At 39.4% G+C, this 248,556-nt stretch overlaps 7 protein-coding genes, 1 non-coding gene and 1 pseudogene across 9 annotated transcripts; 5 read left to right on the top strand and 4 right to left on the bottom strand.

The window, feature by feature from the left end:
* The first annotated feature begins 10,532 nt into the window (after nt 1-10,532).
* Nucleotides 10,533-36,939, top strand: EIF3J (eukaryotic translation initiation factor 3 subunit J). The gene is made up of 8 exons (XM_037152009.2): nt 10,533-10,673; nt 10,759-10,862; nt 20,122-20,176; nt 21,120-21,211; nt 32,271-32,385; nt 34,932-35,096; nt 36,385-36,458; nt 36,801-36,939. Exons 1-8 carry the CDS (start codon nt 10,631-10,633, stop codon nt 36,930-36,932), a joined length of 780 nt encoding a protein of 259 aa, XP_037007904.2. The 5' UTR covers nt 10,533-10,630; the 3' UTR covers nt 36,933-36,939.
* A 1,543-nt stretch (nt 36,940-38,482) lies between these two features.
* On the bottom strand, nt 38,483-150,056 carry SPG11 (SPG11 vesicle trafficking associated, spatacsin). The gene is made up of 40 exons (XM_037152005.2): nt 149,789-150,056; nt 146,505-146,689; nt 145,195-145,419; nt 143,618-143,816; nt 137,664-137,801; nt 137,027-137,475; nt 135,359-135,504; nt 121,632-121,764; nt 118,900-119,055; nt 118,358-118,533; nt 116,171-116,347; nt 114,760-114,831; nt 114,343-114,470; nt 110,350-110,525; nt 109,037-109,250; nt 103,921-104,124; nt 101,619-101,725; nt 82,905-83,050; nt 81,746-81,907; nt 76,964-77,030; nt 74,299-74,464; nt 71,141-71,346; nt 70,584-70,692; nt 69,310-69,469; nt 67,487-67,759; nt 66,480-66,680; nt 65,439-65,546; nt 56,230-56,392; nt 54,218-54,432; nt 52,778-53,531; nt 47,322-47,461; nt 46,326-46,524; nt 45,806-45,940; nt 43,712-43,845; nt 42,906-43,013; nt 41,308-41,476; nt 40,768-40,856; nt 40,409-40,564; nt 39,563-39,714; nt 38,483-39,102 (listed from the first exon to the last, which is right to left on the bottom strand). Exons 1-40 carry the CDS (start codon nt 150,040-150,042, stop codon nt 38,922-38,924), a joined length of 7,332 nt encoding a protein of 2,443 aa, XP_037007900.2. The 5' UTR covers nt 150,043-150,056; the 3' UTR covers nt 38,483-38,921.
* LOC119054352 (small Cajal body-specific RNA 6) lies at nt 83,643-83,874 on the bottom strand. The gene has a single exon (XR_005083502.2). It is a non-coding gene; the product is annotated as a small Cajal body-specific RNA 6 (non-coding RNA).
* A 6,690-nt stretch (nt 150,057-156,746) lies between the features above and the next one.
* On the bottom strand, nt 156,747-166,558 carry PATL2 (PAT1 homolog 2). Its single transcript, XM_053663532.1, has 15 exons — nt 166,516-166,558; nt 165,689-165,900; nt 165,013-165,093; nt 164,077-164,219; nt 163,500-163,577; nt 163,143-163,284; nt 162,188-162,308; nt 161,992-162,089; nt 161,722-161,775; nt 161,486-161,619; nt 161,205-161,364; nt 160,509-160,649; nt 159,049-159,146; nt 158,252-158,401; nt 156,747-157,010 (listed from the first exon to the last, which is right to left on the bottom strand). The coding sequence occupies exons 1-15, from the start codon at nt 166,556-166,558 to the stop codon at nt 156,992-156,994; spliced, it is 1,674 nt and encodes a 557-aa protein (XP_053519507.1). The 3' UTR covers nt 156,747-156,991.
* Nucleotides 166,559-173,822: 7,264 nt separating this feature from the next.
* B2M (beta-2-microglobulin) lies at nt 173,823-179,467 on the top strand. The gene is made up of 4 exons (XM_037152019.2): nt 173,823-173,963; nt 177,262-177,537; nt 178,086-178,113; nt 179,138-179,467. Exons 1-3 carry the CDS (start codon nt 173,897-173,899, stop codon nt 178,097-178,099), a joined length of 357 nt encoding a protein of 118 aa, XP_037007914.2. The 5' UTR covers nt 173,823-173,896; the 3' UTR covers nt 178,100-178,113; nt 179,138-179,467.
* Nucleotides 179,468-187,873: 8,406 nt separating this feature from the next.
* LOC119054174 (E3 ubiquitin-protein ligase RNF4-like) lies at nt 187,874-191,457 on the top strand. 2 transcript variants are annotated; one of them, XM_037152033.2, is made up of 2 exons: nt 187,874-188,040; nt 190,168-191,457. In XM_037152033.2, the coding sequence occupies exon 2, from the start codon at nt 190,429-190,431 to the stop codon at nt 190,996-190,998; it is 570 nt and encodes a 189-aa protein (XP_037007928.2). In that variant the 5' UTR covers nt 187,874-188,040; nt 190,168-190,428; the 3' UTR covers nt 190,999-191,457. The 2 variants fall into 2 exon arrangements, with proteins under 2 accessions (XP_037007928.2, XP_037007924.2); XM_037152029.2 differs by having other exon boundaries at nt 187,874-188,306.
* Nucleotides 191,458-210,034: 18,577 nt separating this feature from the next.
* Nucleotides 210,035-215,364, bottom strand: LOC119053949 (DNA damage-regulated autophagy modulator protein 2-like; annotated as a pseudogene).
* A 212-nt stretch (nt 215,365-215,576) lies between these two features.
* Nucleotides 215,577-232,334, top strand: TRIM69 (tripartite motif containing 69). Its single transcript, XM_053663533.1, has 6 exons — nt 215,577-216,128; nt 216,903-216,998; nt 219,633-219,866; nt 220,641-220,663; nt 220,748-220,872; nt 231,793-232,334. The coding sequence occupies exons 1-6, from the start codon at nt 215,577-215,579 to the stop codon at nt 232,332-232,334; spliced, it is 1,572 nt and encodes a 523-aa protein (XP_053519508.1).
* Nucleotides 232,335-243,125: 10,791 nt separating this feature from the next.
* TERB2 (telomere repeat binding bouquet formation protein 2) lies at nt 243,126-246,232 on the top strand (the record flags this gene model as incomplete). The annotated part of the gene is made up of 4 exons (XM_053663531.1): nt 243,126-243,189; nt 243,302-243,383; nt 244,072-244,211; nt 246,171-246,232. Coding segments are annotated over exons 1-4 (348 nt in total), but the record flags the coding sequence as incomplete, so codon positions are not given.
* Between the last annotated feature and the right edge of the window lie 2,324 nt (nt 246,233-248,556).

Raw genomic sequence — 248,556 nt, 5'->3', positions numbered from 1 at the left:
AGGGAGAGTTCCCTCAAGTCGACTGACTAATGAATCAAGCATAACAAGATTCCTTAAAGAAATAAAGTAAGGGAAATTTGTATGGCCTGAGAAAATTTCTTGAGACTAATTTAATACATATTTTTTTCATTACTTGACTTAAATCATTTTAAATTTAATAACAAAATTTTAACTAATTTATAGAGACAACTGTCCAGCTTCCTCTCACATTAATGTTTTATCTTCTCATTACCCCTTTTTAAAAATCTGTTTATAGATGTTATCTCAAACACTTCCATTCAGTCACGTGGAAGTGTACGAGTGTATTTTATGGACTGAAATGTGCCCAGCCCCTACAGTTCACGCAGGAAACATGAACTCTTAAAAACTGACTATAGTAAATGCAGGAGAGATGGATACCTAATAAGATACAGTGCAAGTGACCTATATACACATTACAGCTCTGAAGTTCATATTATAATTGTGCTATTTCCAGTGGTAAATGTCTGACTTTTAAGTCATTCTTTTAAATATTTGTATTATTGTTAGAATGTTTTAATCAGTTGTGTTTTTAATCCATGTAATATATGCAGCCCTAATCAGATTTATATTACCAATTTCTCCTTGGGTCTTAAAAGAATAACAATTTGAAACCATAAATTGTTTTATACTAGCTAGTATGTATATTTATTTACCCAATGGCTTTATCTTGTTTCCCAAAATTTGGGGGGAATTTGTTAAAAGGATTGTGACTTCTATAAATGGCTATTTTCTTGTAATTGTCAGTGCAAATGTATGTGTACATTGTTTTTTTATATTTCTCTGGGCTTTTTGGTTTTGGTTTTTTGTTTGTTTTGTTTTTAGGGTTAAACATAGCATGTTTTTTTTTTTAAAGTTCTCTTCGGCCAATGACGTTTTCAACTAGATATTACTTTCATTCAGCCTTCTAAAGAAGTTATTTTCACTGTTTAGTTCAGTCAAGTTACCTGAAAAATAGAGACTTCATCTCATCACTGAAAAAAGTATTTCATTATTCCTACAAATCTTTACAGCGAGCACAGAATTCTTCATAAGGACCAGATCTTTTCCACGTCTTATGTCACTCACATAAATATGAAATGTAAAGGACACGGAAGCCTTCATTTAATTGTACTAACATGATGGTGTGATGTACTACATCATTAGCTAGTTAAGGTTTTCTGACCGGATTTCTCTTTGTCTTCATTGATATTTATTTGTTATCTCTTTTAATCAATCTTGTGTATCTAAAATTAACTTAGTTAATAGTCACCCACCGAATAACTATGCCAAGCAACTAGGAAAGAATGTTTATTTTATTTCCCCTTATAGGGGAAGAGTGGACTGGGAACAAAAATGTATGGGCCAAAAGGCCTTAGGTTGTCATTCATTCACTTTCTTATTCCTCTCATGACCTATGTTCAAGTATAGTATTTTTTCAGTGTTGATGTGCTTAATTATGTCATTACTTTTCATGTCTTCCCCTGAGTTAAAAGCCTGTTAGGAACTTGTATGAAATACATTTTAAATATTCAGAATAAGAACCACAAAACTCAGTATCTTATATTTAAATGCTACTTAAATTATTGGAATCCAAGTGTCACTCACTAGGATACATTTTTATAAAATGTTTCTCCATATCTTGAATTGAAATTACTTTCCCAGAGGCAAGAGTTCTTGGGATGTGTGTTTTGAGAAATTGGGATAAGAAAGCAGTAAGATTATACTTAGTTAATTTATGGTTTTGATATTAGTTAGTACTTTAAAATACATCAGTAGTTCCCAAACCTGCCTGTTCATTAGAGTTACTTTGAGCTTTGGAAATAGATTCCTGATGCCTAACTCCTACAAAATTGTCTCTTTGGGTTTACAGTGGGGCCTGATTTTGTGTGTGTGTGTGTGGGTGGGTGGTTTTTTTTTTTTTAAAAGCTCTCCAAGTGATTCTAATAAGCAGGTTTGGGAAATCACTGTTTTAAAAATGTGACAGTAGTTTGACAGTAAGCAGCAAAATAAAAGTTTACCAGACATCTCTGTGGTAGAGGTTTTTTGTTTTGTTTTGTTTTGTTTTAAACTGGGACCAGATTTCACAGAACTTATTCAAGATGCATGGAGGAATAATAAAGAAGATTGAAGCTACTGCTCATTATCATTCTTTCATAGTTTTTAAGAATTTGCATTCCTAGCACTTGGAATAGTTGATCATACACACAACTGAAGGACATATCCCTGAATGAGACCCTTATATATAAACTGTAAAATATTTCACTATTTTTTTATTTTATAAATCTTTGTAGAAATAAGCAATGAAATACTACTTTCATCTTTTGAAATGGGATTTTTCAAGGCATTGTCCATTTGGCATTAAGGTGGGGGGAGTTAATATTCTCTCTGCCTTTTTCCATGTGAATCAATATGAAGTCATGGACATTTAAGAACCTCAGTTTAATTTCTACATATTTACTATGCAGTATAGCCATGAACAAGCAATGTAGATTTAGTTTTCTCATCTTCCAATGCCCTGATCACCCTACCTCACAGGGTTGTTGTGGGGATCAATAAAACTTTTATGGAAGCACTTTTCTTTGATGATATTTTATCAGCCATCAGGAACATTGTAATATCTAACAACTTAATTGTATAATGCTCTTTTTGTTTAAATTTTTTTCACATTTCTTTCTCTTTTGATAATCTTTAGGACAGTCCTGTAAGGAACAGAGTAGGTTACAGATAAGGAAACTGAGGCTCAGGGCTGTGACCCAAGACCTCGTAACCGTTCAGGGGACTTGAATTCAAGTATCACTGCATCATGCTCTTTCCCAAGGCCTTGGCGTTCTTGTGTAGGCATGTTGATACATAACAAAGCTTTCTCAAGTTCATAAATCAATTAGCCAACAAAAAATGTTCTTATAAAGGAATATAACAATGTAAAACTTAGTGGTACAAACTAGGCCCTAGAGTTTAATAATCCAATTTCTTAAACTAGAAGGAAACTCCAACTTCTAAGCCTGCCTCTATTTTTCAAAGAAGGAAATGTGTCTAGAATTCTAAGTCTTCCCTGGATCACAGAGTTGGAATTAGAATCTAGATTTCAATTACTGTCACTCAGTGGAATGGCTTTAGGAGGAATGACATTCTTAATTTGTAGAAATACTGTGTGCAGAGGTGAAATAAAATGTTTGAATAAAATCTGAATAAAAGTTAACTTTTAAAGCAAAAATTTTTAAATCCTGACCTGAGGATATGTTTATTGATTTTTAGAGAGAGAAACGTTGATTAGTTGCCTCCTTGTACGTGCCCTGGTCAGGGATCAGACCCACGACCTAGGTATATGAGGTCTCTCCAGAAGGTATCCAGCCATGTAATAAAAATAGAGACATCAATTGAAGAAAATATACAAAATGTTCTACATAGGAAAATGATGCCTCAGTGTCCTTCATAGTAGGCACCTTGGGACCTACACAGTTCTCCCAATTGCCATCAGCTGCCTCATTGTATTTTCCTGAATCTCACTGCTGGTCTGAAGTCTCTTCCCTTTTGAAGGTGGTTTTAGTTTTGGGAAAAGCCAGAAGTCATGGGGCACCAAATCTGGGCCATAGGGCCAAGTCACCTGGTGATTTGATATTTTGCAAAAAAAACCCACCACATGTGATGCATGAGTGGGTGTGTTGTGATGAAGCTGCCAATCACCAGTTGCCCATAGCTGTGGCCTTCTGAATTACCTGAATAGTTCCTGCAGAGGAATGTTCAAGCTTCATGCAAAACTTGATGCAGATTCATTGCTCTTGCTCAGTCATTTTGAATGCAACAGCCACACAGTGTACATGCTCACTCAATAGTATCTACTGCCCTCACTAGTACAGTGAAGTCATCATTGTTCACACATGCTTATTCTAGTCCATTCTCGGCTGCCAGCTTACATCGGTGTTGCTCAAACCATTCTTGTTATGTTAACAATGGCTGGACTTTTTCTGGAGAGATCTTGTATACCCTGACGGGCAGGATCACATTCCAACCAACTGAGCCATGCTGGCCAGGGCAAGAAGGGATTACTGTTAAGAGGTAGGGTTAACATGGTAAGAAAGAGCCAGATTAAGGTGAGCTAAAATGAGAAGTTTATACTTGGTGTAATGGGCTAAATAGTTTGAGTCAATGTAGCTACAAAATAGCATTCTGGTCCCACCCCCTAATCTCTGATAAGATTTTTTTCCTCCAGCTTTACTGAGTAAAATTGACATCAATGTGCTGTATGTTTAAGGTATACAATATGGTGATCTGATATACGGATATATTTTGCAATATTTACCATAGTAAACATCCTTCACCTCATATGATTACCTTTTTTTTTTTGGTCGTTATGGTGAGAACATTTAAAATCTCCAGTAGCAGTCCTGGCTGGTGTGGCTCAGTGGATTGAGTGCCAGCCTGTGAACCAAAAGGTTGCTGATTCAATTCCTGGTTAGAGTACATGCCTGGGTTGCAGGCCAGGTCCCCAGTTGGGATGCAAGTGATCGATGTATTTCTCAAACATTGATGTTTCTTTCCCTCTCTCCCTTCCCCTCTCTAGAAGTAAATAAAATCTTTAAAAAACTGTTACCTTAAAAATCTCTAGTAGCAACTTTAAAATATACAATACACTTAACTGTTAACTGTAGTCACTGTGCTATACATTCGGCTCACAGAACACCAACCACATCCTCATGCAACTAGAAGTTTGTAACATTTGACCAGCATCTCATCATTTCCCCCACTCCCAGCCCCTTGCTGTGATGAGACTATAAAACAATTTTCCCTAAGCTCCAAAGGAATTTAATGCACAGACTGGTTTGAGAGTCACTTGCAGGCCTTTAGAAATAAATGGGTTTCAGATGAACAGTTAGAGTACTGTTAATAAGATCATAAAGTTCAAAGTCAAAAGACGTGAATTCAAGTTCTTAACTCATCCACTCATCAAAATAGCTGAGCCTCAGTTTGTTCATCTGTAAAATAGTACAGAAATGCACAGTAGAATTGGTATTACAGATATCAAGGAGACTTCATAAAAGAAATGAGCAGTAAGGTACGTTCAAAGAAAGATGGGAGAAGTGATGATGGAGAGGTCACCTAAGACTTAACATGTTTTGATGAAAATATGCTGGCCTGGTTAGTACTTGGATGGGAAAATATGCTGAGTGTTCGGGAAGAAGTGGAAGAAATTGAAGAGTGAGTATTGACTTGTTTGACAAGTCTGGTATAATAGGGTAGCAGCCTCATACGATTTGCCAAGTTAGATGTCTTAGTAGTGGATGAGCCAAATTAACTAGAACTTTAGATTTGATGTATGACAATATTTGTTGAAGTTGTAAGTAGCCTTCCTAACGACAGCAAAAATCTTTAAAACACTGCTTTAGTATGAGCATGAGAGACACTGCGAGTGGCAGAACGCAAACCTGACACTGCTCTCAAGCTTTCAGTCTAGCAGTGGGGACGCAGTATTTTGGGAAAAGGGTCATGGAGATTTGAGGGCACTAACAACCTAGTCTGGAAGCCAGGCTTAGGTTGGCTGAAGTATTATTTAAGATGAGAACTGCAGAAGATTTTAAAAATTTGTAAAGCCAGGTTTGGTTGGGGGGGGGGGAAGGGGTAAAACCAAGCAAGGTAGTAAATGATCAGATTTGTCTTGAAAGACCATTTTGGCTGCTGCATAGACAATACAGTGGGTAGGTGGGAGACAGTTAAAAAATGTAGAAGTTGACCTAATTCTCCACACAATGTATTCCTTTCTGCAAGACAACAAATGGTTAATGCATTGGGTACTATCATTATAATGGACAGTCTGAGGTCAGGAGAAGGGTAAAGTCAAGGAAAGCATAGCTTCTGGTTTACTGACAGGAATAGGAGGTGCTTTAGGATTTCATGGTACAGAGTTAAATGGAGATGACACATGCTGACATTTCATGTAAGATTCTTGGATAGGTTTGCAGGAGGCAGGGGTGGTTTAACATTTAAAAAGTCATTCAGTTACATAGTTTATATCAAATCCTAAATTTTTCTATATATATAATGAATGATTCAGTGATTTTGATATTTTGTAAATTAGCTTTAACCTGGTTCTATATGTGATTAAAACCTTTTCAGCCTTACTTCATCTTTAGGAGATTTTGAGTCTGGTGCTTAAGGCACTTCTGCCTAAAAAGAGTCCATGAGCAACTCTACATTTTTGCTGCCATTTACTATCCTATATCTCTAATGATAAAGTTCTTGAAGGCAGTCCTGACTGGTGTGGCTCAGTGGACTGAGCACCAGACTGTGAATCAAAGGGTCCCTGGTTGGATTCCCAGTCAGGGCACATGCCTGGGTTGTGAGCCAGGTCCCCAGTAGGGGACACATGAGAGGCAACCACACATTGATGTTTCTCTCCCTCTCTTTCTCCCACCCTTCCCCTCTCTAAAAAATAAAGCTAAAAAAAAAGTTCTTGAAGACAGAGGTTTTAAGTTAATTTGTCAATGAACACTGATCAATTACTCTGCTCATCTGTAAAGAATACTGCTGTATGATTACAGGACTCCCCTAGAGACAAACATGAATCAAAAGTTGGTTTTAAGGACTAAATGAAGTCCCAAGAACATAGTTCTAGACCACTGTTTCCCTGCTTCCTCATTTCAAAAAGCAGCATGCACAGCCCTGGCCAGGTGGCTCAGTTGGTTGGAGCATCATCCTGTAAACCTAAAGATTGCAGGTTTAATTCTGGTCAGGGCACATAGCTAGGTTACAGGTTCGATTCCTGGTGGGGGCATAGGATGAGTAGCAACCAATTGATGTTTCTCTCTTTCTCTCTACAATCAGTGAATATATCTTTGGATGAGGATTTAAAAAGGAAAAGCTGCATGCATAATACTGTGAATAAATTCTCAACTTCTGCTTCAAAATTAATCAGTGCTACACACACACAGCCCATATGTTTTTCTTTTGAGGAGGGAGAGGGAAGACAGAGAAAAATTGCCTTCTGTATGGGCCCTGACCAGAAATCGAACCTGCAACCTTTTAGTGCATTTGACAATGCTCCAAACCAACTGAACCACCCAGCCAGGGCACATAGCCCACGTAGTTTTCCATAGCACCTGCAAACACTACACCTCACTTTCAATTACATGTGGTTTAATACCTTGAAGTTAATATTCCAAGAACCTATGAGAACTGTACTTGGTACAAGATAGGCATTCAGTATCTGTTGAGTAAATATGTGAATATGCTCACATTTTGAGGTTTGGACCTCTAAAGTCCAGAAAATTGACTCATTCAAGTGCAGCCCTGAATCGATGGGACTCAGTAGAATTGGTTCACACTAAGTTCACAAAACACTAATCGTTTTAAGTTACATTTCAATTTCATTTGTTTACTGTTGGCAATTTTCCTCCTTATGCAACTAAATCACAATCACATGCCTGCTTGGTAAGGGTAGAGCCAGAGAGAGAGTCTATTGAAAGAATCATCATGGCTAGTATCAAGTCAATAGGATGCCCTCATCTGTACTAGGTATCTGCCAAAAGTCTGTAAGTCAGCTTACCCTTTTCTCTGCCCAAATCTTGTTCCTTGGCCTTGCTTTATATTGCACCTACTTTCTGTTAACATTTTTAGGTGCATTGTCTTAAAACATGTTCAGGCAAGTTAATACAGATGACTGTATTACCACTTCAGAAATGTCCAGTCTTGCTTTCCTGAAACTCCACCTTGGCATAGCTGACTGGATCTTGCATCCTCTTAAGTCATCTATTTCCTATTCCTAGTTCACGTTACTGCTATGATGCTGTGGGCTTACTAATAATGTAATAAAAAGGCGTCGTTCTTTGGGACCTGGCTGTGTTAATTTTCTTTTGGGACTACCTTTTATGAAGAGAAACGATGGCCTGATAGGCAGGTTTTTCCTGGGGGGTGGGAACAGTTCTGCATAGACATGTATTCATGTGGTCACTCAACAGTTGAGTGCCTACTCTATGCCACACCCAGACTTAATTACATACAGCAGGATTTAGTCTCTCAGGATTTCTTATCTGAAATTAGACTACTAGGATGTATTTAAAATTTTTAGCTGAGGCCAAGAATGGAGCACTGGAAAGATACTGGGGTACCTCATGGCATTTAAGGAAGAGCTGGACAACTGGATCTCAAGAGAAGGCAAGAGGCAGTAAGGTGGCCTAGAAAATCATCACTTCATCAGGAGTTTGTGAGCATCACAAACTCCCTTCAGGGGCTGTCATCAGCCACCAATTCCCAGGCAGTGAAAATCTTGTTCCAAATTTTAAAGCTCTGGGAAAGAGAATCTTTCCATAAAAATTAGCTTCAAAACTTAAGAGGCTTAACATAACATCTCTCACAGATTTGTGGGTTGACTGGGCTCAGCTGGACCACTCTTGCTCGGGGTCTTCTGTGGGTGCACTGAAATGGTGCTTGGGGATGGAATCATTGAAAGATCAACCAGGATGGACGTCCAAGGTGGCTTCTTCACTCCCATGTCTGGCATCTCTGCTGGGATATCTGAAACATCCAGGGGTTAGCTGAGTATTTCTCTTCCTAAACAACCTTTCCACATGGTTATCTGGTCCTAACACTTCTTAAATGGCAGCTGGCTTCCACCAGAGTGAGCATTCCAAAAGACATGGGTGTAAGCTGCAAGGCTTGCTATGGCCTAGCATTGGGTGTCACTTTTGTCCTATTCTAATGATCAGAAATGAATCACAGGACTAGCCCAGACTCAAGAAGAGGGGACCACATAAGGGTTTGCTGGAATACCGTTCCCTAAGAGGCCATCTTTGGAGTCTAGCTACTAAGGATTTTGAATATTTCACTGGGTTACTTATATCACACCTAGGGGCAGATCTAGATTTTATATCATTTGAAGGAAATAAGATTTCGAAGGTTTTCTTGAAAAATGGAGGGCCCATGCAAGGAGAGGCCCTAAAGATAGAACTTCATTAACTTCACAGTTAATCTGCTTCTGACCCCTCTACCCAAATCAACTATGGTAAAAAAGCAAATGTGGTTTTGTGGTTTCCCACTTATACTTGTGTTCTAGGGCAATTTCTGGACAAGGAGGAATTATTGAGCTTTCCCCACTCGGCACCAGAAGTGTCCAGTGTTCAGTTCAATGTAATCTGATCATTTCAATGTCTAGGACCCAGGTCTTCTGACTTCCAACAGTATGTTTTTAAATATTAATATACTGTATTTCACAGTGGTACAAACTTTAAAAAATCTTACTCTATCCTTTCTATACTTTTTTCCCTCGGACTGTTCCTTAAACATTGACACCCTTCAAGGTTTCTTCTCATTCTATCTTATCTTCAGATGGCCTCCTAATATTCTATCTGTAGTCCAGACTTCTATAGTTCCAAACGTATAGTAGCCATTTCCATTTGGATGTCCCACAAAAATGTCGAGATCTGTGTGGCCAAAGCTTAATTTATTCCTTCTTGTGATGACAGTCACCATACATTTCCAAAAACATTTATTGAGCATGCCAGCAATTGGGAAAACAGTAAGTAGTAAAGAACATAGACAAAATTGATTTAATGTGCTGCAGACATTAAATAAATAAAGTTATTAGAGATAGTAATAAATACTATGACAAAAAACAGTGATGAGCTAGAGTAACTGTGGGAGGCTCGTTGCAGGAGGGAGATCAGCGAGGACACTTTTGCACGAGTAAATTTGCACTTTGCTGAGAAGGGGGGAAAAAGTCAATCATGCAAAGAGACGTGGGAAGAGCACTGTACGGAGAAAGTCCAAAAACAGGAAAAACCTTGGTAGCCTTAGAGGGCCTTTCATGCATCCTTTTTCTCCCCACCGTTAATATCACCTTTTTACATTAACCTCACAATACCAATTTTTGTTTCAGTCATCACACTATCGAAATCTATTTCCCACATGTCCATCTTGGCTACTTAATTGTGCGTACCTCGTGGACAGGGCTAGAGTTTATGCCTACCGCAGACCGAGTTCCGAAGATATTCTGCGAAAGAATGAATCGTGCACTGGTCTCAAGTGGCTCACAGGAAGGGAAAATCCTCGAGCACTGGGACTTTCTTCGATCCCTTCGTGACTACCGCGAGGCAAACGTGCCAGGAACTGAGTCCTAGAACCCTAGCTGAGAAAACTGCCAGGAACGCCGCCCTCTGCAGGTCCTTGCCTGGCGCCCTGCGCCCGCCGGCTTCCAGAAAGGAGTTCCCTTTCCTTACGCAGGGCTGCACGCTCCCGCCCTCGGGAACTCGATAGAGACTGGGTGGGAGTGGCGTGCGCGGGCGAAAGCCACAAAGGAGACATCCCTGCTAACTTCCCCGCAGTTACGTTTCTTCCCAAGGACCAAGTTAGCGTGGCGCCCTCCCACATCCTCTCCCAGCGCCCCTTCGCGGGATACAGAAGACTCAGCCACGCCCTCCCGCGAGACCCTCGGCTCCAGTCGCCCCGTCCCACGCCCCCTTCTCGCCCGCGCGCGCGCCGCCGCCGCCGCCAGAGGGGGCGGGGCCTGGGCCAGTGCCTACAGTCTGCCACGGTCCCAGCCTGCCCTGCGCGGGCCAACGAGAGCAAATCCAGTGACTCACCTCTGCCGCGCTAACTCCTCGCTGGCTTTACCCTCACACACGCTAACACCCGGCTCGACATGGCGGCGGCAGCGGCGGCGGCGGGGGACTCCGACTCCTGGGGTGAGGAGAAGTTCCGGGGCATGGCCCGGGCCGGTGCTGGCCCCTCACTGAGGCAGGCACTAACGTGGCTCGCTCTCTTCCGTAGACGCGGACACGTTCTCCGTGGAAGACCCGGTGCGGAAGATGGGGGGTGTCGGCACCGCGGGCGGGGACCGCTGGGAAGGCGAGGACGAGGACGAGGACGTCAAGGTGGGTGCGGGCTGGCGCCTTCGCGGGCGGGGTTGCCCACCGACGGGCGGGCGGGAGGGTGGACTCTGGGCCCAGGGGTGCCGCCCGGGCCTGAGAGCCCTGGGCTCCAGCGCGAGCTTAGGGCCCGGCGGTGCCCTCTTCCCCTCCGCTCTCCGATCCCACGGGCCGGAGACAGGCAGCATGGCCTTTCAGCCTTCCTTGGCGAGGGCGGCGGCCTCCCCAGCCCTTCTTTGTCAGTCCGCGCCCCGGCCTGGATCCTACACGCTAACCGGAGACTGAAGGTGACAGCACCGGCGGGGCCGGCCCACGTGTAAACTTCATAGTCAGGCGCCTGTCTTCGAGATGAGCCTGGCAAGTTGGGGACTGAGCCCCACGGCTTGTCCCATATGGAAAATCTTGCAGCGCACCTGCCTTTTAAAGCTCAAGTCTCCCCAGAGCCAGTCATTCTTTATGTACCCAAAGGCCCACTTGTAGAGTTTGTACAATTAGATGGGTGGAATGTTGTGGCTTAATTTGAACTATTTTTTCCCACACAAGAGAAATAAAAACAGTAATGTGAAATGACTTTTATCCTTTCTTCCCACAACCAATGGTAAAAGGATGAACTGAGTACTGACAGCCAGCAATTATTGCTCAGAAACCTGAGTAGTCCACACAGTGACCTGAAAAATGTAGAGTTGACAGTGACATTAATCTTAACACTAGATATCGAAGATTTGGTAGTTGGAGTAGAGAAGGAGCCAGTGCTTATTTTTTCCTATGCCTTGTAGATCTGAACCAGATTTACCTAAGTCGTTTTTGTTTTTGTATTTAGTAGCTTCAAAGGTCTGAAGCCCAGCATGTTAAAACTCTTATTAACAAAGTTCTCAAAACTTTTTAATATTTCTGCAGATAAAGTTTTATGTGAGTTGGAAAATGGTATTTGGTGGTTTGGATTTATTCAGAAAATATTTTACTCCTAGCTTCTGTTCTTTAGCATTTACTCAACTCTATAAGTCCTTCTGCTTGGGCTGATAATTTTAAGCTAGAAAATCATTTAACTTACTATTAATACTGCTTTCGTTTGGATTTTACCCTTTTCTCCTGAGTCTGATGAGGTGAATGTTATTTATCAAACAACCTGAGGTTCAGAAATGATGGGAGCTTTGCACACATTGGGATTATTAATCCCAATTTAATAAATGTTGTGAAGATACTTAAATGCTTCATTTACATGTTGTATAGACATGGGAATGGATTTTGTTAACCCCTTCATTTCAAGATATAAGTTACTTCCCTACATGGTAGAGGATTTTTTGTTTTGAGCCTTAGTTCAGATTTGCCCTTTCAATTTTTCTGTGTATACCTGGATGTAGCGGTTAAGACATCTGTAAATGAAAATTGGAAATAAGTTATAAAATGAGAAGAAAAGATTAGGGGAATCTGGACAAAAGTAACAGAAAATGACGTTTGAATGGAGTAGTCTATAGACTGCCTGAGATTATTGCATATAAATGGTGTCAATTCTGATAAATACAATTCTGACCACTCAGAATTAGTTTTGGAGATTTACAAGTTGTAAGGGACCATAAAAGTCATCTTGTCAAGTCACTCCTTCAGTGCACAGTTTATTTTTATACACAGTTTATTTCTGTTAAATAAACTTTGAAGTTTATCTTGGAGAAAAAGCTGAACTTGTCTGTTTTATCTCTGAGTTTAAATGTTGGTTTAATTCTGTTGCGTTTCTTCAGGATTCTCATGGTACAATATTCATGGAGTAGTTTGATTCCTGGACTCTGGAGTCTGACCTGGGTTGATATTTTTGCCTTGACATTTTCTGTGTTTGTGGTCATAAACAAGTTTTTTAATCTTGCTGTTTTAGTTTCCCAATCTGTAAATCGTTATTATAGGAGCTGGGGAGGGGTGTTATTTTACATTTTAAATGAGATAGTACAGGAGGCATTAAGCAAAGTTGGCACTCAATAAAAGTTAAATTCACTCTTAAAGGTACAGTCTTACTTTTTCGGGCTAATGGACAGTGTGCTTAGGCTGTTCAGACCTAGTGCTTTGTGCCAAAGTTTTCATTTCCTAAGCTCAGGGGTAACTTCTCTCCACAGTGGCTATTTACTGTGAATTTTGTGTTTTGAATGCAACGACCATGTTTATGAAACAAGTTTTTGCTTGCTCAAAGGTTATCAGTCTGGAGTTGAAGCTTGCCTCCTTGGATGGTAGTAATACCAAATTTCTGAATTCTAATGTTTTAGTACCTAATCGTTTCTTAAAGAGATGCAAAGTGTAGTTCCCTTGAGATTGAGTAAGTCATAGTCCTTAATACAATATGAGAACTTTTAAAAAGTCTTCAGAAGAAACAGTAAGTTATTCAGTTTACATCAGTATCTAGTGTTTAACCTTTAAGAATATAGATTTAATGTCATTTGTAATATCCTGAGAAATGAAAGGAGAACTGATATCTTTGTTGCAGTAATTTACTCCCATAGTTTACAATATTTCAGTAGACATTGTAGCATTTTGCTGTGCTTGACTTTTCAGTAGCTGTGTGGCAATGGCAGAATTGGATTTAGGTAAGATTGTAGGATTGTTTAATACTCATGGATTTATTTTATTTTTCTTACTATACTGATGTTATGTAGAGGCAGTGGGAGGCATTATTCACTTGGTATATATCACTGGACTCTCCCCATTGCTGAAATGATGTGTAGGCTGTGTTGGCAAGAAGGTAGTGAGTATCTACCCACTGCAAGCAGGGGCAAATACAACTTTTTCTGCATTTTACTAGTCTCCCAGCTCTTTAATAAAACAGACTAGAAGCTAGACTTATTCAGAGGATGTAGAATTTATTTTGAGACAACTGCTCCTGGTTGTATACAGGCATTTGCTTGAATAATGTTGTTAATAAATTTTTTTAAATATTTTATTTATTTATCTTTAGAGGGGAAGGGAAGGAGAGAGGGAGAGAAATATCAATGTATGGTTGCGTCTCTTGGGTCCCCTGCTGGAAACAGGGTCTTGGGTCCCCCTGCTGGAAATAGCCTGCAACCCAGGCATGTGCCTTGACTGGGAATTGAACCGCGATCCTCTGGTTCGCAGGTCTGCGCTCAATCCACTGAGCTACACCAGCCAGGGCTAGAATTTCTTTTAAAAATCCTGGAGAACTGACTTAGTTGAAGACTGGCCTCATCTTACCCATTGAACCATCTTGTAGGAACGTATATGGGTTAATAGCTTAAATCTACCACAGCAAAGGACATTTTTCAAGCATTGGAAATAGCACTTCTGAAGAAGGGGATCTATATTTCAGAGAAATGGGAAATTGTTGGGAAATACTCAGAAGGTGGGCATTTTGCCAGAAAATGGGTATCTTGAAGTATATGTGTAACTTCTTAGGAAAAATTCCAAACATATACAGAAGTAGAAAGAAAAGGTTAATAAACTCATGGCCAATCTTCTTTCTTCTATATCCCCACTTACTGCTTTCCTCCTCCAACCAGGTTATTTTGAAGAAAATCCCATTTATGTCATTTCAATCCCATTTATGTCATACCCTGACTTTCTAAAAAAAGATTTTATTTATTTATTTTTAGAGAGGGGAAGGGAGGGGGAAAGAGAGGGAGAGAAACATCAGTGTGTGGTTGACTCTTGTGTGCCCCCTGCTGGACCTGGCCCACAACCCAGAAATGTGCCCTGACTGGGAGTCAAACTGGAAACCCTTTGGTTCCCAGTCCAGTGCTCCTTTGGTTCACAGTCTGCGCTCAATCCACTGAGCCACACCAGCCAGGGTAATACCCTGATATTTTTTATTAGTGTAAGTTTTTAGTAAGGAAGCATATCTGTTACTGAAAAATACATAGTTTATTGTAATGTTGGAACACTGAAAGTAAATAAGCCACTTGTTTCGAATTCAGTGTCTTGATTGTGATCTTCCTTACCTGGGAACAAACATATTAGATAGGTAGGCATTGAGATAGAATTCAACTAAGTGCTGGGCCATACATAATAGGATGTTAAAAACTTAGTGAAATTAAATTAAGTGAATGACTGGGCTTTCAGAGAGCAGCAGAGTTCTGAGATGGTGGAAGGACATTTTTACTTCTTTTAATTAATTAATTAAATTTGAGATAGGGGAAGGGAGCAAAATATTTATTTATTTATTAGAGATAGGGGAAGGGAGAGAGAAACATCAATGGGCTGCCTCTGGTATGTGCCCTGACTGGGGACCGAACCTGCAACCCAGGCATGTGCTCTGACTGGGAATTGGTGACTTTTCGCTGTGCGGGGCTGGGCTCAACCCACTGAGCCACACTGGTCATGGCTGAACTTGCTTTAAAAATTGAATTTTGCTGAGAAGTCCAGCTTTGCCAGAGGCCTCAAAGTCAGTACAATTTACAAAACACCAACCAGTAAAAGGCTCTTTTCCTGCAAGAGATTATGCTTTATCTAAACCAAACTACTTAAAGAAAAAGAGGAAGGAGTGTATGTTAGTGGGCTATGGAAATGGGGCAGAAGAATTTTACTGCTCTTTTGAAGCTACTTCTATTTGACAATCTATAAATATATCTTGCTTAAGTTGGAAAGCATTTTCAACACTAAAAGTGTTCTCTTATTGCATGTGATGTTCTGTAGTTGTATATTATAAAAATGACTAACCAACTAGCTGCATTGTTAGAAATAAAAAGAAAGCAGGATTAAAAATTATTTTGTTCTGTTTTCAATTGGGAAGCAGTTTTTAAACTTGAAAAGCAGCCATATCTTTCAGAGCAATGGCTGAAATGATATTTATTGGGTGTGTATCTGTAGAAGAAGAGTATAGTTAAGCAAGTAGTTTATAAACAGCCTCTTTTCTAAGCAAGCTAGCCATTTTAGGAGAACAGCTTGGCTGATCTTTTGGAGATGAATTGGACATAATAATTGGAAGATTTATTGGGACCTAACATAATTAGGGTAAGGAATTGGATATTGATAGCTCTTCTCTTGAAACAAGTAACCATTTAAGGCATACTCCCTATTTTAAATTTTAATTTTAGGTGTTGCTCTAGGCATCCTTTTTGTGTTTTATCTGGATTTGTTGTCAGCATTTATGAAGTTCTAGTGTTTACAGAAAATTGGACAGATTTAGACAATTCTACCTTATATTTACTTTTAGGGTACTTTGCAAATTTTATAACTAAGGACACAAAAACTCTCAAGTTTCTGGTGAAAGCTACCTGGCCTTTCACTATTGGGATTATATCTGTTTGGAAGTGTGACCAGTCTCTTTTTGCTGATATTACTGTGCTCTCTCCTTTAGGAATTTGTCACCAGTATAGTAGTAAACTTCAGGGCAGACTTGCATCTGAGCACTCTTGGGTAAGGGTGACAGAAAATGCATCCTTTCCAGTGGTCCTTTTATGAACTGAGGAGTATATGTCAAGGTTGTTTCTAGGACTTATAGCTAACACTGCTTTTGCTACTAGAACCTTCTTTTATGGAGGTCTAGGTAATCTTATTGTGTCTGGCTGATAGGACAGCTTAACTTGACTGTCTGGGGTAGGGTTTTTGCTTTGATGGGGAAACCAGAGATGGATAGAGGTGTGGGACATAGTGTGATTGAGATACCTAGGGAGCAGTGATATGGTAGGGTGGGGGGTGATGTTTTACCAGGAAAGGGAACTGAGGAGCAACAATATTGAACAAAAATGCTTTGTTGCATCTGTTTCTCAATTTTTGTAATTTTTGGAATGGAACTGCTCATTTTAAGCCATACTTCTCCCTTCTTAGCCTTCTAGTACTTGAGGTACTAGAGTAGTTTTTTAAAGTTAGTATAAAACCATCACTGGCAATTTGAGATGGGTAACTGATGTAGCTGTAGCTGGGCATATCTTCTTAGTATGTACATAACCCTTCTCTTTGATGAGCTCCCCTGTTCTTCCAGGGTAGCTCATTCAGAACTAATTGAAAGAACAGTTTTGGTGAGGACAGACCTGTCTCCCAGATAGTTATTTTATACTTTAGGATTTAAGTAAGTAATCGTGTTTACCATACTTTAAAGGAATTTGGCCCATTCAGAACAGGTTCCTTCATTATTTTTCACTGACATTGTTGGGTACCTGTCTCTGGGTCTTAGTGTCTTTGTAAAATAGGGATAAGACCACCTTACTTAAAGGACTTTTGTGAGGGTTACTGTATTACTTATATATAAAGCCCTTTGCACAGTGCCTGGTACAAGTAAACTCTCAGTAAATGCTCTCTATTTATCATCATCATTATCAGAAGTGAATTGTAAATATGTACTCCTAGGAAATAAGCAAATGGTCTTCCTATTGAAGCACTGCCCAAGTCTCATACCACTCACAGACCCAGCTCTCCTATGTTCTTTGGAGATTAAAACAACAAAATACCTGGTGGTTAACTATTTTCCTTTTTCTTTATTTTAGAGAGAGAGGGAGAAACAGGCAAGTTCTTACTGTTCTGCTTGTAGACCTTCATTAGGATTTATTGTTCCTTTGGTGGACTTACAGATTTTTATTAAGAATAAAGGCTTGGTTAGTTTATATCCCTAGACTGATTGAGATTTATGATCTGTCTTGTAAAACTAGAAGCTTGGTGTCACAGGTAAGGCACATTAGTAAGTCTCTGCATCTTCCAGTAGTATTAGGGCCGCCTGCTCCGCATCTGCCATCTTGTGGCTCAGCTTCAAATGGTGTGTTACAGTGTACTTACACAATGACCAGGCTACCTGTATACTAAAGCACTATTTAAACACAGGGTTGAGCATGTCCTTATCAAACTTAACCCTTCTGAATTCTGTGGAGCCTTTAGAAAATTGTTTGATAATTGGTTTATTTTTAGCTCATTGACTGTGTTAGGCATAGAAAAGACAGAGTATAGATCCACCTTAAAGTGCTCTGCCCAAGTTAGGGAATGTGTTCCATGTACTTGTTTAACAGTTCTTGAATCCTTTTAAATACTAAGTGTGGGAAACTGTTTATTCTTGTGTTATTAATTATATTATTTTCCATATGACCAACTGTAAACCCATTTTCCCCCCTCCCTGCACTGTATTATATAGATTTAATTCAGTAACCACAGTTGTGTTATATAAAATATTGCTTGAAATAATTGAGCCAATGGTTAGGATGTTGGATGTTTTTATATTTGGGAATGTGAGAAGTATAAACTTCTTATTTTTTCATTTTAAAACAGCTGAATTTAAGAGAGACTGTTGGCTTGGTTGTCTTGTGTTTTAATTTTTTTAAAAATATTTATTGATTGATTTTAGAGAGGAAAGGGGAGAGAGGCTAGAAGGAGGAAGAGACAGAAAGATCAGTTTGTTATTCCACTTACTTATACTTTCATTGGTTGCACCTTGTATGTGTGCTCTGACCTGGGATTGAAACTGCAACCTTGGCATATCAGGACAATACTCTAACCAACTGAGCTAACCGGCCAGGGCCTGGATTTGAATTGTTAATGGAGAAGCTTTTTTATGAAATTTGACAAGTTGATATAAAAGCTCACATGGAAAAACAAACAGGCAAGAATGGCCGGGAAAACACTAAAAAACCTGAAAACCTACAAGAGGAGACTAGCCCTAACCTACATAAAAACATACTATAAAGCCAATGTAATTAAAGCAATATGGTATTGGTTTTGAAGAGACAGACCAGTGGGATACTATAGAATGCAGAAATAGACCAGATACTTATGAAAATAATAGCATATGTTAAATGATGGGGCAAAGGAGGATTTTCTTTTTAAGATTTTATTTATTTTTAGAGAGGGGAAGGGAGGAAGAGGGAGAGAAACAGTGTTTTGCGAGAGATACATCAACCTGGGACCTGGCCCCCAATGTCCCCCAGGCATGTGCCCTGACTGGGAATCAAACCAGTGACCGTTCAGTTTGCAGGCTTACACTCAATCCACTGAGCCACACCAGCCAGGGCCAAAGGAGGATATTTTAATAAATGATTCTGTGACAATTAGGTAACCATTTGGAAGAAGATAAAATTAGATCAAGGCTTCACGTTATACCATAGAAACTCCAGATGGATCAGATATCTAAATGAAAAAACAATGAAATCATACATATTATAGAAGAAAATTCTTTGCTGTAAGAAAATGAAGCATCAGTGAAAGAAAAGATTGATAAATTTTACTGCATAAATGTAGTGGGGTGCATGGCACATCATGGGGAAACATGAGAGGCATTTCCTTTAGGAGAACAGCAGGGCAATGATGCCCATTATTTCTACCTCTATTCACATTGTGCTCTAGAGATTTAGCCAGTACAATTCGATAAAAGAAATCAATTGTGGAGACAAAAGAATTGGTAAAGAAGTAAAACTATCTCTTGTTTGCAGATGACATGGTAGTATACCTTGAAAACCCTAGAGAATCAATGATAAAACTAATTTAATAAATGAAATCAATAAGGTAGCAGGATATAAAATTAACATACAATTAACCAATGTTACCCCAATAAATTCAATTAAAAAGTTTAGAAAAAACCCAAAAAGCCCTAGCCAAGTAGCTCAGTTGGTTAGAGTGTTGTCCTAATACATCAAGGTTGCAGGTTCATCTCCAGTCAGAACACAAACAAGAAAGCAATCAGTGAATGCATAAATAAGTGGAACAACAAAGTGATGTCTGTCCCCCACCCCTAGAATCAATTAAAAAAATACTAATAGCTTTTCTATATACAGATAACCAATGAGAGGACATAAAAGGAGGAAAAACTATTTATAGTAGTAATGCAGAACATAAAATACTCGGGAATAAATCTAAAGAGAAATGTGAACACTTCTAAGAGAAAAACTTTAAAACACTCCTTGGGAGATATAGAAGTTAACTGGAACAAATGAAAAGAGCTCTTTGTTGGTGAGGGTAGCTCAACATGATAAAAATGTCAGTTTTCTGCCCTGGCCTGCGCGGCTCAGTTAGTTGGGCATTGTCCTGCAAAGTGGAATGTCACAGGTTGGATGCCCAGTTAGGGCACACACCTAAGTTGCAGATTCTGTTCCTGTCTGGGAGCATATGGAAGGTAACTAGTGGATGTTTCTCTTTCACATCAATGTTTCTCTCCCTCCTTTTCTCTTTTTCTTCCCTTCTCTAAAATCAGCCAGTAAACAAAAAGATAGATATCAGTTCTCCAACATTAATTTATAAATTTAATGCACTGCCAAAAAATACCGACAGTTTTTCTATGGTGTTATACAAGTAGATAATAAAGTTCACATGGAAAACTGAACATGCAAGAATTATTAATGGAGTTTCTTTTCTTTAGGATAACTGGGATGATGATGATGATGAAAAAAAAGAAGAAGCAGAAGTAAAACCAGGTGAGCCACTGGGGTTTGCCCATTTTTGGTTTTATGTCTTGATGAGCATGTGGTGCTTTGTTAATGAGAAAATGCTCATAAAATTGAAAATTTGGGTATTTAGAAACCAAACATCATTCCATTCCTACTTTATTTTCTTCTCCCTGCATTTCTTCTCTCCTCTTACAACATAATCGGATTAGATACCTACTGTTTTTGTTTCTGAATTATTGTTAGGAGAGAGTAAAGCGTATGGCATCATAGTTCAGTGATCTCAGTTCTGCCTAGAGGACAGGGGAAATGTGAAGGGAGATGTTTGGATCTTAGGGGTCAGGTTGGAGAGGAAGACAGCAGAGTCCCCTGAACATTCTCATTCTTTACTTGCCAGGAAATTACCATATGAAATGGAGCTGGGAGATGTTTGGTCTCTTGAAGTACACAAATATATCTGTCTCATCTATATGCTGGAAAAGATTCAAAATTAATTAACTAATGATTATTTTTAAATATTTTATTTATTTATTTTTAGACAGAGGGGAAGGGAAGGAGAAAGACAGGGAGAGAAACATCGGTGTGTGGTTGACTCATACAGCCTGGCCTACAACCCAGGCATGTGCCCTGACTGGGAATTGAACCAGTGACCCTTTGGTTCACAGGCTGGCACTCAACCTGTGGAGCCACACCAGTGAGAGCTCAAAATAATTGATTTAAAAACTTCTTTAGCCCTGGCTGGTGTAGCTCAGTGGATTGAGCATGGGCCTGTGAACCAAAAGATCGCAGTTCAATTCCCCGTCAGGGCACATGCCTGGGTTGCAGGCCAGTTCCCAGCAGGGACCAGTTCCCAGCAGGGGATGCACCAGAAGCAACCATACATTGATATTTCTCTCCTTCTGTCCTTCCCTTCCTTTCTAAAGATAAATAAATTAAATAAAATAATAATAATAAAAATAAAAATTACTTTCAGAAGTAAAAATTTCAGAAAAGAAAAAAATGACAGAGAAGATAAAAGAGAAAGAACGGCAACAGAAGAAAAGGCAAGAAGAAATTAAAAAGCGGGTAAGTACTGCTAATTTTCAAAAATACAGAATTCTCACATCAGTAGTGGTAACAGTGTCTTAACAGGCAGCAAATATTACCTGGCAATTTGTGTGGCTTTGTAAAGACTTTAAATGGACATCATTAGATATGAGAATCCCAAAACTAAATGTGTGGTTTTTTCCAAAAACCAAACCCTCAGAAGCTTTGTACATTACAATGCCTTTTAAGTTTTCATAAACACTTGGGAACAGTGTGACTGTGTAATGACCATGGTAAGTGATTTTTTTTTACTTGTACCTGTAGTTCTTTTTTTTTTTTAATTATATTTTTAAAATATATTTTATTTATTATGCTATTACAGTTGTCCCATTTCCCCCCCTCTTCATTCCCCTCCACCCTGCACACCCTCTCCGACCCACATTCCCCCACTTTAGTTCATGTCCATGTGTCCTAAGTTCTTTAGCTTCTACATTTCCCATACTACTCTTACCCTCCCCCTGTCTATTTTCTATCTACCATCTGTGCTACTTATTCTCTGTACCTTCTACCCCACTCTCCTCCTCCTACTCCCCTGTTGCTAACCCTCCACGTGATCTCCATTTCTGTGGTTCTTTCCTTCTAATTGTTTAGTTTGTTTTTGTTTTAGGTGTGGCTATTAATAATTGTGAGTTTGCTGTCATTTTACTATACATGGTTTTTTATCTTCTTTTTCTCAGATAAGTCCCTTTAACATTTCGTAAAATAAGGGCTTGGTGATGAGGAGTGGTTTAACTTGACCTTAATCTGAGAAGCATTTTATCTGCCCTTCCATTCTAAATGAAAGCTTTGCTGTTTAGAGCAATCTTGGATGGAGGTCCTTGTCTTTAATGACTTGAATAATTTTTCCCAGCCCCTTCTTGACTGCAAGGTCTTTTTTGAGAAATCAGCTGACAGTCTGATGGGAACTCCTTTGTAGGTAACTGTCTCCTTATCTCTTGCTGCTTCTAGAATTCTCTCCTTCATTTTTATCTTGGCTAATGTAATTATGATGTGCCTTGGTGTGTTCCTCCTTGGGTCCAACTTTTTTGGGACTCTCTTAGCTTCCTTGACTTCCTGGAAGTCTATTTCCTTTGCTAGATTGGGGGAGTTCTCCTTTATTATTTGTTCAAGTAACTTTTCCACTTGTTGCTCTTCCTCTTCCCCTTCTGGTACCCCTATAATTTGGATGTTGGAATGTTTAAAGGTGTCCTGGAGGTTCCTAATTCTCTCCTCATTTTTTTGAATTCTTGTTTCTTCATTCTTTTCTGTTTGGTTGTTTCTTTCTTCCTTCTGGTCCACTCCCTTGATTTGAGTCCCAGTTTCCTTCCCATCACTACTGTTTCCCTGTGCATTTTCCTTTATTCACTTAGTGTAGCCTTCATTTTTTCATGTAATTTGGGACCAAACTCAACCAATGCTGTGAGCATCCTGATTACCAGTGCTTTGAACTGTGCACCTGATAGGTTGGCTGCCTCTTTGTTGCTAGGTTGTATTTGCTGTGGAGCTTTGATCTGTTGTTCTTACGTTTGGGCCATTTTTTTTTGTCTTGTCACGTCTGTTACATAGGTGTTCACCAGGTTGGGGGCAGCCCAGTTGCTGGGTTGTGACACTGTATGTGGGGGTGGGGTCCTAGGGGGAACAATGGCTTTTGCTGCGCTCTCTGTCGGATTTCAGTCCCTTCCGCTGTTTTCCCCAACCAAACTGGACCCTTCTTGTGCTGATTCCTGTGTGGGTGGGCTTGTGTATGTTCTAGGACTCTGTGGGTCTCTCCAGCTAACTCTCCTATGAGGATAGGAGTCTCTCCCTGTGCCTCAAGCTCCACAGGTGTTTTCAGTCGGTTTCTTGAGGCTTTATTTCCTGGCACTGGGACCCTGGGTTGCGTGGTCTGTCTCACTCCCCAGTTTTGCCTGTTTTATCTGTGTGCAAATATGGGTTTGCCCAGTCAGCCAGCCAGCCAGTACCTCGTGCGCGGTGCCCTGCTTCACAGTCGCTGCCTTGCTGGGTCTGCCCATTGCCACCTTGTGCCCAGGGTCTGCCTGCTGCCATCATGTACACCTGTGGTGCCTTTCGTGCTCGGTGCCACCGCTTTTTGTGCTGTGACCCCTCTCTGCTTGGCCGCTGACTTGGCCTTGCCTTCCCGTCTGGATGAATGTGTCTATTTTAATTCCTCAGTTGTGTGACTTCCATACAGTTCAATTTTCTGTCAGTTCTGATTGTTATTTTGTTTCTAAATTGTTGTTGTTCTTATTTTGGTTGTGTGAGGAGGCACAGTATGTCTACCTGTGCCTCCATCTTTGCCGGCAGTCTGTAGTTCTAATTGTGATTAGTCTTTATTTGCAGTGTACGTATTGAGTGAAATACAAAAAACGTCCATTCTTTTGCCGTGTACTGTGTGTTTTTCTTTGAATATTTCGAGCAGGATCAAGAATCTTGTATTCATTTGTCTTTTGAATAGAAAACACATTTACGTGATTCAGAAATTAAAGCAGTACTAAAGAAGCACTCCCAATCCTTCACTATTCATCTTGTTTCTCTTCCTCTATCCCTCCCATAAGTAAATACTGTTTTTTTATGTCTCCATGGTGCCTTTATGCATTTGGATACAACTGTATATTCTTGTTCTTTTTTTAAAGATAGTTTTCACCTCACTGTATTTAATATATTATGGAAATCCTTCCATAGCAGGTCATAGGCAGTTTTTTTCCCTTGACTTTTCATTAAGAAAAACTTCACACATAAAGTAAATAAAATAGCATAATGAGTAATTATGCACATCACAGTTGTTAATATTTTGGCATATTTGCTTCATCTACTTTTTCCAGCAACATCAACAAGTAACAAATCTTATGCATTTTTTCTGTTATCCCCAAATGGAGTGCTTTAGAAGTAATGCTGTGCTGTGTGCTTCATAATGCATCACATCAGTAATGTCTGTCCTGTTTTTAGTGATGCTGAAACTGATCACTGGGTTAAGGTAGAGATAGCTGGATACTTCTCATAAAATTACACATTGCTTCTGGCAAGTAATCCAGCTTCATGTCAGCTTCTCACCTAATAGTTTTATATCATTGAACATTGCCTAATTATTTCATTAGGTATTGCAGAAAGGTGCTTCTTCTCATTTAGTGATTTCTCTTCCTTAATGTACTGCCTGGTTATTTTTTTTTCTATTTGGTTACTTTGGATATGGTTTGTAATATAAAGGCAGAGTAAAAACTTAATTCTTTTCTTTTTTAATTACCAATTTTCAGAGTAAGGAGAGGTTATAACAGCTTTAAGTGCTGAAAAGTGAGGGATTTTGTGGATTTTTTAATTTTTAAATTTATGGGCTTACAGGTTTTTATAAATTCATTTTTTTTTAGATTTTATTTATTTATCTTTAGAGGGGAAGGGAAGGAGAGAGGGAGAGAAATATCAATGCATGGTTGCCTCTCCTGCGTCCCTGCTGGGAACTGGCCTGCAACCCAGGCATGCACCCTAACTGGGAATTGAACCGAGACCCTTTGGTTCACAGGCCTGTGCTCAGTCCACTGAGCTACACAAGCCAGGGCTAAATTCATTGTTTTACTAAGATACAGTAGTTTTTTGATGCTCAGATTGTCCGAACTTTGGCCAGTAGGAGTCCCTTTAAATAGTTCCTATATTCATCCTTTTGACAGAACCCCATTAGTCTTTGAAAGATTCCTTGTTGTCTGGTGCAGTAAGATGTGCCAGGATCACCTGATAAACTGTCCTTCTTAAGTGTGGAATCAGCTACTCCTCTGGGATTTCTTTTAGTGGGAAATAATATTTAGAGGACACAGCTAGGTACTCCTAGTACTTACTACAATATTATTGTGATAGCCTTGTCATCTTCACCGTTTTTCATGGATTAAGCTAGGAAAGTGTGTATGTGTGTATAATCATTAGTTCATATCAACATTTTCTCTTATTCTTACAATGAACACAATTGTATTTTTAATTATTTATTTATTTTTATTGATTATGCCATTACAGTTCTATTCCCCCCTTCATTCTCCTCCACCCTACCCCCCATCCCCACCATTACCCCCCTTTAGTTTATGACCATGTGTCTCAAGTCCTTTAGATTCTATATTTCCCATGCTATTCTTGCCCCCCCATCTATTTTCTTTCTACTGTCTATGCTACTTATTTTCTGTACCTTCTCCCCCTATCTCCTTCTCCCACTCCCTTGTTGCTAACCCTCCTTGAGATCTTCATTTCTATGTTTCCACTCCTGATCTAGCTGTCCTTTTAGTTTGCTTTCATTTTAGGTGTGGTTGTTAATAACTGTGAGTTTGTTGTCCTTTCACTGTTCATGTTTCTTTTAACTTCTTTTTCTTAGATAAGTCCCTTTAACATTTCATATAATAAGGGCTTGGTGATGATGAACTCCTTGAATTTGATCTTATCTGAGAAGCACCTTATCTGTCCTTCCATTCTAAATGAAAGTTTTGCTGGATAGAGCAATCTTGGTTGTAGGTCTTTGGATTTCATGACTTGGAATACCTCTTTCCAGCCCCTTCTTGCCTGGAAGGTCTCTTTTGAGAAATCTGCTGACAGTCTGATGGGGACTCCTTTGTAGGTGACTGTCCCCTTAGCTCTTGCTGCTTCTAGGATTCTCTCCTTCATTTTAATTTTTGCTAATGTAATGATGATGTGCCTTGGTGTGTTCCTTCTTGGGTCCAACTTCTTTGGGACTCTCTGAGCTTCCTGGATTTCCTGGAAGTCTATTTCCTTTGCCAAATTGGGGAAATTGTCCTTTATTATTTGTGCAAATAAGTTTTCCACTGCTGGCTGTGCCTTTCCCCTTTCTGGTACCCCTATAATTCGGATATTGGGGCGTTTAAAGATGTCCTGGAGGTTCCTAAGCCTCTCCTCATTTCTTTGAATTCTTGCTTCCTGACTCTTTTCTGTTTGGCCATTATTTGCTTTCTTCTGGTCCACTCCATTGATTTGAGTCCCAGTTTCCTTTTCATCGCTATTGGTTTCCTGTGCAATTCCATTCATTTCAATTAGTTTAGCCTTCATATGTATATCTAATTTGTGGCTATAATCAACCAGTTCTGTGAGGATCCTGATCACCAGTGTTTTAAACTGTGCGTCTGAGAGTTTTGCTATTTCTTCATGGCTTAGATCTATAGGCTCTGGGGCTTTGAGATCTTGAGCCATTTTTGGTCTGTTGGCGCCCGCCTTGGACTCCCAGGTCGCTGGGTTGTGACGTTGTATGTGGGGGCGTGGTCAGAGCGGGGAAATGATGGCCCCCCTCTGCTGTTTCTTGCCACTGGGTGAGGAGCAGAGCCTCAGGTGGTTCACCAGGGCAGGGCCACTTCGGTCGCTGGATTATGACGCTGTATGTGGAGGTGGGGTCAGAGCAGGAAAATGGCGGCGACCTCTGCTGCCGCTCACCACTGGGGCTTGCTGGGTCCCGTCCAATTGCCCACTCCCTCGCTTGTCTGTCCATACATGGATGGGAGACCACAGTCAACCCGCAGCCCTGCTCCCTTGCTGTTTCCCCGAGGTCGCTCGCTGAATTGCCCACCAGGTCCAACCCTGTGCCTGGATTCTGCGCACTTGAGTCCATCTGACGGAGTTTTCCGGTGCAACCCCGCTCCTCCAGCTGCTGGTTTCACCACTCTTACCGGTCAGGCTGAAGAATTTGTTGTTATCAGACTTCCGAAAAGTTCAATTTTCTGTGTTCTGGCTGTGTTTTCTGTTGCTAATATTTAGTTGTCTCTAAACTTGGTTGTGTGAGGAAGCACGGCGTCTCCACCTATGCCTCCATCTTGGCGGAAGTACTCTATCACAATGAACACAATTGTATTTTTACAATACCACATTACTAACAATGTAAAGCTACTAATGAAGTTTAGGATTTCCTTGCAATTCCTTTGGCTTAGAAAATCTCCGGCTAAGGATGTATAATTACGTCCTGAAGTCATTTGAATTCTCTTCCCTGTGTCATTATGTCTAGTTTGAAAACATTTTTTGTTTTCAATTTTAAGGTTTTTATTTAATTTAACTTTACTTTTAAAACATGCAATATGTTCAGAAGTCAAAAGTTCCAGTGATTGGCTCTGGCCAGTGTGGGTCAGTTGGTTGGAGTGTTGTCTTGTAAACCTAAGGAATGCAGGTTTGATTCCTGGTCAGGGTACATGCCTAAGTTGTGGGTTCAATCCTCAGTTTGGGTGCATGTGAGAGTCAACTGATCAATGTTTCTGTCTCACATCAGTGTTCCTCTCCCTTTCTCTCTCCTGCCCTTCCCCCTCTAAAATCAATGAGCATGTCCTCCGCTGAGGATTTAAAAAAAAAAGTTCTGTTGATTGGATCTTTTTTGGTCATTAAAATTAGGATTATACTTATTTTGTATTTTGTTGTGTCTTAATATTAGTGTCTTAACATAAACCTTAGTTTGAGTATACTCAATTTATTTTAGCCCAAATATTAAGATTTAAATATATATATTTTATTGATTATGCCATTAATTGTTCTATTCCCCCTTCATTCCCCTCCACCCTGCACACTCCTCCCCCATCATTCCCCCTTTTTATTTTTTTTAATTTTTTTATTGATTATGCTTACAGTTGTTCTATTCCCCCTTTCATTCCCCTCCACCCTACCCCCCCATCCCTACCCTTCCCCTTTAGTTTATGACCATGTGTCTCAAGTCCTTTAGATTCTATATTTCCCATGCTATTCTTGCCCCCCATCTATTTTCTATCTACTGTCTATGCTACTTATTTTCTGTACCTTCTCCCCCCTTCTCCTCCTCCCACTCCCCTGTTGCTAACCCTCCTTGAGATCTTCATTTCTATGTTTCCACTCCTGATCTAGCTGTCCTTTAAGTTTGCTTTCGTTTTAGGTGTGGTTCTTAATAACTGTGAGTTTGTTGTCCTTTCACTGTTCATGTTTCTTTCACTTCTTTTTCTTAGATAAGTCCCTTTAACATTTCATATAATAAGGGCTTGGTGATGATGAACTCCTTGAATTTGATCTTATCTGAGAAGCACTTTATCTGTCCTTCCATTCTAAATGAAAGTTTTGCTGGATAGAGCAATCTTGGTTGTAGGTCTTTGGATTTCATGACTTGGAATACCTCTTTCCAGCCCCTTCTTGCCTGGAAGGTCTCTTTTGAGAAATCTGCTGACAGTCTGATGGGGACTCCCTTGTAGGTGACTGTCCTCTTATCTCTTGCTGCTTCTAGGATTCTCTCCTTCATTTTAATTTTTGCTAATGTAATGATGATGTGCCTTGGTGTGTTCCTTCTTGGGTCCAACTTCTTTGGTACTCTCTGAGCTTCCTGGATTTCCTGGAAGTCTATTTCCTTTGCCAGATTGGGGAAATTCTCCTTTATTATTTGTTCAAATAAGTTTTCCACTGGTGGCTGTGCCTTTCCCCCTTCTGGTACCCCTATAATTCGGATATTGGAGAGTTTAAAGATGTCCTGGAGGTTCCTAAGCCTCTCCTCATTTCTTTGAATTCTTGCTTCTTGACTCTTTTCTGTTTGGCCATTATTTGCTTTCTTCTGGTCCACTGCATTGATTTGAGTCCCAGTTTCCTTTTCATTGCTATTGGTGTCCTGTGCAATTCCATTCATTTCAATTAGTTTCGCCTTCATATATTTGTCTAATTTGTGGCTATAATCAACCAGTTCTGTGAGGATCCTGATCACCAGTGTTTTAAACTGTGCGTCTTGAGAGTTTTGCTGTTTCTTCATCGCTTAGATCTATAGGCTCTGGGGCTTTGAGATCTTCTTGCACCATTTTTGGTCTGTTCTGGCCCTTTAAGTGTGAGCAGTGGCGCCTTGGATTCCCAGGTTGCTGGGTTGTGACGCTGTATGTGGGGGCGTGGTCAGAGCGGGGAAATGGCGATCCCCTCTGCTGTTTCTCACAGCTGGGTGAGGAGCAGCGCCTTAGGTGGTTCACCTGGGCCGGGCCACTCAGAGTCGCTGGGTTATGACGCTTGTATGTGGAGGTGGGGTCAGAGCAGGGAAATGGCGGCGCCCTCCCTGCTGCTTGCCGCGGGGACCCACCGGGCCCGGTCCAACCGCCCACTCCCTCGCCTGTCTACCCGCCCACAAATGCGCGACCACAGTCAACACGCAGCCCGCTGCCCCGCTGTCTCCCCTGCGGTCGCTGGCCTAGTGGATCGCTCGGTCGCTCACTAGGTCCAACCCTGCGCCTGGATTCCGAGTGTCTGGATTCCGCGTGCCTGAGTCCGTCTGACCGAGTCCTCCTGTGCAACCCCGCTTCACCAGCCACTGGTTTCGCCCCTTACTGGTCAGGCTGAAGAATTTGTTGTTAACAGCTACCTACTGTTTATGCTACTTATTTTCTGTATCTTCTCCCTTTTTTATCTTCTTTTTCTTAGATAAGTCCCTTTAGCATTGCATATAATAAGGGCTTGGTGATGATGAACTCCTTGAATTTGATCTTATCTGAGAAGCACTTTATCTGTCCTTCCATTCTAAATGAAAGTTTTGCTGGATAGAGCAATCTTGGTTGTAGGTCTTTGGCTTTCATGACTTGGAATACCTCTTTTCAGCCCCTTCTTGCCTGTAATGTCTCTTTTGAGACATCTGCTGATAGTCTGATGGGAACTCCTTTGTAGGTGACTGTCCCCTTAGCTCTTGCTGGTTCTAGGATTCTCTCCTTTTTAATCTTGGCTAATGTAATGATGATGTGCCTTGGTGTGTTCCTTCTTGGGTCCAACTTCTTTGGGACTCTTTGTGCTTCCTGGATGTCCTGGGAGTCTATTGCCTTTGCCAGCTTGGGGAAATTCTCCTTTCTTATTTGTTCAAATAATTTTTCCACTTGTGGCCGTCCCTCTTCCCCTTCTGGTACCCCTATAATTCGGATGTTGGAGCATTTAAAGATGTCCTGGAGGTTCCTTTTCCTCTCCTCATTATTTCGAGTTCTTGTTTCTTCATATTTTTCTGTTTGGTCATTTTTTTCTTCCTTCTGGTCCACTCCCTTGATTTGAGTCCCAGTTTTCTTTCCATCACTATGGGTTTCCTGTGCCTTTCCCTTCATTTCAATTAGTTTAGCCTTCATATGTTCGTCTCATTTGTGAGTAAAATCAACCAGTTTTGTGAGCATCCTGATGACCAGTGTTTTGAACTGTGCATCTGATAGGTTGGCAATTTGTTCACTTAGATTTATCAGCTCTGGGGCTTTGAGTTCTTCTTGAGCCATGTTTTGGTCTGTTTGGGCCTGTTACGTATGAGGAGGGGCACTTTCGGTGTTCACCAGGGCGGGGCCACCCAGGTTGCTGGGTTGTGGCACTGTATGTGGGGGCGGGGTCAAAGAGGGGCAATGGTGGTCTCCTCTGCTGCTTCCCGCAGCTGGGGCCTCCATGGTCTGTCTCACTGCTCGCTCCTTTGCCTGATTTGTCTGTGCACGAATGTTTGACCGTGGTCAGCGTGCCTCCTTGCTCCCTCAGTGGGTCCACCTGTTGCTACTCCAGTTGCTACCTGGGATCCGCCCACGGCTGCCTGCGAGCCTGGGTCCGTCTGGTGGATCTTTCCTGCCCGAACCTGTTCCGCTGCTGGCTCTGCCCCTCTTACGGGTCTGGCTGGAAGCTTTGTTGTCAGACTTCCGTGTAGTTCAATTTTCTGTGGTTTGGCTGCGGTTTTGTTGCTAAAACTTTGTTGTTTTTAAACTTGGTTGTGTGAGAAGGCACAGTGTTTCCACCTACACCTCCATCTTGGCAGGTCAGATATATGTATTTTTGATGCAAGAAATACTTGATGTCCAGACTTAACTATTGGACTGTTAAGTCAAGATATTTTTTCTTTCTAGAAAGTATTCTGAGATTATCTAACGTGGCATAAAAACTTTCTCATTTTATCTTATCCATGAGAAATAACATGGTCTGTTACAGAAGTGGACTTTTGAATTAAAATTTTCAAACTGGATAGGCATGGATAGTTATGAATGGCACAAATTCCTTTTGCTTTTTCCCATTTTGATAAATATTATTTAAGATTTCCCCTCATAGTAAAAGCAATGTGTTGTACAAAATTTTATCACATTATATAGAAATGATATGCATTTATCTGTTACCCATCATCCCAGAGGAGTACAATTGGGAAATAAGTGACCAGTTCTGTTGTGTTTTAAATTTTATAATGATAATGTGTTATATTTTTAATAGTACAGAGTAACATGATATAAATAAGGGAGAAATATTTTCTGATTCTTCAAGGGGAAAACATGTTTTTTTTAATGTATGCATAATGTCATGGGTATGCCATACTTTATTTAACCATTCTGTTGTTGAACATTCAGATTATCTCTAAACTTATTTGAAATTATAAATAATACTCCTCTGAACATCATTGTGGTTAAAACTTGTGTGCATCTTTAGTTTCTTAATATAAATATCTAGAAGTGGAATTAGTTGAGTAAAGCATGTAAAAATATTTTAAGGCTTGATACATTACAAAGTTGCTCCCTTGGAAAGTTGTTTCAATATACAGTGTTAGCAGCAGTGTGTGAGAGTGCCATTTCACCTTGTTTACAGTTTTAATTCTTTATTTCTGTTCAATTTTTACTATTATTTTTATTTTTAGAGAGAGGGAAAGGGAGGGAGACAGAGAGGGAGAAAAACATCAATATGTGGTTGCCTCTTGTGTGCCCCTCACTGGGGTCTCTGTCCTGCAACCCAGGCATGTGTCCCGACTGAGAATTTGAACCAGTGACCTTTTGGCTTGCAGACTGACATTCAGTCCACTGAGCCATACCAGCCAGGGTTCAACTCTATTTTTAAAAAAGGTTCAAACCTCAGCTCTGTCCCATTACCAGCTCTGTTACCTTCTGTTACCATGGGCAGGTTGCTTAACTTCTCTATGCTTTGGGGGTTTTTTTCCTGTAATATTAGGATAAGGGTATATAAAGTGTTTAGAAGAATGCTGGAATACAGTATGTAAACACTTTATAAGTGTTTGCTATTATTTTTAATGACATGTGCTTATAAACTCACACAGTATAGATAGATGTACTGGGTCCACCTATCATGATTCCAGCCTTTTAAAAATTTCAATTCTGTCTCATTTTAGTTAGAAGAACCTGAAGAAACTAAAGTGCTAACACCAGAAGAACAATTAGCAGATAAACTGAGGCTAAAGAAATTACAGGAAGAATCAGACCTTGAATTAGCAAAAGAAACTTTTGGTAAGTGGGAGTGCAATTACAATGCAATATTGAGGTTCCAAGTAACCCTGTAAAAGTCTTATTAGTTATGAAAGTTCAGAAAACACCTTTTTTGAAGAAATATACTGGTTAACTAGATATTAGAAAGCAGTTTTTATTCTCTTTATATTTAATTATGGTAGAGTGAGATACATGGTCAGATTTTTAAATGATTGTGTTTTGAATATCAAATAAAAGATTATTAAGATAAAAGGTCACTGGACCCAAATAAAGTCTATCACTTTTTTAAATGTATTCATCAGCTGGATGAAATTTGGCTGGAATGTGAGGTCTGTAGTTTTGAGATTTAAATACTGAACTGCCTGTAGGGCTGTCCTGTTGTCTTAAATCTGGATAAGGCTCAGACAATATTGCATGCTGGTCCCAGGAGAGGGGAGTGGTGGTCAGGGGGTGGCATTCAGCTTGGGCCATGCCTTCTTTTGTTCAGGGTAACTTCTTTTTGCAACCTTTCTTGGCCCTCTCCATGCCCTGTCTCTACAGTGCATCCAGTTCTGTATTGCATTCCTTACAGCTGTGGTTAGAACATGAGATAAAAGACATTTTCAGGATCCTGTAAATATTGGGTTGGCCAAAAAGTCTATTATGTTTTTTTCCATAGGATGGTTCTGATAGTGTTTAGTTGTCTTTTAGCTTCATTGCAAATAATTTTGTTACAGTGCATCATGACAGTTGTCATATCAGTGTGAATTTTTTTAAAAAATCAAAAATTGGTGAATTTTTGTGCAGTCATTTTAATACTGAAGATGGAAGAAAATATGCAACACTTTTAGCATACTGTGCTTTATAATTTCAAGAAAGGTAAAAGTGCGACTAAAATGTAAAAAAAAAAGATTTGTACAGTGTATGGAGAAGGTGCTGTGACTGACTGACTGACTGTGTCAAAAGTGGTTTATGAAGTTTCTTGGTATTGACATTTTGGCCAAATAATTTCTTTGCTGTGAGGCTGTCTTATGTACTGGAAGATATTTAGTAGCACCCCTGGCCACTAGAAGCTAGTAGTGGGAGACAGCCAGCATACTCAAAATACCCAAATAAAGTTATTAGTGAAATGAAAAATGTCTTTTATTTTATGGGAAAAAAATGTAGCAGACTTTTTGGCCAACCCAAGAGATAAATTCAGTGTTCCAGGAAGAGAGTTACATGGCACAGAGGGTAAAAGGAACATGGCCCGAGAAATTAGAAGCTCTTACTTTGTTTAACCAAGTTTGTTGTTGTCATCACCTGTTAAGTACTTTGTAGAGTAGGTCATGTTGAAACAGTTAAATAACTTGAAATGAAAGCCTAGCACCAAGAAGGATTTCGTTTTTTCCCCACCCCTATTAAAATGAATCAAGCAGGTTGACTGTAGTAATCATTTCCTTCCTATGGGAAGTATGACCTTGTCTTTCACTGGTAATCTCAAGAGTTGCTCTTAATGCTCCTGTCCACTGGTGTGTGCTTGCAATATCTTAGCTGCACTCATCTCATTATAGAGGGTACTCTGCCAGTATCCTGTGTCTTCATAGAGTGGCAAAGGCTGCCCATGTGCTTATTAAAGAGAAGGGTTTATGTGGTACCCATAGATTAAAAGGCAAAAACATGCATTCATAGTCGTTGTTTAGTTAATAGGATTTCAGGGTTGTGTTTCTCATATTAAAACACTGAATCAGAGATATTTATTGTTAACAACTAATTTAACTTGCCTATTGAGGAAGAGGATATGAAAGCATACCATCTTTTGCCTAGAATCCTTTTAGGACACAGGTGGCAAACACAAGGCCCGCAGGCTGAATCCAGCCCTCCACCTTGTTTTATCTGGCCCAGCACCTTGTTTCTACTTGGCGCAGCGCTGAACTCCTTGCCCCTAGTTAAGGAGTAGTTACATTTATACAGTCCTAAAGTTATATTCGGCTCTTTGAAGGCACCTGTGAGGCTGATGTGGCCCCTGGTGAAAATGATTTTCACACCCCTGTTTTGGACGTATTAATGTTTCTGTTGGGGCTTAAATGGTTTGCTCCTGCTTAGCCTCAAGAGTTAGCTGTATGTTTTCACAGGAACTATCTTTTTTTTTTGCTTTCTCTCCCCACTTTACTGTGGGACTCTTTAAATATGCTTTTAAATGTGTAAGATAAAAACAGGAATTTACGTAACAATCTTTTATATTAAAATATTAAAATTACTTTTGCTACAGTAATTACATGCTTCTTTATTAATGCATTAAATAAGAAGGAGGGCAGGTCTAATAGATGATGTGATTTGAAAGTAATGACTGTGAACAGTGTTTCAAGATGTCTGTGACAACGGTAAAGTGATACAAAAGTATCTTATCTCTATTGGTAGCTGTCAGGCTTTGCTAGTACCACTGTGATTTGTTGCTGGTAATCAAAATACAAGGAAACAATAAATTAGAGGTCTCAGGTTAAGATATCTGTGCTTTAGAATGAAATAACAGGATTATTCAGATACCTAATTAGTTTATAAACTTTTAAAATCTTTCTGAAATTTTCAGTGCTCCCTTTGTGTTACAGGTATTACTACTAATACAATTTATGGAATAGATGCTATGAACCCATCTTCAAGAGAGGACTTCACAGAGTTTGGAAAGTTACTAAAAGATAAAATTACACAATATGAAAAGTCACTATATTATGCCAGTTTTTTGGAAGCCTTAGTTCGAGATGTATGTATTTCATGTAAGTAATTCTAATCTATAGCTCTGTGAGTGGTTTTTAGTAAGGACAGACTCAGAAAAATGGCAGTTGACTTTTTTCGGGGATGGGGATGCTATAATATAGATTTAGGATTTGCTTTTTAACAGTTACAATGAGAATATTCTGCAAATATGCAATTAGTTTGAGTGGTTTTGTTCATTTTTTTTGAGGCTGCCTTTTTAATGTTTTTACAGTGGCTTCCCAAAGAGACATCTATTTGTTGCCACAGCAGCTGATGAAAAACTAGCAGCTTCTTTTATTTATATATTGAAAGGGGCTAGGAGTGTCTTTTGGAGAAAATGCTCTTTGGCATATAAGATTTTAGAGCTGAGACCACAAGTGTCTGTTCATTTTACAGACAAGGAAGCCTCTGATCAGGTGCAGGTTGCTCAGCAGAAGTGGCACCTGTTCTCTGTCCCTGCGTGTTGTTCCAGGCTCCAAGACGAGTCACACATTTCAGTGGCTGGTTTTGCTAGCACTGTATTTACTGTTTTTAAGATTGAGGAAAAGGAATTCTATATAATGGATTTTGAATTGGGTTTTATTAGAGGAGTTATTACTAAGCTGAGGGTTATATGATCAGTGATACACCCATAGTTGGTGTACTTTTTACACCCATACTATTTTCCGTGTTTCTGAAGGTGTTCTCTAAGCAAAACTGAACACTTTTTTGGTAGCTAAAAACTGATGTCTGTTTTCAGTTTTATATTTTTATAAAGATGGAAGGATATATTATCCACTCTAAACAGTCTTGTCTCCTGGGAGGACACAGATTGCTGAGATTCCTACTATTTTCTTTCTAGTTCCAGTCTTAGACAATGGAGACCCTGGGGGTGGGTGGTTATCCTCTGTAGGTTTAAGAATTGTCATTCCATGTTTATTCAGCTGCGCCTCACTGAGCATCAGGGATGTGTTGTGGAAGGGCATGGTTACCTGGTGGGTAAGGAAGGGTGGTGTGCAACATTGAGCTAGCTTTTAGTTTCTCTTTGGTTGAACATTAAGTTCTTGGTGATAATGAATCATTATAAAGAAATTATTGTTGCTAAGTTTGCCATTTTACTTTGAATAGTTCTGATTTGTAAGCCTGACCATAGACTGAATGATTCTTTACTCACTATGTCAAAACAGGAGAATCATAGCTTTTTCAAAGTTATTGGAGTTAATGATAGACAAATCAGATTTCTCATAACACATGGGGGGAAAATGTGTATGTTGCCTTTACTTATTCCCCCAGATGACTAAATATTAGTGGTATACTTTTTTTTTTTAGTGGAAATTGATGACTTGAAAAAGATTACCAATTCATTGACTGTGCTGTGTAGTGAGAAACAGAAGCAAGAAAAGGTAAGAGCAAGCCCTCTGGAGCACTGTGTGTCACATTAGGGTGGCGTTACAAGCATAGTGCTCTCAACAAGTCTAGGAAACTTAAAGGTCAGGCAGTTCACCAACACCCTTTAAATTGGAATGGAGTAAGAGTGTGACATCTACTGTCTTTTTTTTAACAGTCATGTTCACAGTCTTAGTTTCTGAATTAATAATAGAAATTGCCCTGCATTAGGTATGGGATCTTCCTTAGAACTAAAGTTTGTCTGGGACTGGAAGTTTTAGTATCTCTTTGAGGGTTGTTATACCAGACTAGATGCATGTGGTAGGTAAGGTCTCATTAATTTACTCTTTTTTCTTTAGCAAAGCAAAGCCAAAAAGAAGAAGAAAGGTGTGGTTCCTGGAGGGGGATTAAAGGCCACTATGAAAGATGATCTGGCAGATTATGGTGGTTATGATGGAGGATATGTACAAGACTATGAAGATTTCATGTGACATTTTATCTCCTCTGGTGTCTTCTTTCTGTTGCCCACAATCCCTTCAACATGTAGCACAACTTCCTTTCTTTTCAGTTCTGCCAAATGCTACAATCAGAAGTGCAGTATCTTTTGTGCTGGTTATTTAACCCCTTGACGCTTAGGTGCTAATGTGCAAATGAGGGAACTTGGATCTTGCTGCCAAGGGGTTAAAATTGGGAACTTCAGTTGCTACTAAATCATAGTTTTAAAAAACAAACAAAAAGCTAATAATGTTGTCATTGTTGCTATCTGATTCTATAGCAGCAGTCACTAAATTGGAAATAAGGGTCGCAACATGACAAAAAATTGTGTAGTATTGACCAGCACCGTTCAGTAATACAGCCTTAACCATACCTCCTTGAACTACTTCATAACTTATCAAGAAAAGCAGTTTGCAGCGAGGGCATGTGGTGTGCACCTAGTATTAAAATTGCTTTGTCTTAAAATTGAGCGTGAGGATATTAAACATACATTGTGAAGAAGACTGCTTATCTCAGAGTGAAGATATGGCGGCTGAAAAGCACTAGTTTGATACTGAAAAGTTAAATGACCAAAACCCCCCGACTTTGAAGCCGAAGAAGGTAAACCTCTCCATTATTGCATTACAAGTTGTGGAATCTCTTGAATGCAGACTGTCTAGTTTTATCAGACTATTCTACTGATGAAGTGCTTTGGATGGGGGAGGGAAACCCTCACTGTTTTATTTGCCTGATTTGAGTGTCTGAGAAACAAATTTTCGTTCTCCTAGGCTGCAGTGGAACAACTTTAAACAGGGTTTTGGCATTTCCTTTCCTTTATAAAACATGCTCAGCAAGCTGCACCAGTTAACTACAGTTTGATAAATTGTTATGTTAACAATTATGACATCTGCAATGTTTTATAAAGCAAATAATTTAATAAAATCACTATTGTGAGGACTTAAATTTTGTGTTACCTCCCAAGAGATATTTTTGGAGAGTATAGAGCACAGCTCTTGGGACTAGAGTTCTCCATATACTTACAAAGCTTACTAAATGCTTGATGAGTAGTTAATAGCTTTAAAACAAAAGTGATTTGTCAGGCCCTTAATAGTTGTCACTCTAGAGCAACAAAGGTATAGGGCTGCTTTCCTCTTTTTATTTATTTGGGGAAATTGTTTGGTGGTTTAGATACTAAGGCCTAATTAAGCACCTAGAATTATTTATTTGGAGTAACTGAGCTTATAACTCAGGTTATGGCTGTAAGCATAGATTGATCTTTATTATACATTTTCTTTTAAGCATTTTAGCCAAATTTGTGGTTAGAGTCTTTTTTTACAACTGTCACAGACTCAAAAGTAGGGACAGAAGAAAAATACTTTTAGTTTCTCTCATGAAGAGGAGACTCAATCAAAGCTCTGTAGGCTACTAAGTGGAAGACAGGACCATCCAAATGATTTGAGAAATTAACAGAAAGCAGCAACTACACAGCAATAATTAAGAGCAAATAATGATAATTTTAAGGCAGACAAGGGCTAAGATTTTCTTAGCAGTTAATAATGACATGCACTGAATTTAAAGTCTATTTTATTATAGAGATCAGTTTCTAACTAATGGAAATGTGTATCTATCCTTAACTGTGTAAATAATATTAAATTCCTTTGAAACTGGAATCTGTAGGCACAGGTATTCTTTAATCAATATTGTATCATGTCCTAAAGTAAAAGCTATCCTGAGGAAGATGAAACTTTTGATCTTACCACTAATATCTATATAAAATGGTACAGAGGAATAGTCACTTTTAAAACAGGAATTTCCTTATGGAAACTCATTCTTTATCCACTGCTCACAACAGACTGACTGGTATGATCAGTTCTGGGGTTTTATAACTTGGACAACAAAGATCCCCAATGTGTTATTCTACTGTGATCACAAACATCTGTCAGTACCTCATTTCAGGACAAGACAGCAGGCACCTGTGTAACCTTGCGCATGTTATCAGAATCCGTCTAACCTGCTAGCATGTCCTTTAGACAGCAACCTGTCTGAGGGTCCTTAAGAAGCATATTTACAACATCATAAAATTTATGTTCGTATGCCAGCTTGTAATACAGGTAGACATCTTCACAACACGTGAGTAACTTCTTCAGGTTTTTCACAGCCATCTCAGTAGGCTGGTGTTGTTTAACTCTGGACAAACATAAGAACGTACAGGTTAAGATAATGTAGCTTGAGTGAGGACTGTCAGCTCTGACGCTGACTACCTACAGAAGAGAAGGTGTGGTGCTAGACAGACTCTGGGAAATTATCTAAAACTAACTAGCATTAGGGGGCATTTGGTGAACACTGAAATTACTTCATTAAAAATATATTAATGCTTACTTTAATTAGAATAAGTTTAGTACACCAAAGGGGACCTCTGATGCTTAGAATTTTTGGCACCTCAGGCTAGCTAGTAGCTGTACTCCCATTTTAAGTACAGAATACCATAAAGTGTTTTCGTTCATCTGTTTGTATTAATTTGTTTTAAAAAATCTCCTTTCTGGGCATTCTTGACATCTCAAGCAGAGGGGTGGCTATAGGCATGTTATACTTAGCCATAAAATTCTTTACCATGCCTTAACCAAAGTAGAGGCATTTTAATACTTACTTTTCGGAAATCTCTTCAAATATACTGGTTCTTAATAACCTTTGCTGCTTAAATTCTTCTAAGTAATTAAAGTCTCCTTTAAGAATCACTTGTTGGTATAGAATTTCAGCCCAATCAGGAACAAAGTCATAGGCCTCAGCCACGATAGAAGCCTTAAAAGGATGGAGGGAGGATACCATTAAAGCCTTTTTAATGTAAAATCAAAGGCAGATTGTTGTAGAAAACTTAACACTGTACACTCACTCACACAGTGAATGTGATCGTTACCAATCATATTAAAAGGCTCTGTCTATATCAGAATTGGTGGAAAGTTTGGTGTTAGTTTGACATTTCCCTTCCCTGAAACCCCCAAACACTGATCTTCAGTGGATTTATAAAACTGTTAAAGAACATTTTCATACTAAACTGTATAAGGAACAGTGAAAGGGCTGATTCTCTGAAACCATCCCTCCTCATTAAGGGACTAGAAACAGGCTCCTGGAAGCCCTTGACTCCCTGTGTTAACCTGGGTGCACTATTCTGTAAAATGCTGGGGCTGAGAGATGCTTGCAGGATCACTAGCAGTGATGTTTCTCTGAACCTCAACCATCTGAGGGGCGTAGCTGTCTGCCTCTCTACTGGCCTACCAGTGTGTCGTACCGCTCCCCACCCTTTGTCCAAACGAGCTAGCAAGAAGTACTACCATAGAAAGGCAATTTGTATGTCACACAGCTAATCAGGAGAACTGAATAGTCCTGGGTTCTGTCACTAGTTCTGAGCTCTTCAGCAAGTCACTCAATCTCTGACTTCCATTAGACAGCAGGAGAGTATGTTGGCAGTGCTGGCTAGATTTTTTTTCCTTCTCACCTGGTAGAACCGAGGCAGGGAGATGATGCAGTCCATCAGCCTGTGGCGGCCCAGGTTGATAAGCATGGTGTTCCGGCCAGTGTTCAGAAAATGAATCTGCAGTGTTAGCAACTTGGTGAGCCGGTGACAGTGCAGGGCCTGTCGCACACAGGAGTCCTGAGGGACAGGGTGGAGGGAGGCACAGGTAAAGATTCTGTTGCCATCATCTCTCTCTGAACCCTCCAGAAACTGAACTTGCCCCTCTGCCCCCAGTTGGCCCATAGCTCTCTTCCCCTTCACTTGAAAGAGCATAGGGACAAAATAATTCCTGAAGAGAGCAAGCCCCCAAACCAGTCTGGAGTAAGACTCCCCTTGGTTACCTTGGCATAGCTCTCTGCTGCATCCAGCATCAGAGTCAGGGCCTTCAGCAGCAGTTGTTTCAGTTGGTGCCCGTCCTTGAGGTTGTCCTCTGCAGAGGAGTAAAGGAAACATGTGGGTGTGTCTGACTGCCAAGGCTGGCTGCTCTCCACCCCACTCAGTGATCATGAGCCAGATAAGAAATACCCCAGCTTGTGTTCACAGGGAGGTGGAGATGTCTCACTCAGGTAAAGGGTATTGGACCAAGAACACACGAAATCTACAGTAGGATTCAGTGCCCCATCTAGTTCATTTCTTTCTGGAACATCAAGGCAGGTTTACATGGTATCAACATACACATTGGTTCCTGACAGATGATACCTGGATACATGAGGCACAAGACCAACAGATGCCTTTCAGGTTCCCTTCCATCTCCTATCTGCCCAGTTGGGGCCCCAGTGAGTGGCTGCTAGATGCTGAGGTGGGTATTAGTCAATCTCATGGGCTCTTGCCCTAAGTCCTAAGAACCTTCCCTGAGGGTGCTTGCTGTGACCTCTGCTCACCCCAGGGCTGAGACTCGATCAGTTTCAGTTGGATGCAGGCGGCTGCCTCATGGTTCTCCCCGATCTCCCTGCACATGCTGAAGCACAGGGCAATCATATTGTGCTTCTCACTGTCCCCAGGGCGGCAGCGTTTGATGTAGTCGAGTAGGGCTGTCTTCAGGGTACCACTCTGCCCAGAAAAAAAGGGAATGTTGAGGTCTCAAACAGGGACTGCAGGCAGGCAGGATTGACTGAGTCCCTCAGTTCTGAAAGTTCCTTAAACACTCCCCCAAAAAGGAAAAGAAAAATGAATATAAAACTTTACACTATCCTGAGTATAAGGAAACAAGTACAATAAAACCTGTCGGAAGGAGCTTTAAAATGCACGTGTTATTCTAACAATTCCACTTCTAGAAATCTATCCCTAAAGAAATAAGCAGAGAGAAGTGCTAAGATGTATATAACAGGGCCGTTTAATGGCAAACAGAAATAATCCAGATGTTCAAAATAAAGGCTAAGGAAATACCGTGTAGCCATTAAAACTGATGTCGATTTAGGGAATGTTCATGACATGTTATTAAGTGAGAGGGGCAGACTATTTCATATTTGGATGGTATAATAAATGTTTTGCTAAAAATATTAAATTTGTATGAATATATGTTTGCAGGTATGTGTACACAGAAAGGGCCTATACCAAAGTGTTAGCAGTGGCTATCTCCAGATGATAGACACAGGGCTTTTTTCTGTGTTCTGTTTTCTAAGTGTCTTAATATTGAACATGCATTACTTTTGTAATAAGAAAGTTATTAAAAGAATATTTAAATGCAGAATCAAAAATGCCTCAAAAACCATTTAAATACCCTCTGGGGCATCTTAGGTTGTTCAGGACTTGCCCCTCTCCTCATGACTGCACTGGTCTGTCGTAAAATGAACCCGGCATTGAGGAGTTTTTCTGCTTGGCCATGCCCAAGTTCCCAGAAGCCAAAAGTATACTGTGGTTTTTAAATCTTCAGAGGTGAAAGGGCTGAAGCAATGAAGCATCAGTTAAATGAATGACTTGAAAATGAGTGACATGCTTGCTGTCACATAAGCATGCTGAGGACAGACAAGCCCGAGCCCAAGGGCTTGGCAAGTCAGGGCTTTGCTTCCTAGCCTCCTTCCTGGTTGTCATAAATAGCTCCACAGATTTCCAGGTCCAAGCCTTGGCATTCACTTCCTAACAGCTCAGCAACACTCTTTTTCATGGTCCCCTGAAAATTCTCCACTGAAAATCAGCCCTTAGACAGGACCTTCTGAGTTGGTCAGCTTATTTCTGCATGGCTCTCAGGGAAGTTTTTTGCCCCTGTCAGAGCAGTGATTAGGACAGTAGAGGCAGGCGACAGCTGAGGTGGACACGTACAAACTTATTTTCTTCGCTATTTAGCATCTGTTAGCATAATCACTATCTGGTCTGAAATCTGTAACCTTAGTTACTGGTTATGGTGTATGTCCTAGGAAGACCTTTAATTCCCTCCCTCTGTATACTAGGGGTCTACTCTGGGATTATTCTTGAGAAAGTCTGAGACTCCTGAAAGTCAGTAGTACATGTCATCCTGGAGTTCAAAATACTGTACACCTACTGGATCCAACTTCTTCCGCATCAGCACTTCGAAGTAGTGCTTTTTATGCAGCAATTCAAATATGTATGTCATCTCATTGTACCTTCCAATGCCAGTGAGGAGACGCACCTGGAAAAGGAGAAGGCAGCTTCCATCAGTCTCCCTTAAGAATTCTCTGAACCAGACCACTACCCTTATCAAGGTTGCTTGCAGATACCAAGCTCCTGGGGTAGAAGGGCTAATGTCTAGGCTGCTGTGCTAAGCTGCCTGTCCTGTGTGCCCAACAGGAGGCCACTTCTGGAGGATTCAGAAATGCTAGTCATCAAGACACTACTTGCTGTTCCCACTTCTGTTGTCTCTAGAAGTGACTATCAAGTGTTGAAGTGCCACCCTCCTAGGCAGGCATACTTCCCCTTCCCACCACTACTTACTGCAGTGCTCAACAGCTTGCTCAGCCACTTGGGTCACTTTCAAACCTACAGTACACAGGAGGCTTGAGTTGTTAGCTTATTTCAGATTAGAGATAAGAGGTAGGTCTGAACCTTCTCTTTTGGGAAAATACAGCTGTCTTAGCCCTCTAGAAAAGCAAACTGCCCTGGCAAGGAGGATGACAGCCCTGGAGTATAGTGTAGGGATCCTCTCAATTTTTCCTTTGGAGCAATCTGATTCTGAAAGAACTCAGTCTGGAGCTACCCAGCCAGTTACCAAGTGGGCAGTGACACCCAGGTGGCAAATTCCCTAACACATCAAATCTGAGCTGGTCCCAGCCCATCTGCTCTCTCAAAGGTTTCCTCAGGGTGGAAGGTAGGCATGAGGGGTTTACTTACCACCAGCCCATACTCCTCATTGGGGGCCAAATGGTCATCTGTGAGCAGCCGGGCAGCCTGCAGAACTCGGATGATGCCCTCCATGTGGCATGTCAGCGTGAAGCAATGGTGGGCCAAAATCAGCAGCTCTGTGGCTGGTTAGGTGGGATACCGGTAAGATAGAGCTATGAACCTGGCCACTCACTGTCTAGTTCTGTGCCAGGCAGGAGGGTGAAGGGGCCTGCTACAGACTGGCTGTCTGGAGAAGGTGCTCTCACCAATCCTCTGAGGCCCCTGACCTCACCAGCTCCAGCTCTGGGACAGCCCTCTGACAATGTCTACATTCTTTCAGTGATAGCACAGTCTCTCCTCAAAGACAATTGTGTAGTAACTGCATAGTGACCTTTTGAGGCCTTACACATAAGAACAAGGAATCCTTGATTTCTAATGATGGAGAAACTCTCCGGAGACAAATCGATGGAGTCCATGCCAACCAGAATCTGAGGGCATAATCTGTATCTCAGTGAACAGTCTTAGGGCCTAATCAAGTGCCATGTGATGTTCTGCACTTTCTAGATTAATAAAAAAAAGCTGACTACCTACAAATGTAAAACTTTTACACACAATCACTGTAAGCACAATTAAAAGGCAAACTGGGAAAAATATTTACAATGTTGAAGATAAAAAAAGGTTCCCATACTATGCCTTCTGGGCCTGTGGAGCCCTCCCCAAACCTATTGACCACTGAGTAACCTTGAGTACTAATCCATCTGGCCTTGGTTTGGACATTTCCTCCAAAAACCTTTCTTGACCAGCAGTCTGGCTCTTCCTGTGTGTCACACCTGTAGTCTGTAGACTCCAGAGATTGTTGATATACTTGTTCACCATACCCCTGATTTTTAGAGTACCTGGCACATGGTTGGTACCCTGTAAATACTGTTGAACTGGACTGAGAAGAGATACAAGAAGCAGTTTTTTAAATAAAACTTCAACCCTTTACAATACCATTTGTATGTTTACTAAACATCCATAAAATGCCTTTTTTGAGTCTATCAAATTTGCAAAGTGGAATGGGTTCCAAGAAATGATACTCTCACACTCTGCTTAAGTGGGAATAATAAATGATTTGTTTTGGGAGTAAAATTTGACTATATATATAAAGCTTTAAAAATGAGTGTGCTCTTAAATCAGGAGTTTATCTTAGGGAAGTAATTGTGGATGTGCACGTACAGGATCCAGCAGAGGTTACACCCGCTTGAGTGTGGTTGGTAGGGTAATAATATGGGTACAAGAATTTATAGTTTTAATTTGAACATTTCACCTGAAATGTCATATGGTGTGCTTAAGTGTGATATGTTACAGAATTACATGCTTATGATTTTGTAATTAAAAAGGTGTTATTTTTTAATATAAAATTATTTGCTAGACCCTGTAGATTTGCCTATAAGGACATTCTAAAACAGAAAATTGGAAACAATCTAAAGGCCCCACAACAGGGCATACAATTTTCAATGGCATATAAGAGAAATACTGTGTAACCATTAAAGGTGATATAGGAGAATATTCAAGGTAATGGAAAGATGATAATGATAGCATATTCATTAAGTAATTATATAAACACTATGTACAGTATAATACCATTTTTGAAAAGTAAAAACCTACAGATTTATATAGAAAAACATCAGAGGGGCACATACTAAATGCCTGTAATGAACTAGGCACTGGAGAAAGTGAGCAGGTTTTTAAATCACACAGACCAGATTCAAATACCAGTTCTGTCATGTATTAGTTAAGTTGATCAACTTTTCTAAGTTTCAGTGTTCTAAAATGGGGAAAATAATATCCACTTTGCAAGGCAATACAAGAATAAAATAAAATAAATACACCAAATGTTAAATGGTTACTTTTTTGCATGATTTTAAATTCTGGGTTGCTTTCCCACATGTATTTTCTAAACTTTCTTCAATAAACTTACAGCTTTATAAACTGTGCTGGAGGGGTAGGGATCCAGAGCAGGAAGAAGGACCAAACTGAACTTTGGAAAGACTAACTCTGGAAGACTTCTTGGAGATCTGCTTGGGCTCCAAACATGTAAGAAAATGGCCAAAAACTTACTGCAAGACAGTTCCCCACGGGGAACAGAGGAAATCTTTTCCAACAACTTCATGCCTACCAAGGTGTGGTCTTGACACAAAGCGGTCAGCTGAAGAAATGTCTGGCTTTCCTCTGCGGGAGTGATCATCTGATGTCCTATACAGAAGGATGTGGAGAAAGGCATAGGTGTTACTGAGACAGTTGAGCGAGAGATTAAGAGCTCCATGCTGCCCAGACCTGGGTATCAGTAAATAGTGCTGAAGGAGTTCCCAGTGCAGCCCTCCTCTTGGCCTAGTGGTCATCACAGAACAGGAGTTCGTTAGCTCAGAGAAGGGCACAGCTATTCTAAGAATCACCATAAAACAATAAAAGAACAAAAGCCAACACCAACAAAATAAATGCAATGTGTTCTCTAAAGAGTGCAGCCTGGCAACTTGAGAGGGCAGCATGCAGGATGTACATGAACATAACATCCAAATCCTTGACACGGGTACTTGTGAAAATTGTCTGAAAGGCTGGGAAGGCCTGGAGGGCAGGGTACCTGTTCCCTCTGATGGGGACAGCAGTTCACGGGTCACCTCTTCAGCCACAAGCTCAGCCACCCTGTCTGGCTCAAGGCCCTGGGTGCTGATGAAGGCTTGGGCTCGCTTGCATCGATCGGGCCCCTGAGAGGCCAAGATTGCACGGAGCATGGCCTCGCCATCTTGGGTGGCAACATCTGTGTAGGAACAGCCCAACTCCTGAGAGGAAGGCAAAGTCAGTCAAAGATATTGTTAGGAGCCAGGGAGAAGCTAGCCCTTTCTGAGTTCTGATGTGGACCAACTCGATGGCTCACCCTGAGCAGGAATCTTAGAAGAGGCAAGCACTGTATTCTATCTTTTTCTATCACTTCACCTAAGGAAGGAAAGGCTTGTCTTCAGAGAGCATCAGATGAGTTATCTCGCGTTGAACATTGAGCTATTCAAATGTTATGAAATATGAGAAAGTTGAATAAAAGGCAAGAGCCCCCTTCCATGTTCCCATGGTAGCAGCAAAACCCTCACTTTACAAAGAAGTCTCTGAACCTTATCCAAAGCAAGGGCTTTAGTGTTCCACTTTATTTCTCTTGTGCTCTTCCACTTCACGCACAGGCTACTGTTTTTCTCCTTCAGTCAGCACAAAGCCACAGACAATTCCTAGCTGCTCTAGCTCCTGTCTTTAGGGTCATGACATTCCATTTTATTTTATTTTAAAACTTACTGTGGGCTCTCCCTCATATGGGAAGGTCCAAACAATTCTGAAGCAAAACCTAAGATATTAGGGTTAGAAGGGACCCTCATGGTCAAATCACTTATAGATCCAGAACTAGGGGCCTAGAGAAGTGACATGTCTTGCACTAACTTCTGGTTGGCTTGGCCTGGCATCCTCCCATGACCCCCAAGGGATGGATTTACAGGGGCCAACATCCAGACAAGAGCCCTATGCCCATCTTTCCACTGCCAGCTTCCCTCCCTTTCAGGGGGGGCTTAATATGAATGCGTTACGCTTTGGCACCTACCTTGGAAAGTTCATACAGGCAGAGGACCCGCCGGCAGTAGTTTTTTCCATGGAGGCATCTGCTTGTCAGAATTTCGAGGTTCGTTACCACTTCATCATTGGGGGGCAGCATCACAAATGACTGACTATCCAGACTTGAAGCTGGAAGCAAATACAGATTGAAGGGGGTGGTGAATTTTAAGCCTCTTCCCAGTTCACTCTGACTCCACCTCTCTGCCCACAGCTTCCTGCATTGCACCACTGTGAGTCTCCCTGAGTCTGGGACCACTTCTGACAGGGCCCATACCCCACTTAAACTTCTTTCATTGCCTTTTTCCAGGAAATTCCAGGCTGAAATATTTTAAAAGTCTCATGGGCTACAAAAGACTCAAAGCCGCCTAACCGATGACACCCAAGCCATTATCATCAAAGCTGACCGCTAGACTCCTCTCAGTTTCCCCTTACATCAAATAAGTCACCAGGTCCAGGTGACTATATCTCCAAAACATCTCTCCAGTCACTACCTTACTTCCAGCCTCATCAACCTGCAGCTAAGAGGTTGTTACTATTTCCTGCTGTTGGCCTCCCCTCGCCCATAGGTCAATCTTCCACATATTCAGCAGGATCTTTCTAAAATTCAAATCACACAAAAGAATTGTCTGGATGAAGGGAATAGTAAAATTAGAATATACTTCTGATTTAAAAAATTCTTACTTTGAAATAGAAGACTACTTTCTTAATTTGATCAAGTGTTTCTATTAGAAAAAAATATTTACATAACTGTTTCTAATAGCAAACACAACTTTGAAAAATCTAAACTGTATCAATAAAGCATTGTGTTATTTAAAAGAATTTAGTGAGGGTGGTGGTGAATGGGTAAATGATTTCACTCTTTACATTCTACACTTCTGTATTGTGTTATTTGTTACACTAAGTGTGTAATACAATAGTTTTGCATTTAAGATATTATCCATTAAAAAATACGCATTAAAGATAAAAGTAAAAAGCAACCCAGACCATGTTATCCCCCTGCTTAAAATCCTTCAGTGGGGGTTCCAATTCTAGGCAAGGTGGAGTACAGTCATTCCACCCTGTCTCCCCTATGGAACCCCACATAAAGCCTGGCCACTGCTGTAGACAGCGCTACGTGAGGACTCTGAAATGGAAACAGTGGCAAATGGGTCAAAGATGACCAGAACTTCCATGTCCTTCTCCCCTAGTAACCTCCAGCCTGAGTGCAGTGCCACCTAAAACCCAGAACCAAGCACTAAGGATCACAGAGAGAGTGTGCTCCCCAGGGAAAATCCTCTAGTATGGGCTCGAGGAGTGGAAATGGGAACTCCTACGGCTCATTCTTTCTCATCTCGGCTCCTAAGCAACCCCTTGCCCTTAGTGGTAGAGGCCGAAGCAGCAGCTGGCAAGAGTCAAAACACAAAGGGGGACCTTCTTTTCAGATCAGAGGAAATCTGGTCCCAAGAGTGTGGAGTGAACTCACTATTCTTTTTTGCATTAGCCTCCCGTAAGTTGGTCCTGAATGCAGGCAAGTCAGGGAAGTGCGTGACATAATGGGGTGACTAAACCTCCAGCTTCGGGCCCAGAGGACTGAAAAGAGAAGCCTCTAGAAGCCAAAAGTACTTGGGAGGGAGATTCAGGAAAGTAACACAAAGGTGTTTACAAACACGGACTCGCTCTCGGGCTTTGATGCATGAATCTGATCCTAACCAGCCTATCAAAGATTCTGAGAATTAAATTAACAGATAAACCACTACTCAGGTTGCAGAATGACCTCTGGATGACACACACAAAGATGGATTTGAACAGTAATACAGAGGATTTGGAAACTGAACTGAGTTAGTCCACAGAAAGTGAGTCAGAACTTGTAGCCTAAACCTAACCAGGTCAATTGCCTGCTGTAAAATATCAACATTCTTCACAGGATTTAAATAAGACTCATTGTCTCGTAACATACTCTTCAAAATGTCTAGATGCAACACAAACCTACTCAACATACAGAAATAGAGAAAAATCTCAACTCATGAAAAAAGACAATCAACAGATGATACTCGGTACTAAAATGACATAAATGTTGAAGTTGTCTGATAAAGACTTTAAAGCAGCTATTATACAAATGTTCCAAAAAGCAATTATGAATGCTCTTGAGACAAACAGAAAAACAGAAAGCTTCTGCAAAGAAATAGGTGTAAAGAAGAATAAAATGGAAATTTTAGAACTGAACAATAACTGACATTTAAAGATCATAGAAATAAAAAACTCAATAGCAGAATTATAATGCCAGGAAAAAGAGTCTGTGAAATTGAAGACAGATGAATAGAAATTATCCAATCTAAACAACAGAGAGAAAAAAGGACTGGGAAAAAATGAACAAAGTCTCAGGGACTTGAGACACTAACAAAAGTTCCAAGATTCGTGTCCCAAAAGGACAGGAGTAAGAGTATGGTTCTGAAAATGTATCTGAAAAAATGTCTAAAAACAACTAAAATTTGGTGGAACACACAAACCTATAGTTCAAGAAGCTCAGTGAATCCCAAATAGGATAAATACTAAGAAATACATGCCCAGTCACATTATCAACTAATTGCTAAAGATAAAAAAAAAAAAAGAATCTTGCAAACAACCAGAGAAAAATGCATTATCTATTTAAAAAATTTTTTAAATTTTAAAAATATTTAAAAAATTTTAAAGATTAAAAAAATTAAAATGCATTATCTATAGGGGAAAAATATAATTCAAATGATTGCAGATTATTCATCAGATACCATGGAGGTCAAAAGAAAGTGGTACATTTTTAAGAGCTTTAAAAAATGTGTATTTAGCCCTGGCTGGTGTAGCTCAGTGGATTGAGCACGGGCCTGTGAACCAGGCAATGGAGGTTTGATTCCCAGTCAGGGCACATGCCTGGGTTGCAGGCCGGTTCCCTGCAGTCCAGTTCCCAGCAGGGGATGCACGAAAGGCAACCATACATTGAGGTTTCTCTCCCTCTCTCCTTCCCTTCCCCTCCAAAAATAAATAAATAAAAAATCTTTTTTAAAATGTGTATTTATATTTAATATATAATGTATATTTATTTTTTCTTACTGTATTTATTTATTATTTAAATATATATATTTTAAAGATTTTATTTATTATTTTTAGAGAGGGGAAGGGAGGAAGAGAGGGAGAGAAACATAATGTGTGGTTGCTTCTCACATGCCCCCTATTGGGGACCTGGCCCACAACCCAGGCGTGTGCCCTGACTGCGAATGGAACCAACAATCCTTTGGTTCACAGGTCCACACTCAATCCACTGAGTCACACCAGCCAGGGCAAAAATAATGAATTGTTTATATCCAGCAAAAACTATCAGAAATAAAGGTAAAATAGACACATTCTTTTTTTGTTTGGTTTTATCCTAATCTGAGGACATGCTTATTGATTTTTAAAGAGAAGGAGAGAAAAACTGGTATGAGAGAAAAACATCAATCAGTTGCCTCTGGTATGCACCGCATCCAGGGACCAAACCCACAGTCTAGGCATGTGCCCTGACCAGGAATCAAACCTGTGACCATTCACTTTAGAGGATGTTGCTCCAACCAACTGAGCCACATTGGACAAGGCAAGATATACTTAGATGAAGAAAAACTAATAAAGAAAAATGAAGAGAATCTGTTGCTCACAGACAACTCTAAAAGAATTACTAAGAAAAGCCTTCAGACCTGGCCATATGGCTCAGCTGGTTGGAGCAGTATCCTGTACACCAAAAGCTTATGGGTTCAATATCTGGTTCAATGCATATGAGAGGTAACCAATGGATGTTTCTCTCTCTCTTTTCCTTCCTCTCTCTCTCAAATCAACAAACATATCCTCAGGTGTGGATTTAAAAAAAAAGAGGGAGAAGCCCTTTAGATAGAAGGAAAAAGAAATATGAGAGGGGAAAGCAATAAAAGTTGTAGATATCTGAGCAAATATAATAAATTATTTTCCCCTTGTATTTTTAAAAACATATTTTTTGGTTGAAAGCAAAATTTGTAGCATTATTTGATGGGGTTTACAATGCATATGCCTAAAATAAGACAACTAGGATGTAAAGGGAGAGAAGTAAATGATCTACCAGTGGTAAAGTTTTTGCATTCCAGCAAGAAATAAAATACTGACTTTAAGTAGACTAAAATGTCAATAATGTAGAATGTGTAATCCCTAAAACAAACAATTTAAAAAAACTATAAAAAACTATATATCTATATAGTCAAAGTCACAATAAACTATATGGAAGACTAAAAATGTTCAAATCACCTAAAAGGCAGGAAAAAAAGGTTTCCTCAAAAACCACAAACTATAAAAATTCACTCAAGACAAAACAGATAAACCTGTTTAGTCATACAAACTATGAGAGAAATTAAATTCATAATTTAAAATCTTCCAAAACAGAAATTTTTCCATTCAGGTTATTACTGGTAAATTCTAATGAACATTTAAAGAAGAAATAACGTCATTTCCATACAATGCTTTCCAGAAAACAGATGAGTGTTTCCAGCATTACTAGCATTAACTCATGAAACCAGCATTACCCTGATTAACAATGATACTCAGTATAAAATAAAAAGTACAGACTAATATTCCTCATGAACATAAATGCAAAAATTCTCTAATACCAAACTGTATCCAGTAATATATCAAAAAGAATAGTGTCCCATAACCAAGTGGGGTTCTTCCTGGGAATGCAAAGCTGGTTGAATATTTAAAAAATCAATTAAATTTATAGTCTAAAGAAAAAATACAAGATCACATCAATGGATCCAGAAGGGAAAAAAAAAAGACAAAATTCAACAGTGATTCAAAACCCTCTGCAAACTAGGAATAGAAGGGACCATCTTCAACATAGCAAAGCATATCTTCAAAACACCTACAGTTAATATCATACCAAAAAATTAAAGACTGAATGATTTTTCCCTAATATCAGTAACAAAGCAAGGATGTCCACTCTGACAACTTCTCTGCAACATCATACTGAAAGTTCTAGCCAGGGCAATAAAGAAAGAAAAAGGAACAAAAGGCATACAGATTGGAAAGGAAGAAATGACACTATTATTCATGATATGATTGTCTCTGTAGAAAATCCCAAGGAATCGACAAGTAAACCTCCAGTTGATAAGTGAGTTTAACAAGGATACAAGGTTATTTTTTCTACATAGTATCAGTGCACAACTGGAACCATGAGAACTGCTTGTCTATTAGAATACATTTTAATGAACTAGTTGCAAGTCAGATGGATTCCCTCTAATTTTGATACACAGCTACTAAAAGACAAGGTAGCTAGCTCTATTTCATCCACTAGTTAATTGCCTAGTTATGGATTACCTGGAAGAGAGTTGCTATCCTCTTAACTTAGTGTAAATATTATGTCAAAGGGACCATTTTCCTCCTGGAAAGAGTGCCAACACACTGTTTAGAACTCAGAGGAGTTTGATCTCCTTTACTTACTGCTTGGGGCTTTCCTTAGAGGAATGTGAGGTTCTTTTTCTTCCTCCAGCAGTTCAGCACTTTGTAGGAGAGCATGGATCTCTGTATGTAGGTCATTCACACTAGCTTCCCCCGAAGCCAGCGCTCTGCAGTGCAATACCAAGGCAACATCTTGGTTATAGAAACGAAAATACTGGCACACTCTACTTGCTTCATGCACACAGCCATCATCCAATAGGCGTCCAATCAAAAAGTTTAGTGACTCCTGCTCTTTCCAATCTAGTCTGTTCTCACAAGTCTCTTTAGATGGAAGACCATTAAGTTCTAAGTATTTTGATGTGTTCAGAGCAGCCAACTTAGAGAATGAAAACTCACTGGCTAAGGTATCAAAAAGAAGTTCACCACTAGTTGAGAGCTGTTGAGAAAATCTGGGCTCTATTTCCTCCTGGTTTCCTCTGAGGGTGTGCTGGGCGATACGGCAGAGCCAGATCTGCTTCTCCAGCTCCTCTAGTTTCTCCACAGGCACCAGGTCCTCCTGAGCAAGCCAGTGTCCTGCCAGGGTGAGCAGCAGATGGCGCTCTTCAGTGCTGCTCTGTCCCTCCTCATTCGGGTACTCACACGCCGCAAGGGCCTGGGCTGAGAAAAAGGAAGAGGCTGCTTTGCTCGAAATGGAATTTTTCTTAAAATTCTCATGGCATTTTTTCCAGAAGTCAAGTCTTGCTTGTTTCAGGGACCATTGGTCAATGTGTTTTAAGGTCTGCATTTCTTGTGTCATCTGTAAAATTTAATGATGTGAATCAGCCTTTTCCAGATAAGGAATATCATAAATGCTACTGCTCTCTAATTACAACACACTTTTTAAAACCAAGTCAGCAAGACATGGGACATAGCTACAGAGGTCCTGGGTATTTTATCAGGAAAGTTAAGGTATGAAAAACAATTCTAGATTTATCTAATTAAATAGGGTTCAAAGACAGCCACCTTATATTTAATTCTATTCAAAGGAATATAGTTGTAGATTATCCTGTAAGCTAACCTTTCATTTAAAACACATACATTCTTCAATAATGGGAATCCCATGCTCATTCATTTCTGAAACTAATGTGTATCAAAAGTAAAAAAGAAAACTAATTTTCTATAAATTACATAGCTCATTTGAGTCTTTGTTTAATGCTAGTTCAAAAAGCTAAGATTTTAGCCCTGGCTGGTGTGGTTCAGTGGATTGAGTGCCAGCCTGAGAACCAAAGGGTCACCAGTTCAATTCCCAGTCAGGGCACATGCCTGGGTTGCAAGCCAGGTCCCCAGTGGCAGGCATGTGAGAGGCAACCAATTGATGTATCTCTCACACATTGATGTTTCCCTCCCTCTCTATCTCCCTCCCTCCCCTCTCTCTAGAAATAAATAAATAAAATATTTTTTAAAAAGCTAAGATTTTAAATAACTTAAAAGACTTAATGTTACCTCTTCAATAACCAAGTTGTCCACAGGTAACTCAGCTAATTCTGCTACCTTTCTAGCTGAAGCAAACTGTCCATGTGTCTCCAGTTTTTCCAAAATAAATCTACATTCATGCTGAAAATTCTCAAGGCTATAGCTGTTCATAATGACATGATTAATAGTTATGGCTGTATCCTTCAAAATTTGGCTTAGGACACACAGCTTCTTTATATCTGGACCTGTGCCAAAGAGAAGAGAATGTAAACATTTCATCAATAAAATGGCACTATGACTTTTTAAAAGTAACTATCAGGAGGGAAATATGTAAAGTTAACATAATGTGGTTAAAGGAAAAACAAAAATGTCTTATTTTTTACTCTTTTTGAAGAGCAGAGGAAACCATAGGCAGCTCCTCTACAGAAGAACTATTAGAGGTTGGCACATGGACTCAATCCACATATCTGGCTTTAAACACAGGTCAGAGGTTGGTAGTCTACTGCGTAGCAGCAACTCAGTCAATCTTAAAAAGATCTGGCCAGTCATTCAAGTCAGTCCCATCTCTTTCTGGATTTTTCTCCTACCTTGAACAAATTTCTTTTTCTGACTATTCACTCACTCATTCAATGAGGTGTCATGTGGATTAAGACACAGAATTTATAGGCAGTTGAAACTGAAGCTGGCCAATAGCCAAAGCTGTGTGTAATGTGGCACACTGTATTCGGAATGGAGCATCACTTGCCCCTCTGGTTATCTATTTAACCTGGTGAGACCCAGCTGAGCTCCTCCTGATGTCTCTGAGAAATTCTTACCATCAGTAGCATTGGGAATGCTCGCCAACAGCTTATGTGGCTAGGTTTGCTCCCACTCCCAAAAAGTCTGTGAGAAGACTATGTGTGCCCTACCATAAAGGAAGAGTCTAAAAACATTCCATAACAGCCTGCTCCCAATGTCATCTGCTGTGGTCTGATTTCGGTAGTTCCAGCGACAGTGCAACATCCTGCACAATAGCCACCAGCGTGAGCATGCTAGTTCCTTAGCTGGCATCATATAAAAGACAGGTTTTAAAAAATATTTCTTTTCTCCACGTACATATGTGGTACACACACACAAATATTCTATAAAATATAATTTAATTAGATTACATGAATAAAAGCATTACAGTAATGTTAACAATCTAGACAATCCTTGTAATTTTTCAAAGATAGATTAACTCTGACAAGAAAACAGGAAATTCATTTCTGAAAGAAAAACTTACTAAAGATCAATGAAAACACTGATATGTTAAGAGGATCTACTCTTCAGTCTACATAGCTTTATCTTCTGTACCCTGCATGTACATGTGGGAAACAGCCCTCTTTTCTTCCAGTCATCGGCCTCACAGCCTACAATGGCAGTGCGCCCAGCATTCTCTGTGTTCTGTGCAAATGTGCGCTCTCCAGCTGAAGGTGTGTGAGTTTAAATGTAGTAAAATAATCCTAACAGTGAAAATGTCAGAATCTAGTGTCAAAGAATAATATTATCATTCAACGAACACTTGAAATTATCAAACAGGTAGAAAAGAGGGTAAGGCAATGTTGGTTTCGTTCAATAAGAAACAAGCTTAGATACTGCCAATGTCTGGAAACACCTGCAAAAAATAAGCACAATTTGTCTCTGAAACCCTCAAAATGAATTAGACGTTTCTGAAACAAGTCTGTGACCCTGAGCAGTGATGACATGTTTAGGTTACTTGACAGAAAATAGAATGACAGTGACAGGCTAGTGCAGAGGCTAGCCAGGGGGTAAACGTGGCTATCTGACAGCTGCCTAGAATGAGTAGGTAGTTCTACTGTCTACGTGATACACTGTTGTGCTATGCTCTGAATATGCTTTAACTATAACTAAAGTTTCACAACCTCATCTTCAAACCTGTTATGGACCGTAAATGTAATGTTCTATGTCATATGCATTTTAATTTCCTGAATGCCCTTCTAAAATATGTCAAGATTAAGAAAGCTAACTTCTTAACAGCAACCTAAATGTAAGGATTGTCTTACCATCAGAGAAGAGGTGCTCTATTCCAACAAACAGCTGTAAAAGCTTCCCCAGCTCATACTGGGTCCTACACTGCTGCAGCATAAGCTTCAGAAGAAAAGACACCTGCTCCTTCAGCCACAGAACAGGGATGGCAGCGTGGACCTTTATGGCTGCTGTTTCAAGCTATAAAAAAAGAAGAAGGTCAGGGAAAGTGGTTTCACAGGAAGAGCAAATCAAAACCTCCAAATGTGGGAATATATATAAGAAAACCAATGCACTATAAAACGTCACTTCCTGTCACAAAAGGGGATGCTCCTTCAAGTCCTTTCAATAGCAGGAATCTGTAGTGTGGCTCAGAGGAGTGGCAAAAATAAGCCCTCCTTGGCAGCTGTGTAGTTTGCCTCTTGGTGAGCCATCTCTGTGTAGAGACCTGTGCGTGAAAAGTCAAAGCTGGGAAAGAGACCTAAGACTACTTTGGGGTGACCTGTTGCAAATACTCCAGTTACTGACTACCAAACAGCCCTGTGAGTTGCTGTGAATTAATCAGGCATATTTCACTTAAGAGCTACTTCAGAGGATATAGGCCTGCTTTTGAGCCCAGGAGATTTGATATTCACATATGAAGGAAGACCTCTCAGACTTGCTTAACACTGATTCTACTAGTTAGAACTGATTCTACTAGTTAGAACTGATTCTAACTAGTTAGTTTGTACTTTATAATATTGCTGGAGATGGGTCTCAATGAAGAAGCCTGGATTTATGTCATTTCAATGAAATGCTAAAAATAGTAATAGGAAAATGACCCCAAGTAGCAGGCCTCATTAGTTTGAATCAGACCATGACTTCTTAGTCTTTTTTTTTTTTTTTAAAGAAAGATTTTATTTATTTATCTTTAGAGGGGAAGGAGGGAGGGAGAGCAATGTATGGTTGCCTCTAGTGCATCCCCTGCAGGGAACTGGCCTGCAGGGAACCTGCCTGCAACCCAGGCATGTGCCCTGACTGGGAATCGAACCGCGATCCTCTGGTTCACAGGCCTGTGCTCAATCCACTGAGCTACACCAGCCAGGGCGACTTCTTAGTCTTTATTTACTGGTTTACCTACCTTTGTTGCTCTAAAAAGAGGGACTGCAGCAGGCAGATGATAGAGCTGGTTAAAGGAAAAAATATATGGAAATGAAGAACTGAGACAAGAACAGAGAAGCTGCATTGTTTCTCTGCAGGAAGATGGAGCAGGAGCAGTCAGGTAAGAAGAATAAGAAACCTGGGAGAACCCAACATGAAACTCTAACTGATAAGCTGAGCTTCATTAAAGTTAAAAACTTCTGCTCTAAAAAAGACAATGTCAAGGGAACTGGAAGACAAGCCACAGACTGGGAGAAAATATTGCAAAAGACACACCTGAAAAAGGACTTTTATCCAAAATATGTAATGAACTCTTTAAACAATAAGAAAACAAACAACCCTATTAAAAAATAGGTCAACAACAAAAATATCCAGAAGGCAAATAAACATATGAAAAGATGCTGAACACCATGTGTCCTCAGGGAAACACATATTAAAACAGCAAGACCCCTGGCTGGTGTGGCTCAGTTGGTTGGAGTACTGCCCCCAACTGGAAGGCTGCAGATTTAATTCCTAATCAGGGTGCATGCCTAGGTTGCAGGTTTGATCGCAGGTCTGGGTACCTACGGTCCCCAGTCTGGGCTCATAGGGAGGCAACCAGTGTTTCTCTCTCTTCCTTCCTCTCTGTCTAAAAGCAATGAAGAAATGTCCTCAGGTGAGGATAAAAAACAAAACAAACAAACAAACAAAAAAAACACAACAATGATATATCACAGTATACCTATTAGAATGGCCAAAATCTGGAACACCAACAATACCAAAGGCTGCCAAGAACGTGGAGATGCAGGAACTCTCATTAATTGTGGGTGGAAACGCAAAACTGTACAGCCTCTTTGGAAGACAGTTCGGTGGCTTCTTATGAACAAAATCTACTCTTATACCATATGATCCAGCAACCATGCTCCTTTGTATTTACCTAAAGGAGGTGAAAACTTGTATCTACACAAAATCCTGCACATTTGTGAAAACCTGGAAGCAACCTGGATGTCTTTCAGTAGGTGAATGGATAGGCTGTGGTACATCCAGAAAGCGTAACATTATTTGTCATTAAAAAGAAAGACATGGAGAAAACTTAAGTGTATATTACTAAGAGCAAGAAGCCTATTTGAAAAGTCTATATTTTATATGATTCCAATTATAGCACATTCTGGAAAAGGCAAAACTATGGAGACAGTAAAAATATCAGTGGTTGCCAGGGGTTGGGGATAAGGAGAGATGCATAGGTGGAACACACAGGATTTCTAGGGTATTTAAAATACTCTGTATAATAGTATAATGATAGAGACATGTCATTATACACTTGTCCAAATGTATACCCAAAGAATGTACAACACCAAGAATGAATCACTATGGACTCTGGGTGATTATGATGTGTCAAATGGAGGTTCATCTTGGTAACAAATGGACCATTCTGGTTTGTGATATTAATAACAGGGGTACAAAAGAAATTTTGTGCTTGCCTATCAGTTTTGTTGTGAACTAAAACTGCTCTAACAAGTAATTCCTTAAAAATGAGGAGGGGGAAGATGGCAGAATAGAAAGCACAGGGAATCTCTCTCCACATCTATATAACGATTACACTGGCAGAATCTGTCCAGTGCAACTATTTTGAAACTCTGGAGTCTGTTATGACTTGCAACTTACAGTGGAAGACTTGGGAGATAAATTGCAGTAATTGTGGTCAATTTCAGTCCTTAGCATAGTAGCATCTACCATTCCTCAATCCCAGTCACACAGTTGGCAGCTGTGCATCTCTGTTCTTGAAGCAGTTGCACACAGCTTACAGGAGTGTGTGGATGGAGTGTGGGGGAAGACCCGGTCTTCCAAATATAGATCTGTACTCTGATTACTGATTGCTGCTTCTAATCACAAATCACAAGGTGCAAAGAGGTAAGCAGCCATTTTTGTTTTACCTCCCCAATTGCTGCGAGCCCCACCCACTCCAGCTTAACTTCCAAGGGATTTAAAGGGCTGGTACCCTTTTTCTCCCCCCTTCACTTTTTCCTTTTTCTCCCCCTTCACTTTTTGCTTTTTCTCCTTTCAGAACCCAACATTAAAGACTAGGACAGCCCTGGCTCGTGTGGCTCAGTGGAATGAATGCCAGCCTGCAAACCAGAAGGTGGCCGGTTCAGTTCCCAGTCAGGGCACATGCCTGGATTATGAGCCAGATCCCTGGTAGGGGGAGCTTGAGAGGCACCCACACAATGATGTTTCTCTCCCTTTCTTCCCCTCTCTCTAATAATAAACTCTTAAAAGAAAGTATATTTTTAAAAAAGAGAGAGAAAAGAAAAGGAACAGGAAAGTATAGCCCATTCCAAAGGAAAAAAAAAATCAATCAACAAAAACTGTCTCCAAAAAGGACCTTATGGCATATATACTATATGAAACTTCAAAACAAATATTTTAAAGATACTCAGAGAACTAAGGATGATTTGGAAAAGTTCAAGAATATTATTTGTGAACAAAATGGAAATATCAATAAAGAGACAGACAGAAAACCTAAAAAGAAACAAAAAAAATTCTGGAGCTAAAAGTACAATAATAACTAAAATGAAAAATTTACTAGAGGAATTGAAAGGCAGATTTTGGCAGGCAGAAGAAAAAATGGCTAACTTTCAGATAGGACAGTGGAAATTATTGAGTCAAAGGAAGAGAAAAAGTCAACAGAGACTAAGGGCACCGGGGACACCATCAAGAGGACCAAATATATATCATGGGAGTCACAGGAGAAGAGAGGAAGGGGTAGAGAAAATATATGAAGAAATAATGGCTGAAAGCTTCCCAAATTTGACAAAAGACATGAATATAAGCATTTGAGAAGTTCAATAAATCCCATTTAAGATGAACTCAAAGATACCCACAGAGACACATTATACTCAAACTTTCAAAAGACAAAGACAGAATCTTGAAAGCAGCAAAAAAATGACTAATCACATATAATGGATCCTCAATTAGATTATTGTGACAGATTTCCCCAGAAAATCTGGAGGCCAGAAGACAATGGGCTAACACATTTAGCTGTTCAAAGGAAAAAAACCCTGCCAACCAAGAACCCTATATCTAGCAAAACTGTTTTCAAAAGTGAGGGAGGCCCTGACTGATGTGGCTCAGGGGTTTAGAAGCTATCGCACAAAGCAAAAGGTCACCAGTTCAGATGCAGGTCAGATTATGCACCCAGGTTGCAGGCCGGGTCCCCCATGGGGGGTGTGTGAGAGGCCACTGATTGATGTTTCTCTTTTGCTCCCCCCTCACTCCCTCCCTTCCCCTCTCTCTAAAAATAAACAAATAAAATCTTTTTTAAGTACATTTTAGGGATTATGCTGTTACAATTGTCCCACTTTTTTTCCCTTTGCCCCCTCCACCCAGTACCCCCTTCCCTCCAGCAATCCCCGTTCTTAGTTCATGTGTATGGGTCATGTGTCTTAGTTCTTTGGCGTCTCCCTCTTTTACATCATTCTTAACATCTCCCTATTTTATTCCTACCAATTATGCTTCTTAATCTCTGCACCCTTTCTCCCTTTCTCCCCCTTCTCTCTCCCAGCTGATAACCCTCCAAATGATCCCCATACCTATGATTTTGTTCCTGTTTTGGTTGTTTTCTGTTTGTTTTTGTTTTTAGTTTTTAGATTTAGTTGTTGATAGTTGTGAGTCTGTTGTCATTTTAATGGTCACAGATTAAAGAGTTAAAAAAAAATAAAACCCCATGTTGCTAGATTGAATAATAATGTCTAAATGTCAGTATTATCCAAAGCAATACAGATTCAAAGCAATCCCTATTAAAATCCCAATGTTTTCACAGAAATAGAAAAACCCATCCTATCATATAGAATTTCAAAGGACCTCAAAGAACCAAAACAATCTTGGAAAAGAACAAAACTCACACTTATTTACTAAAACTTACTACAAAGCTATAGTAATCAAAATTGTGCGGTACTGAAATAAAAACAGACACATAGACCAATGGAATACAACAGAAAGCCCGGAAATAAATCCTTGCACACATGATCAAATGATTTTTAACAAGGATGCCAAAATACTTCAATGAGGAAAGCACATTCTTTTCCTCAAATGGTGCTGGAAAAACAATATCCACATGCAAAAAAATAAAGTTGGACCCTTACCTAACAAAACATACAAAAATTAACTCCAAATGGACAAAATATCTAAATCTGAGATCTAAAACAATACAATTAGCAGAAAACATAGGATAAAAGCTTTACAACACTGGATTTGACAATGATTTCTTGAAAATGACACCAAAGGTACAGATCACAAGTGAAAAATATACAAATTGGACTTCATGAAAATTTAGTAATTTTGTGTATAAAAAACACTATCAAAAGAACAAAAAGGCAACTCACACAATGGGAAAAATATTTGCAAATCATATATCTGGTATGAGATTAATATCTAGACTATGAAAGAATTCCTAAAACTCAACAACAACAAAAAACAACCCAATTCAAAAATGGATAAAGGACTTGCATAGACATTTCTCCAAAGAAGATATACAAATGGTTAATAAGCATATGAAAAGATGCTCAACACCACTAATCATTAGGGAAATGCAAATTAAAACTACAATGAGTTACAATCTCACACTCATTAGGATGATTACTACCAAAAAAACAAACAAGTCAGAAACCAAGTACTGGTGAGGATGTAGAGAAATCGGAACCCTTTTGCACTATTGGTGGGAATATACATAGTCACTAAAATAATATGGTAGTTCCTCAAAATATTAAAAATATAATGATCATATCATTCACCAATTCCACTTCTGAGTAGACATCCAAAAGAATTGAAAGCAGGATCTAAAAGAACTAATTGTACACCATGTCATTACAGCATTATTCACAATAGTGAAAATGTGGAAGCAACCCAAATGTCCATCGATGGATGAATGGACCAGCAAAATGTGGTGTATACATGCAATGCAACATTATTCAGCATCAAAAAGAAAGGAAATCCTGGCATATGCTACAACATGGATGAACTCCGAAGACATTATGCTAAGTGAAATAAGCCAGTCACAAAAAGACAACTACTGTATAGTTCTACAGTATAAATTCTAATTATATGAGGTACTTAGAGTAGTTAAAATCATAAAGACAGAGGGCAGAGTAATGGTTGCCAGGGGTTAGAGACAGGGGGGAATGAGTTACTGCTTATTGAGTATAGTTTTGGTTTTACAAGATGAAAAGAGTTACTACGGAGATGGATGGTGGTGATAGTTACACAATATTGTGAGTATATTTAATACCATTGAACTGTATACTTAAAATGGCTAAGATGTTAAATGTATGTGTATTTGACCGCAATAAAAAGTAATACTAAAAAAAAAAAGAAGATACCTATTAAATGGTCTCCAGCCATAGAGAGTGACAGACCAAGGAAATTAATGCCCTTATTTTCTGTGATTTAGAAACCTCAGGAATATTTGAATAACTGATTCTGTACTTTCAAATAATAAATAATAATCTTCATTACAGTTAAGATCAATGTGATTTAGGGCAAAGCCATACTGAGGTTCCACGGTGATATATTTGTTGGGTAGAATCTGTAAGTAGTTTTGTCTCATTTATCATAGAGCTCTTTTGTGGTAGACAAGGCAAAAGTGCCAAAACCCCAAGTAGAACTAAGGCACAGTTCTTTTCCTTTCTTATGAATTTCTTTTCCCCTTATAGGGTTAATTATTGAAGCACTATGTGATAAATAGGCCTGAAATAAGCTTCTGATAAGTAAAGCCTGAAATTGACCACAAGGCTCAGCATCATTTGGACAGGGGTTGATTTAAAAAAAAAAAAAGAGGACTTCCGCCAAGATGGAGACGTAGGTGGAAACACTCTGCTTCCTCGCACAACCAAATCTAAAAACAACAAAGTTTTAACAACAATAAACGCAACCAAACCACAGAAAATCAAACAATATGGAGTCCAAAAACAACGAACAGCTCAGCTAAACTGGTGAGAAGGGCGAAGCCAGCAGCAGAGTGGTTGGGCAAAAACAACCCCCCCCCCCACCCTGGCAGATTGCAAGCAGCCAAGGGCGTGGATCCCAGGGACGGGGTAGCTACGGGAAGGCTTGGGGCGTGGCTGTCTGTCTGAGGTCTCGCATTTGCTTGCAGGTAAACCAGTGAAGAGATGTGCATTGAGACAGACCGAGCAGGCCCTGGCGCAGGGCAGCGGACTCGCACTTTTGCACTCAGATAAACAGGCGGGGGCAAGTGGTGAGGAGGACCCGGTGAGCAGAGAGGGAGCCATTGCTCCCTCTCTGACCCCGCCCCCACATACAGTATCACAACCCAGCGACCTGAGTAGCCCCACCCTGGTGAACACCAAAGGTGCCTCTCCTCATACATAACAGGCATAAACAGATCAAAACATGGCTCAGGTACGACTCAGAGCCCCAGAACCGATAAATCTAAGCGATGAAGAAATAGCCAAACTTTCAGATACACAGTTCAAAAACCGGTGATCAGGATGCTCACAGAACTGGTTGATTTTAGTCACAAATCAGAGGAACGTATGAAGGCTAAACTAATTGAAATGAATGGAAATGCACAGGAAACCAATAGTAATGGAAAGGAAACTGGGACTCAAATCAAGGGAGCAGACCAGAAGGAAGGAAAAGATGACCAAACAGAAAAGGATGAAGAAACATGAATTGAAAAAAATGAGGAGAGGCTTAGGAACCTCCAGGACATCTTTAAACGCTCCAACATCCGAATTATAGGGGTACCAGAAGGGGAAGAGGAACAGTCACGAGTGGAAAACTGATTTGAACAAATAATGAAGGAGAACTTCTCCATTCTGGCAAAGGAAATAGACTTCTAGGAAATCCAGGAAGCTCAGAGAGTCCCAAAGAAGTTGGACCCAAGAAGGAACACACCAAGGCACATCATAATTATATTAGCCAAGATTAAAATGAAGGAGAGAATCCTAGAAGCAGCAAGAGATAAGGGGACAGTTACCTACAAAGGACTTCCCATCAGACTGTCAGCTGATTTCTCAAAAGAGACCTTACAGGCAAGAAGGGACTGGAAAGAAGTATTCCAAGTCATGAAATCCAAAGACCTACATCCAAGATTGCTCTATCCAGCAAAGCTTTCATTTAGAATGGAAGGAGAGATAAAGTGCTTCTCAGATAAGATCAAATTCAAGGAGTTCATCATCACCAAGCCCTTATTATATGAAATGTTAAAGGGATTTATCTAAGAAAAAGAAGATAAAAAATATGAACAGTGAAAGGACAGCAAACTCACAGTTATCAACAACCACACCTAAAACAGAAGCAAATTAAGAGGACAGCTAGATCAGGAGTGAACCATAGAAATGAAGATCACATGGAGGGTTAGCAACAGGGGAGTGGGAGATGGAGAAGGGGGGAGAAGGTACAGAAAATAAGTAGCATAGACAGCAAATAGAAAATAGGGTGAAGGGTAAGAATAGTAGGGGAAATGTAAAATCTAAAGAACTTGAGACACATGTTCACGAACTAAAGGGGGGAATGGTGAGAGGAGGGAATGGTGGGAGAGGGTGTGCAGGGTGGAGGGGAATGAAGGGGGGAAATAGAACAAATGTAATGGCATAATCAATAAAATAAAAAAATATTTAAAAAAAAGAAGGAAGACGTGTATGGCATTAGACAATCTGAATTGTAACCTTAGCTCTTCCATAAATTTACTGTATGACCTTGGGCAATAAAATATTTAATTTTTCTGGAAAAAAAAACATTCACACTCAGTGCTGCTGGAGCTATCCTGAATTGGTAGAATGTGGCTCATGCATCACCATACTCCTCTTCAGCATCCATAGTAGATACCATTAACTCGTTGCCCACTGAGCTTGGCTGCAGCATCAGGAAACTGATCAGTTATAGCACATTAGATGGAACCTCTGTCATCCCTGGCAATGAGGTGCTATAAGCGGGGCCACTGCAACTCCTGCCCTGCCTCCCCATCCCTGGGCAACAGTACACATGACTTAGTTTGAATCATGCCACGTTAACAGTTCTTCACCTGTTGCCACCTTCTGACTACTAGCAGACAACAGGCCACTCTAAGGAATTTCAAATCAGCAAGAAAGAGCCTATAATTCTAACTTACAGTTTCAAGGGTCTTCTGGAACTCCAGTAGTTTAGCTTCACCTTCCTTATAATTCTTGAAGAACATACAGAGTTCATACATTTCCATCATCAGTAGTAATGGGGAATCCTTTGAAGAAGAGTTTGAATGAAATGTAAAAATTCTGAACTCAATACTATTTTCTCATGAAAAATGCCAATATAAGAAAAGGTTAAAGTTAAAAGCATGCATGTTAAAAAGAAAGGAAGTTTACACTTCTTTTTCCTTTTGGAAAAAAGATACTCTGTCTAGATATATCTACTCAACAGTCCATTTTCTGTCTATTCTATACTCAGTCCACTACACATGAGCAAACATGTTCCACCAGATGGTGCTAGGAAACCTCTACATACACTTCTGGATAATGGGCTCTACTGACCTGCCAACCTACTGCTCCCTGTGGCATCAATCCACACAGTTCCATCACATCAATGTGAGATTTTCAGTTAGAGGACAGGATTTTGGGAATCAGAAAGCATGGATCTGAGCTGTAAGTACACTGCTTACTAAAATACTTTGAGACCCTGGGCATGTTACTTAAGTTCTGTAAGCCTTGGTTTATTACTCTACAAAATGAGGATAAGATCTCTTCATAATATCCTCATACGTATTATCTTTGTATAGGACTATTGTGAGAATTAGCTAAAATAATGTATACAAAGCACATTGTTAAATAAATGCAGTTATTATCATTATTTGTTGTTGGCTAAAAAATAAATCCAGGAATAGAAATAATTGAAAAAGTCAGAATGGGATATTCTTAAGTAATGCTTTTAAAAAAATTTTATTGATGGATTTTAGAGAGAAAGAAAGGAGAGAAAGAGAAAGAGAGAGAACACATTGATTTTTGCTGTTCCACTTATTTATGCACTTATTCATTGGTTAATTCTCATATGTGCACTGACTGGGGATCAAACCCGCAACCTTAGTATATCAAGATAACGCTCTAATCAGCTGAACTATCCAGCCAGGGCTAAAGTAAACCTTTTAAACTCAGGAAAGAAATGAAGTGACTATCACTACCTTAAAGAAAAGTTGGAAACCTCTGATGAGAGTTTTGCTCTTCTGCCTTCTTAATAATGTTCTCCAGATGACTGAGAGATCCTCGAGGTCCCAGGCATGACCCTGCACGGAGCCCTGAATGTGTCCCATTGCTTCAGCTGCAACACTGGCCTCCACAGAAGTGATGATCCAAACACAGAGACAAGGAATAGCACTGGCATCCTACGATGGGATAAGAACTTTTCAAAATAAAATAACAACCAGGCTTGGATTACTTGATAGAGGAAGTCTCCAACAATGCTACAACTATGGATGGCTATTTCCTGTTCAGATCAAGTTACCTCAGTATACTTGTTAATAAGGCTTGAAAAGCCTCCAAGCATGAAACAAACTTGAATGAACAACCAAGGGACTTTTGTAAACCATTCTGTAGACTCAGGATGCAGTATGGCAGGTCAAAGGCCAGAGACTGAGAGGGTATGTGTGAAAGACAGGGAAGTGCTAAGTATAAGAAAACACAACTGCCCACCACAGAACTGCTGACCAAGGGATTGTCTAGACCACAGATGGCAAACACGAGGCCCACGGGCCCAGTACCTTGTTTCTACCTGGCAGCAGCACTGAGCTCCTTGCCCCTAGTTAAGTAGTTATATTTATATAGTCCTAAAATTCCATTTGGCCCTTTAAAGGCAACCGCAAGGCTGATATGGCCCCTGGTGCAAATAAGTCTGACATCCCTGATATAGACTATCCTTCTTCCTATCTCAAAGGCTGTGGTGGTCGGTCTACCAAAGCATCCTTCTCTATGACTACCAACCAGGAACCAAGGCTATGACCCCGAGAAAGTGCACTAGATGGCCTCAGTCCTAAGTTGGAGAAGCATAAAACATTGCAGTGACCTTGGAAACACATGCTAGAGCCTCAATATCATCATCCCCCCACATGCTTCCTGATTATCAGCCTCCCTACCCTCCCCACTTTTTCTATTGCTCTCTGGATCCTTAACTGAAGCTTCTCATGATCCTCACCTGCAGACATGAGGCTAGGACACTAAGAATTGGGGCCTGTTGTCTCACTGCTTCAGCCAGAAGCCAGCACCAGGAGTTTGGCTCCTTTGAGCACTGAAGCAAAATTTCAAAGAAATCAGTTATCTCTTCTTCATGTTCCTGGAGTTCCTGGGGGCAATTGCTGCAGACTTGATCACTGTCCATGCCAGAGTTAGACACTGAGGGCAAGTTCTCAAAAGCCAGCCTTAAGTGGTCTTGAAGGACAGGGCTAAAGTACTGGAGAAGAGATTTCACCTGGAAAACAGATGATTAAAACAGACAACCAAGTTTATTTTTTTATTTTTAAAGATTTTATTTACTTTTAGAGAGAGGGGAAGAGAGGAAGAAAGATATGGAGAGAAAACACTGACATAAGAGAGAAACATCAATCAGTTGCCTCTCATACACACCCTGACCAGGGACAGAACCCACAACCCAGGCATGTGCCCTGACTGGGAATCAAACTGGTGAACTTTCACTGCAGAATGATACCCAACCAACTGAACCATACTGGTTAGGGCAAGTTTATTTTTATTTCTTTTTTATCTTTCAATTATAGTTGACATTCAATGTTATTTTATATTAGTTTCAGGTGTAAGGCATAATGGTTAGACATTTACATAATTTACAAAGTGATCCCCTCAATAAGTCTAATACCACCTGGCATCATATACAGTTACTACAATATTATTGACTATATTCCCCATGCTGTACTTTACACCCCCATGACTATTTTGTAACTGCCAATTTGTACTTCTTAATCCCTTTACTTTCCATCTGGCAACCCTTAGTTTGTTCTATGAGTCTGTTTCTGTTTTTGTTTCTTTTGTTCTTTAGATTCACATATAAATGAAATCATATGGTATTTATCTTTCTCTGACTGACTTATTTTACTTAGTATAATACCCTCTCTGTCCACCCATGTTGTCTAATATGGTAAGATTTCATTCTTTTTTATGGCTGAGTAATAGCCATTGCATATATTTACCACATCTTCTTTACCTAATAGTTTATTTTATTTTATTTATTTTTTTAAGAGAGAGGCGAGCAGGGGGAGAAAGAAAGGGAGAGAAACATCAATGTGTGGTTGCCTCTCGCATGCTCCCCACTGGAGACCTGGCCTGCAACCCAGGCATGTGCCCTGACTGGGAACCGAACCAGCAACCATTTGGTTTGCAGGCCAACACTCAATCCATTGAGCTACACCATCCAGGGCCCAACTATCTACTGATGGACACTTAAGTTGCTTCCATTATCTTGGCTATTGTAAATAATGCTGCAACAAACATAGGGGTGCACATATCTTTTTGAATTAGTGTTTGGGATTTCTTCAGATAAATATTCAGAAGTAAAATTGCTGGTTCATAAGGTAGTTCTATTTGTAATTCTTGGAGTAACCTCCAAACTGTTTTCCATAGTGCACCAGTTTGCAATCCCACTAAGAGTGCATGAGGCAGATATCCAAGTTTCAATTTCAGCTGGAGCTGAAAATGTTAGAAAAAAATAGGCAAAATTATTCTTTTTTAACCTCAATTGTGTCAGAGGTGACCATATAATTTTATAAAGTTGTTTGTTGCTTCTGACTGAATTTCCATTTGTAATCTGGAATCACAAAATTGTTCCTTCATCTCTTTAGTACTAATGACTGTCCTTTGCCTGATGCCAACCCACTGAAATTTTAGTAAAAACAACAGTATCATATCAAACAAAAGTGTATGTGTTCACAACAGAAAGAACACTATTTTTATTCTAAGAAGTGTTCCAATATCCTCTTCTTGAATAACTTTCAACAATCAATGGCTTACCTCCTCAGGGTGGTAATTATGGAGCTGGCTGTGAATAATGAACTGTAACCAATCATTTGCTTTGGCACATTCTCTAAGGTAAGCTGTGCTCAGTTTCACATTGTGGAGCCTGCAGAACTGTACCACTAATGTCCAATGGCTACTAGATTCATTGGATAACCTGTAATTGGGGGTGGAGAGGTAGAGAAAAAAAACTTGTTAAAATACTGCTGTAGTTTTCAACTGAAAATCAGTAAAAATTAAATAAATTTAACCACAGTACATTCTCTAAAAAGTTTTTCAACAAATACCAAATATTTATTAGACTGCTTTGAAAAAACAAAAAAGGACTCCTACCTATGACACACAATAGCTTTCTTAGCATACTGGTAGAATTCATTCCTTTTGTCAACCAAGTATCTGTCAAATTAGCTACGTACAATCTTTAGGAGAAATGAGAAAATAGTCACTCAAGAAATCTTCTGAGTGCTTAATTATCTTTCATGTTTCACTTTAGAAAATCAGAGCCCTGACAGGTGCCTGGACTTCCTCATTAAGGGGAGGGTACCTGTTCCTGCTAAAAGCAGGAAGCTGTTGAAAGCAGAGTCAGTGATAGGAGTTACAGAAGAATGGTGTGTTCCCACGGTCTGGCATGGCTGGGTCAGCCCCATTGGGATAGCACAGAGAGAAAATAGTGAAAATGTACAGAGCAGGGCAAAAGTGGGTTTACAGTTGTTCATGTGGAAAAAATAGTACAATAATTAATAAATAATACAAGGATAAACCGTTTCACGTATTCACAACTGTAAACCTACTTTTGATGCACTCTGTATCAGGAGAGGGGCTTTTGTGGATAGATGCTCACCTCAACTTCCTTTATCAACTGACATGAGCAAGAAAAAATTAAGGATATCAGAGTTAAATTTTCTGATACCCTTCCCACAGCTTCTGAAACGATTTTAACATGTAACAGACTTCCCTGACCAGTAGGGCAGTGGAAGACAGAAAGCTCCCCTCCAACTCTTCAAAACTCCATCTCTTAAGAGGGAATCATTATCTTTACCTTCCTTTTACTGATGGTAAGATGCACTTAAAACCCATTATCCAAAAAAAAATTTTTAAAAAGGAAACCCCCATTATCCATTTACTAAGAATCTGCTATATGCTGGATGAGTAAGAAGATAAGGCCTAGGAGGACTGGTGAAAAACTCTTGAGATGTTGGAGGAAAGACTAGGCAAACACATGGGAACAATAAAGCTTGCTGGAAAACAGGTTGGGATTGCAACTCACAAACCTTTTTATTTCTTGTTGTTGAATGCTGTTCCATACACCTTCTTCTAAGAGAACAAGCAATTCTTCTATGGCTGCCCTCTCACCCTCAGCCAGTTTAGAGAGTTTTTCAGCTATAAGAAATATAAACAACAAATTTGGTCAAGAAAAAAAAGCAGGAACTAGGCATTTGTTTGAAAAGTGTGTTTCAGGGCCATTTCAGTATCCAATTAAAGGACCCAAGAAAGTGAGTTAAAGAACACACACTGCAGGAAAAGGGTGAAACAGGAAGATCACTGTTTCTTCCCCAACCACTCACAAGTCAATGCCTTAACCCACAGCCTGCAGGCTGCATGCAGCCCAGCATGGCGATGAATGTAGCCCAACAAAAAATTGTAAATTTACTTAAAACACTGAGATTTTTTTGTGATTATGTGTCACAGTGTATTTACTGTGTGGCCCAAGACAACTCTCCTTCTTCTAGTGTGGCCCAGAGACACCAAAAGGTTGGACACCCCTGCCTTAGACCTATTCACCCCAGGTCCTTTAAACAAACCCAGCCAGAAAGAAAAGGTGCTATACCTAGAGACTCTCTGATAAAGCTATACTGAGCATCTTCGTTTGTACATCTGTAGCTCAGAATTATATTGGCCACTTTCATATCAACTCTGAGCTTGAGGCTGTCGAGGCCAAGCAATTCTAAGAAACAAACACAGGCAACTCCTACTGAAGGCACATGGAAGGAAGAGAGGCCTAAAACATAGGCTTCACTGCCTACTTGCTGGATCCTGAAAAAGAAAGGAAGCACAATCATATCAGTGCATGAAAACTGCATCTCCTCAGGAGACGCGGATGGAATCACATCAGTGGTACACGGAGTGTCAGACACCTGTGATTTTTGGCTTCCTCCCCCTTCCCATTTTGCGCCCCTTGTACACATTCACTCAGGTTCTTGGTAGCTTTTATCTGTCTTTTGGCTCCATAGGGCTCCATGTCCTTATATTTTACCTTCTCCTAAAACACCTACTCACAGTCCAGATTATTCTGTTTCCAATTTCATCCAGGGAACAGGGAGTGACTTTTCCAAAAGACTGCCAACTTGTGATCTTGTCAATTATATGTACACAAACTACCAAGAAAATGAATGCCACGTAAAGTTTGACATCTTAAAGCACATACATTTTAAAAGACTCATGTGTACTTTTATATGCATAGAAAATTTTTGAGGAAAGACTCACAAGAAATTTACCATGTTCATTTACTATGTAGAATGAGGATATAAGACAGGGAATTTTACATTTCATTTTTCACCCTTCTCAGCTACTTGAATATTTGCCATAAAAATGCATTACTTTGTTAATTATAAAACAAACCAATAATTTCAGGGGGGAGAGGGCTATAAGGAGATTAAATAGTAACAGAAAAAATACAATAAAAAATAAAAATAAAACAAGCCAATAAAGTAAACCTAACAAAGATCTTAAATAAAGAATCCAGAACTTCTGGCCAAGATGGAGGCGTAGATGGAAACACTGTGCCTCCTTGCACAACCAAGTTTAAAGACAACAAAGTTTTAGTAACAAAAACTCAACCAAAACAGACAGAAAATTGAACTGTTTGGAAGTCTGACAACAACAAACCATTCAGCCAGACCGGTAAGAGAGGTGGAGTCAGCAGCTGGTGAGTGAGGTCACACAGGAAAAAGTGGCCAGATCAGTCCAGGAGCCCAGGCAGCAGTTGACAGATCCCAGGTGTGGGCTGGTAAGGGGCAGACCCAGTGAGGGCGCAAGAAGGCTGGCTGACCGCGGTCACACATTCTCGCACACATAAACCAGGTGAAAAAACGAGCAGTGAGACAGACTGCGCAACCCAGGGCCCCAGGGCCCCAGCGCCAGGAATTAAAGCCTAAAAGCACCAATTAAAAAAACTTTTGGGGGTCGAGGTGTCAGGAGAGGCTCCCAGGTTCACAGGGTCCTGGAGGGTGCACAAGCCCACACATCCAGGAACCAGCACCAGAAGGGCCCAATTTGCTTGTGGGAAGCAGCAGAGGGGACCGAAATCTGAGAGAGAGCGTGGAACAAGCACCATTGCCCCTCTCTGACCCCACCCCCACATACAGTGTCACAACCCAGCAACTGGGTCACCCCACCCTGGTGAACACCTACAGCTCTGCCCCTCATATGTAACAGGCATGAACAGACCAAAACATTATGGCTGAAGAAGAACAGCTCAAAGCCCCAGAGTCAATACTTCTAAGTGACCAACAGATAGCCAACCTATCAGATGCACAGTTCAAAATACTGGTGATCAGGAAGCTCACAGAACTGGTTGATTTTAGTCACAAATTAGAGGAACAAATGAAGGCTAAACTAATTGAAATGAAGGGAAATGCACAAGGAACGAGTAGTGATGGAAAGGAAACTGGGACTCAAATCAAGGGAGCAGACCAGAAGGAAGGAAAAGATGACCAAACAGAAAAGGATGAAGAAACATGAATTGAAAAAAATGAGGAGAGGCTTAGGAACCTCCAGGACATCTTTAAACGTTCCAATGTCCGAATTATAGGGGTACCAGAAGGGGAAGAGGAACAGTCACGAGTAGAAAACTTATTTGAACAAATAATAAAGGAGAACTTCTCCATTCTGGCAAAGGAAATAGACTTCCAGGAAATCCAGGAAGCTCAGAGAGTCCCAAAGAAGTTGGACCCAACAAGGAACACACCAAGGCACATCATAATTAGATTATCCAAGATTAAAATGAAGGAGAGAATCCTAGAAGCAGCAAGAGATAAGGGGACAGTTACCTACAAAGGACTTCCCATCAGACTGTCAGCTGATTTCTCAAAAGAGACCTTACAGGCAAGAAGGGACTGGAAAGAAGTATTCCAAGTCATGAAATCCAAAGACCTACATCCAAGATTGCTCTATCCAGCAAAGCTTTCATTTAGAATGGAAGGGCAGATAAAGTGCTCCTCGGATAAGATCAAGTTCAAGGAGTTCATCATCACCAAGCCCTTATTATAGGAAATGTTAAAGGGACTTATCTAAGAAGAAGATAAAAATATGAACAGTGAAAGGACAGCAAATTCACACTTATTAACAACCACACCTAAAACAAAAGCAAACTAAGAGGACAGTTAGATCTGGAGCAGAACCATAGAAATGAAGATCACATGGAGGGTTAGCAACAGGAGAGTGGGAGAAGGAGAAGGAGGGAGAAGGTACAGAGAATAAGTAGCAGAGATGGCAGGGGGAAGGGCAAGAATAGTATGGGAAATATAAAATCTAAAGAACTTGTGACACATGGACATAAACTAAAGGGGGGGATGGTGGGAGAGGGGGTATTCAGGGTAGAGGAGAATGAAGGGGGGGAATGGGACAACTGTAATGGCATAATCTATAAAATTTAAAAAAAAGAAAAGAATCCACAACTCAGAATTCTCTCTTAGGTTTAATGGTAACATCCGGCAAGCTGCTGTATCATTTCTTAAAAATAGGACTTTAAAATATATTTATTATCTTTTAAAATATACTTATCTTTTTTCCTATTAACAAAAGTAACACACACTAAATGTCACAAACTTGGGGTACAAAGAAATGCACAAGTGAAAAAAAGTCACCATCCAAATATAATCACTGTAAACTCGGGTATACATGTTTTAGTACATTTTTTTAAAGGCACATGTAAAATACACCAATATGCTTTTTATAAACAGTACAAACTATGTTTTACATACTCACAGCTGTTTGGGTGTCTTACTCTTAATTAACTCTTGGACCAGAAAAGTACCAAATGCAAATGATGGCCGCCCATGATATAAATAATAAGCAAAATTCAGACGTTCCACTATAGCATATTTATTCACCAGGTCAGGGCTAGAGAAATGTGGGAGATGACCGGATGCATCTGAAGGGAAAGTGAAGCAATATTAATGCTCTGTACCTCACCATGATTAATTGTAGATTTGCACATGGAAATCTTAAGTCTGCAATGGTAAAAGAAAACTGGTTGCTATAATTGTTTTATACCATTGTGTCACTCTGAACCACCAAAATTTAACAGTTTTATTTTAATATGGAGAAATAGTCCTCATTTAACGCAAAAATGTGTACTGGAGAAGCGGCATGACAATTTATAAATTGTGTTTTCCCCACTGAACTTATTGTAATTTCAGATGCTTTAATTTTATATTTAACTTCAAAATGGCAGCAACCCTTTAGCTGCAAAATCTCTTCCAAAGATCTGCAAATGCTTTTTTTAATTCATTCATGCAGCTCATTATGCAATGAAATTCCTACTTAACATATTTGTGTCTCCTCTATTTACCATGGCCAAACCACTGTACCATTCTCCAATAAACACCTTGAGAAGAACATCTTTTTCTCCATATTAATACCCTCCTGCACCTCCTCTAGTTATCACTAGCTGTGTTTCCTGATGCTGTATGCATAGAGCACCTTATTATCTACATGTTGGTACCATCTTTCCAAGAGCAGTGGAGTGACTCAGTTTAAAGTTCCTCTATGCCCATGAAAATAGCCCAAATTTTTCTTTTCTACTCTTAGAGAAACCTAAAGTCAGAAGATATCTAGATGTGAGAAGTTAATACGAAATAACCACTCCTGTCAAGCTCTAATATTTGTCTCTTAACCACTTACTACCTATTTAAAAAATAAAGAGAGATAACATTCTGAACTGTTAAAGGAACCAATTCTGGAAAACAGTGCATGTGTTCTCATTTTCAAAGTTCAACGCTTATTTCTGAAATAAAGTTTTATCCTCCTATGGAATTTCAAATCATTTTTTACATTGTGACTTGGCTCCTATAAAAAAAGACGAAGACCTCAATGGTGTCTTGTCATCTTACAAGCTATTACTTAAAAGTACACCCCCTTTGAGATTAAAAGTTGTCATATTACATGCCTTATCTGTATGTTTCTGAGATCACAGTAATTTTGTTAACTTATAATTCCACATAAAACTACTTATTCATTAAATATTTGCCGAATACATGTCAAGTGTATGGTACTTTCAGGTGCCAAATGAGTAAACTTAAGTTTTTTATTCAAATAAGACCCTGATTTTTTAGCAGTTGGGATCTAGTGTGGAGATTGCGTGTAAGAGAAAATTCTACCCGAAGGGAAAAATTTCTTTTTCTTTGGCCTGCCACAGAAGCAAAGTCATCATGCAGTTTCTTTACATCCTCTTTCAAGAGTGTGGTAAATCACATGAAAAAGTTAGTAAATGTTCTAATTAAATACACTTCTCCAATTTTATGAATCTATATTATTGTTTCATTTACTTTGTGCTTTATTTGTTCAAATATGTTTTAAATGTCTGAAAACCAGGCAGGGAACATGTACACCTTTAATTTCCTGTTTCCCTGGTATGTACCTATCTACCCATTAGAGTGCTCAGTCTCCGAGACAGAGGTCATGACCTTGGCTAAGTGATGGTGTTGTATGCTAAGAATAGAACAGAGGATTCTGTCTACTTGCTAGTAACTTCACTGAGATTAGAACAATTGTTGTCATTTGACAATGCAATAAGCACTATTTTATTCAGCACTCAACAAATAGTTATTGAACATCTATTATAGGCCTGCAATGGGCTATGGGAAATTTACATTTCAGGTAAATTCAATATACTGAAATCTGAATTTATAAAACTGACACATTAGAAAATTCATGTTTATGTATGTCAATAAATATGGGTTATATATTATGTGCTAAATACTAATTTGAAGCCAACTTTAGAATAGTTTAGGTGGAGGCACCACAGATAACATGATATTAAAGGCTAACTCTAAATGCAAAAAAAAGAAAAAGCAGTTTAAGAATGGCATATGAATGTTAACTACATGTTTAAAAAGGCACACACAGAAAACAGAAATGTTTATGGTCTAGTGAGGAAGGCAATGTGTGTGTTATCTGGTGCTGACCATGTGCCAGAAACTGTGAGAGCTTATTAAGTGCCCTATCTCCTTTCATTCTCAGTGTAACACGTGAGATGGCCACTGTTAATTAAGCTTCTTGTACATGGAATTGAAGAGAGGTTCAATCACTTGCCTGGGGTCCTTACAGCTGTTACATGGCAGAGCCAGGGTTTATTTAATGCCAACATTCATGCTCTTAACCTTTATAATACTATATCGCTAACAAAGGGATTTGGGGGAAAAAATATAAACAGACAGGTACACATTGTCCAGTATGTACAGCACTAGTGACTTAATACAATGGCTTTTAACTCACAATATGTTTTCAATTTACTGGAATACACCTTTATTTATTTATTTTTATTTAATAGAAAGCAGTGAAAAAACTGGATTGGCTTAACATAAATCAACTCCTATGGATCAGCACTGCTGAAATGCTTCCAAAGCAAGAAGTACCGATAACGACTTACCTCCTATAGCTAGCGTGTTGACAGACTGCCAGCCAAACAATCTGCTAGGATCAAAGGGCAATAATGACTGTAAAAGGGGAAAAGTCAAATTGGAGTTAAAAGTTAATTGCTTCTAAGAGCCCTCAGAATGGAGCTCAGCCAATAAGCAGCACACTTCAACCAGCTACAGCATTATTAGAAATCTATTCAGGCTCTACAGGCCCCAAAATACAACTAAAATTAACATGGGAAATTGTGCCTCCAAGGCCTGCAAGTTCTAGCTCCCAGCCCCCCATTAATACTCCTGCAGATACACAATAAATAGGAAGCCTTTACTTGCAAGTACTTACATAAATGGGAAGATTCACCTAGAAGTGATATCAACTTAAGATGGCAAAAATGAAACCCTTGACACCTAAATTAAATTTTTTGTTTGCAAAAGTAGAAAAAGCTGGCTCTAAAACTAAACAGAATGAATGGGAAGCTTATCTTGATTGGAAATTAGAAGCTTCTATGAGGAGCACAGATAAATTCTCTTTTCCATAAGAAATTAATAGGAACTTTTAGAGCCTGTCTCTGAACTCAGGGAGGCTTCTGAAGCTCTCAATGGCAACACCCCACTCTTCCCTCTTCTCCAACTGCCCTCCTGTACCCTGTACACATCATTGTCTGGACTTACTCTCCTTTCCTTTTCCTTCTTCTTTCTCTTCTCACCTCCTCCACTACAGCTGCCTACTGACCTAGGGAACACTCAGTAGAAAACCAGAAAGGGCAGTCTCAGGAAGAGGGGAACCAGTGATGGTACAGAATTAAGGAATCAACCTAAAGACTTCCCTGACTTTCTCCAAAACCCTGATGGGTTCACAAAGAAATTTATTTATTTTATTTACTTATTTTATCCTCACCTGAGGACATGCTTATTGATTTTAGAGACGGGGGAGGCGTAGAGGGAGGGAGAAAGGAGAGGGAGAGAAAGAAATCAATCAGTTGCCTCTTGTATGCACCCAGACCAGGGACTGAACCTGTAACCTAGGCATGGGCCCTGACCAGGAATCAAACCTGCAGCTTTTCAGTTTATGGAACAACACTTCAACCAAATGAGCCACACTGGCCAGGGCATGAAAACTTTTAATTTAACTGTTAGAACATGTGATCCTGACTATTCTGACCTATTTCAATTAGTATATTGGTTTCTGGGAGCAAAGCAACAGAATTACTAAATAGAATCTGATGGGAAGCTTCTGTAGAGGAGACTGCTTTTATTGTAGAAAGCCAGATCACCTTAAGAAGAATTACATACATGGGGAGCAAGGGGCAGGGGAGGCTGGGATGGGAGAAATAGACAAAAAAAAAACTGTGCTTGAAAAATAACTAAATAAAATATTTAAGTAAAAAAATAAAAAAAATAAAGGTGTCATCGAAAATGGGAAAAAAAAAAAGAATTATATACAACTGAAATGGGATTGAGAAAGAGAAAAGAAACAGAAACAAACATAGGGTTGCTACCAGGACTATGAGAGGGCATTTCCCCTTCTCCTCACTAATAGTATAGAAGAAATTCAAAGAAGAATTACTTAGGCCCTTGAAGATACTTGGACTACTTTATCTGTTCATAATCACACCCAATGAAGCTGCCTTTTCCCTTAGAGTAAAACTTCTGTACAAATAGTAGGAATATCTAATCAACCAATGCCTGTTTTTAAATCAGAACCTGTTCCCTTCCAACTAGGGAAAACTATAGGACAATATATATCTTTGCTAATTGAATCTTCCCCAATTCACCTGATAGGACAAGATTTTCTTGAAACCAATGATGCCCACATAACCTTTTTCCAGAAGGGTGAAATATATTTAGAAGTTAATGAATCAGATACTAAACCAACTGGAAAAATTTTAAAGGAACCCCACAAGAGGAAACTAATGTTAAGACTAACTGAATGTCTGCTAACCACCTTTTCTTCATTATTAACTTCCATGTGAGCCTCAGGGATGGTTCAATAGGGACCCTTCCTTCCCTCCTAGGGGGTGGAGGCCCTCTCTCACTGAGGCCTCTTAAAGCACAGGTGGCAAACACAAAGCCCACAGGCGGAATCTGGCCAGCCACCTTCCTTGCCCCTAGTTAGGGAATAGTTACATTTACACAGTCCTAAAATTACATTTGGCCCTTGAAGGCAACTGCAAGAAAAGGAGTTCCCAGATAATCATTGGGATGGCTCCCAGTGAAAATGAGTTTGACACCCTTGTCTTAAAGAAAACAAAAAAAGTTAACTGATGCTAAAATAAGTAAACAAAATTATATGAAAGGACTTCATAGGTAGTCTGTTTCCCTTCTCCAGGGCAATGAAAAATCTTTCTGGCATATAGTCTTTGAACGTGACTAAAAAAAAAAAAAAAAAGAATGTATGAGACACTTTTCTATGTTAATAAAAATAGAACTGACAATGCTCTTTTTAAAGACTGTCTTCATGTCAAATTATGTCTGCAAAGTGTATCCTCTTTTGGTAGAAGCAGCATTAATTATAATGCAAAATGGGTTTTAGAAATGCTTTTGGAACCAAAAGGCTAGAGGACTAGGAGGGCAGAAAATTTTAAGCTATAAACATGACAAGGTGATCTAAGGCATGTCAGGAAAGAAAAAGAGTAAGAAAATCAGATCAAAAGTTAAAGAAATGTGATGAAAAAATTATCAACAACAAAGAAAAAAGCCCACTAAGAAAACTTATAAGAGCAGGAAGCAGTGGCTGTTTGAAATTTGTCTAGGCCAAAGGTTTAGCAAAGACTATAAACATATGGTTGGAGGGATATAGGAGAAAATAGAACAATTAAGTAAAGGTTTGGCTAGCTAAGTAAAGAGCAGCTTTGATTTTAAGTCTAGGGATAATCTGTGGTCTATTAAGGAATACTTTCCTGGAATAATAATAGAGAGATCTGATCACTGGGGAGGAGTAGGGAGGGACTATAGGAGGAGGTTGCTGGAGGAAATGGTAAGCGGTCTAGGACAGGATTGGCTGAGAAGCTGAATGCATCCAGAGTGGGATAGAAAGAGGGCTGGCCCTCCTCCTTGAGGATGCTTGCATGATTGTGCTGTAGCTGCCTGCATTTCCCAATGGACAGTGTTTTAAATGTGAAGGAACTCTGGGTGCAGCCCAGGATCAGGCTGGCCCGGCAAAGGGTGGCAAGGTTCCTTAGGTGATGAGTTCTGAGGCAGAAACCTGCCATTCTTCTGTTATGTAGCTTTTGTATCTTGTTTTAGTTTGTAAACTAATACTATAGAAGTAAGATAATTAAAAACTAACAAGAGATGATAGAACTTAGGTGCTAAGAGTTTAGCCTTAATAGGCTTAAGTGACTAAGGCATGTAGAAAGCTGTGATTCCAAGGTTGGTAAGCTTTTACATAAAGACTCTTCTTCTTTATCACTAAACCTTTGCCTCTGGAATTTTGCCTGAAGTATGGCAATGGGCAGCGGGACCCACCTTCTGCTCTGCAACAATGACAGGACTAAAAAACTGCATGAGCCAAATTGAAAACAGAACAAAGAACAGCCTAAAACCACTTTTGTTTTAGGCTGATTGAATCTATTTTAGGTAGAACAATTGTTTTTACATAATCCACTTATATATAGTTTATACCACTGCTACTCAGAGTGTTGATCTACAAGGAGATAAGAAGCCTGTGATAAATATAAATACATTTACTGCTTCCTTCTTTAAGAAATTCTTGTTACTTAAAAAAAAAAAAAAAAAAAAAAAAAGCCTGCTGAAGGACACAGCATGCTTAGTGACCCTAATTTATAACTCTGGTGAAATATCCTAATCTCATCTCAGCAACAAGTAACTCATGGACTGGCATCTGCCTGGGGACCAGTGTTGAGCAGCAAGTCTATACCCCAACAGTTCTTCACATTAGAATAAGAGAGATTTCAAATCTTCATAGGATTACAAAGCTTATTTTGAATTGAAGACATTATGGGAATATGTGTACCCAGAGGAAGAAAAGGCAAAAGTCCTTTGAAATGAGAAATGAGCAAAAAAGGCATTTTTAAATGAGGGTTCCTAAATAGATTTCAGGGAATCTGTGAACTCTTTCGAAATGTAAGCAAAATTACATGCATTTGTGTGATTTTTCTGGTTAGAGGGGTTCATAGCTCCGTCATTCTCAGGTATTTGTCCTAGAAAGGTTAAGAAGCATTGATTTAAATAAGCAGTAGTACTCACTGAGAAGAGACAGAAATTATCAGTGGTAGAATGGAGCTTTTGATGAAAGCAGCAGGCAAATATGAAGGTCAATTAGGTGAGGTAGGATCTATTTCCATATTTCCCCTGCTCTCCCAGTATTACAGAAAACTGTTATTTCCCAAGCCCACTTGCCCTTTGGCTAGCAGATAGGGTTAGCCACTACAGACAACACAAGAGGTGGGAAGAGGGGAGAAACCAACATATTTTTCCACTTTGTTTTCTGGGGCATCTCCTCCAAGTTTTTAGCCCTACCCTCTGTGTTCTCAGCTCCTGTCGGGCAGCCTGGCTTTGAGTTTAACTCCTAGAGATGGCTCCAGCTTCTGGGTTCCCATAACACCGCTTTCTTTAAGTGTCCTTGCAGCCCTACAGGTGTTGATGGCTTTGTTCTTTGTCAATTTTGGGATTGTGTCAGCATCGAGTGTTTGGTTTCTCCATTCTATCACTCGGTATAAGTTATTCTCTATGTTAAATTGTTCTCCATTTGCAAGATCCAGAGTAATTTCTGTTTTCCTGGCTGAACCTTGAGTGATATCCCTAAATACCAGCCAATGAAATAAATACTGTACCTGCATCAGGTGGTAGAGTGTAATGTCAGGTGGCAGGACACTAGGGGCAGTGTACTGTGGGAAGAGAGCAGTCCTTAGCTTGGGATAAGGAGTTAATGCCATCTTCAGTAGCTGGGGATCCACTTTCTTCAAACAGTTCTCGTTTTCTTCATTCTGGACAACCTAAACAAGAGATAACATTGTGTAAGTCATGTTTTTTGTCTTCTCTGAGTTCATGTCCTTTTTTCACAAAAACCTTGTGAAACAAGGTTAGTTTGAGAGAGTACGTGGTAGTGAAAACAGTCCTGGACAAAGAGTCAGAAGCCGATAGTTCTGGTTCTAAGACAAACTACCTGTGTGACCTTTAGCTAGATATTTAACATCAGGCCTCAGTTTCCTCACCTACAAAATTAGGAATTTAACCCAAATCAGTGGTTTTCAAACTGTGTGCGGGAAAGCTGTTTGAAACAAGACTGGTACTATAACATTTAAAATACTTAAATATTGAATAAGGTATAGAATAGTAAATATGTTAAAAGAAAAATTACTAGACTACATGACTCTTCCTCAGCTCTGTTACTTTATGATTAATTTCTGAGAAGCGATTAAGAACAGAGGAATAAATAACTAAGTTAGGTATATCGCAACAATCTAAAAGAGCTGGTATTAAGCTATAATCAGTAAGAAACTTTTGAAGATTAAATGTTTAAAAGAATTCTTAAGTTTCCTCTAAACAGGCACACTATAACTTTCAAAAAAGCAGAAATAGGCAAATTTCCACTGGGTCCCTCAAAAGAGTTTACATGAGCAACTAAAAATTATTACTTCTTTTTTACTTCTTTAACAAGACAAATAGTACAAAATCGTTCCTAAGCCAAAGGTCTTAAGGTACACTTACTCCCAGAAATAACAAGATTCTGATTCTGTCTTGAAAATAAACCTGGAGCATTAGAAAACAAGTAACAGTGAAAAATAATCTCTATACAACACTTAGGTTCCCTTTTCAATTTAAGAGGATATGATATAAAATTTTACAATTCACTTTGATTTACACTCTTTAATGAAATACTTATAAGTGGTTTATTTTAATACCAACTGGTTTCTAGGAAACCCATAGGTACTTCTGCTGAATCTAAAATCAGTCCTAGTTTGCCACTGTAGGTAAAGGTGTCGTCCATACCAGGCTGACACCGCCGGGTGCGTACATTGTGGTGGCAAGAGCCAGGAGCGTGTGTCCTTCCAACAGCATACTGCTCACACTGGCCTGGTTGCTGGGAATCAGTATTTGAGCATTTGCAAGGCTAGCCTGGAAGATCAGCTTAGGATCTGGAAAATAAAGAAGTATGTTTTCCTCTTTAAAAAACTTTTTATTGTTGTTCTATTACAGTTGTACCAATTTTCCCCTGTTGCTCTCCCCTGCCCCATCCACCCCCGCTCCTGTTTTTCTCCTTAACATAAGTTAAGAATTACATATAATTCTGAGGGGGAAAATTAATTTTTAAATCTACCTACAGTAAGAAGGACTTTCTAAATTTAAAAGCTATAAAAAATCATGAAAAGAAATATGAAAGATTTGTCTAGGTAAAAATAAAAACTTCTATTAAAAAATTGAAAAGTAGTAATGAACTAGGGGGGAAAATTAACAGATAACAACCTCAGGATTAATGTCTAAAATGAAGAGCTCATAAAAAAACTATGCCCCAAATACTGACTACAACAGATAAACAGCCAAAAGAAATAACCATTTACAAAGGAGAAACAATAATCATCTGACACATAAAATGTGCAATAAAGAAATACACATCAAAATAATTAGATGCCATATATCACCTATCGAAATAGCAATGCTTTTATTTTTATTTATTTATTTATTTATTTATTTATTTATTTATTTATTTACTTATTTATTTCAAGCAGAGGTCTCAGCGTGAAAGTCAGATCAGAACCAGGTACCACCCTCCTGCAATCACATCCCTTGACAGACTGGCTGTGGGATGCCAACCACGTGCCCTCCCCGGGCTCGCCAAGGAGCACAGACCGGGGGCATCGCCGTGTGTCAGCCACCCTTGTGCCTATCAGAGCACTGCTGGGGCCAGACGGGAGCGAGATGGCTGAATAGCAATGCTTTTAAAAAGTAATCATCCCCAATCATAGAGTTGGTCAGAAGATAGATTTGGTCATAGAGTTGGTTGGGTATATAGAATAGCTGGGACTTATGAATAAAATGATACGAACTCCCTGGAAAGCAGTCTGGTCTTACAGCAAGAACCTTTAAAGTGTGTATAACTTTTGACCTGGTAATTTCATATACAGAAACCTATCTGTACTAAAGAAATAATCTGAAACAAAGACAAAAATTTTATGTTCACATATATTCAAGACTATTATTTATAGGAAAAAAATGAAAAGTCTTAATGTTAAAAAATAAGAGATCTGTAAATTAAATAAGGGTATATCCATACAATTAAATATTATGTAAACATAAAAGAGTCATTGTCTCTAGGAACACAGGAAAATTCTTATAATTACTAAGTGAAAAAAGCAGTATGCAGATACACAAATGTTTCTGGTTGTATTGTTAGCACTTACAGGCTGTTGCAAGGTAGGAGCTCAATAAATACTTGTTAGAAGAATGAAATATAATATGGAAAGGTTGAAAAAGTATGGAGAAAATAATTAGAACAAAATACATTCGACTATATCAAGAGCTACCTATGGGGAGATCCAAGATAGTGGTGAATTAGGTAAAAGCTACACTAACCTCCTCCCAGGACCAAACTGGAATTATTCAACTAAATTATTGAAAAATCATCCTGAATAACCAACTGAAGACTAGCTGGAGAGAAGGCTTATAATCAAGGACTTACAGAAGAAGCCACACTGAGACTGGTAGGAAGTGTAGAGGTGCAAGAGTGCTGGCCAGGCTCCCACAGAGGGACATCTCAGCTATGGGGGTAGGGGGTTCCCCCTGAGAAGTGTTGGGTCTAAACCAGGCTCCTAGCCTACAGCACCAGAACAAGGAAACACACCCACATAATATCTGGTTGTGAAAAGCAGTGGGGTTTCTTTCTACCAGAAAGGGACAGCTAGAGTTGCAGCCACCTTCTTAAATTAGGGCCAACACACAAAACTTTGTTCACAGCCACTCACTTTGGGCTCTGGTAAAGAGAGGGCTATATAGACTAGAACCATGCGAAGAGTCTGGGGTTGGTCGGCTGCCAGGATCTTTTCACTCTGACATTGCCCACACTACAGAAGCCACCTTTCTTTGGCAGAGCCAAAGCCACTCCTTCCCATGAGGCATCAGCCTGGGGAAAGCAATAGCCCACCTGAGGAAATCCCTCTGACCACACCCTGTGAGTGTAAACCCTGATGAGGAGTACAGCCAGAGGCCCTTTCAGTAACTAAGCCTAACAGGCAGCCTGCAGGTAGAGGTGGATCTCTGGGGCTCTGAGACTTTGGCTGACCTACCCCCAGGCCCAGTGCTGGTAAAAGCCAGCCTTGGTGTGCAACCTGGTCTCTTCCACACATATCAAGGCCCAGCATAGGGAGCGACAAGCTGTGGATCACTGGCAGCTCCAAACAGGTTGCCCAGGGCCAGTCACAGGCAGCATCCTGTACCAGAATTGCTCCAAAGAGACCCACAACCAACACACCCAGTAGTGAGCCTCAGACAACAACAGAACAGAATCCAGTAATCTTCACAAGCAGCATATCCACAGGGAGATCTCAGCAGGCACCAAACTCTGCTGAGGCAAATTTTGCTTCATGTGATTAGCACTTGCACAGCAGCCTGCAAACTCTGTGGGGGGTCGAGCCTCACAGTTAGCTAGTCCGAGGGTTGATCCATGTACAAATAGGGCAACAGCAATCAAGAATCAATTATATCAGGAGGGTCCACATAAGTTGCACAAGAAATATTCTTAGAGCACCCTGCTCAGGTGATCTGCTAAACTATGCCCCTGAGTCCCACAGGACACCTAGTACATAAGGCCACCCTACCAAGACCAGCAGTCATAGCAGATCACATAATACATAGAAACAAAAACAAAGAGGCAGCCCAAACAGGGAGACAAAGAAACAAGCTCCAAATTAAAAAATAAAAAAACAAGAGAATTTTTCTAGAAAAAGAGTTACATGAAATGGAGGCAAGCAATTTATAAGATACAGTTCAAAATAATGATTACGAGGATGCTCAACAGCATGGAAAAAAACACAAACCATAACAAAGGGCCAATTAGAAATGATGAACACAGGATCTGAAATAAAGAATATACTGGAAAGAATAAACTGTAGCTCAGATGAAGCAGAGGATTGAATTAGCAATTAGGAAGATAAGGTAGAAGAAAAACACCCAACCAGAGCAGCAAAAAAGGAAAAAGAATTTAAAAAGTGAGGATAGTTTAAGGGACCTTTGGGACCACATGAAACATAACAACATCCGCATCATACGGTTACGAGAAGGGGGAAAGAGAGAGCAAGGGATCGAGAACCTATTTGAAGAAATAATGACCTAAAACTTCCCTAACCTGGTGAAGAAAAAAGACACACAGGTCCAGGAAATACAGAGTCCCCCCCAAGAAGATGGACTCAATGATGCCCACACCAAGACACATCATAATTAAAATGGCAAAGGTAAAAATACAAAGAGAAAATCTTAAAAGCCTCAAGAGAAAGACAGTTACCTGCAAGGGAGCTCCCATAAGACTCTCAGCTGATTTCTGAACCCAAACTTTGCAGTCCAGAAGGGATTGGCATAAAATAGTCAAAGTAATTAAAAGCAAGGAACTATAACCAAGGTTTCTTTACCCAGCAAGGCTATCATTTAAAATTGAAGGAGAGAATAAAAACAGGTAGTGAAGATGGCAGCCAAGTAGGTAGAAGATGAGCCCACTTGCTTGTGCCCCCAGCATGGATTTTCAGCTGATCTTTCAACAAGTGACCTGAACAACCAGTGGAATCTTAGCTAATATGAATTTTTGAAGCAAAGGAATATAGAAGCTTTGCACTGCCCAGTAAGACATTTTATAAGTTGAAGGGGAAATACCCTGTGCAAGGTGCCAGCAGCAAGGGAGAGAACAGAGGTGCAAAAACACAGCTTAGTAGCTCCCACCTCTTGTGAAAGGGTAGGGCCCTGGTCCTGCACAGGGAAGCCTTAACCCTAATTGGGAGAGACTTGGGAGGATATATGGAGTCTGGGAGACTCAGGCTGCACAAACGCAGCAAGCATCACGTCCACAGCTGCAGTGCCAACTGGAAGAGCCCAAGAGAGAAATTCTAGCTTCTAGAACTGCTGGAGGCATGGGCAAGCTATGGCCTGCCCTCACCAAGAAAGACTTCACTTCATGGGTAAGTAGAGTATGTGGAGAGCTGCACAGTGGCTCAGGCACTGTGGGTGCCATGTAGGGACTTTTTAAAGAGGGGAGTGGAGGCATGGCTGAGTAGGGCACCTGCACACCTGTGCACAGCTGCCCTGCCAAAAAAGAGGCCAGATTCAAAGCGAGGTTCATGTCCACTAACCCAGCTGGCCAGGAAAAGTAGAAGGCTGCATGGTGAAGGGATTGTGGGGCCCCACCCAGCATGAGAAGGGGGCTGTGTGCAGAACAGAAGGTTTGGGTCTGAGCCTCCTGCAAGAGCACTGAGCTAGGAACTGGGTGGGCTTTGCAAGCCAGGCAGGGCCACTCAAGCCACAGAATACAAAGCCCTGGGAAGGGAATGTGTACCTATCCCCCACCTACAGGATGGCAAATTCTGCAGAATCAGGCTCAAGAACCCCCTGCCAGGGGCATATCCACGGGGGAAAGAAGGAGAATCACCTAAGGAGCCCTTTATGAACTTATATCCAATCCTGGCTCCTCCCTGGGCCCCATTCCACTGAAAACAGCAGAGAGATTAGATATTGGCCCAGCAAGAGGTACTCATGGCCCTGCTCAGCCTTGCCTCTCACACAGAGCTGCCATCAGTGCCAAGCAGGAAAGAAATGACCCTTTTACACAGATTGACTCCTCACGTGAGACAGCAAATTCATCAGAAACTATCCATTACAGGACATAATCTGGGACAGACCAAGACATGTGTGTTGCGGGTGGGAGGAACACACCCACCAGCCTCTCTGAAGGCTAAACAGTGCCTCCCGGTGGGGAGGGTGATCCCAGGATCCCACCCTCCTGATCACACCAGAGGTTACCTCTGGAGGCAGGTGGAGGTGGTATATGCAGTGCTGCAGTGCTGTCAGATGTTAAATGAACCACTCCTGGGCCTTGAGCTGATAAAAAGCCAGCAGGCAGTACAGCGAGGACCAACTGAACCAGGAGGAGATAGCCACAGATTGTGGATCATTTGTTGCCTCAAACAGGCTGTCTAAAGCTAGACAGGGACACCACCTGGCATCAAGGATGGATCCTAAAGGAAAAGATAGTAGGCCAACAAACACTGAATTCTGCTGAGATGAATTCCACCTCGTTCTTTTTAATTATTGGTGCTATTTTTTCTCCTGTATACCTTTTTACACTGTTTCTTTGTCTTCTATTTGTTCCTATTATTTCACTATCTTAATTTTATTTTTTATATTACTTTTTAAATGTTTTTCATTAATTCCAATCTCATATTTTATTATTCCCTCTCTTATTCTATTTTGCCTTCATCTTTCTCTTATTTTTGTTCTAAATTTTTTCCCTTTCTACATCTTGTTTCTGTTCCTCACTCTTACTATTTCTGCTCCCTCCATACTCTCAAAATCATCTTTCTTCCCATTAGTCATCTCACGTTCTTTTTCTTTCTTATAATATCGTTACTGTTGTTCCACCTTTATTAGTATATGCTTGACTGTCATTGATGTTGAGGTTGTTGTTGTATTTCTTTAATTTTATCCATAGCTGTTCACTATTTTTTTTTATTTTAAATCTCCTATCTTACTATTCCCTTGTCCTATTCCATTTCGCCTACCTCCTGCCCTGTTTTATTTTTGTTTTAAATTTTATTTCTCCATTTCTTACCCTGGTTTCTGACTCTTAAGCTTATTATTTCTCCTCCCTCTATCCCCTCAAAATAAGTTTTCTTTCCTTTACACATTTCACATTATTTTTTTCTATTTCTTTCTTATAGTATTATTATTCTCTTTCCACCTTTATTAGTCTTTCCTCCTTTGTCATGAATATTGCTGCAGTGGTTGCTTTTCTTCAAGTTAGTTCCTATTATTCCACCATTTTTCCCCTCCAAACCTCATATTGTATTCTTTCCTTCTCTTACTCGAGTTTGCCCTGTTCCCTCCCTATTTAATTTACATTGTAAATTTTATTTTCTCCACCTTATTTCTACTTCCTACTCTTATTATTTCTCCTCCCCCACCCTCTCAAAATAGTTTTTCTTTGTGTTAGTCACCTCATATTCTTTTTGCCTTTTGTACAATATTCTTACTATCTTTTCACCTTTATTAATCTTAGCTTATTTGTTGTTGACATTGTGATAGTGGTTAGGGGTATTTTTTGCTGGTGTGGGTGCTGTTTGCTCGGTGGTTCTGTTTTGTTCCAGCAGCTCCTGTGCAACAACATAAAAGATGTGGTGGGGGTTGTGACTCTCAGCCAGCCAGCCAGAGGGGAAAACCCACCAATGAAGGAGTCAACAATAACCAAAACCCAAATATAACAAGAGAGCCCACATAAACTGCACAAAGGTCACCCCTAGAGTATCCAGCTCAGGGGTTCAAGGAGACTACAACACTGAGACCCACAGGACTCCTACCACAGAAGGCCATCCCACAACACAAGGAGTCAAAGCAGATCAATCTAATATACAGAAACAAACCAAAAAGATCACCTAAATGAGGAGGCAAAGAAACAACACTCAATCGAAAGGAAAAGAGGAGTCCCCAGGAGAGTGCGAAATGCAACTGAGGCAAGCAATTTATCGGACATAGAGTTCAAAGTAACGGTTTTAAGAGTATTATAGGAACTCAGTAAGAACTACAAGGAACTTAGTGGGAACTACATCAGCATGAAAAAGAACATAGAAACTATGAATAAGAACCAGGAGAAGAATGAAGAATACAATATCTGAAATGAAGAATACACTAGAAGGAATTGAAAGCAGGCTAGATGAATCAGAGGAGCAAATCAGTGAGTTCAAAGACAAGGTAGAAAAAATACCCACTCAGAGCAACAAACGAAAAAGACTCAAAAAGAATGAAGATAGTTTAAGAGAGCTGCAGGACAACATAAAACATAACAATATTCACATCTTAGGGATTCAAAGAGGAGAACAAAAGGAGCAAGGGATAGAAAACCTATTTGAAAAAATAATGACAAAATCTTCTCTAACTTGTGAGGAAAAAAGTAACCAAATTCAGGAAGTACAGAGGGCCCCAATCAAGATGAACCCAAAGAGGCCCACTCTAAGACACATCACATAATTAAAATGACAAATTTAAAGACAAAGAGAGAATCTTCAACCCAGCAAGGTAGAAACAGCAAGTAACATACCAGGGAGCTCCAATAAGGCTACCAACTAATTTCTCAATATAAACACTACAAGCCATAAGAGAATGGCACAAAATATTCCAACTAATGAAAAGCAAAGACCTGCAACCAAGACTACTCTACACCCAGCAAGGCTCTCATGTAAAAGGAAAGGCTAAATATAGAGGTTCCCAGACAAAACAACAACAACAAAAAAGGCTACATCTCAAAAAATAACTAAATAAAATTTTAAAAAAGGCTACATCTCCACCAGACTAGCATTGCAAGACATGCTAAAAGGACTGCTTTAAAATGAGAAAAAAAAAAGCCTTGATTGGTGTGGCTCAGTTGGTTATTATCCTGCAGAGCAAAAGGTCACCAGTTCAACTTCTGGTCAGGACACATGCCTGGGTTCCATCCAGGTTTGGCCCATGGATGGGATGTGTGTAAGGGGCAGCCAATTGATATTTCTCTCACATTGGTGTTTCTCTACCTCTCTTTCTCACTCCCCTGCCTCTAAAAATAAATAAAATTGCCCTGGCTGTTGTGGCTCAGTGGATTGAGTGCTGGCCTGTGAATCAAAGGGTCTCCAGTTCGATTCCCAGTCAGGGCACATTCCTGGGTTGCAGACCAGGTTCCCAATAAAGGTGCATGAGAGGCAACCACACATTTCTATTTCTCTCCCTCCCTCCTTTCCCCTCTCTCTGAAAATAAATAAAATCTTTTTAGAAAAACCCTCAAAAACATTCAAATACATGGAGACTGAATAACATGTTCTTAAACGATGAATGGGTTAACAATGAGATCAAGAAAGAAATCAAAAAGTGTCTGGAAACAAATGAAAATGAATACACAACAACCTAAAACCTATGGGACACAGAAAAAGGCAGTCTTGAGAGGGAAATTCATAGCAATACAGGCCTACTTAAAGAAGACAGAAAAATCTCAAATAAACACCCTAACCCTACATCTAAAACAACTACAGGGACTACAACAAACAAAGCTCACAATGAGTAGAAGGAATGAAATGATTAAGATCAGAGCAGAATTAAATGACATAGAGATTACTAAAAAAACAATTCAAAGGACCAGTGAATCCAAGAGCTGGTTCTTTGAAAAGTTAAACAAAATTGACAAACCTTTAACAAGACTCATCAAGAAAAAAAGACCACCCAAATAAATAAAATCAGAAAATAAAAAGAAGAAATAACAACCAACACCACAGATATAAAAAGGATTGTAAGAAATTACTATGAACAATTATATGTCAAGAAATTGGACAACATGGACTAAATGGATAAATTGACACAAACAATCTTTTAAAACCGAATGAAGAAGCAGAATGTCTGAATAGACTGATTAACCAATAGCAAAATCAAAGCAATAATCAAAAAACTCTTGACACACAAACATCCTGACCTGATGGCATCATAGGCTAATTTTACCAAACATTCAAAGAAGAACTAACTCCCATTCTTCTTGCACCATTCTAAATAATTCAAGAAGACAAAAAAAGCCCCAAAATCTTTTTATGAGGCCAGTGTTACCTTACTTAAAAAACCAGGTAGAGACGCAACAAAAAAAAAGTTATGGGCCAATATCTCTGATGAACATAGATGTTGAAATCCTCAACAAAATATTGGCAATCTTAACCCAGCAATACATTAAAAAGATCATACACCATGACCAAGTTGGATTTATTCCAGGGATCCAAGGATGGTACAATATTTGCAAATCACTAAATGTAATACACCTCATAAACAAAATGAAGGACAAAAACCACATGATCATGTCAATAAATGCAGAAAAAGCATTTGATAAAACCCAGCACTGATTTACAATAAAAACTCTGAGCAAAGTGGGAATAGATGGAGCACACCTCAACACATAAAGACCACATATGAGAACCTACTGCCAACATCATATCAATGTCCAAAAATGAAAAAATTCTCCCTTAAGATCAGGAACAGGACAAGGGTGCCTGCTTTCACTACTCTTATTCAACATAGTACTAGAAGTTCTAGCCACAGTGATCAGACAAGAGGAAATGAAAGGCATCCAAATTGTGACAGAGGAAGTAAACTGTCATTATTTGCAGACAACATGATACTGTACTTAGAAAATCCTAATCTCCATCCAAAAATTATTCAACCTAACAAGTGAATTCAGCAAAGTAGCAGGATACAAAGTCAATATTCAGAAATCAATGGCAGTTCTCTATACCAACAATGAACTACCAGAAACAGAACCTAGGAAAAAATCCCAATAAAGTACCTAGGAATAAATTTAACCAAGGAGGTAAAAGACCTGTACTCAAAAAGTATAGAACATTGAAAAAGAAACGGAGAAAAATACAAATAAATGGAAGCACATACCCTGTCATGATCTGAAGAATTAACATCATTAAAATGTGCATACTATGAAAGCAATCTATAGATTCAATGCAATCCCTATTAAAATACCAATGGCATATTTCACTAATCTAGAATAAATATTCCAAAAATTTTTAGGGAACCAAAAAGGACTCCAAATAGCCTCAGCACATTGAAAAATAAGAATAAAGTTGGAGGGATCATAATACTTGATATCAGACTATACTACAAGTCCACTGCAACAGAAGAGCTGGTACTGGCGTTAGAACAAACATATGGATCAATGGAACAGAATAAAGAACCCAGAAATAAACCCATGTCTCTACGGTCAATTAATATTTGACAAAGGGGAAATGAGCATATAATGGAGTAAAAATAGCCTCTTCAATAAATGGTGTTGGGAGAACTGGACTTATACATGCAAAAAAATAAAATGACACCAACAACTTACACCATATACCACAATAAACTCAAAATGGATGAAAGACTTAAATACAAGTCATGATACCATAAAAGTCCTAGCAGAAAACAGGCAGTAAAATTCAGAAATCCCATGTAGCAAAATTTTGGCAATATATCTCCTAGGGCAAGGAAAATAAAGGAAAAAAATAAACAAATGGGACTATATCATATTACAAAGCTTCTGCATGGCTAAAGAAACCATCATCAAACTAAAAAGATGGGGACTTCTGGTCAAGATGGCAGCATGGTAAACATAGGTCCTCTCCTTGCACAACCACATCAAAATCACAACTAAAATATAGAACCATTACACAGAATCATCAGAAATCTTATTGAAAGGAAGTCTGACAACTACAGAATTAAAGAAATCACATCCATGCAGACAGGTAGAAGGCACACAGATGTGGAATGGGCTGGTCCTATATCCACGTGTGATAGATAAAACTTTGGGAGGGATAACTCAGGAGTGGGGAGTCCAGACCCATACCAGGCACCCCAGCCCAGGGTTCCAGTTCCAGGAAGATTAAGTGCCCAGATAACTTCTGGCTGTAAAAACCAGCAGGGACTCAATCAGTGGAAGAAACTTCTGGAGTCCCAAGCAGTTCCTCTTAAGAACTCACACATGGACTTATTCAAACTCTCTCTGAGCTCTAGCACTAGGGTAGCAATTTGAAAGCACCAGTACCATGCAGGGAGAATCTGAAGTGTCTGGCATCAAGGCAAGAGCTGGGGGACAGCATTCTCCCAGGCAGAAGGTGGGCAGAGGCCACTGTCCCTTTCCTAAATACCCCCTCCCACACCACAGGGACACAGAGCCAGCAGTCCAGTGTCATAACTGAGTCTCCATGAACCTGGCTAACACTGTCCCAAGCTGGAGATACCCAGATATTTCATCCCACCTAGTTTATAAACCCACCCAAGCTGCTTTTCCATATGAATGGCTGGTCTTGGCTCATGCTGCACAACTTCCTAAATCCTCTCAAACAAGCAACAGTCAGCGTCAGTGATGCCCCCCACCCCGCCCTCCATACCCCATGCTAAGTGGCCCCAGGCCCAGTACTAGCAGCAACCAGCCTAGATTCATACCTTGGCTTTACCTTGAATCTCCAAGGCCAGAACGAGGATCAGCTATCTCAGATTGCTTTATACCTCAGACAAGGTGGCCCCAGGCAAAACACAGGTGGGGGCTGGCCATGGCCTGCACCACCCAGGAAACCCTAGCGGACAGCTACACACCACATTGGAGCACCAATACCTTGCCCCTGCACAACTGATCCTCCACAAGGTGGAGGTTGGCGGTCAGTGGTCACAGCTAGTCCTTGGAAACTTACTAGCCTGAGTAAATCCCTCCCATTAACCAGCCAACAGCAATCAAGTCTCCAAGTATAAGATGAGGGAGGGTGTACTCAGCCCAAAAAAAAGGTAAAGAAGAAGGAGAAGGAGGAGGAGGAAGGAAAAAAAAGAGGAAGACAAATAACAATAGAACATAATTAAAAAATAAAATGGCAATAAATACATACCTATCAATAATCACTCTAAATGTAAATGCATTAAATGCTCCAAACAAAAGACATAGGGTAGCTGAATGGATAAGAAAACCAGGCCCATATATACGCTTTCTTCAAGAGACCACCTCAGAAAGAAAGGTACACACAGAGTAAAAGTAGAGGGACGGAAAAAAATATTTCACACAAATGGAAAGGGGAAAAAGCTGGAGTTGCATTATTTATATCTGAGAAAACAGACTCTAAAACCAAAGCTAAAGCAAGAGACAAAGAAAGACACTACATAATGATAAAGGGAGCAATCCAACAAGAACATACAAACCTTGTAAACCTTTATGAACTCAACATAGGAACATCTAAATATGTAACGCAAATCTTAATGGACACAAAGGGAGAGACAGACAGTAATACAGTATGGTAGGGGATTTTAACACCTCGTTGACATCAATGGATAGATCTTCCAGACAGAAAATCAACAAGGAGACGAAGGCCTTAAATGATAAGCTAGGTCAAATAGATTTAATTGATTTCTTGAGAGCATTTCACCACAAAGCAGCAGAATATACATTCTTCTCAACTGCTCATGAAACATTTTCTAGGATAGACCAGATGCTATGACACAAAACAAATCTCAATAAATTTAAGATTGAAATCATATCAAGCATCTTCACTGACCATAATGGTATGAAACTAGAAGTCAATCACAGAAATAAAACAGAAAAACACACAATGATATGGTGGCTAAATAACATATTACTAAACAATGAATGGAATAAAAATGAGATCAAGGGAGAAATCAAAAGATACCTTAAAACAAACAAAAATGAGAACACATAACCCAAAATCTGTGGGACACACAAGAAAACATCCTAAAAGGGAAATTCATAGCATTAGAGGACTATCTCAAGAAACAAGAAAAAAGCTCAAAAAGATAACCTAACTTTACACTTAAAGGAACTTGAAAAAGAACAATAAGCAAAGCCCAAAGTGAAGAGAAGAAAGGAAATGAAGATCAGAAGAAAAATAAATTAAATAGTCCAAAACAATGATAAAATATCAATGAAATCAATAGCCAGCTCTTTGAAAAGATAATCAAGACTGGCAAACCTTTAAACAGACTAATCAAAAAAAAAGAGAGAGGACCCAAATAAATAAAATCAGAAATGAATGAAGAGAGATAACAACAGACACCAAAGAAATACAAGGGACTATGAAAAAATATTATGAACAACCATATATGAAGAAATTGGACAACCTGGGTGAAACGATAAATTCATAGGAACATATACAATCTTCCCAAACTGAATCAGTAAAAATCAGAGAATCTGAATGGACAGATTACAACTCGTGAAAATGAAGCAATGATAAATAAAACTCCCCCAAAACAAAAGCTCTGGACTGGATGGCTTCACAGGTGAACTTTACCAAACATTTAGAGAAGACCTAACACTTATTGTTCTCAAACTAGTCCAAAAAATTCAAGAGAAGGGAAGACTCTCAAGCTCATTTTATGAGGCCAGCATTATCCTAATTCCAAAACCAGATACAGACACTATAAAGAAAGAAAATTATAAGCCAATATTCCTGATTAACACAGATGCTAAAATCTTTAACAAAATATTAGTAAACTACATCCAGAAATAGGAATCAGACAGGGATGTCCACTTTTGCCACTTTTCTTCAAAATAGTACTGGAAGTCCTAGCCACAGCAGATGAGAAGAAGAAATCAAAGACGCAAAATTGGAAAGAAGAAGTCAAACTATCATTATTTGCAGACATCATAATATTTGCAGACATCATAATACTGTATTTAGAAAACCCTAAACATTTCACCAAGAAACTACTAGAACTGATAAATGAATTTGGCAAATTAGCCAGATACAAAATAAATATCCAAAAATCAGTTGCATTTTTAGATACTAATAATGAACTATCAGAAAGAGAAAATAAGAAAACGAGCCCATTCACAATTGCTTTAAAAAGAATAAAATACCTAGGAATAAATTTAACTAAGAATGTAAAAAAACCTATACTTGGAAAATTAAGTCACTGAACAAAGAAATTGAAGAATATAAAATAAGTGGAAACATACACCATGCTCATGGATAGGAAGAATGAATATCATTAAAATGTCCATACTACCCAAAGCAATCTACAGATTTAACTCAATTCCTATCAAGATATCAATGGTGTATTTCACAGAACTAGAACAAATATTCCAAAAATTTATATAGAACCATAAAAGACCCCAAATAGCAACAGTGATCTTGAGAAAGAAAAACACAGTTGCAGGAATCGGGCTACCTACTATCAAACTATACTGTAAGGACATAGTAATCAGAACAGCATCGTACTAGCATAAAAACAGACACACAGATCAATGGAACAGAGCAGAGAGCACAGAAATAAACCATACCTTTTTTTCAACCCTTACCCAAGGACATTTTTTCATTGTTTTTAGAGAAGACTGGGGCGGGGAGAGAGAAAGAGAGAAAGAAAGACAGAGAAAGAATCATCCATGTGAGACAGAAACATTGACTGTTGCCTTCCATATACACCCAAACTGCAAATCAAACCTGTAAGCTACGTATGTTCCCTGACTAGAAATCAAACCTGCAGCCTTTTAGTGCAGGGGGATGACACTCCAACCAAATGAGCCACACTGACCTAGGCTAAATCCAACCTTTCTAGTCAATCAATATTTGACAAAGGAGGCAAAAACATACAATGGGCTAAAGATAGTCTATTAAATGGTGCTGGGAAAATTAGACAGATACATGCAAAAAAATGAAACTAGACCACCTTCTTTCACCACACACAAGAATAAACTCAAAATGAAGTTAAAGACTTAAGTGTTAGGCTCAAAACCATAAAAATCCCAGCCCTAACCAGTGTGGCGCAGCTGCCTGGGTGTCACCCTGCAAAGTGAAAGGTTGGTTAGATTCCTGGTCAGGGTACATGTCTAGCTTGCAAGTTTGGTGCCCTGGTCAGGGTGAGTAAGAGAAGAAACAGATAGTTTCTCTCTTGCATCAATGATTCTCTCCCTTTCTCCCTCCCTTCCCCCCCCAAATAAAAAAAGTAACTATTTTTTGGAAAAAAAAACGTAGGCAGTTAAATCTGGAACGTTTCTCATAGCAATATTTTTTTCTGATATGTCTTCTGAGGAAAGGGAAACAAAAGGAAAAACAAACAAACAGGACTACATCAAACTGAAAAGTTTTTGTACAGCAAGGGAAACACTAAACAAAATGAAAAGACAACCCATGAATGAGAAAACATATTTGCAATACATCTGATAAGGGGTTAATATCCAAAATTTATAAAGAATTTATAAAACTTGCCCTAGCTAGTGTGGCTCAGCAGACTGAGTGCCAGCCTGCAAACCAAAGAGCACATGCCTCAGTTGCAGACCAGGTCCCTGCTTGGGGGTGTGTGAGAGGCAACCAATTCATGTACTCTCACAAATTGCTGCTTCTCTTGCTCCCTTCCTTCCTCTCTCTCTAATAAAGTAAATAAATAAAATCTTTAAAAAGAAAGAATGAATAAGACTCAACACCAAAAACCAAACAATCCTATTTAAAAATGGGCAAAGGACCTCAATAAATACTTCTCCAAAGATGATACACGGATGGCCAATAGATACACAAAAAGATGCTCAACACCATATTCATCATAAGAGGAATGGAAGTTAAAACCACAATGAGATACCATTTCACACTTGTCAGAGTGGCCACCATCAATAAGTCAACAAACAAGTGTTGGTAAGGAGGAGGAGAAAGGGGAACTGTCATGCATTGTTAGTGGGATTAGTGCAGCCACTGTGGAAAGCAGTATGCGGTTACTGCAAAAAATTAAAAATGGATCTGCCTTATGACCTGCAATTCCACTTCTTAGAATTTATCCTAAGAAACCCAAAACATTAATTCAAAAGAATTTTAGCATCCCTGTGTTCAATGCAGCATTATTCACAATCACCAAGATGTGGAAGCAGCTCAAGTGTCCACTGGTAGATGAGTATATAAAAGAGCTATGGGATATACTTCCAGCCAAGATGGAGGCGTAGGTGGAAATACTGTACCTCCTCGCACAACCAAATTTAAGGACAACAAAGATTTACAAACAAAAACACAAGCAGAACAGACAGAAAATTAAACTGCACCAAAGTCCGGCAAAAACGAACCATTCATCCAGACCGGTAAGAGGGGCGGAGTCAGCAGCAAGCAGAGAGGGGTCCCACCAGGTAGAGGCAGTGGTTAGCGAGACTGGGTGCCGAGAGGAAATGAGGTATGCAAGGCAGCTGGCTGACCGAGGACATACATTCGTGTGCAGATAAACCAAGCAAAAAAAAGGGCAGTGAGACAAACTGCGTAACTCAGGGCCCCAGTGATGGGAAATAAAGCCTAAAAGCACTGACTGGAAAAACCTTTGGGGGTTGAGGTGTCAGGTGAGGCTCCCAGCCTCACAGGAGAGTTCGTTGGAGAGACCCACAGGGTTCTTGAACGTAAACAAGCCCACCCATCCAGGAACCAGCACCAGAAGGGCCCAATTTGCTTGTGGGAAGTGGCAGATGGGACCAAAATCGAGAAAGAGCCCAACAAACGCCATTGTTCCCTCTCTGACCTCACCCCCACATATAGCATCACAACCCAGCAACTGGGTTGACCTGCCATGGTGAACATCTAAGGCTCCACCCCTCATATGTAACAGGCATGAACAGACCAAAACATTATTGCCCAAGAAGAACAGCTCAAAACCCCAGAGCCAATACTTCTAAGTGACCAAGAAGATAGCCAACCCATCGGACGCACAGTTCAAAATAGTGGTGATCAGGATGCTCGCAGAACTGGTTAATTTTGGTCTCAAATTAGATGAAAAAATGAAGGCTACACTAAGTGAAATAAAGAAAAATGCACAGGGAACCAATAATGATGGGAAGAAAACTGGGACTCAAATCAACAGTGTGGTTGATTCTTCCTTCCTTCCAGAAGGAAGAAAGAAACAACCAAACAGAAAAGAATGAAGAAATAAAAATTCAAAAAAATGAGGAGAGACTTAGCAACCTCCAGGACATCTTTAAACGTTCCAACATCCAAATTGTAAGGGTACCAGAAGGGGAAGAGAAAGAACAAAAAAATGAAAACTTATTTGAACAAACAATAAAGAAGAACTTCCTCAATCTGGCAAAGGCAACAGACTTCCAAGAAGTCCAGGAAGCTCAGAGAGTCCCAAAAAAGCTGGACCCAAGAAGAAACACACCAAGGCATATCATAATTACATTAGCCAAGATTAAAATGAAGGCGAGAATTCTAGAAGCAGCAAGAGATAAGGGGACAGTCACCTACAAAGGAGTTCCCATCAGACTGTCAGCTGATTTCTCAAAAGAGACCTTACAGGCAAGAAGGGGCTGAAAAGAAGTATTCCAAGTCATGAAAGGCAAGGACCTACATCCAAGATTGCTCTATCCAGCAAAGCTTTCATTTAGAATGGAAGGGCAGATAAAGTACTTCTCAGATGAAGTCAAGTTCAAGGAGTTCATCATCACCAAGCCCTTATTTATGAAATGTTAAAGGGATTTATCTAAGAAAAAGGAGTTAAAAAATATGAACAGTGAAAGGACAGCAAACTCACAATTAACAACCACAGCTAAAACGAAAGCAAACTAACAGGACAGCTAGATCAGGAGTGGAACCATAGAAATGAAGATCACATGGAGAGTTAGCAACAGGGGAGTGGGAGGAGGAGAAGGGGGGAGAAGGTACAGAGAATAAGTAGCATAGACAGTGGGGAGAAAATAGACAGGGGGAGGGCAAGAATAGTGTGGGAAATGTATAAGCTAAAGAACTTATGACACATTGACTTGAACTAAAGGTGGAGAGTGTGGGGGAAGGGGTGTGCAGGGTGGAAGGGAATGAAAGGGGAAAAATGGGACCACTGTAATGGCATAATCAATAAAATATATTAAAAAATAAATAAAAGAGCTATGGTACATTTACACAATGGAATGCTACTCAGCTGTTAAAAAAAAAAGGAAATTTTACCCTTTGCAAGAGTATGGATGGACCTGGAAAACAGTATGCTAAGTGAAATAAGCCAGTCAGAGAAAGACAAGTATCATATGATTTCATGCATATGTGGAATCTAATGAACAAATTGAACTAATAAGCAAAATAAAGACAGACTCATAGAGAACAGGCTGAGAGCTCTGTGGGGAGCTGGGGTGGGAGAGGGATTGAGCAAAAAAGAAAAAAGAGAGAAAGGACCCATGGACAAGGACAACAGTGTGGGTTGGTGATTGTTGGGGGAAAGGGAGTGGGTGGAAGAGGGTGGAAGGGGGATAAATGGTGATGGAAAAAAAATAAAATAAAACAAATTTAGAAAAAAGAATTACCTATGGATCTTCATATCTACCTAGGCTTCTACTATGGTCAGTTATCTTCTTGACAGCTTCCAATTTTTTTACAATGAACATATATTACTTTATAATCAACACCAAAAGAACAAACAAAACAAATTATGAATATATTTTTCATTTGCTAAGAAACCGGATATTATATAAAAGTGAAAGATTGGCTGTTGACATTCCTTGCTCTTTTAGGAATCTCTGGAATAACACCAGCTAAACCCTCAGGGCTCACAGGACTATTTTATCTGATTGTAACCAGAGCAACACTGTCAGCAGCTCTCCTACAGAAAATGCAAGACCACACATACTGTGCATTTTTCACTCCATGTGGAGCTCCTTACTAAAAGAAGACAGACCATTTCTTCATGAGAAAAGGCTGTCAACCTGCTGGAGAGTAGAAATTCAGCTATGATAAACTGGTAAGATGAGAGATCTCCAAAGAGAACAGAACAGGAGGCTGAGAATGAAAGGAAACAACTACACGCTCTGTCTGCTCCAAGTCTGGCTTTTCTTAGCTGGGAAGGAGCTAACATTTTTGTTCTTCTGCTTCTTAAAGAAAGCTTGAGCCTAGATTATGGTCAGATATTTGTCTACAGCCAAATGATTTATTTAATTAAAAGAGTTCACAAGTCAAATGCTACTCAAAGACCAGTTATTTATCCACAGAATTTTTTGTATTTAATACAATACACCCTTACCTGTTAAATTACTGGAAACTTGTCGACACTGAACTAAAAATTCGAACCAAGGGTGAGTTTCATGTAATTCTTTTTTGTCCAAAAAGGGACAGTTTGAAGGACTAAGCCTGTATAAAAATATAAAATAAAAAACACACTCTGATTAATGTACAGGATAAGAGAGACAGTTACAATTGTATTTGCTCAGGTGATAACGAGCATAAAAATAGAACCTTGGATTTTAAAAGTAAATATAACACACTATACTTCCACTTGTGTCGTTTTATACATTCCTTATGATCTAGAAATATAGAAAAATTTTAGAGACAGAGATAACAATATTTGAAATGTGAGGCCTGGCTGGTGTAGCTCAGTGGATTGATAGCGGGCCTGTGAACCAAAGGATCATGGTTCTATTCCCAGTTAGGGCACATGCCTGGGTTGCAGGCCAGTTCCCAGGAGGGGATGCACACGAGACAACAATACATTGATATTTCTCTCCCTCTCTCCTTCCCTTCCCCTCTAAAGGTAAATAAATAAAATCTTTAAAAAATTAAAATAAAATGTGTTTACTATCATAATTTTACTAGTTCTGTATAAGATTAATAGATAACTCACACTTTAAGGTCTTCAAGGTACTTTGTATTTTATTATTTTTACAACAAAACTCTACAGCATTTTCAAACTTATGAGGTTTTCAAAAACCTTTACACAACTACAGAGAAGCCAAGACTGAGCAGTTAAGGGTCAGAACAGGTACTTTGAAAATATGGCTTTTAAATCATTTCTTGCCAGTAGCTTTGTGGAAAACGTTTTTGTGTGTAAGTAAGCCTCAAAGATATAAACCAGAATATACACTCTGTTTGAAATCCTAGTCTTTACTATCCAAAATAAAAATGTTTTCATTAAATAGATAACAGGCTGACAGTGACCAGAGGGGAGAGGGGAGGGAATTTCAAGGGAAAAGGGAAAGGGTTTACAGGAACAAGTATAAAGGAAATGTGGATAACAACTAAGGGGGGCGGAAATGGGAGGGAGGTGGGGAGGGCTAGGTGGTGGGCTGGGATGGGAATAAAAGACAAAAAACTGTACTTGAACAACAATTAAAATAAAAAATTTTTTAAAGTTTTCATTAGCATACTGAAAGTGGGCTCTAGAATCAAACATAAGTAGAATTATATCTGACTTTGCCATGTACTTGCTATGAGCCATAAGGCACTTACTCTCTCAAAGCCTCAGTTTGCTCATCTGTGAAAGGGAGAAAGAAATAACAACCTCAGGGTTTCTGTGAAAATTAAATGAGATAACCTAAGCGTCAAAAACATTATAAGCACTCATATATTAGATACTACTACTATTGTTGTTATTACTGACCCAACAGCAATTAACACAGGCCACATATATGAATCTGCAGGTTGATCTTAAGTAGGTATATACTGGTGCCTATCCATCCATCCATCCATCCATCCATCCATCCATCCATCTATCCATCTATTCGTCTATCCAAAAGTAAACTGGTTAACATTTGCCTGGTAATGAAAGTATCAAAGAACTCTAGGTTAACCTTTAAAATTGTCCCCTCTTTTAAAGATTTTATTTATTTATTTTATTTATTTTTAGAGAGAGGAGAAGCTAGAGAGAAAGAGAAAGAGAAAAATATCAAGAGAAAAATATCAATCAGTTGCCTCTCACATGCTCCCAACCAGGGACCTGGCCCACAACCCAGGCATGTATCCTGACTGGGAATCAAACTGGCAACCCTTCAATTTGCAGGCCAGTACTCAGTTCACTGAGCCACACCAGCCAGGACTCACCCTCTTTTTAAACTTTCACTTTATTCTAATCTCTAGCTATTTAAAAGATTAACAGAGATATAACAAATTTAACATCACCAAAACAGACAAACCTTTAGTTGAATGCAGCATGGAACTAAAAGGTATACGAAGTGCTGCAGTGGAAAGAACTACTTTAAAAATCAGTTGCCCTGACTGGTGTGGCTCAGTTGGTTGGGCATCAACCTGCAATTTAAAAGGTCACGTCTTCAATTCCTGGTCAGGGCACATGCCTGGGCTGCAGGTTCAGTCCCCATTCAGGGCTGATACAGGAAGCAAACAATTGATGTTTCTCTCTCACATCAATGTTTTTCTCTCTGTCTTTCTCCCTCCCTTCCCCTCTCTCTAGAATCAATTTGAAAAAAAGAAAAATTAAAAAAAATTAGTATTCCTCATGTGAATGCTCAGTATTTTCCTATTGTCATACTGAAATAGAATTGAAAGAGGAAACATGAAGACCTGCTCAAGGACAATCAATTCTCAGTACTTACTTATAACAGTCAAGATATACATAAAGAAGATATTGCAGACTGTGCTCCAAACAATAGAGAATGAAGTGAGAATGGAAATCCCATCCTTCTTTGGATCTGTAGTTTTGAACAGGAAGGGCATCTTGCATCACACCCCCAATGCGGTTCAGTCTTAGGAGGAAGAGTTCAAAGTCTTCCAGTTCAGATAAAAGAAAAATCCCATTCCTATAGGACAGGTTTAAGAGATGGAAAGTTAGAAAGTTGCTAGATTCAGAGCACACCAAACCACTTCCATTAGTTTAAGTCTTTTAACTACAGCAGGCACTCGGATAATGCCCTTTTCTTTTTTCACTCAATGCCATTTTGTTTTAACTTACAATATTGATGAGATACTATAGTAACTTAACTCTTGTTCATATCAATTAGCCATTGGTAAAACTGGTTTCATTATACGTTATTTCGCTTAAAGTCACAGAACCTATCCACAATGTTAAGAGATGATTTACTGCATTAAAAAAAATAGTTACAAACTAAGACTGATAATTCTTACTCTATCAATACATAGGAAGACACATTTTGCTGGTTTACAGCAAAAGTTTCTGAATCATTTTAGTATTTAAAGGTAGTAATAACAGTCTTGAGTTATCTTAAATATTTCAACAACCTAAACTAAGCTATCTCCATTTTTTTGTATGATTAGAACTGTACAATCCAGGGTGCAACAGTGGTTAGCTCTTGAAACTAGATGTTTTTAGCATTGATAAATTCACCAAAATATACAAACAAAATTACTAAGAAACTAAAGCAAAATAATTTAAATAAACCAACTACTAAATAATAGAAATCTGCACTGAAATAGTACTTTTTATAAATTTACTGTTAAAAACATCATATACACCAAAGGCATACAGAAAATATATTATGTGGAGTTTAAAGAAACACCATGTAGCCATCACCCAGATTACAGCACATCATACCTGGAAGCTCTTGGTGTAGCCCTTCCCCATTTCATGTCCTTTGCTACCCTGACTTTTGTGATAACCATTCCCTTAGTCTAATTAATAGTTTTAGCACCTATATATGTAACCCCAAATAATATATGGTTTGATTTTGTCTATTTTGAACTTCATATATAAACAAAATATTCTGGTACATTTTGGAAAATTCTTCTACTCAACATTGTGCAATTTATCTGTGTTGATACCTATAGCTATAGTTTGTCAGGTTTTGTTATATAGTGCATTACACCTTGTATGATTATACCATATTTTATTTATCTGCTCTACCTTGGATGGTCATTGCAGTTGTTCTCAAGATTTTTTTGTAAAATAAATTTATATTTCCATGACTACAAATGAGGAAGAGTACCTTTTCATATGCTTATTGGCCATTTTTGCTTTCTCTTTGTGAAATGCTTAACTGTACTGGTACCCTCCCCTTCAGATCCAAGCTTTACGCTTCTCTTGCTCTGTGTCCCTGGAGGCTCACCTGTACTGGTTGCTCCAGAAGAGTCCACTGACCTCAGGCTTCTGTTTTGGTGTGCCCTATGGCAGATGCCACCAGCCCAGAAGCTGAGTCAGAAAAAGGTTGGGATGGGGATGCCCTGGCTCTGTCTGTGCTGGGTGACCGCAGGTTGGCTGACATACACTAATCCCACAGTCATGAAGATATTCTTCTGTATTTCTAAAGCTTTATAGTCTCATATTTGATACTTAGGTTTAAGGTTTAAAAATCTACCTGGAGTTGACTTCATGCACGATAAGGCAGAGGGTCCAATTTAACTTTTCCCCCATATAGTTATCATTCAGTTTGGCATCCAGTTTTCCACCCCGATTGGGCAAAAAGACTACTCATTTCCCACTGTTCTGTGGTGTCACTTCTGTCACATATAAAGTGAGCATGTGTATGTAAGTCTGTTTCTATGCTCATTATTCTGTTCTACTGGTCTATTTGTCTATTTCTGCACCAACATTCCCATTGTCTTAATTGTTATAGCTTTAGAAAAAGTCTTGATATTTGGTAAGGGAAGTTCTTCTCTTTTAGGGCTATTCTTGACCCTCTACATTCCCATATTAATTATCAGCTTAACAAAATCCAGAAGAAAATCTGCTCAGATTTTTATTAAGATTGTACTATATCTAAAGATCAACTTGGGAAGAATTGATAGCAGGCTTGTCCAAACCTAAGAGAAAGCTTGTGACACTTCACTGTTAAGTATAATGGTAGCTAGATTTTTTTAAGACACTGTTTTAAAGTTAAGAGAGTTGTATCTAAGTCTGCTAATAATTTTTACTATAAATAGATATTGAGTTATATGAAATGCTTTGTGTATCTATCAGGGTAGTATCTTTCCCTTTGATCTGTTAATATAGTAGATATTAGTTCATTTTTTAAAAATGTATTTTATTGATTATGCTATTATAGTTGTCCCATTTTCCTCCCACTTTATCCCCTTGCCCTGCAACCCCCATGCCCACCAGCATTCCCCACACTCAGTTCATGTCCATGGGTTGTACACATAAGTTCTTTGGCTTCTATGTTTCTTATACTATTCATAACCTGCTCCTATTTTCTACCTATCATTTATGCTACTTATTCCCTGTACCTTTTTTTCCATTTTCCTTCACCTTCTCCCCACTGATAACCCTCTATGTGATCTCCATTTCTGTGATTCTATGTTCTAGTTATTTGCTTAGTTTGTTTTTGTTTTCTTGGGTTTGATTGTTGATAGTCTCAAGTTTGTCGTTGTTTTACTGTCCATAGTTTTGATCTTCTTCCTCTTAGATAAGTCCTTTAACATTCCATATAATAAGGGTTTGGTGATGAGGAACTCCTTTAACTTAACCTTATCTGGAAAGCACTCGATCTGCCCTTCCATTCTAAATGATAGCTTTGCTGGACTGAGTAATCTTGGATGTAGGACATAGTTGGAATACTTCTTTCCAGCCCCTTCTTGCCTGCAAGGTTTCTTCTGAGAAATCAGCTGAAAGTCTTATGGGAACTCCTTTTAGGTAACTGTTTTCTTTTCTCTTGCTGCTTTTAAGATTCTCTCCAAATTTTTAATCTTGAGTAATGTAATTATGACATGCCTTGATGTATGCTTCCTTGGGTCCAACTTCTTTGGGACTCTGAGCTTCCTGGACTTTCTGAAAGTATTTCCTTTTCCAGATTGGGGAAGTTGTCCTTCATTATTTGTTCAAGTAAATTTTCAATTTCTTGATCTTGTTCTCCTCCTTCTGGCATCCCTACAATTTGCATGTTGGAATGTTTAAAGTTGTCCCAAAGGTTCCTAAGCCTCTCCTTATTTTTGTGAATTCTTGTTTCTTCATTCTGTTCTCATTGAATGTTTATTTCTCTCTTCTGCTTCAAATCACTGATTTGAGTCCTGGTTTCCCTCCCATCACTGTTGATTCCCTGCACATTTTCCTTTATTTCACTTTGCATAGCCTTCACTTTTTCCTCTATTTTGTGACCATACTCAAGCATTTCTGTGAGCATCCTGATTACAAGTGTTTTGAACTCTGCATCTGATAGGTTGACTATCTCTTCATTGCTTAGTTGTATGTTTTCTAGAGCTTTGATCTATTCTTTCATCTGGGCCCTTTTTTAAAATTTTTTTTTTTTTTGTCTTCACAAGCCTGTTATGTAGTAAGGGGCAGAGCCTTAGGTATTCACCAGGGCGGGGCAGCCTACATCGCTGCTTTGTGGTGCTTTATGGTGAGGAGGGGTCTGAAAGGGAAGAATGTTGCTTGCTTGGCTCTCTTGCTTGGCTTTTCAGTCACTCCCTCTGCTACCCAAAAGCAAATTGGGCCCTTCTGGTGCTGATTCTGGGTGGGTGGATTTGTGTATGTTCTAGGACCCTGTGAATCTCTCCAATGAGCTCTCCTGTGAGGTTAGGAGTTTCTCCCACCACCACACCCTCCACAGCTTTTTTTCAGTCAGAGGTTTTGAGGCTTTATTTCTCTATACTGGAATCCTGGGTTGTGCGATCTCTCTCCCCAGTTTTTCCTCCTGGTTTACCCACATGCAAATGTGGACTGCCTGGGCCCTCCAGCCACTACCTTGCCATATGTCCTCTCTGCCCGAGCTGCCCACCTATACTCCTCCTATCAGTCTAGATGAATGTTTCTTTAACTCTTTGGTTGTCTGACTCTCATACAGTTCAATTTTCTGGCAGTTCTGGTTGTTTTTTGTTTTAAAATTGGTTGTTGTCCTTCTTTTGGTTGTGTGAAGAGGAACCACTAGTGTATTTACCTATACCTCCATCTTGGCTGGAAGTCTCTCATTAGTTTACAATTGGCATAATTCATGATAAATTATACATATATTAGCTTTTTAAATGATCAAATGTTAAGCAAAATATTTAATAAGCATACAAGTTATATGAAATTTTACTTTTAGTAAACAAGAAGAAGAGTAATGCAATGGAAAGAAGTGTGAATAGTTAAGGGTTAAAATAATTAAAGCCTTTAAGTACTGGATTGGGCAAAGCTCTTAACTTCTCTGGATATCACTCTCCATATCTTTAAATTGGGTAAACAATACAGCTATTCTTTCCCAAGAAGTATACATAAGAAATAAGTTTAAGAAACTTACAAATAAATTAACATGTATGTTGTTTCCTTATATTATTTTGATAGCTTAGGAAGATAGAGTAGGTTGAATGATATGACACTGCTGATATTCATCCATTTTTGACCCACACAAATGGCAAGTTTACATAGTTTGATCTAATAGAATTATTTTTGGAAATTAAAGTTTAAAGTCTTTCCTTAACACTTCAGGATCTCCTTCCTCTCATTAATTTCTTTCCTGAATAGTCCTCTTTAGTTCAAGACCATACATGGATATGGGTGCAGTGAGGAGAGTAGGAGACATCACATGACACTAAGCTGTCCTCATCTCAGCTCTTGCCACTTGGTCCTTGTAGCCCCTCCGACAGCTTACCATTTCTACACCAAAGCACACACCTTCATCTGGAATTTGAGAGCCTATTCACTACCACATTATGCTAAATGCATAAGATTTTAAAACCTCAATTTTAAAATACTATGAAACAACATTCCACTGTATTTGTGGCATTTTGAAGGAAAAATTACGGAATTTTCTTTATTGCTCTTCCCCACAGTTATAGTACCTGGCCAGCTCATCTATAATTTTATTCCTCATGTTGTTGTTGCAGCAAGTATTCTGATCAATGACATCAACAGTCAGAGGAGGCCAGTTATTCTGCTGAAGTGAAGAATAATTATTCTGGGTCTGAAATTCTCCAATCCATGAGATAATGCTCAACCAGTCATGGCGGGCTGTAAGGTATCTCCAGAGGGCTTCGGGAGAATACGATTTATATTCTGTATTAAGGACAAAATACATTTTAAAATAGCAATGAATTATGATTACTGACACAAAACTCAACACTAATCGACTGAGTAAATATGAATATATGGACAAATATTTACATATATAAATTATTCAGGCCCTCTGCTTCCCTTACTATTTTCCTCTTTTATGCTGCTCTTCATTTTATAATTAATATTTAGTTGGAGGAAGAGTTAAATGTTGCTTCTTATTAGTACAGAGGCTAAGTGAAACTCGGAAACTAACTTAACTTATCAGCCTTCTTTTTCCCTTTCCTTTTTCTTAACATAAATAAAAACTTTAGCTATAATAATGAACATGAATTTAAAATTCTACGAATTACCACTGTTAATTATTCCCCAAAGCCCCAACGTGATACAGATCTTCAGTTTACACATGAAGAAACTCAAAGATAATTTGGAAAAGTAGAGAATGTCACTTTGAGGCAGAAAAAAGAACTCAGCCTTGAAGCCCTGGCTGGTATGGCTCAGTGGATTGAGCATGGGCTGCAAACCAAAGCATCGCCAGCTTGATTCCCAGTCAGGGCACATGCGTGGGTTGTGGGCCAGGTCCTCAATGGGGGCCACATGAGAGTCAACCATACAATGATGTTTCTCTTCCTCTCTTTCTCCCTCCCTTCCTCTAAAAATAAATAAATAAAATCTTAAAAAAAAAAAAAAAAAGGAACTCAGCCTTGAAATCTGAATTTACTGAACCATACAGCTTTTTTTCTTTCACTATTACAAGTCCCTTACAATAACCTTGAGATAGAAGGTGTTAATGACTTGCACTTTTTAAAATTCTCACACAAGGATATTTTTAAATTGCTTTTTACAGAGTAAGGGAAAAAGAGAAACATAAGTGAGTTGCCTCCTGCATGTGCCTGGACCAGAGACCAAACCTGCAATCCTTCTGCTATGGGATGATACTCCAACCAACTGAGCCACACCAGCCAGGGCATGACTTGCATTTTAAATCAACTGAATATTTTTCCCCCAAAGGAATTCTACAGTGAAGACATACCACCAAAATATACTAATGTCTAACTGAATATTCATTCAATATGTTCAGATTTCAGGCTCTCACACTTGCCTTCTGGATTTATCCTGGGAAGAAGGATGGATTCTTGTGTTAGCTGATTCCACCACTGAGCCCAATTTAATGCAATTCTATGGTTCTGTTTGTCAAATTTATCTTTATAATCATATTTCAGGAATGAGTCCAAAGCAGATTTGTGCTTGAAAAAATCTTGTTCCTTTATCCAATACCTAAAACAATAATATAATTTCTTTTTAATTTTGGAGGAAAAAAGCATCATTTCTTTATATCTGTTAAAAGACGCCTATGCTTTTGGAGAACACATACTTTAATACTCTCAATTTTGTATTTATTCCAGTGTGTGTGCATACACATACATATTGGGAAATTCCTGAGTCCCTTCTGCATGACAACAAGTTTTATCTTCATGAAGAATGTAAGCTGGTTCTGGCCAAGATGGAGGTGTAGGAAGAAACCCTTTGCTTCCTCACACAACCAAAAGGAGGGTAACAGCCAATCTAAAATCAATAAACAACCAGAAGTGCCAGAAAATCAAACTGCGTTGAACTCCAGCAACCAAGGAATAAAGAAAAAAAATCAATCAGAACAACCAGACCAGTAAGGTGGTGGACCACGCAGGCTGGCTAGTGGAGAAAAACTGTGACGAGGTGGTAGTGGAGTTGGCTGTGGCAAGGCAGCAGGCTGTGAGGAAGGGGCTGACTTAAGGGGAAACTGAGACTCAGAGTTGATACAGGGGTTGGTATGGTAGGAGAAACTCCCAGTCTCACATTAGAGTCCATCAGAAAGTGTGCTAGGGACAAGCAGGTGAGCTGCATTGCTCCTTCTCTGGTCCCTCCCCAACAGGCAGTGGTGCAGTACAGCAAGGAGGTTTGCCCTGCAGGGATGAATACCTAAGGTCCCGCCCCCTCACAACTTATCAGGTGTGCCAAGACAAAGAAATATGACCCAAATGAAAGAACAGAGCAAAACTTCAAAAAGAGAGCTAAACAGTGAGGACACAGCCAACCTATCTGATAGAAAATTTCAAGCCCCGGTAATCAAAATGCTCACAGAGGGACTTCCAGCCAAGATGGAGGCATAGGTGGAAACACTGTGCCTCTTCGCACAACCAAGTTTAAAAACAACAAAGTTTTAGTAACAAAAACTCAACCAAAACACAGAAAATTGAACCATACGGAAATCCGAAAACAGCGGACCCTTCAGCCAGACCGGTGAGAGGGGTGGGCGGAGCCAGCGACTGGCGCAGCGGGGTTGTGCAGGAAAACTCTGCCAGACCAACCCGGGTGCCTGGGTGGCAGTTGGAAGATCCCAGGCATGGGGATGCCACGGGCAGACCCATGAGGGCGCAAGGCACCAGGCTGACCACAGTCACACATTCCCACGCAAATAAATCAGGTGAAGGAGCGAGCAGTGAAACAGACTGCGCAGGCCCCAGCAGAGGGAAGCAGCAGAGGGGACGGCTATTGCCATTCTTTGACCCCACCCCCACATATAGCATCACAACCCAGTGACTGAGTTGCCCCACCCTAGAGAACACCTAGGGCTCTGCCCCTCATACGTAACAGGAGCGAACAGACCAAAACATTATGGCTCAAGAAGAACTCAAAGCCCCAGAGCCAATAACTCTAAGTGACCAAGAAATAGCCAGCCTATCAGATGCACAGTTCAAAACACTGGTTATCAGGATCCTCACAGAACTGGTTGATTTTACAAATTAGAGAAACATATGAAAGCTAAACTAATTGAAATGAATGGTAATGCAAAGGAAACCAATAGTAATGGAAAGGAGATTGGGACTCAAATCAAAGGAGTGGACCAGAAGGAAGAAAAAAATGACCAACCAAAAAAGAATGAAGAACCAAGAATTCAAAAAAATGAGGAGAGACTTAGGAACCTCCAGGACATCTTTAAACGTTCCAACATTCGAATTATACGGGTACCAGAAGGGGAAGAGTCACGAGTGGAAACCTTATTTGAACAAATAATAAAAGAGAACTTCCCCATTCTGGCAGAGGAAATAGACTTCCAGGAAACCCAGGAAGCTCAGAGAGTCCCAAAGAACTTGGACCCAAGAAGAAACACACCAAGGCACATCATCATTACACTAGCCAAGATTCAAATGAAGGAGAGAATCCTAGAAGCAGCAAGAGATAAGGGGACAGACACCTACAAAGGAGTTCCCATCAGACTGTCAGCTGATTTCTCAAAAGAGACCTTACAGGCAAGAAGGGGCTGGAAAGAAGTATTCCAAGTCATGAAAGGCAAGGACCTACATCCAAGATTGATCTATCCAGCAAAGCTTTCGTTTAGAATGAAAGGGCAGATAAAGTGCTTCTCAGATAAGGTCAAGTTCAAGGAGTTCATCATCACCAAGCCCTTATTATATGAAATGTTAAAGGGACTTATCTACAAAAAAGAAAATAAAAAATATGAACAGGAAAAGGACAGCAAACTCACAGTTATTCAGAACCACACCTAAAACAAAAGCAAACTAAGAGGACAGCTAGATCAGGAGCAGAACGATAGAAATGAAGATCACATGGAGGGTTAGCAACAGGGGAGTGGGAGGAGGAGAAGGTACAGAGAATAAGTAGCATAGACAGTAGGTAGAAAACAGACAGGGGGAGGGCAAGAATAGTATGGGAAATATAGAATCTAAAGAACTTGAGACACATGAACATAAAGGGGGGGAATGGTGGGGGAGGAAGTGTGCAGAGTGGAGGGGAATGAAGGAGGGGAAATAGGACAACTGTAATGGCATAATCAATAAAATATATTTTAAAAAAATGCTCACAGAGCTGATCTGGCTTGGTTAAAAAATGAATAAACAAATGAAAGATATCCAAAATGAAATAAAGCAAAATATTCAGGGAATCAACAGTGACAGGAAGGAAACCAGGACTAAAAGCAACAATTTGGAACAAAAGGAAAAAATAAATATCCAACCAGAACAGAATAAAGAAACAAGAATTCAAAAAAGTGAAGAGAGTCTTACAAACCACTAGGGACAACCTGAAACGTTCCAATATCTGAATTATAGGGATGCCAGAAGGAGAAGAACAGCAAAAAACTGAAAACTTATTTGAATAATGAAAGAAGACTTCCCCAATCTGGCCAAGGAAACAGACTTCCAGGAAGTCCAGGAAGCTCAGAGAGTCCCAAAGAAGTTGGACCCAAAGAGGAATACACCAAGGCACATCATCATTAAGTTACCCAAGATTAAAGATAAAGAGAAAATCCTAAAAGAAGCGAGGGGAAAGGAGAAAGTTACCTGCAAAGGAGTGCCCATTAGGCAATGAGCTGATTTCTCAAAAAAAAAAAAAAAACCTTCCAGGCAAGAAGGGACTGGCAAGAAGTATTCTAAGTCATGAAAGGCAAGGACCTAGATTACTCCATGCAGTAAAGCTATAATTTAGAGTGGAGGGGCATATAAAGTGCTTCCCAGACAAGGTAAAGGAGTTCATCATCACCAAGCCATTAGTACATGAAATGTTAAAGAGACTTATCTAAGAAAAAGAAGGTCAAAAATATGAACAGAAACTCACAACTATCAACAAATGAACCTAAAGGAAAAGAAAAATAATGAAAAAAAACTAAGCAAACAACTAGAACAGGAACAGAGTCAGAGAAATGGACATATATGGAGGGATTTCAGTGGAGAGTCGGAAGGGAGGAATGAGGGGGGGAAGTACAAGGAAGAAGAAACATAACTAGCAGGCATAAAATAGACAGAGAAAGATAAAAAACGGTATAGGAAACAGAGGACTCAAAGAACTTATATGTACAACCCATGGACATGAACTAATAAGGAGCAGGGAATGCTGGAGGGTTGAGAGGGCAGGGCAGAGTAGGGATAAAGGGAGAAAAAATTGGGAAAACTGTAATAGCATAATCGATTAAAAAAATACTTAAAAAAAGAATGTAAGCTCAGTTCTACAGAAGAAACCTGTGATCGCTAACAATTAAAAACTACACACTATCTAAAATATTCTTCCCATATTATCGAAAGGGGACTAATGAGACTACCTGGGAAAGGACTGGATCTGCATATTTTCTTGCAAATGTTCTAAATAAAACTTTTCAACTTGATTCACGAAGTCTATAGTTCTTTTTTCTTTTTCAGAAAAATATTTCTTTTCCTTTAATACTTCAACCTTGAATAAAAAGTAATCAAAGAAGTGACTTCACAAAAATCAAGCACATTTGCAAAACAAATATCATAAAATTAAATGCCATTTAAAAACTGTATTTTGAATTTTTGAGATAATGTATATATTCATACAAATTGTCCTTTACTACAAATGCAAAATGATCATTTAAAAAGACAAAATAGTTGTCTTACTTTTACTTACCGGATATTATTTGAATGTTAAAATAATTTATTCTGAAGTTTCACCACCATTTACTAGAAAATATAAACTACACAGGTTCACATTTACATACCAAAAAGTCCCGTATATTTTTATCAGTTGTATAGAAGCATATCTTGAGCAACTGGTCTTTTACATCAAAGCCCTATAATAAATATAGAGAAAAAATAATTTTGTAATAAAGCTACTTTTAATATAAATATATATGTTGGATACAGAAGTACCCTACTATAGGTATATACAGAATTCTATAGCTTCCCCACTCTTGTGAACATTCATTTTCTTTTTTTTCATTTTCTACAGTTATCATATATATTTACAGCTTATCCCTAAAGTTCTTAAGCATTTTGCCAGAACGAAGGCAGCACAGCAAACAATTTAAGGTAATGCCAGGCTATCACTGGACCAAAACTATTGGTATCTGCTATGATGATTCACTTAAAAACAAAGGTCAATGCAAATAACAATCCTGACATAGTTTCACTCCTTTGCATTTGCAGAAAGTTAGCATGGGTAAGACCCTAACGATGAAGATGAAGGCCACATCTTAGTTCAGCAGCCCTAGCTCTAGGCCTTCCCCTCTTCAAATGAAGTAAAACCATGGACCACAAAGCAAAAGTATAAGCAACTGGACAATTCAAATGTAGGGTATGAGTGCTCACATGAACAATACAGAATGTTCCCCAACAAATGATGAGGTCCTGTGCAGGCTTTAACATGCAGCCTTAAACCAGAAACATTGTCCACTTCTGAACAAAGTAGCAAGTCTAACAGAGAGCAAATGATGGAAACTTGAATCAAAAATATCTTCAAGAAAGTTCTCAGGACCAAAAAACATTTTAGTATTATTGTCATTGTTACCCAGTAAAGGCTACACAAATTTCTTAGTCTATGAAACAACTATGAATAAAAATCAATTCTTTTCTTTGCTAAAATGTTGGCTTTATTACTTTTACTCAGTAGGTCAATTCAAGTTCCTGTCTACATCTTATGGGGTAGGGAAGGCTGGGCCATAGTTAACTGTGGCCTTTTGAAGTTACAAATCAGTCATAGTGGTCCAAAGGTAGCCAATACATGTTGAGTTTATTGCATCATAGTAAACAGAGAAAATCTTGTGTCCTCCTGACCAGACACCTAAAAGGTTAAAAGAAATGTGAATAGCTCCAATCTGAGCACTGCACTAAAAAATTTAAGCCCTACTTTGGTATATTTAAAGGGCTAAGTGTGATCCTGTATAAGGCCTTCCATGTCATAAAAACATTCATGCTACCACATTTCCATAAAAAGGCTGCATGTTCCCATTACATCTGTAGTTCCATTGAAACTATGAGGTAAAAGATTCACACTGGCTAGAATCAAATCTGATTTCCCAATAAGCAGGGCAATCACAAATCAATTCTTATATCAATCAGAAATTGTATTAAGTATGCAGAGATCTTCTGTTACTTAAGGAACTTTAAGATCAAATAAATTATGTCACTCACCATATTCTTTAAAAGCTCAGAGGCCTCCTTTATATTGCTCTTTTTCAAATTGTCAAAGACCAAATCTAGGCCTATTCTAATCAGCTCTTCGAGTCTTTGAGCAGAATGACTATTAATCCTGAAGAACGTTTGTGCCTCTGGTATTTTGTTGTTTAAAATGGCATTAGTGATAACTTCCTAGGAAAAAGAAGAAAAACATCTGCTTTTTAAGTTCCTTTTTATTTTCTTATTATGATTATCAACACAGACTTACACATTTATCAAGCACCTAATGTAGGACTTTTATCGAAAATCTATTACCAGCCCTGGCTGGCATAGCTCAGTGGATTGAGCGCAGGTCTGCGAACCAAAAGATCACTGTTCGATTCCCAGTCAGGGCACATGCCTGGGTTGCAGGCCAGTTCCCAGCAGGGGACACACGAGAGGCAACCGTACATTGATATTTCTCTCCCTATCTCCTTCCCTTCCCCTCTAAAGATAAATAAGTAAAATCTTTTAAAAAAGAAAAGAAAATCTATTACTAGATTTGGGGCTTTGCACGGGGGATATAAAGTTGACTGAAACACAGACCCTACTGTTCAGAAGCTTTCAGACTAGCGGAAGACACACAAAGTACTGATTATAGTACTGCATGATACAGGAGAGGACACAGATATCCCAGGGTGCTGGAGCGGAGGGTCCTGAAGAGGAACACCTAAATAAGAGGAGTGACAACAAAGCAAAGACTTCCTTGTGGGAGATGACTCCTGAGGTCAAAGTTTTACGACAAGTTAAGTGTTCCATATATTGAGAAAAGAAGACAAGAGTTCCAGAAAGAGAGAAAATTATGTGCAGAGGCATAGGGGCAGGAAACAGCATCGAGTCCTTAGGGAACTCCAAACTACTCGATATAACAGGAGAAAAACACTGGGGAGAATAGCAAATAAGACTTGAAAGCAAAGCAGAGATTCCATCATGAAGGACATTGTGTGTGAGAGATGGATTTTATCCTGAAACTCATGTGGAGCAATGAAAGATCTTAAAAAGTATGAGGTGAGATATAGATATACATATATGAATATTCTGGCAGCAATATGGAAAATGGACTGAAAGGAATTCAAGCCCAAGATAGTGAGGCATTAGGTTACTGCAATAATCCAAGTAAGAAGAAAACAACCATAAACTGAAAACCTAAACCCAAGAGAGAATAGAAAGGAGGCATTCTTAACCAGCTCTATAGAGGGGTCTGTAAATCTCATTAAGCTATGTGCAAAATTGTGTGTATGAACACACACATATGCACTCACATGTATGTTTTTGGAGAGAGCCCTCAGTTTTTATTAAAGTAAACTATAATCTCCCCCAAATTAAAAAAATCAGTGACTTTGAGTAAAAAGAGCAGAGGACCATGGAGAGAGCTTGGAAGGGGGAAATGGGAGGGTAGAGGGGGTGAAACCTGCAAAGGAGATTAGAAAAGGGAAGCCCAATAAAGTAGAAAAAAATCAAGCAATTTTTGGCTAGAGAATGAATAAGAGATATAGAAAATGCAATTATATCAGGTACTTTCCCATGTCTCCACGGTAAGAACAGCAGTCCTTTGAAACTGGCAATCTCTCAACCTTATCACTTTTACTCCCTATTGATACTGATCAGCTGGGTTAAGCTATTTTGGCCTTTCTCTTTCCAATGCCAATATTCTCCATGTGGATGGAGGGATTTTTCAGTCCCTAGTCCAGCAGATGAGCACAGAAAATTTAACTGGCAAAACACCTTAACTAGAATCAGAGGTAAGACTCAAATCAAGTATGTTTCCAGGTGATGATGTCATAAAATACAAGTTTCCTAAGATTGAATCACCAGCAGCAATTTGAAGATCAGGCAGCATGCTGAAGCCCGAAGTGCCAGGCCCGAGCCACTCAGGGAGGGTTGCTGAGGGAGTGCTGCTCATAGTCTGGGGTTAGGTATTTGTCACTGGATCCAAGCAGGCAGATATGGCACTAAGAGGGAGCCTATCTGTGTTCTGAATTAAATATACAAAAGCTTGAAAACATAAATTTGAAGTTGTGACCAAAGACCTCCAAATATACAAGACCTAAAACCCTTGCTAAAATGTCTTAATCAGAGTGTACAGAGTCTAAATTCGGTTTCTTCTATTGTTTTCTCAGATCCTCTGAATCTGGCAAATAAGTGATAACTACTCATATTTACCTCAATGCTGAGTTTCTCCCATATACTGCTCTCCTTCACTTTGGGGATATTTTCATTTACATCATATTCATCTACAGCATCTGTTAGCTTCCAAGGAAACTTTATCATGAAGGTTCGCAGTTCATTAATATAGCTGGTCAAAATGTTCACTCCTTTCTGTAGAAATTCATCTAATTCTATGGAAAACAACAACATACAAATTTCATACACACATAAAAATATGTGTGTATAGAAAAGAGAATATACCACACTTATAGATCTAGAAAATGTCAAAATTCAAACTCACTATTTTCAAAATTTTAAACAAAAATATCTGAGCTTTTCCCCATTTACAAGTAGCTCTGTGATTTAATATAACCTTCTCACAATGATTAGGCCTTTCTGCCAACTTTCATTTCACTCACTCAGTTACACATTGATTTTACCCAACTTTCGCAAAGGGCACTCCACTGACTTACACACTCTCTTGCAGTAGGCCCACTTATATCTCTGTTCTGACACAGGAATAGGACAATTGCACCTTTCCTTGCTGTTATTCTTACCTTCATTGTGAACAAAAAGCTCCCTTATTTGCTTGTTAAGGAAGGACAGTGTAAGATTAAGCAATTGTTCTGAGAAGTTTTTGCTTTGGGTTTCAGAATCACTTTCTCTAATTGCTGAGCAAAGTAAATCCAATGCTGGTGTAAGCTCTTCCACATCTGAGAAAGAGTCAAAGAAATTAACATGAAGAACACCAGGATACTCCCAGTAAAATGTACATATCCAAAAATACCATGTTGCACCCTGACTGGTGTGGATCAGTGGGATGGATGCTGAAAGGCTGCCGGTTTGATTCCCAGTCAGGACACATTCCCGGGTTGTGGGCCAGGTCCCCAGTTGGGGGTGTATGAGAGGGAACTGATCAATGCTTCTCCCACACAGGAATGTTTCTTTCTCCCTCTCCCCTGCTTTCCCTCTCTCTAAAAATAAATAAAATAAACCTTAAAAATATTATGTGGCAATATTTTAAAACATAAAACAAGGACCAATTTCTTATTCTCAAAAAGCTCATAAAAATTTTATAGTTTTATTACCTGAAGACTTTAGCAATTCTACTTACTACTAATCATTATTTACTGGTATTACTATTAACTATCATTTTGCTGCATCACAAGTATTGTACATGGTATTTTATAAATGCTATCTCATTTATTCCTTTGAATAAGCTGAAAGGTAGGTATTATAGCCCTACCCTTTCCATGAATGAGGAAACTGAGGTTAAGAGAGCATAACCTGCCCAAGCTAATTTGGAAAGGAAGTGGCAGAGCCAAAACTCCAACTTAAGCCTGTCTGATTCAAAAACCCTTCTCTTACACATTCAGGTAAAAGCAAGGAGTGTGGGTCCCTGAATCCTCCATTTGCCAGTTGCAGGCACTAATGAAAGATTCCTGTTTATCTCAGCATCAGCTCTACGACTGCATCTGTGTGAGGGACAAGCATGGGAAACATAGGTTTTCCTCTGGAAGAGCAGGTGAAGCTATTCCCATGCTTCTTATTTCCAGACTCCTTCCCCTTTAGGGCAGAGCAGTGCAGGTGAGAGTGAACTCGAGAGAAATTACGGACCGCCAAAAAGCAGTAGTAAATAATGACCATATAATCACTGGTATAGCCCCACTACGAACTAGGCTTTGTTCTATAAATTTGAGCAGATTAAAAAAATGGAGCATAAAAATGTTAGCAATTCAAAAGGGAGGAGATGAAACTGTATTAAAAATAAGAGAGAATTTTAAAAAGTCTTTTTACTATCATTTATTTATTCTACCATACCCTCTTCCACCTCCACTGACCGCCCTCACACCCTGAAATCACCACATTTGTGTTCATGAAAACAGAATGGTTTTTAAAAAGAAAATTTCTAATCCACATTCTCAGTGAGAACTAACTCTACATTGATAGAAAAAGCAGGCTGTCATTTTCTTCATATAACTAGAGTACAAACCGGTAAAAATTTTTCTGAAGGACAATTTATCAAAACATTTAAGAATATAAAATGTATACCTCACTGACATGGAAATTCCACATCTAAAATTTTATCCTGAGTAATTAACTATATATATGTGAAATATCGCATACATAGCATTTACAGCACACTGAAAATAACAGTAAACATTGAATCCAAATGTCTAATAATGTTGGTTGGGTAAATTATAGTAGAAACTATTCAATGAAATTCTATGTTCCCATAAACATCCTGTCCAAAATGTCCACAAAGACACCTGGTTCATGCCAACTCATCTACCTTAACACCATGTGCCATGACCAGCTAGGCTACTGAGGCAAAAAGGGTTATTATTGGCAATACAGCTACAACACAATTATTGGACCAATAAAACATGATAGTATTTTTATGTAATAATCCTGTAAACCTAAAGTATGAATAAATGCTATGGGCTGTTTAAACCCAGCCCAAGCAGGGACACTTTGACAGAATCAAAGTGTCAAGGACCCCTGGGCATAGACCAATATGATCACTGAGATCTTTGACAGGACCAAACTTCCAGGACCTTTGACTGTGGAGCAAATGTCTCTGGATATTTTGGACATGACTAAATTTTGAGGACCTTTGCATTAGCTGAAAGTCTCCATAAATGTTTTGGACAGGACCAAATGTTCACTAATCCCATAACTAATAAGCAAATCTTTTATTAACAAGAAAGATGCCTATAATGTATAATCAAGTAAGAAAAACTGTAAGATTATAAACCTTATTATGTACAGGGGGAAAATATATTTTACTCTATGCTTCTGAGGAGAGGATCTGTATGGCTATCTGGTCCAAGAATAAAAGCTAACTTTCATGTTTATTAAAAATGAAAGCCGAATTCTTGAAAAAGTGTTGGTAATTCAACAGATGGGTCAGGCTGAAAACTCTTATAACAAGTCCCAATCCATAACTCAGCCAGCTGTACTGTCACTGTACATCTCTGACAATTACAAGGGTAGGCAATTATGCAAATGAATTTTCTTTTCTTTTGAATAAAAACCTCTTCAGTTTGAAAGATCACCTCTTCCTTGCATTCTAAAAACACAGCACAATACAGAATATGAACAATAAACACATCACTTAAAATAAGAACATTTTTAGATTCTTACAACTCAGTTTTTTACAAAGTAAATAAAACCTCATGATTGAGTTTTGGTAAGTAAAGAAATCATCAGAAAGCACAACAATAATCTGAAAGTGATAAAAAGATACAACAATAATGACAAATGTAAACATCTTTATTTTACTTACTTCTTAAATATAAATGAGACGGAAACTGTTCAAACTGATCAGGTACAGAAGACTTGGGGGATGGATTCAAAAGATTTTCCTTGCTCTTTAAAAAGAAATTTACTGTGTCCAGCTGACGATTTTCTATCCCGGCCTGAAATGAGAGAAAATCAGAAAAAAATTACAACAGGAAAAAATCAGGTTACAATTGTTCTCTTTCAACTTCAGAATTTAATGTGCTGAGACTGAAGGCGCAAGGTTACCTTTACCTTGCAGAAATACCTGGGTTCTAGTGAGGATTCTGACAATGACTAATTATGCAACCTGGGCAAGTCTCTGTAACCTTTCTGAAGATCAGTTTCTGTTTCAGTAGAAACAGAAGGTGAGATTAGAACACCCTTCCAGCTGTTACAGAACAGCTGAATTATATTCTGTCCTGTTCTGTAACTCTAAAACAATTCAATGTTAGGTACTTGTGGATCAAGCACCTTACAATTAAGTTATAGTCTATATGAATGAAAATGTTAAAGTAGTATGATATAAAGTTAACTGAAAAGCAGGCTAAAAACAGACTCCCATTTCTGACTGGGATTCTTGAGAAACCTCTCTACAGAGATTATTTTTTTTAAATCTGTGTGTCTCTTTAAATGCTCAGTTGAACAGAAAAGTGAGAAAAATTCTCAGGTGATAAAAATAAGGAGGAGAAAGACAACTTCTGCAAAGTAACTGCACTCTAAAGCCAACTGCGGCCTGAAGTCATCTGCAGATCTCTGATGGACTAAAGCAGGGGTTGGAAACCCAAAAGCCCACCAGTCAAATCTAGCCTGGCCAGATTTGGTAAATGCAGCTTTATGAACACAGCCATACCCATTCATTGACACATTGTTAAAGGATACAATAACACAACTGATTACCTGAACAGAAACCACATGGTGTGCAAAGCCCCAAATATTTACTATTTGGCCTTTCACAGAAAAAGTGTGCCACTCCTAGCCTATAAAGTACTGTTAAGAACCACCTAAAGAACTTATGAAATGTGCTGAGTGCTGAGCCCTGCCCCCAGAGTTTCTGATTTCGTAGGGCTGGGATGGGACCTGATAATTGGTATTTCTCAAAAATCCCCAGGTGATAGTGATGCTGCTGGTCTAAGGCCAACACTTTCAGAACCAATGGACCTAAGTGCTGGGTGTTAACAGGGCAAGCAGGCTGGGGCGAGAAATACTCATGTAAGTTATGTATGGAGGGAAAAAAAGAGGATAAATCTAGGGTCCATTCAAAGTGACACTCTGAAAAAATCTAAACTGGAAAAATTACTTCCCTCATAGGAAGACCATAAACAAACTATGCTTTTGCTCTGAGTGGTGGAAGAAAAGCTTGTATTGTGAATGATTAAATTTTAAAAAATCTTGTTAAGAGATATATGCTAAAGTACTTAGAGTTCATTTTACTATTTTTGCAGTTTCTCTGTAAATTTGAAATTTTTCAAAATATCACATTTGAAAACAATGACCCAATAAAAATTCTAGAACTAATATAAAAATTGAAATTATATATTCAATGGATGTGTTTAATATCAGATTAGATATAATTGAAAAGAACTGGAGAAATTATTCATAATGTTAAACTCACAGAAGTTAAGAGAAATTGAAAAAGTATGAAAATTCTGGAGACTTCCACCAAGATGGAGGAGTAGATGGAAACATCTTGCTTCCGTGCACAACCAAATCTAAGAACAACTATTTTTAACAACAATAAACACAACCAAACCACACAGAAAATCGACAGTACGGAGTCCAAAAAAAAAAAATGAAATGCTCAGCTAAACTGGTAAGAGGGGCGAAGACAGCAGCGGAGCGGGTTGACCAAAAAGATCCCTGACCTGGTGGTGCGAAGGCATGGATTGCAGACTAGCTACCGGAGCATACAGGGAAGAGGCACGGCTGGCTGTCTGCGGTACGTTGCCCATCTGCGTGCAGATAAACCAGTGAAGAGGCGAGCACTGAAACCGCAAGGCGCAGGGAAGCAGGCTCGCACAATTCCCAGCGGATAAACGAGCCGGGGCGAGTGGTGGGACGGGATGGACTGGGTTAGCGGAAAGGACCGCCATTGCTCCCTCTCTGACCCCGCCCCCACACACAGTGTCACAAACCAACCACCTGGGTGGCCCCGCCCTGGTAAACAACTAAGGCTTCGCTCCTCTTACTTAACGGTGCAAACAAACCAAAAATGGCTCAAGAACAACTCAGAGCCCCAGAGTCCATAAGCGAACAAGAAATAGCCAAACTTTCAGATGCACAGTTCAAAACACTGGTTATCAGGATCCTCACAGAACTGGTTGACTTTAGTCACAAATTAGAGAAACATATGGAAGCTAAACTAATTGAAATGAATGGTAATGCAAAGGAAACCAATAGTAATGGAAAGGAGATTGGGACTCAAATCAAAGGAGTGGACCAGAAGGAAGAAAAAAATGACCAACCAAAAAAGAATGAAGAACCAAGAATTCAAAAAAATGAGGAGAGACTTAGGAACCTCCAGGACATCTTTAAACGTTCCAACATTCGAATTATACGGGTACCAGAAGGGGAAGAGCCACGAGTGGAAACCTTATTTGAACAAATAATAAAAGAGAACTTCCCCATTCTGGCAGAGGAAATAGACTTCCAGGAAACCCAGGAAGCTCAGAGAGTCCCAAAGAACTTGGACCCAAGAAGAAACACACCAAGGCACATCATCATTACATTAGCCAAGATTAAAATGAAGGAGAGAATCCTAGAAGCAGCAAGAGCTAAGAGGACAGTCACCTACAAAGGAGTTCCCATCAGACTGTCAGCTGATTTCTCAAAAGAGACCTTACAGGCAAGAAGGGGCTGGAAAGAAGTATTCCAAGTCATGAAAACCAAAGACCTACAACCAAGATTGCTCTATCCAGCAAAGCTTTCATTTAGAATGGAAGGACAGATAAAGTGCTTCTCAGATAAGATCAAATTCAAGGAGTTCATCATCACCAAGCCCTTATTATATGAAATGTTAAAGGGACTTATCTAAGAAAAAACTGTTCATCTATAAAAAAGATGAACAGTGAAAGGACAGCAAACTCACAGTTATCAACAACCACACCTAAAACAAAAGCAAACTGAGAGGACAGCTAGATCAGGAGCAGAACCATAGAAATGAAGATCACATGGAGGGTTAGCAACAGGGGAGTGGGAGAAGGAGAAAAGGGGAGAAGGTACAGAAAATAAGTAGCATAGACAGTAGATAGAAAATAGGTAGGGGGGAGGGCAAGAATAGTATGGGAAATACAGAATCTAAAGAATTTGAGACACGTATTCATGAACTAAAGGGAGAATGGTGGGGGAGAGGTATGCAGGGTGGTGGGGAACGGAGGGGGGAATAGAACAAACGTAATGGCATAATCAATAAAAAAGTTTTTAAAAACACATAAATAATTTTTTTAAAAGTGAAAATTCTAACTACTTCTGATTGAAGTGTCATTGTGACAAGTGGAAAATATACATTTAATCTGCATGAAAATGGGACTACTTACTAGGCTATAAACTGAGTCTCAACAAATTTTTAAAAATTGGTATTGCCCTGACCTGCATGGCTTAGTGGGTTAGTATAGTCCCTCAAACCAAAAGGTCATTCACTGGTTGAATTCCCAGGCAGGGCACATGCCTGTGTTGCAGGCCAGGTCCCCAGTTGGGTGCATGTGAGAGGTAACCCTATCAGATGTTTCTCTGGCACATCCATGTTTCTCTCTCTTTCTTTCTCCCTCCCTTATCCTCTCTCTACAGTAAATAAATAAAATCTTTTACAAAGAAAATAAATGAAAATTAATATCATAGAGACTAATGTTTTCTCAACTAAGGATCCCAACTCATTAGTGAGACATATAATCAGTGAAACTGTAGAACACTCAAATCAAAATGATTATAAAACATGTCTCAGGGAGAACACAAAGACTACCCTCAAAGGAACAATAGCTGACTTCTCAATGACAATGGGATCCAGAAGGAGCAGGAAGTTATCATGAATGTGCTGAAAGAAATCAGTTGCCTACCTAGAATTCTATACTCAGCAACAACATTGTTCAAAAATGACAGAAAAATGTGGTTTTATAAAACCCCCACAAAACTAACACAAGTAGAAAAAGAGTAAATGAAGTTAAAGCAAATGGACTAGTATTATACAGAAGGGTAGTTACTAAATTTGAGCTTGTTGATTTAAATATGCACATTATATGTCCTAGGACATGTGTAGAACATAAACTGAACATTTAATATCCAAACTAGTAGAGGGCACAGGAGCTTCTGAAGTATTAGTAATAGTTTATTATTTTTTAAGATTTTATTTATTTTTAGAGGGAGGGGAAAGAAGGGAGACAGAGAGAGAGAGAGAGAGAGAGAGACACCACTGTGTGAGAGTGCCTCTTACAGGGCCCCAACAGCCCCCAACCAGGGACCTGGCATTGGCATGTGTCTGGACTGGGAATAGTACTGGTGACTTTTCCATTCACAAGTCTGTGTTCAATCCACTGATACACACCAGCCAGGCCAGTAATGTTTTATTTCCTGACCTAAACAGTGGTTACAAGAATTTCTGCTTTGTAATCATTTGTTAAATTGTCATATATTCTGTATACTTTTTAATATATATTTCAAAATTAAAATAAAATGGATTAATGTGGTTTATTATAGTAACAGATTAAAGGAGATGACTCATAAAATTATCTTAATATATTCAGAATAAGTATTCAATAAGATTCCTGCCCACTCATAGAAAACTCAAAGCTGGAATAAAAAGGGAACTTAATCTTAAAAAGGTTTTCTTAATGTACACACAAATTTTAGTTAGATACTACAGGTATACTTTTTAAAAATCAGGAATAAAATAAGGATGCCCAGTGTTACTTCTGGATCTATTATATTAGAGGTCCCAGCAAAAAAAAAAAAAGTATGACAAGGGAAAAGAGTAAAAAGAATAAGAATTTGAAGAGAAGAAACAAAATTGTATTACTTTGATATTAAATGTAAATTAACTATATGAAACTTCAATAAAATCTAACAAGTAAATTATTAGAATTAATCAGAGAAATTAGCAGACTTCTGCCAAGATGGAGGCATAGGTGGAAACACTGTGCCTTCTCGCACAACCAAGTTTAAAGACAACAAAGTTTTAGTGACAAAAAATGCAGCCAAAACACAGAAAAACTGAACTATACGGAAGTCCGACAACAACAAACCGTTCAGCCAGACCGGTAAGAGGGGTGGAGCCAGCAGTGGAGCAGGGTGGGGCACGAAAGATCTCCCGACCCAGCAGGCAGCTGTAGATGGATCCCAGGTATGGGGTTGCAATGGGCAGACCCAGTGAGGGCTCCAGGCACCAGGCTGACCGTGGTCACACATTCACGCGCAGATAAACTAGCGAAGGAGCGAGCAGTGACACAGACCTTGCATGTGCCTTGGTGTGTTCCTCCTTGGGTCCCTTGGGCACCTTCTTTGGGACCTTCTGAGCGGGCCCCAGATTCGGGAAGCAGCAGAAGGGACTTCTCTTTGACCCCGCCCCTACATACAGCATCACAAACCAGTGACCTGGGTGTCCCCATCCTGGTGAACACCTAGGGCTCTACTCCTCCTATGTAACAGGCGTGAACAGACCAAAACATGGCTCAAGAAGAACTCAAAGCCCCAGAACCCATAACTCTAAGCGACCAAGAAATAGCCAAACTTTCAGATGCACAGTTCAAAACACTGGTTATCAGGATCCTCACAGAACTAGTTGATTTTAGTCACAAATTAGAGGAACATATGAAGGCTAAACTAATTGAAATGAAGGAAAATGCACAGGAAACCAATAGTGATGGAAAGGAAACTGGGACTCAAATCAAGAAAGTGGACCAGAAGGAAGGAAAAAATGACCAAACAGAAAAATATGAAGCAACAAGAACTCAAAAAAATGAGGAGAGGCTTAGGAACCTTCAGGACATCTTTAAACGCTCCAACATTTGAATTACAGGGGTGCCAGAAGGGGAAGAACAGCCACCAGTGGAAAGCATATTTGAACAAATAATAAAGGAGAACTTCCCCAATCTGGCAAAGGAAATAGATTTCCAGGAAATCCAGGAAGCTCAGAGAGTCCCAAAAAACTTGGACCCAAGGAGGAACACACCAAGGCACATCATCATTACATTAGCCAAGATTAAAATGAAGGAGAGAATCCTAGAAGCAGCAAGAGATAAGGGGACAGTCACCTACAAAGGAGCTTCCATCAGACTGTCAGCTGATTTCTCAAAAGAGACCTTACAGGCAAGAAGGGGCTGGAAAGAAGTATTCCAAGTCATGAAAGGCAAGGACCTACATCCAAGATTGCTCTATCCAGCAAAGCTTTCATTTAGAATGGAAGGACAGATAAAGTGCTTCTCAGATAAGGTCAAGTTCAAGGAGTTCATCATCACCAAGCCCTTATTATATGAAATGTTAAAGGGACTTATCTAAGAAAAAGAAGATAAAAAAGATGAACAGTGAAAGGACAGCAAACTCACAGTTATTAAGAACCACACCTAAAACAAAAAGCAAACTAGGAGGACAGCTAGATCGGGAGTGGAACCATAGACATAAAGATCACATGGAGGGTTAGCAACACTGGAGTGGGAGGAGGGGAAGGTGGGAGAAGGTACAGAGAATAAATAGCATAGAAAGTAGGTAGAAAACAGATAGGGGGAGGGCAAGAATAGTATGGGAAATATAGCATCTAAAGAACTTGAGACACGTGGTCATAAACTAAAGGGGGGAATGGTGGGAGAGGGGTATGCAGAGTGGAGGGGAATGAAGGAGGGGAAATAGGACAACTGTAATGGCATAATCGATAAAATATATTTTTAAAAGAGAGAGAAATTAGCAGATTTGCTAGAGACAAAAATTCAATAGAGAAAAGTTAAATGTATTTCTATATACTACTGATAAAATGTAAACTAAAATTATGCTATTTACAATAGCAATAGATAGTATTTAAATACAAATATGTATTGTGTTTATTTTGATGTATAGTATTTAAATATAAATATATATACACATATATAATATGTAAATATAAACACATACCAAAGATAAAGCTAACAAAAAAATCAGGCTCTTACTATAAAAATTATAACTTTTAGTGGAAGACATAAATGAAAAAATTTGGGAGAGAGATTATGTTTATGCATAGGAACATTAAATATCCTAAAGATGTCAATTCTTCCCAACTTGATATATAGATATAATATAATTCTAATAAAAGTCCTAACAGCTTTTCATGAAACTTGAAAAGCTGATACTGAAATATGGAAGAAGGTTAAGAGAAAGAAGAATAGCAGAAACATCCCAAAGAATAATAAAGTGAGGGGTTTATAATTAAGAGAGAATGGAAATGACTTAAAGACAGACTGAGACCAATGAAACCTAGAAACAAACTCATGCATATGTATAAACTTGGCAAGACATTTCAAATCAGTGGTAAAAGGACTTTTGAAAAAAACTGTGCTGGGATAAATGGTAATCAATATGGGGGGAGGGGAATAGGTCTTTACCTCATACCAGGCATAAACATACATTCCAAATGGAAAAGGACTTAAATGTCAAAGTCATAATTTTAAAATTTAGGAAAAAATATTAAAACATCTTCATGACTTCACAATAAAAGTCACAAACTATAAAGAAAAATGCTGATTGATTAAACTACATAAAAATTAGAAACATGGACTTCCAGTCAAGGTGGAGGCATAAGTAGACACACTTCACCTCCTGGTACAACCACAGAAAGAATTACAACTAGATCTCAAAACAGCAACCAGAACCATAAGAAAATTGAACGCTATAGAAGCTCAACAACCAAGGATTTAATGAAGCCACATTCATTCAGAAGGGCAGAAGGGGTGAGCCATGGAGACAGGCAGAGAGGTGTGGAGACATGGTGTGGTATGGAGAGTGGGTGGCAGCAATGGAACGAATGGTCCCATATTCATGCATGGTGGATAAAAACCTTGGGAGCAAGTGATCCTAGCCCCAAGCTAGAACACACAGCTCAGGATTCCAGCACCAGGAAGATAAATTGCCATAACACCTGGCTGTAAAAACCAGTAGAGGTTGGGGCAGCAGAGAAAACTGCTGGATTTTTAGGAGACTAGGTTTAAAGGGCTGCAGGAACTTAGAAGGTATATCAACCCACCCACTCTGGGATTAACCACCAGGCAACAGCTGGAAGGGCACCAGTTGCATATGGGAAGTAGGTAAAATGACTGGAAACTGGCTGAGTGCTGGGCAAATGTCTGGAAGCCAGGCAGCTAACTGTCCCCTCTCTGTGTCCTCCTCTAACACAGAGTCACAAAACGCTGAAATGAGTTGCCCTTACCCTGGTGATTACCTAAGACTCCAGTCCACATAATTTACAGTGTGCTACAATAGGTAGTGCTACTAAGACAAGGAGTCAAAGCAGCTTTACCTAATACACAGAAACAAACACAGGGAGGCAGCCAAATTAAGGAGACAAAGAAATATGGCCCAAATGAAAGAAGAGAACAAAACCACAGAAAAAGAACTAAATGAAATGGAGATAACCAACTTATCAGATGCAAAGTCAAAACACTGGTGCTCAGAATGCTCAAAGAACTCATTAAGTACAGCAACAACATAAAGGAAGAAATGAAGGTTACACTAAGTGAAATTTTAAAAATCTTCAGGAAACCACCAGTGGAAGGAGGAAGCCAGGATTCAAATCAATGATTTGGAACCTAAGGAAGAAATAAACATTCAACCAAAACAGCAAGAAGAAAAAAGAATTTAAAAGAATGAGGAAAGGCTTCTAAGACACATCAAATTAAAATGCCTAAGGTTAGCCCTGGCTGGTGTAGCTCAGTGGATTGAGTGCAGGTCTGCAAACCAGAGGATCGCAGTTCGATTCCCAGTCAGGGCACATGCCTGAGTTGCAGGCCAGTTCCCAGCAGGGGAAGCAGGAAAGGCAACCATACATTGATGTTTCTCTCCCTCTCTCCTTCCCTTCCCCTCTGAAGATAAATAAATAAAATCTTTAAAAAATAAATAAAATAAAATGCCTAAGGTTAAAGATAAAGAGAGACTCTTATTAAAAGTAGTAAGAAAAAAGCACTAAGTTACCTACAGGGAGTTCCCATAAGACTGTCAGCTGATTTCTCAAAGGAAACTTTGCAGGCAAGAAGTATTCAGAGGGATGAAATGCAAGGACCTAGATTACTCCATCCAGCAAAGCTATAATTTAGAATGGAAAGGCAGATATAAAGTGCCTCCTAGACAAGATAAAGGAGTTCATCATCACCAGGCCATTAACACATGAAATGTTAGAGACTTATTTAAGAAAAAAGTAGATCAAAACTATAAACATTAAAATGGCAATAAATTCACAACTATCAACAACTAAATCTAAAAAGCAAAGTAAGCAAACAACCAGAACAGGAACAGAATCATAGGTATGGAGATCATTTGGAGGATTATCCACTGGGCAGCGGAAGGGGGAGAATGGGAGAAAAGGTACAGGGATTAAAAAAGCATAACTGGTAGGTACAAAATAAACAGGTGGATATTAAGAATAGTGTAGGAAATGGAGAAGCCAAAGAACTTATATGCACGACCCATGGACATGAACTAAGGTGGGGGATTGCTGGAGAAAAGGGGGGATAATGGGAGGAGGAGGCAAAGGGGGAAAAATTGGGACAACTGTAATAACATAATCAATAAAATTTATTTAAAAATAAAAAATAATAAAGGGATTATAAGGCAGCCAAAAAATGAGAAATGTGGTGAAGAAAGTAAAAAGACAAATCAGAATATATTCACAATACTTCCAACAAAACATTGGTATCTAGAATATATAAAAACTCCAATCCACTAAGAAAAAGACAAATACCCTAAGAGAGTAAAAGGCTTAAACAGTCAGTTTACCAAAGAAATCCAAATTCCAACATAATATTATATTTGTACAACATTTGTTAATGTTACTATGTAAACATTGTATTTATAGAAACACAAATAAACATTTATATGTTTGTCTATACAAACATATAAATATAAATATATATAGATGCAGAATTGTAATCAGGGAAATGCAAATTAAAACCCATCATACCATAAGACAGGCAAAATATTTTTAAATTTTATTAAATTTATTGGGGTGACATTGGTTAATAAAATTATATAGGTTTCAATGTGTCTTTTAAGATTTGTAAAGCTTTTTAAATTTTTATTTATTTATTTATTTAGATTTTATTTACTTTTAGAGAGAGAAGTGAGGGAGAGAGAAGAAGAGAAACATCAATGTGTGGTTGCTTCTCAAACGCCCCCTACTGGGGACCTGGCTTCCAACCCAGCATGTGCCCTGACCAGGAATCGAACTTGTGACCCTCTGTTTCCCAGATAAGCACTCAATCTACTGAGCCACACCAGCCAAGGCTCATTGTGTTTTGATAGATATTAGATAAAGAATATGTGGTACATATATACAATGGAATACTATTCACCCATAAGAAAAGATGAAGTACTGCCATTTGTGACAATATGAATAAGCCTTGAGTATATCCTGCTAAGCAAAATAAGTCAGATGGAAAAAGTCAAGAACCAAATCATTTCTACGCATGTGTCACAAAACTTAAAATCTGAATATGCCAAATGCTGGCAAAAACACATAACAATGAGAACTCACCTATGATGCTGGTTGAGAGCGCAAGCTGATAAAACAATTTTGGAAAACTACAGTACTATCTAAGAAAGTTAAAGATGCACATGCCCTATGACCCAGCAATTCTACTACCCCCACAGAGAAACTCTTGCATAGTGCTACAGAAGATACATAAGAAAATGTTTATAGCAACATGGTTTATAACAGAAAACAACTGGGAACAAGCTAAAGTTGAGTAAATACATATTTATACAATAAGTTACTATATAGGGGTGAAACTGAATGAATTACAGTTATATGAAAGAACATGAATAAATTTTTTTTAATTGTGTTGAGTGAAAAGAAAAAAGTATGACCGAAAAGAATACACACAGTGATTCCACTTTAAACAAAATTCAACAGGTCAAAACTAAGTATCATTATTTGAAGATACATTTCTATGGAGTAAAATAAAAGAAAGAGATGCTTAAATTTTTCAGAATGGCACTTAACTCTGAAGCTGGGTGAGGTAAGGAAATAGAATGAGGAGGAGCACACATTAAAAAAATATTCCTGATCATCGCCCTGGCCAGTGTAACTCAGTGGATTGAGCGGGGGCTGTGAACCAAGGGGTTGCTGGTTCAATTCCCAGTCAGGGGGCATGCCTAGGTTGTGGGCCAAGTCCCCAGTGGGGGACCACATATTGAAGTTTCTCTCCTTCCCTTTCTCCTTCCCCACTCTCTAAAAATAAATAAATAAAATATTTTTAAAAATATTGTTGATAATCTAGTTCTTGCCAGCATGATGGGTAAAAAGGTATTTGTTTTATTATTGTGTTGTCACTTATACGTACTCACTCATTTGTGTGGGGGGAGCCAAAACAACGCTATATATTCCATGAAGTCCTAATTAAACTCAGACACATGCACCTACATTGTGTAACAGCAGAGGCTCTGCATTCACACTGCCTGGGTTCAAATCCTGCCACTATAACCTACTGTCCATGTATATCTGAATTAGATTTCCTAACATTTCTGTGCTCCCACATCTATAAAATGGGGATAATAGTCATACTTACCTATAGGGTTGATAATAAAATTATGAAGTAACACCTGAGATCAACATTAATATTTAGGAAAAAAGTATAAGGAAATAACCTTAATAGCAAACATGATTACTTCTGGATAATAGATTTATACGTGCCAAATTTTCTTTTTCCTGCTATTACTCAAGTCTTCTACAATGATATTTTGCAATATAAAAAGTAAGTTTTTCAACATATGGATGCTGGAACAACTGAATATCCACATGCAAAAGAATGAAGTTGTATCCCTTCCTCATACCATATACAAAAAATTAATTAAAATGTATCAGAGACCTAAAATGTAAGAGTTAAAACTATAAAACTCTTATGAGAGCAAATCTCAGAAATGGTTTCGTGGATATGACACCAAAAGCACAAGTTAATAAAAAAAAATTGACTTCATTAAAATGAAAAACTTGTGTTTCAAAGACTACCATCAAGAACATAAAAAGAAAATACACAGAATAGGAGAAAATATTTACAGATTTTATATCTCTTAAATGTCTAGTATCCAGGACATATAAAGAACTCTTAGAATTCAAAAATAAACACAAAGGATTCAAAAATAAACACAAAGAACTCAATTTAGAAATGGACAAAGGATTTAAATAGACATTTCTCCAAAGGCCAATAAGCATATGAAAACATATTCAACATTATTCATCAGCAAAATGCAAATCAACATCACAATGAGATACCACTTCATTTTGATTCGGCAGCCACTAGGATGGCTATAATACAAAAGGTGAACAGTAAGTGTTGACAAGGACGTGGAGCTATTGAAACCCTCACATATTGCTGGTGGGAATGTAAAATAGTGCAAATGCTATGGAAAATAGTCTGGTGGCCCTTCAAAAAGTTAAATGACCCAGTCATTCCACTGCTAGACATATACCCAAGAGAAATGAAAACATATGGTGACGTAAAAACCATTCACAGCAGGATTATTCATAATAGCCAGAAAGTGGAAACAACACAAGTATCTATCAACTGATTTACATAATAAAGTATTATTCTGCCATAGAAAAGAATGAAGTACTGAAACATACTAGGTTCATACTACCACATGGATGAACCTAAAAAACATGCTAAGTCAAAGAAGCCAGGCACAAAAATCCACATATTTTAAAATTACAATTTATATGAAATGTATAAAAAAAGCAAACCTAGAGACAGACTGATTTGTGCTTGGGAATCAGGAGTCCTCAAGGAACAGGAAGTAACTGCTAATAGGTACAGAGTTTTTTGGGGGGTGATGAAAGTGTTCTGGAATTACATGGTGGTGGTGGCTGCATGACTCTGAATATACTAAACACCACTGAACTGTATATTTTAGATGAGTGAATTTTATGGTATGTGAATTATATCTCAATAAAGCTATCATTATTTTTTATTAACTTCTACTTTTTGACTTCAGGGGCTGTGTGGTATAGTAGAAAGTGCCCTGACTTTGATTCTAGCTCCTGCCTTTATTAGCATGGCTCTCATTCAACCATTCTGAGCCTAAGGATTTTCATCTGAAAGATGAAATGAAAAACTACCCATGTGGTTATTTTAGGACAAAAGTAGATATAAATATATAAAAAAAGAGTGTGAACTAGAAAATGCTATATAAATTCAAATGATACTGTGTCTATAACTGACTTGGAGGAGTAAGAACTACAAGGAAGGAATAAAAAATCACCCTGTTCAAGCTTTCTGTAGCTTGCTTCCATTTCATTTAGTCTCATCAGCTCATTGCTGCCTCCCTTTCTTGTAACTTTTGCTTCCTTAAATAGTGTTTGTTATAATCTTATATTTTTTAAAGCCCCAAAGTATAAACTGCTAAGCCGAATTAGGGTAATAATGAAATAGCCAGAAAAAGGCAAACAGATGGATAAAGACTGTAGTTCTTTTTACTGCTAGGTTAAATAAATTCTCCCAAGTCTTTAGTCAAATAAGAGTATATGACAAAAAAATAATCAAACAAAATTCTACAGACATTTAATTCTGTTACCTCTAGTGCATGTATGGGGATTGAGCATCTTCCCCAACCATTGAGATGGCAAAGAGAGTCCACAGTGCTGGCACTTCCATGGATCATTAGTCTATTTAAAAACTCCTCTTGAGTCAAACCAAACAAAATCAGAGACAGTCCATTTTCTACAGGAAAAAAAAGTTAACTTTAATAAATTAGTAGGATTTGGGTTTTAGGATTATGACAGGAATTAATTTCTTTTAAAAAACTTTTTTATTGATTGATTTTAGAGAGAGATTAAGGGAGGCAGGAGGAAGAAGGAGGAGAAAGAGAGAGAGATCAATTTGTTGTTTCACTTATTTATGCATTAATTGTTTGCTTTCTTATATGTGCCCTGGCCAGAGACTGAACCCACAATCTTGGTGTATCAGGATGAAACTCTAACCAGCTGAGCTAGCCAGCCAGGACCAGGAACTTATGTCTAATTATCCAATACTTCTGCACTATAATTACAAATAAATTTATTGGACACAAGGTATTATTATGATCTTAATTAACTCATCGTGATTTTTTAATGTTTTTAAAGTATTCTATTTTTAAAATGCTGACTATAAGGCAAATTCTAGTAAGAACAATGCAGTCTATTAAATAGCACTAAATTTCACTTTTCTATTTTGTATTATCTTGTACAATTGACACCTGGAATTTTTAACTATTTAAAGACACATTACATTTCTGGTTTACTAAAGTGAAACAATTAATAGAATGCTCCTGACATACAGAAATACATGATTACCAAAATGGAGTACTGAGGACGCACATGGTTTGTTCAGTCATAACATCCAGTAGCTTTGTAGGAGGTTATGGAATTAATGCATATCTGAAATATCAAACCCAAATGCCTATAGGGACAAGGCAGGTGGTGAAAGACATGCAATAGAAAGCTAACTGGAAAGAAAAGGGCTCATCTAAGAGAGATGAGATTCAGCTCCAACCCACAAATTACTCTGCAAGAATGCAGGTCCAGTGTTTGCCAGATCTTATAATTTTTCAGGAACAGTTGGAAATCCAGATTTTGTGTGAAGTCCTCTAATTTTACATGTTTATAATAAAATCTTTTTTTTTAAGTGTAGATAGTACAAGCCAAACAAAATAAATCTGCAGTTCATATATGGCCCATGAGCAGCTAACTTGCAACCTGTGCTTGTATGGATGTAAGTCAAGTGAAGACTCCCTGTATAAAAAACAAACTTTATTACTCTTAAACTTTCTCTAACTTAGTATCTTAACAGTTAGCTGAGCAGAAATCATATGAGAAAACAAGAGTAACAACAAACTTCCTCTATGAAAGATTATCACTTAGAAAAGAGAGTAGGCACTGCCCTGGCTGGTGTGGCTCAGTGGGTTGACTGAACCAAAAGGTCACTGGTTCAATTCCCAGTCAGGGCACATGCCTGGGTTGTGGACCAGGTCCCCACTTGGGGTGTGGAAGAGGCAAGCGATCAATATTCACCTCACACAATGATATTTCTCTCCTCTTTCTCTCTCCCTTCCCCTCTTTCTAAAAAACAAAAAAATAAATAAAATCTTTAAACAAAGAGAGAGAACAAAGTAGGCACTAACACCAGAGGGCAGCAAAAGTAAAATACATTAAGAGAAAGTACATGACTTCTCAGCAACAAACAACCTGACACAAGACATTCTCACCTGTCAAAGCAAGGCACAGTTGCGGGTCTCCACTACTGTCTATAGGAATACACTTCTTGCCAAGGCAAAAGCACTGCATGCCCTCAGTCTCCAAATCCCAAAGGACAATGGTGCAGCCTTTCCTCTTCACTGCCCAAGTGAACAGTGCAGTGAATCCTGTCACAGACATACATCGAAGCTCGATGGGTTCCTCTTGTTCACTGATGTACATTCTTTTCCATGCTCTCCCTGGGTCACTGGTCTTGGCATGATCTTTCTGTGAAAAATTATACTGACTGCGCATTATGTCCTGTGGAACAAAAGCCCAAACTGGCACACTGGTGCAGTGGTTATTAGATTCAGGGGGCTCCAGATGCAAAATATCCTGGAACCATGGAGCATAATGGGAAACCTCCAGTTTGGAGCTGTTTATGTTTTCATTCAGTGATAACAGCTGGGCTTTCCAAGACCTGGAAGAAAGGGTAGAACTCACAGCTGTTACAAGGGAAAGGCACTAAGTAAAAACACTCAACAAAGAACAAGCTGCACTTTTTCCAAAAAGTGCCTCTCTCTGTAAATACCTTTAGTGAAAGGGTATGGAGTGAGCATGACAAAACAAAATGAAAATAATAAAACAAATCCAAAAACATTTCTGTACCTATCAACTTGGAAGGAAAACTTGGTCAGTTTCATGTTATAGTCAGAATTAACAGGATCATCTTCATCTATCCCTTTAGGGCCTTCAATAGGAACATCTTCCAGAATTTTTTCACAAAGTAGGTGTCCTGGGTGTTGCCTACATTTAAAAATAACAGGCACAGTCAAAAATCGAGATCAAGTCCAAACCTGTATTACTACTGCTCCAATTAAAAATTGGGAGGTGAGAGGCAGGTATGTATGTCACAGAGAAGGAAGAATACAGACAGTAAGTTTCCCTGAACAGGACTCCTTCTTATCTCCATTACTTAAAGCAGAATGATAAAGTCAGTTTTAAGAGTTTAACCCATCTGTAACCATGTATGGTGATAGATGTTAACCAGATTTACTGTGTTGATCATTTTACCACTTATGCATATATGGAGTCATTATGTTGTACATCTAAAACTAATATGATGTTATATGTCAATTACATCTGCATTTTTAAAAAGTTGACCCTTAAGGGCAGTTAGCTTTACAAAGATACAGGAAGATTTGCTGTCTACTATATTGCAGATGTTATGATAAAAACTTTACATAAATTATCTCATTTAAGCCTTTCAACAACCCTAAGAAATAATATAGATATGGAAACCAAGGCTCAGAGAAACAATGGAGCTGAATTTGAACCAGGGAGGTGTGTCCATAAAAGGTTTCTAAGCACTCAATATATTGACACCACAAAGAGTTAAGCTGAGACAGGAGAAATGCATAAAAACTAGGAAGACAAAGATATGCATGTGGGTGAGTACATGCAAAGAGAGGGCTGTCATGTTAGAGAAATGCAAAGGCGGCTAGGGTAGCTAAAGCATAGTGAAAGGGAAGCAACGTGGTGTGAGAGAAGCTGGAGACTTTGGCAGGACAGATGGTTCACGGTTTATGGGTTATTAGGGATTTTTAGTTTTTATCTTGGGGAGGGGAAAAGGACGCTAGATAAGGGAAGTGACATGATCAGATGCAGAAGAGTAGCTGTGGGGAGAAAGGAAGGCATTTAAACCCTGAGCACTTACTTAAATTATTAACTATTAACCCTTTTAACAATTTGAAGGTAACATGTTATATTTGTCAAGGAGACGATGAAAAAAAGTTAAAGGAGGCAGGGTGACAGTGCAACAAGATGATACATGGAGAAGGTCTATACCCTGTCCCCAGATGATAATACCTGGCTCTACCTCTTATAAGATACAGACTTTGACAGCACTCTGGTTACTCTACAGAAGATGGATTTGAGGGGGTAAGAACAGACATGGGAGGACCAATTACAAGGCTGTTAAGTGAGTTCAAGTAAGTGATGACAGTGGGATGGATCAGTGATGACAGAGGAGTTAAGAAAGATGGACAGATTCAAGAAACATTTATGAAGATAGAACGGCTAGGACCTGGTGTTTACTGGATGTGGATCTAATAGTCAAGAGGCTGGAAATACAGAAAAGAAAGGAAAGGGAAAATGATCCCTGAGGACAGAGCACACACTAAGATGAGTTTTCCTAAAAGGTGGAAAATCCATCCGTTGTAATAGAAGGAAAGACAGAGAAGATGGGTGAAGAAAAGTGGGTTTGTAATATAATGTGAGAAACCAAAGGAGCTCCCATTATATGGGTTCTGTTCCTTTACAAAGCAAGAGGCAAAGTCACCCAAGAAGAGCTCGGGGTAAAGAAATGAATAGAGGTCTGAGGAAAATGGAGGCTTAGAAACATTGTTGTAAAAAATGGGCTCAGGAAAAAAAATCATTGTGAAATTTCCAGGTATTATTATCGAGAGACCAGTTGAAGGTTGTGAGTGTGAACTTACAATGGTATCAATTTTTCTTGGTGATTTTCATATAAGTGCTTAGTTGCTTGGGTGCAGAAACTCAGAAGGGAGAGTAAAGAAATAATTCTCAGAGCAAGTGCTATGAGGACAGGAGCGAGAGTTACAGAGTGTGACTTCTGCCAAGATGAAGGCGTAGGTGGAAGCACTGTGCCTTCTCGCACAACCAAGTTTAAAAACAACAAAGTTTTAGCAACAAAAATGCAGCCAAACCACAGAAAATTGAACTATATGGAAGTCTGACAACAACGAACCCTTCAGCCAAACCAGTAAGAGGGGCAGAGCCAGCAGCAGAGCAGGGTCGGGCAGGAAAGATCCACCGGACTGACCCGAGCGCGAGACCCAGGTGCGCAGGCAGCCATGGGCGGATCCCAGGTGTGGAGTAGCGGGTGGAAACACTGAGGACTCACCGCACAAGGCAGTGAACTCACTGAGGGCTGACCTCAGTCACACATTCACATGCAGATAAACTGGTGAAGGAGCGAGCGGTGAGAAAGACAGTGCAGGCCCCAGTGGCTAGAAGCGGCAGAGGTGACCACCATTGTCCTACTCTGACCATCCCCCCATATACAGCGTCACAAACCAGCGACCTGGGTGGCCCCTCTCTGACCACGCCCTCACAGACAGCATCACAAACCAGTGACCTGGGTGGCCCCGCCCTGGTGAACACCTAAGGCTCTGCTCCTCATATGTAACAGGCATGAACAGATCAAAGCATGGCTCAAGAACAACTCAGAGCCCTAGAGCCAATAAATCTAAGTGATGAAGATATAGCCAAACTTTCAGATGCACAGTTCAAAACACTGGTGATCAGGATGCTCACAGAACTGGTTGATTTTACTCACAAATTAGAAGAACATATGAAGGCTAAACTAATTGAAATGAAGGGAAATGCACAGGAAACTAATAGTAATGGAAAGGAAACTGGGACTCAAATCAAGAAAGTGGTCCAGAAGGAGGAAAAAAAATGACCAAACAGGAAAATATGACGAAACAAGAATTCAAAAAAAGGAGGAGAGGCTTAGGAACCTTCAGGACATCTTTGAACACTCCAACATCCAAATTATAGGGGTACCAGATAGGGGAAAGGAACAGCCACCAGTGGAAAACTTATTTGAACAAATAATAAAAGAGAACTTCCCAAATCTGGCAAAGGCAATAGACTTCCAGGAAATCCAGGAAGCTCAGAGAGTCCCAAAGAAGTTGGACCCAAGAAGAAACACACCAAGGCACATCATAATTACATTAGCCAAGATTAAAATGAAGAAGAGAATCCCTAAAAGCAGCAAGAGATAAGGGGACAGTCACCTACAAAGGAGTCCCCATCAGACTGTCAGCAGATTTCTCAAAAGAGACCTTACAGGCAAGAAGGGGCTGGAAAGAAGTATTCCAAGTCATGAAATCCAAAGACCTACAACCAAGATTGCTCTATCCAGCAAAACTTTCATTTAGAATGGAAGGACAGATAAAGTGCTTCTCAGATAAGATCAAATTCAAGGAGTTCATCATCACCAGGCCCTTATTATATGAAATGTTAAAGGGACTTACCTAAGAAAAAGAAGATAAAAAAGATGAACAGTGAAAGGACAGCAAACTCACAGATATTAAGAACCACACCTAAAACAAAAGCGAACTAAGAGGACAGCTAGATCAGGAGCAGAACCATAGAAATGAAGATCTCATGGAGGGTTAGCAACAGGGGAGTGGGAGGAGGAGAAGGGGGGAGAAGGTACAGAGAATAAGTAGCATAGATGGTAGGTAGAAAATAGGTAGGGGGGAGGGCAAGAATAGTATGGGAAATATAGAATCTAAAGAACTTGAGACACGTGGTCATGAACTAAAGGGGGGAATGGTAGGGGAGGGGGTGTGCAGGGTGGAGGGGAATGAAGGGGGGAAACAGAACAACTGTAATGGTATAATCAATAAAATATACTTTAAAAAACAAAGAGTTACAGAGTGCATCCCAGAAAGTAACTGAAATACTGGGCATAGAACCTATGCTGGAAAGAGAGGGAAGTCAAGACAGGAGGGGGAAAGGTCCACAAACTGGAAATTCCACTGAGGTCAGATAACAGAAGTGGGAATATCTGAATGAATAAGCAAGCTGGAAAATCTGAGAAGTTGTGGTCAGTGAGATATGTCGAACAGTAATTTGAGGGGGGAGCAGTTTTAAATGATGGCAAAGCCCAGGGTATGAACATGAGAGTGGACAGCTAAGATAAACTGGAAGACAAGTCACTGACAATGAACTTAAAGAAAAAAGCATGAGTTTGGGTTCTTGAGGAGCTTCGAAGCTCTATCAGAAACATGAAAAAAATTAGGGAAGTAATACAAAACTATACAATTAAGTGCTAAATGGTAGTTCAAAGCAGAAATGCTATGAAAGTTCAAAGAGGAAAAATTATAAAATGAGTATAAAATTACAAGAGGAAAAGATTTTTAGTAAGAAAAGGCTTCATGAAATCAGTGGGTATCAAAGGATGAACAGGACTTGATAAAATGAAAAGGAGGGACTGACATTCTGTATCAGGGGAAAGAGCTGGAACCATGAAGCAAGAAAGACAGAGACAGATTTCAGAGCACACTTACAAAATAAAACATGCAGTCAATGGCAAAGAAGTTACATTAATTAAAGAGCGTTTACATAAATAATTAATGAAAAGAGATTACTTACTTAGCTGGACAGGGCAGATCCCTAAATTTAATGCAGGGAATAACAGTAGCTCTTTGGCTGATGTTACCCGGCTGAGTTCAATGAAATTTGTTCAAAGGAATGTGCCTGGTGCCCTCTTCAGAGTTCTCTCAGTGTCTCAAAGGAACAGAACCCTATACTCAAGGATCAGACTGCCTGAGTAGGCTTTTCTTCCTCCTCCTGTCAAATTGTTTTTACTGATGATTAAGGGTAACTACATATACAGATATGTTTTGGTCAGTAAAAATAGCCTACTGATGAACAAGCACACAATCTGTACTGCTAATCAACCCTACTCAAAGATTAAAACCAAAAAGAAAGAAAAAAATCACAGTGATGAGAAGTTCTGATAGAATGTAAAGATGAATTTATCATTTTTTTGGTGATCCAAGAAGAAATAAAACCCATCAAAAACATTCTAATTACATGGATTTGTTATCTTATTCAATATTAAGTTAGGACCAAAAATCCAAATGATTTTGAATGGCCCTAAATACTAAAGTCCTAAATGTGCACTGGCCAACTTTTACATAACCAAGTTGCAATGTATAAGCTACTGGGTGTGTGTGTGTGTGTGAGCATGTGCACACCCCCCCCCACAAACATTATAGAATCATAAGCAACTAGAATACTATCTGAATTGAAAAGCAAGATAAATAAGCACTCAATTTTTACTAATATATTAGACAGTCAAAAGTGTGAACTCTCCAAGGAAAACACCTGAGGAAATCTTCAGCTGAATAAAGTTAGTTTAGTATATCTTGTCAAACTCTTTTAAGAGATAAGTAATCCCCAAGGAAGCTGAGACACTGAGCCACATAAGAATCCTATCACATGGTAAATACCATTTCTCTTTTACTCTAACGTGAGGCAAGAGATGAATAAACAATGTATAATAGCCAATGGCTTGCCCTGGCTGGTGTGGGTCAGTGGATTGAGTGCCAGCCTGGGAACTGAAAGGTCAGTGGTTCGATTCCCAGTCAGAACTCATGCCTGGGTTGCAGGCTGGGCCAACAGTTGGGGGTGTGCAAGAGGCAACCAACTGATTTTTCTCTCCCTCTCTTTCTCCCTCCTTTCCCCTTTGTCTAAAAATAAATAAATAAAATATTTTTTAAAAAGCCAATGGCTTTTAAAATTGTGCTGGATAGCTTTTCCACTTATAGGATGACATAAGCCATATATAATGACATACATAAATCAAAGTCAACATTTTGATATACATCCAGAAATAAAAAGGTAATCAGTGGTCATTTGCACACATTGTTACACAGGAACAACCTCACTACGTAGTAGCTAAAACATGACCTAAATGAATAGAAATAAGCTAGTATAAACAAAAAGCTAACAAGTACATTTTAAACCTTTTATGGCTCAAATTATTTACTTCAAACTAGAGACTGCAGCAATCTACATACCTGAAGTACAAAGTTAAGTTAAGAGCAATCGCAGAGTTGGAGGAGCTGATAATCACTGCAACATCTAGGTCTTGAGACACTTTCAGTGAAGTAAAGGAAATCTTGGCTGGCTTCTGTTGCTGCTCATTACACATATCTTCTTGGTGAAGTGCTAAATCCACATGAGCTACATGTGTACCATCCACAATATCAAAAATGTCTTTGAGTTAAGAGTTAAAGAAAATGACAGTCTTAAGTATGCCTAACCATTTAAACTACAAGATGGACAGAGCTATAGGCTTAGCTGCTCCAACCCTGTGGGTGCAATAACTGAAGGACACAGGCTGCCCCATCACAGTACCAGATGACTATGAAGTTGGTGACCCAATACACGACCCGACAGAGTGTTCATTAAACAATGCTTGCTGAATACCCACTCTGTGGCAGGCCCCGGGACACTGGCAATATTTTCCACTAGTGTTCTACAACAATGCTGTCCAAGAGAAATATAATGTGAACCATGTTCATCATTGAAAATTTTCTAGTAGCCTTATTTAAAAAGTAAAAAGAAGTCTGTGAAACTAATTTTAATAACATATTTTACTTAATTCAACATATCCAAAATACCATTTCAACCTGTAATCAGAAAAAAAGTTGAGATATTTACATCATTTTTATGTGTCCAACATCTGTTAATTTATACTTATAGCATATCTCAATTCTGACACTGAATTTTTACTGAAAATACCTGATCTGTATTTAGACTTTATATAATTTACATTTGAAAATACATAAAAGTTTTCCAATAGCTTAACTGAGCATCAGCTTTTAAATCTAAAGTAATTTAATAAAATAAAGAATTTAGTTCCTCAGTCATGCTAGCCAGTTTCTTAGTGCTGTGTTGGATAGCAGTGTTCTATAACCTGGCAACAAAAATAAAGTTAATCCAATAATTTGATATTCTTACAAAAGTTTTAATGTAGGCTGATATATCTAAAATTTATATATATATGTATATATAAATATAAATTTTATAACATATATCTATATATATATTCCTCTAATTCAGAAATGAAAGTTCCAAAATCACATAACAGGTCATTTTTCAAGCCTTTGAAATAATTTTGCTGATTACCGATGGATCTGCTAGAGAGAAAAAAAGCAACAACACAAAAACCATAATATTTTCCAAAAAATAAATAAAAGTGGTTAGGCAAACCATATGATTCACTAATATGATGGAATCATCATTCTATGAGGTGGATACAGCATTACCATAAGCAGTCATCTAAATCTTTCCTGGAACAGCATACTAGAATAAATGGGTAATGCAGAGCATACACAACTTAAAAAGAACACAAATAACCTAGACAAGATGACTGTGACCTTGAAAAACCATTCATACACTAGAAAATATCTGAATGGAATATGAATCAATAAAGTTATTCTAAGTTCATGAAGATTTTTCCCTAAAAAGTTTTACTGAAAAAGTAACCAAATACCTATACTACAGTTCCTTAAAACTAAAAGCCTGAGAAAATTAATCTTTCTAGGTATTCTCCTCCCCTGAATATCAACATTTTTACCACCAAGGATACAGATCCAGCCTAAACTACTCAAAACAAAAAGAATTCCTCTGCAGAGCTGTGTGTCGGTAATGCTGTCCACTGCCTGGGCAGGCAAGGGTAAAGTGAAATAGTTGAGTACTCTAATCTCAGCATCTTTTTCAGGAAACATGATGTGTAGGACTATAAATTTGTTGATGAACAATAATGATGTGTTATTGTGAAATGACAGAATTCTCAAAGATAATAAGGAAATACCTATGAAACAAAAGAATATTATAAGAAACTCATTGGTCACAATGTTACAATGGGTAAATTTGATTTTATAAATATAACAAAAACAGGTAAAACAAAAAAGAAACGGCACTTAACTAGGTGAACTCTAGACTGTTATTATTTACACCACCTAGGCAAGTGGTCACTGGAAGGCAGGTTAAGGGGATAAATAAAGATGGTCCACACTGTCTCAGTTCCTTCTGTTATGGCCAGTCTGACAGCACACCAGAAGAACATTCAGAAAGCCTTTTTACCCACGGGACCCCACAAGGACAATTACACACCTTTTTTAAAAAATGAAAAGAAAGGCCCTGGCTGGTATAGCTCAGTGGATTGAATGCTGGCCTGTGAACCAAAGTGTCACCAGTTCGATTCCCAGTTGGGCCACATGCCTGGGTTGCAGGCCAGGTGCCCCCATGGGGGTTTGCGAGAGGCAACCACACACTGATGCTTCTCTCCCTTTCTCCCTCCCTTCTCCTCTAAAAATAAATATAAAATCTAAAAATAAATTTAAAAAAATTTTAATGATAAAGAAGGAACCTTCAAATCAAGAGTGACAAACATGCTACTGCCTTAAAAATAGAAGCCCGAGTGCCTTGGTTTCTGCTCCCCGAGGCCCTCAGAATGACGCATGATCAGTAGCTCTGTAACCAGTCGAGATCAGCCCTGTCCAGTAGAAACATAATGTCGGCCACAAATGGAAACCACATGTAATTAAAAATTTTTTAATACTAGCTGTATTGAAAAGGTGAAACTAATTTTAGTATATATATTTTTACCTCATTATATCCAAATTATTTCAACATATAATTAACACAAAAACCCATTAATGGAGAGATTTTACTTTTTTGTACTAAGTCTTCAAAATCTGGCACGTATTTGATGCTTAAAGGACACCTTAATTCATATTAACCACATTTCAAAGGCTTAAGAACCCAAGTGGCTAGTACTGGACAAAGCAGATCTCCCATGATTTTAGGGATGTAAGAACCTTTCCTGAAATACACAAAATTACATAGCAATGTCACAAATTTAAACACACTAAAAGACCACCTGTAAATACTTACTGATATTTTGATCTTCAATAAGCTTTTGCAACATCTCCTCAGTATAGCTATACAAAATAGTTCCGTCACATCTTCCATCTTTCAAATTAAATTCATAGATGAGCAGTTCATAATTTTCACTAAGAGCAAGCAGCCTGGGCCTCTCTGTTGGTGTGCTGCTGTTATGAGAATCCTCCCACACAAATCTAAGGAAAAAGTTTAGGTTATTTTTTATAGTCTATGTCTACAATAATATTCACCCACAATGGGGAGATTGAAAGGGCAGAAGGAGTACAGTTCTTTAGTTCACCTGGTAGCATTAATTCTACATTAAATTAAAGACAATGGCCCTGGCTACTGTGGCTCAATGGACTGAGTACCAGCCTGCAAACCAAAGGCTTGTCTGTTCCATACCCAGTCAGGGCACATGCCTGGATTGTGAGCCAGGTCCCCAAGTTGGGGAGGCATAAGAAGCAACCACACATTGACGTTTCCCTCTCTTTCTCTAGAAATAAATAAATAAAATCTTCTTTAAAAGTTACTTAAAAAAAGAGAATGTAAACTGTTCTAGAACTTCCTGCCTCTTCCCCCTTCCCCTTCCTACTTCTTCCCCCTCAGCCTCTTCACACCAACTCGAGAATGTAAAAGTGGGTGGTGAAAAGGGCGCACGGGGAAAGAAATGATGACTGCTTTTATTTCTTCATCCTGAATACTGACTGGTGATATACTGAAAAGAACTGTCATAATTAAGGGCAGGTTTCAACAACCAAGTATGTATATAATTTTTTGAGGTGGTACTCACAATGAACAAAATAAGTTTTGGTAACTTAAATGCTTTCAAAAACTTTTAAAAAGAAAGTGATTATTTGTATTAACTGACCTTAGGACTCCAAAATGGTATGTTATAGTATAATTCTGTCCAGCAGAATTCTCACTGTGAGGATGGAAGTGATCTATAGATCAGCATTGTTCAATGCAGTAGCCAATAGTCACATGTGGCTACTGAGCACCTGAAATGTGAGTAATGCAACTGAAGAAATGAATTTAAAATTTTACGTCATGTGTGGCTAATGGCTACCATGCTGGACAGCACAGTTACAGTATTTTTACAGCAGTGTAATGTCAACATAACAACACTGGCTAACAAGGATGGAAAGAGACTGATGATGTATAGCTTCAAGTTAAATAATCAAAGTACATTACATTTTTAAAAGGGTCCCAATTCTGAAAACAATGCAATGGACTGAAATGAGGCTACCACACTGATAAAGTTTCATCTTTTTAAAAAGCTTTCTTTCTACAGAAGTAGTAAGTTCAATATCTAGAAAAATTGGACTTGGTGCTATTATGTCCTTATTAGTACATAATAACACATTATGTATTAGAATAAGATTAACACATTATGTATTTCTATCCTTGTGCCTAGACTAATGATTTTTTTCATTGATACCCAATTCCTGATTGTTTACACTGAAAATTTGGAAAACAAAATTTTTCTTAAACAACACATATTTCTCACAGTTCTGGAGGCTACAAGTCTAAGATCAAGGTGCCCACAGAGTGGTTTCTGGGGAGGCAGCTCTTCCCAGCTAGCAGACAACCACTTCCTTGCTCTGTCCCCACAAGACTTTTACTCTCTGTGCTTGGAGAGAGAGAGATCCAGTGTCTCTCCCTCTTCTTATTAGAAAACCAGTGCTACAGAATTAGAAACCCACCCTTCTCACTTCATTTAACCTTAATTATTTCCTTAAGGGCTTTATCTCCAACTGGAGTCACATGGGTGGTTAAGGTTTCAATACGCAAATTTTGGGGAACTCACAAAGTGCATAAGACCTCCATGCCACTGGAAGGCAGCCAGTTAAAAAGATGTCACCTCTTTCATACTGCCTCCTTAACAATATAAATGTTGAGTATGGAAAATGTTCAACAAATTAAGACACATTTGTCTTGTGACCAATGTGTCTTGCAGTAGCCAATGGCCACATGTGGCCATTGAATACTATATATGAATACTGTGACATCATTAACATCATTAGCACATGGACTGTAAAATCGCATGGAAAAACACAATTTTCAATGAAAATAACAAAATATAGAATGTAGAGTGATTTCAACAATATAAAAAGGATTACATGTACTTAAAGAAAAGTAGGATGTAAATCCCTGGACACTATAAACCTGTCCTTATTTTTACCCTATGAAGTATTTTAATTAAATTAAAATTCAATTCAACTCAAATTAAAAAGCTTTTTTTGAACCATCCCCTCCTATTAATTGCGTGCAGTAACTTATAAATGACCCATTAACTCATGCATGTATGTCTTACCTTTTAAGTTCTCAAACATCTAAAGCAGTCTACTTTTTACTCTGCAACCCTCTATTCATAGGGTACTTAATACTGTTGAATAAGCTTACTTCCCCTAGTGAGAGTTTCCTCTTTCTAGCAACCAGAGATCAGGAATAAAGAAGACAAACAGAAGAGATTTTAAAGCATTCACTGATATAACAAATGCATCTCTACTGTCAGACAGTTATAGAGCCTGGAGATTCCAAGGTAAGGCACCTCTTGGCTACTCAGTCTTAAAGAGCTGATAGTTTCCAAAACGTTTTCTATTATAAAAATAGCCCAGTCAGACTCAGAGGGCACTACCAAACTTGATGTAAAAACTAAGTCCTGGACCAAGAGTTACAAAAATTGAAAGTAAATATGATTTTAATTATAGGGTTTCCCCCCTGCATTCCTAAATCACGCAAGCCTCACATGTAAGAACTGTCTCTTATTTAACTTTTACGCACTCCTCCTAGATAACAGTAAGCGCTTAATAAATATTTGTTGAGTGAATAATTGAGTGTACCAACTAGGATCTCTCTGTCCTTGAAGAATGGGAGGAAAGCCCATTTGTGAAGAAACTCGCTATGTTTCAGGGGCAAGAAAAAAGTATCAGGTTCATCCCAATTAAATATGATCCCCAGCTGATATAACGATTTAACTGACAGAAGAAAATGCGCAAGGTGAACAGTACAATGACAACTAATCGAACGTTGTTAACGAATAAAAGAATCAGCGTCCATGCTGAGACCCATTCCAGGTTTTGCCGGCTCCGCCCACCCGGAACTGGGGATCCACTAAAGCGGGAAAGGTTGCGAGAGGGAACCTGGCTAACCGCTGAGGCATTTTCCGTGGTTGTCATCCCTCTTCCACTATCGCCAGGCGGGGAAGGGGCATTGGGGCCAGCCAAGCTAGGGCTCTGGAACAACCCCCCCCCCCCGCCCCCCACACTGCCCAGCCCTTCCGCAGCACTTACTGGCGGAAGGGACCATCTAGGGAGCAGCCATCCCCGCCCCGGCCGCCTGGCGCAAAAGAAAGCACTTGAAGGCTGCCTGCAGCAGTCAGACTCCCCAGAACCTCCTGCTCTTTGTGCAACTGCGCCCAGGTTCCCAGCCGCCCGGTTGCCTCGGCGGGGAACGGCAGCAGCAACATAGGTAGAACCCGCTCCTGCTCCTCAGCGTTGCAACTGCCGCCAGCGGCAGCACTTCCGGGCCACTTCTCCGCCGCCATCTTTAGCCAGGCAAATTTGCCTGGTCACCTGAGTCCAACTGCGTCCTGGGCATGCGCAGTGTAGCCGACTCTCTCACCGCCTTCTGGCTCGCAGCTGCAGCTAGGGCTCAGCTGTCTCTGCTAGATTATATTCCTTGCCTATTAGAAGCGGGCACCAACCACTCCATTAAAGCCACCTCTACATTTGCCTCAAGCCCACTCTTTACTTAACTACTGTGAAATTGTTGAGGGCCTAATTTAGCAACTTAAAGCAGGCTGTAACAGCTTGCTCACTCTTTAGAAGTACCCTTTGCCGCCTAGTTATTGGGACCCGGTTTATGCCTCTTTTCTAGGCTTTTTCTTATTGTGCGATTATTTTTGTTAGTTTACAGGACCTGGGGTGGTGTAATGTCCTTAGGAGTGTGGACTGATCAATTACGAGGGAACTAACCTGAGTGTTGAAATCAAATAATACGTGATGCAGTTGGTAGGGGAAACGGGAAGGGGTGAAAGAGGTGGAATTCTTGTCATTACTACTCTTCTCTGTGAAGTATAATGCAAGATTATCGGGAGGGAGGGAGAGAAAGGGAGAAAGAAAAAGAGAAAGCGAGGAAGAGCAGCAGAGGAGTGAGAAGGGGTGTGGAGTAGGCATTTTTGGAAAGGGCCCTAAAAGACAGCAGTGCCTTTCTTAACACATTCTTTTCCACAATCGGATGGGATCACAGGGCTACCAAAATCAGCTCCGTTTGTGCTTTGACTCCAATCCTCCTCTTGTTCTAGGGCTCTGTGCCTGTAAAGTTCTTTTTCTCCTGCATTGGTTTTTCTCCCTATATTAGGGTGCTTTCACTATCATGCAGACCTGCTATAATATGTGAAACCCATGGTCCTTGTGACTTTGATTAAATTTAGTTTTAAAACTTGGCTTAGAAATCATATCTTTCTCTCTATATATTACCCTCAATCCTAGCTTTTCCCCTAGATCAGGGGTGTCGAACTCATTTTCACTGGGGGCCACATCAGCTTCGCAGTTGCCTTTGAAGGGCCAAATGTAACTTTAGGACTGTATAAATGTAACTACTCCTTAACTGTTAAGGAGTTGAAATTATATTCAGCCCTTTGAAGGCAGCCACGAGGCTGATGTGGCCACCAGTGAAAAAGAGTTTGACACCCCTGCCCTAGATCATCAGCAAACTCTGATGCAGAAGATAGTAGCCCCAGACCTAATAGTCACACTGACCAGACCTCTGGCAGACCAAAGATAACATCTTGCTCTAAGTTGTGTTTCAATTTTTGAGCCCTAAGGTGGAACAACCCCCTGGTGACTTTCCATGAGACCAGAGGGAGTCTGAAAAGACTTCAGAGCTGTCTTCAAGACCTGAAGAAATGATTCATTACCCTTACCTCACCCTTAACTAACTAGTTACCCTATGTAATCTGTAATGGGCAGGCCATCAAGGAGTTCCAGCTTTCGAATATTAGCTTCCCATTCTCCTGGATAATGCCATTCATCAATAAAATAGCCACTATTTCTCCACTGCAATTCTCAGTGTTTAGTGTTTGTGTCTGCTAGCACCCGGTGGACTAATTCCTTCTGTTCTAAAACAGAAACATATTTTTTTTAATTTTTATTTTATTGATTATGCCATTACAGTTGTTCTATTCCCCCCTTCATTCCCCTCCACCCTGCACCCCCCCACCCCCACCCTTCCCCTTTAGTTTATGACCATGTGTCTCAAGTTCTTTAGATTCTATATTTCCCATACTATTCTTGCCCTCCCCCCTATCTATTTTCTATCTACCGTCTATGCTACTTATTTTCTGTACCTTCTCTCCCCTTCTCCTCCTCCCACTCCCCTGTTGCTAACCCTCCATGTGATCTTCATTTCTATGGTTCTGCTCCTGATCTAGCTGTCCTCTTAGTTTGCTTTTGTTTTAGGTGTGGTTCTGAATAACTGTGAGTTTGCTGTCCTTTCACTGTTCATCTTTTTTATCTTCTTTTTCTTAGATAAGTCCCTTTAACATTTCATATAATAAGGGCCTGGTGATGATGAACTCCTTGAATTTGATCTTATCTGAGAAGCACTTTATCTGTCCTTCCATTCTAAATGAAAGTTTTGCTGTATAGACTAATCTTGGTTGTAGGTCTTTGGATTTCATGACTTGGAATACCTCTTTCCAGCCCCTTCTTGCCTGTAAGGTCTCTTTTGAGAAATCAGCTGACAGTCTGATGGGAACTCCTTTGTAGGTGACTGTCCCCTTATCTCTTGCTGCTTCTAGGATTCTCTCCATTTTAATCTTGGCTAATATAATTATGATGTGCCTTGGTGTGTTCCTTCTTGGGTCCAACTTCTTTGGGACTCTCTGAGCTTCCTGGATTTCCTGGAAGTCTATTTCCTTTGCCAGATTGGGGAAATTCTCCTTTATTATTTGTTCAAATAAGTTTTCCACTGGTGGCTGTTTCTCTTCCCCTTCTGGTACCCCTATAATTCAGATGTTGGAGCGTTTAAAGATGTCCTGGAGGTTCCTAAGTCTCTCCTCATTTTTTTGAGTTCTTGTTTCTTCATATTTTCCTGTTTGGTCATTTTTTCCTTCCTTCTGGTTCACTTCCTTGATTTGAGTCCCAGTTTCCTTTTCATCACTATTGGTTTCCTGTGCAATTCCCTTCATTTCAATTAGTTTAGCCTTCATATGTTCGTGTAATTTGTGAGTAAAATCAACCAGTTCTGTGAGCATCCTGATCATCAGGGTTTTGAACTGTGCATCTGATAGGTTGGCAATTTCTTGTTCACTTAGATTTATCAGCTCTGGGGCTTTGAGTTCTTCTTGAGCCATGTTTTGGTCTGTTTGGGCCTGTTATGTATGAGGAGGGGCACCTTCGGTGTTCACCAGGGCGGGGCCACCCAGGTCACTGGGTTGTGAGGCTGTATATGGGGGCAGGGTCAGAGCGGGGAAATGGCAGCCTCCTCTGCTGCTGCCTGCCACTGGGGCCTACTCCCTCGCCGGTCTATCTGCGTAGGAATGTGTGACCAGTCAACCTGCTGCCCTGCACCCTTGCTGGGTTGCCAGTCGCTCACTGGGTCACTCACTGGGTCTGACCTTTGCAACCCCATGCCTGGGATTCACACACCTGAGTCCATCTGACTTCATCTGACTGAGTTTTCCTGTGCAACCCCTCTCTGCCAGCTGCTGGCTTCGCCCCTCTTACCAGTCAGGCTGAAGAATTCGTTGTTATCAGACTTTCGAAAAGTTCAATTTTCTGTGTTCTGGCTATGTTTTCTATTGCTAGTATTTTGTTGTCTCTAAACTTGGTTGTGTGAGAAAGCACGGTGTCTTCACCTATGCCTCCATCTTCGCAGAAGTCCATATATTATTTTTTAAAATTATTTTCTTTAATCTACACCAATGGCTACCTGCTGTCAAATTTCTGCTTCCCTTTTAGAAAATTCCAAGTTGCCTCTTCTTGTAGTTAGAAAAACTACTCTTTTTACCTCAACCCCTCTAATCAGGCTGCTATCTCCACCAAACTGTTCCTCAAGATTAGTGATCTCTATATTGCCACAACCAGCCACTAAGTATCATTCTTTAATCCTTTCTTTAAAGTACTTTTGTCACAGGTGGGCACAGGTAACCAGGTGCTTGGTGATTGCAGACAGAGAATTGAACTAAACACACAAAGAACTTATAGCAGAAAGAGAGAAGGCAGATTAAGTGTTAGCATACTCCACAGAACATGGGAGCAGACCATGTACGAGAAGAGATTGACCTCAGGGCCTGGAGGGATTCTATTCTTACAGGGTGTTAGGGACCACCCTGTCTGGTTTCAGGAATTGTAAACCGTCTCCCATATCTAAGGCTGTGAGCGGCCTTTGTAATACCAGCCACTGAGGAGACAAGGCTTGTCTCTGGCAGCATATGCTGCCCCTGCTTCATCTCCCTGCCCCCAAAGTATGGTCGGATGGTCAGAGACAGGTGAGACCCCTCAGAGGAGGGGCAACCTAGGCCAGACACAATTACTAGGGAGGCCATCATGGAAGGACTCCGGGGCTGCAACAAAGAGGGAGTGATGGACCCTCTCCCCCTAGCTGTGATGAAGCCCAAGTCCCCATATCCTCTTGGAGAAGCGCTTCCTGGCTCTAATCCACTTAAGCCTAAAAACTTATGATGGGGAAGGCAGTGCAGCCCAGTGCTGGGAATGGTGGGTTGCCTGGGTAATTAGGTCTGAGAAGGAATATGTGAAGCCCTGTGAGACCTGCTTTGTTTAAGAATGTTTTTAGTTAGATGATAAGGGCCTAAGCAGAAGAGTTTATGTTCCCAAAGTTCTGTAGCCCTTTACCTGACAGGCCCTGATTCAGAAGAAACCCTAATGGTTCTTTGTATATGATCTACTGTTTACTGCTTGACAATGATTAATAAGCTGTACCTGAACTCCTGTGTAAAAATCCCAATAAAAGCCTGACTAGACAAGGCTCGGTGTACTCTCTCCCCTGGTGAGAGAGTTGCCCGGCTGCTGCAGCAAGCCACTCTCCCCTTGAGAGGATGGCAAGGCCATTCTGAGGTTTCCCCCCCCTTGAGGGAGTAGCCTTGCCAGCCCTTTTTCTCCACAGGACTCAGTAGTCCGTGTGAATTTGCCTCGTCCCATCCTCGTCCCATCCATGATGCCAAGGGTACTGCTTGTCAGTGCATGTGTCAACAGGGCAGATCTTTCCTGGCTAGTTTTGGTGGGCTTCTATTGTGCATGTACCAGTAGTTATATTTAAAGCTACTGTGCATGCGGTCTCCCATAATTTTCTTTGACTGGCCACTGGAGAACGGGGTCGCACAATGTTAATTTATTATAATGCTATTATAATGAAGCAGGGGTCATGTAGCATTTTCTGCAAAGGTGCATTCATGATTCACCATGATTCAGTGCTTTTCCAGAAAGCGGGAAAAACTGGTTTTAGACAGCGTCTCTGTCCTGTATCGTCGTCCTTTATCTTAGCCCTGGGGCACTTCTGGAGTTTCCTCCTTCCTGACTATCTCCTGCCTCACATTTTTTACAGTATGTTTTATTGACTATGCTATTACAGTTGTCCCAATTTTTCTCCCTTTGCCCCCTTCTACCCGGTACCCACCTTCCCTCCAGCAATCCCCCACCTTAGTTCATGTCCATGGGCCCTACATATAAGTTCTTTGGCTTCTCCATTTCCTGTGTTATTCTTAGCATCCCCCTGTCTATTTTGTATCTACCAATTATGCTTCTTGATTCCTGTGCCTTTTCCCCCATTCTCCTCCTTCCCTCTCCCCACTGATAAAACCTCCATGTGATCTCCATATTTAGGATCCTGTTCCTGTTCTGGTTGTTTGCTTCGTTTTTGGTTTTTGTGTTTTTTTTAGATTCAGTTGTTGATAGTTATGAGTTTCTCATTTTAATGTTCATAGTTTTAATCTTTTTCTTAAATAAGTCCCTTTAACATTTCACATAAGGGCTTGGTGATAATGAACTCTTTTAGCTTTGCCTTTTGTTCTTTTCAACTTTGGTAACACCACTTCCCTAGTTTTCTACCTATTTCACTGATAACTCCTCCTCAGTGGGCTTTTCTTTTTACATAATCTCTCCCTCCATCTTTAAGTAACATCTCTGTGCTGATAACTCCCATTTTTGTGTCTTTAACCCTGACCATTTCCTTCAACTCCAGACTGCTGTTTAACTGCCTACTTGTTATATCTACTTGGATTTCTAACAGGACTCACATTTAAAGTGTCTAAATTTGATTTTTAACCCCTCACAAACTCATCTTTCTCATTTTCCCCACTTCAGCATGGAGGACCCTCCATTCACTCTACTGGGGAATTATCTTTGAATCTTAACCACCACTCTTATCCAGACCATTAGCAATGGCCATCAACTCTTACTTCCAAGACTTATTCTAAATCTCTGCTCTGCTTTGTCACCACTGCTCAATTCTTGCCTGAGCTGCTGAAAAAAAGCAGCCCCTGAACATTTTTCTGCCTTCCATTATTCCCTAACAATTTAACAGTCAGAATCATCTAAAAATGAAATCATGTCACATTACTTTCTGACTTAAAATTCTGACTTCACTGCTGTTAAAAATTTAAACTTTAAAGACATCACAGCTTAGAGATCTATAGCTTTCCCATTTATCTGTGTGCTTGAGCTACATTTTCTTTCCCTGAAACACACCAAGTTCATTTTCACTTTAGGGACTTTGTGTTCAATAGGGCTTCTACATGAGATACTTTTCATGTCAGCTTAAATGTATCCTCTGTTTGAGGTTACAGGCCTTCCCGGGCCATTCCACTATAGTCACTCATAACCCAGTTTTATTTTCACCATGGTATTGATCACCACTTGACATTTGGGGTCAGTCCTGTCCAAACAGAATGTTAGTTTCAGAAGAGCAGGGACTTTTCCTTGCTCCACACTGTTACCCTAACACCTGAGATGGTTCCTGGTTCATAAAGGGAACTCCAGAATTTGCCAACAAATGCATACCTTGTCTGTTAAGTTAAACCAAACATTTCATATTCCAAAAGAGATATTTACATTCAATTCTCTTTGCTCAGCTAGGGCTATTTTCTCTTTATTAAAAAAAAAAGGCAACATTGAAGCAATTTCCAAGGTCATTGAAGCAATTTCCAAGTTTCATTAGACATTACAAGGCCTTGTCCCTTATATTAACAATCTACTTAGAGCATTCGCATATAAGCAAGTGGCTTTCATTATATATCCTAACTTACAAATAAGTTTAACACATTTTATAATATTTCTGAGTATACCTTACTATGTCGTGGTTTTTTAGGCATCAGGTTCTTGAAGAAAGCATAAGAAAATGTTTTGGGTGCGGTCCTCCAACATATAAGGCATAGGAAATGTCTTCAGACTCTTGGATCCCTGTAGATAAAGCCCATACAGCTGGCGTCTGATGATCCAACTGTTCCCACATGTCCACATTCCAGAACGGTAAGATCAGTAGACCCAGGCAAGCCTACAAAGACAACACATGTTAAGTGCAAATGATTCCATTTTCTAAAGTATTATTGTGATTTAATCAGTATCTGGCCTTGAATGGTATGGTTCAGTGTGTTGTGTGACATCCTGCAAACTAAAAGTTTGCCAGTTCAATTCCCAGTCAGGGCAGATGACTGGGTTATAGGCCAGGGCCTTGGCTGGGGGCATGTGACAGGCAACCAATCAATGTTTCTCTCCCTTGCTTTCTTCCTCCTTTCCCCTCTAACAATAAATAAAATCTTTTAAAAGTTTAATATCTGACTCTTTCTAGCAGATGGTCAATTCTTAGGACAGAGATGGCCTCCATATTATGTTTATATTCTGGAATAGTTGACCCCTTCTATATATATTTTGTTGTTGCTGATTGCTTCTTGGCAACTCCACTGTAGGCTAGATTACAGGAGGCACATTTGGTAGGTAGTCTTGGATGGACAGGCTGTGTTTGATCCAGGCACAACTTGTGATTCATCTCAGTATTGAATTTGGTGTTTATTGGCATTGCCTACTGATATTATAGCTTTGTTCGTTGGAAAGAGGGATGGCAGAAACAAGGTCATAATCTGTTGTTCGAGTATATTGGTGATATACTTTATCACCAGTATCACTTTCACCTGTATTATTATACTAGGGCTGCTGTGTTCCTTAGTATCAGCCATTTTCCACATTGTCTTTGCTGCTCGCAGGGTCAGTTCCTCTGTGGAAGTTTCTTCCACTGTCGCTTCTGTTCTTGGGACAATTAGGGATGATGCTTGGTTCATTGATTCCTGTAGTTCTTTCAGTAGCAGTGCTGGGGGCCTATCAGACACCGCAGCTGCTAGTGTGCCTGTGTGCTGTGGGCCTGCTGGTCAAGGGGACCTGTTTGGAGACTAATGTTCAGGCTGCTCTGCATTAATTCAGACATCTTGTGCTGCATTTGTTGATCCCATCAAATATTTCTTGAATGAACACTTCAGTTTCTCAAATTAAGTCTTGCCTTCACATAGCTTAGGGTGATAAATGACCAAAATACCTGGGAATTCATTAAGTGGTTTAGCTAAAGAAACAGGCCATAGGACCCTAATCTGAAGTAGACGCATTACTCAGTAAATGCCAGCCTGCCTGCAACTACTTCTAAAAGAAAGCTTTCCTCCATGCTCTTGGTTGAAAGAAATAGAGAAGTGCCAGAACCTAGACTGGGCTCGAACAAGGGATTATGACCTTATTTCTGCCATAACTTACTGCATTGTAGCCTCTAGCTGCTGTACCAATTGTTTGTCCACATGGCGACAGAACAGGGGAAGAAGGTTGCTGGGGAAAGATAAGGGTTCTGCCAGAGAGGCTGTAGGCATCTGAGCTATCTCCCAGGCGATTAGAATCACTATGTCTGTCCTGGAGAGCAGAGAGGAAGAAATATATCAAAGTATTTGTATTTATACAGGAAAGAGGCTCAAGGCCAAGTTCCTTATTATACTTTATCACCAATATCACTTTCTATGCATGCAGCAATTAAGAGAACATTTGCACTTTTGATATATGCCAAGGCACTGATTAGTGCTTTACGCATCTTTTAATGTTCAAAACTCCAAGCGGCTAGTACTGTCATCCTAGATTCTTCTTTTATAAATGAGGAAACAGGCTAAAGAGAAGCTAAGTAACATACCCGAAAGTTACAGTACTAATAAGTGACAGAGGCAAAATTCAAACCTATGTCTGTTTGACTCCAAAGCTTGTCTACTTCTAATTGTAATGGGGGAAAAAATACAATAATGTAAAAACAATTAATAATATAAAAATAAAAATAAAGCTTGTTCCCTTAATTATTATGTTATACTGCCTCCCATGGAAAATAACACTCTGGGGAACTAAAGGGGGGTGGGGGCTGAAGAAAAGGCAGAGCAGCTACAACTCTGCTAGTATTTCCTTTGACCAACTTCTTTCCTGATGCTTGAGTACACCACTCAGGAAATAACTCATCTGGTCCAGCCTACACATCCCAGAGGTACTGAAATAATATTTACAGGCCGTTATGATCTTACCATGCTATATGGTCACTGTTGGATTCCACTAGGGATGGATCCAGGGATACCAGCTGCTCCCCATGACTCAGCAGGGCATAGAGCAAAGATATTCCAAACTGCAAGTGATAAAGCATCCAGGGAAAATGAGTTCACCCTAAGCATTTGGTGCTTCCCTGGCTCTGTCTTCCTAACTACAACAGCACATTTACACGTACAAATTGAGTCCAACATCCATAAAACTTAAATTTTACATTGGCTGGCCAAAGAACTCTCAGATCTTTCCAAGGGAATCACTGCTCTGAACTTTCCAAAAGATTCTTCCAGGTCAGGGGTCCCCAACCCTCAGGCCACAGACCAGTCTGTGGCCTGTTAGGAACCAGGCTGCAGAGCAGCAGGCAAGCAAGGCTTCATCTGTATTCACGGCCGCTCCCCATCACTGGCATTACTGCCCGAGCTCCACCTCCTGGCAGCAGCAGCATTAGATTCTCATAGAAGTGTGAACCCTACTGTGAACTGTACATGCGGGGGATCTAGGTTCATGCTCCTCATGAGAATGTAATGCCTGATGATCTGAGGTGGAGCTGAGGTAGTGATGCTAGCACTGGGGAGCAGCTGCACATATAGATTATCATTCGCATAGAGGTATGACTGCATAGAGACAATAAACCAATTGCCTGCAGACTCATATCAAGACTCTATCAGTGAGCGGCAAGTGACAATTAAACTGCATGGTAGCAGACTATAAAGCCATCCCCCTACCCAGGTTCATGGAAAAATTGTCTTTCATGAAATTTGTCCCTGGTGCCAAAAAGGTTGGGAACCACTGTTCTAGGGAACTGACTAAACGCACACTCACGGGTCCTGCTCCCAGCAGTCAGGAGTCAGAGGAGTAGGTCAGAAATGGACCCAGGAATCTGATGCAGGTAGTCTGTGGACCACACTGTAAGAAGCATTGCTTTAGGCAAAGGTCTTTGGAGGGGGGTTCATAAGACAATCCACTGGCATATTAGAAGATATCAGAACTTCACCTCTAGAGTCTCGCCTTTTAAAATGTTTTAATTTGGATTATATACCTAATATTAGTATAGTGTTACATATAAATGACTTATAAACACACACAGGTGATGTGTCAGGTTTTTTTTTTTTTTTTTTTTTTACCGAAAGTGCAACAAAATGAAAAAACTTTGGTGACCTCTGCTCTAGAGGGCATGTGAGCACCACCATCAGAGAGCTTGTTAGAAAAGCAGATGCTTGGGCCCCACCCTGAGTCTACTAAATGTGACTCTCTGGCAGTGGGCCCAAGGAACTGGTATTCAATAAGCTCTCCAGGTGACCCTAATGCTCACTAGAAGCTGATAAACACTACAGAGGATAAGCAGGGAAGATGAGGAGAGGAGAACATTCCCTCACTGATTCCATGTCAGTGATACCATCTGGAGGCCATCTGTGGCAAGAGAAAAACCTCCCAGACATGTTACCTGATTCTGAAGCACCACAGTGACTGGCCGCTCTGAAGAGCCAGGTGGAAGCTGCATTAGTCCCTGAAGTCCTTGGAGGAGTTCATGGAAGGTCAAGTGACTGATGTGTTTGCCCAGAGGTTTGAATAACATTTGTAGGACCTGCAAGAAGGTCAGTGAGTGCCTCTCTCAGACTTCTCTGCAACTTCACCTCCTCCTGTCTTGCACCCCCCTCCTCCCCACCCCCGATCTCTTTTCTCACTGACCTGCCTTTGTTACCTACCCGGTTGGGTTATTTACCACACCTATTACCACTAGTATCTCTTCATTCCCAATCCTGACCTACTCGGTTCTCGGGTGCTTTCCCTAAGAAAAGTAGATATAGGGCTCAACTTTTGTCAGGAAGTTCTTATTTTTGCACCCTCCCCAGCACACTCACACCTGTGCAACCAAGGCCTGTGTGTTTTCTTTTACTCATTACACCCATGAATGCTCAGCTGTTCCTACAGTTCATTCTGTAACCCCTCACAAGCTGTGAGGGGGGGTAACCCCCCTCAAGCTGTTACCAGCTTAAGAGACTCAACCTTGAGGGTGGCAGGTCTGACACCCCTCACTGCCAAGCACCTTCTCTGGAATCTCTGGGGCTGGGGACTGGAGGAGAAAACATCCCTAACCCATCCATGAAACCATCCTCTTCTCCACTTAATGCCACAGTACCTGGTCAGCTGCATCCCTCTTGACAAGGAGAGGCAGATGGTGGGTGATTACCAGAAGAAGGCTAACAGCCTGATCCTGGGGCAGGAAGGGGAGCAGCCGGGCCACTAGGGCTTTCCCCTTCCTCACAGAAAGCACCTGCAGGAAGCCATCTGCTGCCTCCCTGTGAGTGAGATAGGAGAATATTTTCAGGCTGTGCATAGAGGAGAGGATAACATGCCAGAAAGGAGAGGCTGAAGCAAAGCCAGTGTCTGCTGGGCGGAGTGTGACTCTCCCGTGCTCACTCCAGGTTATTCTGCTCCTTGCTCTTTAAGGCCTGGAAGAGCTTCTCAACGTGATTTCTCTGCTGCTTGGAGTAGCAGGTCTGTGGAGGCCCATTCTTCTGACCCTCCTCTATCTCTAGTAACTGAAGAAACATCTGGGAATTTGAGGGTGGGAAAAGAGGAAGAGGGGGTCAATTTGAGCAATATCCCATTTTCAAGGATAAGTTAGGAAATCATTCCTAAGAAGTTGATCTCACCTTTTCAATCCATGACAACACCCAAAGCCTTTGACTGCTGGCAGCCCCCGTCTCCTAGAAGAAAGAGTCCCCGGCCATCAGCTGCACTTCCACAGCAGCAGTGCAGGTGTTCGGCGAGCTAGAAATTGAGCTGGAAAAGCTAATTACAAAGTTTGATTGCACTTATTCCTCCCATATTAAGTCACAAACTAAACTCAAGCATGAGGGTGCTCAAGACCTTGCTCCAAAACAGGAAACAGAAAAAAGGTTCTAGGAAGATATCACTCCTACCGGCTCTGGAGTTCCATGGGGTACAGCATCAATAGCTCTGCGAGGGCTAAAACACGTCGACATGGCTACCTGGCCTAGAGAACCCTCGATTCGAACCACTGCACAAAAGAAGTCAGAATGGACATATTGCCCTCCACTTTCCACCCTCTGTCCACCCAGATGGCTAGCCCAACCCAGCATGTCAGCCTGCTCCTACCTGACTCGTAAGCCTCCGCCTTCTGAATATAAGGTGTTACCAGCTTGAGAGACTCAACCTTGTTCCTTCGTCCAAGAAGCTCTTCATCTGCCTCCTTCTTCTCTAGTTTCTGATAATATTTCTGAGAGTCCACAGAATGTAAAAACATATACTCAACTTCTGAACTTAGAATTAAGGTTCTCCAGTGGAACTTCTTAACACACACTGTCCTACAGCATCCATTTCAGAAATGTTCCTGGCACCTTAGGCCCTATTGGCAACCATTCTAAAGTATTTTAAATGCCTTGGGCCTCATGCTACCTGTCCTGGGATTCCCATACTAAGGCCCTCATAAGCTAGGTACTATTGCCAGGTCTGATAAAAAGGCAGAGAGAAAAATGGAGAGCCAGGAAGCAAACCTAACCCAGCATCTGCAACCTTCCTGCATTCCTTGTTTCCAAGTTATCCATTAGACGTCCCATATCCTCCACCTCCTCATTTTGATAATATGATTCTACCTGTGTTTCCCAAAGTCAGAGTTAACTGGTGGCATGAAGATATGGAGGAGGAAATTAGTCAAAATGTCTGCCACAATTTGTTCAATTGAATAAATCAAATCCCACTATTTCTAAGATCTCTGTGGTTTTGATGTAAAAAAGTAAAGATAAATAGATGAATGTTTATAACAAGACATTTCTAAAGACTCAGAAATGTGTACAAAGGTGGAAAGTCCATATTCCCAGGCTGAATAGAGAAAATTCATGGCAAAGGATAGAGACAAAACCTCAGGGTGTTTGGGGAATTGTAAAGAATCCCATTGGGCAGAAGTGTAGGAGAACAGAGGGGTGAGTGAGGTCAGAATGTCAACTATAGAAATAGGGCCCCTATGAGCTGAAGAGAGGACCTCAGAGGGCCCGTGGAGTCCAGGCCTTTTTGACCCCAAGGTCAGAGGCTGAGAAGAATATATGGGGCTCACCTGGTAGTAATAGTCTTCCAGGTAGGGGTTCTCACTCTGCAGCTGAACCATTTGCACTTTTATCACCCAGTCCTTCTCTTTTCGGGTCATGAGTTTAGCATAGGGGTCTGGCTGCCGAGACCAAGGCTTCTTGGCTGGGGAACTTGAAGCCAGGAGGAGCATCCCTTTAGACACACCCACCCCTGCCACAGTGAACTTCTCAAGGAGTGGTGAGCAGGGAGCAGAGCTGTCTGGGAAGGATGGGAGAGAGTGCAGAGGTGGGCAGCACTATGGGACTCCAAACTGTGCAGGGACTTTGGGGAAATACCCAGCATGCATATGAGCTGCCCTCAACCTTGCTCCAGGTCTAGTTTTTACCTTGGTGTTCCACTATGCTGCTGCAGCTGGAGGATCCGTTGGTGCTGGGGGTGGAGCTGGGTCAGATGACTGGGGAGACTTAGAAAGAAACTTAGCTGAAAGCAAGGTCTCAGCTCCTTACCTTTCCCACTCAGCCTCTGGTAACCTCAGCTGGACATCTAAGGGAACTCTGTTTATGTGTCTCTCCAAAGTCAGCCACATGAAACAACATAATCCTAACTCAACAGGGCTCACAGGCCCCTGCAGGATATATTTTTCTGCATTTTGGCTGCAGGAAATCTTGACACAGTAGAAAATAATTTAGTCTGGTTGCCAGGAGTTCTCAGTCCTAATCTCAGTTCTGCATGCCAGCTAACCTTCAAGTAAGTTCTTTTAGTCTCCCTGGGCCTCCATTTCCTCATTTGTGAGGGAAAGTGGTTTAGACCCTACCTCAGACTTTCCTTATTAAGTTTCTGTATTTTTCTAAGACAGCTGGTAGAGTGGCCCCCACCCTTCTGCAGCCACTGCCTCCTGAGACCTTCGAAGAAGAGCTCTGACTGTTGCGGATGCTGGGGTGCCAGGCACCCTGAACCGGTACCTGAACCTAGGGGGCCATGAGGTCGGTGAGCTGCAGAAGAGAGATGGGTCTGGTGAGAGCAGTCGAGGTCCAAAGTGCCGCACCGGGGAGCTCGTGCTGGGAAGGGTAGGCCGAAAAGGAACTGGTGACAAGTAGTCCAGGGTCTAAGAGGAATAAGAGGCCTGTGAGGAGGGCATCTCCACCAATTCAATGCTGCCCTTGCTGCTAAGTCCCTTTTCTGTCTCTATATTCTCACCTGCCTTTACCCTCAAGAACCTCACCAGACATTTTGCTGCCTTGGGGGAAATTCAAGCCAACTGTGAGATCACCAGACTGTGGATCCAGTTCTTGTTCCCAGCAGGGTTTCTCACCTCCTAGGGAGCAGCTCTTCAGTCCATGACAATGTAGAGACACGTGTTTTCCCTACTGTCTGGTGAGCCAGCATCTCTTGCTCTCCTTTCTATGATAGTCTTCTCTCAGGTTCTTGTGCTTTCAGTCACTGGGACAATGCTTAGCTGTCTCTTCTCTGACTCACTGGAAGGCCTCCTGAGACCTGCCTTTTCCTACTCTTCTCCCTGCAGTATTTCCTGCAGGTCCTCTACCCCAGACCATGTCTCATTAAGTAGTTCATGGAAGGGCAAGTGCTCTTTCTAACCCTAAGCTCAGTGCTGCTTATTTGCTGAAAGGCAGGGAAGTGGAAGTAGGGATCTACTTTGTCCTTCTTCATATGAATGGCCAGTTATACTAGTACCACCTCTGTCTGTAGGGAAGTACTTACCATGCTTCCCTACATGAAAGGGCATCTCCCACTTTTCATACCTACATCTCACTTTGGGGGCTTCATATCCAAGAGCAAGGTTAAGAGAAGACTGAACATAGTGGAAATATGGAACACTTGGCATGCTTCTCCTCAGCAACCAGTCACTTTATCTCACTATGGTGTCTGGAGCAACTCACCTGCCATAGAAACTGCAAGGAGGTAGGTGACATCCCCAGCATACCAGAGGCCTTGATTCCAGGAAAGCTAAGAAGACCTCTCTGGAATGAGAGGGAAAAAAAACCCAGGTTCATATGAACCTCTGTAGTGTCTTCTAAATTCATCTGTGTCTATGGGGGTGGGGAGCAGTAAGTACAACCATTTCTAATACCCATGACAGTGGCAAACTGGTTCTCCTCCCTCATAATCAAAGTCAACTGGGCCAGGCCCCTCTCCTTCCCTGAGGGGAAGCAAGACTAGTATCTCAGGAGCACGTTGATCTGAGGCACTTCATTCCACATGGCAATCCTTGTCTCTCTCCATTGGCTGTGGAAATCCAAGGCAATACATACCAGTAATGAACTGCTGAGACACAGGGGCCCAGAGTCAAAGCACCAGGAGCAGGGCCAGCCCCTATGGGTGACGCACAGCCCTGATAGGACCTGGTTTTCAAGGTGAAGACAGCATCAGAAACTAAGTAGGTGACAGGAGGAAAGAAGTAACAGAGTCCCTACTCATGTTCAAGCCTGAAGTAGAAAGTGTTAACCCAGGCCCTATCTTAGAAAGGGGTGGAGAAGAAGAGAGGGCTGTCTAACTATACTGTGAACAGCAGACAGTTCTGGACAACAGTCCCTCCAGCCCCTCCTGCCACAGTACCTGGGTGTTATGGACCACACTGAGGACAGCTGGATCCCCAAGATCTTCCTCTTCTTCATCTACTTCCTCCTCCAGGTTTGGGGCTAGATCTGGATCCAGGTCTTCTTCTTGCTCATTTTCTTCCTCCTCCTCCAGCTGGGAGGCAGGCACCAGCTCCGCTTCAGGAGCCAAGCAGCCACAGGACTTGCCTGGGCCTTGGTTTGATTGGGGGCCTGAAAAAGAAGTAGAAGGGGGCTCAGGTGTGAGGAGTATCATCTAGAGAGGCAGCTTCTCAGTAGCACTTTTGTTCATGAGCTGTCTCCAGCACCACCTTCTAACAAGTCCTCCTGTCCTAAGGGTTTAATAGCCTCCCTGCCTCAGAGAGCCCCTGTCTTCCACTAGAGCAAACAGAACCTGGCACCTGGTGTCAGGCACCTTTACTTTCTACATCCCCTCTTCAGTTACTTCATTAGCTATCACCACGGGCTTCTCCATCTGCTCTCCTCTACCTAATAGCCACTTCTGGCCCTCTTTAATCAAGCAAGTTCCAGCTGCCCTGATTCACTGCAATTTAACTCTACTGTGTGCCAGATATTTCACGTGTATGTTCATTTAACTCTCACAAAAATCGTATAAGCCCGTATTGATCATTTCACTATGAAGCTGAGAATTAGGGACCCAGAAAAGTGATTTCAGTCACCCAGCATGATATAGCTAGCAGGCAGAAGAGTTTAGAGTTATTCCCAGTGATTCTGGACATGCAAGCCCATGTCCATCACTGAACCAGAACAGCAAGTCTCCGCATCCCCAGGCTTTTTATCCAGATACTGTGGCCCATTTAGTGATACCTTCAAGACATTTCATCTTTACAGGCTGGTGGACTTTCTCCATGGCTGTTCCCTCTGATGAGAGAGCACTGTCAGCCTCTGGAACATAAACCTGGGACACAGGGGAGACCCAGAGACACCCTCCCCTTCAGTAAGGATGGCATGGCACCCAAAACCATGGTCATCCCCCAGCAAGGTAGTCAGAGGAGCATGGCCCTGGGCTCTCAGACTGACCTAAACCTCCACCCTATGACCTCACCATCCCAGCTCTAGACAGCAGTCCTGCAAAGGGACAGAAGGGAGGGACAGGGCTAGGAGTTGGAGAAACACTCCCCTGCAAACACCACCAGCCTCCATCTGTGCACAGTGAGGGGGCTCACAGTTACCTCGTTGCTGCCCTTTCTGCTTACTTTTGCCATGGTAGCATGGGCCAACACAAGCTTGCTGCCTTAGCTTTAAGAGTCCCCGCCACTCCCCTACTCTCCTGTTAAAGGGCCAGCATCCCCCAAAACATGGCATCTTGATAGGCATATGAGAACATAATCTTATGATAAAGAAAATCCTTGAAAGGGCAAGAGAAATAAACTGCATTTTTAACCATTCAAGTTTTGAGTACAGTTTATTGGGATTGATATTTGGGAGCAGATATTTAAAAAGGGTATCCCTGTGTTCTACATCCATCATAGGAATTGAGTAAGGTTATGTTCCCTTCAATCCCTACTTTTGTTCCATCAAAATTGGATAGGAAAATTGGCAGATCCTGGGGAGATTACCTAGCAACAAAGATCTCAGGGCCTCAGGGCAGTGGATTTGTGGATCCCTGCAGTCCACCTGGTGATGCTTGCCCTTCATCGTGTCCGTGAATTTAAGTCTGCTACCCAGTTCTAACTGATAAAGGAATCCTGTGAATTTAGAAGCCAGATCTTCAAGGTAAAAACATTTTTGCATGATTACACAATCTTGCATCTTCTTGGCTGCTGCAATGGAAAACTGGCTCAGAAGCTGAGGAATAAAAAGAAAAGAAAGAATAACAATAAAAACAAGCATATAACTACTACTGGTAGGCAAAAATCCAAGACCCCACCTGAACTTCATCTAAGCCCCAAGTGATCCTGGCTGGGTTCTGTGCCCACAGCTGTGCTCAGCTGAACCTCACATGACTTTGTAGACCTTCCGAATAAAAATAAAAGCAAAGCAAATTTCTCTACAGCAGAAAGGCAAGTTGGGGCCCTATCATCCTGGTTATAGGACTATGATTCTTGATGCCTCTAAATAAAAATATTTGTTTCAAAAGTTTTGCTGTAGGTCAAAATTACATGGATGGGCAAAATTTTAAGTAGCTTGAAAGTTAGTAAAAAACTTTTCAAATATCTTAATTGGGTTCAGGTCTTTTGGTATCATTTTTCAGCTGTTTCTCTCATGAACTTCCTAACAGTTCACTTTGGTATTATTAACAAGAGGGCCAAGTGGTGAATTTTAGTGTCCCAGAAGTGAGTTATTAGGTTGACCATGTCTGAGGGAGAGCCACCTGCTTCATATATAGATTTTCATTCTGAAGGAACTTCTTGTACCAACTCGTACCAAGCAGGTGAAAACAGGACTTAGTTTTCAAGATTATAGTCTTACTTTGGCTATTTGAAATTTTACTGGAGACCTGGTGGGTTTTGTGAAAGTCTCCTACTTTTTCCTGAAGTCTCATGAAGTCTTAGACTGTCTGAACTTCTGGCACAGTTTAGCTGTGCTAAGTTTAAGCCAAACTTGTGGTAGGCTTGGTGTACAGCAATTGAATACAGCAGATGCCACCCAGGGCCTCTTACAGCTTCGGGACAAGTACAGACAAGTAAACAGAACTGTTAGATCAAAGATACATACAAAACCTTTACATTGGTGGGGAGGGGGCACAAGGGGTCTAAATGGTAATGGAAAAAATACAGTAAAGATAACATTTTAAAAAAGAAAAGTTTACATTTGCTAAATAAAACATCTAAGGACAGTTCTTGTATGGAAGATTATTAATCCATCATTTTAGTTTTTTTTTAAGAGCTGTAGATCTATTCCAGTTTCAGTTTTTTCTTGAGGTTGTGTTGTTAAATTATATAATATTCTAGAAATGTGTCCATTTCTTGTAAGTTCAAATTTATTGGCATAAAGTTGTTTATAGTACAAGAGTATTTTTTAAATTCATCCTTAAATCTGTACTTTGTCTCTCTTGTTATTTCTAACATTATTTATGTGTTGTCCCCTCTTTTCTTCTTTTCCCCAGTTTGTCTATTTTATTGGTCTTTTTTAAAAAACCCAGGGATTCTGGTTTCTAAGTCAAGGATTCTGCAGGAAGTAGATAGTTCACTCAAATTGGATAATTAAAGTAGAATTTAATAAAGGAATATTTATAAAGGTATAAAAAGAATATAGTGCCATTTTAAGGAATAGTACAGTGCCCTAAAGCTGGTAGTAGTTGGTGATTACCACTTTAGGACAAGGACCAGAGGATGGAGCCATTACCAAAACCTGGAGATAGAGAAGGCTGCCTGGTGGGCAGATAACGTCAACACCTGTCATATGGGCTCCAGTGTGGCAGCCCTCTCCTAAATTACATCCATTCTCTCTGAGATCTGTATCTCTCTCTTCTTGCTTCTCGAGGTCTAGGCATGGCAAAGGCTCACCACCCTTTCTGGCCCCAGGGGTGCTTCACTTTCCTTTATCAAGTTCCCTTAATCCTGCTCACACTTTGGTAAACATGCCCATCACAAAACTCTCCTTGGTTACCAGATTCGAATGTGCTATTTGTTTCCTATCAGAACCCCAACTAATACCATCTCCATCACCAGCCTCCAGGGCCATTCTTTTCTTTGTCTTTCTTCAGCTTTCTGTCCCAACCTTCAATTATCAGCATCTAAAATATAATCATTGTCCTAAAGTCCCCTGCACGACTCCACTCTCTTTATTCGAAGCAGTCACCTCACCTCTTATGTTACAGAGAAATAGAGAGGCCTTTTGGGCTGATCTACCATATTTTTCAGACTATAAGACGCACCCCCCACCAAATTAGGGAGGGAAACGGGGGTGTGTCTTATAGTCCAAATGTAGCTTTACATTTACTTTGGTGAAATATTATGTTATTTATGTTATTAAATATTTTACCACATTTTTTCTTCAAATTTTCCCCTTATTTTCCTCTATAACCTAGGTGCACCTTATGGTCTGAAAAATACGGCACTTCAATTTACAATTGGAGGAAATTGACATGCAGGCACAGGCCTCCTCCCTCGATCTTCCAGGTTTACCTCTGCTACTCAAACCTCTTCCTCTGGATCCTGCGCCCTCTGCCACTTCAGTCGTGCCTCTCTCCTCTGTGTCTTCAGCCTCTCTGTTTTTCTTCCTTTCTTTTTCTGATGGCACAACATAGATATATCAGGATGTGTTCATTGTTACAGACAATAATCCTTGTCTTGTTTTTGTTTCTTTTTTTAACTGCCCCCTATTTGTGTCCTGCCCAACAAACCAAGCTTCTCCATTTCCTCAACTCATATCATTTCTTCAACTGCTGCCCTCTGGCTTTTGAATCCATTTTAATCGGGCATCAGGGGACAGACGGACATCATCCCACAAGCCCCTCAATTCTTCCTAAGGACAACTGATAACTTTTCAGCCTTATGTTAGTACTCTGCAAATACACCATCACGACGAATCCCCTACTCTCACTTCTACTCAGATGCCACCACTGAACACTTCTTGGATTAAAAAAATAAATTGAAGCTATCATTACCCATCGTTCCTCAGAAACTATTCTCATATACCAGTAATTTTTTTTTTTAGATTTTATTTATTTGTCTTTAGAAGGGAAGGGAAGGGAAGGGAAGGGAAGGGAAGGGAAGGGAAGGGAAGGGAAGGGAAGGGAAGGGAAGGGAAGGGAAGGGAAGGGAAGGGAAGGGAAGGGAAGGGGAGAAGGAGAGAAACATCAATGTGTGGTTGCCTCTCGTGAGTCCCCTGCCGGGAACTGGCCTGCACCCCAGGCATGTGCCCTGACTGGGAATCAAACCGTGATCGTGTGGCTCACAGGCCCGTGCTCAATCCACTGAGCTACAGCAGCCAGGGCTCAATTACCAGTAATTTTCTAACTGTAAGTGCAAAAGACATGTTTTAGTCCTTACCTTAAGGCTGTTGAAGTCTCTACAGCCCTGATACTGTTGATCATGCCCTCTGTACGTCCCTATTTCCCACAGCTTCCTGACAGTTCAGTCTCCTGCTTCTTTCTGTACCTCTTGGGTCATCTTTCTTCGGCCCCTTTCCCGCTTTCCTCTTCTACTTGCTATGCTTCAAATATCTTATTCCTCATGCCTCTTTTCTTGCCCCTCCACATTGAATATTCTTAATCTAAGGGTCCCTTGAAATTGATATATATGTTTTAACAGGAACATTTTTCTGGAAAGACAGAACTTTCATCACATTCTCAAAGATAACAAGAATCCCTCAAAAGGTTAAATCTTCTGCAACTTGTTATTCCTGGGCAATCTCATCCGCTCATACTTTCCTACCACCTACACGCTGATGACATCCTTTAGTCAGAACTGACCCTTCCCAACTGAAAGCCCTTCAGTGGTTTTCATTTCCTGTTCTTTACAAAAGGCACAGGCCTTTTAAGATAAAACCCTGACTGCCTTTCTAGTTTCCTATGTGTCCCTCTGCCTTCTAGTTTGTGTTTCAGAACTAGTTAGCTGCTTTGAGCTGTGTGGGGCGAGTGGCATTCCAATGGATCCCTCTCTCTGCCCTGGGGACCTCTTATCCTCTGTCTGGGAGTTTTATTTAATTGTCGATTAAAGCAGCTTCCTGTCCCAGTTCTTTTCTGTCTTTCGTTTCAATGACATTAAACATAAGTATCTTAGCAGAAAAACATTGTGTCACTCAAACAAAATGAGTTTGTGAAGGAAGCGTTTATCTAACTGGAAGGTGGTTTCAGATGCTTTATTAAATTGGCTTACTCTAATAATTTAAACACTCAAATTGGGGGCGGGGCCTCGGCTCAGGCTTTACCTTCTTCAGGAAGCATTCTAGGACACCTTTCTCCCTTCCAGGCTCCATGAGGTGCCCTTCTAATGTGCATTCATTAATCCTTACATCTTTTCTCATTATATACTCACCATACTGAGTCGCAATTCTGTTTCTGTATTTGTCACCCCTACCTGAGAACAGAGATGTTCTTATTCATCTTTGTGCCTCCAGCAGTTAACACAGTACCTGCATCAGAATACAGCCTCAGTGAATATTAACTGAGCTGAACTGAAGTGGAAAATAATGGTCTTTACCCTCAAAACTTCTTCAGGTGGAGCTTCTCGCCTGCCACCTGGCTGTGTCCTACTTCAGTGAACTCTCCACATTCCCCCCAATAAATGTCATTCTAGGAAACATACCTTATGATACCTAAGTCAGAAATCGTAAAAGATATATACACTTGACTAACAAAGTAAAATTTCTATACTGAAGACATTTATGCCAAAGTAAATTCCCATGGAACAAAGATTTAAATATTAAAAAAATTAAGCCTAAAAATATTCAAAGAAAATGTACAGGTTTTTTTCTTCTTTTTTTAAATATGTGAAGTAGAAAAGGCCCTTCCAGTCATGAAGGGTGACAGACAAATTTACCTACGTAAAAATGTAAGGCTTCTAAATGGCAAATAAATACATAAATAAATAAAGTAAAAAAAAACTTTATTCTGATCTGGTAATCTTTTTCTTTTTTTAAATACAAAGTTTTTAATTTGCATATTGTTGCCAGTGTATATAAAATAATCATCCTTGTGAGATAGAAATTCATAAAAACTCAGAGAGGAAGGTGCCCAGGACCGACAAAAGCAGAAGTCTACATGGTGTGGCACATGTTGCAGGGATAAGCTTTCTGTACAGGCTTCACATCTAGCTCTCTGAATATTCACTGGTTCATGAACAGTAATTACAAGGCATTTGTTAAATATTATAGACACTCACTACACGGTAGGAATGGTGTGAGGCTCTCTGTGCATGATCTCATTTCATTAGGTCTGTGGAGAACATTCTACTTTTTCTACAGCCATGGCCCCCACAATAGGGAATATTAAGAGCTCTAAAAATCTGTGAAAGAAATCCAGAAGATATTTGTTGTTCTCCTTGGGGAAGCACAATTCAACTCCCTCCAACTGAAAACAACAGGGATTTCCAAGATCTGCCCCTCTCCCCAGGCACGGTTCACTTCCTCTTCTCACTGTTGCTCTCAGAAGGTCCGAGTACTCAGCAGCCAGGTCAGGGCAGGGTGCAATTTAAACTTGAACTAAAATTGCCCCGCCTTTATCTTCTAAGCGTTAGGAGCATGAATAACATATGGAATCAGGCCAGAGTTTGAATCCTGGTCTCTTATCTTCTGTTTTCCCTATCCATAAAAATTATTGAGGTAATCCCTACCTCCTGGAGTTTCTTAAGGTATTCTCCCTCGTTTGCTAGTTGGTTCATTCACCCACCCTTTCATTCACTGAGTTTACCGAATACCATTACCTACCAAGCACCATTCTAGTACGGTAGCTCTCAGTGAATGGAGCGCCGACAGGGGTCTGTAACTCTAAAGCTCAAAGCAGTTACTGCCTTTACTATCAGTGGTAGTTTTCCCCACAAATCAACAAAACAAAGAAAATCACCTACACAACAACGGGAAGATACAAAAAAGAATTTCTTGGCAAGGAGCTTTACAAAAAGAAACTTTTTCCTGAAGGAATTCCAGAAGCAAGAAGGTCCTCCTTCACTTCACTTAGTTCTCCGAGCTGTCCTCAGGAATCCTCGAGGTTCCTGGACAGCTCACTCAAGAAACCTTTGTAGGTTTCTTGCCCCGCAAATCCAGAAACCTACAGTGTATTCTGGGTTGTAATGATTTATTATAGGTTCCTGTTCTGCCTGGCACCCTTCATCCTTTGTCCAGACACTTAATCTTTCTGGGCTTCCATTTTTTCAAATGAAAATCATAGGTTCCAGGTTCCTAGCTGGTTCAGGCACGGTAAGCAAATGACTCAGCTATCTCTGGGGGCTGGTTCGGAAATCGAGGGCGCTGGACAAAGGTGAGTCCAGGCTGAAGTTCTGGGATGGGTGATCCCAAGCTTGGGAACGCAACCGAGATCAGAGGGCGCCCATTTATAAATAACGAACCCACCCCGCCCAACCCATGCCTTAAGCATCACGAGGCCTTACAGGAAAATGAAACTGAAATGGAAATGTCCTTTTCTAACCTGGTTCAGCACAGCCAGCTAGGAGACTGGTGACGGGCAGGGTTCTGATTGGCGGTGCACTCGTGTAATATAAGCTGAGACGCAGGCTCGGAAGGCGCAGTTGGAGGCGCAGACTGGAGCTCCGTTCCTCACTCGTCCGGCGTTGCTCTATTGGAGATGGCTCTCCCCGTGGCCTTGGTCCTGCTCGGACTGCTCTCTCTATCTGGCCTGGACGCCCTCCAACGTGAGTGTCCCCTCCTCCCCATTTCTCCGCTCACCCTTCCTCTCCCGGTCCCCCTCAACTCTCAACTCTGTAAGTCCCGGGTTCCCCAAGTTCTCTTTCCCTGACCAGGGTACTTAGCCCCGGGCTGGGTTGGAGGATGGGGGAGCAGTGTGGGTGAGAGCCGAGGACGCAAACTTTTTTCTTCTTTCCCCGAGAGCCGGGCACGGGGGAGACCGCTGCCACGCCCTGGCTGAATCGGTGCAAAGTTTTGGGGTGTTGATAAGTTCCAGAGAGACCGGGGTGGGGGGGGGGGTTCTTTTCCACTCCTTCACGGGATCTCTCGCTCCCTGGACGCAGCTGGAGGGGAAAGGGGATAGGCGGGTTCCAAAAGCGCGTAGCTAGGGACTGTGACTGGGTGGAGACAGACATTTGGGCTTTGGGGAAGTCACTGCCGTGGTAAGTCAGTTCACTGCAGCTCTGCTGGGAACCGCAGGGCTTCGGGCTTCCTCCTCGCGCCCACCAGGCTCACCTAACCCTTCGTATTTTCACTTAAATATGGGATCAAACTTTGGCGGGGGATCAGCACGCAACGTGTGTAGAATGCTTTGAGGTGTTACAGAGCGCTTTCACATCATTAATTCACTTGTTCCCATTACATGTCGCTTTAATAATCAATAAAACTGCCTGTTTTTGATAACTCACAGCGTGCCAGGGACGCTGTGTGCTTAAAGGGGAAAAAAAAAAAAAAGCACATCCTTTTTGAGTCCAAACTTTTGGCGTCCCTGGGCCACACTGGAAGAGGAAGAGTTGTTTTGGGCCACACATTAAATACACAAACAGTAATGAAAACAGAAGAATTTCATAATGTTTTAAGTAAATTTACGATTTCCTGTTGGACACCCCTGAATGCAACTACAATGTAAACATGAAGGTTATCAGTATCTCACAGATGAGGAAACTGAGGCACCAAGATTTTAAGTACCTTGATCACACAGGGAATATATGGCAGACAATGGCTCCTGACCAGAGCATTATGCTGGGGTGTTAGCCTTTGGGCTGTATGTAATCTGCATGTTTTTCAGAACTGCCTCCTTTGGGTGTGAGATTGTCAGGAACACAATGGACAGCCACAGGCCCCTCTTGCTTTTTTTTTTTTTTTTTTTTTTTTTTCCACAGAGGGCTTCCTTTTTGGCTCCTTGCCTGGTACTTTCCAAGATGAGTGGAGCCTCTACTCTACTTTCAGTTTTGAGAAAGCCAAGGCTAATTGGTCAGAAAGGTTGTAAAACCAGTGAATAAGTAATCAAAGTGATTACCCAGGCTGTCTGCTGAGGACACCAGGGACATTGAGCATGTTCCAAATACCCTGTGATATAGCTGACTCTTTCATTTCCCCCTCACAAAAGACCATGCTTCCCCCTCTGTGAAGCATGGTCTTTTGATCACGACAAAAAGGTATTTAATTTATAATTTATTTACAAAATAAAGCATAATATCTGTCATCATTATTATTATTTGCTGCTGACTATAGAAGCCTTTTGAAAAACAACAAGCTGACATAAAAAAATCTTAATTTGAAAATGTCCAGACTAATACATGCCCTGCATAGATCATTTCTGGAAGAACCACAGGAAATAGGTGATTTCCTCTGGGGGTCAGTTGTCTGCCCTATCGCATGTATGGGTTATGTTTGATTCATTGCGGGCATAAATTAATTTTTCAGGTAAACTTTGGAAGCTAAAGTAATTCTACCAAAGTCACAGAGTCAATAAGTGGATGAGTCCAGATTCAAATTCGGTCCTGGCTGATATTGGTCCTCTTCTTAGAAGAGATTTTCGTGATGTTTTCGCAAAACCCTACCTGGTTCCCTCAGAATAAGAATTCCAGGCCAGATGAACCTTGCTCTGACTCCTGTGGCATTTATTATATTCTGATTATCAGAAGCTCAAATATGAAGTGCATTCTGATTTATCTTCACTTTTAACTTTATGAAAAAAATAAAATCAGGGTTGCATTGGGATCCCCCCAGTCCAGTTCTTGTGGACTTTCAATATTTCCTTTCCTGGTGACCTTTCCTTTGGTGATAGAGTGTTTCTAGGCAGACGTGTATGGTCAGAGTAGCCTGGTACTCTTCCTCTTCCCCACCACCTTCTGGAACTGGAGGAACAGCCCTGTAGTAATCCTGTACCTTGAATGTGCATGTATTTTAAATTGAATTATATGTGTATATTAGTGTTAGCCTGTATATTTAGTAGCAATAAAATTTCTCTATGTTTTGGGTGAAAAATGTAGAAATAAAGTTTATATTTTCTTTCTGAAGCCCCTAGGATGCATGAAGTCTAGTCATGCATCCCCTTTTGGAAGCCACTGTTCTGTAGCATTATGCAATGTATTCCGAACATGGCTAGTTATAGGAATAATTTTAGGGTGCTGATTAAAATGCAAATCCCATTTTCATGCATTACTCTGTTTGGTCATAAAGGAAAGTATGTTCTCTCCCATTTGCCTCAGTCCTCACCCTTTCCTTTTGTTCTGATCCAGCCCAAGCCACTCATTTAAGCTATTTGCCATTTAAATTTCGGAGCTCATGAAATCAGGTACAAAATCAGATAGGGGTTTGGTATATAAACTCTGAGCTAGATGAAGAGTTTGTGTTTTGTAGGAACATACCTTGTGTTGACTCTCTTAGTAACCTGACACAAGTAGGTAATAATAACGACTGCCAATTATGGAGCAACTGCTGTGTGCTAGGCACTTTACCAGACATTTGATAAATATTGATGAATCAGATGGGTGTTGATTTAGGCAGGAGCAGGAACCAAAAGGAAAGGTGTAAACATAAGAAAAAAATTGAAGGGGCTGAAACAGGGTATGATAACATGAGTTTTTTGATGTGGCTACAATGGGAGGGTGTGTGAAGTGAAAAATGAAGTTTGAAAAGTAGGTTAGGACTAAATCATGTAGACTTTTTAAAAAGTTGAATGTATTGGGTTGACATTGGTTCACAAAGCCATACATGTTTCAAGTATACAGCTCTATGGGTGCTGAGAAGACATCAGAAGTTCTTGAAAGCCTCCACAGAGAGGTTCTTGAAGATTTGGCACAATCTCCAATGACAGAAGCTACTACTAGTAATCTGGTAGAAAAAGCCAAAAGTGCATCTGTAGGGGAATTATAAGGTAGCCTTTTGGAAAAGTGAAAATGGAATCAGAAGAAATGGATGATCAAATTTAAATAGTTGGTGCCTGGCCTAGCTTTAAACCAAAGTAGCCCCATGTGAAATACTTTGCATTTTCATTTGTCTTTCCCTGATGTTTCTCAGGTGCTCCGAAGATTCAAGTTTACTCGAGGCATCCAGTGGAGAATGGAAAGCCAAATTTCCTTAACTGCTATGTATCTGGGTTCCATCCACCCCAGATTGAAATTGACTTGTTCAAGAACGGAAAGGAGATGAAAACAGAGAAGTCAGACCTGTCTTTCAGCAAGGACTGGTCTTTCTATCTTCTGGCGCATGCAAATTTCACTCCCAGTGCCGAAGATGTGTACACCTGCGTTGTGAAACACGTTACCCTGAATCAACCCAAGATAGTTAAGTGGGGTAAGTTTTCAAGTTCTCTTTTTAGTGGCTGGCCATTGTATCTAGCCACAGAACAAAGCTGCTTTGATTTTTTTTTTTAATATGCATACTGGGATTGTCAGGAAATGTTATTGAAGCTCTGATAGGTGGCACCCTCTGAGAGACCTCTGCACAGCATGGCCTGGGAAATGGTAGTTTTCCTGTGACAAAAGCAAGGAGCAGCAATAGCGCTTGCACAAATACACACTCATTCCTAATATTTCTTAGCTACTGCCTTCCCTAGGCTTTCCTGACAGCCTCACAGATACGTAGGACCAACATGCTTCTCAGGGAGGCACAGGCCTTTGCAAGTCTTGCTCTCCGAGCACCCTGCAATCTGGACTCCTCCAGCACTCTGCCTGGATTGAGATCTGAGGCTAGTAAGCAGGTTTGGGTAGTACTAGTAGTTCTAAACAAAGTGTTCATGGTCAAGGACAGCAGGCTATTCTGCTAGACATTTGTTAATATATAGTATTTTAAAATTAAAACTTACCGTTTTCCTTTTTCTTTCCCCATCTTCTTTTTCATAGATCAGTATAACTAAGCATCATCGGGGAGGTAAGTTTCTAAGTTTAAGAAAATGCTTTTTTATTGTTGTTTCATTATCCTGGGAACTATTTCTAGGCAGCTCTAATATGATAACCCTCAGTATATGGAGAACATTAATCAGGGTAGCATTTCAGCAGGCAGAGAAAATTCCTACATGGTCACATTCCCTTTCCTGTATCAAGGGTGGCATGAGGAAGGTGCGTGGCCCCAGCTGTGGCTCTGCCAGCATCCCTGGCCCTCTGAAGGAAGTCAAAGGAGGTGCTGGTGTGGTGTGACAGGACAGAGGCAGCAGGTTACCCATTCCACCTGCAAGGGCTTGCTTTTTCTTCTGACATTTCCACATGGTGCATCTCTGGGCCTTCAAAAATGAACCATTCTTTTCTGTTGCATAGCAGTTGCTATATTATTCAGTCAGAAGAGAGGAGGGACATGGTTCTGAAGACGTTCCATTCCTTCAATATCTCATGAAGCCTTAGTGCATGGGCACTGCGTTTGCCTTCTAGAGGCTCCCTGCCCAATAGAGGAAATAGAAACATTTTTATAATGCAATATAAATATACTAAAATAGATGTATCTATAAGGAGCTCTAGCAGCATGAAAGAGGGAGGAATTGGACTTCTTTGCATGTTTGGATGGAATCCAGAGGTAGAAAATCCAGCTTTTTAATGAAATCTCCACAGGGTGCCTTAGGTACCGAAAACCTATTCAGATCTCCTGTGATATTTTGGGGCATGGAAATTAATTCAAGAGAGCATCAGAGAAGCTGGGTGACTTGCCCAGAGTCACTTAGTAACTAAAATAGTAGAGCTAGAATCTGAACTCTAATACCAGCAGTCTTTTCTCTTAGGTTGTAGGAGAATCAATGGGATAAACTAATAGGAAATGCTCTTTCTAATGGGTCTGGGAAATTGTCTACAGCTACTTCTTTTACAAATGGTGATGTACATAGCAAAAGTTAGACAAGTTAGGTGGTGCGACCTGTAGTTCAAATAATACAAGTATATTTACTAACAAAACTTTACTTTTTTTTCAGGTTGGAAGATTCTTCTTGTGGATTGAACTAATTTCATATTGCTTTTTTTCTTTTTAATGCTTTTATGTTATTATGTTTTATGCACACAAGTTAAAAAAAATACTATGTTAATACAAATACAATCTTTACACATTTACTTTAGGGTCTCTGTCTCCTGGGTTGACCTATTTGATCAGGGGGTCCTTGACAGCTTTCAGATGGAGAGGAAAGGAGGGAATTCAACATTGGCCTTATGAAAAAATTTTTATAAAATTCATGTTTCCCTCAATCTGTGTTGCCTGTATTTTGATAATTTTTTTCTTCATCAATTAAAACAATGGTAAAACTTGATGTGTTCTGTTTTTTTATGTATCTCTCCCTCTCTTACCCTTTTGTTTTCAAACAGGGAAACAGTCTTCAAGTGTCACTTGAAGACTTGAAGAAGAGTGTAAACTCCTGGTGTATATACCAGGTATATTCGCAGTGGAAGGGGCCTCAGCCACCTGCATTTTGCAGATAAAGAACAGGATCCAAGAGAAGTTAAGAGAGTTAGTCAGGCTGACACAGGAGTCTGCTGGAAGACTAGGCTTCCTTCCATCTTTTAGCCAGAGATCTGTTCCCTGGGTCAAAATATGAGGAATGTACAGACTCAAATAGAAAACAGGAGTATCTAGAAAATTTTATATTTTAGCAAGTGGTAAACTGTGAATGAAAAACACTAGATTTTTTTAATTTCAAGGCATAGTTTGTACACGATGACCCATTTTGGGCATTTGTTTATTTGACCAAGAGATTCAGTTAGCTAATGTTAAATATTGACAAGACGAGTAAAACATAACATTGCCCTCGAATTGCTCAGTTTAGTGGAGTAAACTGACATAAATTCAAACATAAAGTCAAATGATTAAAATGATCCTGATAAAGAGTATAGCACAGGTAAGCCCAAAGAACTAGGGGATAGGAAAACGTGTTCAGGGAACAAAAAAAACCCTTCAGGTAGGTGTTAGGAAAGCCATGTGCTTGAGCTGAGACTTGGTGGGTAGTGGTTCTCCCTACTAGCGAGTGGGGCCTGGAGTTTTCAGTCAGGGGGGCAAAATTATGAGACGTATAGAGGTATGACAGGTGTGGATAATTCTGAACAGTAGAACCAAGATACCTGGGGGAAAAGATTCAGAGTAACTAGGCTGAGAAGATTGAGGGGTGACTTAGATCAGTAATGTTACAGAACAGTACTTGGGGTTCTGCTGCCCACCGCTGCCCTCTAAGCAAAAATTCCAGAGGCAAAGGTTTGGTGATAAAGGAAAGGAGTCTTTATTCGAAAGCAGTTACTTAAACCTATCAAGTCACAGCTTTAATCACGTAAGCATACCAATTAAAGTTAAACTCTACCACCTGAGTTCTATTTTTCACTGTTAGTTTTTATTTTGTTTCTATAGGGTTAGTTTATAAACTAAAAAACATAATAGACAAAAACTACAGAATTTTGGGAGAATAGCAGGCTTCTGCCTCAGAGCTTGTTCCCTCTAGAACACCCAAAGAATAAACCTGCCACCCTCCGCCAGGCCAGCCTGATCCTTGGCTGCGCCTGGAATTCCTTCCCATCCAAAATACCGACAATGGGAAAATTTGGGGAGCTGCAGCACAATTATCCAGGCATCCTCGAGGAAGAAAAGCCTGAGAGAAAGCCTGAGAAAACCAGCTCAGGAGCCAGAGAGCCAGCCCTCTTTTTATTTCCAAAGGCTCTAGAGGCATTCAGCTTCTCAGCCAGTCCCATCCTAGACTGCCCACAGTTGCCCTAGCAAACTCCTCCTACAGCCCTTCCCTGCTTCTCCCCACTGATCTGAGTTGTCTTAATCAGATCTCTTTGTATCAATAACTCTTTATCCTGGATTCACATTTAATCACCCGTGGAACTTACTAACAAATAGTAGCTCTCAAAGTTAGCCTATTTAAAAACTCCAGCTCTCAGCTCCAATCCAGAGTGCTAAATCACAGTCTCTAAGTAGGGAGCACAGCCAGACAACAGTATTATCATTATTATTTTTTAATTAAGACCTTATGCCTTTAAAGCAGTTTTAGGTTCACAGCAAAATTTAGAGGGAGATGAAGAGATTTCCCATACATTCCTTACTCCTACCTGTCACAGTCTCCCCCATTATCAACATCCCCAACCAGAGTGGCACATTTGTTACAACTGATGGCACATCATTATCACGAAAGTCATACTTTACATTATATTTCATTCTTGGTGTGTTGTGTGTTCCATGGGTTTGGACAAATGTATAAATTACATGTGCCCATCATTATGATATTATAGTGTATTTCACTGCCCTAAACAACCTTCGTGCTCCCAATGGTCATTCCTCCTAGCTGCTCCCCACCCCCGACAACTTGTGGCAACCCCTGATCTTGTTACCATCATTGTTTTGCCTTATCCAGAATGTCATAACTGGACTCATATAGTATGTAGCCTTTTTGGGTTGGCGTCTTTTACTTAGTAATATGTATTCATGATTCATTTGTGTCTTTTCATGATTTAATAGCACATTTCTTTTTAGCATTAAATAACATCCCATTGTCTGGATGTACCACGGGCTATTTATCCATTCACTTAACAAAGAGCATACTGGTTCCAAATGTTGGCAATTATGAATAAAGCGGATACAAATATCATGTGCATGTTTTTGTATGGACATAATTTTTCACAATATTTTAAAAGTATTTTCATTAATTATGCTATTACGATTGTCCCATTTTTTCTCCTCTTTATACCCCTCCACCCTGCCCCCCTCCCACCAGCATTCTCCCCACTTAGTTCACATCCATGGGTCAAACATGTAAGTTCTTTGGCTTCTCCATTTCATGTACTATTCTTAACCTCCCCCTGTCTATTTTGTACCTACCAATTATGCTTCTTATTCCCTGTACCTTTTCCCTCATTCTCCCCACTACCCCGCCCTACTGATAACTCTCCACGTGATCTTCGTTTCTGTGATTCTGTTCCTGTTCTAGTTGCTTGCTTAGTTTGTTTTTGTTTAGGTTCAGTTGTTGACAGTTGTGAGTTTGTTGTCATTTTATTGTTCATAGTTTTGATCTTCTTTTTCTTAGATAAGTCCCTTTAACATTTCATATAATAAGGGCTTCATATGATGAACTCTTTTAACATAACCTTATTTGGGAAGCACTTTATCTGCCATTCCATTCTAAATGATAGCTTTACTGGATAGAGTAATCTTGAATATAGGTCCTTGACTTTCATGACTTTGAGTACTTCTTTTCAGCTCCTTCTTGCCTGTAAGGTTTCTTTTGAAAAATCAGCTGATAGTCTCATGGGAATTCCTTTGTAGATAACCATCTCCTTATCTTTAATCTTGGGTAATTTAATTATGATGTGTCTTGGTGTGTTCCTCCTTGGGTCCAACTTCTTAAGGACTCTCTGAGCTTCCTGGACTTCTTGGAAGTCTATTTCCTTTGCCACATTAGGGAAGTTTTCCTTCATTATTTTTTCAAATAAGTTTCAATTTCTTGCTCTTCCTCTTCTGCTTCTGGCACCCCTGTGATTCAGATGTTGGAACATTTAAAGTTGTCCCAGATGTTCCTAAGCTTCTCCTAATTTTTTTGAATTCTTGTTTATTCATTCTGTTCTGCTTAAATGTTTATTTCTTCCTTCTGCTCCAAATCATTGATATGAGTCCCAGTATCCTTCTCTTCACTGTTGGTTCCCTGTATATTTTTCTTTGCATAGCCTTCACTTCTGCCTCTATTCTGTGCCTATACTAAATCATTTCTGTGAGCATCCTGATTACCAGTGTTTTGAATTCTGCATCTTATAAGTTGGCTGTATTCTCTTCACTTGAGGAGTTCTTTTTCTGTGGTTTTGATCAGTTCTTTCATTTGGGCCACGGTTTTTTTTCTCTGCTGCCTATTATGTAGTCAGGGGGAGAGCCTTAGGTATTCACCAGGGTGGGGCAACCCACTCGGCCACATCGTGGCCCTGTGTGTGGGGGAGGAGTCTAAGAGGAAACAGTGCTACTTGCTCAGCTCTTGCCCTGCTTTCAGTCAGGGCAAGCAGCACAGCTTGCAAGAAGCAAACAGTGCTGCTTGCTTGTGGGGAGCACTTCCTCTGCTCCCCACAAGCATGTTGGGCCCTCCTGGTGCTGATTCCTGGCATTTTGACAGCATATGTTTTGATGCAGGTTCTAGACTTTTAAGGATAGCCTGAGAGGACCCCATATTTAAATGACCAAAGGAAGTGACAGTGAGGAAAAGCTATAAGGGGGGGGGGGGAGTGATGGCTTAAATCAGTTCACCAAAGTAAAGGGGAAAAACTGCATCTGGAAGGGAAAGTCAAACAACAACAACCCAGAAATGTGAGTTAGAATTCAGCAGTTTTAACTTGAAACTGCTCTGTTGTCCTAAGGACCTCCAAGGAAAACATCAAGAGATGAGACTGTGATTATAACTTAGTGGTCTGTGTATAATATTCCTCAAGAATGGCAATCAACTTTTGGCAGCAGTGGCAGACATCCTGCTCATCCACCCTTCAGAGCATTAGCGTTTTCCTATCTCTGGCACTCTAAACTGAGGTGCTACTTCTGAACAAACTATTAGCCTTTTTAGTCCCCACCCCTAATCTCTCTTAGCAGATAAACCCACAGGAAAAAGTTCAGAAACATATACACAACAACCTTTTAATAATGTTTACTTTGGCACAGGGGCTACGATGGCAGAGAAAGATAAAAGCAGACATTTAACAATATTATTCTGCATACTTCTATGATTTGAAGTATTATAACTTTTATGTTCACTATTGTTTAAAATAGGAAGTTTAGGCAGAAAGGAAAATTTGGTAATCCCATCACCCAGAGATGATCACTTATGTTCATTTGGGTGTGTTTAGCTTCTCAGATTTTTATTTATTCTATGTGTAAAACTGTTATTGTTATCATCATGTTTATTTTAAATATTTAAAAATAATTTTATATATCATTTTTTCACCATTTCTAATGAAAACATGGCAGAAATAGCAACAATATAAAGTACTGGCAAATGTTTTTTCTAGTTTTTGTCAACAACCACTCTCCCAATCTTGTGGGCTGTTGCTTTTTACCTACGTTTTATATGTTGTAAATTCTCGAGGTAAAACTCAAGGTCTTTCTTTAATAAAAGAAACATTTGATTTGTGATATAGCCTTTGAGATTTTAGGGGCAAAAATAAGCCTATCTCTCCATGGACTCTGGGCTTTTAGGGAAAAAAATTAAGACTAACATTGGGATCCTAGATATCTTAAAATAAATAAAGTATCTGTGACTACCTTGACTGGAAACTTTATGGATTAAAAATTATTCTGATACTTTGGAGAGCTACAACATGAGGACAAGCACTTACTATGCACTAAATTCTATACATTTCCTCTCATTAGTTGGATGCAGTTATTTGTCTTCTTTGGTCTTCCACAACATAAATAATTACAGAGTCTATGAAAATGAAAAAATATTTATGTCTCTAGAGCATACAGACCCACCTGCAGGACAGAGTGATGCCACAGGCTTCCCCTCCCCCATGGGCCACTTCCTCTTTTCTGTTTCCACTTAGAAAAACACAGAGAGGACTCTTTCTGGCACACAAAACCATGGTGCTATTTGAAGTGGTTTTCTATGTACTGGTAGCTGCAGCTGACTTCAAGTGTGCATGCCATTTTCATTACTGGGAGAGTCAGTGAATGTCTTAGGTCTAGTTCTTACAAAAGCAGACCTTTAGCCAAGGGTCTGGATGCAAGTCACTTACTGAGAAAGGGCTCTCAGGAGAAACCAGTAAGGGAGTAGGAGGTAAAGAGTAGGAAATGGGTAGAAGCTGTGAGGGTGAGATTTCAGAAGTAGTCTCACACTTAGCCTATTCCCATGGGAACTCTAGAACAAAGAACAAATATCAGAGTTTGTTCTGCCCCAAAGCAAAGGAGCTGGGTTTTCCTGTCTGAGGCTACAGGCTGTCCAGCAGCGCGAAGTGGCGTGCACCATAAAACTCCTGGGTACTTCCAGCTTACTTCAGTGTCCAAAAGTAATCTGCAGGACTAGGGATAATGTGCAGGTGCTAGTAGTTGGCAGCAAAATATGAAAAAGCTGGGGATGGGCTCATAGAGTCGGGGTGGGGCATCTGTCTGCTACTGTGAGTTTCCTGTTAACATCCTCTGCTAAGCCTACAACACATGCCATCCCAAACTTCCATTAAACATTCAAAGTTTCTAAGGAGCTAGCATTGAAGTGTTAATGCTATTGAACTCAGACCTGAATTTGAATCCTAATTCCCAAAAAGGAATAGAAAAATTAATATTCCTGGCTTCACTCTTCATCACTATATCCATAAAATGGTATAATTATTCCTACATCATAAAGTTCATTTATTTATTCACTTATTCATTTGTTCAACAAATATGGTATATCTTTTCTGTGCCAGGCACAGTTCCAGTGATGTTCTAACAAGCGGAAAGTGGTAAGAAGGGCACTGTAAAATGTAAAGCTGTAGGTAACTGCTTTTACTTCCAGTGGTTCCTCATTTTCACAGCTTTCTAGAACATAAAATTATCTAAAACCACAGCAAAGAGATAAAACGGGAAATTTCTTGGTATTTAGTTGGCAAACAAACAAACAAAACCAACTGACGAAACGAAAAAACTGTGGTGTATTTCCTTTCCCTAAAAAGCTTTAGGTTAAACATGGTCTTCACTCTGGATGGTTCTTCCAAAGGTAAGTCTAAGCAGAGCTCTCCTCTAGCAGTCACGGTATTTCTGAAAATGGTTTTGCTCAAAAAATTCACCAAGTCTAATTGCATTTTTAGGAGCTTCTACTGTTGCCTCTGTCACAGTTCATCCTTTTTCAAATCTTTTGACCTTTCCTGGCCTCAGTTTCTTTATCTATAAAATGAAGAGTTCTTAACCACTAACTGCACAGTAAGCAAGTCACCTGTGTATTAGAGACTTATCTGCTGTATGTCTAAGGATAGGGAGTCAGTATTCAAGGTCAGGCTTGGTAGACTGAGTTGCCCACAGTCCCCAGGACTCCAGTGTAGATCAGAGGTTTCAGCTCCAATGAGATCCAACACCTTCTTTTTATAAAAACTGTCTCATGATGCCCCCCCTCACTAATTTGATTATGAAAGCCAAGCAATTTAGTAGCTGAGTGTTCTAGCCTGGCTGCACTGGCTGGTATAAAGAAGAGCCCAGATACTTACACTGGTTCTGGATCTGTGAACTGATAGTGGAAAAAATAAAATGAAATAAATAAAGCAATATTGTGTCTAAAAAAACTGTTTGCAAGGATAATGAGAAAGTAGATATTTATGACTATAGGACCTATGACTATGGGACTGAAAATTAAAAACATTTAAAATTAACATTACTACATTAGCTGCACCAATAGAAATGCCTTCCTTCTAACGATGTAATCATTCCCCTTCCCTTTCTCATCAATAATCATTGCTGTTGTCTAATAATCTAATACTGTTTGGGTTTCTGCCTGAATCAGTGGCAGCTGATTATTCTTTTATTCTATTTATTTATTTTATCTGAAATAAATGCTTGTTGCCTTTCACTATGAAAAGCCTTTTATTTTTTTAGGTTAGCAAGCCATAAATATACTGGAACAACTGCTACAAGGCTATACATGGACTTTACTTCCTTTCTTGTAGTTTCTGCCTCTGTCATTTGTGTACTGGAACTAACCAATCGTTGTTAAGCTAGCCAGCAAGCCTCCATTTGCATTCTGTGTTTTTTGCTTTTATGGATCCTGCCTTTCTTTGTTCTCTCCAGAGTGCAGTTTGAATTGCTACCTGAATCTGTGTCTCTTGTATTGCAATCCTTTGCTCAAATAAATGCTTTTTGGTTTTCGTTACAGCCTAAACCATGACATTGAAGGCTGGTTGTGGTGTGATTCTCTGAAATGGTGAAAATCTCTAGGTAAAATTTGAAAAACAAACAAAAAGACTCAAAAATACATCTTCCTTTGAGTTGCCCTGTACTTGCATCCCTGGAAAATTCCGAGTATATGGGTCTGGCATAATAGATGGTCAATAAATATTTAAGGAGTAAATTTAAATAATTGAACAATAAAACATGTTTTTGCATGTGATTATAAAGCCCAGATTATAAGCAGGCTTTTCATACATTTTGTATGTGTGTGTATAAGTTGGGATTCTGTCCCTCGGCCCCTGAATACCTGTAGTGACCCCATTATTGGAACAACCCAAAATCCCCCTATTAATTTACAAAACTTCTTTGAGAGACATACTGCCTTCACTGAGAACCACTTTTCTAGAGTGGGGAGTTGCTGATCTAATCACCGGAGCACATAGCTGGGTGGCTCTGTTGGTTGGAGGGAGCATCCTCCTGTGCACCCAAAGGTTGCAGGGTTCCCTCCTGCCAGGGCACATACCCAGAATGCGGGGTCCATCCTGTAACTGATCTGTGTTTCTCTCTCACATCTATGTTTCTCTCACTGTCCCACCGCCTACCCCCAGCCCCCTCTCTCTAAAAATCAATAAGCATATCCTTGGGTGAGGATTAAAATAATAATAATAAAAATAAAGAAAGAAAGAAATTTAATGACTAGGGTAAAGGGAAAAAGAAAAAAACAAACACGCAGCCCCGCCCTCCCCGTTTCTCAGAAGGCAGCACACCTCGGACAAACAGGAAACCGAGGACGGGAAACGCCCCGCGCAGCCTGCAGCAGCACTTTTTGCCCCGAGACCAGTGACGAACCACGCCGAACTAGGGATTTGATTGGGCTGTTTGAAAAACAAAAACGGTTAAAAACGGAGAACACCCCAGTGGTTTTTGCTACCCGGTGGTGGGAATAGGTGCTTCGACTCTTCAGCTTGTCACTTGGAGTGTTTTTCGCCGGGCGCCACCGCCAGCCTGCGTGCGTTGGAGGTGCGTACCGCCTGCCGGCCTGTCCTCCTCCTCTGCTTCCTTCCAGTTACTCGCTCTCCCGGCTCTGTGACTCCGGTCAGCCTTCCGTGCCTAGTGAAGCCAGGCAGCCCGGTGCAGCTCGGTCAGGCTGTTCGGACTGGACCGGAAAGCCGCGGAGATCCCCGAACGATGTACGCCACTTGAGCACACGCCTCCTGCTCCATTATCTCTGGTCAGCTGTCTGGGCACGGTGAAGCGGAGCAGGACATTGACGGGCAGCTGGACGCGTGAGTCGGTGTCGGGTGGGGGCACTGCCCAGCCTCATCCCGGGTGGTGCGCTTTCCCTGGCCGCATCGCGAAGGGGGAGAGGCAGGCAGGTTGAGAAAGGCGAATTCGTGATTAAGGTGTGGAGTGAGGGTCCGATGCGAGGCAAGTGTCTGTGGAATCTAAGAAAAGTATTGCTTCCATAAGTAGGCGAGCACGTCTGGTGAAGCGCTGAGCACTCCACTCTCTTCTGGGCTCACCCCATTTTCCTCTCGAGTGCCAACGAAGTTCTAAGGCTCCTGTGTAAATCCAGATCGGGTCGGCTGTTTTGTGTACCATTTTTACAGCAGCTTAGATGTTTGTTTTGGCAAAAGCCTGACTGAGATATAGTTCACAAACCATATAACTCACCCATTTAAAGTATACAATTTCAGTGGGTTTTAGTATATTCACAGTGTTGTATAATCACCTCAATTTTAGAACATTGACATTTTCCCCTAAAGAAATCCTGTATCGGTTAGCAGTCACTTCCATTTCTCCCCATGGATTTGCCTATTATTGACATTTCATATAAATGTCACACAGTATGTGATCTTTGTGACTGGCTTGTCACAATATGAAGTTTTCAAAAGTCATCCATACTATAGCAAGTATCATCACTTTGTTCCTTTTTATTGCTGAATAATTCTCCATCATATGGATATGCCACATTTTGTTTACCCATTCATTAGATAATGGGCATTTGGATTATGAAATTATTATTCAGATTATGAATAATTTGAATGCTGTTATCAATATTCATGTACAAGTTTTCCGTGTGAACCTAAGTTTTCAATTCTGGGTATAAACATAGGAGTGGAATTGCTGGGTCATCTGGTAACTATGTTTGACCTTTTAAAGAACTGCCAAACTGTTTTCCAAAGCTGCCACATCATTTTACATTCCCACCAGTAGTGTATGAGAGTTCCAACTTTTCTGTATCCTCCCCAACACTTACTATCTTTTAAAAAAGATTTTATTTATTTATTTTTAGAGAGAGGGGAAGGAAGGGAGAAAGAAAGGGAGGGAAACATTAATGTGTGGTTGCCTTTCACAGACACCCAACTGGGGACCTGGTCTACAAGTCAGGCCTGTGCCCTGACCAGGAATCAAACCCACAACCCTTTTGTTTGCAGACTAGCACTCTATCCACTGAGCCACACCAGCCAGGGCTATTATCTTTTTTATTATTTCCATCCTAGTAGATGTGAAATGGTAACTCATTATGACCTTGATTTGCATTTTCTTAATGATTAATGATACATTATTTTAAAATCACAAAATAATTTGTAGAACTTTTATAAAGTTTTGAGAACTTTAACCATGTAGATCACATACCCAAAAGTCACAGAGAGTCTACTCAAATCAAGTCTCTCTATGATGAATCCATCCCCTCTTTCCTAGAACAGAATCTGTGCTAAAACTCTTCAAAACTCCACTTGCTTTCTCTGTTAGAAAGCAGAGCCTGGGCAAGGTGAACCTTTACATGAACTAAATAATTCATTTCTTATTTGCTATTAGAAACTCAAATATGGATAGATCGTTTTGGCCTCTCCATTTTTACTTGGTAAAAAAGTGTTTCCTGGAATCCCTCATAATGGATCTTGAAGGAGGTTGCAGACCTTTCTTGGTGTTTATGATTGTGTGCTTCTCTTCATGTAAGTGCCCCTTGGGCATTCCTTCTCCCCCAACCATCAGGACATAGAATGAGGATGGACACAAAGATTAAGTTTTGTTTAAATCCATAACTATTAAAAAAATTTGACTATGCATTTTCTTTATATACTACTACTACCAATCTTATTTTAAATATTACTAAAGCTTAATTTATCTCTTATTTTTCAGTTAAAAATTACACTGAGTTGTCTTATAAGTGGCTCCTAGAAGATTCACTCCCCCTGCCCTAAGAGAACACAGCAATTGTGGAGGTGGAAACAGGACTGGAACCAAAATCAGTGTTCAGATATACCCAAAAATCTGGGTTCTCAATTCTTACATAAATCAGAGAGTGACTGACCAACACTGGGAGACACTGAGGGCTTTAACAGCATTGTAAATGTTGGCACAGGTCACTTATTGCTCTGAAGACTGGATCGAAAAAGCACGATGAATACAAGTACATGTGATAATAGCACGGTGAATTCCAGAGAAGCTGAAGAATTTTGTACAACTGGGGAAGAAGGCCCAACTCCTGAGATAATCTTGGGAGCAGAACTGATACAACTTGGAGAAAGTGATGAAGTGGTCGACCTCACCTCTGAATCTCTAGAACCTGCAGTGATTGACTTAACTCACCATGACTCTGTTGTGGTAATTGAGGAAAGGAGGAGGCCAAATAGAAACAGAAGGCCACTCCAAGGCCAAATTGGCACCTGTGCAGAGAGCAGTGAAAAGAAGGGGTTGACAAGGGACAGAGATGTAAATGTGACCAACAGTGCTCACCATAGTGCCCTGGAAAAAGAAACTTTAAGTTGCACACTGCCTGGCTATATTCAGTGCCGAATTTGTATGGATGGGTACTTGGAGATTGAAATGAGTAGACAACACATTTACTCTACAGAATGTGGCCACATCTTCTGTAGTCGGTGCCTCTGCACTTTTCTTCAATATACTAAAAACTGCCCGGTTTGTTTGAAAAAAATTGACTGCCATCAGTACCATCGCATTTACATATGATGTATGTTGTGCTACTCAGGACAGACAAACCCCCTGACTGAATTTTTCCATGTCCTTGTCCAGAAACTACGGAGTTTTGACATCCAATGTTCTGAGCTCAAAAAGCCTGATTTTAAAAATTGCTCTCTGGCATGTAGGAAAAAAACTTTTATTTTTCACAAACTATGAGACTGCTTTCTGATTCCTTTGGTTTCATGCTGCAGGGCTGCACTTTTGTTGTTATAGTGAATCAGAGAATGATGGGTGTCCTCAAAGAAATTTTTCTTTTTTTTTCCTCATAGTAATCAATTTTTAACTGGCCACATGTGGGCATTTTGGATTATGTAAATAAGAACAACATCCTAGAGATGGAGGAGCAGGTAGACAGAAGGCAGCCAGGAGACTGACAACTCTGCCAACCAGAGCCACAATACAAGTTTGAACTTTTATGTAAGATAAATAAACTTCATTCTTGTTTAAGCAACTGTTATACTGGGTCTTATTTGGAGCAATGGAGCCTTTATTTTAATTAATGGACTAGGCAGGGTACTATCTCTGGGTTTCTCTGCATTTTCCGATTCCACTGGAGTGGAAGGAAGCCAGTCCTTTCTGACCAGCTGTCCAACCAACAGGATGGAGTGGGGCATTCCCACAGGTATGTACCATGTCCTGCTGGGACTAGTGGCTTTTGAGGCCAGTGTGGGGAGTTGGCTAGGCACATTGGAACCTAGAGTTGTGGTTCTGTGGTCTCTGACCTGCCAAGCCAGAGAGGGGTTGCCTTCACCCTGGTTTTACAGGTGTACCTGCCTTTTACCACATTGGTCTGCTGATCAACGAATCGGCATGCTTCTTTGAACAAACACATTACTGTACCACTATCCCAGCTGCTTTGGCAGCGTGGGTGGATCTCAGGCCTTGGGAAGACCTCCTCCTGTCTCCACCCCAAACACATGTATTAGCTCTTTTTTCTTTTGCAGAGAACCACTTAGCACTGAATTCAGCTTGCACTTTTGAATTGGAGAGGGTGTAATTTCCATGGTGCTCTCTCCTTTTCCTTCAGAATGAAATGTGCACTGAAGCTTGTTCCTTACTTACAATGGTTGTAGCAGTGTTGCTTTCTTCCATGGAGGTCGAGTCTTGCCAGTGGAGGAATGCCAAGCCCTGTGTCATGTGTCCACTCACTGCAGTCTTCGGAATGTGCTATACTTCAAACCTCAGTTGCTTGACTTGGCACAGAATATGCAAGATAAATGTATTATATTCCATTCTGTGGGTTCTTTTGTCTGTTCTAAAATGAAAGGAGGAAGAAAAAACATGAACATGAAAAATAATAGAAGAAAGTTCTAAGTATTATCTTCTTACGTTGCAATAGATCATCTTGTGTATCCCACTGTGGAGAGTATTAATAGCTCCGTGACAGCACAGTGTATCACAAACCTGACTAATAATCAAAACTCCTGAGGTGCCTACTAAATACAGATTCTGCTTGTGCATGTATTGTCCATGTGATCTGGAAAAAGACCATACTCTCTCCAGTGTGCTAGCATCCCTCAGCTCTCCCTATTGTATTCTACCCAGCCCACTACATACTTACCTTACCTGCCAAGCTCATGTAGACATTTGAGATTTTGATATCTGATTTAGAGGAATAAAATAGGATTCTGACTTTTAAAAATTAAGATAAAATTTACAGACCGCAAAATGCACTGATGTTAAGTGTATAACTAGACGAATTTGAACAAATATATACATTCACATGACCAACACCCAAATCAAAATAGAGAAGAATTCCATCACTCCAGAAGTTTCCTGATGCCCCCTTCTTGTTAATTCCCATCCCCCAGAGGCAACCACTGTACTGATTACTATCACCATAGATATGTTTGGGAACATTGACTTTTATAACTTCATGGTTTAGCTCAACTTACCAGGGATGAAAATTTGATAGGGATTTGGAGTATAAGCATGAGGATCAAGGGTTTGTTTTAGTGGGAACATGACATATTCTCTTTTTTAAGAACTAAAGCAAGGAGATATTAATAATGATAGCTGCTATTTTTGTAAACAATAGCTATATTCCAGGCACAGTACTAGGCAATTCACACATCATGGGCAGTCAAGGTATACGCCTAGGCAAGAGAAGGACCCCAAGAAAATGTAAGAACAGATGTTCAAGGGAGCTGCCACAGGGCACTTAACGTAAATAATTTGGCAACTAGTGTACATGGTTGTGGAAAGAAGTGAGAACTAAAGCTAGAAGAGAAGATTAAGCCACATCATGAGTACAGCACTGTGTGTTGTGTTATGAAGTTTAGCTTTTATTCTCTAGGTGCTAAGAAGTCATTAAAGGCTTGGGAGGAGAGCCCTCAGAGAAAGCTAAGTGAAGGCTGAGATACCCATTGAAAGTTGGGGGGAAAACACGGAGATGGAATTAGGAAGGAAAGATCCTGATTTTCTTCTAAAGATAGAAGTGTATTTTATGAAGTGTATTGGAGTTTGCTGGTATTCTCCTGCCCTAGGGTGTCTGTTACATATTAGCCAACAGAGCTGTGCAAGCCTTTGAGCTGTGGTAGCTCTTGAGAGATGGTCACTGGTTGGAGGTGGCAATGATGAGAGTCCAGGAGGACAGCTGTGGCAGTTCAGATTTAGCTTTCAGGTACCTTTTTAGAAAAGTGGAAGCTTCTTTGGTGACAGTGGAAATGAGACTAAGTGAGGTGGACAATCAAATTTATCTGCTTGATGCCTGATCTAGCTTTAGGCCCAGTTAGTCCCCCAGTGAGATAATCTGGCAATTTTCATTGCCATTTCCTCATGTTCACTGAGAGGTTACAGCAGAGAATGAAAGCTAAATCAAGGTAGCATTTAATATGGGACTTTTCCTGTTTCCTTAGCTTTCAGCAGGCAAACAGGTCCTACAGGGCATATTCCCTTTCTTGGAGTGACATGAAGAAGGCATGTGACCCCAGGTGTGGCTCTGCTAGCAACGCTCATCCTCCATATCTGAGAAGTAGAGTCTTCTTTTGTTGGTATAAAACTTCTGACCAGTACCAAAATTCTGGTAAAACACAAATTGAAGGCATTTTCTAGTGTATGCAAATGTTATAGAGGACATCAATGACTGTGGGAGAAGATCTTATATTTCACACTAAGTTTCTACTGAGCTTCATCAAACAGCTCAACTATATGGCAAGAAAAAATACTCCCCTGTAACAGATAAGTAAGTCTTACTAACTAAAGACAGGAATTCAATCTTAGGAAAAACTCTATATATAGAGATCTAAAACAGCTGGAATTGAAAGGAACATCTAGAAATTACCCAACATCTTGACATTCAGTCTTTGATTCAGAAGCCTGACAAACAATTTGTTAATTTATCAAATTAACTTTAGGAATCAGCACCAGTACCCAAAACCTCAAATTATAATATTTAATCTTCATTCAAAAGAGAGCAGAGGGGCTTGTCCAGCATGGTGTGACAGGAGAGAGGCTGTCAGATACCCACACCACTTGGCTTCCCTGCTAAGAAGAAAGCCTTTAAAGCTACACCTCTCTTCCATTCTGAACGAGCCCAAGCCACAGTAATAGCAGCTTCTCTGTTCTCCAATCAGAAGAGAGAAGGTGCAGTGCTTTGCCTGGCACAGGTCGTTTATTAATTCACTAACTCATGTGCTCATTTACCTGGTATTTATTAAGTTTTGATAGTGTAGCAGGCTTGTATAGTTAAAAAGATGAATAAGACAATCCTTTTCTCTAAGAAGCTACTAGAGAGTGGGCAAGAGATATGAAAACAAATAGTTATAACACAATAAAGGATATGATGCAGTGTAATAAAAGCTATGATAAAAATATCTGCTAGATGCTGCATAAAAGACACATAAAAGAGAAAATAACTGACTTCTCTGTAACATCTTTGGAGTCTAGAAGATGGAAAAGTGAACTTTTAATTTATATTCAGCTCTTGGAGTCCATGAAGGTCAGTAGCTACTTATATCCCGTTATATTTTAAGTCAGAGAGTTAATTTGAGGGAGCAGAAGTTTTGTAAACTATTTACTACACCAATGTTACTACAATAACATTGAGCTGGCCAAAAAGTCTGTTTAGTTTTTCCTGCAAAATAAAAGACACATTTTTATTTTCACCAATAACTTGACTGAGTTGGATATTTTGAGTACGTTGGCTATCTCCTGCATGGTGTAACACTGATTGTTCTTAATTAATGTCTCAGTTGATTCCTATCAACTTAAACTGGTCTACCTGACTGTGGAGCATCATTGTACAGCAAGAAATCTTCAGTGAGAAACTTTGCAAACCACTTTAGACATGTTCAATAAGTCACAGCACCTTATCCATACACTGCACAAATCTTTTTGTGTATGTGTTTCAGTTGCATTTTTACCTTTCTTAAAATAATAAAGCATAATATGCTAAAATGTTGCATATTTTCTTCCATCTTCAATATTAAAACAGCTACACAAAGATTCATCAGTTTGGGTAAGTTTTTAAAAAATGCATGCTGATATGATAGCTGTCACAATACAATCTAACCAAATTGTTTTGAAGTTAAAGACAACTAAGTGCTATTAGAGCCACCTTACAGAAAAAAAAAAGAACTGTTGGCCAGCTCAATAGCTCTTACCATTTATTGGGTTCTCACTATGTGCCAGGTACTGTTGAGTACTTCCTTACAGCCTTAGTTTTTCTTGACATTTGCTACTTTCTCAGACATAAAAGTAGGGGTTGTTTCATTGGAAAGTGAGCTCTGAGAGGTGGAATATCTCTCTATTAAAGCCACTTAAATGGAGTCTCAGTGCTGAGATGGGATCATGAGGGATGAGGTGCTGATTTCTCATGTGATAGGCTTATGGACAAATGATTATTTCCTCTTTTGTAGAGCCCCCTAGTTCAGAAATGGGACCATGTAAACCTTAAGATTAGACTGTCAAAAAAAAGATTAGATTGCCACCTCAACTTTAAATAAGTTGCTGTCCTCCTCCCCTGCAAAAAAAGGGTGGGCAGGTAGGCCTTGCCACTCAGGGTTTCTCTTTCTCTTAAGCTAATGATGATCAAAGCAACTGACAAACTGTCACGGAATCTGCCAGATCTCACTCTGGCTTTGCCCAATCTCCCCAGCTCCTGAACTTTTCCTCTTTCTGTCATGCTCTGAGCCCATCCTTAGCAAGCTACCACTTCTTGGACTTCTGGTATGCAGCCATCCTGAGCCTGTTGAGCTCTGGTTCAAGTGCCTGCTTCTGCCCTTGGTGGCCTGATGATAGAGCTTAATGGAGGTGAGTTACTCGTTTTCAACCCAGCTGGTTTTCTAGGTATAATTTGGAAAGCCCAGTCAGAAGAGGGGTATGCAATTTAGAGCATGAAAGGAAATTCGGGGAACTATTTAACTGTGACAGCTTATAGCATCTATACTGTATGCAGGTCTTGGAATAACCAAGAATTTAGATAAGGAGGTTGTAGAAAAGTAATGAAACCCACCATAAACTTAAAAAAATTAAATGTTATAAAAATTTACTTTCCTTTTAATGTATTATCACTTTATTTTAGATAGAAAAAATTTATTATGTCTAACTTGATTTGTTCGTTACACTATCACATATGATAGTATATTTAAAGCAGAGTGGATTCTCAGAGGTTAAACCTTTTTAACTGAGTTTCTTTTAAGATTCATTCAGAGCTAAAATAAAGGAAGTAATATTCTGTACTAATAGTTCTCTTGATAGATAAGAGAAAATGTTTAAGAAAGCTAGAAAAACTCACTAAAATTCATCAAGAAATTTTGACACAAGTCCTTATGTAATGAGTTATTTCCATCAGTTTCCACTTATTATAAAGTTTAAGTGTATGTTAATCATTAAGATCAAGTTCTAGTTTCCTTGGTTACAGGACCTTTAGATTTTCTTTCTCTTCTCTATCCTTAACCATTGAAACAAAGTTATAAGTATTTTTTAAAATAATTTCTAGAGAAAAAGTAATCACTTGACTATTTCCACTACACTTTTATTAAAGCAAAGTCAGTACAAATACACACATTTCCATAATAAAAAAAAGTTTTTGTAATGATGAGCTTCCAATTATCTCGCATCTTTAGGCAGAGTTTGGAAAGGAGTAAATTAAATGACATAAGATCTCTTTCAACTCTGAGAAGCTCCAGTAAGTCAACAGACCATAATCTTTTCTTCTCATGTGAAAATGGCAGGGCACGTGCAACGTGGCTCTTGCATTTGAGCTGGCTGTGCCATGTGGCTTGTCCTCTATAAATGAATTGCATTTCTCTGCTCTTAGGGTTAATTTTTCAGAAAATCTGGTCATCAGAATTTCCAAAACATTACTTCGAAGGAATAAAAACTGAAAAGCAAAAAATGCCCTTAAATATGCAACAAATGTCCTTTAAAAGCAACGGGTTCCCTTAAATATTTTAGTATCCATTATTTCAAAAGTTCACAATCTATAACTTCTCAGAAAAAGAAAAACTCTGGGAAAAATTGTTTCTTTTGCAACTTTCCATGGACTTAATTGCTCTTCTCCTTGCATTTTCTCTGCCCTATGAGAATGCACCAGGGGTGGAAAGAAGTGGATATGCTTTTTTAGAAGGTAATTCCTGCCAGCCAGAGGCTTTATAAGGATGAATATCAATCCTTGACTTGATATTCCCTCCCTATGCCTTAAGGTCAAGCTTTCACCAAGGGGCTGGCAGTGGTATAATTTCCTAAGATTTCCAGGTAGAAAAATTTCAGAATCTCCTTTGCTTTCCAATTCTATTCTACCCTCTAGAGCAGTGCAAGTTGTTCCAGCTATTTTGCCACACAAATGTAATCTACTTAATAAATTTGATTGCATAAAACACTGATTGGTTCTCTGATGACTCAGTGATTAGGATAATGGGTTTTTGAGTCAGATAAATAGTTCAAATCCAACCTCCACCACTTAATTACTGAGTGACCCTGGCAAGTTACTTAACATCTTTAAGCCTTAATTTCCTTTAAAATGGTATATTACCCATCTCACAAGGGTGTTATGAGGATTTTTGTAGTCCTTTGGATTTATTTTCTGTGATAAAAAAAAGTATAGGCATAAATGCTTTTACATGGTCCTCTCAAAAAGATCCTTTAAAATAATTTATGAAATGACTTAATTCATGTCTCTTGATATCAATATACATCAATGTCAGCCTTGATTTGAAAATTTCAGAGCAGAAAAAGTAACTTATGAGTATTTCCCCAATCCCTGAGAATCATAATATTCACATAAATATTTTATCCCTTCATTATAAATCTTGGGAGAGTAGATATGTTCCTTCATTATTATTATGGCAAGGAGCAGTGTCACAGAGGGTTATCTATGATTTCCACCCCTAAAGAAATTTTCTGAAAATCACAGACATAAGTTAGGAATAAAACAAGAAGGAAAATGACAGGCTTCTGGTCAAGATGGCAGTGTAGGTAAATGTGGTACTTGTGTCCTCCCACAACCACATCAAAATTGCAACTAAACTGCAGAACAACCATCATTTAGAACTGTCTGAAATCTAACTAAGATTTTTATATTCTAACTAAGACTATAAAAAACAAGCCACATCGAGACTGGTAGGTGGGGAATAGATGCTGAATGGATTGGTCCCACATCCATGTGTGGTATATAAAAATCAGGAGGGATACCTTCGCTGCAGAGGTCCCTCAAACCTGCCCCAAGGAGTGAGGGATACCAGCCTCATATCAGGCAGCCCAGACAAGGGTTCTGGGGCCAGGAAGAGAAGTTCCCACAACTTCTGGCTGTAAAAACCAGCAGGGATTGTGACTAAGTGAGACAAAGAGCTTCTGGAGTCCCAAGTGTTCTTAAGGGCTCACTGCCTCTGAGTTCCAATGCCAGAGTAGCAGCTCAAAGGGCACCAGAGACATATGAGGAGGACCTGGATTGTCTGGCGTCAAGGTAAGGGATAAAAGAATAGCTTCCTCCCAGATAGAAGTGCTGGCAGAAGCTGTTATTCCTTTTATGAGCCCTTTCTTCACAAAACTGGATGATGGTTGCCATATATGAGACTCCATCAACTTGGCTCACACTGTTAGCCTTACCTTGGTGATTCCCTGAGACACAGCCTCACCCAACCATAATGCTGACTCAAGCTGTTCCCAGTGGCTTTTCCATAGAAATAGCCTATCTCAGCTCATACTTCAGACTTTCCTAAACGCTCTCAAATAAGCAGTATTGGCCAGAAAAAGTAGAAGCCATCTGCAGATTACTTTGTAGCTCAGGCTGGAGGCTCCAGGTAGAACAAAGGTAGCAGCCGACTTTGGCCTGCACCTCCTGGGAGGTTCTAGAACCTGCACACTTGGCTAACAGCTTCAGACCATGTCAAAGCACCACCCAATCACCTGCACAAGTAACGCACTCAAGGGGCAGACTCATCAGGCACTGGAGCCCTGCTGAAGTAAGTCCTGCTCCATAGAGTGGGCCCCTGCACAGGTGATCATCAATCATGTCCACAAACAGTCTTTGCAACTGAATGACCTGGGGATAAATTACTCCCACTGATCTGCCAACAGCAATCAAGGCTCAACTATAACAGTAGGTTGTACAGAGCCCTTACTGGATAGGGTAGGAGAATGTACCTGGAATGCTGAGGTCAGGTGAACAGAGAAGCTATGTCACTGGACCCTACAGGACACCTACTACATGAGGCCACTCAACCAAGCTCAGGATATTTAGAAGCTCTACCTAATACATAGAAACAAATAATGGGAGGCTGCCAAAATGAGGACACAAAGAAATATGTCCCAAATGAAAGAACACAACAAACTCCAGAAAAAGAACTAAAAAAAATGGAGATAAGTAATCTAGGAGATGCAGAGTTCAAAACACTGGTTATAAGGATGCTCAATGAAATTAGTGAGAACATTAATGGAATAAAAAAAGGACATGGAAACTATAAAAAAGAACCAGTCAGAAATGAAAGATACACTGAAATGGAAAATAATTTATGGGGAATAACAGTAGAGTAGATGAAGCTAAGGATCAAATCAGTGATTTGGAAAATAAGGAAGCAAAAAACATCCAGTCAGGAGAGCAAGAAGAAAAAAGAATCCAAAACATAAATGTAGTTTAAGGAGCCTCTGGTACAACTTCAAAATACCAACATTCACACCATGGGGGTGCTGAAGGAGAAGAAAGAGAACAAGAAATTGGAAACCTATTTGAAAAAATGACACATATTGACTTCTGATTAAGATGGAGGCATAAGTAGACACACTTTACCTCCTTGTACAACTACAGAAAAAGTTACAACTAGACCATAAAACAAATATCACCCAGAACTTTCAGAAAATTGAGCTGTGTGGAAATCTGACAACCAAGAATTTAAAGAAATCACATTCATCCAGATGAATAGGAGTGATGGAGACATGGAGGCAGGTGGAGAGGCACAGAGATGCAGTGTGCCATGGAGAGGCAGCAGAATGGGCAGTCCCACATTCACATGTGGTAGAGAAAAATCAGGAAGGATCAGGAAGGACCTTGGGAGCAAGTGATCTGAGCCCCAGGCTGGATCACTTAGCCCAGGTTTCCAGCATCAGGAAGATAAATCCCCAAAACTTCTGGCTGTAAAATCCAGTGGGGGTTGGGGTAGCAGAAGAAACTGCCCGATTTTCAAGAGACCCTCTTAAAGAGCCCACATAGACTTAGGACTTATGCAGACCCACCCCCTCTGGGATTCAGCACCAGGGCAACAGCTAGAAGGGCACTGGTGGCATATGGGGAGAGAGTGAAGTCACTGGAAACAGGACAAGCATTGGGAGACAACTTCCTCAGGGCAAACCTCCAGAAGCCAGGCAGCAGCATTATCCCCTCTCTTAGACGTCCCCCAACATAGAGCCACACAGTAGTGAAATGGGTTGCCCCACCCTGGCTATTACCTAAGGTTCTACCCCACAAAATTTGTAGGTGCCTTTTCTACAGTAGGGCATGCTACTAAGACAGGAAATCAAAACAGCTCTTCCTAACACACAGAAACAAACACGGAGAGGCTGCCAAGTTGAGGAGACTAAGAAATATGGCCCAAATGAAAGAAAAGAACAAAACTGCAGAAAAAGAACTAAACAAAATGGAGATAACCAAACTATCAGATGCAGAGTTCAAAACACTGGTGATCATGATGCTCAAAGGACCCACTGAATATGGCAACAGCATATATAAGACCCAGGCAGAAATAAAGGTTACATTAAGTGAAAAAAAAGAAAAATCTACAGCGAACCAACAGTGGAAGGAGTGAAGTCAAGAATCAAACCAACAATTTGGAACATAAGGAAGAAAAGGCATTCAATCAGAACAGCAAGAAGAAAAAAGAATTCAGAAAAAAAAATGAGAAGAGTCTATGGAGCATCTGGGACATCTCCAAATGTACCAACATTCAAATCACAGGATACCAGAAGGAGAAGAGCAAGAGCAAGAAATGGGAAACTTATTTGAAAAAATAATGAAAGAAAACTTCTCTAATTTGGCGAAGGAAACAGATATCCAAGTACAGAAAGCACAGAAAGCACCGAAAGCACAAGAAAACAAGTCAGACCCAAAGAGGACCACACCAAGGCACATCGTAATTAAAATGCCTAAAGTTAAAGATAAAAACTCTTAAAAGCAGCAAGAGAAAAGCAGAGAGTTAGCTACAAAAGAATTCCCATAAGACTGTCAGCTGATTTCTCAAAAGAAACTTTGCAGGCAAGAAGAATTGGCAAGAAATAGTCAAAGTCATGAAAATCAGGGATTTATAGCCAAGATTGCTCTACCCAGCAAAGCTGTCATTTATAATGGAAGAACATATATAAAGTGCTTCCCAGAAAAGATAAAGCTAAAGGAGTTGATCATCACCAAGCCATTATTACATGAAATGTTGAAGGGACTTACTTAAGAAAAAGAAGAAAATCAAAACTATGAACATTTAAATGGTAACAAATCCATAATTATCAATAGCTGAATCTAAAAAACAAAGTAAGCAAACAACCAAAACTGGAACAGAATCATAGATATGGAGATCATTTGGAGGGTTATCAGCTGGGAGAAGGAAGGAGAAAAATGGGGGAAAAGGTGCAGGGATTAAGAAGCATAAATTGGTATGTACAAAATAGACAAGGGGCTGTGGCAGATATGGCTCAGTGGATTGAGTGATGGCTTGAGAACTTGAAGGTTGTTGGTTTGATTCCCAGTCAGGTCACATGCCTGATTTGTGGGCCAGGTCTTCAGTTGGGGGTGTGTGAGAGGCAACCAATCAATGTATCTCTCACACATTGATGCTTTTCTCCCTCTCTTTCTCTCTTCCTCCCCCCTCCTTTAAAAATAAGTAAATAAAGTCTTTAAAAAATACAAAATAGACAGGGGGATGTTAAGAATAATATTAAGAGATGGAGAAGCCAAAGAACTTACATTCAGGACCCATGGACATGAACTAAGATGGGGGGGATTGATGGAAAGAATGGGGGTACCAGGTGGAGAGGAGCAAATGGGGGAAAACTGGGACAACTGTAATAGCATAATCAATAAAATATATTTTTAAAATAATTACAGAAAACTTTCCTAACTTGGTGAATAGACATACATGTCCAGAAAGTACAAAGTCTCAAATAAAATGGGCCCAAAGAGGCCTACACTAAGACACATCATAATTAAAATGCCAATAGTTAAAGACAAAGAATCTTTTTTTATTCTTGTTTATTCCATTATAGTTGTCCCAATTCACCCCCTTTCCCATCCTCCACCCAGACCAACCTTGGCTACCACAGTCAAACCCCCACACTGTCCATGTTCATATATCATTGAAACATGTTCTTTGACTAGTCCCTTCCTTTTCTTTCCACAATTTCCCCATTCCCTCTTTCTTATGGCAGCTGTCAGGCTGTTCCCTGTTTCTATATCTCTGGTTCTGTTTTGCTTGTTAGTTTATTTCCTTCATTAGACTCCTCTTATAAGTGAGAATGTATGGTATTTGTCTTTCACTGACTAGCTTATTTGCATAATAGTCTCCAGTTACATCCATGCTGCCACAAAGGACAGGAATTCCTCCTTTCTGCTGCATAGTATTCCATTGTATAAATGTACTGTTTTTTTAATCTGCTCATTTATTGATGGGCACTTAGGCTGTTTCCAGCACTTGGCTATTGTATATAGCACTGTTATGAACATAGGAGTGTGTAAATTCTTTTGAACCAGTGTTTCATGATTCTTGGGGTATATTCCCAGTAATGTACTTGCTGGGTCAAAAGGCAGTTGTGTTTTTAATTTTTTGAGAAAATTCCATAATGTTTTCCACAGTAGCTTCACCCGTCTGCATTCCCACCAACAGTGCACTAGGGTTCCCTTTTCTCCACATCCTTGCCAGCACTCATTGTTTATTGATTTATTAATGATAGACATTCTGACAGGTGTGAAGCAATATCTTATTGTGGTTTAATTTGCCTCTCTCTAACGGTTAGTGATGTTGACCATTTTTTCATATGTCTATGGGCCATCTGTATGTCTTGGAGAAGTGTTTATTTAGGTCCTTTGGCCATTTAAAAAAATCTTTTATTGATTATGCCATTACAGTTGTCCTATTCCCTCCCTTTCATTCCCCTCCACCCTGCATACCCCCTCCCACCCACCTTCTCTCCGTTTAGTTCATGTCCATGTGTCCTAAGTTCTCTGACTTCTGTATTTCTCACACTACTCTTGCCCTCCCCCTATTTTCTCCCCACCGTCTATGCTACTTATTCTCTGTATCTTCTACCCTGCTCTCCTCCTCCCACTCCCCTGTTGCTAACCTTCCATGTGCTCTCCGTATCTTTGGCTCCGCTCCTGTTTTAGGAGTCTGCTTAGTTTGCTTTTGTTTTAGGTGTGGTTGTTAATAACTGTGAGTTTGTTGTCCTTTCACTGTTCATATTTTTTATCTTCTTTTTCTTAGGTAAGTCCCTTTAACATTTCATATAATAAGGGCTTGATGATGATGAACTCCTTGAATTTGATCTTATCTGAGAAGCACTTTATCTGTCCTTCCATTCTAAATGAAAGTTTTGCTGGATAGAGCAATCTTGGATGTAGGTCGTCGGATTTCATGACTTGAAATACTTTTTTCCAGCCCCTTCTCTCCTGTAAGGTCTCTTTTTGAGAAATCTGCTGACAGTCTGATGGGAACTCCTTTGTAGGTAACTCATTTTGTCTTGCTGCTTCTAGGATTCTCTCCTTCATTTTAATCTTGGCTAATGTAATTATGATGTGCCTTGGTGTGTTCCTCCTTGGGTCCAACTTCTTTGGGACTCTCTGAACTTCCTGGACTTCTTGGAAGTCTATTGCCTTTGACAGATTGGGGAAGTTCTCCTTTATTATTTGTTCAAGTAACTTTTCCACTTATTGCTTTCCTCATCCCTTTCTGATGCCTCTATAATTTTGATGTCGGAATGTTTAAAGATGTCCTGGAGGTTCCTAAGCCTCTCCTCATTTTTTGAATTCTTGTTTCTTCATTCTTTTCTGTTTGTTTGTTTCTTCCTTCTGGTCCACTCCATTGATTTGAGTCCCAGTTTTCTTTCCAGCACTATTGGTTCCCTGTTCATTTTCCTTCATTTCACTTAGTGTAGCCTTCATTTTTTCATCTAATTTGTGACCAAAATCAACCAGTTCTGTGAGTATCCTGATCACCAGTGTTTTGAACTGTGTATCTGACAGATTGGCTATCTCTTGGTCGCTTAGAAGTATTGGTTCTGGGGCTTTGAGCTGTTCTTCTGTTTGAGCCATAATGTTTTGGTCTGTTCGTGCCTGTTATGTATGAGGGGCAGAACCTTAGGTGTTCACCAGGGTGGGTCAACCCATGTCACTGGTTTGTGATGCTGTATGTGGGGGTAGGGTCAGAGAGGGAGCAATGGCACTTGTTCCATGCTCTCTCAAACTATGGTCCCTTCTGCTGCTTCCCATAAGCAAATTTGGCCCTTCTGGTGCTGGTTCCCAGGTGGGTGGGCTTGTGTACATTCTAGAACCCTGAAGGTCTCTCCAACGAACTCTCCTGTGAGGCTGGGAGCCTCTCCAGGCACCTCAAACCCCAGAATTTTTTGTAGTCAGTGCTTTTAGGCTGTATTTCTCATTACTGGGTTCCTGGGTTGCACAGTCTGTCTCACTTCTCGTCTTTTGCCTGGTTTATCTGCACACGAATGTATGTCCGTGGCCAGCCAACTGCCTTGCATGTCTCACTGGGTTTGCTCAATTTGTCCCTATGCCTGGTTCTGCTAATGACTGCCTCTTCCTGCTGGGACCCCTCTCTGCTGGCTGCAGACTCCACCCCTCTTACTGGTCTGGATGAATGGTTCGTAGCTGTCGGACTTTGGTACAGTTCAATTTTCTGTCTGTTCTGGTTGTGTTTTTGTTTCTAAATCTTAGTTGTCCTTAAATTTGGTTGTGCGAGAAGGCACAGTGTCTCCACTTATGCCTCCATCTTGGGCAGAAGTGGCCATTTTTTAAATTGGATTATTTGTCTTTCTAGTGTTGAGTCATATGAGTTCTTTATATATTTTGTAGATTAAACCCTTGTTCAATATATCATAGGCAAATACCTTTTCTTATACAGCTGGTTTCATTTTTGATGGTGGTTTCTTTAGCCATGCAGAAGCTTTATAATTTGATGAAGTCACATTTGTTTATATTTTCCTTGTCCTGGGAGGATATATCAGCAAATATATTGCTATGTGTGATATCTGAAATTTTACTGCTTGTGTTTTCTGCTATGACTTTTATGGTATCACAACTTGTATTTAAGTCTTTCATCCACTTTGAGTTTACTCTGGTGCATGGTATAAGTTGGTGGTCTAGTTTCATTTTTTTGCATGTACTAGTCCAGTTCTCTCAACATCAGTTATTGAAGAGGCTATTTTTATTCCATTGTATGCTAGTGCCCCCTGTGTCAAATATTAATTGACCATAGAGACATGGGTTTATTTCTGGGCTGTCTATTCTGTCCATTGATCTATGTGTCTGTTCTTATGCCAGTACCAGACCGTTCTGATTACAATGGCCTTGTAGTATAATTTGATATCTAGTATTGTGATCCTTCCAACTTTGTTCTTCTTTCTCAAGATTGCTCTGGCTGTTTGGGGGTATTTTTTTGTTCCATATAAATTTTTGTAGTACTTGTTCTAGATCTGTGAAATACATCATTGGTATTTTAATAGGAATTGCAGTCAATCTATAGATAATTTTGGGCAATATGGACATTTTAATGATCTTAGTTCTTCTAATACATGAACAAGGTATTATGATAATATGTTTCAATTTATTTGTATCTTCCTCAACTTCTGTCTTCAGTGTTCTGTAGTTTTCCAAGTACAGGTCTTTTACCTCTCTGGTTAAATTTATTCCTATGTAGTTTATTGGGATTTTTTTTCCTAGGTTCTGATATTTCATTATTGGTGTAGAATAATGTCATCGATTTCTGAATATTGACTTTGTATCCCACTACTTTGCCAAATTCACTTATTAAGTCGAGTAGTTTTTTGGTGTAGCCTACTGGGTTTTCTATGTACACTATCATGTCCTCTGCAAACAATGACAGTTTACTTCCTCCATTTCAATTTGGATGGTTTTTATTTCCTCTTCTTGTCTGAATGCCATGGCTACAACCTCTAGTACTATGTCATTAAGAGTGGTGGATGTGGACACCCTTGTCTTGTTCTTGAATGTAAGAGAAACACTTTTATTTTTTGCCCATTGGATATGATATTGGCAGTAGGTTTTTCATATATGGCCTTTTAATATTACATTAAGGTATGATCCTTCTATTCCCCCTTTGCTGAGTGTTTTTTTTTTATATCATAAATCAGTGCTGGCTTTTATCAAATGCTTTTTCTGCATCTATTGATATGATCATGTGATTTTTGTCTTTCATTCTGTTTATGTGATGTATTCCATTTATTGATTTGCAAATATGGTACCATTCTTGCACTTCTGAGATAAATCCCACTTGATTCTGGTGTATGGTCTTTTGAATGTATTTCTGGATCAGGATTGCCAATATTTTGTTGAGGGTTTTAGCAACTATGTTCATCAGACATACTGGCCTACAATTTTCTTTCTTTGTTATGGTTACCTTGTTTTGTGATTAGGACAATATTGGTTTCATAAAGAGTTTGGGGGTCTTCCCTCTTCTTGAATTTTTTGGAATAGTTTTGGAAGAATAGGAGTTAGTTCTTTGAATGTTGGGTAAAATTAGCCTGTGAAGCCATTTGGTCTAGGGCTTTTGTGTGTCGGTAGTTTTTTTTGTTACTGCTTCATTTTTGCCAGTTGTTGTTGGCCTGTTCAGGTTTTCTGCTTCTTTCTGATTCAGTTTTGGGAGATTGTATGTTTCTAGAAATCTATCAATTTCACCCACGTTGTCCAATTTCTAGGCATATAGTTATTCATAGTAATTTCTTACAATCCTTTGTATTTGTGTGGTATCAGCTGTTGTGTCTCCTCTTTCATTTCTGATTTTACTTATTTTGGTCCTCTCTTTTTTTCTTGATGACTCTTGTTAATGGTTTGTCAATTTTGTTTATATTTCAAAAAAATAGCACTTGGATTCATCCATCCTTTGAATTGTTTTGTTTTTGTCTCTATGTCATTTAATTCTTCTCTGATCTGATTATTTCCTTCCTTCTGCTTACTTTGGGCTTTGTTTGTTGTTGTTCCTCTAGTTCTTGTAGATGTAGGGTTAGGTTGTTTATGTGAGATTTTTCTATCTTATTTAGGTAGACCTGTATTGCTATGAACTTTCCTTTCAGGACTACCTTTGGTTGTCCCACAGGCTTTGGGTTGTTGTGTGTTCATTTTCACCTGTTTCCAGCTACTTTTTAATTTCTTCCTTAATATCACTGTTAACTCATTCAAGTCACTGTGATCTAAGAATATGCTTAATATGATTTCAATTTTCTTGAATTTGTAAGGCTTGTAGTATGTCCCACCATGGTCTGTCACTGAGAATTTCCATGTGTGTTTGAGAAGAATGTATGTTTTGCTTCTTGGGGTGAAATGTTCTATAAATCTCAACTAAGTCTGTTTGATCTAGAGTGTCACTGAATGCTACAATTTTTTTGTTAATTTTTTTGTTTGGAAAATCTATCCATTGTTGACAGTGGGGTGTTAAAATCCCCTACAATGACTGTATTGCTACCTATCTCTTTCTTGAAGTCCTCCAAGATTTTTTTTATATATATAGGTATACCTATTTGGGTGCATATATATTTATAAGAGTTACATCTTCTTGGTGGACTCTACCTTAAGTATTATGTAGTGACCTTCTTTTTCTCTTCTATGGCCTTTATTTTGAAGTCTACTTTGTCTGATATAAGTATTGCTACCCTAGCTTTTTTCCATGTCCATTTGCATGGAATATTTTTTTCTATTCACTCACTTTCAGCATGTGAATATCTTTTTTTCTGATGTGGGTTTCTTGTAGACAGCATATATGTAGGTCATGTTTTCTTATCCATTCAGCTATCCTGTGTCTTTTGGTTGTGGAATTTAATCCATTTATATTCAAGGTTATTAATGATTGGTACTTATTCATTGCCATTTTTTCCCTTTGTACCTGTGTACTTCCCCTTTCTCTATTTCTTCTTCTTGTTAAAGTAGTCCCTTTAGCATCTCTTGCAGTGCTGGCTTGGTGGAGATGTATTCTTTTAGCCTTCTTTTGTCTGGAAAGCTGACAAAGAGATAATCTTAAAGGCAACAAAGGAAAAGCAGTTAGTTACATACAAAGGAGCCCCCATAAGACTGACAGCTGATTTATCAAAAGAAACTTTGCAGGCTAGAAGGGACTAGCAAGAAATATTCAAAGTCATGAAAAGCAAGAACCTACAACCAAGATTATTCTATCCAGCAAAACTATCATTTAGAATTGAGGGACAGATAAAGAGCTTCCCAGACAAGAAAAAGCTAAAAGAACACAACATCGCCAAATCAGCACTAAACAAAATGTTAAAGGGTCTTTTTAAGATGAAGAAGATAAAAAATACAAATAATAAAATGGCAAGAAATACATATATATCAATAATTGAATCTAAAAACAAAATAAGCAGAACAGAAAAAGAGCCATACATACAGAAAATATTTTGATGGTTGCCAGATGGGAGGGGCGTAGTGGCAATGTGTGAAAAATGTGAAATAATTAAGAAGTACAAATTGGTAGTTACAGAATAGCCATGGGGATGTAAAGTACAGCATAGGAAATAGAGTAGCCAAAAAACAGATATACATGACTCCTGGACATGGACCATGGTGTGAGGATTGCCTGAGAGAGCTGAGGAGAGAAGCTGAATGGAAGGGGACAAAGAGGGAAATAATGGGACAACTGTAATAGCATAATCAATAAGACACAATTTAAGTGGAAAAAATTAAGAGAACATGCAGCATTTTAGATAAATTCTTAGCCTCAAAGAACAGGGGTGAGAAAGGATAAACATAGAAATACTAAGTTAAACTATTGACTACCACGATGCAAATTTGTAGTTTTTTATAGTACATTTTAATTACAGAGGGAAAAAGTTGTTTTTGATTAACTATGAGTCAAATGACCTTTGACTATGAAGAAGCAAAGATAATTTTCATGAAGTCATTAGCCAATTTGCTTAAGTTAATGGTACTACTCATAAGAAATATGAGTAACAACTTATATTACTACTAATAAGAAATATGACTACTCATCACTGAAACAGAACTAGTTGAGAATGGTACTTGATTTCTGTGGTTTCTTTTGCAAAAACCCGTAACAGCAGGATAAGCATGAGGCAAACATCAGATGAACCCAGATTGAGAGACACTCTACAAATATCTGATTAGTACTCCTCAAAACTGTCAAGATCATCAGAAGCAAAGAATGTCTGAGAAATTGTTAGCTCTGAGGAGCTTAAGCAGATAAGACAATTACAAACTATAATATGAGAGCTTGGATGGGATTCTGAAACAAGAAAAGGATATTGTGAAAAAACTAAGGAAATCTGAATAAAGTAAGGTGCTTAGTTAATTAAAAAAAAGAAAATGACACAGGCCATTCTGTTGTAATAGCGATCATGTGAAACACTGTGACACATAACTTTTGTCCTTGCAGTTCTAGTGGAGTTTTTTGCTACATGTATGACAAAACTGCCAATGTACAAAAGTAACAAGCAAGTCAGCATGCCAAATGCCCTTACTCCACACCAAATAACCAACAGTAGTCTGATCCAGAAGACTTGTTTGCCATGAATTTTGGGCTTCATTCAGTAGGAGTCTGAACAAACATATAATAATCTGATATCAAAGGTAATAAGCACAGCTCCACATATGTGTAAAGGGTGGGGCAAAAGTAGGTTTACAGTTGTGATTATGCAAAACACAGTTTATTCTTGTATTATTATTTATTAATTATTACATCATTTCCATATGAACCATTGTAAAGCTACTTTCCCCCCACTATATACAATAACAAAGGTTGTTTTCTGGAAGTTTGCCACCTAGAAAGATCCTAAACGACTCAGCAATCCAAGTACAAGGCCAGCTTTGTTTAATCTGATGATAAAACTCCATTCAGGATTCAGAGGATGAACTTGCTTATAAGAAACATAAATGGTAGCATAAAACTGCAGCAAAATGTAACATTGCCCCAAATAAGTATTTTTCTGGAGGTACCACTGATATAAGGCAAAGCAGGGTCAACATGGTAGAGAGTTATGATAGATAGAAGGAAAATCTGAAATGAGCAGCAGTCTAAACTACAAGGGCAGAAGGAAGGAAACTGAGGTCATGCTGAAACCACTACAGCTCAAATGGGTCTTTGTTACTTGTTAGTTTGATTTTATCTTCCTCAGTAAACTTCAAGTTTTGTGAGAGCAGGAAACAACTGTTTTGTTCACCATTATATTTCTAGCTCCTATTTTAAAGTTTACAAAGTACTAGTGTTCTGATCTGCCCAAATGTGCACCTTTTGTAAACCCTATGTTCTCTGTTTCTTTGATGATCATGAAACAGAACTGCATTTATAATTCTTAAATTTCAAAATTTTTAAAATTTTTTTATTGATTATGCTGTTACAGTTGTTCTATTCCCCCTTTCATTCCCCTCCACCCTGCACCCCCCATCCCCACCCTTCCCCTTTAATTTATGACCATGTGTCTCAAGTCCTTTAGATTCTATATTTCCCATGCTATTCTTGCCCCCCCATCTATTTTCTATCTACTGTCTATGCTACTTATTTTCTGTACCTTCTCCCCCCTTCTCCTCCTCCCACTCCCCTATTGCTAACCCTCCTTGAGATCTTCATTTCTATGTTTCCACTCCTGATCTAGCTGTCCTTTTAGTTTGCTTTCGTTTTAGGTGTGGTTGTTAATAACTGTGAGTTTGTTGTTCTTTCACTTCTTTTTCTTAGATAAGTCCCTTTAACATTTCATATAATAAGGGCTTGGTGATGATGAACTCCTTGAATTTGATCTTATCTGAGAAGCACTTTATCTGTCCTTCCATTCTAAATGAAAGTTTTGCTGGATAGAGCAATCTTGGTTGTAGGTCTTTGGATTTCATGACTTGGAATACCTCTTTCCAGCCCCTTCTTGCCTGTAAGGTCTCTTTTGAGAAATCTGCTGACAGTCTGATGGGGACTCCTTTGTAGGTGACTGTCCCCTTAGCTCTTGCTGCTTCTAGGATTCTCTCCTTCATTTTAATTTTTGCTAATGTAATGATGATGTGCCTTGGTGTGTTCCTTCTTGGGTCCAACTTCTTTGGTACTCTCTGAGCTTCCTGGATTTCCTGGAAGTTTATTTCCTTTGCCAGCTTGGGGAAATTCTCCTTTATTATTTGTTCAAATAAGTTTTCCACTGGTGGCTGTGCCTTTCCCCCTTCTGGTACCCCTATCATTTGGATGTTGGAGCATTTAAAGATGTCCTGGAGGTTCCTAAGACTCTCCTCATTTCTTTGAATTCTTGCTTCTTGACTCTTTTCTGTTTGGCCATTATTTGCTTTCTTCTGGTCCACTCCATTGATTTGAGTCCCAGTTTCCTTTTCATTGCTATTGGTGTCCTGTGCAATTCCATTCATTTCAATTAGTTTCGCCTTCATATATTTGTCTAATTTGTGGCTATAATCAACCAGTTCTGTGAGGATCCTGATGGCCAGTGTTTTAAACTGTGCATCTGAGAGTTTTGCTATTTCTTCATGGCTTAGATCTATAGGCTCTGGGGCTTTGAGATCTTCTTGCGCCATTTTTGGTCTGTTCGCACCCTTTAAGTGTGAGAAGCGGTGCCTTGGACTCCCAGATTGCTGGGTTGTGACGCTGCGCTGTATATGGGGGCGTGGTCAGAGCGGGGAAATGGCGACCCCCTCTGCTGTTTCTCTCAGCTGGATGAGGAGCAGCGCATTAGGTGGTTCATCTGGGCCGGGCCACTCAGAGTCACTGGGTTATGACGCTGTATGTGGAGGTGGGGTCAGAGCAGGGAAATGGCGGCGTCCTCCACTGCCACTTGCCGCGGGACCCGCTGGGCCCGGTCCAACCACCCACTTCCTCTCCTGTCCAACCGCGCACAAATGCGCGACCACAGTCAACACGCAGCCCCGCTTCCCCGCTGTCTCCCCGAGGTCGCTCGCCTGGTGGCTCGCTCGGTCGCTCACTAGGTCCAACCCTGCGCCTGGATTCCGTGCGCTTGGATTCCGCTGGATTCCGCGCCTGAGTCCGTCTGACCGAGTTTTCCTGTGCAACCCCCCTTCACCAGCCGCTGGTTTCACCCCTTACCGGTCAGGCTGAAGAATTTGTTGTTAACGGACTTCCGAAAAGTTCAATTTTCCGTGTTCTGGCTGTGTTTTCTGTTGCTAATATTTAGTTGTCTCTAAACTTGGTTGTGTGAGAAGGCACGGCACATCCACCTATGTCTCCATCTTGGCGGAAGTCCTAAATTTCAAAAAATATTTAAATGTCACTGGTAATCAGATGAATTCCTTATGCTATCTTCTCTAAGTGATGGCTGCTTGCTAGGATGAGCCACCAGAGCTGGCTGCTGGGTCTGGAGCCTGCAGGCTGGACTGTTATGATAAAATAATGCATATAAACCATTTTTTGCATAGCAAATGCTGAGTAAATCTTAGCTAATATGATTTAAATAATCTCTTGGTTTTTTTTCTAAAGATTTTATTTATTTTCAGAGAGAGGGGAAGGGAGGGAGAAAGGGAGGAAGAGAAAAAACATCGATGGGAGAGAGAAACATCAGTTGGCTGCCTCTCACACACCTGGCCTGCAACCCAGGCATGTGCCCACTGGGAATAGAATCAGCAACCTTTTGGTTCACAAGCCAGCATTCAATCCACTAAGCCACCCCAGCCAGGCCTAATCTCTTGTTTTATAGCAGAAAACATATTCTTGAAAGTCAGGGCAGTTGGCAAAACCTCAAGCAGCAAGATGAATTGATCATATAACAATCAACATTAAGTATATATTTTCATATTATAAAATTCACCCTTCTAAAGTATACAATTCAGTGACTTTTAGCATAGTCACAAAGTTGTACAACCATCACCACAATCTAAATCTAGGTCATTGCCATTACCTTTAAAAGAAATTCCAGCAGGGCAGAGTGGAGCACAGTGACCAGACCAAGACCAGAGCAGGTGGAGCAGAACAGAAGAGAGCAGAGCAGAGTTGTCTAGCCAGAGGGGCCTGGACCCAGGGCCTCCTCACAGCCCTGCTGTTTCACAGTGGTACTGCTTCATAATTGAGCTCTAACACTATCTAGCTATTACACAGCTGTGCTGTATCACAGTGGAGCTGTTTGTACTGAATAAAGTTTTTCTCACTGCACATCCCCACCCCCCAAAAAAATTCTATACCCATCACTAATCACTCCTCATTTCCCTCTTGCCCCAGCCCTAAAAACCACTAATCTACTTTAAATGTATTAAAAAAACAAATCCCATAAAGTTCCTAAATTGCTTCCATTTCCAAAATATAATGCATTCACTAGGATTAAAAACTGGTTCTGCTAGGCAACCCTTCTCTTAAGTCACCCTCAATTGGCCAGGTTCTCCCACAAGTTTTACCTTATACAGAATACATCTAATTTTAAAGTTTTAAAGACAGCCCGATAGACTTAAAATGCAGTATATTTTTGTACTTGGATATTCCCCGATGGGCATATTTTTCTGAGTTTGATCTCCTAAGCACATATTGAGAGGATGGAGAATAAACAGACTTATTTCTCTCTTTACTTCCATAGAATTGTCCACTCAACCTAGCACAAAAAAAAAAAAATGGAATAAATCAGCCCTGGCTTGTGTAGCTCAGTGGATTGAGTGCGGGCTGCGAACCAAAGGATCGCCAGTTCGATTCCCAGTCAGGGCACATGCCTGGGTTGCAGGCCAGGTCCCCAGTGGAGGGCATATAGGAGGCAACCACACATTGATGTTTCTCTAACTCTCTCCAACCCTTTCCCTGTCTAAAAATAAATAAAATCTTTTAAAAAATTGAATAAATCTTTAAAAAATCTTTTGTTACCTTTTGATTAAATGGAACTTGAATGAATTGTTAATGTGTGAAGTGATGGTAAATTAAACATTTTCACTGTACAAAAAAATCATGGGAAATAAGACTATAAGTATGAGTTTGCAATGTTGCAGAGAATTCTGAATTCTATGGCCCTTTAAAATAAACCCACAAAAAGTTTAATAGACTACTCAAAGCAACAGAAGATTTTGGAGGCAGAGGAGGGCAGAGGAGGGTTAGCACTGGACTTTACAACTTATTAGATGATGGGGAAAGGAGAAGAGAACCACCAAAAATAACTCAAATTTCACAAATGGGATATTGGTGGTGTGATAATAAGGAAGTTGGGAGGAGGAACTGGTTTAGGGGGAAATATGAATTCTATTTCAGAATTGTTCCAGCTTGAAGGACCCAGTTGTGGGCTCAGAGATGTGGGCTCAGAGATACAGATTTGGGAGTAACCTTTATAGAGGTTGTACATGAAGCAATGGGAGTAAATAGCTCACTTGGTAAGAAGAGAGAATAGAGCTAGAAGAGAGGTGAAGACAGATCACAGTGATTGTTTACACTTAAGAAAGTAAGAAGAGGAAGAGAAACCAGCCAAGGCAGAGGAGTGGTCAGAGGTAGAAGAACTATGACAGTACTGCACCACAACAGCCAAGGGACTGACTCATTAAATCAAAGAAACTGAAGATTGAGAGTAAGTCATTACATGAGTGTTTGCAAACTCCACAGCAAGGTTTAAGCAGTTTCTATCAAGTGGTGGGGTCAAGGATCTATTATAAGAGTAGAGATTCAGACAAGTTACCTTAAGCAGAGAAGTAACCTCACTTACTGTGAGGGCAAACATCCATTCTCCTAATTCGTTTGTTGAGCCCCTAACATTCAACTGACACATGGGGAAAGGTGAAGGGAGGGATGCACAACAAAATACATTTCTTTGGTTGAGTACTCTTTCTTCTTTTATTTTGGCTCTCCATTAAAGTTTAAATATGGTCATAAGTGGTAATAAATGATGATGTTATAAAACGCTAAATTCATTGGGTCACTTTCATAGAAAAGATTAGGGTGCTTTTACTTTTGCTGCACCAATGCTCAGCTTCTTTAGAAATGGAGCCCACTATCCTGGGGTGGACAGCTCCCCAGGATAAAAGAGAACTTATTTTAGCTGTTTTGTCCCTAAAGGTATCTTCCAAACCCTCCTCCAACATTGAACCAGACAACTACACTGAAGCGAATGATTTGGTCACACGGATACCCTCTAAAGTGCAGATACAAGATATTACTAAGGAGCTACACTGCCCACTATGTAATGATTGGTTCCGGGATCCACTGATGCTAACCTGTGGCCACAACTTCTGCCAGGCCTGTATTCAAAACTTTTGGAAGCAGCAAGCAAAGGAAACTTTCTGTCCTGAGTGTAAGATGATATGTCAATATAACAACTGTACATTCAACCTTGTACTGGATAAGCTGATAGATAAGATTAAGGAACTACACCTACTCAAGGGCTATCCACAGTGCCCAGAACATGGAGAGAACCTGAAACTGTTCAATAAGCCAGAAGGGAAGCTGATCTGCTTTCAATGTAAAGATGCTCAGTTGTCTGTGGGGCAGTCTAAAGAGTACCTGCAAATCTCTGATGCTGTCCATTTCTTCATGGTGGGTGAGCCCTGGGCCTTGAACAATACCTTAGGAAAGCTGTGGGAAAAATCTTTTGTGGGGCTTCTGATCTCTTACAGATGACTCATCTTTATTCAGATAAATATTAGAAAGCTCAGAATGCTCGGAAAATACAATATATTTTGCAGTGTTCTTTCTCTAGAGGTGCTGATATAGGAAAATAGCGGAGGAGCTGTGCCCTACTCTTTCAATCAATCAAATATTTACTTAAACCCTGACATGACAGTGCTGTACTAGACATCAAGTAAAATATGAGTGTAAAAGACATTGCTCTTGTAATGAGAGTTTGGAAATTCAGTCAAAACGAATAAAACAACAGAGGTAATATAATATAGTATACTACTGACAGCTAAATTTTGTCACTTTAGTAATTCATAAGTGCTTTAGTAATTTCATAAATGCAGGAAATCATTTGGATTTGGATAGGCAGAAGGAAGAAATGAGTATCTGAAGTGAGAACGATGTATATAAAGGTATAGTGAGAACAGCATAACTAGAGTAGAAAACATAGTAGTTATGTTTCTCAAACCTCTGTAGTTACTAAGAAGGTAAAAAACCCTAAGTTTTTCTGCTGCTTATACTTTCCTTTCAAAATTCTTGGGAGGGACAGAAACTATTCCAGAGGGAAAGGGAAAGACTTTTGCAGCAAGAGCTGGATTTTTTTCCCTGACATACTAGGGCTTCGAGGAAGATGCCCCCTATGGCCCTTCATCTCTCGGGTCAGTGTAGGTTAATTCTATGTGGTATTCTCAGGAGGAGATTATCATCTATAAAGATCAACTGGAGGCAACCCTGAAGGAACTTCAGGCCCTGAGGAACATGCAGAAAGATGCTATTGCTGATTACAAGGTGAGGAGGAGGGTAGGGGATAATAGGATAGAACTAGAATATACCCTCCTTATAACTTTGGTTATTTGGGTAGAAATGTGCCTATACATATATTGTCAATACACTGGGCTATCCAGACCTGGGCTATAGAATTAAAAAATTGACACAATAGAATAGAAAAAAGTATAGCAGTAGAATAGGTTACCAATAGTTGAGCAACAGAGAGACCTCAACTAGCCTTTCCCCTAATATGCGGATCCTTTTGATGGTTCAGTTGCTGGGTAATTGTTGTGGGATTACGATTTGTCTGGTCCTTCCTCTTGGTTTTTGGCAAAATAAGAAATTTACCTATAGCAAATCAACTGAAGATAATAGCTATGTCCAAAGAAACACCTTTCTTTTCTTTGGGTTTACAACCAGTCTACTTCTGAAACAAGTGTTCTCAGATTGCTGGCTTTTACCATCTGATTTGATCTTGCCTAGCTTCCCCCTAACAAAGTAACACCATTGCCTATACTTTCACAGGAGCTCTAGGACTTCAGTGGTTAGTGTCTTGACAAATAGGTCCCTAAATTGGGGGGCTAAATTGGGAGTTCTGTTTTTTTTATTAATTATTCTATGGAGGAGAGTATTCTCTGGTGTTTGGCATCTGAAAGAAATAGTATATACAGTGAGAGAAAGACTAGATGGAAATAATGATGCCTCTAAAGAATCTTGTTCCTGTTGCAAGAGTTCCTAGTTCAGCTATTACAGTTAAAATTCATTCATTCAAAAAGTATTTATTGAGTGGGTCAGGCATTAGGCTAGACACTATATTCCATTCAGTTGGGAGATGAATATTAAATGATCCCACCAATAGCAATAAAATAACAACTGTGATAATACTTTTAATTAAAATATAGGGTGCTATGAGAGCATATAAATGGCGAACCTAATCTAGACTGAGGTAGGGCTGTTTTCGGAAGAAGTCACCAATTAATAATTGAGAAATGAAGAGTAAGTAACTTAGCTAAGTGAACCAGTGAGGAGAAGATGAAGGAAGTGCTCTAAAGAATGTTCTATAAAGAATAAAGAGCATATAGAAAAATCCTGAGCAAGGAAGTCAGTTGCTATGTTAAACAGGGAGAAAGCCAATAAAACTGGATCCTAATGAGACTGAAGAGGCAGATGTGAGCCCAAAGATGTAGGGCCTTATAGATAATGTTAGAAATTCTGAACTTCATGCAGAGAATAATGAGAAGCCATTAAAAGGTTTCAGTAAGATATGGTTTAACCTCATTTTGAAAATTTCAGTCTGGCAGCTGTGCAGAGAATGAATTGAGAGAGACAATGACAAGGATAATGGTCAGAAGGCCACTGCAGTGATCCCAGGAAATGATGATGGTGGCTTGGTCTAGAGAGACAGTGATGATGGAAAGAAATAAACAGCTTCAGTATATGCTTTGGAGATAAAAATAACCTGGATGGGGTGATTCATTAGATTTTAGGGGTGAGTGTAGATGTCAAATAGACAGTTGGATATAGGAATCTGGAGCTTAGAAGTTGGACTAGACTAGAAATAAGAAGTCAGCATATAGATGGTATTTAGGCTGTTGGAAAAGAGGGTATTACTTGGAGAAAGAGTGTAGAATGAGAATGGAAAAGAGCCCAAGACAGAACATAAATAACTCTAGAACTAACATATAAGACTGAGAAACAGTAGTGAAATAGGAACAGGAAAACTAGAAAAGTGTGAGCTAGAGGAAAGAGAGTTAAACCTATTTTAAAAGCAATGACAATGATGGACTATGGAATCAAAACTGGATAAGAGGGGACATAAAAAGAGAACCTGAGGAAATAGAAATGAAGGGGTGAATATACAGGTTTCAGTGAGACCCAATAATTATGATAGGGGTACCTGAGTAAATGAATATAAAGTTAATTTTGGAGATGGTGAAATTGCTGGGGATGATAAAATCCTCAGTGTAAATAAGAGAATGAGTAAATAAAGGCGGAAATCACTAAAAATGAGAATAAGGAACCAAGAAGCCAGAATACCAGATGGGTCACCCATGAGGATATTGAGATCACCTGAGATACAAGTGTATCAGTTATCAATTTTGGTACTTCGAACATTTCTCATCTCTTCTTTATATTGTTCTGGCAGCAGGTGTGGCATCCCCCCAGTTCTGATGATCCAATTTCTCGATAAGGACATTTCTTTCCCCCTCCTTATGGCCCTAGTCTAACAGCATCACTTAGTAGATATTGGTTTCCACTTTTGGGTAGGAGGGTATTATCATTCATTCTAGAATGTTTAATTGACCCTAATGTCCAATTTAAGATGGCATTGTTTACCACCTCAGTACTATATAATAAGAACCTGGAGGTCACTTTTGACTATTTCATCCTGAACTATTAAACTAGTTCAGGATGGAGGTTCAGGATGAACTATTAAACTAGAAGGATGGAGTTAAGTCTCCCCTTCCACCACAAAAGGGCTACTTTTAGTATGGTTAGAATGTGGATACTCAGCAGCCATTTTAATGCATCTTCCTGTTATGGTATTTCCCAAGTTGTGTGAGTATCGGTGGTGTGGTTGTCTCAGTAATTACCATGGTGATGTGGAGAGCTAGTCTCAGTAATTACCATGGTGATGACCATGGAGGTTTCCAGGAAAACGAGCTACATCTGCGACAACACATCTCCTTGGAGTTTTTTAAGCTGCATCAGTTTCTTCAATGCAAAGAAAAGGATATTTTAAATGAGCTGCAGGAAGAGGGGAAAGCCTTGAATAAGGAGATGGAACTGAATGTCAACCAGCTTCAAGAACAGTATGTTCTAGTCCAGGACATGTTGCTGAGCATCCAGGCACGGATGGAACAGCAGAACCCCTTCGACTTTCTCAAAGTAAGACTCCATATCAACATGACTATGGGTATACTACCAGGGGAAAGAGGGTTAGAAAGGAAGTAGAAGCAGCTTTTCCCAACAACAGCTTTTCCCCACAGCACTACTGTTATAGTGCTTTGAAGATTCTCTGGGAGAAAAGCAAGAGGCTACTTTTGCCTTATACTCAATATAAAGTTTTACTTTCATCCTGCTAAAAAAGAAGATAATAAAATGCCATTAATGAAATTTGTATTAATATTTTAATATTTCTCCATAAAGAACTTTGAAGCTTTATTTCTCAAAAAGAATGCTGCGACCTAAGCTGTATCTTTGGCTCTCAGCTTTATAAAGAGACCTGTTTAAAAAGCTGTTTGCCAATCTTTGCTAATTGAAGGTTCACTTCTAAAGTGGTTTTGGTTGCCACCTCAACACTCAGCAGCTTAATCAGTCAGACTAAGAAACAGTGGTCTTGGGGTGAGAATACCTACTGTGTTTTTCTCCAGAGGCTGTGTCCCAGTATAGGTAAATACAGCTTAATCTTAACTTCTTTCTTCTTTCATGTAAAAGAGAGCTAGAAAGTCAGAGCAAGATAAAGCCAGTTTATCTTGGATTAGATGAAGGATGCAGATCAGAAAGACACATGAAGGGTGAGAGGTGGTGGTGGAATGGGGACCTTCTGCACAGGATTTCAGTATTGACAATTAAATTCTAGTGGGGGCCAGTATCACCAAAGAAATTTCTGCAGTTGATGAACAGGCATCTAACTTTTCTATTTCTTCTTTCCTCTTCTAGGACATCACACCTTTCTTGGATAGGTAGGTGGTGTTTCCATATGATACTAGTACCCTACCTTCAGTCCCTGGAAGATGTCTAAAATAAATGATTTATGTCCCTTGCAGCTTGGAGCAAGGGATAAGGTTGCTGACACCTGGAGAGCTTATCTCTAAAAAGCTGAACCCAGGCCTGTACAAAGGTCCCATCCAGTACATGATGTGGAGGGAAATGCAGTCTGCTCTCTCTCCAGGTATCAGTGGATAGTTGCTATCGGTTCCTGAAGCTCCTAATGTGTGTTTCATCTGTGGGACCACTTCTGTGGCCTTAATTAGTACTTCAGAGACTGGGATGGGGGAAGGATCGAGTTTAGCAAAATAAGGCTAGTTGGTGTGATTGAATTTTTTCTGGTACTATGACCTAAGAATTAATGGCTTTTTACTGGTAAATAGAGTCTGATACAAGAATTACCTCTCAGCCTAGATTTTGTTTTAATTGTTCTATACACTGTGACAATGAGTATTTTATCCTGCTTTGCTAAATGAGTTACATAAATCCCTGGAGCTTTTCTGCCATGGAGGAGAAATTAATTGTACATACTCTTTGAATGTAATAGAGTATTTATAAGTCTTGTGTTTGATGTTCATAATATAGAATATAATATCTTAGAAGATTATTTAGAGATCGACAGCACTTCAAAAGAAAACCAGTAATTTCAATAGGTGTGCCTAATATGAACACTAAGTTATTTTCATCCTGCAGATACTGAAGAATTGAGCAGGGCAAAGGAATACAAATGGCATTTCAAGAACATAAAGTTCTAAATACAAATCTTTATAAAAATTAAAAAGTTCTAAATATAATTTTTATAAAATTCATATAGACTCATTATTAGTAGTAGTTACTGACTTAATGAAAATCACAAATCTATCCCTGTTAATAATTTTTCCAGGTAATTGACATTTAAAAAATCAGCTTTATTTTCGTGTAATTAACATAGAAGAAACTCACTTTTTAAAGAAATTTATTTAATTTATCGTGGTGGCATTGGGTAATAAAGTTATATGGTTTCAAAGTTATATGGCTATATGTATAATTCTATAATACATCATCTGTATATTGTATTGTGTGTTCACTACCCAAAGTCAAGTCTCCTTCCACCACTATATATTCCTACCTTCACCCTCTTCTATCTCCCCCACCCTCCTTTCCCTCTTGTAATCATCATATTGTCTGTGCCCATCAGTAGATGAGTGGATAAAAACACTGTGGTACATTTACACAATGAAATACTACTCGGCCATAAAAAAGAAGGAAATCTTACCTTTGCAAGAGCATGGAGGGTATTATGCTAAGTGAAATAGCCAGTCAGAGAAAAACAAATACTATATGATTTCTTATATGTAGAATCTAATGAACAAAATAAACTAACAAAATAGAATCAGACTCACAGATACAGAGAACAGACTGACAGCTGTCAGAGGGGAGGGATGTAGGGGAACTGGGTAAAAAAGGTGAAAGGATTAAGTGAAAAAAAGAAACATCATTGACCTGCCTGGTGTGGCTCAGTGGACTGAGTACTGACCTGCAAACCAAAAGATTGCTAGTTCGATTCCTAGTCGGGGCACATGCCTGGGTTGTGGGCCAAGTCCCCAGTTGGGGGTAAGCAAGAGGCAAATCAGATAGGTGTGATAGGTGTTTTAATATCTTTGCTAATGTCTTTTAGTTTTCCCTTTCATCTTCACTAGTGGCCTATTATCTCTACTTCCTTATTTAAAAATATTTTGTTTACATGTTTGGTTTCTATAGGATTTTATAATATATATTTTACTTTCTCATACTATCTACCTGCAAGTAACAGCTTTTTGCATGTAGTATAAAAAATTTACACCAGTATACTTTTCTATTCTTCATCCTTTGTCATATACTTTATTTCTACAAATTATAAACTCCATATATTTTTAAACAATTATCATTTAAAAAAATTTTTAATGAAGAAATATCTTTTACATTCACATATTTACAATTTCTGGCACTCTTTATTTTTTATGCAGACACAAATGTCCATCTGATATCATTTTTCTGTCTGCATGAAGAGCTTCCATTAAATTTTTTATGGTTCAAGTAGGCTTGTGAGGAATTACCTCAACCTTTGTTTGTCTGAAAAAAATATTTATTTTACCTCATTTTTTGAAAGATTTTTTTCCCTGAATAGAACTCTGGGTTGATGGATTTCTTTTTCAGTACTTTAAATATTACTCCATTGTTTTGTGACCTGCTTAGTTTCCAATGAGATGTCTATTATAATTTTTATCTTTATTTCTCTGTATGCATTTTTTTCTTAGACTACTTTTAGTTAAGATTTATTTTTTGTTATTTCTTTCTACTAATTTAATTATACTGGGTCTTGGTGTGATTTTCTTCATGTTCATTCTGCTTGTGGTTCATTGAGCTTCTTCTTTTTTCTTTAAGATTTTATTTATTTTACTTTTAGAGAAAGCAAGGGAGAAAGAGAGGGAGAGAAACATTAATGTATGGTTGCCTCTCGCATGTCCCCAACTGGAGACCTGGCCCGCAACCCAGGTGTGTGCCCTGATTGGGAATCAAACTGGCAACCCTTTGGTTTGCAGGCCAGCACTCAACCCACTAAGCCACACAAGCCAGGGTGAGCTTCTTGAATATATGGGTTTATAGTTGTCATCACATTTAAAATAATGTTAGCTATTAGTTCAAGTATTTTTCACCTATCCCCCTTTCTTCTCTCCTTCTTGGACTCTAATTTTTATATGCTAGACTGCCTGATATTGGTTCACCTGTCATTGATGTTCAGTAATTTTTGGCTTTTTTTACCCTCTGTACTTCATTTTGAATAGATTACATTGCTATTCAAGTTCTCTCATCTTTTCTTCTACGCTGCTTAATCTTTTGTTAATTCTTTTCAAGATGTTTTTCATTTCAGATACGTTTCACTTCTAAAAGTTTCATTTGAGTCTTTGTATATCTCCCATTTCTCTCCTCACCATGTTCATGCTTTCCTTTACATTCTCAAGCAAGTGGAAGATACTTATGATAGGTGTCTTAATGCCTTTGCTAATTCCACCTTGTTGTTATTTCTCCACATTTTTATTGCTTGATTTTTCTCCTGACTATGGGTCATATTTTCCTGCTGCTTTGCATGGCTAGTAATTTTTTCTTTTCTTATTAAAAATAAAAGATTTTATTTATTTATTTTAGACAGAGGGGAAGAGAGGGAGAAAAACATCAGTATGTGGTTGCCTCTCTTGCGCCCCCTACTGGGGAATCTGACTTGGCTTGTAACACAGGCACGTACCCTAGACTGGGAATCAAACTGGCAACCCTTTGGTTTGCAGGCCAGTGCTCAATCCACTGAGCCACACCAGCCAGGGCATAATTTATTTTCTTTTTAACAAACTTATTTCTTAGAATATTTTTTAGATTTACAGAGAAATTGAAAAGATAATACAGAAAGTTCTTATAGATATCATCCCCAGTTTCTCCTATTATTGTCATTTTACATTTAGTGTGGTTTATTTTTACAACTAATGAACTAATATTAATGTATTATTATTGTTAATATATTATTATTAAATAACATCCATAGTTTCTTTAGTTTCCTTTATTTTTATCTAATGTCATTTTTCTGTTCCAGGATTCCATTTAAGATGCCACATCACATTTAGTTGTCATATTTCTTGAAGTTCTTCTTTAAATTCTTCTTTCAAGGAAAGTTTTTAGACTTTCCTTGTTTTTGATGACTTCAACATTTTTTTTTACTTTGATATTTTTAAGGAGCGCTGGTCATGTACTTTATAGAATGCCACATTATTGCAATTTGTCTGATATTTTCTCATAAGATCAAGGTTATAAGTTATTAAAAGGAAGGCCATAGTTGAAAGTGCCATTTTCAACATATCATATCAAGCATATATACTGTCAACATGATTTATGACCATTGATGTTGGCTTTAATCACCTAGCTGAGGTAGTGTGTGCCAGGTTTCTCCACTGTAATGTTACTCTTTCCCTCCATTTTCCATACTGCCCTCTTTGGAAGGAAGTCACTATGCAGAGCCCACAGTTAAAAAGTGGAGTTATGCTCCTTCTCCTTGAAAGTGGAATACCTGCATAAATTATTTGAAATACTTCTGCATGGGAGAGTTGTCTCTTCTGGCTGGTAATTTTTTATTGGATGTCAAACATGATCAATTTTGCATTGATGTTTGCTGGATTTTGTTGTAATTTAAAATTACAACAAAAGCCCTATTGGATTTAACTTTGGCATGTAGTTAAGTTATTTAAAATAGCTTTGTTCCATTTGATACTTTCTTTAAGCTTTATTGAGGCTTTCAAGCTTTGTTAAAGTAGTTCATTAGCAGCCTTTAAACTAGGGCTAATTTAGCCCACTTCCTAAGGTAACACCTTTCTGAGTACTCTGCCTGATGTTCCATATATTATGACATTTTTCCATTCTGGCTAGCAAGATTGAAAATTATTACCAGTCTTGTGTGAGCTCTAGAAATTGTTCAGCCTACTGCTTTCTAGATATTCTTTCTCTGGTCCTAATGAATTTCACTGAAGATCAATACTCAGCCACAGTCTTGAGGGAATTGCTTTGTAGATGTTCAAAAGTCTGTGTGCAGCTCCCTCCTTTGTGTTACTCTACTCTAGCCATCTTGGAATAATATTGTGTTTTTCTTCCTGTACTCCTTGCCCTGTAAAATCAAACTTTACTTCTAGCAATCATTTAAACCAAATGATTTTCTTTCATTTAAACCAAATCATTTAAACGAATTGATTTTCTTTATTTTTATATAATTTCACATCTAAGAAAATCTAATAGGATTTATTTAATATGTGGCTATTTTACTAACAATGTAACTGTGGTCAAACCCTGGTAAAATATACTTCATACTTCTTATTTCTAGGCCTTTGCTTATTCTGTATGCTCATATTCTCCCCTTCCCTTCCTTATAATAGATACTGTTGCTTTAAAAAAGGAGCTGATATTTTCTTTTTGTAAATGGTCAGAGAGTAAATATTTTGGGCTATGTGAGCTGTATGGTCTTTGTCAAAACTACTTCACTCTGCCATTGTAGTGAAAAAGCAACCACAGACAATATGTAAATGAATGGCCATTGATGTGTTCCAATAAAACTTTACTTACAAAACTGGCAGCCTGGCCTCCTGATTGTAGTTTTACCAATTCTAATATAAAATATTTTAACATACTTCCTTTAGTTTTGTGTTTACCAGTAAAATATCACCAATGTTAACTCATTCATTCAATACACTCTTAAAGAGGACCTACTATATGCTAAGCACTAAGCTGGGTTCTAAGCACAGAAAAATATAAGACACAGTTTCTGCTCCCAAAAGAGTAGAAGACAAACTTAGAATCTGCTGTAGCTATCTAGGTAAAAAATTATTAAGATCTAAGCCAAAGGTATGGGAGGTACTGGAAAATGAAGAATAGATTCCAGAGAAGAATTCTAGGACCTGAAATGTACTGGACAGTAATTAGTGGTAAGAGATGAGGAAGTTGATGGCAAGGATGGAAATATAGGAGATGCAGATTTTGGAGGGGACTGTTGAATTCCAATTGTGGTCATGTTGTATGGAAGAACCTACAGAATAACTAAGTGAATATATTCTAATAGGCACTATTCCAGTTTAAGCTTAAGAGAGCGGCCAGGGCTGGAATAAGTATAGAGTTAGGTAGCTGAAGCTACTGATGTAAATGAGATTTTCGAAGGAAAGTGAGAACATGCAGTCAAGGAGGGAGCACCTAATAGACAATACCAACAAATAAAGGATAATAAAGCACCCAAAACAGATTATGAATTCTGGCAAGAGAATTCCAAGAACTGAAGTTCTTGGCATGGAATCTAAGAAAATAGACTGTCAGAGAAGAGAGTGGTCATTCATATCAAATGTGAAGATCAATTTAGAAAACTACTGGAACAGCTATGTTTAACAACAATTGGTAACTTTGGTAAGGGCCATTTCAAAAGAGTGGAATGGGTAGAAGTCATATCGTGAAGGGTGCAGGAGTAATTTGGAATGAGGCAGCAGTGAAGTGGACAGGTCACTCATTTGAGAAGTTTCACAAGTAGGAGAGATGTGAATGTGGGAGTAGAGTAAAAAGAGGACTTTAAAAAACATACTGAAGGGAAGCAGCCCGTAGAAAAGCAGAAATCAATGCTGTAAGAAAGGGGAAAGTTGGTGGAAATAGGGAAAAATGAGAAAGATCTAAGGAAAGGGCAAACACTCTTTTTCTAAAATCTTTACTTTCTTGTTTCTGGACCTTTTTTATCAGACTGTTCCCTCTGTCTGCAATGCCTGACAAGGTCCATTTTGAGTATCATTCATTCAGTCATACAGTCATTCAGTCAATAACTTTTTCAACAAGTATTGCCAACCACTTTTCAAATATCTCCCAGGTAGGATAGAGTAGTGATCAAGACAAATGCAACCTGCACCCTCACAGAGTGGAACAGTGCTTCTCAAATGTTGGCCTCAGGACCCTGTAACACTCTAGAACTTATTTAGGACTCCAAAGGGATTTTGATTTGTGAGTTATCACTGTCAATATTTACTGTAATAGAAGTTAAAACTAGAAAAAAATTTAAAGATCTTATTATTTATTTTTAGAGAGGGGAAGGGAGGGAGAAAGAGAGGGAGAGAAACATCAATGTGTAGTTGCCTCTCACACACTCCTTTCTGGGAACCTGGCCTGCAACCCAGGCATATACCCTGACTGGGAATCGAACCCATGACCCTTTGGTTTGCAGGCCAACGCTCAATCCACTGAGCCACACTAGCCAGGACTAAAACTAGAAAAATTTTAAAATATTTATTCATTTAAAAATAATTAACCTACTGTATATGAACATGATGTAAAACTATGAAAAGATATCAATATTCTTCAGAACAAAAAATGAGTGGCATTGTTTTATAATTTTGCTAATCTCATTATTGTGCAACTTAATAAATGACATCAGGATTCTAAAAATAAAGAGAGAGCAAGGGGAAAGTGGTGGTATAGAGGTTTACAGAGGGAGTTGAAGGTTTGAAATTGCTGTTGTAAGGAACTGGAGATGATTTGATTTGGTAAATATAGGAATTCTGAGCAGTGCTGATGGTCAAATATAAAGTGGAAATAATGAATCTGTTGTGGTATCTATATATATATAATTTTGTGATTTTTCTTCCTGCAGTGGTAACAAATTGGGATGTGAATTTGAATAACTGGATAGATCCAAAGTTGGAGAGTTGCATGACAAGTGCTGCAGAAAATAAAATAAAAGTGTTGAAGTTACTGGTAACAAAACTGCCAATGCTAAGCTATTTGGGAAAGAATTTTAAGCCATGAAGATGATAGCTTAGGATAATAAAGAGAAATCAGGAACTAGATTAATGAAGTCAAGCAATGGTTGTAGGGGGAAATGAGAGTGAGAAAGCTAAAAAAAATAAGACAATGGGATATCTGAGTTTAAGATTTTAGAGAATGAATAGTTCCTGAAGACTATAAGATCCAGAATATGGTCATTGACGTAGACAGCTGAAAAGGAGTCAAAAGTCATTAACAGCGAAGTCAAGGACCCACAAGAATAGAAGAGTAGCTATGTATCCAAAGATAGTGAAATTATTTGAGATGGTGAGCTGGAATCGGGGTAGAGAAGTAAAGCTAACTCAAATGCAGGGGGTATAAAGGAAGTTTGTATATTACAGCCTCAAACAGAGACAGAGGGTAATATGAAATTGAATGGCAAATGTCTTAAATGAAAAGTAATTTTTTTACATAAGGATGAGGAGTAGCGTGGGGGTCTGGAAGTGGCGGTGGTGGCCATCGAATCTTTAGCATTTGAATTTAGAAAATAGTCTTTTGAACTTTCAAAAGCTGTGTTTTTGGAGGAAGAACCAGTCAGGTTTTTGTTAGAGTAAGGAAGTAATGAGAGGATTATGTAACTGAAGATTCAGGAGAGTTAATTAGGAGTGTAGTTAGTTCCAAAGGTCAGAGTGAAAAGGGTTTGGTGAGAACAGGAGAAGGCAGGAAGGCAGAGGAAGTAAAGAACACAATAATGGGGACAAGAGCATGTTAGAGGATAAATCATTGGAGGAGTCTATAGTCTGGGTTTAGGATAAAGATACTAGGAATATGAGGCATGGTGGAATTAGTTGGTGCCACAGTTTCAATAAGAACTTGAATGAAGTTCACTTACTTATTTAACAAATAGTTACTTGAACAGCTAAGAACAGTTTCAAAATTTGAAGCTATATGTAAAAACAAAACAGAGGAAGTCTCTGCTCACCCACCCAACTTTAAGCTATCCAACGTTCACATATAGGGATGCCAGAAGAAGAGAAAGGACAAGAAATTAGAAATCTATTTGAAAAAAATAGTGAAAGAAAACTTCCCTAATTTGGTAAAAGAAATAGATGTACAAGTTCAGGAAGCACAGAGAATCCTAAACAAGATGATTGCAAAGGGGTCCACTCCAAGACACAACATAATTAAAATGCCAAAGATTAAAAATAAAAAGAGAATCTTAAAAGCAGCAAGATCATAGAAGTTAGTTACCTACCAGGGAATTCCAATAAGACCGTCAGCTGATTTCTCAAAAGGAACCTTGTAGGCAAGGGATCGCAAGAAATATTCAAATTCTTGAAAAGCAAAGACCTACATTTAGCCCTATCCAGCAAAGCTACCATTTAGAATCAAAGGGCAAATAAAGAGCTCTCCAGACAAGAAATGATGATGAACTAAAGGAGTTCATCGTCACCAAACCATTATTACATGAAACGTTAAAGGAACTTATTTAAGAAGATCAAAACTATAAACAGTAAAATGGCAAAAAATACATATCTATCAACAACTGAATCTAAAAAACTAAGCAAACAAGAACAGAGATAGAATCATGGATATGGAGAACATTTTGATGGTTGCCAGATGAGAGGTGGCTAGGGGAGAATTAGTGAAGAGATAAGGGGATTAAGAAGTACAAATAGGTGGTTACAGAATAGCCACAGGGATGTAAAGTACTATATAGGAAATGGAGTAGCCAAAGAATTTATAAGCATGACCCATGGACAAGAACATTGGCCAGGGGATTGCCTGAGGGAGTGGGGAGTGCTGGGTGGAAAGGGAAAAGGGGGGGGGGATTGGGACAGCTGTAATAGCATAATCAGTAAAATATAATTTAAAAAAGAAAAAGAAACAGCCAAAAAGCAAAATGGTTGGATCAAAGTAAATGAGGGCAATGTAATATCAGATGAGGTCAGAGAGATAGGTAAACCATGTAGGTCTTGTTTGCTCTGTAAGGAGTCTGCATTTTATCACAGGTGATGAAAAGCATAAGAAAGTGTTGAGTAGAAGAACTGGATAAGCTCATTCATGTTACAGGCAGAATATTTTGCAGATAGGCAAGAGTGGAAATAGAACTGTTAAAAAGTTATTACAGTAGTTCCAGGCCAGTGGTATTTTTGAAGTTATCTTTCTATACATTCTTAGTAGGCTCAGAATATATTTTAAAGATGTAGCTGACAGGACTTACTGTTGGATTGAATATTGCATGAGAAGAAAAGAGAGGACACGATGCTGACTCTTAGGAAATATTCAGAGCCAGTGCAGACTGACCTAGCTGGTGGTGTTAGAAGTCTGGTGATAAGAGCAGACTGGGGCTTTCACTAGACTGGTAAGAAGTCTTTATACCTCCAGAGAAGTTCTATCCCTCACAGTGGAAAGAGTAACAACCTGAGGTGGGTGGGGATATGTGAAGGAGAGAAGATTCAGCCTGTATGGAGAAAATTCAGGATTCTTCAAAGTCTCTTGCTAGAAAAAGAAATCCTTGGGATAATAGTAAAGACTCAGGCTTTTCTGGGAACAGAGAGCTGGACTGGACTGATCTAACAAGGATAAGTAAATCTATTAACAACAAATGTACATATATGTGCATCTCTGTCCATGATGTGAACGTATACAGTTTTTGTTTGTTTTATCAAACTTTATGCCAGTGTTCAATTATCTCACACATAGAATTTGTGTCAACTTTTTGCTGGTATGCTTCCAACCTCTCTTTATTCAGAAATTCTTTTTTATACTGCTGCCCATTTATTTGTCTAAACCAATGCTTATTAAATTACCTGTGATTAAACTTACACATTATTTTCAATTATAAGTCAATAAAACTAGTGTAATAAAGGAGTTGTTTTTAAAAATCTCAACGTGGTGTGGACTGATATGTTTGTAGAATAAAATGTAAATTACTTAAAGAAGTGGAATTAAAAAACAAAGGTTACAAAGTGCAAGCCCAGTTTTTTTAATTATTAGATTCAATGACATAAAATTACTCTGCCAGATTGCTAAGAATGTTTCTAAGAGCTAACTCTTGATTTCAGTACCATCTCGTTCCAGACTGGTAACCACAGTTAGTGGACCAGATTTTAATTAGCAGTGGCATTAACCATTCTAGATCTCAAAAGTCTCATTATCTAGTAAACCAAACATAAACTCCTCACCATTGTTCTCTGAATTTTGTCTAATTTTTTATGATTTTATTTATTTATTTTTAGAGAGAGAAGGGAGGGTAAAAGAGAAGGAGAGAAACATCAATGTGTGGTTGCCTCTCATGTGCCCCCTCCTGGGACTTGGCCCAAACCCAGGCATATGCTCTGACTGGGAATTGAACTGGCAACCCTTTGGTTCCCAGGCTGGCACTCAATCCACTGAGTTACACCAGCCAGAGAAGTTGGCTTTTTAACCCATTCCTTTTTTTGCCTCTATGTACCTAAAGCATCCTAAATACATCTCAGAGATGTTATATCACAACTGAAATAGTTACTCTCTTAAAAGCTTTTCTAGGACAAACTTATCTAATCATTACCTCTTTAGCATTTGTATATTATTTGTATTGCTTTCTTTATTAGAGAATTGCTGCAGAGTATACTCTGATTTTTACTACAAATATAAGAATAACTAGCTATAGCTACAAAGGTACCAAAGTAATAAAGATTATATATAAGTAATTACATGGCTAAGAGTATATGTGGATAGGGAGATAAATTATTGCTGTTTATGTAAATACTGCCTTTTACTACAGAAAATTGCATTCACTTTTTCTCCCATGCCCTACTTTCTCTTATTTTCTTACTAGGCTTATCTCCATTAACTCTGGACCCTAAAACAGCGCACCCAAATTTGTTGCTCTCCAAAGATCAAACCAGTGTGTGGCATGATGACCTTAAGCAGGTAATGCCCGATGATCCAGAAAGATTCGACTCAAGTGTGGCTGTGCTGGGCTCAAAAGGCTTCACATCTGGAAAATGGTATTGGGAGGTAGAAGTAGCAAAGAAGACAAAGTGGACAGTTGGAGTTGTCAGAGAATCCATCATTAGAAAAGGGAGCTGTCCTCTAACTCCTGAGCAAGGATTCTGGCTTTTAAGACTAAGGAACCAAAATGATCTAAAGGCTCTGGATTTGCCTTCTTGCAGTATGAAACTGACTAACAACCTTAACAAGGTGGGCATATATCTAGATTACGAAGGAGGACAGGTGTCCTTCTACAATGCTAAAACCATGACACACATTTACACCTTCAGAAGCACTTTCATGGAGAAACTTTATCCCTACTTTAGCCCTTGCCTTAATGATGGTGGGCAGAATAAACAACCATTGCAAATCTTACATCCACAGTAATTAGTCATACTATTGTGCACAGCATTATTAAAGAGGTATTGAAATAGTTTCCCAATCTCACTGGTTTCTCTTCCCAGTATATGGGGAACTGGAATAATGAAAGGCGGATTCACAAATTCTCAGTTTCCTAAGTGGATTTTACTGGAGTCTTTCTTTTCCTTTTCTTTTTCTTTTTCCTTTTCCTTTTCCTTTCCCTCCCTCCCTCCCTCCCTCCCTTCCTTCCTTCCTCCCTCTTTCCCCCATCCCCTTATAGAAGAAAAATTAGTTTTTATTAATTTAATTTTTTGTTTTTTTAAAGTGTATTTTAATAATTATGCTATTATGGTTTTCAGTATTTCCCCCTCAGCACCCCTCTGCTTGGTACACCCATTCCCTCTAGCAAACGCCTCCCCGCTTAGTTCATGTCCATATAAGTTCTGTGGCTTCTCCATTTCCTATACTATTCTTAACATCCCCCTTTTCTATTTTATACCTACCAATTATGTTTCTTAATCTCTGTACCTTTTCCACCATGAAGTTTTCCCCGAGGCCACTTACACTCACTATCCTTGTTGTTGTTGTTGTTTTAATTCTTTTTTCTTCTTGTTCTGATTGGTTATTTTTTGCTTCCTTATGTTCCAAATCATTGATGTGATTCTTGGCTTCATCCAGTCTATTGTTGTTTCCCTGTAAATTGTTCTTTATTTCAATTACTGTGTCCTTCGTTTCTGACTGGATCTTTTTTATTGTGCTGAGGTCCTCACTAAGTTCCTTGAACATCCTGATAAACAGTGTTTTGAACTCTGCATATGATAGATTGCTTATCTCCATTTTGTTTAGCTCTTTTTCTGGAGCTTTGATCTGTTCTCTCATTTGGGCCATGTTTCTTTGTCTCCTCATTCTGGCAGCCTCCCTATGTTTGTTCCTGCCTATTAGGTAGAGCTGCTTTGACTCCATGTCTTGGTAGTGTGGCCTAATGTAGTAGGTGTCCTGTAGGGTCCAGTGGCACAGCCTCCCCTGTCACCCAAGCTGGGTTCTTGAGGTGCACCCTTTGTGTCAGCTGAGTACACCCTCCTCTTGTTGAGCTGTGGTTTCTGTTAATATAAGCTATACAGGGGTAGAATAATGGTGCTCTGACATGGTCTGTAGCTGTCCACTGGATGGACTGGCTGGACTGGCCCTGAGGTATCCCAGGTGGTGCAGGTCAAGGTCAGCCCCCACCCGTGTTTTGCCTGGGGCCACCCTGCCAAAGCTATAAAGCAATCTGAGATGGCTGATACTTGTGCTGGGATTGGAGATTCCCAAGCAAAGCCAAGCTGTGACTCTAAGCAGGCTGCTGCTAGTGCTGGGCCTGGAGCTCGCTGAAGCCAGTTATTGGTTATTTGAGAGGATTTAGGAAGTTGTGCAGCATGAGTCAAGACCAGCCATTCATATGGAAAAGCAGCTTGGGTGGGCCTGTAGGTTGGGTGGGGCAGTCTCTGGGGATCTCCAAGGAGGGCCAAACAGTGTTAGCTGGGTTGATGGAGTCTCATGTATGGTACCAGCTTGTGGGCTCTGTGGCTCTGAGGGAGGAGAGTTTAGAAAAGAGACAGTGGCCTCTGCTTGCCTTGATGCCAGTCACTTCAGTTTCTACCCTATTCCACTGGTGCCTTTTTAGCTGTTACCCTGGTGCTGAAGCTCAGAGGAAGTGAGTCTGAGTAGGTGAGTCCATGTGTGGGTTCTTTAGGAACTGCTTGGGGCTCCTGCAGTTTCTTCCACTGACTCCATTCCTGATGGTTTTTGCAGCCAAAAGTTGTGGGGACTTATCTTCCTGACACTGGAACCCTGGGCAGGGGGGCCTAGTTTGGGATTGGGACTCCTCGTTCCTGAGATATCCCTCCTGAATTTTTATCCACCCATGTGAGTGAGGGACTGGCCCATTCCAATTCATATTTAGTCCATATTTAGTCCAAGTCTATATTCCTCCTACCTGTCTGGATGGATGTGGTTTCTTTAATTCCGTGGTTGTCAGACTTCCATTCAACTCAATTTCTGGTGGTTTTGAGTGATGGTTGTTCTATATTTTAGTTGCAATTTTGATGTGGTTGTGACAAGAGACGAGCCATGTCTGCTTATGCTGTCATCTAGACCAGAAGTAATTTTCAGTATTTTTCATCTTGTCCTCTCCAATATACTCATTCTCCAGCTTGTTCCTTCTTTGTAACTCTAAAGTACTTAGCATCATTGATCTCAGCAGTACCCTTGACAAACCATCCCTATTTTCTTTCCTTGAAAGTCCTATAAAACTGGACCTGCAGCACTGGCCATCTAAAATTACAATTATCACAGCTCTTTGGCAGAGTAAAAGCCCTACTGTCATAATGGGAAGGATACACACATATTACAGGTAATAATCATGCATCATTGGCAGTGGATATACATAAGCAGGTAATATAAGTGGATATACATATTACAGGTAATAATCATGCATCATTGGCAGTGGATATACAAAAGTAATATACATACATTTATAGCTGCTAATTTGGGTAAACAGCCATGACATGATTAGGGCTACATGTAAGAAATTACTTTTTTTTTTAATGAATTCACTTCAATTAAAATGTAATGAGGACTTGTTTTATGCCTGGAATGTTGCAAGATGTTTTAAAGAATGCAAAAGAAGCATAAAAAAAAAAAAGATTCCTCTGGAAGGATTTAAAGGAAATCCAGATGCTTGGACCTCACACAAGTTCAATTAAAGCAAAATCTCCAGCAGGTAGGACAAAGCATTTGTAGATTCTAAAAGCTCTCATGTGATTCTAACATGCTACTACTAGGTCAGAGAACCACTGAACTAAAGGAAACCATTTTATTTAAAATTTTTTAAAAAATGTAAACATACAGAAAAATTGCACATTTTATAATAAACCCCCATGTATTCTTCACTTAGATTTACCAGTTATTAATGTTTTCCCACATTTTATTAGTTTCCCTTACACCTACCCCATATGATTTGATGTATGTATATAATTATTACTAATGTTATTTTGCTGAACCACCTTAGATTAAATTGCAAGCATTATAATTCTTATCCCTAAATTCTTCACAAGTATCTCCTAAGAACCAAGATATTCCCTATATAGTCATTCTCAAATTCAGAAAATTTAATGTTGACATGATACTACTTACTAATATTTAGTCCATATTCAATAAGCAAAATTTCTAATGGTGGAGTGTTAGGAACTGTGGTAAAGAATTTCAAGCAGCATGACAAAGAGTTTGGAGGATAGAAGAGGGTTTAGTTGCTTCTTCTTCAGTGATATGCATAGTTCTAGCTAATTGATATCTAAAATCTGTCCTTGGGGACAGACAAATGTTAGAGATCAAAGAAAGGAGAGGTCAATATACACCAGAATAAAAGAAGAAAATGATAAAGAAAAGTTGTGACTAAATTGGATAGTACAAAATGAGTAGAAATGAATAAAAATTCTAATCTGAATTTAGATAATATGTTTTTTAAAAGTGAATTTTTGTGATGTTTGTATAGCTATGTAAATATACTAGAAATTAGTGAACTGTACACTTGTAATAGGCAGATTTTACAGGTTGTGAATTATACCACAATAAAGCTGTTTTTTAAAAAAGAAAAAGAAAAAATTAAGATTTTATTCAGATCACCAGGAGAAAAAGGACAGACCACAAGTGTACACATATTTTCCACTTCTATAGGTATCTACCTTAATACTTAATCTCACGTACTACCTCTGCTCTCCAGCACTTGCCTTAATATTGAAGCGTTACAAATTTATTTTCCCAAGTAACTGGTTATTCTATACTGAAGAATTTTCAAAACCCCTCTACTTAGAACTTAGATTATAATCAAAGGCAGGAATCCTTCTAATGAATATGAATCATAAAACACCAATATGGGACCTTCCTGCTAGATATAGACTCTGAATGGTATTCACTAAGAAGCATGACTGGGGCTATCGCACATTGTTTTTATCTCAGGCTATGGGAGATGCGTTGATAGTAACAAAACCTCCTTGTATGAAGTAGAAAATAAAAGAAGCCCCAGTGAGTTAGAATTCACTGAGGTGATAACCCTGTAAGGAGAATGCCTTACACTCTTTCCTAAATAGCTGGACTTTTAGAGTAACAGTTGTATAATATAGCTGAAATACAGTAAGAAAAAAAATAGTAAAACTGAATTACTAGGTATTTTCAGGGAAATAGATGCTTTTAATGAATTAATTTTTCAGATGAGTAAACATGGTTTATTTAAGGCCAAATATTTGATTAATCATTTTAGAAAAAGTCCTCTTAAGTTGACATACTTTCTTGATTATTTTTATAATATTTTTATTTTTTAAAGATTTTAACTATTTATTTTTAGAGAGGAGAAGGGAGAGAGAAGGGAGGGAGAAAAATATCAATGTGTGGTGGCCTCTCACGTGCCCCCTACCAGGAACCTGGCCCGCAACCCAGGCACGTTCCCTAGACTGGGAATCAAACTGGCGACCCTTTGATTCATAGGCTGGCACTCAATCCACTGAGCTACACCAGCCAGGGTTACTGCCACGTCCTCTTCCAAACATGTTGTCTGACAAGGTCCAGGCATGGAGGAGTTGAGTTCAAGGAATTCGTCTCTCCAGAAGAGAACGTGGCATCCAAAATGGGTTAACAATTGGCTATTTTATTGTAATTATTTTACTCTTGCTACTGAATATAGACATTGAACTGTACTTACTTATTCTTGTGAAAATCACCCAAGAGGAAGGGAACAATTCAGGGGAAAACGTTAGTATTCCCCACGAAACTGCCTGAAAGGATGGAAAAATCTCCACAGATTCCCCTCTCCCTTATACAGGGGAGTACGACAACCAGGATAATATCATTATTAACCATAAGGGAAAACATGTCAAGTTGTATAAATTACCCTGGTTTTGTTACTGAACAAGAGGTCCCAGGGAGGGGGCAATATTTGGCCCATCTAGGGATGCCAAAAAACTGCTACACAACAGGGGCCCCTCCCCAGGACAGAATACTAATATCTACTGGGCTCTTCTGTCCACCGCCAATTGGAAAGACATCTCTCAATGACAGAGATTTGTGAAAAGGAAACAGAATGTTTATTTAATGCTATTCAGGCCTAATGCCTCCACTAAAATATCAAAGTCCTTTAGGGTATACACCTACACCCACACAGCTCTCCCTTCTCCCACTGTCCCAACTCCAGGTACCGTAAGTCCGGAAAAGAGCACTCGTCCCTTTTTCAGGCCGCTGGCGCCATCAGCTGTGTCACCGTGCAGGATCTCGAGTTAATCCAAAGTACTGTGGTACCCTCTCATGGTCCACTGGCAAGAGTTCTTTGTACCCAGTTCCAGTCAAAGTCTCTCCTGCTTTTCCAGGCCACGCAGCCAAATGGGCACCCCAAAGCCACGTGGGCCTCTTCTACCAAAGCTGAAGGGGTTCGCACTCCACCAAAAGCATGTGGCTTTCTTCTTCACCTGGCTGTAGGGATCTCCATTCTGCCCTAAACGCTGTGGCCCTCTCCTCACCTGGGCAGTTATCCCCTCATGTCCTGGAGCCCATCTTTTCCAAGCTCTCACACCGGTGCTTCTCACTCAGGGGCACAGTCCCTAGTTACATCCTGAGTCGAAGCCCCTCCCTTCTCCCTGGCTCAAAACTTGGCCACAGCTATTTAACATATCTATGAAACCAGTTAAAGGTTATAGATATGTTAAATAATCATTCTAGAGGTTAGCTGCAAAACTGTTGCTATGCAAAACAGCTCTCAATGGCCTGGCTCCATTCGTTTCTTCCCCCTGGGGGGAGGTGTGAGGACATCTTATATGTCTCTCCAATATTCCTATACACTTTGAATTCTGGACACCATTCCAAATCTTTTTTTGGGGGGGCCCCCCTTGGCTGCACCCTGTATCAGTTTGAGCAACTTAAAGCAATCAGGACCGCCATGGTATACCAGAAATAAGAAAAACAAGTTATATGTTTGTTTGGGTAATCAAAAGGTGGTGGGATTGTTAGACACCTGTATTTCAGGTTCATTGATTTGCATAATTCCTATGAAGTTGACAAAATAATTTCTTAACCAGAGAACAAAGTTCCCGCTAATGAAATAGTCCCTGAATGTTTAAAAGTTGTTGGAGTAACAGCCCCTCCTTTACCTTGAATAAGAATATATATCAATTGGCCCTGGCTGGCATAGCTCAGTGGATTGAGCGCGGGCCTGCGAACCAGAGTATCGAGGTTCGATTCCCGGTCAGGGCACATGCCTGGGTTGCAGGCCAGTTCCCGGCGGGGGATGCATGAGAGGCAACCATGCATTGATGTTTCTCTCCCACTCTTTCTCCTTCCCTTCCCCTCTCTCGAAAAATAAATAAATAAAATATTAAAAAAAAAAGAATATATATCAATTGGACAGGCAAAGAAATTTAAAAAGGGCTGGTTAACTATTACAAACTAAACATGTAGAAACAGTTACTAAAGAGTCAGAGTTTATAGTACACAGAGAAACATTTTAGACAGAAAAGGATAGCTGATTAGACATCACATCTACATATAATAAATTTTGTTACCTCTACTCAATCTAGTGTATCCTTTTGCCCCATGACAAATTCTGAGAAATTTTAATATACAATATGATATTCAAATTCTGTACATACAGCTATTTTTAATTGTCTGATTAATAGCTCTCCTGGTAAAAATAATCTTTGTTTATTATAACTGAATCTATGGGAACTTTCGTATTTTTCCTGGTTACCTTTGTATTGATTTTTTCTGCTTAAATGAACATGCTATACTGCAAATGTTAATCACTACCTAAAATGAAAATATAAAAACCTGCTTGTACTTGCAATAAACGGAACAGAGCTTCACTGTCCTTTGAGGTGTGTTGTCGTCTGTTACCCATCGCCGACGCCTTACCCACCTTTGGGAATCCCTGGACCCTGCTGCGGCTGGACTGTGGCAGGTTACTTTCTTGATTCTTTTTTAAAAATTAAATTGTAAAATATATACAGAAGAGTGTATGGAATGTAGATGTACAGTTTAGATTATACTACAAAAACAAGCTAGAACAGTATCAAAACCATTGAAGGCCCCTGTGTACCTCTCTTAGCCCTGAGGTAATCACTAATCTACATTTTGTATCTGGCTTTTTCCTTTTCGAAAATAAATCATAGGTCTGCTTTTTCAACAAATGTACTGTTTAGTTTTTTTTTATAAGACATATCTAGGTATAGTTTCACTACCTGTTTTTTGGCACTTAAAATGATTGGAATCATGTTGTACATTTTCCTCAGTTAATTAAAAATTTAAAATTATGTTGTGTTCCATTCTATGAAAATAAAACAATTTAAATATCCAAACCACTGTTTTTTTACCTTTGTTTTTTTGGTTGTTGCTATTGCTTTAACTACAAGGTTGCCTTAAACATTATATATATGTATTGGTAAATAGGAGCAAGCGTTTCCCTGGGTATATATCTAATAAATGCTGGGACATACAATATGCAATCCTGCAAGTAAGTAATGCTGAATTGTTGGTCCAAGTGATTATGCCAATTTACACCCTCACAAGCAGTGGGAGTTCCCATTAATCTGTCTTTGCCAATTAAATTTTTACTATTAAAGAGTGTACATAATACTATCTTACTGTAGGTTGTTTTTTGTTGTTTTTTTTGCATTTCCCTAATTATCACTGTGGTTGAGCATGTTTTCATAAAAGTTTATTGGCCATTTAAGTTCCCTCTTCTATGAAATGCCTCTTCAGGTGTTTGACCATTTTTCTATTGGGTTGTTTGTCTTGTTCTGATTCATATGGTCATTTATAGGTTCTGGATACCAATCCTTTATTGGTTATTTGCTCTGCACACATCTTCTTCTACTGATTAATACTTGTGTCTCATTTAAAAGATCTTTCTCTACTCAGAGGCCAAAGAGATAGTCTCCTGTGTTTTATTCATATGTTTTAAAGCTTTGCATTACATATTTAAATGCTTACTGATTTAATCAACCAGAAAGTAGCAAGTACATTTGCATGCACCTGACATCATAATTTCAATATATATAAAGCAAAAATTAACAAGAAGAAATTAATAACACCACAAGTAGTCTTAGCATGCCTCTCTCAGTAATTGATAGCAGAATCAGACAATATGATGAACAAACTTGCCCCAATAACAAATGTCGAACACTGCACCCAACACCTCAGAACATCCAACAGTGGAACATTCTTTAAACACACAACACTGACAATATACTTCAGTTATAAGGAGAATTTCAAACAATTTTAAAGGATTATTGTCACACAGGCCATAATCTTTGACCTTAATCCATTTAAAAATCCAGAAATCAAATTGTGACTAAATAATACCATGTACTTAAAAATTTAAAAATATTTTAACCCATGGATCAAATAACTTACATTGGAAATAAAAAAATATTTTAAACTGAATAATAAAAAATGACATCTTGCCCTGGCCAGGTGACTCAGTTGTTTGGAGTGTTATCCCACACACCTAACCGATGAGGGTTCAATTCCTGGTCAGGGCACATACCTAGGCTGTGGGTTTGATTCCTAGTTGGGGTGCAAAAAATAGGCAACTGATCAATGTTTTTCTCTCTTCTTTCCTCTCTCTCTAAAATCAAGAAGCATGTCCTTGGGTGAGGATTAAACCAAAAATGACATCTCAAAAACTGTGTCACACAATTTAATAGAAATTTTTAGGCTTATATGCACATTTTAGAAAAACAAAGAATGTAAATCAGTCATCTCTTTCAAGATATTAGAAAATTAACAACAATTTAAAACCAAGGAAATTATAAGAGCAGAAATTAATGACATAGAAAAGAAATATAGGAGAGTATGAAGCCAGAAGTTTTTTCTTTGAAAAGACTAATAAAGTTGGCAGACCTTTAGCAAAACTAAGAAATAAAAAAAGGAAAAAATAACTAATATAAAAAATGAAAAAGGTGCCATTACTACAGAGCCTTGCAGATATTAAAAAAGTTTTTATGAACAATTTTATATCAATATGTTTGAACTTTTAGATTAAATGGGACCAACTCCAGGAAATATAACTTATCAAAACTGATCTAAGGAGGAAGCTAGGTACTGTAAAAGAAAAACATAATTTTGAGACAAATGGAAATTTGAACATGTGATATTTGACTGTATTAAACATTATTTTAAGTGTGATAATGGTATTATGGTTATGTTTTTTAAAAAGTCCAATTAATTAAGGACACATGGACAAAACCAATGAGGTGGAAGCAAGGGAGGGAAGTGGGTTTGGAGGGGGTGGGAGAGAAGTGTGGGGAGAAAATACATACAACTGTAATTGAACAACAATAAAATGATTTAAATTAAAAAAAAAAAAGAAGAAGGCCAATGAAGCCCTGGCCTGGCAGCTCAATTGGGTAGAACGTTGTCCACATATGTCAAGGTTTGATTCCTGGTCATGGCACATACAAGAATTAACCAATGCCCTAGCTGGTGTGGCTCAGTGGATTGAGTGGCAGCCTGAAAAACAAAGGGTCATTGGTTAGGTCTCCAGCCAGGACACATGCCTGGGTTTTGGACCAGGGCCCCAGTAGGGGGTGTGTGAGAGGCAACTACATATTGATGTTTCTCTCCCTCTCTTCCGTTCTCCCTTCTCCTGTCTCTAAAAATAATAAATAAAATCTTTTAAAAAAGTGAATCAACCAATGAACATATAAGTAAGAGGAACAACAAATCAATGTTTCTGTCCTTTCCTCTCTTTCTAAAACCAATTTGAAAAAGTGTGATTAAAACATTTATAGGTGAAATGATAAAATGAGTTTTGCTTCAATAATTGATGCTACAATTCCACTTCTGAGTATTTAAGCAACTCAAAAAGACATATGCATCTCTATGTTCATTGCAGCATTATCTCCAATAGCCAAGATAAGTGTTTGTGGAAATTATGAATGGGTAAAGATGGGGATATATATATATATATATATATATATATATATATATATATGAAATTTTATTACTCAGTCATAAAAATACTGAAATCTTGTCATTTAAAACAACATGCATGGTCCTGGAGGGCATTATGCTAAGTAAATCAAAGAAGAGAAATATCATATGATTTTACTTATACATGGAATCTAAAAACAAAACAAAACAAAGAACAAATAGAATATAACAAACAGGCTCATAGATACATAAAGCAAACTGGTGGTTGCCAGAGGAAGACAAAGGGTGGAGAGGCAGAGGGTTGGGGTGGGGGGAGCACAAGCAAAGTATATTAAGAAGTACCAATTTCCAGTTAAAAAAATAAATAAATAAAACACAGAGATTATAACAAACAGCATAGAGAATAGCCAATAGTTCCGTAATAACTTCGTATGGCAACGGAAGGTAACTAGACCTTCGGGGTAATCACACTGTAATGTACATAAATATCAAATCATTATATGAAACTAATATAATATTGTAAGTCAATTTTACTTCATTTAAAAATAGTTGATGTTATAGAACCTGTGCCCATGCCTGCACAACATAGCATAATAATTTTGCTAATACTTAGGGTTTAAAACTCACAGGCAGGACTACTGACCCCTCCTCAGCATTGGACAGGAAGCCGAGAGTCCACTCCACAATTTTATCAGTTGATCATCAACTCAGTCTGCTAGTGCTTGGACCCTTCTTCCTCTTGCCTCAGGTTTTTCCCGCCCATTACCCTGACAACCAATCATCGAACTTGGCTTCAGACCTGAGACCAATCAGCGATCTCTGCTACAGCCCCCTCGCGCACACCCGAGTCTGCCAGGCAGCGCCATGTTTCGAGGACAGCGGGGTTGGTTCTGCCGCAGCGTCAGCCGGGACCAGAGGCAATTCTGGGGTAGGAAGCTGGGTGGAAGGGGTGGGTGAGGTGGTGAGGGTCGCACCCTCCCCACTCTTGTGCTTTGGCCGGAAGGTTCCTGCTAGCTTACCCTTTGCCCTTGCCTCCACAGTGGCCGAAGGGGGGACGATCAGTGACGTGAGGGCCGCAGACTTCCTGTTCAGCTGTGACGCTTCCCACCCAGACACGCTGAGGTACCCGAAGGCCACCTGGCAGTGCCTCTCGCGTCACGAAGAGCCAGGAGCTGGAAATCGAATGGGGATGATCAGAATAGACTGGAAACGAGCATGTTTTCGGTGTTAGATGTGGGGATGAAGATAGATAACCTTTCTTCTCTCCTTTCTGCCTCACTAGCATGGCCTTCTACCTGGTCCCCGAGTCAGTTCTCCAGTTCCAGTGTTTTCGGCTGTCTCGAAGGCCCCTCCTATTTAATATGTTTAAACCAAACTCCTGGTCGCCTCTCAGACCAGCACCAGGTCCTGTGTTCTCAAGCTTAAAACCTTTGTCGTTTCTTTTGAATAACAACCCCTACCTCCATTTATCAGTCCGTGACCAAACACCATGGGTTGTACCCCTGTAAATGTTCTTAGCACTCACTCACTGTCATTACCTTAGTACTCAGCCTAATTACCTCTTGACCAGATTATCACGGTAGTTATCCTTCAATCTGTCCATCTGGGGTCCTCCTTCATATTGCTGTCTGATTATGTTTACGAAGCAGAAACCTAGTCACTGTCCTGGTTGTCCTGCTTCTCCACCCCGGACCCCCAGTCTCCTGATTACCTACAGATAATTCTCCCTACTTCCATTCATTTACTTTCGAAAGGTTGAACATACTAGTGTTCATTTCATAATCTAAAATATTTTCTTTCTTTCTCCTAGAATATATCAGAGCCTTGATTACACAGACGACAATGCTACAGTTTTTCATGCCTACTATCTTTCTGCAGTAGCTAACGCTGAAGTTAAAAATTCTGTGGTTTTAGGTCATTTTCTTCTTCCTCCTGCATGCGTGCAAGAAGGTTAGCAAAGATCATTCACCCAATCCCTGTCTGACAGCCAAATCCAGCTAAGTCACCTAACTATACTGATCTAAGTGGAAAAGCATGGCCTTTGGATCAGCTTGTCTTGGGTCTATATTCTAGTTTTATTTGTTTATCCTTCATTCACGCATTCACTCACTGAAATCCTACTGCGTGCCAGGCTTCAACCCACGTCCTGGGGATTCCATGGTGAATCCTCAGGATAAAATGAGATAATCTAAGCAGTCTGATATGTGAGCCTTCAATAAGATGTTCTTTGCTAGATTCGAATCTTTTCATTATATTTCAGAACAATTTTTTCTATTCTCTGATGTTTAAAGATTTATGATTAATCCAAATCCACATATTACTATTGTTCTGTATATTTTTAAAGTACTTTCGCATTAATTATTTCAGCAATGCTGTGAACTAGAGTAAGAAAATAAACTGCTTTTGAAATTTGTAGTTTTAGTTTTCCCTGATTGGAACATACTTTCTTATCCTATTCTGTTCAAATCCTACCTACCTTATGTGGGCTAACTCTAAATATCCCATTTTTGTAGGTCTTGCATTATTACCCAATTCTTGATGTGTATGTATGTGTCCATCCATAGCAAGACAGATGGAAGCTAGTACAAATTCCCTGTGAGCAAAGTGTTTTAAAAAAATTTAAAAAGATTTTTATAGAAGAGTTTCAGAAACCCCAAACATTGGGTTCCTTTCATAGTTAATGACCTGACAGGACCTAGTTATAACAATAAATTGTTCTAAGTGGTTATATAAGTAAATAAATTAATGACTCCTGACTTTGGGTTTAGACTCATATTAAAATGTATTTAAATTTGTAAAAACTGTCAGAAATGAAAATATGCTCCTTTTAAAAAATGAAAACTATACATTGTTATCCGTCTAGACCAGTACTGTCTAGTAGAAGTATGAAGATGCAAATATAGCTATATATTAATTTTAAATTTTCTGGTAGCCATATTAAAAAGAATACAAAGTAAAATTAATTTTAAGAATATATTTGATTTAACCTAACACATCTAAAATATCATTTTCATATGAAATACATATAAAATTATTGATAGTTTACATTCTTTTGTTTTATACTAAGTCTTTGAAATTTAGTATTTATTTTATGCTTATGGCACATCTTGGTTTGAACTAGTGGCACATGTCAATAGGTACACACATGTAGCTAGTCTAGTGGCTACTACTAACTGGGGTGTCCAACCTTTTGGCATCTCTGGGCCACACTGGAAGAAGAGTTGTCTTGGGCCACACATTAAATACATAAGCACTAATGAAAACTAGTGAGCAAAACAAAGGTTTTAAGTGAGTTTACAATTTTGTGTTGGGCCACATTCATAGCCATCCTGGGCCGCATGTGACCTGCAGGCCACAGGTTGGATACCCATGAAGGAATGTTACCTTTTTGTGCTTGAAAGGGCTACTGTGAAAACTTTTGAGATCTTTGAGTTAAGATGATTACATAGTCCTTTGACATACTGAGCACTGTAGAATTTCTGCACTACCATGCTCAGTAGACATGTTTCTTTCTACTCTCTTTTTAGCAGAGTAAATTACTGAATTCTTGAGGACCTCTATTCTACAACTTCAGGAATTTTATAACTCTTATTTTGATTGGACAATTGCCTTCTTTATCAATACTTGGTCTAAAGACACTGATATGTAATGAGGATGTATATTCCAGCGGGAAAAGTTTACAACAATGATTCTCACAATGCATTGGAATCATCTGGAAAATTTGTTAGAAATTTTGTTAGAAATGAGCAATCTCATTCAATAGGAATCTACATTTTAAAAAAGCATGCTAGGTGCTTTTGATACAAGTGGAATAATGCTGGCTTAGAAATTTCAAACTCCTAGTAAAATTTAGAAAATTTTACATTTACTTTTCTAAAAATAGTATTGGATTTGTGTTCCCTACCACAGAAATAAGAAGAAAAATTGGTAGCTTTATTTGGGAACAAGACCAACATTTTCTGACAGAAAAGGTAAGAGTAAAATAAGATACTTAATAAGAATCTACAGTTTCAAAAAATTTTGAAAGCAATGTAATTTTAAGAATGTTTACTTGTGACACATTAACACATTAACCTGGATCTTAATGAACCACATTAAGGAATTTATAGGCCTGCTTTTATTGTATAGTATCTGATTTAACATTGTTTTATGCTAGTACATTAGTAATACTGAAATACTTTGTATGAATAAAATTATTCACATAACTTGAAAATTTGATTCTCTCAGTAATACTAAGGGAGTAATAGTTGTACAGTATATATTAGTTCTTTATTGCCAGCATAGATTCTGAATGTTTAATTACTGTGTTGAGCCATTTGTTAAATGTTTTGAATAACACCCCTCAATAAATGTGTATAATACTAAAAAATTGACTTTTATGGATTTCGCCAATCTACCTCAAATCTGCCTGTGCTTTTTGACTTCAGAGTCTTTATGCAGTAGCCAAATTTGGGATACTTTGAACATCAAAAATAACAATGACAGTAATGGATTATAAAACATCCCTGATTCTATAGTGATACTTTAAAGCCTAAAGGAAAAAAAAAAAGGAAGAACAGAGGAAAGGAAGAGAGGAAGAAAGGCAGGAAGGAGTAATGGAAGGAAGGAAGAGGTGGGGTAAGAGAAATTTTCCTTACAGAATAGCAGCTAGTAAATACACAAAGAATAATGGAATAGAAAAATCTCCATTTTACCACTCCTGATAAAATAATTGATTTAGGCAAGTGTCATTAATGGATCTTAAAACTACGAGCTCACACGATCACACCATAGATTACTTACTATAAAGATAAGCAATATATCTTTAAACTGATGAGATCTATCAGACACTCCCTTAACCAACTAATCAAATTTAGCATCACTAGTACTGAAACCACCTCTCATTATGTTCAGTTTGATGTAATATAATGAAAAGTTCAGAATATTATGTATGTAATGTTCTTATTCAAAATGCTTAACCTGTATCTAATTATGAATAAACACTCAGGTGCTTCTAGAATATTGGAACTATCACAAAATAACTAGCTGGCTTAGGCTCTTTAAAATAATGTCATTTTTTTTAAAGGCAGGAAGACTCTTAGATTAAGAGACATAACTAAATGTGATATATAAACTTTGATTGGATTCTGGATTTTTTAATAAAGGATTAAAAAGCCCTGGCTGGTGTGGCTCAGTTGCTTTGAGCATCATCCCATAATCAAAAAGTTGAGGGTTTGATTCCTGGTCAGGGCACGCTCCTAGGTTGCTGGTTTGATACCTGGCCTGGGAGTTTATGATACCAGGTCCAGACCATGTGGGAGGCAAGCAAATTGATGCTTCTCTCTCACATCAGTATTTCTCTCTCTCCCTTCCCCTCTCTTGAGAAGGAATGAAAAAATGTCCTTGGGTGAGTATTAAAAAAAAGACATTTTTGAGAACATTGAGAAATTTTAAATATGGACTGTATACTAGGTAATATTGAATTAATGTTAATTTTCTTACTTGTGATAGTGGTATTATAAAGATGAAAATATTTTTAAGAACAGAACTTCCAGCCAAGATGGAGGTGTATGTAGACACACTGTGAGGGAATGTGGGTGGGACGGGATGTGCAGGGCAGAGGGGAGTAAAGGGGAGAAAATGGGACAACTATAATAGCATAATCAATAAAATATATTAAAAATATTTTTAAGAACATGCATGCTAAAGATTAAGGAGTAAAATGTCATAATATCAGCACTTTTTTTTAAAAGATTTTATTTATTTATCTTTTAGAGGGGAAGGGGGGAAGGAGAGAGGGAGAGAAATATCAATGTATGGTTGCCTTTTGTGTGCCCCCTGCTGGGAACTGGCCTGCAGGGAACTGGCCTGCAACCCAGGCATGTGCCTTGACTGGGAATCGAACTGTGAGCGTATGGTTCGAAGGCCTGCGCTCAATCCACTGAGCTACGCCAGCCAGGGACTTTCTTTTTTTAAATACAATTAATTTGACCATTTAGTAGAATAGAAAATTTTTATTTATTTATTTTTATTGCAAATACTTTCAAATGGTCTGGAAAAAATAAAAATTGATAGAAGGAATGCAGGATGATAAAAATGTTAACATTTTATGAATCTAAGTGAAATATATATAGTACTTATAGTATTGTTTTTAACTTTTGCTAAATTTAAAAATTTTCAAAATAAAAAGGGAGAAAACCTTTATAATATATATCTAAAACCAATTTTGTACTCCTTTTAGTAATTTATATTTTCTTTTCAAAATGTCACCATCTGAAAATACTAGTTCTTGTGTTTTCTTTGTCTATGTTGTACA

This window comes from Artibeus jamaicensis, unplaced genomic scaffold, assembly GCF_021234435.1.
Source record: "Artibeus jamaicensis isolate MK-2021 breed Jamaican fruit bat unplaced genomic scaffold, CSHL_Jam_final contig_3201, whole genome shotgun sequence".
In the NCBI taxonomy this organism is placed as follows: Eukaryota; Metazoa; Chordata; class Mammalia; order Chiroptera; family Phyllostomidae; genus Artibeus; species Artibeus jamaicensis.
This window is presented reverse-complemented; position numbering and strand designations above follow the sequence as displayed.

Bases quoted from the DNA above. Each gene is read 5' to 3' on its own strand.
- LOC119054174 (XM_037152033.2), top strand. From the start codon at position 190,429: ATGAATACAAGTACATGTGATAATAGCACGGTGAATTCCAGAGAAGCT.
- PATL2 (XM_053663532.1), bottom strand. From the start codon at position 166,558: ATGGAGAAAGTCCACCAGCCTGTAAAGATGAAATGTCTTGAAG. The intron at 164,220-165,012 runs GTGAGTTGCTCC...TATTCCTCTTAG, and splicing joins CCTTGCAGTTTCTATGGCAG to ACCCTGGACTACTTGTCACC. The intron at 162,309-163,142 runs GTGAGCCCCATA...GTGGACTCTCAG, and splicing joins TGGAAGACTATTACTACCAG to AAATATTATCAGAAACTAGA.
- TRIM69 (XM_053663533.1), top strand. From the start codon at position 215,577: ATGGAGCCCACTATCCTGGGGTGGACAGCTCCCCAGGATAAAAGAGAA. The intron at 219,867-220,640 runs GTAAGACTCCAT...TTCCTCTTCTAG, and splicing joins ACCCCTTCGACTTTCTCAAA to GACATCACACCTTTCTTGGA. The intron at 220,873-231,792 runs GTATCAGTGGAT...TTTTCTTACTAG, and splicing joins GCAGTCTGCTCTCTCTCCAG to GCTTATCTCCATTAACTCTG.
- EIF3J (XM_037152009.2), top strand. From the start codon at position 10,631: ATGGCGGCGGCAGCGGCGGCGGCGGGGGACTCCGACTCCTGGG. The intron at 10,674-10,758 runs GTGAGGAGAAGT...TCTCTTCCGTAG, and splicing joins GGGGGACTCCGACTCCTGGG to ACGCGGACACGTTCTCCGTG. The intron at 20,177-21,119 runs GTGAGCCACTGG...AATTACTTTCAG, and splicing joins AGAAGCAGAAGTAAAACCAG to AAGTAAAAATTTCAGAAAAG.
- B2M (XM_037152019.2), top strand. From the start codon at position 173,897: ATGGCTCTCCCCGTGGCCTTGGTCCTGCTCGGACTGCTCTCTCTATCT. The intron at 173,964-177,261 runs GTGAGTGTCCCC...GATGTTTCTCAG, and splicing joins TGGCCTGGACGCCCTCCAAC to GTGCTCCGAAGATTCAAGTT.
- SPG11 (XM_037152005.2), bottom strand. From the start codon at position 150,042: ATGGCGGCGGAGAAGTGGCCCGGAAGTGCTGCCGCTGGCGGCAGTTGC. The intron at 39,715-40,408 runs GTGAGAAGGAAA...CATCCTTTTAAG, and splicing joins CCCTGCCTCGGTTCTACCAG to GCTTCTATCGTGGCTGAGGC. The intron at 39,103-39,562 runs GTAAGTATTAAA...ATGTTTGTCCAG, and splicing joins TTTGAAGAGATTTCCGAAAA to AGTTAAACAACACCAGCCTA.